Source organism: Sitophilus oryzae, unplaced genomic scaffold (assembly GCF_002938485.1).
Source record: "Sitophilus oryzae breed Bouriz unplaced genomic scaffold, Soryzae_2.0 scaffold_130_pilon_pilon, whole genome shotgun sequence".
NCBI lineage: Eukaryota > Metazoa > Arthropoda > Insecta > Coleoptera > Curculionidae > Sitophilus > Sitophilus oryzae.
In genome coordinates this window covers 275167-563524 of record NW_022145960.1, presented here as the reverse complement: position 1 = coordinate 563524, position 288358 = coordinate 275167, and the positions used below count along the sequence as shown (strand labels likewise).

The following is a 288358-nucleotide window of genomic DNA, read 5'->3' as shown; positions in this document are numbered from 1 at the left end:
TCGCGTTTAGTGCTGCATGACTATCGGATAGGATGGCAATTTCCTGTTTTCGATAGTTCCTGTCTAAGATAATTGTACACATCTTTCGATAGCGTAAATTTCTGCCTGAAGGATACTGGGGTAGGTGCCCATCGGTTCGGAGTATTTGGTTTTCGGCCCAAATACTCCTATCCCTGTCCCTGCTTTGGTTTTGGAAGCATCAGTATACCACGTTATGGTATGGTCTTTTATATGCTGAGTAAGCGTGTCTTCCTTCCAATCCTTTTTATTACTCAATACTACAGTGAGGTGTTTCTCAAAGTTGTAAATTCTTGGTATGTCATCCACTGGGAGTTGAAGAAGTGGAATTTTCTTGTTGAGGGTGTTCCAAGCCCCTGACCTAAAAATTCTCCCAGTACTGTTTCCGTCAATGACCATTCTAATCATTGTCGCATTGGCATAACTACCGACAACAATGTGCAGTGGTGTTAGGTCTAAAATGACCTCCATTGCTGTTGTTGGATATGTTCTCATGGCACCTGTGATACAGATACATGCCAGTCTCTGTACTTCGCATAGGTTTTGCCTTGCTGTACGTTGCTCTAGTTTTGTATACCAAGCAACTGCTTCATATGTAATCATGGGTCTTACTATCATGGTATACATCCAGCGCAAAAATTTAGGGGCGCAGCCCCACCTATTTCCCGCCAGTCTTCTGCATATCATGAGAGCCTTTGTGTCTTGCTTGTCCCAGAGAAGTTACCATCCAGGGTTATTCCTAGATATTTCACTTCCCATGATGGCAGTATTTCCTTTCCATCTAGATGGATTCTTTTCAAGTTTTTCAAACTTCGCTTTCTGGTGAATGGCACTACCGCGGTTTTATCTGAGTTAATACTCAGCCCGACAGTCCTGCACCATCTCTCAGTGATGCGGAGTCCTCTTTGGATAATATCACACAGGGTGCTTTCATGTTTCCCCTGTGCAATCATGACTAGATCATCTGCATACCCTATGCAGTGTATTCCCGCTAGAGTTAATTCTTCCAGTAGTTCATCCACTACCAAGCTCCACAGTAGGGGGAATGTCACTCCACCTTGTGGAGTTCCTTGCGTTGTTTTAACAGCTACAGTTTTGGTACCTATCTCAGCTTCTGCTGTTCGTGTTGAGAGCATTTCCCAAAACCAGCGAATTATCGTATTGTTCACCCCTCTTCTTTCAAGAGATCGCTTGACCACCTTGTAGGTATATTGTCAAACGCCCCTGCAATGTCCAAGAAGGCACAAAGTGCTGTTTCTTTGCTATCCAGGCTTGCCTGTATTAGCTCAGTTAACTGGTACAGAGCAGTTTCTGTGGATCTGTCCGCTCTATATGCATGCTGACTATCGTGCAGTGGTTTAACCTTTAGATGATTTACTCTAATATGGTTGTCCACTAAATGATTTGGGGATTTTTTAGCCCAGTCAGTTTTGCCTATTTTGGGTATGAAAATTACTTTCGCTCTTCTCCAGATGGTTGGTATATATCCCATTGCTAAGCTGCTTCTTGTAATGTTTAATAGATGGTGTGTAGCTAAATAGCTACACCTGAGCAGCACAACAAATAGCAGCACTACCTGACCCTTCTTTAGAAGGGCAGGAAAAATCCCATCTATTCCTGCTGTTATATCAGGCTGAAAGGTGTCAATAGCCCATTTCAGTTTTTCTTCTGTTATTACTAGCTTCGCCATCTCCCAGTCTTCCCTGTGAGGATTGTGGGGTTCGGTCGAAGCTGCTTGCGTATCAATAGATATGCTACCTGGAAAGTGTGTATGAAGTAGGAGGTTAGCTCTCTCTTCATCTCCTTCCGTGTAGCTTCCGTCAGGTTTCTTAAGTGCCATGTTGGGGATGGGCCCACTCTTAGTCATAGCTTTGTGTAGTCTAGCTGCATAAGTAGTTGAAGTGATGTTTTCGCAAAAGGATCTGAAGTCAGACCGTTTTGCCCTTCTAATCTCCTTATTATACTCAGTTAATTTCTCGGTGTAGAGCTGCCATTCGCCTCTGTGTTTGGCTCTGTTGAAGAGTCATCAACAGGAACAGTTTTATTAAAGACAGTAGATATGAAAAAATGAATAATATAATAAGGATCATGGAGAAATAATAAATGAAAATAAATCAAATATTCTCTTATAAGTGGAAGATGAAAAACAACTAGGTACCGGAATACTTGGAGAAATAGTCGAAAAACATATCACCACTGCTTGGCGAATTTTGCAGAAGCATCATTTTGTGCCACTTAGATATTCCGAACACCAAGAATTATTGGATGGGAGTGAAGAACGTAGGGCAAATTTTCTCCATATTATATTTAACAGCTACTTAATTTTGCGAAATATTTAGTGTTTAATTAATACTTTTCTTTTGAAGGAATGTGTTTTTATACGAAATATATTGAGATTTTTTAAAGAGTCTATTATGTTTGCAGGAAACTTTTCATAGAGGATATTATCTTAGGATATTTTAACAGATGGTGCCCGGTGGCGTAGACGTACAGGCTCTCGTCTACCAATCTCAAGGTTGTGGGTTCGAATCCTACACCCGGCCTCATCCACATCAGCCTACTATTTTTATTAAAATAAAAATAGTTTAGGTACCTAGGTCGACTCAGCCTTAAATGAGTACTTGGGATTCACAATGCTGAGGTAATAATAGGCGGTTGAAGCGTAGTGCTAGCCACATTACCTTCCTTGTATACCGAACGGCTCTAGTATGGCAAGCTGTACCTTGCTACTTTCAAGGCGTTGAACGATATATACGGGAGCTATTATTATTATATTTTAACAGATCTCTGTAGAAGAAAATCATTATAGATTTTATATACAAACTAAATAGATTTGTCATATTGTGACATAACTTTTGATTGTTAAGTTTCAAATAAATTTTTCTCTAAATTAAAATGGGAAAAAATTATTCGTCATTTTTAAAATTTATATGGGATTTCCCATATTCATGTCCACGATGCAACACACAGTATGATGAAGGACTTGATTGTTTAGCTGGTTTGTCGTAAGCTTCTGAAAGTCCTACACTTAGGTTTTTGTATATTTCTGCAGAAAGGCAACTTTATTTTTATACTACTTTTTCTGGGTAGTAGTATTTATATTTGTCTCGCAGAGTTTTTGTTGGCCTTTAACATTGCTTTATTCGTGTTTTTCCTTTTTTCCGTTGACCAACTAAAAACGAATAACGATGTTGCGGAGGAGAATGAAAAAAGTTATTAATGGAAAACGGAAGGACCTTTTCCAATTCGTTTTATTAGTCGATATATTGATTTTGAACATCTCGGGTCAGTTAGTATTTGTTTGTTATCTGCAGTAGTTGATATAGGACTTTTTTTCTCGTAGGTTTCTGATCATTCTTTAGTTCTATTTTTATGTCTCTTGTCTGATGAGTGACTTTTACCCTTCATTTTGGAAAAGAATAATTTATGTTATATAAGCCGTTTGTTTTTTCTTCAGTCATGCAGTATACAGGGTGGTCCGAACTGTATTCCGGAAACTTCAGCAGCATATTCTGCAGATAAAAATAAGTAAAAAAGTTCGTATAAATCAAACATAAAGCAATACAATTACCGGCATCAATTTGAACTTGCTTCGCCGAGTTCCCGGTGGCTTTTAACATTGCTTTATTTCTGCCTTTTCCCTTTTCTGTCGTTTAGCGAGAAACGAATAATGGTGTTGCGGATGAGGAGAAAAAAGTTATATGGAAAACGGAGAGGCCCTTTACAGTCCTTTAATTAATCGATATATTGATTTTGATAATGTCGGTCAGTTCCTATTATCTGAATGTTATCTGAGTTTCTAATATAGTCTGTGGCATCGCCGACCTGAACATAGGAAATCCCATATAAATTTTAAAAATGATCAATAATTTTTCCGTATTTTATTTTACAGGTAAATTCATTTGAAACTTTTTAAAGAGCTCCTTAAAATGAAGGAAAAATTGTTCATTTTCAATATGTTCTACGAATTCTTTTTGGAGTCATGAAAGATGACGAAATACTAAATTAACCGAAAAATAATCCGGCTCTGATTGGAATAACAAGCATGTCACCTTCAAATTCAATTTTTTTTAATTACGACGTTATTGTTACCAAAAATAAAAAAATGAGAGTAATTCGGAATACTGTTGGTAATTTGGAATACTCACTTATTGAAACTATGCATGCATAAACTATTAGTTCTTGTACTGTTGTACTTGTATTTAGTGGACAACAGAATTTGTAATTTTTTAAATTTATAGTACAGAGCTCAAATATGTGAACAAGTAATTGTGGCGTGACAAAAACTTTTTAGTGGAAATTAAATCGTCAATCATTGCCCTGATTTTTGATTTAAATTAACTTTGATTGGGTCTTCAGGTAAGTTAGGTTAGGTTAGGTTATTACTGATGCAAATTTGGAATGTAGAGAATGTAGAATGTTTAGGAGGGGAGTTAGTCACCGCGACCTTACAGATCTATCGTGTTTTCCCCTTTCTTGAGTTATAACGAGTTATAACGAGTTATAACTCATCATACAGTCTCAAGGCTTTAACAAAAGCCAGTATCCAAGCCAGGACGGCTCCACAGAGGCCAGCTCTCCATCCTTGACATCAGCCGTACCAAAGTTCATGGCACGAATGGTCGTCGTCTCGGCGCACTCAGTGATGAGGTGTTCTGGTGTTTCCCCAAATTCCCCACAGAATCTGCAATAAAATGAAACTTCTACACCCTGTATCTCTGAAACTAAGCATTTTAGGACGTACATTTTTTACTTATTTTTATCTGCAGAATATGCTGCCGAAGTTTCCGGAATACAGTTCGGACGACCCTGTATATGTATATCATAAAACCTTAGGAGAGCTTTCAGACCAAAACATGTTACGTACGACTTACAGACTGGAAGCTAAGAATAAGCCATGCGCAACTATCGCATTGTCGCTCCCAATTCTATATACTCACACTTTAAAGCTCTTTAAAATAAGTAGATCAGTCTCTGCTTTCAGACAGTATTACGTAGCATGCAACTTCAATATTTTAAAGTCAACCGTGATAAAAATCAATGCAGTTCACTATATCTTAAAATGACTTTAAGTTGTATAAAAAAGCTCCATTTCAGATTTTCCATTGGAAATGTTCACTCCAATTTTATTAACACACGAGTGATTCAAATATATTTTTACAATACTATACAGGGTGGCGCACCTCATTCGCCTCGGTTGATTATACGAAAACGGAAAGATGTAGAAACAAAATATTTTATGGGTATATGTGGGGAAGCAATGTGCACAATTTAAAATTATTTTGAAACATACAGGGTGTCTCAGAACTAAGATCCATACCAAAGTTATATTTTTTCTTATGGAACACCCGGTATTTTATTTCATTTTTGGATTTTTGGGCCCAAAAAAGGCATTTATTATAAGGGTTAAATATTTTTAAAAACTTTGGTTTTTGAGATATTTAAAGATATTTAAATATGCACTCTACAAAACAATTGATTATTAACACCCTGTACATTACTTTTCAGAATTCATTCTTGTACTGAGTTTAAAGTAGTAGTGGGAACTATCGAATGAATACTATCGAAACATTCGATAGTTGCAATTCATTCGAATAATTCGATAGTAAGAAAACATTCGTTGAAAACTATTCGAATAAAAATTATCGAATAGATCCGTCATCTGCCTTGAAATATTGTATTCTAGTAATTCGGCAGCAAAAACCATTCATTTATAAAATTAATTCATTTATGAAATTCATTTATTCGTCAGGATCGATTATAATAAAATATTAACTGAATTTTAGTTGTCGCCCGGCGACGTAGGTTTCTTTCCAAGAAACCCGACAGCGGTCGGTGGCAATGCTATGAAAGAAGCCGGCATCTTGATTTTTTGCGGAGTCAGATATAGATAAGGACACATTATTTTTTTTTATTGAGGTGCTAGTATTTACACAGAAAATACATTATGAAAGGCGCTGTTGCCATATTTTGGTATTAGTTGATATTAGGAAAGAATATTATTGTTTGGCTTTAGTTAGTTAGGGTTAGTATGTCTATATATTCTGCATTTTTTTTATTAATATTCTGTTGTTACACTGCAATAATACTTGTTATTTTGGATGTAGGAAAATGATTTTTAATGTTTTTTAAGCAAAGACTGGTTTAATAAATAATAATAACAGTAATAATTTGTTATACCTATTAACAACAAAATTTAAAATCATTTAATATAAATATTTTTTTTTAAGTAGTAGCAAAATATAAACAACAAATTAGATGTCAAAATTATTTATATTAGATCCTATTTAAAAATAATATAGTCTCTAAATTTTTTGTGTGGCAACGTTGGTTTATTAAATAATAATAATAACAGAACTAATTTGTTATATTAACAACAAATTTTAAAATCATGAAATATAAACATTTATTAATTTTCTAAGCATGCAGTGTAATGGAAGGAAAATATAAATAAAAAATTAGAAATCAAAGTTATTTATATTAGGTGCTTTATATTACTATTTAAAAATTATATTTACTTTTACTGGCATTTACTTTAAAAAATAAATGAAATATTTCTTCGCAAAAAACTACATGTAAGAGAATTAGCATAAACAAAATACAAACATCGTTAACTTTTTTTTTAAATTGGCACGTGTAAAACTTTCATTTTAATTTTCTCACCCCATAGTTTGAGTTCGATAACCCCATTTACTTAACCACATTACTTAAATATGATTATTAAGTTCAATCATAGATTTAGTAAGAATTCTTTATAATGTCTTTGAGTTCAACTAATTCATATTATTAAAACATCTAAAATACAAATATGTATTTTTAAAATTAATTGTAAGTTCATCTTATCTCTCTTAAAAATTGCTACTTCTCAAAATTTCCCATTAAAAATAGCCATATACCATATAAAATTAAATAATTGAAAGATCGGACTACGGAAAACCACACAAATTTTCGGAAAAATTTTGACCACCTGCACATGCACACAATCGTCAATAAATAAAATTAAAAAGTAACTACTATTTTAGTATTTTAACTATTTTAATAAACGCAAAAATAGCACAGTATTTATACGGCGAAGTTATAAAAATTTGGAAGAACTAATAATGCACTGACGCATACAAAAATCAAACGAATACTAAATTTCATTTTTCATTTATCAAAAGCATTCGATAGTCGTGGCCATAGACAAACTAACAAAAGCAAGACGCGTCAACGCTGTACTGCAAAACGGTAACAAGTTTGATAAGAGTTTATTACCGCGCTTGCGTCAACTGGCCTTTTAGACGAGGACGGTTTACTTATGGATTGTGTATTTTGTAGTAGCCTTTTAGACAAGGATGTTTAATTAAAAAGCGTTTATTAAATTCAAATAAATTTATTTCCATCGGTAAAATAAACAATAATTTCTGGACATAACAGATATAAAAACAAAAGTTAAATAAACGAAAACGTATTCCTGATGATGATAAAGATGATAAAAAAACAACAGTTATGGTAAACGAAATAAAAGCATTATTCTTCAAAAGGTACAAAAAAATAATTATGTATAATATAATATTAATAATAGGAACAACAAGAAACATCTTAAAAATATACAACTTTTTCAAATATAAAACAAAACATAAACTTCACATTTTCACAAAGAATTTTGCAAAAATATTAACATTTCGAGTCTATTATAAAATATAAAGCACGAAAATTCAAATCATAAAAAGATTAAAAAGATGAAGATTCTTATAACTTACAGTCAACTTGTAGGACCTTCGTTTTGTCTACGTTAGCGATGTAATCTAAATAATATGTATAATCACAGTAATTATTATGTTCTTCATAAATGTAAAATGTATTAAATTATTTGTTTTCGTTTTGTACGCTAATAAAATAATAGTAATAACCAAACAAAACACAAAATCAGGAATTCAACAGTTCGTTCAAGGATGGTTCAAGGCAAAAACGTTTTTCGTTTTATTTAGGTTAGGTTTGACGAGTGCGACTGCGCGATGATTTCTGACTCAACTGGCCAGCGCAAAAACAATAATTCGACTTCCTCAATCCTTTGAAAAGTCTTGCTTTTGTTAGTTTGTCTATGGTCGTGGCTCAACGATAACCATTTAGTCGCACGGCGAGGTTGTCACATATGCTTTAGTATACAAATGAATAAATGATTTTATTCGAATAAAACCATTCGATAGTTGAAATCATTCATTCATAACCATTCGATAGTCTAATTCATTCGATAGTTCCCATCGCTAGTTTAAAGGTAAAGAAATAAACTTCATCTAAAAATGTCATTCCTTCCTTAAATTTATACAGGGGTACCAAAAATTGGTGATCTATTTTAAGGATTTATTTTACATAAAAACTTTGTTATTTCAAATGCAACACCCTATATTTTTTTAAATAAATCGAAGCAGATTCAAATTCTCTTTCAAACTATATTAGAGTTTCCTATACCTATCTATCTCAGATTTTGAATAAAAAGCGATTTTTAAATCAAATGGCAATCAAGATGGCTGGTATCGCCATGGCAATTTTCTAGTGACAGTTAATAACTATCTTCAAAATCGACATTAATTTATAAACATTATTATTCTTTATTTTATGAAGAAAAATAAAGCCGTATCTGCTGGCGGAACGAATGGATGTTACTAGTGATTTTATTTTGTGAGGAAAATTATTTCTTAGCCTCAAGAGCTTATGCTCAAAGATATCCAAATAGAAATCTTCCTGATAAGTGTTCCTTTTTGAAAAACAACTTCTCCTATTTCCTATTTCACAGAGTTGGTAGTGTAGTTTATAAAATAAACCTATTAGGCAGAAACCTGTCGTTGGAAGTGAAGAAATTGAATTTGCCGTAATTGGCTCTTTTATAGAAAATCCATATATCTACAAGTTATCGTAAAATAAAACAAAGAACTACTTCTTCGTTTTTCTTGACAGAATAATAAATACATATTAATAAATATTATTTATTAAACTATTGTAGGTAAATTAAATAAAAGTAAACTGGTATAAATTTAAATAAAGTCCATAAACTAATTTTGATTTTAAAAATAGTTACTAACTGTCACTAGAAAATTGCCATGGCGATACCAGCCATCTTGATTGCCATTTTATTTAAAAATCGCTTTTTATTCAAAATCTGGGATAGATAGGTATAGGATACCCTAATATAGTTTGAAAGAGCATTTGAATCTGCTTCGATTTGTTTAAAAAAACGGGGTGTTGCATTTGAAATAACAAAGTTTTTATGTAAAATAAATCCTTAAAATAGATCACCAATTTTTGGTACCCCTGTATAAATTTAAGGAAGGAATGACATTTTTTAGAGACGTTTATTTCTTTACCTCTAAACTCAGCACAAGAATTAATTCTGAAAAGTAATGTACAGGGTGTTAATAATCAAATCTTTTGTAGCGTGCATATTTAAATGTCTTTAAATATCTCAAAAACCAAAGATTTTAAACATATTTAACCCTTATAACAAATGCCTTTTTTTGGGCCCAAGAATCCGAAAATAAAATAATATACCGGGTGTTCCATAAGAAAAATATAACTTTGGTATGGATCTTAGTTCTGAGACACCCTGTATGTTTCAAAATAATTTTAAATTGTGCACATTGCCTCCCCACATATACACATAAAATATTTTGTTTCTACATCTTTCCGTTTTCGTATAATCAACCGAGGCGAATGAGGTGCGCCACCCTGTATATACTGTATTATTTTACAAAATACACTTTCCATAAAATTATCATTCCAAAAATACCATAATATCATAATCTTTATCGAATCAGAAATTTTATTTCACTTTTTATTATTTTAAAAATACTCGGTATATACCATCGCATTATGATATTTTTAGAACGGAAATTTAAAGCATACTTTAGGGCAGTGATTCCCAAAGTGGTCCAGGTGGACCCCCAGGGGTCCACGGGAGACTTGCTGGGGGTCTACGTAGGCGTGAACAAAAAATGGGGGTCCATAAGATGTTAATGGGGGTCCACGAAAATTTATCTGCTTTTGATAGTAAAGAGCAAAAATGTAAGCATAGTTTTTATAAGGGCCTACTACATTGTTTTAAGTACCTATCTAAGCAGATAATATTTTAATAAGGCAAGCGACTGTTACTTGTCCAAACTTGCGTATTCGATATTACGTACAATTTCGTGTACAGACTTGCAAAGCGCTATCCGCCCGACAATGCTTAATGCTTGTTCAGACATGAACTTGATCACCACTATAAATACTTGATGCCAAAGGCAAACGCATTCATTTGTTTCGGAATTTCGAAAAAAAAGGCGGAATTTGGAAAAAAAGTTGTGAGAAAATTTATATCTGTGTTTGCTAGTGCCGGAGAAAAGTAAGTAACCTACCTTTTTTTTTGTTATTTATAGTACTTAAGTATTTTGTTTACGTGTACTAGTCGGTTGATCACAACGGCCTGTATAGATAGGTAACTTAGTAACTTACAGATATTTTAATTGTCTCTCTTTCGATTTGAAGACAAACACAGCACGTTTTATTCAATTGTTTTTTCACGAGAGAAACACTGCCTCTCTAAAAAGGCCGAATAAGCAATATTGCAGAGCAATTAATTTTGTAATTTTTCTTGCAAATAACTACTAATTTTATAAAACAGTAATTTCATAATCATTTTAAATTGGTTTTGAAGTAACTATTTTATCAAAACTATTCCTTTTCGGAAAGAGCGAGTGGTGCGCGGGCGACGGGAAAAAGGGCGGGGCTTGGACTTCGATGCCAGTTTGTCGTTTTAACAATGAAGCCGCAGACAAAAAAATACGCAAATACACGGGCGCGTGAACTCATTGATTTAATAAAATGTTAGTTATCGTTTTTATGGACAATTTTGGGATTTCGACTTTTATTTTTTCCTACACAAATATGATCAGTATTCGATACTGAGTACACCAATTTTATTTATACTATTAAAAATTAGTGGTAAATTATGTGCTTTAAAATTGATACCGTTTGTGAAAACGTCTGTATTTGTCTCAGCGGTTTATTAGTTGGTCCCTTTACAAGCCGTAATTCTATTTCCGCGTGCTGACAAAGGCTGCGGTGTGATACCTATATTCAGAAAAAAAACTTGGTTACTAAAACTTTTTTTTACAGGTAAGGTAACTGACACGAAACATGGCTACAGCAAAGAAAAAATGTCGACAATATAGTATCGATTATTTGAAATATGGTTTTGTTCCATCAGAGGCAGACAAACAATTGCCCATGTGCCTATTATGCAACAAAGTTTTGAGCAATGACTCTATGAAACCATCAAAGCTCGAAGATCATCTAAAAAGGTGTCATACTGATAAAATAGGTAAAGATTTAAAATATTTTCAAACATTGAAAGAAAAATATGGAAAGAGACCCACCATGCACAGTATGTTCGCTTCAACATCTCAAAGTAACGATGATGGCTTGCGGGCATCTTACAATATCTCATTACTTATAGCAAAATCTGGAAAACCGCACACTATCGGAGAACAATTAATTTTACCCGCTGTTGAAGAGGTTTTAAAAACTGTTTTGCACAAATCTCCATTTGACGTACTAAAAAGAATTCCATTAAGTAACAATACTGTACAAAGACGCATTGATGAAATGAGCTCTGATATCGAAAGCTTTTTGTGCAATCATCTGCAAAAAACTCATTTTTCTATACAACTGGACGAGTCAACGTTACCCAGTAATGAAGCATTACTATTGGCATATGTCCGATTTATTGTTGAGGAAGAAATTCACGAAGAATTGCTATTTGCCAGAACTTTGGAGACTGACACTAAAGGCGAATCAATATTTAATGTCCTGAGTAATTTTTTTACGGAAAAATCGATCCCATTTACAAACATTATTTCAGTGGCAACAGACGGAGCTCCTGCAATGGTCGGGCGATATCGTGGGTTTATAAGTCATCTCAAAAGAATTATACCAGGACTTACAGCTATTCATTGCGTAATCCACCGACAACATCTTGTGGCAAAACATTTAAGTGACAGGTTGAACCAATCTCTTCATTTTGTAATAAAAGCTGTCAACAAAATCAGAAGCAATGCATTGAATACGCGTTTATTTGCTCAATTGTGCGACGAAAATGATGAAGACTTCCAACGACTGCTCTTACATACTGAAGTACGCTGGTTGTCGAAAGGTGCATGCTTAACGAGATTTTACTCTGTTTTCGATTCCATATTAGAGTTCTTAGAAAGTAGAGATCCAGATTTAAAAGAAAACTTGATCAAATTCAAAGCAGACATTGCGTATTTGACAGATTTGTTTAAAAAATTTAATGATATTAACTTGCAGTTACAAGGGGACAGCCTGAATTTAATAAAAACAAAGGGGATAATTTCGGCTTTTCTTGGGAAATTGAAATTTATGAAGCAAAACATTAGTCGGCGCGAATTCTCTCAATTTCCAAACTTGTCGCAGGTAGAATGTATTGATGAGGATATCCATACCTACAGTCAACATTTAAGTGCTCTGCATGATGACTTCAAAACCAGGTTTGAAGATATACTGACGATGGATATACCACCATGGATCATAAATCCATTTGATGAAACGGAAGTGGCCAATGTTGTATTACAAGAGGAGCTGCTCGAGCTAAGCACTAATGAGGAGCTGAAGGTGAAATTTAGAAAAGGCTACCCAACATTTTGGCTGCAAGCAGAAATACCCGAAAAATATCCTGGACTGTGGGAAATCGCAAGGAAATTTTTAATAGCTTTTCCCTCGTCATACCTTGTCGAAAGGAGTTTTAGTGCCGTTACAAACCTCTTAACAAAAAAAAAGGAGCAAATTAAACATCACAGAGCAGGGGGATTTGCGGTTGTTGCTCACAAAAATAAAGCCAAACATTGATCGTTTGCTGACACTCCATCAGATACATCCTTCCCATTAATTAAAATTATGACCTGAACCTATATTACCTTAATATTTTTTCTTGTAATTCTATTCTTTTAATAAATAAAGTGATATAAAATGTACCATTTTTCGTTTTTATTTTACATATCGGAATATAGGGACAGAACTCAGAAGTGACACAATTTTTATTTTTTGGCGACTTTAAGAATGTGGTAGAAATGTAGCAGCAGGGGGTCCACCGAAACCAGTAAAATTTTGAAAGTGGTCCACGAGAAAAATAAGTTTGGGAACTACTGCTTTAGGGTAAAAATGTACTTCGTCCTATATAAATTTATCTCTGAATAATATTTTTAAAATGTGAACTATGAGGAATTGCCTGTGTATTTTTCAAAAAAGTGTAGCGAAAATCCCTCATACCTGATGTAGGACTTTTTCTCGACACTAGGTCACCCATAGGTCACCCTTTAAATATAACTACCTAAAAAGATTTCAAGAAAAATTGTGTTTACGAAAGACGGTAATATAGAAGGTTTCTGTTGTTAAAATGTATTTACTTTTTCGTATCTAAAAAGATGCTGTTTTGTTGGCAAAGAATCAAGAGTTTCAAGTAAAAATACAGACAGTGGAATTGTTTTTCTTTTGTAACGAGATACAATCGATATTTTAACGTCATGCCCAGTGCTTCACTGGTAGATATTTTTAATGTAAAAATTAGAAAAAGTATGAGCAAAAATGTGTTTTTAAAATGCTGTCATTATAATAATTGATTTTTATACTAAGGGCTGGCAAAGGTTAGTCTTGGGTCGAGATTTCCGTATGTTAGAAGAGTACAGGGTGGGTCAAATTCGACGCTTTTAAATGGAAACACCCTTTTCTATAGGAGATAGACAAAAACTAATATCGGTGTCTGGAGCTCAATTTTTGTAAAAAACATGATGGTGAAAACCGCATATCGATATCTGTTACCGTTTCGGAGTTACGGGGTGTTTTTCAAAAATATGCATTTTTATCAAATCTCGGAAAATTTTGTATTTTTATGAAAACATTTCCAAAGCACCTTTTTACGTAGAATTTAACGATTTAAGTATAATTTTTTTAAAATTAATAATTTAACAATTTTCAACAGAAAATTTGATTCTTTATATGAGACACCCTGTATATTTTTAATTTATTGGAAATAATTTAAAATTACCTTTCCAAAAATATAACACACTTGATATTTTGCTCGATTCCTCTTCGAGATATATAGAGTATATAAAAATTCGCCCGCTTTAAATAAGTAGGCTTTGAACGGCACCGGCTGTAATGCAAAAAAAATTCTAGCTGTGAGCATCAATTAAAACGAAAATAATATTTGCTATGAGAGATGCAGAATTTTATAACAATTTAAAATATATTTAACCAACATCAACACATTTAAACTATATCTAATAACAATAAAAATAAATAGCAAACTAAGACATGAGATTTTGCTACAAGTGTTCGACCTATCGACCGTCTTCTGTTATGGACAAACGGGGCAGTTTTTGAACATTTCTCGCGGAATTCATTAACTCAGAGGGGGTGAAAGATACCCTCTCATAACTGCTAAGTATTTCTAATCCTTGTCTAGATTATACGGAAGAATAAGGAACCTTTATTCTTCCGCAAATATATCCATAGGATTAGATCCATGGGCACTAAGTCAGGCGGCCTCGATGGCCAACGCCTGGGATCTTGATTAGCTATTCAATTATTCTTGAAATTGGCTGCAAAAATTTGCTGATAACTTCAGCGTTCAGAGGCGGTGCGTCGTCTTGCTGGAAAAATATGTTTTCGAGTTCCATTAAGGGAATATCATCAATAAGGGGTCCAAAGCCTACTAGTTAAAAAGTGGCGAACTTTTAAAAAATTCTGTATTTCGAAGGGATTATAACAAAATATGAAGTGTACTATATTTTTTGGAAAGGTAATTTTAAATTCTTTTCAGTTAATTAAAAATATAGAGGGTGTCCCAAATTAAAAATCAATTTTTCTGTTGATAACTCTTAAATTATTAATTTTAAAAATATTATACTTAAACCATTAAATTCTACGTAAAAAGGTGCTTTGGATGTTTTCATGGAAATACAAAATTTTCCATAGCAAAAAAGTTACAGCGATTTGTTAAAAATGCACATTTTTGAAAAACACCCCGAAACGGTAACAGATATTGATGTGCGGTTTTCACCATCATGTTTTTGATAAAAATTGAGCTCCAGACACCGATATTAGTTTTCGCCTATCTCCAATAGAAAATGGTGTTTCCATTTAAAAGCGTCGAATTTGACCCACCCTGTACAATGCGTTTTATAATGTACCGAACAGAGACAACTATAAGCACGTTGCCAAACGCATGATATAAACCGAGAAACTGCACATATTGCTAAGAGACGTGAAAGGGGATATAGCATTTGTTGCAGAGCGGTCGACCCAATCAGTACCTCTGTCAGTACTTAAAGTTCTAGGTAAAGGTGTACATCATGCGTTCAGCTTCACGAATTAATTACGCCTCGTGATACTTTATTTGTTTATTAACGAGTCGTTGTAATTTTCCCTATATCTTGAAAATTTTTAAGTGCGAGTTAGAAACACTTGCATTTTTGGTAATAATTAGTGGAATTGAGTTGGTGTTCGACAGTGGTTGCGTTATTAGAATTCTGAATTCAAAAATCGATATCTCAAAATCTATTAGAAATAAATTGATTGTAGTTTTTTCAAACACATTCTTAATATTTCTGCTATATTTTCTTCGCAGACAATATGTGAAAATCTTTATAAATAAAAAAGTTACACGATTGCTGAAAATTGCTATGCACTAAAAAAAATTACTAAAAAGAGTAAATGGATGGGTTGTTTAAAATTTTTGAATGGAAAAAACAACCTTATCAAATTTTTCTTATTTAAACATATTGTAAAAGATCCGATCTTCAAAATAAAACAAAAGTTTCAATATCTAAAGTGGTTCTTAAGTTATGGCGTGTTATGTGTTAAAAAGTTAAGTTTTTAAATTATCGCGATTACTGACGTTTTCTCGTTATAAAAAAATGGACACCCTAACGATATCCTTATAATTCGATTTCAGATGCTCAGAAACATATCTAATGATTTTATCTAGCTATCTTTTCGAAAAAAAGTTTAAAAATAAGCGGTGTGCGATCTTGATTTTACTTTACTTGATAGGGAAAGGCGTACCGGCAACGCCGCAACAGCACGCCGTCGCATTTCTCTCACTCCAACTTAATAAGATCCCTATGCGATTTACTTCCACACATGTAAATACCGACCCAAAAGCAAGAGTTGCCAGCACGGTACCGGCGGTCGTATTTGAAGCTATCTTTATTATTCTTTTATACCACTATCACATTCAACAATTTATACAGGATGTTTAAAAAAACATATGCCATCTCTAGTGATTCGAACGAAATGAAATTTTGAGGATTAAAGTTACTATAAGTGCTAAATGTTTTAATGCTAAGAAAGTAAAATAAAAACACTAAATCACCACAATACACCAAAACACTTTTACTTTTACAATGGACACGCGTTTCGCTAACCATGTTAGCATCATCAGCAGATGATTATAAACTAAAGTACAATCTACAAGTTGAGCGTTTATATACTCGCCCAGTGGGCACCGAGTAGGCGTGGCAAAATCTAACCAACCGAGTCAGAGCCCACTGAGCGTAACAGTTAGATTTCCGCCACTAGAGTAGTAGGAACAACGAACTTGAAGGAATTGGACCGTTGACTCTGTTCATACTATCTTTACATTTACTTTACAACTAAAAAAGTGTCAGGGCAACGGCCCAGCTACGTCGAAACGCCGATTCCCATTAGAACACCGAAGTTAAGCGACGTAAGGCGATACTAGTGGATGGACGGGTGACCGGTTCGAAACTCTGTATCGTGCTGTAGTCCAAAAAAAAGGCAAAAGTTTAAAATCTATTGACACACACTGCCCATTCGCGCCGCCGCCGCCGGTTCGAGGCCTGATGAAATCGGATATCTCGTGAGTAAGATTCGATTTAGACACTTGCCAAGTTGGTAGGCCATTGACCATGATATGGCCGAGGACCGCGGTTCGGATTCCGCGTAAACAAAGTAGGTCCCATCCAGATTACCCTTGGCAGCAAACAGGTGACGTTAACTGAAATCTTTACTTTACTTTTTAAAAAAGTGTCGATAAATTCATCAGGGACGTGCATATGGGTTATCACTGGAATATTTTTCAAAAAAAAACATATGCACCACTGACTTTTTTCTTTTGATGTCAAAATTGTGTAGGCCGTTTATTGTCAATAAAAGTTATCTCTTGATATTTTGTTAAATTCGGCCTCTTTGATGAGATAAACGCAATTTTATTAATCACAATTAATAAAATGAACATAAAAATAAAATTAATAAATGATATATTTTACCCAATTTATTATTAAATATTATTACTATTAGCTATTATTACTATTAGTCGAACCTACAACAATTTCAAATAAAAATTATGGTATTTAAGATAACGACAAAAAAACCTAATTTTAAAAATTTTCACATCCTGTAACTCTAAAACTATGCATTTCCATACCCATGTTTATAGGAACTTTTTTTCATATTTTTTGATGAGGAATCAATGAGCACTTATTTAAAACTTTCCCAAGTTAATGCTATTAAAATTTTTAATCTACGACAATGTCTCTCATTATGACACATTTAACATTGTCATTTGGATGTCATTATGGCTTTCATAATAACACTAGTACTATTATGAATCATAATAACACGCAAATTTTAAAATAAGAAACAAGCAAAAAAAGATACCCCCTAAATACGTTTATTTATTGATATCTGTATTTTTCTTCACTGATATAACTGAACGTAGCATGGAATAATATACCCAAAGTGATGAAGCCTTCCTATGTTTTGAAAGATGTTCAAAATATGCCAGGAGAACCTTTTCGTTACTACTATTCTTGATTCCTTTCCCTTTACACCAATCTGCAAGTTTTACATAGGCTTGCTCGTACGTTTGTCTTGATTTTTCGGGAAGTAGGGAATCGACAACGTTTTGCGCAATGCCTTCAATATCCGAAGGGACACTTTCAGAATCAGAATCACCCATATTAATATTATTTTTTGCTTTTTGCTAAAACTGAACGTTTAACACAAAATTGAACATCAATAATTGAGTTGTCAAAGTCAAAATGGAAACAATCAACAAGCACGGTTACCACGGCGTCGACTAATATGGGCACCTGATAATTTTGAATTTTAATTTTTATGAGGATATCTCTGATATTTTAAATTAAATCAAATCTCTTTGGATCGTCCTTCGTGTCGCGTCGTAGATTAAATTTTGAATGATACACGTTCGATACGAACTTTTTAATGAAACTTGTGTAATTAAGCAAAAGCTTAACGTTACACGCGTTTCATTATGATGTTCGTATCGAACTTGTATCATTAATAACTATTAAAGGTTGCTATTAGACTTGGATCAAGGCAAATTAAAAAAATTGCGTTTATCTCTTCAAGGAGGCTGAAATCCACAAAATATCTAATAAAAATAATTAAACTTTTAATCTGCCTTAAATTGCTTACACAATTTCGCTAACAAGATAAAAAAAAGTCAGTGGCGTACATGATTTTTTTTAAAAATATTCCAGTGATAACCCATATGCACATCCCTGGTGTATATGGAGCATAGACTTAAAATAAAATATAGACTACACTATTTACATCTCAACGCGGACAAACAATATTTTTTGTACACATGTTTACTTCTGGGTACAGTCGACCGAGCCTTCCTCATCCAGCCGATGTTGTCACGTCTTTAATATTATCAATATTTTTTTTCTTGTTATACACATATATTGAGATATTAATACTACAGTTTAATAAAGTAGGTTTTAATATTCCATAGATGTATTAAATAGTCCTTATACTACTAAATTATAAGTCGGATACTGTTTAAAAAGGATAAGTTCTTTACAATATGACAACACCGATTAGAGGCGAGGGAGCCTATTCATTCATTTATTACCTTGTAGTACGTGTCGCACGTGTGCGGTAAAGCTTTGTTGCCGCTATCTCCCCGGCTGTATTAACGCATTTTCTTAGCTTGTAGTGCTTAAGTGTTTATTTTATTGACTTTTTCTGTTCAAGAACTATAAAATATGGTTCGCCAGTGCCAAATTTGCAAGAAATTTGACTTAAATAATCCATTTAAGTCTTGAAACGACTTTTGACCGTAGGCAACTCTCAATTTACCCATTGGGAGTCAGTGGCGTTGTTGTAGAAAGGCGCTTATTTAGATAATATTTTAGTAAAATGTAAAATCTGAATTTTTTCTCTTATATTACATTATTTACTTACTTACATTGTAACAAAATCATAATTATAACCCTGTTAATAATTAATAATGTTTTTATTAAAAATATATTCCGGTTTATTCTAAAATTATCTTCAGAATCTAAAATAACATACAAGAATTTTAATATGATATTACATTATGAGACAATATTTTTTAATATACCGGGTCGTCTCAAAAGTGGTTCACCGCTATAACTTTTTTATTTTTTCAGATAAAAAAACAGATTTGTATGTTAGTAGGTATATGACATAAATTAGGATTTATTGACGTATTCAATTGTTTTTGGTCTCTTTCTGTTTCACCGAAATGATTACATCTTTTGATTTTTAAAGGCACCCTCGGTATATTTCTACTTTATTCGATAGAAAATGATAATAGAATTCTGAATAGAATGACATATCATATGTCAACTTTTGACATTGTCGCTTAAAAACAAATCGTATTATAAATTTCAATCCAGGGTGCCATGGTGTTGTTAAAAACACTAAGTTTTAATCAAGGAGCCTTGGAAAAATAGTTTTGATCGTCTAATGGGTTTCGTGTCTTGTCTAGGCCGATTAAAAGATGTACAAATCATATTTTTAATCTACATGTGTCAATTTTTTCAAATGGAACAAGGGTGACTCATTAGCATATTTGGAAAAAGCATTTTTTTATGAATATATTGATACCACACACTTGGTATTTCGAGTCAAATTGTCGTTATGAACCGCGTGTTACAATTACAATTAAACCATATGCAAAAATGTCAAAAGTTGACATATGATATATGTCATTCTATTCAGAGTGTCATTTTCCATCGAATAAAGTAGAAATATACCAAGGGTGCCCTTTAAAAATTAAAAGTTATAGTCATTTCCGGTGAAACAGGAAGTGACCAAAAACAATTGAATGCGTCAATCAATCCTAATTTATGTTATATACTAACATACTAAATCTTGTTTTTTTTATTTGAAAATATAAAAAAATTATGGGGATGAGCCACTTTTGGGACGCACCCGGTATAATGAAGACAGTACCGAGTTAAATAAATGTAGTTTTCATTTTATCCACTTTCTATCACCTTCCTTGCTTTAATGGAACAGGTTTATGTTTTCTCTAATTTACATAATAAGACATCACTTAACCAGAAATAAAATTACAACAATCATATTTTTTTTTTCTCCCTGTCGCCGATTCTATTATATCTGTGGAATAGATCCTGTTTTGATTAATATTAGGGGTTGTAAATGTTGGACTAAAATTAATAATTTATTATTAATTTCAAAAATTACGTAATTTCGATTAAAAAATTTCTTCTATAACGTTTACTAAGACATTTTTTCTAAACTTTTATTTAAAAAACCTTTCAAACCGTCTTAAATCTTAATAAAATATAAAAAAGTTTAAATACAATTTTAATTTAATTATTGCTTCATTAAAATAAAAAAATTACCCGGATATGATACGGAGGGTTCAGGTGTACTTGAGAAACGAAAGACAGTGTTGTGTTTCTCGGCAGAGTCGTCAGGGAACGACCGTTACGACAGAGACAACCTATCTATCGCTCGTGTCGCACTCGTTATAACCTAAAACAATAACAAGACATTGTCTGACCGCATGTTCCAGCTATTTATGAATGAGATGCTCAGTCTATATTTTATTTTAAGTCTATGATATGGCGACACTTTTTTAGCCGTAAAATATGTCGTATTTATAGTAACTTTTACCCACAAAATTCATTCAAAACGCAAAAAGTACTTGGAAGAAAATTATACTAAATCGAAAGATTATTAAGACTTTAACACCCTGTAACTACGAAACAAAGCTGAATCGGGCCTATGTTGATATAAAAAATAAATCTTATTTTTACGTAAAGAATCTCCCCACGAGAGATGGCACTGAAACGCCATGTATAAATTGCTATTATTTTTTTATGGTTTACCGACTTTTATAGACACGAACCGCCACTGACTGGAGATACTTTTTATGGAATTTTCCCGATACGTCAACAAGCATAAAGCGTCTGAAAAGAGGGCAATCCGTGTCTTTATATAAACCATTTGTTTCCATAGCGCCAGTTTATTTTTCACATCGGCACCTGTAGTGCAGAGTTCCAAAAATATCCCGTTTTAAATATCGGGCATATGTAAATATTTAATTACTCGGACTTTTTTGTTTACGTTACACATATTCCCGTTTGTATAGACGTATATTCCGTGTGTTGTATCGTCTACCTGAATATAGAAAACACCATAAAAATTTTAGAACAATAGTTATACAGGGTGAGTTTCCTACGATGTTCTTTATGGGTATCTCGGAAACTACTAGAGATAGAGAGTTGGTTAAATGGGGAAAGAATTGCAGTTTTGTGAGGTCATAAATATGCGCCTTTCAGATTTTTGAAAAAGTTCATGGATTACTAGATATTTGGAAAAAAAACAAATTTCGGCTATTTTAAAAATTGTCCCTAATTCCATTATAAGCTATTTTAGACAAAAAGTTTTCAGATAAAAGTTGTAGATAATCACATCCTTAATGAGACTGTGTCCTCCGTTTTCTTCTAAAGCCTGTCACTTTTGACATATGACCTCGCATATGACACAAACATATGTTTTTTTAAATGGAAACCATAGTTGGTCATGCCTTCATATAAAGCGCCATTTTTTAAGCTTTTCAGCGATATAAGCTATAATATGTTTTCCTCGAAAAATTACTGAGTTATAGCCAATTCTTATCATTTTTAAACAATTTCACTTAGTTAGCCATGGAAACAAGTTTAATCGCCTTTGCTCTCAGAAATGTGAAGCTGTCACATCCAAACTTTGTAAATTAAAATAAGCAAAAATTGTAAATATAAATTTTTCAAATGAAGAAAAGCGTGTAGGATTATTGGTTCAACTTTTTTTGACCATACATTTTCGAGGATACGTTGACCGGTGAATGTTACTTTTCTTAGAGAACGGTTTTAAAGACATTATCAAAAGTTAAATTTAGTTATTGCCAATTCTTATCTTTCTTGACTAATTTCAATTAAATTGCATGGTATTCTTATTCTGTTATGATTTATAACTTAAAAAAAGTCAGATTACTAAACGGTTCCTTACAATTTACACTACACAAACTAAAACTTAAAAAAATAATATCACTGCATACACTTTAAGTTAGTTTAGAAAGTGTTCAAAAAATCCGCATTGTTTTGAGTTGCATCTTTTTAAAACTGAATTACTACCTATTCTCACAGAAGGACCGGTCGACTTAATTAAACTTCTCTCGTACCGCCAATTCGAGTGCCTCTCTTAATTCATAAATTCTTTTGTAAACTTGATTGTTAACCATACCGCATAAAAAATTCTAAAATGGATAGGTCAGATGATCAAGGAGGCCCATGCAATTGGTCCACCTCTTCCTATCCCTAAGTTTGCATAATTATGATATAAATAATTTTTAACATTTCTTTCATTATGGGGGGAGTCATAATGAAAGTCATACAAGAACCACTCTATTGATGCACAAGTATCTACACGCTTTTCTTCATTTGAAAAATTCATATTTACAATTTTTGTTTATTTTAATTTACAAAGTTTGGATGTGACAGCTTCACATTTCTGAGAGCAACGGCGATTGAACTTGATTCCATAGTTAACTAAGTGAAATTATTTTAAAATAATAAGAATTGACTATAACTCAGTAATTTTTCGAAGAAAACATATTATACCTTATATCGCTGAAAAGCTTAAAAAATGGCGCTTTTTATGAAGTCATGGCCAACTATGGTTTCTATTTAAAAAAACCTATATTTGTGTCATATGTCAAAAATGACAGGCTTTAGAAGAAAACGGAGGACACAGTCTCATTAAGGATGTGATTATCGACAACTTTTATCTGAAAACTTTTTGTCTAAAATAGCTTATAATGGAATTAGGGGCAATTTTTAAAAGAGCCGAAATTTGTTTTTTTCGAAATATCTAGTAAGCCATGAACTTTTTCAAAAATCTGAAAGACGCATATTTATGACCCCATGAAACTGCAATTCTTTCCCCATTTAACCGACTCTCTATCTCTTGTAGTTTCCGAGATACCCATAGAGAACATCGTAGGAAACTCACCCTGTAGATAAAGTTGTTGGTTTCTATATTTTTGATTTTTATTTCAAGAAAGTTAATCACAATTTTACGTTTGGGAAAGAGAAAAACTTTTTTCTGCCGTTTCTAGATATTATAGCTAGTAGAAATAGTGGATCCATTAACACATCTATATCGTGGTATAGAAAACCGACACACAAAGAACAATACTTAAGTTTTCATCAAAACATTCTAAGACAACCAAAATAGGAATAGCAACGTTCTGCAAAAACCTATGCAGTGATCAACGTTCCCTTAATGATGAACTAAATAATATAAAAATAGATTTGCTTCAGAATGGTTATTCTGAGAAGCTCTTCGACAAAATTATATCAAATTGTGAGACAAACTCACTGGTTTGCCAACCTAAGAAAAATGTGTTCTCTCAAAACGTAAATTTAAAGTAACAGTTTTTAGCAAACAATCTATACTAATATATAAAATCCTTAAGTGACTGGCTCACTGATTAATCACGATCCTGCTCAAACCACTTAACGTAAGAAGCTCAATTTTGGTATACAGGTTGATTCTAGGGTGTAGAGGTTTGATAAGAAGGGATTTTTCGAAATTCCAGTTCCAAAGGGGTGAAACCACCCCTCAAATATTACAATATTTTTATTTAAAAAACGGTCAAGTTTCCGAAAAAACGCTTAAACACGTATATTTTATTTTGTTTTTTACATATTTTAAGATTTTTTAAAAATGTGTACAGGGTGTTTCGAAAAATCTGGTTATTGATTAATCACGATCCTGCTTAAAGCGCTCGACGTAAAAAGCTGATTTTTGGAAAACGGATTGACTTTAGGCTGTAGAGGTTCGATAAGAAGGGATTTTTCTCGAATTCTAAGAGGGTGAAACCACCCCTCAAATATTAGAATATTTTTTATTTTAAAACCGGTGAGTTTTTCGCAAGAACTCTTAAACACGTATATTTTATTTTGTTGTTTTACATATTTTAGGATTTTTTAAAAATTTATACAGGGGGTTTCATAAAATACGACCTATAAGTAATCACGATTCTGCTTAAACTGCTTGACGTTTAAAGCTGATTTTTGGCAAACTGATTGACTATGGGGTGTAGAGGTTCGATAAGGATCCATTGTTTTTTCTCATGCTGACATAAATATGAGAAAATTTTATCCAGTTTGTATATTAATGGAAATTCTTGTTTTGCTTTATCATCACCATTAGGTACAAATGATTAATTCGACGCGAAGGAAGTCGTTTGTACACGCTAGTAATAACATATTTAGCAATCCTAGTTCGGAAATCCCCACAATATGGTTAACTTATAAAACGCACCTAATGCGGACATTTTCAGTAAATAACCTCACTGTTGAGTGCACACAACTTTTTCCAGGGTGAATTGCCTTAGTTGGGTGAAAAGTCTTGCTCTAGTATACAGGGTAGTCCGAACTGTATTCCGAAAACTTCGGCAGGTACGGACGAAAAGTTATTACACTTCAACCAAGTTATGTAGGTGGCGCCCTCTACAAGTAGGAGTTATATTGACATCAAAATCAAATTTCCCATGTCAAAAAAGTCCGAGACACCAATTTTCATCCGAATATTGACATTACTTCAGAAATTATTTGGGAAAAATCGAAATAAAAATGAAACTTCTACACCCTGTATCTCGAAAACTAAGCATTTTAGGACATACATTTATACGAACTTTTTTACTTACTTTTATCTACAGAATATGCTGCCGAAGTTTCCGGAATACAGTTCGGACCACCCTGTATAGTCCTAGCCTTGCTCTAGTATATCTGTTAGGAACAAACACCGATTTCGGCCAATGGACGGAAAATATGGCCAAAACGCGTTCTGGCTGTTACCATTTTGCCAATGTCCGAATTATCGCTTTCCGGCTCTTTAATGAAGCCCAGAACGCGTTTTGGGCCACCTGCAATTGTCAGAACGCGTTCTGTTCTACTGCGATTACCAAACAGAAGAAGAGCTGCAAAAGTTGTGCGATCAAAAGAATTCAGACGAAACTGAAGATTAACATGATGAAGATCAACGAGAGAAAAAATATTGTACAATATGCGAAAAAGAAATTTCAGATATTTATCAATGCTCAGTTTGTTACCTACCTTTTCATATCATTTGCGGAAAAACTAACGAAACAAATGGAGAGGGTGAGCAGAAAATTACATGTGACCGATGTCTACGAACTGAAAAAATAACTATTGTACGGGACGAGGCTAAAGAAGGACTGGAGAAACAAGTCGAGAAAATGATTGCCCTTTCGAATTCAAAGTTACCACCTATAGATGTAGAGGTAGACTTGCCCCGAGATATGTGTTAGCTGTTATAACTCAGTATTAACGACTCTGGATTTTATCAGCTTGGTATGTAATAAATGTATGTGAGCTATTTAACATTATAACTTTTAATTCATTTTCAGGAACGAAAGATGAAACTTTGCAGTCGCTGTACTGTCGTCTGTCGTAATGAGTTTACTTTGGCCGACTCAAACTTTATCGACATTTCTTCAGTTCCGTCAACGTCTGTTTCTCTCCGTACAGCTTCTGGTTTAGCATCTGGATCAAAACAGGGCTTTGTACAATGTAATTTGCAAGCGCTATTGCGTCGACAAGAAGTGCGCGTGTAGGGCGAAGAAGGTAGGGCGAAGTATATGTATGTAGGGCGAAGTATGTATAACAGTAAATGTCACAACAAGAGTTCGTGTAAAAATAAGTAGATAGATAAGATGAAAATTGTTTTTTTTGTTGTGCGTTTTAATGTTTTACGTTTCTTTTAAAAATAATGTTAGTTTTAAGGTTTGTACGTCGTATTTACTTAAACAATAAAAATAGTCTTTCGCATTGACCATTGAATATTTGTATGATTGACTCGTCCTAGCAATGACGCATGCCAGAATGCTTCTGGGCTGATTTGGGAGAGTCAGAATGCGTGCTGGTAAATGCAAAAGGCCCCGAATACGTTCTGTTCTCCCTTAGACGACCGGAAAGCGATACTTCGAACATTGGCAAGTGGCTGGCGGCCAAAATGTGTTTGGGCCATATTTTCCGTCCATTGGCCGAAATCGGTGTATGCTCCTAACATATCTATCTTATAGGATTACATATATCTATAGTAATCCTATAAAGTTATAGGATTTTTAAATATCTATTAGCCTTGTATATGAATTTTTATATAATCAAGGCTATTAGCGAGTAATAAATTTAAGTATACAGGGTCGTTCATAAAGTCGTGGCACATAAGAGTTTCATTTTTTAAAACAGAACCCCCTGTATATTATTGCATATTTAAATTCTTCCTTCAATTCTAAGCAAAAATCGAAATACATTCAATGTACCTCAAACCAACCGTTTCCGAGTTATGTGTTTAAGTGATATTTTCAAAAGTCAATATCACTTAAACACACATCACAAGTTTCATTTTCATTAAAAAAACTCTTAAAAATATATCAATAACTAAAAATCGTTTTCCTATGAAGTTGCTGACTTTTACGATTAAAAATAGTAAATAGTATTTTTGACTCTAGAATGTTAAATAAAATATTATTGAACGAAAAACAATAAAAATGTCTCTTCAAATCCAATTAAACTCTAGGATAGAGTATCTCGTACTGGTCTTAAAATTGTGTGGTTTAAAAGCGCTTTTATATCCTGGAATTTATTGAGAAAATACTGCCATGCTTGTCTTATAAAACCTACATGATGTATCGGTGTACTATAAAGCTTCACTAACAGAATTTTAAAGAAAGTTCCGGACAAAATATACTTACTTGTTTTAGTTTTAAAAATAAATGTGGAGTCTACGTTTTTTTTCCTTCAATATAATGGATAAAAATAAGACAAGAAACATAACAAAAGGAATAAATTTCTTTAATAAAGTTCTAGAACTTTATTAAAGAAATTTAGAAGTTGTAGAAACTTCTTGAAGTAGTAAAAAAAAACTTCTAGAAGTAGTCAAATTTTATCATTAATTTTAAGTAGTTTTTTTTTATTCTCTTTTTTTTTGGTTTTCATTTTCATATTTATTTTTTGTTTCATGAAGCATGTATTTTCATCTATTATAAGACTTTGGCCACTATTATGTTGGAGCTATGGTAAACCATAAAAGCCAAAATCTAAAAAAATGAATGAAATAAAATGTATGTATTTGTATGCAGGTGTAAAAATACTCGTAAACATGGCTAGAAAGTGTTTGGTGTGTGGAAGTTCTAATAAGGTCCCCGAATTATCTTTTCATAAGCAAGAAAAGTATTCAGTTGTTCTTTTACTTATATTAAGCCACACATACACATACTTTCTAGGTAAGAAATTTAAATAAGAATATTGATATTCGGTCGAAGTAGCTAAATGTATTTTTTATATAATTTAACTTTTGTCACTGTAAACATTCAATTTATTGTTCAAATATCCTACATTTTACAAATTAAATTTTTAGCCGACCATACCAACAGATGGTAGGTTATTAAGATCGGCAAAAAAAAAGTTTTTTTTAATTTCACTCAAAATGAGTTATTTGAGTCATAAATGACCTAAATACAAAATATTTTCATGGTGTCTGTCTGTCTGTCTGTTTGTCTGTCTATCCCTCTGTCCGTCTGTAACACGATAACTCAAAAACCGCTAAACCGATTTTAACCGAATTTGGCACAAAAATACTGTGGCACCCCAGAATCTGGCTATTAGTTTTTGGTGTGGGTGGGTGGTTGGTAAGGGGGTATGGGAGAGGGGGGGGGCGGGTTAAAATTTTAAAAAATCGTAACTCCAAACTTACAGTAGCTACCGAAACGCGGTTTTCAATTTAAGATTAGGAATAATATTTGCAACAAAATTTGTAATAACATCAAAATCAGTCAAAGTCGCCGTTTTTGAGATAAAAAAAATGGAAAAATTCCTTTACTTTGAAACTAAAAGAACTGCCTACCAACTTTTTGTTAACATATTTTAGTATGGGCGGCTATACGTGCCTCCCGGCGCCAATTTTTAAAAGTAATATTCAAATTTGGTGCGTGGACGATAGGTCCTAGACAAGGATAGATTGAGTAGAAGCACCGCGTGTGCAACAAAGAAAGAAGATAACTGTAAGTCGTTGATATGTTTGCATCAGTTTCCACAGTGATTTACGTATCCACGTCAGTTATATATGATCTAGGGTAATTTTATAAATCTGAATTTATCAATAGAAAAAAAAATTATTCTATAATAATTTAAAAATGATTAACAAGTTGACGAAAAGTGATTACAACTTACTTAGAACTAAGTTTATTGATAAAAGTTATTTTTGTAATAAAATATCCTCAAAGAAACCAACAAATCTAAACATTATCATATAGATAACACTTTCTAGTTTTCTTTCAAAAATAAACCCGTACGTTTACATTAAATTAAGCGTGTATGTTTACGGTAGAATCCATTGTTCTTAAAATAGACTACGTACTATTGACCTATTCAGTTTAAATGAAGCAATAAATATCCCTTTCAAACAAACAGGATTAAATACATGAATTAGAAAAGCATCAAACTAAAATCTTGAACATAATATATGTTCAAGATTCTTCTTGGATCTGCTTTGATTTTGACTGTCAAATCAAACTGATGTGGTGAATATATTAAAACTCCGCTAAAAGTTTATTTCCTCCAAAAGAATTTACGTTGAAGCTGACCTGAGTCCTGGCCAGAGGGAAGACCTGCAGAGTGTGAAGGATGATCTGGAGCGTTGTCGATCCAATGGTGAAGCAAACCTAGTGATAAAGTTCGAACGTGGTAAACCTTTTATCGCCTCAAAAAACTAAAGGATGTCGCCTCAAGGCACCTATCCCTCTGCTATCAGAATGTAAGAGGTTTACGTACTAAAACTGATCGTTTTTTCACTTCTGTCAGTGTGTGCGACTTCGACATAATCACTATTACCGAAACGTGGCTCCAACCTGATATTAAATAAATAAATAAATAAATGCCTTTATTGTCAAAAAATTTTTCAATTTGTAGACAAAGGTAAACTAACAAACAAGGTAAAAAAACAAGGTACACAAACAAACAAACAAAAGATAATACAAAACATTATACAAATAATATTGTCAGTCTTATTGTTAAAATAAACATTTATAAATGTTTATAATGTTAAAGAACAAAAAATAAAAATAATATTCAAAAATATTTAGTTAGTTTATAGTAAAATATCAATGACCTCTAAATAAATTCATTTCCATGTCATTAGTAAATATAGCAATAGCAAACATTAGACCAGTGTTTACAAGATCAAACTTGATTTTCAAAATACAATTCATTTATGGCGTAGAAAGCCTTGTCTAGTAAATAAGAGCTCAATGCTTTGCGAAATGAAAAAAATGATGTTATGGATTTGATTTCAAATGGCAGGTGATTGTGCATTTTTTTCGAGTTGTATAATATTGAACTTTTAACTAACTCTGAGCGTGGGGTAGGTAGATAAAGATCTTGCTCCGCGTTCCTGAGTGGATAAGTGTGAGATGGCCTTTCTTGAGAAGCTGATACATGTTTACGTATTAGGCAAACGGATTCAAATATAAATAAGGAAGGAAGAGTCAATATTTTTAATTCTCTAAAAAAGCCCCGGCAATGAGTTCTGCTGTTTAGTCCCAGTGAATATCGAACAGCTCTCTTCTGGAGCTTGAAAATGCGGTCAAATTGAGCCGCACAACACGTACCCCAGAATGGAAGGGCATACCTGAGGTGCGACTCAAAAAGTGCATAATAAACAGTTCTAGCCACTGACAAGTTAAGCTCCTTAGAAACAGACCTTAATGCAAAACAGGCAGAGCTCAATTTTTTCGACAAAGCTTCGATATGTATGTCCCATTTCAGAGAATTGTCCACAACAAGCCCTAAGAATTTTACGGATTTTACGACGTCAATGGTGGTGTTGTCAAGTACAAAAGGCTGCAACGAGTTTTTATACGACAAAGCCTTAGTTTTAGAAATGTTGAGACTCAGGAGGTTCGAATCGCACCAAGATTTAATGGTGATTAACTCATTTGATATAATCCTATGAAGTGCCGTGATGTCCTTGTTGCTCCAAGTGAAGCTAGTGTCGTCCGCAAAAAGACATATTTTGCCACTGATGTTTATGTTAGCAATGTCGTTAATAAAAAGAAGAAACAAAATAGGGCCTAGTACTGAGCCTTGTGGTACTCCACATTCTATTGGCTTGCTAGAAGGCAAAGTGGTATCCACCCTCACTATTTTCCATGCCGAATTATTTCCTGAATAATTTATTGTGTTCAGATCTGACAGACAGCTGAATAGAGGTTCCAGATCCCGTGGTGGTGGAGTCCTGGTAGTAGTCCGCAGCAAGATGGAGCCGGAACGTATTAATCTAGTCGACATAACTGATACTATACGCCTGTGATTGACCTGGTAGGCTGTAAACTATTTTGTTTATTATTTAATTGTAATTTACGTCCGTCCTACCACCAGCGTTAATGACCTTGAAGCTGAATTGTCTCAATTAATTTATTTATGTCAGGCCGACTCGTCGTTGTTGGCGATTTCAATGTCCCGTCCTACCACTCTCAGGTGTCCAATAACAAGAGTAGAATTCTTACCACTTTCTGTGAAACATTAGGCCTCACTAAGCGCAACAATGTGACTAATCACAACGGTCGTCCTCTGGATTTGGTCTTCGCAAACTTCGATACTGATGTTGTTAGAAGCCATGTACCGCTTTTGCCTGAGGACCTGTATATTATCCCGCCCTCGATAAACCGATTCGTACCACTTTGCCTCACTCATCCAATTTGCCGGTTACCAGGAATGGTGTTCCCCACCTTAACTTTAGGAAAGCCAATTTTCCCCTGATGTATAATTCCTTGCTCGACGCTGACTTGTCTTCTGCTCTGCAGTGCGCGGATGTCAATGCTAGTTGCGAAATGCTAGGATTCTAAACACTATATTTTCTGAGCCAACTCCATTGAAGCGTCCCAGGCGCCGCAGATTTCCGGTATGGTGCTCTAAATTGTTAATTACCACCATTTTTAAGAAAGAACAGGCATACCGTGACTTTAAACTCTATCGTACTAATTATCATTTCCGCAAGTACAGCTCTCTCCGCCAATTAGTAAAATCTCAAGCTAGAGAAGCCTATAAAGCTTATGTGACCCGTACAGAGGCCAACATCGCCACTGATCCCTCATCCTTCTGGTCCTTTATTAAGGCTAAACGGGGTCAATCATTGCTCCCAGCCACTATGTACGACCCCCTTGGTGCTTCATTTCGGGGTCCAGAGGAAATTGTATCAGCGTTTGCAAACTTTTTCCAAAGTGCGTATAGAGATTCTGCTCAAGCAGACGATGTTTTTCCTTTGTTGTCCTCCTCTGATCTTGTTGATATCTCCCCAACAATAACCGCCGACGAAGTTATCACTGTAGTAGAGTAAGTCCCTTAAGAACAAAATGACTGCGGGCCCGGATGGCATTCCCAGCTTCATTGTAAAAGATTGCGCGTTTGTTCTATGCCTTCCACTGTGCCACATTTTTAATTTAATTCTGAAGAATGGCTGTTTTCCGGTTGCCTGAAAATCAGCTAAAGTTCTACCGGTTCATAAAAAGGACGACCTCCAGAGAGTTGACAATTATCGGCCTATTTCCATACTCTGTAATTTTTCGAAACTTTTTGGAAACGATACCATTCCGGGTGCCACTTTTGCGCTTCCTCGAGCCAGAACTAACGTTAGGTTTCAGGATCCGATTTTCACCATATGTAGCAACCTTAACTCTGTCTCCGTTGACTATGATGTGATTGACTGCTCTGTGGGTCGTTTGGTCTCACTGGTGTGTGGTTTGGTTTGGGGCATTAATGGTTAACTATGGTTTATAACAGTGGTTTATAATAATAATGTATAATTAATAATTTGTTATTATTGTTATTATCATAATTGATTGATTTAGGTTTAGTTTTCCCTTTTTTTGTAATTTTTTTTTCTTGGTTTTGGTTTTTGTAAATTTGATATTTAATGTTTAGTAACAACCTATTTTTAAGATTGTATTTCCTGTAAGTCGGCTCTAAATTGCTTGTTGGAAATAAGCGCTATTATTATAACAATATAGTTATTTACACAGGACAACATCTATCATATTAGGTAATATAAAATAAAATAACTACAACAAATAAACTGGAAACTTTACAAGCCGCATTGCATCCTTTTGCTTTTAACTTTGCCTATTTTTACTTTTTATTTAAAGCAATCTCGAATTTTGCAAAAAGATATGTATTTAATATTAAATTATACAAATATAATAAAACATAAGAAGAATCTAAAAAGAAAAAAAGGACACGTCTATTTTAAGAAACAAAACCTTATATTTGAATTTTTTTGAAGCAGAGAAAGTCACAAAAGTAAAATCATCTCTTTTTGATAAAAATTCTTAAAAAGGAGATTAATGAAATTTTTCCTGTAGGTTATAAGTTAAAAATAGATTTTTCTGTATTCGTGTATAGCACAGCACTTGAACGACGAACGTAATGAATACAATAAAATAAATTTTCAATTTTGTCTGTGATATTTGTTCAACAACATCTGACAGTATTGTTCACAGTAAATCAAATGTACGTTTAATACACCATATCTTTAGTTTAACTCTGAACAATATTCAAAGTTAAATTAAAGATACACTGTGAATAGTATTGCTGATTTTCTGGCACAAATAGCACAGAAATGATTTGACTTCATGTTAAGAGTGCGCATAATGGCATAACACTGTGCTGTAAACTTTATGTCCACAGTTAAAATAAAAGCACTGTATGTATATTTTATTTAATGCTGTTTAGTTAATGGTTTCATAATTCCTGTAATTTATTCTATTGGTCTGAAAGATGTTTATTTTATTTTAAAAATCGGCCAATATAACGTAGTCTAATTTCGGAACAAAGAACCGTTGACATAAACCCGTAATTTATTGTAAACATAAGAGTTTATTTTTCATAACTTGAAAGTGGTAATACATGGTTTAATACCTATAACGGTAACAGGCTGTTTTATAGACTATAATATTTTAAATAAAATTGTTAATTAAAAAACATTTTAAAAATAAATTTTTCTTCAATATACCTGTTGTACTAAATATAATTGAATAATTTTATGGAAGAGCAGAGCTGAATGCAAGTTGCAAGTTTATGATATTTTGTTAAAGCAGAAAATTCTATTATAGAAAAATCTATACTAATATACCGGGTGCGTCTGAAAAGTGGCTCACCCCTATAACTTTTTTATTTTTTCAGATAAAAAAAACGGGATTTCGTATGTTAGTATATGACATAAAGTGGGATTGATTGACGCATCCAATTGTTTTTGACCACTTCCTGTTTCACCGAAAATTACTACAACTTTTGATTTTTAAACTGCACCCCCGGTATATTTTTACTTTATTCGATAGAAAATGATATTCTGAATAGAATGACGTTTCATATGTCAACTTTTGACATTCCCGCTTAATAAAAAATTTTATTTTAAAATTCAATCTAGAGCGCCATGGCTATGTTAAAAACACTAATTCTTAATCAAGGAGCCTTGGAAAAATAGATTCGATAGTCTAATGTTTTTAGTGTCTTGTAATCATATCTCAATTTTTTCAAATGGAACGAGGGTGGCTCATTAGCATATTTGGAAAAAGCATTTTTTTACGAATAATTTAATACCACACATTTGGTATTTCGAGTCAAATTTTCGTTACGAACCGCATGTTATAATTTTAAATAAAACATATGCGAAAATGTCAAAAGTTGACATATGACATGTCATTTTATTCAGAGTGTTATTTTCTATCGAATAAAGTAATAAAATACTGAGGGTGTCATTTAAAAATCAAAAGTTGTAGTCATTTCCGGTGAAACAGGAAGTGACCGAAAACAATTGAATACGTCAATCAATCCTAATCAATCCACCAAATCTCGTTTTTTTAACTGAAAATAATAAAAAAGTTATACGGGTAAGCCACTTTTGAGACGCACCCGGTATAAAATCCTTAAGTGACTCACTGATTAATCACGATCCTGCTCAAACCACTCAACGTAAGAAGCTCAGTTTTGGCATACAGGTTGATTCTAAAGTGTAGAGGTTCGATAAGAAGGGATTTTTCGAAATTCCAGTTCCAAGGGGGTGAAACCACCTCTCAAATATTACATTATTTTTTATTTGAAAAACGGTCAAGTTTCCGAAAAAAACGCTTAAACACATATATTTTAGTTTTTTTTTTCTCAGGTGTTAATTTTTTAAAAATGTATACAGGGTGTTTCGAAAAATCTGGTCGTTGATTAATCACGATCCTGCTTAAAGCGCTTGATGTAAAAGCTGATTTTTGGAAAACTGATTGACTTTAGGGTGTAGAGGTTCGATAAGAAGGGATTTTTTGAAACTCGAATTCTAAGGGGGTAAAACCACCCCTCAAATATTAGAATATTTTTTATTTAAAAACCAGCGAGTTTTTCGGAAAAACTCTTAAACACGTATATTTTATTTTGTTGTTTTACATATTTTAGGATTTTTTAAAAATTTATACAGGGTGTTTAATAAAATATGACCATTGAGTTATCACGATTCTGCTTAAACTGCTTGACGTTTAAAGCTGATTTTTGGCAAACGAATTGACTGTGGGGTGTAGAGGTTTGATAAGAAGGGGTTTCTGGAATCTCAAATTCCAAGAGGGTGAAAACGCCTCAAATATTACAATATTTGTTATTTAAAAAACGGTTAGTCTTTCGGGAAAACGCTTGGACACGTATAATTTATTTTGTTTTTTTTACATATTTTGAAGTTTTTTAAAAAATCATACAGGGTGTTCCAAAAAGTGCTTTGCTTTATCATCACCACTACAAATGATTAATTCGACGCGAACGAAGTCGCGGGTACACGCTAGTATATCATAACAGCAAAGCGTAAATTTTAGATATTAGGGACAGAGTAATACACAAGAGATAAGGAGTCGTTATTAGAGCATTAGAACATTTTCTATCCAAAAAAGTCCTATGGGTATTTCGCCACTGGAAGAAAATCTGCAAAATAAAATAGTTATTTTTTATAAACACTGCTGCATTAATCCAACGGAGACTAATTGTCAGCAGTAGCTTAGGAATATACAAATTTGCCTAACAGACAAAAAAATGCTTTACGTTTCGGAAAGTATATTCCTTCCCGTCGTCAGAAGCAAAGAAATACGAAGAACAAAGAAAAAACTATTTAAAATATCTAAATGCAACTATTCGAAAACACTTTAGTTTTTTTTTTAACAGACACGTCTACAAAAACCGTTGACGTTGTGTTAAAATTAACATTTCCTATAACGATTTGTTTAATCTGTCAAATTCGTAGTTTTATTTGTATTGGATATAAGTTCGGAAGAAATACAACTAATATAATTTAACACAGTCTATGTTTACACAAAAGTTCTTAAGTGTAAGTATCAAAGAGCTTGAAACCGTAAAAGTTCTTATTTCCTAGATCGATTCTCTATTGGAATTTAATGGTCGCATAAAACAACTGGCAAACCATAAAAGGTAAATCTTGATTAGAAAAGCTGTTAGAGCTTATAAAAGCTACTGCTATCTTAAGCCGAGGGCACACCTGACGAATGTTAATGTTACCATTCATTCGCATTCGGGAGGAAATCGTTCTCAGGTGTAGACGTGCATTAGCAGTGAATGTACGTCACAGCGAATGGTTTCAGCGTGAACAAATACTTTCCAGCTTCTGGCGGTAAAAGTGCAAAAGTGAATAGATCAAAGAAAAATGCGAACCGCGAATGACTGGGAACGTTGTAGTGTGTAACGGTGGAAATGTTAGCAAAAGTAATGGATTCGTTCGTGTGTGACGCCAACCCATCCAGTGCAAACGGGTAGCAATGGTGCGAATTGTTGCACTGCGAACAAATACCAACGAATCGAGATTCGTCAAGTCTGTCCCCAGCTGCGTATTTACGAATCCCAACCACAACCTAAAGCTGGGCGCGCACTGCATCGGATCGGACCGACCAGCAAAAGCGACTGCGACCATCGTACATATAGACGGCGCCGGCGTCCACTAAAACATTTCGGCCTGTAGAGGTAGAGGCCAGATTCCTACCTCTACCTACCTACGGTAGTCGAGTCACGAAACGCGAAAAGTGGCAAAAAATAATTTCTCAACTTACTGCTACATTTTTTAAAATTATTTTTGTTAAATGTGGTTTTCTAAGTATACAAGTGATGTTTGGAATTCAGAAAATTGAATTATGTATACAGTGTGTACTTAAATTGGCTGTAAAAAATAAAAAATGGGGTGTAAAAAATCTAATTATATTATTTTGTCTTCAATAGCATATTAATTTAATGCCCTATTCTTTGTAAAGTTTAAAAAATCAAAAAGAGTTTGGGTAAACACATTAATAAATATACAGGGTTTTATTTTCAGCCCCTCACAATAGAATTAGCATTTCGTTTTTACTATAATTAATCCTTTTTTCAGAACTAGTTACCAATAAGTATTACTTAAATTCAAGATATTAACATTCATTTCCATGAGAAAAAAAAAGAAAGTAAATACATCTGTATATTTTATGTAGTTAGATATTAATGAAAGTAACACCCTTGATTAAGGGTAACACCAAAACATCTAAAAGACTGAGCGCTCTTTTCGCATTAGATGTAAGCAGTTGTTCACTTACAACCATTTAATTTTAGTTATATTTTTAAATGTTCTATAATTTAGAAATATCTGTAATTACCTGTGGTAAAAATATTATACTTAGATGATAATTAGAACTTAGTTACAAGAATTTAATACGCAAGAAAAAGAAACTAAAAATTATCCTAAAGCTTCTAGATAAGATGGATAATATATTTAAGATGGATTTAGCAAATGGATAAAAAATAGAATAATTTAATCTGTAATAAGTTTTGGAGCCTCAGGATGCTGTTCTATTTTACTAACAGGAGAAGTTGTGATCTCTTACTATATCCGAGAAAATTAGTATCTAGAAGGTGCATAACATTATTGATAAAAGTTGTTGAATGAATATTGACGCATGATAGACACATTGACACGTCTTTTTAGTTTATATTAACAATAATTATTCAAAATTAATGAGATTTCTAATAATATTAAATTTAATGTCATATAAGCACAAAAACTTAGGCTTCACAGGAAAAAGCTAGTTAAAATTACACATTAAAAAGTATTTTTAAATTTGAATACTTTGTATATCAAAAATTAAATTAAATAAGAGAAAATATATTACAGTTTCCTTTCTAAAACTAATTAAAAATAACCAACAACAATATTTTACAGCACCTAAAAAACACCCAGTAATATACTGTCATACGTAATTTATTTTGGGAAACTAAACCATGGTTTTCGGGAGAGTTAGGCAACCTAAAGGATATTTGTGGGCTAATGTTGGTCATGAAACTTCGAAGTTATGAAGAAAAAAGGCTAATAATTGTAACCTATATCATATTTTTTGGAGCAATTTGGAGCATTTTGTATTAGCTTACATAAAATGTGATTTTAGATTTAGCAGTTCTTAATTACATCAAGGTCTTTATTGATTTTTTTATGGTACCAGGGAAGTTAAAACTAGAATTACCATGAGGAAAAGCAGTTGAAAACATTGTACTTTCTCAGAGTACCATCAGTTTTTAACTAATTTATCACCAACGTTAAACGCACTAATTTTATTTAATCAAAATTTAATCAAAATATTTTAGCTTCAACTAATAATTTTATAAGCTCGAACATTTCTTATCAGGGATTAATAATGGGCCCGTTTTCATTCAAAAATCTTCACGATTCTGAAAATATGGTCTATTAGGAACTATACGGGTGATTTTATAATTAAAAAAAATACTTTTGATATTTTGATTTTCTGCCGCTTTTGGGAACTTCTGCATCACTGTGCGTCGCTCCACCGAATACAGCCGAACTTTTACATTTCCCAACTCGATTCAGCGTACGGTGCTGAACAAGGTGAGGATTTGAAATCTAAAATTTAGCTAGATCATAATGCTGCGCGTCCCCATCTCGCTTGTTTATTGTAAACTAAGATCAGCTGATGGTGGTGTGATTTGATTTTCATAGTGTGCATCAAGTCCTACGAGTTTATAGATCTAGAGTGGTATGATGTCGCAACTAAAGGAAATCTTTGGATTTGATAGTGCCAGTAGCATAGGAAGCCAGTAGTATAGGAATAGGAGAATTTCATAACAGTTGTACGAGCTAAGTTCGACACACGCAAGCAGCAATAATTTAACCAGTGACATTCATGAATGGATATCCAAATTCTCTGAGACCACGTGCACAAACTGGATCGTGTGGAAAACATTTCCACATCCCACACGATACGTATACAAAAAATTATACAAATGTCAACACAGTTGCTTAAATAAATAAAAAGAACTACTAGTGGGTAATAATTGCCGTCGTCGCAATTTGAACAGCAACGCGTCTATTAGTGTTCTAAAGATTACAAATAAGGACACGATAAAAAAGGATAAGTACCTTAAATAAAGATTAAATTCCGAAATAAATGTAAGGTTTGCCATTTCATCTAATAAAAAATAGCAAGTGCTTACACTTTTAGGTGAAGTAAACATAATCATTGCGTTCAAGTTGGTGAAGCATTTAGTTATTTGAGGGCTACTAAAACAAAATTTGTTGAATATTTTAACATGGGAATGAGTCCTGCAGCTGCCCATATGTTTCATGAATTGACCATTATTGGAAAACATGAAACTTGGACACAATTTTCTAATATTACTCTCTTAGCCAAATCTCAGATAAACCCTAGACTTCGACCAAGATATGCACTGTACGATGAATGGAGGTAAATGATAAATGTTATTGTTTTGAGTATTATTTTTATTATAAACTTACCATTTTAAGGAAAACAAACTAGGCCGACAGAGATCTTGGCAATACTGTGAGACTTTTAAAGCAAAAGGCACATCTTTATGAAGAAAAGTTTATTAAATTATTATGTGACGAGGATTTAAAAATTGTTGCCATTTTAACACCCACTATGAGGCGAGCACACAGTATGGATTTTTCACACTTGTTCACTGTTATTATTATTGTTTTTTTATATATTTAATTTTTTTAAATATATAAAAATAAAGTATTATGTCTATTTTTTTATTTCTATGTTCAGTTCATATCAGTTTAATAAACAACCTGTTGACTTATAAAATAACTTAATAGTGTTATTAGGATTATGGGACGAAATTATTCTGGCCATTTTGATAAGCATGAAAATATCTAAAAATTATTGGCTGCTTTGGAGTTTGTTTAAATACTAAATATAAATTCTGGATCTACGTTGTAGTTTAATACGACGCTATTAGCCCATTACCCGACCCCAACCTACTTCAGCACCGCGCTCTGAATTGGGTTGGGAAACGTAACATACCGAGCTCGGCTGTATTCGGCCGAGCGGCGTGCTGAATAAGGTTGGGATTCGTAAATACGCTCACCGGCTTTAGATAAATTAATATGGAATAGTAGTAGTCCTATAGTGCAGATAAAGAAATAAAATCTAATCATCTTCACAGAAAATTAAGAAGCTTTATAGGGACTTAATTGCATAGAGGACAATTCTGGACAAGTACCGTATGATCGAAAAAAAATGGCGTCCAGTTGGCTGGGAAATGAAGATCGCTGTCATTTTAAATGTAAATTTATATGGGAAATGCCATCGATCGTCATTTCCCAGCCAACTGGACGCCGTTTTTTCTCGATCATACGGTATTTATACTTTTCCAAATTTCCATAATATTTTAGAGAAAATTAGAAAAACACGAAAATATGGTTGAATATTTTCTAAAGCTTCATTTAGAATGTCGAAAAAAGTGGCTTCAATTAGGGTGGAAGTTTGTTCCTCTAATTTGAATATATCGTAAACTAAAAAGTATAAAGTGTAATTGAAACCACTAATTTATTCCAATAATTGCGAACCTAAAGCTTCATTCAGAACCTCGCAATTAGTTAATTAAATATTAATGATTAATTTAGAAAATTAGTGGTTTCATTCAACACTTGTACAACAATGTCTAAAAAACACAATTAAAATTAATAGAATATCCTAGAAATAGCTTGCGGTAATCAGTTGTATCCATAGAAAAAGCCTAATATTTAGCTTATAAAACAATAAACTTTTGATTTCTAACCACATTTTCTATTGACGGATGATAATCAATCGATATATTCGAGTACAATAATAATAATTTTTTTTTTTTTTATTTTTTTTTTTTTTAGCGTGGTTTTAGGTTTGGTTTGTGGTTTGGATTTAACTTGAATTTAACCACTGCGCATGTAGTTCTGCCCAGGGGGTGACAGTGAAATAGGAAAATTGGAAACAGTCATTAGTGTCATTCCTGTCATTCTCCTCACGACAAGTATGGCCGCCTAGACAAGGACAGCATTGTTTTTGTCTAACTATTGTCTAACTTCACAGTTTAGAATTGACAGATTTCAGTTTCAGAGACAACTTCAGATTTGTTCTAGAACAAATTAGAAAATATTCGACGCCATTTTAGTTCATTCCGTTTAGTTTCGTTTTGGTTAGGTTAATATTTCGGCTGAAATTTATAAATATAAAGGTAATAAAGTATATAAAATATATATTACATGAAGAATCCTAGAGAAAATGACGTTTCTGCAGTAGTAGGTATGTCCCATGTATATGAAAAATAGGTAGTGAATAAACACTGTTTTTACATTTTTTAGATGCAAGAAAATGGTGTTATAATCTCTTTGATCGGCCATTTTTTTGAAAATGGAAACAATTTACAGCAAGGTAAGATCATTTTTAACTATAGCCAACATAAGTTATCTCCAGTAAGTGCAATTTATTGTCAATAATGCAATAAATCGGACTGATAATCTGATTATGTTATCTGACTAAAAGTCTCTTTTTGCTTCTTTTTGATTTATAAGCCAGGTCTCTTTGGGAATAATGGACGCTTTTTTTTAAACAGTATATTTATATTTTATACCTATTGATATTTTTACATTGTTAATTTTAGTATAAAAAAATTTGTTTTTCTGTTTTCAGGTTTTTGTATAAGGCTCCCGTTTTCATGTTCCTGTGTCCGTTTTTGTCCTTGAAGTCTGCGAATACGTGTGTTTATTTACAAATTACTGTAAGTCATGCTTATACCTTAACTAATTTACGTTAAAAGTGCATATAATTAACTAATTGGTATTAAAACAATACAATCCTCTATATTTTTATATTTATTTAGTCACGTTGTTCCATATTTCAATTAAATATATATGAATAAATTATTTTTTGGTTTTATTTATGAAAAGAAAAAATACAAAATACATTTGAACTGAAAGAGGGCCCGCCATTGAATAACCGGAAACGGAAATGAAAATTTAGCCATCATGTCCTTATCATGTCAACCTGTCAATTGGAAAATTAGTTCTCCAGACGACAACGAAGGCTTTCGGTGGCATATCATGTTTCCACGATTTAACACAGAGTTGACACTTCTTTCTAGTTAATTATTTTATGGTTCTGCCTTCCCCTAGGAGATGCAAGACCTTGTCGTTGGTGGGAAAGCTCCTTGTCAAGTGCTGGAGGAATCTCCTCTAGCACTTTAGCTCGGTCTAAGAAGCATCTCATTGTCTTGTCCCTGGCTGTAGTGTCGTGACCAGGGAATTTCACCAAGACATATAACGATGCCGGACGGGGCTATCCCTGTCCGTCATACCAGGCACCCTCTACTGACTGTGGTCATGTCTCGCGGGTAGAGGGTGTGGGGGGGTCTTGGCTTAACCGCCTGGACCAAGAGGAGACAACCTCACCAAAAACTTAAATCCTGAATTTGACCGGGACCAGGTCAAAGGGATGCGTGGCTAGATAGAGGACTAGCCATTACTGGCCTCAACCTTGGGGCATCAGGGGGCACCCCATTGTATTTACCCCTTACTTCTGCATGCTCTGTAGAAGTGGACCGACGATCCCTAGCGACTCGTGGGAACACTATGAGATCTAGTATTAAAAACGCCACCGGTGAAGCTGTGGGGAAACCCCCTAGCGATACTGAACTCAAATCCAAGAAGGCAATAGAGAAAGAGGGACATATCCTCTATTATAGATACGGGACAACACCGGTATCAGATCTAAGGAGAGACCAAGTTAAAGAGGTGGAGAAAATGCAGACAGACCCTCCAGCCTCCACCTCACGGGTTCCTCAGCCGGAGGCAAGCTCCTCGACTGTGAAGAGCGGCACGGAGGGCCAAACTCCAACCGTGGAAGGGTGTGTACCATCGGAGAAAGAACTATTGTCAGAAGAGGATGGGAAATACCCTGTTCCCTCTACAACAGGAGTATGATGAGTTATAGATTGTGTGATGACTCAAGGAAGGGGGGCACAATAGATCTTTAAGGTCGCAGTGATTAACCCCCCCCCCTCTTACTCATTCTACATTCTACATTTAGTTCTGCGCATTCTCAGAACAATTCTAGGACAATTCTCAAAAATGAACCCGAATAAAGCTTTTGATAGATTGTTGATGCACAAAGTTTATTTAGTTCATTACTTCGGAAAGGGCGATAGTAGTTATCGTAAAAAATAATAGTTTATCAACAGCAAAAAATATGACGTTAATCAAACTTAATAACATAGATAAGGAAATAAATTTAGATTGGAATGCCCGTCAAAATTTTGGGTCGCGAAATTGTTTGGGTCGCGACCGTTGTACGCGATCTGGCGCTGCTAAAGCGGTAGCTGAGAACAACCGCAAAAAAAAACAGAAATAATTTTCTCTTGTCAAAGTCAGAATCCTCAAAAATTATAAAACCTTTCAAAATCTAAACCGCTATCATTGAAAAAATTCCGAAAAGTGTTTAAAGCGTCCATTTTCAAAGTAATTATTGCTATCTTGTGAGTTTAATTTAAGCTGTATTTACTCAAACCCGTGATAATTGTGAAAAAGTGGCATTAAAAACTTAAAAAGCTGTGCTGTGAACTATAAATTGCCAAAAACCATCGTGTATCGTGGCATAATAAATTTCGATAAATAATATTTGGCGATATAATTCCGCCATTATATTCCGATATTATAGGCCGAACCAGGCCGAACCGCTCCGAAATTTTCAAAAGCTTTGGATCGCGACCGTTGCAAAAATAGCGCCAAATAGTGTTTACAATGTCCTTATGGGCACTTACAATCTAAACTTGTTGCATTTATCTATGCCAAAGATCTATGCTTAATAATAGCCATCTATCAAAGAATGAAATAAATTATATTACTATAGAACCGCCCTATTATTTTTAGAACTTTGTTCTAACACATGTTATTAGGACTATTAGGACATGTTTTTTCTAATTTTCTCTAAAACGGTATGGAAATTTGGAAAAGTATAAAGGGAATTAATAATTTTAGAACAAGCAAACATTTTTATAAAAAATGCATTTTTCTCGCAATACCAATAATTAAAAAGTTTTTCATCTTGTAAAGACAATCCGGGGACATACTGTATAAGTAAATATTTCCGCCAATTTATATTTCAAAAGCAAATATTTCAAACTATTTGAACAATTCAGTGAAAAATGTGCTGAAAACTTCTTTTTAATTCAGTTTAACAGAAAATGTAATTCAATGCAACAATAAAAGCCAACTAGTCGCATTCTTAAATTAAATTGCCTTGAAAATTGCCTTACGAGAGCCTGAAAAGTTAGAATTAATTTTCTCGAATTGATGTGACATTTTTCCGACAGCCGCCTATTTAAATCGATCGTTATTATTAGGGTAAAATAAAGAAAATTCCAATGGAATTAAATGGAAATGGGCCAAAAGCATGAAATCAGGAAGAATAGAATAATGGAAAATCTTTTATTGGAGTTTGATTTAAATATCTAAAATAATACAGGGTGGCGCCTCTCATACGCCGCGGAAGCTCCAAGGAGAACGGTAGTTTACATCGAAATTAAATTTTGGCAGCATATGTAGGTTAACTGAATCCATTTTATAAAATTATATAGAATTATACAGGGTGTCCCCAAAAAAAGTTACACATCAAAGTTGTGTGTATTTTTCTAATGGAACACCCTATATATTAATTGATTATCGTATTCTAGGAAAAAAATAAAGGTGAGTTTTATTAAAGAAGCATATACCTAAAATCTAAGGATTTTGACATTTTGTGATAATGAAGAGTAAAGAGATTGTCTTTTCAAAAGGATCTTTTCATTTTAAAAGGTATATGTGGAGTTCAACCTCGAAAAGCAGCTATAATTTCTCTCATGTTGTCGACACTAGTTGGTCGAATTTTGTAAACACTTACTGTCTTTAACATATCCTCATAAAAAAACTAGACTAGATAAAATCAGGAGCATTTAAGTATTATATTAATTGGTGAATGCACACTACATTCACCAACTAATAGAATCATATCAATTCTCTCTGATGTAGGATAAATTTGCATTTTCGGCAAATTTCTGAGAAATTTTTTTGTTTTAACTGACACAAAATGATGACTAGTTGTTAAAGTTGGACTAATTAGACAACTATGTTGCTAGAAGTAACGTCAGACATATCACAGCCACCTAGATTTTATCAACCAATAAAGATCTACTCAGATCAAGTCATGTAAATGAAGATATCTAGGAAAATCTTTGTTTGAGGGGTAGGCATGTAGGCAACCTTAATAATAATTTGAAGGGGAATAATGAAACTCTAAATAATGATCAATTATAGCAGTTTTTTTCGCCATATTAAGCAATATTTTCAATCGTTTCTTCAACAGTTATAACGTATAAATATTTTGATAGTGCTTACTCTCAGTAGAGACGAGCAAAAATCTCTGCTCTCAGTTTAGCTAACAAATTTTAGGTTATCCAATTCATTTTAGATTTTACTCAAAACAGTAAACCTAAAAAAAAATAGGCAAATGTAAGGTAATTATGTAAAAATAATTTTATTATTTAAGAGAAACAACAATTATTTTGGTCTTTATTCACAAAAAAAGGGTGTGAGATGTGTCAAAAAATAATCCTAAATAATTCAGATGGCATGTGAATGTATTTTGTGCCAAATACACGTGGGTATTTTGTAGTGCTGTCAAGAATCGTGAAAAAAAGTGTTAGTGTTTTAGGTAAAGTGATAAAACGACGCTCAAACCTAATTACTTACATCGATCTGCTATCTATCGGAGTCCCGTTTTCTAATGTTAGGTAAGTTTTTACTTTTAATCTGAATTTTCCAAGTCGTTTTTAAATCTTTCTAGTCGATGTGTCAACATTGGGCGTCGAACAAGCCGAGATCCAGATAATTGTTTGTTATTTGCAGCTGATTATCGATTGCTGGCGGCGCGGCAGCTTTCAGAATGTTGCCATTATTTTTTTAAATTTTCTAAATTAAATAACTCGGTTAATATCAATTTATTTTAAAAATAAGAGAAAATATGTTTCTTTTAGCCCAGATCCACCACCCCTTAGCAAACCAAGCTTATTAGCCACCCCAACAAAAATTAGAGATTTTTTTTCTCTATTTTTTAAATCTTATAATTATTACTGTATAATTTAAGTCACTCTTGTGTGTCTAACTTATTTTTATCTCTTAATAAAATATCTAGATCCCCGTTCAAAAAATAAAAACTGACAATAACAAGAAATAATATTTTTTATTCAGTATATATTTTTCAAAATTCTTTGTTTTGACTTCTCCAGATTTTTCTAGACAATAAAAACAAATTTTCGGGTTTATAGCAAAAGGGTCCAGAAAAGATCTGCTTATACATTGAATAATAAATAAGAAAGACGGGTAAAGGAACGTTTGATGACGAGGCTTATGTCAGATTTCTATGGAATAAAACACAATACGCTTTATGACTTTTTCTAGTTGATATTATTTCCAGTCTTGGTATTTTAAAATAATAAATGCCTACATATATAGAAACGTAATTTTCTATACTTGATAAGCTCAACCAGAATATAAATTTCATTCTCATTTTATCCTAATCGCACTAATAAATAATTTACAACCTAAGAATAAATTACATTCAATCAAGTTAAAAACAACCAAAACAAAAATATTTCCGATATTCGACACAAGAAACTACAACACAGAAATTGTTTCAAGGGTCATTGAGAATAAGGGTAGCCTGAAGATATTGAGAGCAGAATCTATCATAAGGCTTAAACAAATATCAGCCCTGAAAGACAAATACGGTAAAATAACAATGAATAAAAGATGAAATTCTACACATAACAAAATATTTTATGAAGAATACAGAGAACAAAATAGAAACATTGAAGCAAAAATACCCAAGATTATAAACCAAGGCTCTAAAGATATTCCAGAAATAACAACATATGAAATAGAAAAAGCACTCTTGGAAATGAAAAATAACAAATCTGCTGGACAAGAGACTGTGAGAATGGAACGAATTGGGTGTAAATATAAATGGCGAAAACCACCTGTGATTTGCTGATGACATTGTCTTGATATCCGATTGCGTAAATAAAACCCAAGAAATGTTACAAAAATTGAACAAACAAATGGGACTAAAACAAACAACTGATGACAAACTTTGTAATTGGCGGTGAAATATATTTTAAACAATACCAATAATAGAAGAAACAACTGCTTACAAGTACTTGAGACACGAAGTGTGTGTAAGACGCGATAACCAAACTTGCAAGCTCAATAAACGAATAGGACTGACTTGGGCCGCCTATGAACAATTGAAATACATTTTCAAAGGAACACTTCCGATATATTTGAAGAAAAGGTGCGTACTACCTGTTCTAACGTATGGTGCGGAGACCCTAACATTTACCAAGAAAACAGTATCAAAATAACGCAAAGAGCAAATCAGAATAACGCAAAAAATCAGAATAACGCAAAGAGCAATGGAAAGATCAATATTGGGGCGATCTCTGAGACAGAACAAAAGTCGTGGATACCATTGCGAAAATAACTACTTTGAAATGGAACTGGGCAGGGCACATTGCAAGGCTAAACGATGACCGATGGACGAAGAATATAATAGAATGGAAACCAAGATATGATGCATTCAGGAGCAGTGTCCATCCTCCAACCAGATGATATGATGACTTAAGGCGTATCCACAGTAACCGGATGCAAATAGCTCAAGATAGGGAGTTATGGAAGCGAACGAGGGAGGCCTACGTCCAGCAGTGGACTTTAGTGTCTAGCTGACGATGCTGATGAATCAAGTTAAAAAAAATCAACAGAAATAATTTTTGAAAAAATCAAGTGACATTTTTGGCGTATTTCAATAACATTTTAAGTCACTTTATATAACTAATGTTCTACCCCTAATAAGAGCTTTGCGTCTCCCGTCAATGGATAAAAGTTTACTAAAACAAAGTCATTAATATTTTTAGTTCAAAATAATTTTAATTTAAATTCAGTCAAATTTTTTCGTTCTGGTTTGGTTTGGTTTGGTTGTAAATAATAAGAAAGACGGGTAAAAGAGCGTTTGATGTTGTCGACGCCCATATCATATTTCTAAGGAATAAAATAAGATACGCTTTATAGTTTCTCTAGTTTATATTATTTCCAGTCTCCGTATTTTAGAACAATAAATTCGTACATACATAGAAACTGATTTTTCTACAATTAATCTCAACCAGAAAATATTTTCAAAAATGTATAACTCAGTTTTTCGTAATCTCACTAATAAATAATTTACAACCTAACATTGAACTACATATAATTAGTGATGGGATAACTCGAGCGAAAATTCGCTCGAGTACTTGATTATTGAAATAACCGACATCGCTCGATTATGAACGAGCGATGCAAGTGACGAGTACCAAGCGACGAACGCAAGCTATCCTAGAATGAAATAAATTGAAATCCGATTTTAATGTTACCTACTCGATAAAAAGCCGAGCGAATTTTCTACATACATTGCAGGTAGCAAATTTATACGACGCCGTATATACCGGGTACGTCTCAAAAGTGGCTCACCCCTATTACTTTTTTATTTCTTTAGATAAAAAAAATGAGATTTGGTATGTTAGTATATGACATAAATTAGGATTGATTGACGTATTCAATTGTTTTTTGTCACTTCCTGTTTCACCGGAAATGACTACAATTTTTGGTTTTTAAATGGCACCCTCGATATTTTTTTTACTTTATTCGATAGAAAATGACATTTTAAATAGAATGACGTATCATGTGTCAACTTTTGACATATTCGGTTAAAAACAAATCAATCTAGAGTGCCATAGCTGTGTTAAAAACACTAATTTTTAATCAAGGAGCCTTGGAAAAATAGATTTGATCGTCTAATGTTTTAAGTGTCTTGCCCTGGCCGGTTAAAAGATTGGGCATCTTTTTCGTATCTAATCGTCTTTTTGATCATATCTCAATTTTTTTTCAAATGGAACGAGGGTGGATCATTAGCATATTTCAAAAAAGATTTTTTTACGAATAATTTGTAACCACACACTAGATACAGTACGTCTGTCCGTTCTGAGGCTGCGGGGTATCCGTGAGAGGGGAAACGATATTCTCTCGATGTTTTTCGTAAAAAAATAGACGACGCGTCCCATCAATAAAAATTTAACAAATTTGCAAGTAGCCAATAAAATGAGTGGGCGGAGCGATTTGCGGTGACGCACTCGTCAAATCGACGTATAAAATATATTGCTGTTTATTTAAATGTTTTTTGTCCGCATTCCTTTCATAGACACAGATCCAGCAGATGTACTGTACTTCGAGTCAAATTGTCGTTATGAACCGCATGTTACAATTTCAAATAAACCATATGCGAGAATGTCAAAAGTTGACATGTGATATGTCATTCTATTCAGAGTGTCAAATGAGTGCGATTTAAAAATCAAAAGTTGCAGTCATTTCCGGTGAAACCGGAAGTGGCCGAAAACAATTGAATATGTCAATCAATCCTAATTTATGTCATATACTAACATACCAAATCTCATTGTTTTATCTGAAAAAAAAAAGTTATAAGGGTGATCCACTTTTGAGACGCACCCGGTATATTTATCCGTTGCGTATCTGAGAGACAAAATTTTACGATCTACATCGACAATGCTTCGAAATAAACTAAATCAGGCGATCAAGCGAATCGCTCAATCGTTCGCCGCTTACTACTTGCCGTTCATTACCGAAAGAATATGTGCCCTGCGCACGCAGCTTACTGCTTGGCGTTAACGAGTACTTACAACATGCGACGGACAAAAAACCGTATTTTAAATACGAGCGATATTTCGCTCGAGTGATCACTCGGTTATTGCAATCGCTTGATACTCGAGTACTCGATTATTGAAATTAATCGGTTTTTCCCATCACTACAATATTATCCAAGTTAGAAATAATGCAATAGAAATAATTTATGGAAAAATCAAGTAACATTAGAGCATTCCAAATATTTCTTTGATGTATCTCAATAATAGTATAAGTCACTATAATATAACTAATTTTCCTCTTTTAATAAGAATTTTAGATCCCTGCTCAAATGATGAAGGTTGTAATTTTTGATAAAAGAGTTTACTAAAACCGTCGATTGAAAGAATTGGGAAGATACGCAACCTAATGGGCGAATTCGTGACAAAGTTGATTTGATTTCCCCTTACGTCTCAAGTGCTATACGGTGGAGACACCAATTCTTCTGCGGTCAACGCATAAAACACTTATTTGCTCTAATTCGGCCAGCGAAGACATATCGAAGACGGTGTGTAACTGAAAAAGACAGTGTTGCCATATTAAAATGTGTAATATCCGGTGGCGGATACAGAGGGGGGGGGCATGGCCCCCCCCCCTAAAATCTGTAAATTGTGTTAAATATTAGGCTTTTTGGTTCAAAATGACGCCCTAAGAAGCATATTCTACATTATTTTTTATTTTGGGGCCTCCCTAAAATAAATTCCTGTATCCGCCACTAGTAACACAGATTAGGTATCCTATAAGTATACAGATAAAAATCTTGTCCCTAATTCGTGGTACGAAAATTGTTTTTTATGACGATGTGTAAACGAGTCAAATTTCCTGTGCGCAAAAATAAACTCGCGTAAAATAACAATAAACAGCGTAATAGAGAGATATCGCTAAACCGAATAGCGTGCATGGACGTTAATAATGGTGTTATTTCTTTTACGTGAGGTGGTATTAACTCTCTTCATTTATAGTTATCGGATCGGAAAGAATTCTGATCGCGTCGCGTCCGCTATTTAAACTTAACCTAACTTTGAAATTGTTTTGATTACTAGGTATTTTAAAACTAAAGGGCTAAAGTGCTTATTTCCAGTGCTTTATTGTTCAACGTCTGCCAGTGGGTTTAGGGCAACAAGCAACAAATTCTCTTAGAAGGGCTAAGTCGTCATCTGCTGTAAACCTAAGACTCTTTATAGGTTCTTTAGTATTGGAAGAGGTGGAATCCATATTTTGGGCCATATTTATTTGATTAAAACTAATCCCAGCTACTTCAATATCAAATTACCTAATAAAACTAAAGCAATAATTCAAAACAATTCAAACATAACCTAAAATAAAAGATCTCGCCAGCCGGCTCCGGTTGTCAAATACCCGCACATGCCCATTTAAGCAATTTTTAAACGTTATCAGAGGTTATTTAGAAAGAGCGCTTGGTGTAATTGATCCGCAAATTACGTCAGGTGGTAACGTTATTAGCGGGTGTTGCGTTAAAAATTGACTCGCGCATATCGTAACCATGATAAGGTACGCGTAAATACTGGATGACGCTATTCGGTTTTCCGATATCTCTGATAACTGTGCCGGTCAGGCGCTGTGCACAATTTTAGAGGCCATAAGTGTAAAATTCAAAACAGCGTAGTTGGATTCTTTGGAATAGTGTTCAAGGTTTTCTCTGCCGTGCTCTTTTCCCTTATGAATTCCAGGTAGAGTACGCCCTGTTCATTTTCCTTTAAAAGGGGGCTATTTACAAATTTAGCGTTTTATTTACATAACCTATTCTCCTCAAATTTTCCTAATTTTGCTACTGTTGAGCGCATCCAAGGTAAGTCAGTTTAAAAATATTTGTTTTTTCAAACGTCACAAAAGTATTAATTTTTGCGACGTGATTGACAATATAAAATAGTCATTTTAATGCCTAGGCATAAAAGTAAAGCGCTTTTACGCCTAAGCACAAAAGTACGAAAATATACTATTAAACTGACATAAAGTGTCAAAATTCAACAAGCGGAGCGTAACCATACTTTCTCGATATATAATTACTTAGAAGGTATTACTTTTAAAACTATTTATATAATTTGGAACGTTCGAAATTGTTAAAAAATATATTATTTACTAGCGTGTACCCGCGACTTCGTTCGCGTCGAATTAATCATTTGTAATGGTGATGATAAAGCAAAGCAAGAATTTCCATTAACATACAAACTGGATAAAATTTTCTCACATTTATGTCAGCATGAGAAAAAACAATATGGCGATTTTATTATATAACTTCGTAATATTTGAGGGGTAGTATCATCTCGTTGGAATTTGACTTTCGAAAAATCCGTTTGCCAAAAATAAGCTTTTTTCGTCAAGCAGTTTAAGCAGAATCGTGGTTAATCAATTACCCAACTTTTTGTAACACCCTGTATGATTTTTAAAAAAATTCAAAATATGTAAAAAACAAAATAAATTATGCGTGTCCAAGCGTTTTCCAGAAAGACTAACCGTTTTTTAAATAACAAGTATTGTAATATTTGACGGGCGTTTTCACCCTCTTGGAATTTGAGAGTCGAGAAACTCCTCCTTATCGAACCTCTACACCCCACAGTCAATCCGTTTGCCAAAAATCAGCTTTAAACGTCAAGCAGTTTAAGCAGAATCGTGATTACTCAATGGTCATATTTTATGAAACACCCTGTATAAATTTTTAAAAAATCTTAAAATATGTAAAACAACAAAATAAAATATACGCGTTTAAGAGTTTTTCCGAAAAACTCACCGGTTTTTAAATAAAAAATATTCTAATATTTGAGGGGTGGTTTCACCCCCTTAGAATTCCAGTTTCGAAAAATCCCTTCTTATCGAACCTCTACACCCTAAAGTCAATCCGTTTTCCAAAAATCAGCTTTTTACGTCAAGCGCTTTAAGTAGGATCGTGATTAATCAATGACCAAATTTTTCATCATTGACCAGAAACAACCTGTATGCATTTTTAAAAAATCTTAAAATATGTAAAAAACCAAAATTAGATATACGTGTTTAAGCGTTTTTTCGGAAAATTGCAATATTTGAGGGGTAGTTTCACCCCCTTCGAAAAATATCTTCTTATCGAACCTCTACACCCTAGAATCAACCTGTATGCCAAAATTGAGCTTCTTACGTTGAGTGGTTTGAGCAGGATCGTGATTAATCAGTGAGTCAGTCACTTAAAGATGTTATATATTAATATAGATTATTCTATTTCAAACAAAATAAAATATACGTGTTTAAGTGTTTAATCGGAAACTTGACCGTTTTTTAAATACAAAATATTGCAATATATTGGAGGGGTGGTTTCACCCCCTTGCAACTGGAATTTCAAAAAATCTCTTCTTATCGAACCTCTACACCCTAGAATCAACCTGTATGCCAAAATTGAGCTTCTTACGTTGAGTGATTTGAGCAGGATCGTAATTAATCAGTGAGTCAATCACTTAAGGATTTTTTATATTAGTATAGATTATTCTATTTAAACTGTTGATTATACAATTGAAAAAAAATACCTCTTTAACTTTAATGACCGACCCTGGATATGTTATACTACAGTATTAAAGATGCTATTTTATTTTAAACTGAAATGCCATGGAGAATACCCATCGTGAAGCCCACTGTCAGTTATAATACAAAAATACAGTATTTTATACTGATGTATTTTTAAAAGAATATACATATAATACATATCCAGATATCTTGGCATGTTTCCCGACCTTTCTATAAAAGTATATTATAGTTATTGTTAAGACGTGACTAAATAAAATTCTATTTCCCTAAGATGGAATTTCCTCGCTACCAGCAGTAATACAACATAAAATTTTTCTTCGGGTTAGACGGTATTACGAGTAAGGATAAGTGGATTTTATGGTATATAAATTCTATGCGATTGGTAATAACACTTAATAAAAAATATGTTCATGCTATAAAAAAGTTTCATGCTATGCGTAGCCAAAATCACAACATAAATTTTAAAAAATGATTCAGAAATGGATAGTGGAACTTATTCATAATAAGTACTAATACGTCTATTAATACTACTATTAACACAGCCACATCCAAAATACCAAAAGTGTATGATAATACCGTTGATTGAATAAATAAGAAGATACGCAACCTTATGGGCCATTTCGTGGCACAAAACATGTCCGAGATGTAGCTGGCGTTACCGTCAGCCTGTCCGAGAGTTTCGAGATTTTGTTTAGCTCTGCGCCGCTGCGCGCTGATAGTCGTTTACAGCGCAGCGGATAAAGAATACTGTACCGTAGCAGACGTAAGTAGTTCTGCTTTCAGTCGACAGGGTGACTGGTTGCCAAAACTACTCATTACTCGGTAGATTTACGGATTTTCCATTATTCATCAATTTAATACAATATTATATGATTAAACAAAGAACGGCATCAGAGTTGGCTTGGAAATGAAGATCGCTGTTATTTCATATATGTAAAATATTATGGTAAATGTCAATGATTCGTCATTTCCAAGCCAACTCAATGACTTTTTTCAATCATACAACATATTCGGTACCTATAAAAGATTTTTTATTTTTGTTGTTTGTTCTATGTTTAACAAGAATAAATTTTCAGTACATAAACGCGGACCCAAAGATATTTTCGTCAAACTTATTACATATATTACACAGTTTAATATGGCAACACTATCGCTTTCAGATCCACACCGTCTTCTATATGCCTTCGATGGCCGAACTAGAGAAAATAACTGTTTTATGCGTTGACCGCAGAACGATTGGTGTCTACACCGTACAGCACTTGAGACGTAAGAGGAAATCAAATCAGCCTTGTCACGAATTCGCCCATTAGGTTGCGTAACTTCCCAATTTTTTCAATCAACAATAATACTATACAGCTGGGTACACTGAATTTACAACACAAAAAGTTAAACTCTACAGACAGAGCTGCCTGATAGAGGATATGTTTTATTTTATAATACAAAACAACACAAAATATAGTTGGTACAACAGAATCGATTCCGTATTATATTAGCACTATTAAATTTACTACACAAAACTCTGTATATTAGTACTCTCCAATATAGCTCCATTTATTTGCACAAGTCTCATTTCCTATAATAACAAAAATTATTTAATGTTAAAAAACTTTTATTTATAATTTAATATTAATAATTGGCCAATATTTATTTGTTATCTTAAAATGATAATAATAATATCAATATAATATAATAGAATAACATACCTTTATCAAAACTCATTAATGTTTAATATAGGTAAGTATATTTATCGTTATAATTAAAAACAAAAGAAAGAAACATATTTTTTCATGCGTTAATGAATTAATATAGTTGAATAATAAATCTAATTCGACTTCGCCAAGGTTATCCTTATCAATGGAAACTGCGATATTTAACAGATGAGTGATAATTTCACCTAGTATAGAGCGATAACAGATTATGTGTATAAACAACAAACGAAAACATATACATTGAAATCTTCATAAATACGTAGTAACTAAAACTAACAGGTAACATAGACAACCACTTTTTTAATACAAAAGCTAATAAAATTATTTATCCACGACTCTCTATAATTTGATTATTATACATGAGTTTATGAAATAATATTTATAATCATTATTCACTAGTGAATAATGGTTTCATTAAGTTCAAATCTAAAAAAAAATCAAACAATAGATATATGAAATAAAACAAAAATGTAATGAACTTAAGGAGAAAAAGGATTTGTCTGGTCAAGGAAACAACCCCAAAGGGAACTACAAGAGAGGTAGCTGGCAGTTGCTCGAGACCAGCCTCCACAAGTGGCACAAAAGCTACCACCTTCTCTAAAAAGCATCGGAAGCCTACCTCTAGAGCCAACTGGCTACACAAGCTACCGCTTCCTCTACCCGGTCTGGGTCAACCAGGCGGGCTAGACGACCCGCTTAGAGTAAATCTCAGCGGAGCAGAAGTAAGAAGATACCTCTGACTCTATCTCTGAAGGATTTGCTCCAGAGGAAGCAAAAGCAAAGATACTCCTCAAAAACGGGGAGAATAAAGGAACCAAGAAACAGCCTGGTGCTTTCCATCGAAAAGGAAGAAGGAGGTCGAGAACCTCTTACCTCTTCTCCGGCAGGGAGAGAAAAAATCCAGGATGGAAAGCCGTCCAACACCGGGAGGCAAGCAGGGACGTATCACCGGCTTTGTCAGAACTCCAATGTAATGACATCCAGTTGGGAAGTCATCAACAAGAGGGAGGAGGGCCATGGTCCTCACAATAGAAATTGACCTCAAATCCAAGGAGGTAATAGAGAAAGAGGGATATATTCTCTATTATACATTCGAGACAACACCGGTATAAGGTCTAAGAAGAGACCAAGTTAAAGAGGTGGTAAACATGGAGACAGATCCTCCAGCCTCCAACTTGCGAGTGCCTCAGCCGGAGACAAAATCCTCGTCTGAGAAGGGCACGGAGGGCCAGACCCCAACCATGGAAGGGTGTACACCCTCGTAGGAGGAGGTAGATGTCCACTCCCCGGAGGAAGATCATCTGTTAGAGAACGATTAGAACTACCCTACCCGTGCCCGGCTCGGGCACGGTCCGGTGTACTGTGAATCATCCTTAATAATATGCGACGGCGACGGATCGGCCAGCCCGATCGTAGCCCGATGCTAGGCAGGAGTGGGGAGTGCCAGCCGTATGTTATCGCATCCGGACCTAGAGGAACTAAATAACTAAATAAAAGACTAGTTAGTTTACGTACGGATCGGCCAGCGCGATCTTAGCCCGATACTAGGCGGGAGTGGAGAGTACCAGCCGTATGTTATCTGTCCCGGAACGAAAGGAACTAATTAAAAGACTAGTTCACGGGAATATATTCAGTCGGCAGATATTGTCGCAGCCGGCGTAATTACCACAGAAATTGTCGTGGATACTGTTTTTGATTAGTTTGTTCTTTGAATATTTTAGTGGAATGTTTTACTTTAGGTTCCTAAAATTAAGAAATATCTTATAAAAAGAAGTAGATATTCTGAATTTTTAGACAAAAACAAAAAGCTTGATGTGAGAAAAAATGCAATTTTCGTAAAATGTTCATACTAATTGCTCCAATTGATTTGTGATATAATTTTTTAAGCTCTGATTTGAGTTTCATTTTTAATTTTTGTTATCTGCAATAAAACTTATCTATATGGTTTTAACATACGCAATTATATACACGTTTCGTTATATTTCGTACCTTATAAAAATTATACTGATCATACCGTGAATAGTTCTGACTTATAACGAAACCCATGAGCAAGCAACGAGGATGTCAATGTTAGTCGGGAACTATTGTGAACTAAAGACCTAGTTCTAGGGACCTATTCCTCGGAAGGAACTAGAACTAAGGAAATAGTTCCATCCAAGGAATTAGAATTCCCACTTCTACTATATGCATGAAACATAGCTGAAGTACGACCAATGGAGAATAGAGTGTTACTGGTATAGAAAAATTGGCAACAGCCTATTAAAACATGCCAAATGCTATGTTTATAAAAAATGCTATATTGATCTAAACATAGATGAAGTACTAAGCATGGAGAATAGAGTGGCACTGGTATAGAAAAATGGGCAACAGCCTATTAAAAGATACGAAATGCTATATTTATAAAAAATGCTATATTGATCTAAACATAGATGAAGTACTAAGTATGGGGATAAGGGTGTCACTAGTATAGGAAAATTGGCATCAGCCTTTTAAAAGATGCAAAACATATTCTATAAGTTTTTAGACTGCTTGCTGTTATCTTTATTTTGATATTGAAATTAGACCGCTCTCGTACACAGATCTAAGCTAAACATATTTTGTTAATTATTAACAGCATTAATCTCACTTAATACACTGACATACGTTCACCTGTGAATTAATAACTATTATAATTATACAAAACTAGTTTATGCAGAAACATTAATAAGAAATTATGATTAAATTAATTCAATACAAAACTCCGTGCCCTTCCATTGATTTTTCTTTAATTTACCGTCCTACGCCGATACTTTGGAATGAGAAATTAAACTGCAATGCACCTGGAGTTTCATTAAGAGACGTTCGCTGAATATTAAACCTGGCTCTGAAATTGCGATTTGCCAACGTTTGATCTCTCATTTCCCATCGGTTGAATATTACGTTTTTGAGTAAAACTAATTCGTTTTATCAAAAGGCAATACAAATAAAAATCGAATGTATTACTTGGTATTCGACACTGATCGATTCGTATATTATTTCTTAACTTTTTTTTACTTTAACGTGCATTTTATTAGTCTATTTTATATTACGGTTGGAGGTTGGATCTAGCCATGTTCGGTGTTGAGATTTGAACACCGGTGTTGGTGTTGATGACCACCTGTGTTTATCTCAACTCGAGTGTTCATTTCAGCACCGGTGTTCATCTACAACACCGGTGTTTATCTTGACACCGGTGTTTATCTCGACACCGTCGGATCGTGTCGGTGTCGATGTCGATGGTGCCGTTTGATTGTTTTTTTAGTTTTTTTTTAATATAATATTTTTTAGTTTATTTTACATCTACGAATTTTTGTTTCATTATGTTTTGTTTTGTTTTCTGTTTGTTTTTGATTAAACAATTTTTTACTTTATAGTTGTTTATCTGATACTTCCACTTTATTTAATGAATTATTCTGGCAAAAAAATATATTTAAATTTGAACGCTTTAAGTTAAAGTCGGTGCGCTTTAACAAACGATAAAATAAGCACCGATACGACATTATTATTATCAGGTTTATTTTGAACTTATTAATAAACATTATTTCTTCTTTAACCCGTTTATTAAACACCGGTGTCGATATCAAAACCGGTGTCGTAGTCAAAACCGGTATCGAGATGAACACCGGTGTCCAGACCAACATCGGTGTCGAGATGAACACCGGTGTTGTAACCGAACACCGGTATTGTAAACGAACACGAAATGAACACCGGTGTCAGCGTCAACACCAGTATCGGTGTCAACACCGGTGTCCATAAATGGAACAATGGCCAAATATGGAACAGCGGGTATTCCATATTTGGCCACCGGTGTGAGACCAACACTTGTGTAAAAACGGTGTTTGGAACAGGCCTAGTTGGATCCTTCGGTGTTACAACAGCAAAATAAAACAGCACTAAAGTTGTAATCATCTGCTGATTATGCTAACACGGTTAGCGGTTTGTTTTACTCTCTATTTTATAGTTAAAATAAAAGCGCAGAAGGATATTTCTATAGTTACAAAACATTGAAAGTGAGCAGCATACTGACACAATACATCTGGTAGACACCACGCGACGGTTATATTAGATACGAATTGGTACCGTTTTTTTCGTACAAACTTAATTTTAGACTAATATTATTTTGAGCCTTGTCTCTTGTAAACGCAGTATCACAGCTAATATATGAAAAATTAACGGCTGTTAAGTATACAAAATTCTATATTAAACTATTTAGTATAAAGTACAAATTACATTTTGAATTTTTGGACTTAATCGAGTACCATTCAAATCAAATGATTTATCGACTCAAACACTTTTTCATATTCAATGTGGCATAGCAAAATAATTTATGCTCTTTTATAGTTTCCCATGTTCTTTCTTCTCAGAATTAGAAAACTACCCGCCAAACAACAAGTATTTATTAGAGGAATAGTTTCGAAAAACATGTTAAATCATTAGAGGTATTTCCAGTAAACAGAGTAACATCAAAATATATTTTTATATAATCCCATTCTATTGAGAAATAATAGAAAAAAAAGTATAATAATTATGTTGCAAATGACAATAGATCAGGATAATGCCGATCGAAAGAAATATTGTTGACATATAATCTAGGTCCAGTCAACAAATCTGTTATAATCAATGCTCAAGCGCATACTAATTGTTATTGTAGTATTGCAATACCATCTGTTCTTGCACTGTCAGTTTCTGACACCCGGACGAGTATTTATTTGCAATACATATGAAACGTTTCGGAGGAAAATAGTTGAAGGCCACGCAGCGTTTCTACAACTTGTCTCTAAGTGTGTGAACACAGTGCAAGCAGGTTTGCCGCTTTCTGGTAGCCAGCGCCAATCTGGGTACCTATTATTGACATCGTTCGCAACTTTGCGTATACGCATCACGTGTATTGTTATAAACAGGGTATCCCAGAAATAAGTGCAAGTATTTTAAAGGGTGGTAGATCTCGATAAAAGAAACATATTTTCTCTTTATCGTTTTTCAAATAAGTCCAAAATAACGGAGTTATTTTACTTTGAAAATTTCCAAAAAAAAAATGATTTTTTGCTAAAATTTTGAGAACCTTTTTCATGTGCCTTCTCCTCATCGGAGGTTGGCGACCATCAATTGGAATTCCACCCTGTCTTGAGCCAAACCAAAGAATATCTTAATACCCTAGAAGTCTCGTCTCGCATCAAAATCTGACCTGTCGATGGGGCCTCGCTTTGGCGAGCGAGGCCCCAACTTCGTGGTGCCTCGCTATTTTGCTCGGAATTGAACGAATAGACGCGCGGCGTTGCCTTGTTTTGTGTGTACTTTCTTGAATAGTTTTAAATTATAGTTTTAAATTTTATCTATTGCTATAATCTCAGTCTTTCCGTTCTCCGCACTCCGCAGTTTACATATAATATTATCTTATATAATTCCTGTGTTACAGTTTTGGTTACCTGTACTCCTCCGAAACGGCTTAACCGATTTTGATGAAATTTTTATATGTATATTAAGTAGGTCTGAGAATAGGTAGTTATATATTTTTTATACCCTTAAATGATAAGGGTAGTCCACCCCCATTTTATTATTTTGTGAAAAACAATATTTTTAATTTTTTTTTTTATTTGGCCTAAAAAATACAAACAACTCTAAGTTTTTCACCGTTCTACTTTCATCCCTATTTTTTAATAGGGGTTGTTTTTTAATTTTTGTTACCATCTCCGAAACGGCTTTTAACCGATTTTTGATAAAATTTTTATATGTATATTCAGTACGTCTAAGAATAAGTTGTTATCTATTTTTATACCCTTAACTGATAAGGGTAGCCGAGAGGGTAACCCACCCTCATTTTTTTTTAGTTTTTTGAAAAGAAAGAAATGTTTTTTATATTTTTTTATTTGGCATTAAGAAATACAAACAACCCTAAATTTTCACCGTTCTGCTATCATCCCCTATTTTTAATAGGGGTTTGTTTGTTTATTTTCTTTGTTGCCATCTCCGAAACGGCTTAGCCGATTTTGATGAAATTTTATAAGTATATTGAGTAGGTCTGAAAACAGGTTGTTATATATTTTTATACCCTTAAGTGATAAGGGTAGCCCACCCCCATTTTTTTTATTTAAAAAAAAAATATTTTTATATTTTTATTTGGCATTAAAAAAATACAAACAACCCTAAGTTTTCACAAGTTCTACCATCATCCCTATTTTTAATAGGGATGTTTTTTTTTAATTTTTTTGTTACCATCTCCCGAAACGGCTTGATCGGTTTTGATGAAATTTTATATGTATATTCAGTAGGTCTGAGAATACGTTGTTATCTGTTTTTATACCCTTAAGTGATAAAAGGGTAGCCCCACCCCATTTTTTTATTTTGAAAAAAAATATTTTAATTTTAATTTTTTTTGAAAAAAAATATTTTAATTTTTTTATTTGTCATTAAAAATACAAACAACCTAAATTTTTCACCGTTCTACCATCATCCCTATTTTTTAACAGGGGTTGTTTTTTAAGATTTTTGTTACCATCTCCGAAACGGCTTATCCGATTTTGATAAAATTTTATTTGTATATTCAGTACGTCTAAGAATAGGTTGTTATCTATTCTTATACCCCTAAGTGATTAGAGTAGCCGAGAGGGTAGCCCACCCCTCATTTTTATTTTGGAAAAAATAATTTTTTTTATTTGGCCTTAAAATACAAACAACTCTAAATTTTCACCGTTCTACCATCATCCCCTATTTTCTAATAGGGGTTGTTTTTTAATACCATCTCCGAAACGGCTTGGCCGATTTTATGACATTTTATTATGTATATTGAGTAGGTCTGAAAATAGTTTGTTGTCTATTTTTTATACCCTTAAGTGGTAAGGGTAGCCCACCCCTATTTTTTTATTTTTTGAAAAAAAATATTTTAATTTTTTTATTTGGCATTAAAAAATACAAACAACCCTAAATTTTCACCGTTCTACCATCATCCCCTATTTTTTAACAGGGGTTGTTTTTTAAGATTTTTTGTTACCATCTCCGAAACGGCTTAACCGATTTTGATAAAGTTTTATATGTATATTCAGTACGTCTAAGAATAGGTTGTTATCTATTCTTATACCCTTAAGTGATAAGGGTAGCCGAGAGGGTAGCCCACCCTCATTTTTTTATTTTTGGAAGAAAAAAATATTTTTTTTATTTGGTTGTAGCCCACCCTCATTTTTTTATTTTTGGAAGAAAAAAATATTTTTTTTATTTGGTCTTAAAAAATACAAACAACTCTAAATTTTCACCGTTCTACCATCATCCCCTATTTTCTAATAGGGGTTGTTTTTTTGATACCATCTCCGAAACGGCTTGGCCGATTTTTGGCCGGCTTGGCCGGTTTGGTTTGGTCACAACCTATTCCTAGGTTGTTATCTATTTTTTATACCCCTAAGTGATAAGAGTGGCCCACCCCAACTTTTTTTTATTTTTTAGACAAATTTTTTATTTTAATTGTTTTATAGGGAGTGCTTATTTTTTAGGGGGTGCATATCCAAAATTTTCTTCTGGGTACACACTTTCATCACTTAAGGGACCTCCGTACAAAATTGCATACTCCTAGTCCTAGAACGGATTTTACATAAAAAATTATACAAATTTTTACCCCTTGTTTTACCCCCTTAAGGAATGAATTCCAAAAATCACTCTAATTATTCAATTACGCTACATAAGGAACCTCTGTGCAAATTCTCATATTCCTTGAACAGAATTTATTGTTCCAGAACGTTCAACCCCTCATTTCACACCCTTAGAGGGTGAATTTCCAAAAATTGCTTCTTAGTGCTAAATTACGTTACATAAGGAACGTCTGCAAAATTCATACTTCTACAACCGATTTTAACTTTATAACGATTAATTTTTGTACAAATTTTCATCCCTTATTTTTCAGGGGATGCATGCCTAAAATTCGCTTCTAGGTACTCACTTTCATCATTTAAGGGACCTCTGAACAGAATTTCATACTCCTAGTCCTAGAACGGATTTTACATAAAAAATTATACAAATTTTCACCCCTTGTTTTACCCCCTTAAGGAATGAATTCCAAAAATCACTCTAATTATTCAATTACGCTACATAAGGAACCTCTGTGCAAATTCTCATATTCCTTGAACAGAATTTATTGTTCCAGAACGTTCAACCCCTCATTTCACACCCTTAGAGGGCGAATTTCCAAAATTGCTTCTTAATGCTAAATTACGTTACATAAGGAACGTCTGCAAATTCATACTTCTAAAACCGATTTTAACCTTTTTTGTACAAATTTTTCATCCCTTTATTTCTAAGGGATGAATGTCAAAATTACTTTCTAGGTACTCACTTTCGTCACTTAAGGAAACTCTGTACAAAATTTCATACTCCTAGAACTAACACTTTTTGTACAAAATTTCACCCCCCAGTTTCACTACCCTTAGGCTATACATTTCCAAAAATCGCTTATCAATGTTCAAATGCGCCACATCTGTGCAAAAGTTCATACTCCTAGTAGGTACAGATTTTTTATGTATAATTACGTCCCTTTATCTAATAACACCCCCTTATGGGTCGAATTTTAAAAAGTTACTTAGTAGTGCTCATCTTAGAGAACGAATTAATATTCTCCGTATTTACTCCAGTTTCCTAATACTAACACAGATAACACATAATCATACTAGTTAATTTTTTATTGGAATAGAAGTAATTTTTATTAGAAGGTACAAAAAAATTAAAAATCTAAAATTTTATTTTCATAGCTACGTTTTTTTTTCATAGCCTTAGGATGCCTCATGTACTATCGAATATACGAAATATATAATCAATACGTGTTGAACTTTCTTTAAATATCGAGAAATAAAATATGTTTGGCAACACCGTACGAAATATCGCCGCGCGTAGTCCTCAAAATTTAAAATATTAGCATTTTCAGGCTTCGATTATGTTCAAAAGCGCCACCGTATGACAAATCACTAAAGCTTCCACACGAGAGTTCTTAAAACTATAATATTCTTTGGCCAAACGGATAATTGCACTTGCCTCTCCTATATTAAACCACTGGCGCAAATTCCGCAAGCAGGAAAACTGTTTACGCCCGATGCCTCGTCGTCCTTCAATCTTTCCCTCAACGATCAGCTGTAGGAAACTATATTTGTTATTTCGAAAAATATGACCAAAATATGCTGCTTTCCGTCGTTTTATTGTAGTCAATAGTTCTTGGTCCTTACATATTCTTTCCAATACTTCGAGATTTGTTTGAGAACCACTGGATCTTTTCTGGATTTTCTTTCTTATAAATTTAATCTACTACCTATGTTGCCATATACAGGGTGTCCCAGAAATACGTGCAAGTATTTTAACTTAACTGGTAGTATAGTTCAACCCCAGAAACACGCCTATGAGGTTTTTTTCTAAATAAATTTTTTTTGAACATTCGGAATTTTTTGAAAATATTTTTGGAATTTTTTTGCAATTTTTTTTAGTTTTTATTTAAAAAAAAATAATTTCTTGATAATATGGCAACATAGGTAGTAGATTAAATTTACAAGAAAGAAAATCCAGAAAAGATCCAGTGGTTCTCAAACAAATCTCGAAGTATTGGAAAGAATGTGTGGACCAAGAACTATTGACTACAATAAAACGACGGAAAGCAGCATATTTTGGTCATATTTTTCGAAATAACAAATATAGTTTCCTACAGCTGATCGTTGAGGGAAAGATTGAAGGACGACGAGGCATCGGGTGTAAACGGTTTTCCTGGTTGCGGAATTTGCGCCAGTGGTTTAATATAGGAGAGGCCAATGCAATTATCCGTTTGGCTCAAGACAGGGAGAAATTCCAATTGATGGTCGCCAACCTCCGATGAGGAGAAGGCACATGAAGAAGAAGGTTCTCAAAATTTTAGCAAAAAATATTTTTTTTGGAAATTATCAAAGTAAAATAACTCCATTATTTTGGACTTAATTGAAAAACGATAGGGAAAATATGTTTCTTTTATCGAGATCTACCACCCTTTTTTACTTGCACTTATATCTGGGATACCCTGTTTACAACAATACACGTGATGCATATACGCAAAGTTGCGAACGATGTCAAGAATAGGTGCCCAGATTGGCGCTGACTACCAGTAAGCGGCAAACCTGCTTGCACTGTGTTCGCACACTAATGGTGCAACAGACAACATCGAGATGACTTACCTACGAGAGGCGCGTGCGAAATCATCCGAGGCCACTGTCTCTTACACCATACACCGGAGCGTACCGCTCAGTGTTGTTACAATAGGTACAATTTTATTGTACTATTTTGGGTACATTTGATAGTCAAGGAGTACATAGGTACAATTGCAAGAAAAAATGTACAGTTCTTACTTCTCAAACCCAAACTAACCCAAACTTAAACTCACGTACATATTTTTAGACGAACGGTGATCTGGGTGATACGCGATGCGTGGATTTGAAATGTAGGTTGCTAGGAGCAGAGGGTTTAATACAGATCATACTCCTAGCGGCCCCCATTTCAAATAATGCCAACGTGCCGGTTGACAACTGGACTTTGAATGACGTCAGGGGTGCCATCCACATTATCCTGAAAAAGCGGATCGGCGTATCGGCGTAACGACCTTGAAACTATTTCCAGTAATTCTATTGGCTGAAAAATTAATCTGTCAAAAATTTCAGCCAATAGAATGCACTGAAAAGTGTTTCAAGGTCGTTACGCCGATCCTCTTTCTCTAGGATAATGTGGATATGGATGCACCCCTCTGATGCACCCTCAAGGATACTATACATGACCCCACATTTTTCCACGAAAAATGTACAATCCCACTTAAGAAAGTACAATTTCGACACCATTTATAGTACAAAAATGTTTGCCCTTGTAACAATGCTGGTACCGCTGCGACACTCGGAAGCGCGTACTACGAATACTGTGCAGATGAGCAGCAGCAGCGGGATATAAAATATCACATGCAGTAAAAAATACGAGAAAAAGAATAGAACTTCCAGCAATTGTCTCTTGAAAAAATAGTATCTTTGATATGACAAAGTTTAAAACAAGTTAACAATCTTATCTGCATAATGATAATACTATACTATAATGTTAAATATTTAGCATAGTTACTGACTTATTGATATACCAATCGTATACAGAAGCTGAATCCGATATGCAACATGCAGTAAGATTTTATAAAATACTATAATATATCTACTAGTAAAACTTCTATCAATTGTCTCATAAAAACGCAATATTTTATCTAATATATCGATGAAAAATTAACAGCTGTTAAGTGTACAAAATTCTATATTAAACAGATTACATTTTAAATTTTTGGACTTGTAATCGAGTACCATTCAACAATCAAATGATTTATCGACTCAAACGCTTTTTGATATTGGCAAAGGAAAATAATTTATGCTTTTTTATAGTTTCCCACGTTCTTTCGTCTCAGAATTGGAAAACTACTCGCAAAACAACTAGTATTTATTAGAGGAATAGTTTCGAAAAGTATGTTAAATCATTACAGGTATTTCCATTAAACAGAGTACACACCAAAATATAAAATCCAATCTATTGACAAATAATAATGGATAAAAGAGTATAATAATTATGTTGTAAATGAGCAATATATCAGGATAATGCCGATCAAAAGAAGTATTGTTGACATATAATCTAGGTCCATTCAACAAATCTGTTATAATCAATGCTCAAGCGCATACTAATTGTTGCATATTGTAGTATTGCAATACCATCTGTTCTTGCACTGTCATTTTCTGACAACTGTACCAATATTTATTTGCAGTACTTATGAAATTTTTCGAAGAAAAATAGTTGGAGGCCACTCAGCGTTTTTACAACTTCTCTCTAGTAGTGGTGTGACAGACAACATCGAGATGACTTACCTACGAGAGGCGCGTGCGAAATCATCCGAGGCCACTGTCTCTTACACCATACACCGGAGCGTACCGCTGCGACACTCGGACGCGCGTACTACGGATACTGTGCAGATGGGCAGCAGCAGCGGGATGTGGTATGCCGCATGCAGTTCAACCGGGCGCCGACTGCTGCTGAGCGTCGAGCGCGGCACCACCACACGACCGGACGGCTCGATACGTCGCGCAGTAATGGCGGCCGCGGCGGCGGGTCGCGGATGCGCCGTCGCGTTCCCTGGCCGGACCGTGTGCGATTTATTGATCGTCGTCGCCGTCGCGGGAAAGCCAACGGCGGAATTTCCCTCCTCCTCGCAGGCGGCGGCTCGCGAGCGAGCGACGACCGACTCGGAGACGCACGGTCTCTCGCTTTGGACCACGGCGCGGAGGAGCCGAGAAAAAAGGTTTCGCTCAAGGTCGCCCTGGATACGTGTCATGCCTAGGTTACAGCTAACGAGTGTGAGCTCTCACTATTCATCTAGTAGTAGGTAAACTAATAGTGGATACTATTCAGTCCATGTCCGCCGGAGTATTTCCAGATGCATGGAAAAAATCTGTGAAAAGGCAAATATAGCCATTGCTTATTTACTGCCATTACTCGCTGACGAGTATTTGACACGCATCACAAGATGATTACGCAAGGCGTTTTCTTTCATGAGCTTTTCTGTGACTGAAAAGCCCGATGCGTGATGTTATCTCTCTTCCACACTCGGACATTCAAAAATCTCATTACTTTGTTGCCTCTTTACTTTTTGGTTGTCGTTGTTAACTGAGTTTACAATTCTCCTCCATTGCGTTCTATTGAGCGCTGCTTCCTTCCACTGATGCTACATACCTACTTATCCCTTTTAAGTTTTCATAAAAAACATCCTTGTATCTGTATCCTTGTAACAAGTTCAGTTTTTATACGACAAAGCTTTAGTTTTAGAAATGTTGAGACTCAGGAGGTTCGAATCGCACTAAGATTTAATGGTGATTATACATACATACATACAGCCATTACTCGCTGACGAGTATTCGACACACATAAAGAAGATGGTCACGCAAGACGTTTTCTTTCATGAGCTTTTCTGTGACTGAAAAGCCCGATACGTGATGTTATCTGCCTACCGCACTCCGGATATTCAAAAATCTCGTTGCTTTGTTGCCTCTTTACTTTTTCGTTGTCGCTGTCAACTGAGTTTACAACTCCTCTCCATTGAGTTCTATTGTGACCTGCTTTTTTCCACTCATTCTGCATGTTAATCCCCTTTAAGTTTTTGTGGAAAATGTCCTTGTACCTTTTCAGTTGTCCACCCGGCCTCCTCTTACCGTCTACAAGCTCACCGTAAAGCAGAGATTTTGGTATGCGGTTTTCTTGAATTCTGCATACGTGACCAGCCCACATTAAGCAGGATTTTGTAACCATGACTTCAATACTCTCGCAGTTAGCTTACCGATACGTTTGAGACATGATGGAACCACAGGATTCTTAAGAGTTGTCTAAGGTGTCTCTGTTGCAACTTGTTTAATGCGTTCATGTGTCGACAGTACGGCACCCAGGTTTCACTCCCATATAACATGGTGGGGATTATAATTGCTCGGTACACTGCAAGTTTGGTTTTTGTACTCAAGTCATGATAGTAGAAACCCCTGTCTTTTAATTTCCAGAATGCTCTTGAGGCGCTACTAATCCTGTGCTGAATTTCAGAGTCAATATTGGTCTTTTCCGAAATCAAACTGCCAAGGTAATTGAATTCCGCCACATATTCCAATAGTTTTTCTCCGATTTTTATAGCACTGTTGTGATCTTCCGGGGGAGTGCACATCCCAAGCAGCATTTGGACGTCGGGACAACGTTGTGTCACGCGACCAAACGTCGGGGCGCAACCTCGGCACAACCTCGTGCCAACCCTAGTCTGCACTAGTTTGGAGAATAATTTTTGGGTCGAAACGATGTTGGATACCGACGGCGACGTTGGCTAGAAGCCTAATTTATTACAAACTGCAACGTTGTTTAAAGTCCTAATTCACAGAAATACAAAACTAATATGGCGTCTAAGTCGCGTTTTATCCTAAATTGGGATAATTATAGTAAAAATATTATTTTTATGATTTAGTTAGAGACATATGTCAGATGGCAGTGAAGGAAAACAAAACAAAAGTATTTAAGTGTGGAGGATGTTTGAAGATCATAATTATTGAAACACTTTAACCAACTCTGTAACTCGTTACACAAGGCAAAAAAGTTAAACGCAAACAACTTTATTGATAAATGTATTGTTTCTACTTTGAAAAATACTAATGGGCCTTAAAATTAATTAAGTTTTAAAAATTTTCTTCAATTTTTTTTTAGTAAAATGAGAATAATTTATTCGCAGTTGAAAAAATTGTTTCCGCGTGTTTTTTAGGGTAAAATATTTCAAGTTAATGTATTCAAAAAGCAGGAATTGCTATTTTAGGAACGAAACATTTTCTTATTTAACAACATGGCGGCTTTCACTTTGTTGTTTTTGAGATTAAGATGGAGTAGTTCGAGTAGTCGCATACTGGACTAATAAAGTGGCAGTTAGGCCTTAACAGGTAGTATACTAGTCGCAAGATTGCCTAATTTAGTCATCCTAGAGTCTAGCTTGTGCCGCCCTCTATAATCTAAATAAACGAGGGAGTGGATAAACTATCAGTAATATATGTCGATGTATATTTAACTTTAGTTTTATTTGTACCTTTCGAGTCCCATTTTAATTAAGATTTTTTTATAAAAACAAAAACAGTACTGAACTGTCTGACTGAACAGAACAATGAAGTGAAAATTTAAGATTTAAGGTTATGGTTCAATACAGTTGCAAAAAGGTAGTGACTCGACGTCCTACCAACTATGGAGGGCTTTTAGACTCCATACTACCAACGTAAGAATAAGGAAATCTAAACAACGTTGGAATTTCAGAACAGACGACGTTTGCATAACGTTGGAATATGTCCTGAAACTGACGTCGGACAACTCTATATTGTCCAACATTGTAACTACGTTGTTCGAATCACCTAAAGATCACTTAAGCAAAAAAGGTTAGAAGACAACGTTTATTCGACGTCGCAGAAGCTTCTACTTTGCTATAGTACTAGTCCAACGTCGGCACAACGTTATAAACACGTTTAAATTTATTTTAATACCCAAGGTAGGGAGCTAACTATATTTTGTACCTAATCCAACGTCGTGTTTAGTAAACATGTGGTCGCAAGTCGTGAAAATGCTACATGGGATGATTTTAGTTTTGTCGATGTTTAGCTTAAGGCCCAAAGTCTCGTATGCCCAGATACATGTGTTCAGCATTTCCTGTAATTGCTGTAACGTATTTGTAACTAGAGCGCAGTCATCAGCGTATTGGAGTTCTGTGATGAATTTTATACGTATTTTTGCCCTGAGTCTTTTTAGGTTGAACACACCGCGCCGTCATACCTGTATCTAACACCCATTCCTCTTTCCTGCAGTTTGCTGTCCACTATAATAGAGAGCGCTGCCATGAATATGTTGAATAGGAGAGGAGCTAGGACACATCCCTGCCTAACTCCTGTATTTGTCAGGAAGGGATCGCTCAGTGATCCATGATGTGACACTCTTTACTTGTTGTTATGGAGGTTTTTACACACAGTAAGAAATTTGTTGGGTACACGAATCTTCTGCATAATTGCCCAAAGTGCATCTCTGTTTACAGAGTCGAAGCCACTTGTAGCCGTTAATAAGTTAAGTAGACTCCAAATATCGGAGGTCCAAGAGCAACAAAGCGAAGGATACAAACAACAGCTGTACTTTCTTTAATAATGTACGCGGCACCTTCTAAAAATGAGGCATCAGCTTGGACATCGGTCCTGAAGATTAAATCCTATCGGGATTTATTAGAACGACTCAAGCTTGATTTCCATGCATCCGTTATCCGTTGATACGATGGTCCGATGGAGCTCTGATTAGTCATAACGTTTTCGCACCACTTTCGAGAAAGATCGTACGATAACGGACGTTTTGACACTTTTTTAACAAATTTCTTAATAAAAATATAATAGAACAAGAGCTAGCAACGTCGGGAAAACGAGGATTTTAAGAAAGCTGGTTCTTTAATATTTCTTTTGCTATGCCTCCTGTGCTCTCCTGGCCAAAGTGCTGGCCATCCGGCTGCCGGTAGACTACTGCGGTTCACTACTACGCATCGCATCTGTACAGGGTATCCTATTTTCATGTGTTTTATGGAATTTCTCGTTTATGAGTAGAGATACAATGATACGATTTTCAAATTACATTGGTACTTTTTATTTTAATTTTATTTAATTACAAAAGTTATAGGATTTTTAAATATCTATTAGTGAGTAATAAATTTAAGTATACAGAGTCGTTCATAAAGTCGTGGCACATCAAAGTTTCATTTATTTAAATAGAACCCCTATATATTATTACATATTTCAATTCTTCCTTCATTTCTAAGCAAAAATCGAAATATACACAACGTACCTCAAATCAACCGTTTCCGAGTTATTGACTTTTAGAAATATCACTTAATTAAACAATTCGATTTAATTAATTTCGGTGTGTTTGGTTTGATTTAATGATGGCATTCTGCCGAAACTGTGATTCTGTTGTAATGGGTTTTTAAATTCCTATTACCTACTAGCTACTAGTAAATTTAAGTATACAGAGTCGGTCATAAAGTTGTGTCACATCAAACTTTTTTTTTAATGAAGCCCCCTGTATATTATTGCATATTTCAATTCTTCCTTCAATTTTAAGCAATAATCGTAATACACAATGTACAAATTGAAGAATTGAAATGTTAAACGAAAATTTTGTAATTTCCAGACTTGCTATACTCTCATTTGATACATATATAAATGCTAACTTGAGAACTAATGTCAAATATTATTAAGTATCACAGTTTCGGCAAAATGGCATCGTTAAATGAAACTGAAGATATTGAAATTAATTAAATCATTTTGTTTAAGTGATTTTTTCAAAAGTCAATAACTCGGAAACGGTTGGTATGAGGTACATTGTGTGTATTTCGAATTTTGCTTAGAATTGAAGGTAGAACCGAAATGTGCAATAATATACAGGGGGTTTCGTTTAAAAAAATGAAACTTTGATGTGCCACGACTTTATGACCGACCCTGTATACATACATTTATTACCCGCTAATAGATATTTATAAACCCGATAACTTTTATATTAAACTGTTTGCGGTACCTCCTATATTTTACCTAATAATCGACCGTTTCCATACATAAACGCGACCCTGTATTAAAGAATCAGCTTTCTTAAAATTCTCTCCCGTAAACGGTACTAGCTCTTATAGTCTAAGAGTTGGCTACATAAAAAACCTTATCATCGTTACATGGCTAATTTTTTGTGTAAAGTATCCTTTTGTGTAGCCATTATGAAATAGTCATGTCTGCCAGCGCGATCCCGGGGCTTAAAGCGGGGGCGGCCAATCGAAAGGGTGAAATTTTGACACTAAAAATATTTTAAGATACATGAGTTATAATTGCGAAAATATCTTTTATTTATTATTAAGAAACGTGGAAAATTGTTGGCAGACATTTTTCTAGTCGCTAAAATGACGACAGACAACGCGAAAGAGGCATGAAGTTTAAAAAATTATTAAAAAATTAAATTTCAAGAATGAAAAAAATTATGGCATATTTGCATGCCGATTGGTGAAATGGGTCATATTTGTTTATTATCATATTTTATATAAAAAAATTGGTCATATTTATTTATTTTAAAAGCCGTATGCAAAAGGGCAGACAAAAAGATCGTGTCTCAATCAGCTGCAGACAGTTATCAAAAGCGCGATATTACTTTAGCCCTTTATTCAGGGAACGCTGGTCGCCTCGTCCATTTAAGTATAGATAAATCATATAATATACGATTATATTATAAATATATTTTTTTATTATTTCAATAACGATTTTTTTATCTGCCCTTTTGCACATACGGCTTTTTAAATTAATTAACAATAAACATGACATTCCACCAACCGACATGCATGTATTCGATGATTTTCTTTTGTCAAAATTCTATGCCCCTTTCGCGTTGTCTACCGGCATTTCAGCCACGAGAAAAATGTCTGTCAACAATTTTACACGTTTCCTAATAATAAATAAAAGCTATTTGGCAATTATAACTCGTGTACCTTATAATATATTTAGTGTCAAAATTTCACCCTTTCGATTGGCCGCCCCCGCTTTAAGCCCCGGGATCGCGCTGGCAGACATTACTATTTCATAATGGCTACACAAAAGGATACTTCACACAAAAAATTAGCCATGTAACGATGACAAGGTTTTTTATATAGCCAGCTCTCGGTCTATTAGACTATAAGTAAAACAGCGAGATCACAAGCAGATCGTACATCCGTATATTTCTGTAAATAATTCGTGAAACATTTTGCAAAACATTTCTGAAAATAATCAATTTCAATTTCAGAAGTAATCTCAAATATATAAGCCCGTATTATAAAAATTAGTTCCCAAGTTGCCCAAAATAGAAGAAAACGAACCGAGATTAACAATAAAAAACAAACAACGAATCACAGCGCGTCTTGGTCTATTTCATGAATCCTGGGAGCTATAATTTTTATAATACAGACTTAAGCTACACGCACACTGGTGCGATCACGGCCGCGATCACGATCACGATCAGGGCAGCGATAACATGAGCGATCATTCTAGCACACACCAACGCGTTCACGTTCACCGCCGCCGCCGCGCCGTACCTAGATGTAGTGCGCCATCCTGTAGGTATACATAGGTACAAATTAAAAATGAGAATTATGTATACCGAAAAAAAAAACATTCTTAAATATTTACCTACAATATTTAAACTTAAACAATAAAAATGTATATGTACTATCCAATCCAATTGCAACTCCAATTTTGTCTCAAATTTTTATTTTTAATTCTATTATTTTTATAACTTGGATCGGATATGACGTAGTCAATCATCGACTTTTGATCCCTGGTGTTCCTAAATGTATATTTATGTTGCTCTTTGTGGGGGAAATACGTGTTGTTTATTCGTAGCTCGTTTCTTGCACAGAAGTCTATCAGGAGTTCTCCATTTTCGTTGGTTATCTCTTCATTGTATTTTTGTTTTATACCTGGTATCACTTCCCTGCCTATTCTGGCGTTCAAGTCCCCGAGTATAATAATTTTGTCCGTGTTGTTTAGTTTATCTATAGTATTTTGTAGGTCTTGGTAAAATGTTTCGCTCTCCTCTATGGGTTTGCTTATATCCGGTGCGTATGTGCTTATTAAGTGTGTTTGCCTGTGGTTGATTTTTAGAGATACTTTAATGATTCTGTCGTTAATGTAGTCTATGCTTTCTATACATTGTTCGTATTTCTCGTGGAGTAGAATTCCTACTCCCGATTGTGCTCGATCTTGTTTAGCTCTTCCGCTGTAGGCTAATATGTAGTTATCGTATCTTGATGTGCCCTGTCCTTTCCTCTTCGTTTCTGATAGAGCGCATATATCGATCTTGTGTTGTTTCATTTCGTTAACTATCTCCTGGTCTCTGCCATTCCACGATGTTATATTCCAGCAGGCAAGTCTTGTTATGGTGTGTTTACTTCTCCCTAGTCGTCTTTTCCTTTTCATAGCGTGTGTCGTCATCATATGGTTCCGATCGTTTTCCGAGGCTATCCCTTCAGTTCTGTGAGCAGTATGTTTCTTTTACCTCAGGCAGGGTGCTAACCTAGCCTGAGAACCCTCCTCCTTTATCCGGGCTTGGGACCGGCACTGGCTTTTACTGGGTTACTCAGTTCACCCAGTTTGTACCAGAGGCGGAGTTGGAAAAGAGAACCTGGAAGACCACCTAAGAGATGGAAGGACAGCTGGCAGTCCACCTCCCAAGAACTGTTACAGAGGACCCATCAAAATTAACAGATCGCGAGATCTTAGAAATGAATAAGAAGAAGAAGAAGAAGATTTTTATAACTTGGATCGGATAAATCATATAGAATTTTGTGTATTTTTACAGCCTTAATTAGCTGCCCTGTTAATTCCATTTCTAAATTGCAAGAAGAAAAAACACGCAAAATAACGGAAAATTCTTGTCAGTTGGGTCGCAACCATCGCGCCAATGTGAAACGGCTCATATGTATTCTTCAGCAACTTTTGGCCGCGGCCGCGTGGGGATCGTGATCGCGGCCGTGATCGCACCAGTGTGCGTACAGCTTTATATTTATCGTACTATTTCGTGAAATAGCATGAAGCAATCAAGGGTCATTGCGGTGGCTTCAGAAAAATAAATAAACATGGAGTATGAATAAATATAATTAATTTGTAATGGAGTGTAATGTAATACCACTATATTAAACTGATATGAAATATCAAAAACGGTGCATTTAGAAAATAGTTATTGATGGTAGATTAAATTGCCTATTCTTCTAAGGCTACACAAGAATATTTAGTTTTAGTCATTGTCTAACATTATCAATTACAATATAGTAAAAAAATATACATATATCCAAAACTTAAAATCAAAAAACTGCTTAGCAATATGCTTTTTATAGGTTACAATCCACGGTGTTAACTATATAAAAAATCCGCTAATTATTTCTTATTTTTGAATGGACAAAAATCAAACCATGTTATTATTGTACAGGGTGTTTCAAAAAACATGTGCCGTCTCTCGTGGGGAGATTCCTAAAAGACCATAAAGTCTAATATCTTTTCGATTTATTATAATTTTCTTCCAAGTACTTTTATTGTTTCGAATGAAATTTTGAACGTAAAAGTTGCTATAAATGCGACATATTGTTACGTTTTTCGTCGGTTCCGTGTGAATAGAAAGTCACAATTTATTTAACACTAATTAACAAAAACAATAACGATAAAAGACTTAAAGAACTATTTACAAACGATTTATAACTAAGAATTTATTTTTGAATTTTAGCGCGTCAACTGTACTAGTCTATTTATAACTGCCCTCTGTAGGCCACAGCCGCCGGCTTTTATACCGATAGCTAAAGATCTCTAGAATAGTCCATAGATCGTTAGGTGCATAGAGAAGGTTTCGATTGTTCTCGTATGTACTACTCCATTCTAGTGGAACTCGATTCTTCTCGAATCTTCGATGAATCATTACGGTGTCTATTCTTTAATGCGATGTTAAGGTCATCCGAGGGCGGGCCATATAGTTAGGTTAGGTCGAATCCACACCGGTCCGCAACAATATTTTAAAACTAAAAAAGTGTCGACATATTCACCAGGGACGTGCATATGGATTATCACTGAAGGTAAAAGTTAACTTAAAGTTAAACTTTTTCTCTCGTTGGTGAAATAATGTAATCATTAACTTGCGAAAGTTTTAAATAAGTACTCATTAATTCCTCGTCAAAAAAAATGAACAAAAGTTCCTATGAACATGGGTATGGAATATGGTATGGTATGCATAGTTTTAGCATAGTATAAGGAAACTAATAGTTTTACTCCTTGTCAAATCCTTTGTTCTTTTTCTGCCACTTTATATGACCTTGTTCTCGCCTCCCGTGACCACTGACGTAGCTGTATAGTCGTGGTCTATTAACTAGCCAAAGTATAGTCGTGGCACTCGCCATAGTTTCACAGATATGTATTTAGGAAAATATTTGCGAGAGTGCAACTACTCTTTTCCTTAAACTATGGTTTTAGCATAGTTTAAGGAAAAGAGTAGTTGCACTCTCGCAAATATTTTCTGCCAGTTTTTGCAAGCTGTCGAATATCGGCAGATTGCAAAGCGTTTCAGTTGAATTCCGTCCGTCGAGCTGCGAGGTTCGAGCGTTGAATCCCAGCACAGAGACGGATTGACAAAAATGAGTGCCTTACTGTGTGCTGCTATTATAATTGTAGTAATAATTCAAAAAATTGTTTTTTGAGTTTTTTTAGATTTCCATCGGATATAAATCGGCAAGCTGATAGTAATTATCAATTAAAATTTAATTAAATTAATTATATTTGTTTATTTTAGAAGCTGAGATATTATGTAATTATATATCTCAGCTTCTTCTAATTAATTAATTAAATGTTATTATTTTTTTAGCATGTGGGCAGATTTTAAAAATAGTTTTTTAGATATACAGGTTGTCTCAAATATGCGCATGAAAATATTTTTTGGTCAGGGGATCTGCCATAAAATTTTCATTCCAATAATAATTTACGAGATAATTTATATAGATTGGTTTTTGAAACAATTTTAGAGTAAATATTTTGTACATCGAAAGTCTCCGCAAATTATTCATATTTTTTAATTAAAAGAATTGTATACATAATCTCTTATAAATTTAGTGGACTGTATTTTTTATGTTTTTTTATTTATTTTTTATTATAAGTGGTCGTAATATAACAATATTCAAAATATTATAGACAAAATATTGAGTTTAGATTTGAGGGAAGAAAAGTGCCACACCTAGCTTTAAACAACCGTAAATATACAGGGTGGCCCATTAGTACAAAATTTAAGAACACTTTAAATACAAAAAATGTTTACCTTTTAATTTTACATCTGAAAGAAAAATAATATACAAGGTGTTGCATTTAAAAAAATGAGATATATAAATATTTTAAATATTACGATATTGGTGACGCCATAAAAAATATCCTGTATACGATAAAGTAAATTTTTCTACACGAATTTATTCTGGTGTTCTTGTCATGTTTAAGAAAACACAGCTAAGTATTAATAAAGTTATATTCACTCTAAAGTTATATTCACAAATAAAGAAATAGAATGACAACACCGCAGTGTTTTAAATAATGACGGTGTACTATATGCAGAATTTTATGCCGAATCCAGTTATCTACAGAAAATTAAACTTATTTTAAATAAAAAAAAGTGGTAGAAAATCTCTGAAATAGATAATAATATAAAAATATGTCATTATATATTTTTTCCGCGTTTCTTCCCATCAGAAGATTTTCAGATGCAGAAGAATTGTTACCTACAAAAAATGTGAAAATATTCTGTTTTCAAGCAAGTTTTTACTCGATGATCAATTTTATTTTATTTTATTTTATTGTGAACTCATATTTTCCTAAATACATATCTGTGAAACTCTGGCAAGTGCCACAATTATACTTTGCCTAGTTAATAGACCACGACTATACAGCTACGTCAGTGGTCACGGGAGGCGGGAGAACAAGGTCATATAAAGTGGCAGAAAAAGAACAAAGGATTTGACAAGGAGTAAAACTACTAGTTTCCTTATACTATGGTTTTAGAGTTGCAGGATGTTAAAACTTTTTAAAATTGGGTTTTATGTAATTATCTTAAATATCATTTTTTTTATTTGAAATTGCTGTATGTTGAACTAATGCTAATAATAACTAATGGTAATAATATTTAATAATAAATTAGGTAAAATTACAGATAACATTTTATGTTACCTGTGGTAAATTATATAATTTATTAATTTAATTTTATCAATTGTGATTAATAAAATTGCGTTTATCTCATCAAGGAGGCCAAATTCTACAAAATATCGAGAGCTAACTTTTAATTGGCATTAAACGGCCTACACAATTTTGGCATCAAAAAAAAAGTCAGTGGCGTATATGTTTTTTTTTCAAAAATATTCCAGAGATAACCCAACAAGCACGCCCCTCATGAATTTATCGACACTTTTTTAGCATTAAAATATGTAGCACTTATAGTAACTTTTACCTTCAAAATTTCGTTCAAATCACTAAAAGTACTTGGAAGAAAATTATAATAAATCGAAAAATGATTAAGACTTAACACCCTGTAGCTACAAAACAAAGCAGAAACGGACCTACGTTTGTTGATATGAAAAATAAATCTTATTTTTACGCGAGGAATCTCCCCACGAGACATGACACATGTTTTTTGAAACACCCTGTATATACAAGTACATTTTACAGTTTTCTCTTAAAACAATAAGAGAACATTGCTTTTTAAAAATGTCCGTGGACCATACTTTTATTGACATCGGGTCAATCAATAATTTTCCCAATCAGCTCGATATATTGATGATGTTGCCAGTATTACTCATCAAGCAATAATAATAATAGCTCCCGTATATAGCGTTTAATGCCTTGGAAGCAGCAAGGTACAGCGTACAGCTTGCCAAACTAGAGCCGTTCGGTATACAAGGAAGGTAATGAGACTAGCACTACGCTTCAACCGCCTATTATTACCTCAGGATTGTGAATCCCAAGTACTCATTTGAGGCTGAGTCGACCTAGGTACCGAAACTATTTTTATTTTAATAAAAATAGTCGGCTGATGCAATGCCGGGTGTGGGATTCGAACCCACTACCTTGAGATTGGTAGACGAAAGCCTGTACCTCTACGCCACCGGGCACCTTACTCATCAAGCAATACTACTGTTATATTAATCAATTAAGGCCGCGTAAACAAACATAACATAATATACAAGTTTATATATTTTTTTTAATTCATTATAATAAAATTAAATAATAAAATTATTGTAATTATATTCCTGCAGATTAAGTAAAGTTTTGTTCTTAAATATTATTATCATGTCATAATAATCAACATAAAACGAGATGTAATTGACGAAATATCATCGTAACAATAGATATTTTAGGGACGTCTAGGTTTACTTATTTCAGTGAGATTTATAAAAAAAAGTCCTTTGCCTCGGGTACATATACCGCCACGTTTTGGAAATAGCTCAAAACAAAACGAAATTGAACGAGGCAACAGAAAAAGCCAAAAAAATCCCTCCACGCCCTCCTCACTAGTAGTTTTCAGGCGCTTTTAAGAATAGAAAGTAGGTCGAGACAAATCGAAGTATCTAATCCCAAGTAGCATTTTCACGACTTGCGACTTGCGACCACATGTTTACTAAACACAACGGTGGATTAGTTACAAAAAATAGTTAGCTCCGTTCCTTGGGTATTAAAATAAATGTAAACGTTGTTGTAACGTTGTGCCGACGTTGAACTAGTACTACAACAAAGTAAAAGCTTCTGCGACGTCGAATAAACGTTGTCTTGTAACCTTTTTTACTTAAGTGATATTTAGGTGATTAGGACAACGTAGTTACAATGTTGGGCAATAAAGAGTTTTCCGACGTCACTTTCAGGACCTATTCCAACGTTATGCAAACGTCGTCTGTTTTACTAATTCCAACGTTGTGTTTAGATTTCCTTATTCTTACGTTGGTAGGACGTCGAGCCACTACCTTTTTGCAACTGTATTGAACCATAACCTTTAATTTTCACTTCATTGTTCTGTTCAGTCAGACAGTTCAGTGCTGTTTTTGTTTTTATAAAAAAACTTAATTAAAATGGGACATAATAAAGGTACATATGAAACTAAATTTAAATATATATCGACATATTACCGATACTTCATCCACTCCCTCGTTTATTTAGATTATAGAGGGCGGCACAAGCTAGACTCTAGGATGACTAAATTAGGCAATCTTGCGACTAGTATACTACCTGTTAGGGCTGAACTGCGACTTTATTAGTCCAGGTATGCGACTACTCGAACTACTCCATCTTAATCTCCAAAACAACAAAGTGAAGAAAATATTTCGTTCCTAAAATGGCAATTTCTGCTTTTTGAATACATTAACTTGAAATATTTGACCCTAAACAACACGCGGAAACAATTTTTTCGACTGCGAATAAATTATTCTCATTTTACTAAAAAAATTCAAGACATTTTTTAAAACTTCTTTAATTTTAAGGCCCATTAGTATTTTTCAAAGTAGAAACAATACATTTATCAATAAAGTTGTTTGCGTTTAACTTTTTTGCCTTGGGTAACGAGTTACAGAGTCGGTTAAAGTTTTCGATAATTATGATCTTCAAACATCCTCCACACTTAAATACTTTTGTTTTGTTTTCCTTTACTGCCATCTGGCATATGTCTCTAACGAAATCATAAAAATAATATTTTTACTATAATTATTCCAATTTAGGATAAAACGCTACAACAACAACAACAAACAACGCTTTATTGTGCAAAAAGCCAAAACAGCTTCATCGACAAAGCACTCACAAACAACAAAATCACAAAAAAATACAAACAACAAAAAATACACAATACAAATAATACAATTCAAAAAAATTTAAGTCTTTAAAATTACAAAAAGAATATACATGGACAATTTTAGAACAGTACGCAGTAAATAGATATAATTTTAAAGTTATAGAATATTAAATACTTGACCTTTGACCAGTGTGTGAGATGATCAAAATTTTAAAATTCAAAATTGTTCATAATCAAACATCAACAAAAAGTCGTTTACCGCGTATAGGGCTCTCTCCAGTAGGTATGATTTTAGAGCCTTGCGAAATGCGGGAAAGAATGAAAGCGATTTGATATGCAAAGGCAGATGATTGTACATTTTTTGGCATTGTACAGTATTGAACCCTTAACTAGTTCTGAGCTCGGGGTTGGCAGATAAAGATCGTGCTCTGCATTCCTAAGTGGATAGTTATGAGATGGCCTTTCGGGAATGGCAGATATGTGCTTGCGGATTAAGCAAACGGATTCAAAAATGAATAAAGAAGGAAGAGTCAGTATTTTCAAATTTTTAAAGAAATTCTGGCAGTGAGTTCTACTGTTCAGTCCCAATAAATATCGAACTGCTCTCTTTTGAAGTATGAAAACACGATCAAATTTTGTTGCGCAGCAAGTACCCCCCAGAATGGAAGGGCATAACGAAGATGTGACTCAAAAAGGGCATAATAGGCTATTCTAGAGGTTGAGAAGTTAAGTTCCTTAGAAACTGATCTTAGCGCAAAACAGGCAGCGCTTAGTTTCTTTGATAGAGCTTCAATGTGAGAGTCCCATTTTAACGAGTTGTCTACAAGAAGTCCTAAGAATTTCACAGAGTCCACGACGTCAATAGTAGTGTTATTAAGTACAAAAAGGTTGTATAGTACTTTTATATGACAAAACTTTAGTTTTTGATAGGTTGAGGCATAGGAGATTAGAATCGCACCAAGACTTAATGGTGCGTAAGTCATTGGATATAGTATCATATAGCGCCGCAACATCTGGGCCGCTCCAAGTGAAACTAGTATCGTCCGCAAAGAGGCAGATTTTACCGCTAATGTCCAGATTTGCAATGTCGTTGATAAACACCAGAAACAAAATAGGGCCAAGTACTGAACCCTGAGGGACACCACATTCTATAGGCTTACAAGAAGACATAGACGTATCAATCCTCACAAGCTGCCTTCTGTTGCCAAGATATGACTTAAGCCATTCGAGCGGCACTCCCCTGAAACCATAGTATTGCAATTTGTTAATTAAGATATTATGATTTACACAATCGAAAGCCTTAGAGAAATCACAGAAAATTGTTGCTGTAGAGTAATGGTTATTCAGGCTAGAGTATACATTATTAAAAAGGTCGAACATAGCATCATTTGTGCAACTGTTACTTAGAAATCCAAATTGATGGGTAGTAAGTATTTTATATTTAAGGAGAAAAGATAGAAACCTTTTTTTTAACCAATCTTTCAATGATCTTAGATAATGTGGGCAGGAGTGCAATTGGGCGATAATTCGAAGCTTCATCTTTATCACCTCCTTTATACAGAGGAATAATTATTGCTGTCTTAAGACAGTTTGGAAAAACTCCTTTTGGAATGACTCGTTAATTAAAGTAGTAAGATGGTTTAATGTGCATTCAGGAAGTTCAGAGAACATTTTGAGAGTAAGCCCATCAGTCCCAGATGAGGATTTGTTTTTAATACTATTAATTGTACTACGGAGCTCATCTAATACTACGGGCGTGAGGAAGAAACTGTGTAAATTCTCATTTGCTTTAGGGAGATATGAAAGTGAATCATGGGAAGGAGTTATGGTGTTCACTAAATTTTTAGCCACATTAACAAAGTAAGTGTTCAAATCTTCAGGTGAATTAAAGACTGTGCCAGACGAAGAAGTCTTATTCCTTAAGTCATTTACAATAGCCCAAGTCTCCTTAGCGACATTACCGGCTTTGGCTAGCCTCGCATTATAATAAATGTCCTTGGCAGCTTTCATAGTCTTACGATAAACCTTTCTATAAAGTTTCACGTAATTATGAAAGAAGACGCTGTCCGTGAATTTCTTAAGGTGAGATAATGAGCGCATGTTCTTTGCAGATATACGCAAGCCTGTAGTAGACCAGGGTATACCTTGTTTACTTTGATAGGCCTAAGAGGAAATGCCTTGTACGCCAGATTAGACAAGGTATCCATAAATCTAGAAAATTCGGAATCGACGTCAGCCGAGAGGACAACCCACTCTGTTGTTAGACATAGGTGGTGAAAATTTAGAAAATTTTCATCCGAAAAATACGTCCCAATTTGCGCGAGGTATTTTTGCATTTGGATTTCAGCAAAAACCTTGTCAATACTGCCTCATGATCAGAGAAACCCGAGTGAAGGACTCTACAGTCAACGAATTCCGGGGTCAAAAAGACGACACGACATAGTCTATAGTACTAGAGCCAGTTTTAGTTATTCTAGTTGGTGAGTCAACATGCATGAGTATACCAAAAGAATGAAAAATGGACTGGAGAGACTCCTTAGCTGCACACACACTGGAAAAGTCAATATTCAGATCGCCACACAAAATTAATTTACTTTTTATAGGTAGGCATTCAAGCAAGCTTAGCAATTTTTGACTGAAAATATGTACGTCAGCGTCAGGTGTTCTGTAAATACAAATAATAGAGGTCAAAAGCATTATGATAAACGACGGAAAATTCAAATTTTTTTTCGGATATCAGAGTGTCGAACTTAGTTACTGCCGAAAAGTCGTTGTTAGTAGACATTATCATAGTACCTCCATGAGATGAGTTACTTCTATTGAATCTAGTTAATGTAGTGTATTTTTTGACAAATACAGACAGGCTCATCCATATTTAACCAATGTTCAGTTATGGCAACAATTTCTGGAAAATTGAGCTCTTCTAATAAAAGATATAATTCATCCGTTTTATGTCTTAAGGACTGAATATTAATTAAAAAACACTAAGCTTGCTATCGTCTAGTTTTTCAGAGGGTGCTTGATCCTCTGTTCGCGTCATTTCACCTAAAAATTTGTAGTTTTACTTGGAGAGAATTACTTGGTATGACTTTCCCTAATTCTCTGAAGCTGCTGAAGTTTCTCCGTTGAAAAGAAGGACCTGAAGGCAGAAAGATCCGCATCCACTTCAGCTGAGTCAATACCATAACCGTTGTGGAAGCGATAATACAGCCTGCGCAGGGAATCCGCTACTTAGACGTCATATTATTATAGTTTTGTATTTCTGTGAATTAGGATTTTAAACAACGTTGCAGTTTGTACTAAATTAGGCTGCTAGCCAACGTCGGTATCCAACGTCGTTTCGACCCAAAAATTATTCTCCAAACTAGTGCAGACTAGGGCTGGCACGAGGTTGTCCCGACGTTGCGCCCCGACGTTTGGTCGCGTGACACAACGTTGTCCCCACGTCCAAATGCTGCTTGGGCTCAAGACAACTGGAAATGAACCAAAATGAGACAAAGTTGGGCGACGAAACGCAACCTTGGTCTGCTTCGAAGTGTTCTCCGCATACAGCATAGTGTAGATCATGTTTAAAATTTATGCAAAATTTCATAATTAAAGATAGTGCAGTACAAAAAATTTATTTATTTCATAATTTTAAATGTTAGTGCAAATATTAATATAGGATTAAACAAACTTCATTTTACAATTAAGTAATAGTGGTATTCTTCCGTATTTTTCGTGCACATAGAAATGCATGTAACATCGCTGCCAAGGCCAAGTTTAACATATTATATAAATGTTTTCTTGATTTTTATCAATGAAGCTATCAGAAGTTTTACATTCTTCTACCATAACGTTTATAAATTATTTTTTATATCTCATTCTTCTAAAACCAGCACAAATTAAAACAAATACGACAGTCATTTGCATAACTAAGAAGATACAAAATTTAAGAATTAATTATTAAAACTCCTATTTCTAATTTATCTCACGTGAAATTACATCGCTCGTGTTCATAGTTTACTGCTTTGGTAACTACACTGCAAATTTCGAAAAATAATCACAATGACAAAAAAAAATGACACTGACAGGTGTAGTTAATTGTTGACAGGCTAAATATGACATTAATGACATTGAATGTAAACCTGAAATAATAATACCCATAGACTGCCATAGATAAATGAAAGAAGTAAATTAAAAATTATTAAAATTTTTCAATCATTTTAAAAAAGGATGAAAAATATTTTTGTTTCTTTGTTAATATCTCTGAAACAAATTATCAAAACAAATTTAATAATATCGTAGGATAATGTAAAGTGATCAGAAAGGCAGCAAAAATTGCAGTAATATACGGAGTGTTTCATTTAAAATAAATCATACCGATCTCCACTTTTTTGAGCCACACTGTAGAAGTTAAAATATTTTGCTAAAATACATCCAAGTACATACTTCAGGTTTTCTCATAAACAAAATTTCGAAGTTTTCTGTTTCTTCATTTTTATCAAAGGAGCCATCAGCATCAGTTAATGGTGCCAGGGACGCCTACTGCGTGTGGGCTCGGGTGACCCAGCACCCATGAGAAGAAGACAGTGGGTGCAAATCAGAACTATATTAGGTATTTACTTTAGATGGTCTGCACTTACTTTGCTATAAACATGGTAATCGTAAATCATACAGGGTGTTCAAAATTCTACGCCAAACTTTCCAAAATATAAAATAATTTTTCTTTGTTTTTTGAAATGAAACACCCTGTATATTAGTTTTTCAATAGATGGAGAATTAAAAAATGAACATTTTTTGTACTTTGTACTAGGTGAACCTCTTTTTGCAACAGCTGTAGCATCTCCCCTCTCTTATTCCTCCGTAGTCGGAGTTGTATCATATTAAGGCGGGGCTTAGGCGAAATCTCCTGTCGCATTCGCATGAAGTCGTGGAGACCCGGTAGGCTTAGATGTTAAGGGGATATTCCGGATATTTCATAAGGAGATATATCACATTTCGTTAAGGGGATATTTCATATGATTCATTATACGTAGCATTTAAAACTTTTATATGAAAATTCAAAAAACGTTTAAAGCAAATTGGAAACATTTTTCGGGCTGGTCCGAGATTATTAAAAATGATATAACCGGTTGTATTTAGATTAGAACACGCCACAGAAATAAAAGAATCCGAAATAAGAAAGCGCGTTATTTTAATCGGTGCAAGACGATACAACAGATATTACAGAAAAGTCTCTGTGCTATTTAAATTCGATAGGTTAATAAAAGCGGCTAAGTCAAATATCTTTGCGAATTTTATTTTATGAAATATTTTTAAGACATTTTTCATGTTTGAAATGCATTAAAATTTATAGTAGAGATTCCATGAAAAATAAACGTTTATCGCCACTTGCCTTACTTTCAATCTAAAAAGATCTTTTCAAAGTTCTTCAACAATCTGATGATTTTACTGATATAAGAATAAATAACTTTTCTTTATTAAGAGACCGACTCGTCAATTTAATATATAAAACATAATTATTCTTTCTCTCAATACTACCAATTTTTAAGTTTGCGTAAATAAATAAAAATAATTATTATGTAAATTAGGGGGGGGGGGCAAATAGACGCAACTAAAATTTTGTCGCCTACCCAGTCACACGGGTCACGAGCCGCCACTGCCTTAATTTTGCTACTACCACCCAAAAATAGACTACTACCACCTTAATTTTGCTAGTACCACCCAAAAATAAACTACTACCACTTCAATTTTGCTACTACCACCCAAAAATAAACTACTACCACTTTAATTTTGCTACTACCACCGAACAATAAACTACAACTACCTTAATTTTGCTACTACCACCCAAAAATAAACTATTACCACCTTAATTACCATTACTGTAGGTATAGTGTTTGGACTCGCATCACCGCAGTAACAATACAGTGATGTATATGGTTTGGTTCTTCAGTGAAATCTTCTAAGGTAGACAGGATTTTGCAATTTTCTCTTCATTTCTTTGTGTACTATATTACGCAGCTTTGTCGGGTATAAGAGCATTTTCTGATTTTATTTAAAAAAAATGTCAATTATTGTTGTTTAACAGTGTACCTGAGATTTTCACCGCATTTCAACACTTGTTTCTCGCACTCCCTGTACATCGGCAGCTCAACACGAAAAACCACTTTCAAAACTGAACTTAATAAAAAGGTTTGCAAGTTGAACAATAAGTCAATGGGGTCTAAACTAGTAGAAGGTAGAGTTATAAAATAGTTAATAAATATTTTGCTTTTTGAAAAAACAATCTCTTCTAAGTACTTAAAACTTAATCCTAGATTTGCAATGCAAACCATAAAAGAATTTTTAGAATCGCAGTGTTTAATTTATTTAATTTTGTTTGTTTTCTTACTCCTGATATTTTTGTATTTTATTTTTATGTTGCTTATGGTAGTGGTAGTGGTAGTAGCAAAACTATAGTGGTAGTAGTTTATTTTTGGGTGGTAATAGCATATTTAAAGTGTTAGTAGTGTATTTTTGGGTAGTAGTAGCAAAGTTAAGGTGGTAGTAGTTTTATTTTTGGGTGATAGTAGCAAAATTAAAGTGGTAGTAGCCTATTTTTGAGTGGTAGTAGCAAAATTAAGGTGGTAGTAGTTTATTTTTGGGTGGTAGTAGCAAAATTAAGGTGGTGGTAGTAGCAAAATTAAGGTGGTGGTAGTTTATTTTTGGGTATTAATAGCAAAGTTAAGGTGGTAGTAGTCAATTTTTGGGTGGTAGTAGCAAAATTAAGGTGGTAGTAATTTATTTTTGGGTGGTAGTAGCAAAGTTAAGGTGGTAGTAGTTTATTTTTGTTTATATTTTAAAACTGATGTACAATCAACGTTACATCTTAAATTCTAATCTCAAAAAGAAATTTTAAATTTGGTCAGTGAAATAGGCACCCCCGCTACTGGTGGAAGACTCACCAGGCATAGGCACTAGGGTGGGACAAAAAAATTGACTATTTAAAAATTTTGAAATAGCCTGAGATTTCGCCTAAGCCCCGCCTTAATATGATACAACTCCGACCATGGAGGAATAAGAGAGGGGACATGCTACAGCTGTTGCAAAAAGAGGTTCACCTAGCCGCCCGCCATCTTAGATTGTGGTACTTTTTGTAATTTGTGCATTTTTCTCGAAATTTAATGTTTTTCATCGATAATTTGAGTGTTTTCTATTACAAAAACATTTAAAACCATGGTGTTGTGTGCTGTACGCAGTTGTAGGAGCAGGAAAGGTATCGACTCGAAGAAACTCACCCGCGTAATATTTCACAGGTTAGAAAAACAGTGTGCAGGTCCGTAATGACCGAATTAACGAAAGAACATTAATTAGTATTTTATGCCTATTTTAAGTTTGATGTAGTAATGCCAAGTAATTTGTTCATTGCGATACACACGATTAATATTACACAATGATTTTACAAGGCAAATTTTCATCATTGTTTGTTTTATTATTTGAGTTTATAATCAGAAATTTTTGTCAAAGGTACACACAGCCCCGCCAAACAACAGTGAGACTGTTTTATCTACAAATACGTGGCGGCCCTTGACTCCGCTTTCTTATTCCTCCGTGACTCCGACTTACGCGTCGCGTCACTACCGCACGATGAGTTAGACAGAGACAGAAGACTGCCGTACGTCGTGCATCGACTCTGATAGTAGGCGATGTAGAAATCGCCGAACAAAGGCACTACAAAATTATTTTGTTTACTAACGCAGCGGCACAGTCAGCGGTCAGCGTACGCCAGCGGTAGTGAATATGTTAATAGCGTTAATACACAAGACTACAAATATTAAAATAATATTGATTATTAAAACACACTTCCGTGTATTAACAGTATTTTTATGTATTGGCAACATTAATAGTAAATAATGTAATGTAATAAATCGCTTAAATTCTGCCAAAATCTTAGGGTAGGCGCCGCCTACCTTGCCTACCCTGACGAGCCGCCACTGAATTAAGGTTGTAGTTGTACGTATTTAGATAGTAGTAACGTATATAAGTCAGTAAAAGTAGGTATTAGGGCACTTTGGACAGACAGACCGTGACGTCATCATCCGTGACATCATCAATGACGTCATCGTTCGTGACGTCATCAGTGACGTATAATAATGACGTCATCATCTGTCAAACCTGTTATCTGTCAAATACGTCATCTGTCAAACCTGTCATTTGTCAAATACGTCATTTGTCAACTGTCATCTGTCAACTGTCATTTGTCAACTGTCATCTGTCAAATACGTCATTTGTCAATACTTTTTTGCCCCAGGGTATTTTTTTAGGGGGCCTGTGCCAAAAAAGCCTAAACAATGGGCCTGCGCAATGTTGGGGGGGGGCTTGTGCCAAAAAAAGCCTAAACAATGGGCCTGCACCGGCCTAACCAATTCTTTTAAATATTTTGTTTTTTTTTTTTTTTTTTTTATTTTTTTTTGGGGGTGGGGGGGCTTGTGCCAAAAAGCCTAAACAATGGGCCTGCACCGGCCTAACCAATTCTTTTTAAATATTTTTTCCTTTTTATTTTTTGGGGGCTTGTGCCAAAAAGCCTAAACAATGGGCCTGCGCAATGCGGCCTAATCAATTCACAAAAAATATACATAAATAATGAAGCCCCCCAAACATATTATTATTTGCTCACCCCGTATATGGAATACACTCTTACGTAAAGCGCTCGCCCAGCCTGATAATTAATTCTTTAGATTCCATATTTCAAAGTGCGTGAGAAACAACTTAATAACATAATTTTCTGTCCAGGTTATTCAAGATCATATATTATAAGTATTTTAAGAAAACAACAACATATTTTGTAATACGCATTTATTTAACATATGTTTTATAATTATTATTTTTATATTAAACTTTTTTTTTTTTGAAGAAAAAATATTGTTAGTTATTTTTTAAAATAATTATTTTTATATTTTTAGTAATACCTTAATTTCTTGTTTTATATTGACCAGCCAATTTTTCCTTTCATTTCTTGAAAGGAACGGCGGCGGTGGATCTTAATGGCTCTAATTGATTGGTTCTCAATGCCTCGTTGAAGTCGCTATTATAATTTTCTTCTCTCTTTTTGTACTTCAACATATGATTTAAAATGCGCGACCTGGTGGCTTTGGTTGTATGGACAAAGTGCATATTCCCCAAATATAATTGGTCACGGCATTGAGGAAGGAAGGATGAGGAAGGATGAGGAAGGACTATTATTGTCTTCATCTATCAAAAAATAAAAAAAAATAGTTAAAAAAAAAAAAAAAATGTTAAATAAAATTTAATAATGTATACTAACATTTATAGTATTAGTTAAATGAATCATAGTGGGGTTTAAAGTAATTAAAATTATTGAAGACATAATTATTATTAATTTAATATTTTAGTTTTATGATTCATTCCCATGCAAATGTGTCGGTATAAATATAATTAATTATTCTTTTATCGTCATAAGGACTCAAGACAATTTTTCTGTGTAACTTACTATAGACATGATGTTTCTCGGATTTTTATTAAATTTTGACTTGTTTTCAAAATAGTCTTATTAAATAAACATTGAAAATAATCATCAAAACCAAAAATAAAAAATATTTATTAAAAGCAAAAGTAAAAGAATATTTATTAAAGCAGACTATAGATATTGTTTAGGTAGAAAAGTAGTTTTTTAAGAAATAAAATATTAAATTGTTTTCAGTGAATGTTTGTTTATTTTTTTCATATAATTTGAAAATATTACCTACATTAAAATAATTTTTTTTATGAAGATCCAAAACCCTTTGTGCCTCGCACAGTTTCTATTGACATATCGGTACATTCAATCAGCGAGGGATACTCAATTTTATGGCAAATCATCTGTGCTATTCGGTCCCCACGCTTAATTTCAAACTTTTTATTACTAATATTAAATAACAAATTTAACCTTCGCCCCGATAGTCTTCATCAATAACACCAGCTGGAATAAAGAGAAAACAAAAAAAAAATAAATAATGAATATTTTATTAGTGGCAAATTTTACCAGTAGGTATTAGGGCACTTTGGACAGACAGACCGTGACGTCATCATCCGTGACATCATCAATGACGTCATCGTTCGTGACGTCATCAGTGACGTATAATAATGACGTCATCATCTGTCAAACCTGTCATCTGTCAAATACGTCATCTGTCAAACCTGTCATTTGTCAAATACGTCATTTGTCAACTGTCATCTGTCAACTGTCATTTGTCAACTGCCATCTGTCAAATACGTCATTTGTCAATACTTTTTTGCCCCAGGGTATTTTTTTAGGGGGCCTGTGCCAAAAAAAGCCTAAACAATGGGCCTGCGCAATGTTGGGGGGGGGCTGTGCCAAAAAAGTCTAAACAATGGGCCTGCACCGGCCTAACCAATTCTTTTAAATATTTTGTCCTTTTTGCCCCAGGGTATTTTTTTTTGGGGTGGGGGGCATTGTGCCAAAAAGCCTAAACAATGGGCCTGCACCGGCCTAACCAATTCTTTGCATATTTTGTCCTATTTTGCCCCAGAATTTTTGGGGGGGCTTGTGCCAAAAAAAGCCTAAACAATGGGCCTGCGCAATGCAGCCTAATCAATTCCACCAAAAAAATATACATAAATAATAAAAAGCCCCAAACATATTATTATTTGCTCACCCCGTATATGGAATACACTCTTACGTAAAGCGCTCGCCCAGCCTGATAATTAATTCTTTAGATTCTATATTTCAAGTGCGTGAGAAACAACTTAATAACATAATTTTCTGTCCAGGTTATTCAAGATCATATATTATAAGTATTTTTAAGAAAACAACAACATATTTTTGTAATACGCATTTATTTAACATATGTTTATAATTATTATTTTATATTAAACACCGATCTGAAAGAAAAAATATTGTTAGTTATTTTTAAAATAATTATTTTTATATTTTTAATAATACCTTAATTTCTTGTTTTATATTGACCAGCCAATTTTTCCTTTCATTTCTTAAAAGGAACGGCGGCGGTGGATCTTAATGGCTCTAATTGATTGGTCCTCAATGCCTCGTTGAAGTCGCTATTATAATTTTCTTCTCTCTTTTTGTACTTCAACATATGATTTAAAATGCGCGACCTGGTGGCTTTGGTTGTATGGACAAAGTGCATATTCCCCAAATATAATTGGTCACGGCATTGTGGAAGGAAGGATGAGGAAGGACTATTATTGTCTTCATCTATCAAAAAATAAAAAAAAATAGTTGCATTAGGAAAATGTTAAATAAAAATTTAATAATGTATACTAACATTTATAGTATTAGTTAAATGAATCATAGTGGGGTTTAAGGTAATTAGAATTATTGAAGATTATATAATTATTATTAATTTAATATTTCAGTTTTTATGATTCATGCAAATGTGTCAAATATAATATAATTAATTATTCTTTTATCGTCATAAGGACTCAAGACAATTTTTTCTGTGTAACACTATAGACATGATGTTTCTCGGATTTTATTAAATTTTGACTTGTTTTCAAAATAGTCTTATTAAATAAACATTGAAAATAATCATCAAAACAAAAATAAAAAATATTTATTAAAAAGCAAAAGTAAGAATATTTATTTAAAACAGACTATAGATATTGTTTAGGTAGAAAAGTAGTTTTTAAAAATAAAATATTAAATTGTTTCAAGTGAATGTTTGTTTATTTTTCATATGAGCAATATTACCTACATTAAAAACATTTTTTTTATGAAGATCCAAAACCCTTTGTGCCTCGAACAGTTTCTATTGACATATCGGTACATTCAATCAGCGAGGGATACTCAATTTTATGGCAAATCATCTGTGCTATTCGGTCCCCCCGTTTAATTTCAAACTTTTTATTACTAATATTAAATAACAAAATTTTAACTTCGCCCCGATAGTCTTCATCAATAACACCAGCTGGAATAAAGAGAAAACAAAAAAAAATAAATAATAGATATTTATTGGTGGCAAAATTTACCTCCACAAAAAATGGAATAGTTCAAAGCCAAACTTGACCGAGCTTCAATCTTCAAAAAAGATCCTCCAGGAATTTCCACTTGCAGTCCCGTATTTATTAATTATTTTGATTGTGGGTGGCGATTGTACAATCGACAGGACGGAACAAATCCAATCCTGCTGATAATGGGGTTGCTCTGACAGGAACGAACGCGTCCGATGACACCTTTTTAAACTTTAAAACAGACATCGCGTTAACTCTAACGACTACGACGACGACGACGACAACAACAACCTATTATCACGATTAATACAAGTAAGTGACTAGATCGTACCTACTACCAGTCGCTCGCTCGATTAGAGAGGCAAGTTGCATAAGATGTGCCCAGCCTAACAAAGCCAATTACTTATGCAAATAAACTTAACGGTAGCCCTTTCACTTTTTAATTATCATACGAGACGCAGAAATTAAATGAATGCTGGGCGGGCGCGTTGCGTTAAAGTCTTAAGTTTTTTATTGCGCTAAAGAAATTAATATACGGGGTGTTGCATTTAAAAATAGAGATAAAACACTACAAATATTTCGTTATTGGCGACGACATAAAAAATACCCTGTAGCATAGGATAATGTAAGAATTTTTCCTTCTTGGATTTATTCTGTTACCTTTAGTGCTAGGAAAATATGAAAAGTATTAATAAAGTTAAATATACAATCTAGTTTTTAACCACTTTTCAGATATCATGCTTTAAACAAAATTTTAGTAAATAAGAAATACAATGGCAACACCGCATAGTGCATCAAATAAAAAAATAGTGCTCTATATGCAGAATCCAATTATCTCACAAGAAAAATATAGAGATTGCAATTTAAAATAAAAAAAAAAAAAAAAAAAAAAAAAAAAAAAATCGATTAAAATACTATTAACAAAAGGTTTAATAATAATAACAATTACACTAGTTAAATTGTTCTATAAAATCTTTATTTGTTTTTTATCTAATTTGCAGACATTTAACATTTTTAAGGAATACTTTTATCATTTTCTAATAGTGCAGCGCATGCTCATAATATACTTCCTGTACAGTTGGGGAAACGCCCAAGGGGAAAGCCGAAAACTGCCTATGTGTTCATAAAAATGTCTAAGAAAATCTTGTCTAATGGGTAGGCAACCCTAATAATCGTATTTCGAAGAAATATGAATTCTCCATTGAATAACTGAATCAGTGCCTTCTATTAAAAGATCAGCCTACGGGCGAGATTTATGACGTCACGCTAGTTAGATATAACGGATTAATAAATATGTTGTAGAATACATGGAAAACATAATTATTCCTCAGATTTTTGGTTTGTATTTTAAAAATGATATATCTTAAATGAAATATACATAATATACAGTTAATAACTACAACATATATACCTATTTATAGTAATAAATACTTTTGGCAAATAAACTATGAACCATACAAATGCAGCTAAATTTTTTACAATGTACAAATAATGTATAGGTACATAAGATAATGGGTAAAATGTAAATATATTTTTAAATTTTGGGGTTTGAAAATCGATCTAATTTAACAAAAAACATTTAATATCTATAGTGATGTATTAGTATTTGCATTCACAAAATTATATGTATATTTTGCAAATATCAATGTTCGAAATTATATTTACAAATAATACAATATTATCTAAAAAAGGCGTCAGCGATGGTTATGAAATGAAGATCGCTGGCATTTTATATGTTAAATTATTCTAAAATTTTCGATTTTCTTGGGATTTTTTAGGTTCGGGAAAAACGCTGATTAAGTTTTCATTTTGGGTTTTCATTATTTTATTTGGTTTAAAAAAACGTTTCGGCTAACTATAGCCTTCACAGTGTTGTGTCATATGAGTAAAATAGTGTCGAATATATTCAAAAATTACATATACAATATAATTCACACCTCATAATGTTTACTGCAATTAATAAACTAATATAAACTTATCAAAAGATGACCACATATTTTTAAAATTATTATTCTTAACACTAGAACTATCTACATTGACTAGGGAGTACGCAGTAAACATTTTGTGCGTGGTGTGAATATTTTATATGCAATTTTTTGGGTTATATTCGACACTATTTTTTCATATGACACAACACTGATAGAGGCTATAATGTTAGCCAAAAAGTTTTTTTTAAATAAATAAGCAAATAAATAAAAAAAAAAAAAAAAAAAAGAAAATAAAAATTTAGAATATTTAGAATCAGGGTTCAAGAATATCAATTTTTCCAAGATTGTAAAATTCTAGTTAATTATTTTATGTGTACAGTTATTTAGGGAATGTCATCGATGTTCATTTCCAAGCCAACTAGACAACCGATTTTTTTCGATGATACGGTGTAATTCTTACGTAAAATGTAATAACATTAGACCAATTAAAACAAAAATATGAATTTCTTAGTATTTTAAGTAACACCTTTATTCTTAAAACTTAATTTTGTATTATGCAAATATACCAATTTATTGTTATTTTATTCATATTGTATTCAGCCATCACTTAAATATTTGATATTAATTTGGTATTATAAATAATCAATACTATTCATTAAAATTACGAACAATATATGTTATGCTTAACATACACTATATATTATCAAACAAAAAACTTAAATTTTTTTTTTTTTTTTTTTTTTTTTTTTTTTTCTTTTTTAAAAATTTGAACTCGAAATAATAATCTTTTTCATGATTTCTAATACACATATTCTTTATTTTTTTCCCTAGATCATAATACCTACTTACGTGTTTGAATCTATCGAAGCTGAACCAGCAACACTTGGAGTGGAGATTCCACAATATGAATAAAATAAACATAATTGTCCAGTTTTCATTAATACCATCATGGGAGAATATAATTTTAAAAATTTATTAAAGATATTTTCAATAAAATTCTCTTGATTTATAACTCATACCCACTTTTCTTGCTCTTTCGGACACTTTAGGCTGCTAAGTATAATAACTATCATAAAACTCATCGCTTTCCACCAGGAACACAAAAAAGATGAGGCATAGCACCAAAAACACACTCCACTTAAGCTTTATTGATGGATTGTTAGAGTCTTAAAACACACACAAAAATAACGATAAGTAAAAAATGTATGGGCACTTTTAGGTTAAATCACTTGCACAACGTGTAATTTTTAAAATTTCTATTTTTATGCGAAACCGAGAATGACCATATATCTGATAGTAGTTTATGTCACTTCAACACCAAAATAATTAGTTTTTGCACTACATTAATAAAATAATACCAAAAATCAAAGAGTTAAAACCAAAAATCAACTGACAAAATATGAAACGGAATCTAACCCAATATCTAAGTATGTACAGCTGATGAAGTAAACAAAAGTCCGCCCGTAGGCTGATCTTTTAATAGAAGGCACTGACTGAATAAAATGCTGGGTGTTCTATTTAAAATAAAAGAATAACTTACTATTAAAAGTGCATAATGTTCAATATTAATTTTGGATTTTTTTTTTTTTTTTTTTTTTTTTTTTTAATTTTTAATTTGTATTAACATAGAGAAAATGGATATTTTAACTAAATATGAGGCTATACAGGGTAAATTACCATTTAGGTGGTTTTAATTGAGTTTATTTACAGACAATGTTAAATATGAAGAAAATGGCACAATTTGTAGACCCTATTATTATTATTGAAGGGGAAGAGGGCAGCTACGAAGGCGGCGGCGGCAGCAACAGTCAAGAATCGCAAAGATTTTTTTAAAATAACTGTTTTCTCTCTCTCTCTCTCTTTTTGAAGGCAATGTATAATAAAACTGAATTAAATATACCGATTTAAAATTATAATTGCATTTTATTTAAATATGGGTAAGGGTGTGAGAAACTGGATATACCTATCGGAAAATATCCCTCTTAGACACAGAATAAAATTATTTTATATGAAAATCTAGGTAAGTGATGTTCAGTTTTAATCAACTTTATTAATTTAAAACGATTACAATCAAAAACAAAAAAATGTCTCAGGAAATAAATGTCAATAATTAAAAATATTTCTCTTGTAAACACAAAATCAGGGGCATACTGTATATAGTATATATTTTTTACCTGTCCTAAAACTGGTCCTTTCCAATTTGTAGTACTTTTCCAATGCTCACAAAAATAACTCACCTGTCACAATTAAAGAGAGATAGTACATGGAAGGTTGTTAAAGAGGTTGAACTTGGTACTGTCCACATGAAGGCTACAGTTACACAAAAATATGTATATTTTTTCAATATACTCCTAGTATATCAATCACTATTAATTATTATAATTATGTGAATATTCGATTTTGTTTACAGAATTTTTGGTGATATAAATATGTAAGAAATTATAATATAAAATTTTACTACAGATTTTACTACAAAAATATTATCAATATTATTAATTTAATGTGCGATATATTGATTGATTTTCGGATTCTGAAAAAAATAAAGGTGTGTTTCATTAAAGAAGCATATGTGACTAAAATATCAGGTTTTAAACATATTTAACATTGTCTGTAAATAAACCTCAATTAAAAATACCTAAATGGTAATTTACCCTGTATAGCCTCATATTTAGTTAAAATATCCATTTTCTCTATGTTAATACAAATTAAAATTTTACCCGGATTCTGCATATAGAGCACTATTTTTTATTTGATGCACTATGCGGTGTTGCCATTGTATTTCTTATTTACTAAAATTTTGTTTAAAAGCATGATATCTGAAAAGTGGTTAAAAACTAGATTGTATATTTAACTTTATTAATACTTTTCTATATTTTCCTAGCACTAAAGGTAACAGAATAAATCCAAGAAGGAAAATTTACATTATCCTATACAGGGTATTTTTTATGTCGTCGCCAATAACGAAATATTTGTAGTGTTTTATCTCTATTTTTTAAATGCAACACCCCGTATATTATTTTCTTTTAGCGCAATTAAAAAAACTTAAGACTTTAACGCAACGCGCCCGCCCAGCATTCATTTAATTTCTGCGTCTCGTATGATAATTAAAAAGTGAAAGGGCTACCGTTAAGTTTATTTGCATAAGTAATTGGCTTTGTTAGGCTGGGCACATCTTATGCAACTTGCCTCTCTAATCGAGCGAGCGACTGGTAGTAGGTACGATCTAGTCACTTACTTGTATTAATCGTGATAATAGGTTGTTGTTGTCGTCGTCGTCGTCGTAGTCGTTAGAGTTAACGCGATGTCTGTTTAAAAAGAAAGTTTAAAAAGGTGTCATCGGACGCGTTCGTTCCTGTCAGAGCAACCCCATTATCAGCAGGATTGGATTTGTTCAGTCCTGTCGATTGTACAATCGCCACCCACAATCAAAATTATTAATAAATACGGGACTGCAAGTGGAAATTCCTGGAGGATCTTTTTTGAAGATTGAAGCTCGGTCAAGTTTGGCTTTGAACTATTCCATTTTTTGTGGAGGTAAATTTTGCCACTAATAAAATATTCATTATTTATTTTTTTTTGTTTTCTCTTTATTCCAGCTGGTGTTATTGATGAAGACTATCGGGGCGAGATATAAATTTGCATTATTTAATATTAGTAATAAAAAGTTTGAAATTAAACGGGGGGACCGAATAGCACATATGATTTGCCATAAAATTGAGTATCCCTCGCTGATTGAATGTACCGATATGTCAATAGAAACTGTTCGAGGCACAAAGGGTTTTGGATCTTCATAAAAAAATGTTTTTAATGTAGGTAATATTTTCAAATTATATGAAAAAAATAAACAAACATTTTTTTTTTTTTTTTAATATTTTATTTCTTAAAAAACTACTTTTCTACCTAAACAATATCTATAGTCTGCTTTAATAAATATTCTTTACTTTTGCTTTTAATAAATATTTTTTTATTTTTGGTTTTGGTGAACATTTTCAATGTTTATTTAATAAGACTATTTAGCTCAAATTTAATAAAATCCGAGAAACATCATATCTATAGTGTTACACAGAAAAAAATTGTCTTGAGTCCTTATGACGATAAAAGAATAATTAATTATATTTATACCGACACATTTGCATGGAATAGATCAAAACTGAAATATTAAATTAATAATAATTTATATAATCTTCAATAATTTTAATTACCTTAAACCCCACTATGATTCATATAACTAATACTATAAATGTTAAATATACATTATTAAATTTTTTTATTTTAACTAAAAAAAAACTTTTTTTATTTTTTGATAGTAATAAATAATAGTCCTTCCTCATCCTTCCTCATCCTTCCTTCCTCAATGCCGTGACCAATTATATTTGGGGAATATGCACTTTGTCCATACAACCAAAGCCACCAGGTGTTGAAGTCGCGCATTTTAAATCATATGTTGAAGTACAAAAAGACAGAAGAAAATTATAATAGCGACTTCAACGAGGCGTTGAGGACCAATCAATTAGAGCCATTAAGATCCACCGCCGCCGTTCCTTTCAAGAAATGAAAGGAAAAATTGGCTGGTCAATATAAAACAAGAAATTAAGGTATTACTAAAAATATAAAAATAATTATTTTAAAAAATAACTAAAAATATTTTTTCTTTCAGATCGGTGTTTAATATAAAATAATAATTATAAAAACATATGTTAAATAAATGCGCATTACAAAAATATGTTGTTGTTTTCTTAAAAATACTTATAATATATGATCTTGAATAACCTGGACAGAAAATTATGTTATTAAGTTGTTTCTCACGCACTTGAAATATAGAATCTAAAGAATTAATTATCAGGCTGGGCGAGCGCTTTACGTAAGAGTGTATTCCATATACGGGGTGAGCAAATAATAATATGTTTGGGGGGCTTTTTTATTATTTATGTATATTTTTTTGGTGGAATTGATTAGGCCGCATTGCGCAGGCCCGTTGTTTAGGCTTTTTTTGGCACAAGCCCCCCCCCAAAAAAAATACCCTGGGGCAAAAAAGGACAAAAATATTTAAAAAAGAATTGGTTAGGCCGGTGCAGGCCCATTGTTTAGACTTTTTTGGCACAGCCCCCCCCCAACATTGCGCAGGCCCATTGTTTAGGCTTTTTTGGCACAGGCCCCCTAAAAAAAATACCCTGGGGCAAAAAAGTATTGACAAATGACGTATTTGACAGATGGCAGTTGACAAATGACAGTTGACAGATGACAGTTGACAAATGACGTATTTGACAAATGACAGGTTTGACAGATGACGTATTTGACAGATGACAGGTTTGACAGATGATGACGTCATTATTATACGTCACTGATGACGTCACGAACGATGACGTCATTGGTGATGTCACGGATGATGACGTCACGGTCTGTCTGTCCAAAGTGCCCTAATACCTACTAGTAAAATAGATTTTCTCACCAGTAGCTGTTTCAGTAATTTTTAGCCTCTTCCGCTTTGTATCTCTACAAAAGCAGTCGGCAATCGGAGGCCCGAGAGCGTGTTTCCATTTGTTATGGCCCGCAAAGTTTACCATTGAAACAAAGAAAAAGATCAAAATAGTAATAATGATACGATTTGCCGCGTGACTGTGGAAGTAGCTGGAATACATTGTGGATGGCAAAATATTGAAATTAAATGCACAACTGCAATCTATAATGGTACGTATACATTGGTGCGCTGCGCCGCGAACGAGCAGCGCGCGCCGAGCGTTGTCTGCGCGTTGTCCGCGCGTTACTTTTATTGTTTTAACGAACATCCCGCGATCCATAGAAATCCCGCGAACATTCATCTAGTCGTTAATCGTGTCTCTATCGTCCGAGAAGAACTACGCAATTTTAATCATGAGTAGTGCGACTCTTTAAACACTCCATTAATAAACAATATTCAAAGAAAAACACAAAAAAGGGAATTTATTCAGAGAAAATACACATAGTCACTGATAAATGCGCGCGGAATGCGCGCGGTGTCTTCACCGGCCGTCCCAATGGGCTCTTTCACAAAAAATAAAATACCCAATTCAAGGACAAAATCTGAAATAGAAGACTATTTTCAGTATATTTATCCAAAAAAAATAGTTCCATGACATGGAATAATTTTTTTATAGGCCCTCAAAATTGCTTTAATTTGAAATAATTTTAAAGCGCTAATTGATGACGTATGAAAAATATGCCCAATCATATTGCAGAACCGTGCTCGTGCACCAGCCAACAACTGCAACATTGCGATTTGATTTGACCAGCACCACCTCAACTCAAGGCCAATCAACATGATATGGACAAGGCTAATATGGCGGCGAAAGCAGCGCATTATTAAATTGTTTACAGTTCGTCTGCTGGATCTGTGTCTATGAAAGGAATGCGGGCAAAAATATTTAAATAAACAGCAATATATTTTATACGTCGACTTGACGAGTACATCACCGCAAATCGCTCCACCCACTCATTTTATTGGCTACTTGCAAATTTGTCGAATTTTTATTGATGGGACGCGTCGTCTAATTTTTTACGAAAAACATCGAGAGAATATCGTTTCCCCTCTCACGGATAACCCCGTAGCCATAGAACGGACAGACGTACTGTACCTTTAAACTGAAAAGCCGGTAGTGGTTTCTCGTTCCGATTGCATACCAGAAATAATTAATTATCTCTAGTTTGTTGTGCTTCTGCAACACGTTTGTTTAGTTCTTCTTAGTGTTCAGTGCATGGTGTGATCAGAAAATTGTGATAAAATAACAGTGTAATAAAAATCCAAACCAGACATTCCACATAGGGAACTTCAAACTTTTGTGCTTGTCGTACTCCTCTATTATTAATTATTTTAAGGTAAGAACTAGAAGTATTTATCAAGATATTACACCTAAATGAGTAAAAAGCCTTCACCGCCAGTCTGCATGGTACTTTATAATGGTTACTTACAATAATCAAAAGATAGGTATATATAATAAAGGGTAGGTATTAACATTTTATTGTTGCATACCTTTTATATGCTCTATTCCAAATTGTCACGAGAATTATAGAGGGGGTCCCAAGGTTTCTGCTTTTATATTCCCCAAAAATGACAAGCTTTGTAAAAAATGGTTGACAGCTATTAAAAGAGATAATTTCACTCCTACTAGTAGTTCTCGGGTAAGAAGTGCATTAAATATGCCTCAAAAAGGCAAAAGGCCAAAGCTTCTGTTACCCTAGTGAGGATTTAGTTATGGCTACTGCTTACACTTACCTCACAAGATATTGACAACATTCACATTTGAAAATATAAATGGCCTGGATGTAAGTCTTTTTTTAGGTCACAATTGCCCCTCACATACGTCAGAATTTATCATTAAATCCATCTTGTTCAGATTTTATTGAAGATATTTTAAGAACAATATTTTATTAAAGAACTATGCAAAAAAAAGGAATGACGTTATAAAAAGGTATTTATTTTTTTTTCTATAAAAAATCTAGTTTATTCTTTTTCGTTTATTTCTATTATTCCATATTGTTTGACCCAAGTCAGTGTAGTTTACACCAAGAGCATTTACCAAGGCTTTTACTAAGACAAGTAACTTCCTATACTGTCCATAATAGTATATATTTATCAAACGTGCAGTAAATTCTAAACTATGGTAGGTAAGTGTTTGCAATTGAATATTTAGTTTATATTGCTATTTTCTGTCATATATTTCTGGTTATTTCTTTTTCCGATGATTTTGAACACCCTATATATGCTACCTCAAGTTTGAATATTTACACTCTAGTACACTACCTACCTATTTTCTGAGAAAGCAGACCTTTTTATAAAAAGTAACTAACTGATGTTTTCATAAAAGTAATAATACAAAAAATGCCATACTTATGTTGAGAGCTTTATACTCCCTGTATATTAAAAAATTAATAAAATATTATGTAATTTAACCCGACATTTGTGTGAAAAATGTCTATTTGGAAATAAAACAGGTTTTAAAATACGCGCTAAATAAAGCACTTCTATCTCCGCCATATTGGAAAAGGTTGAATGGCCTTGTGTGGAGGTGGTGGTGGGTCAGCATGGTGGCCCGGCCGTGTTGCCGCTTTTCAACATGCCAGGTGTGACGTATTAAAAATAAAGTGGGGATTTTTATTCTGGGCTTTTTTATTTTTATTTATTTTCTTAAGAACGACTTTAAATTTTTCGAAAGTGAGATAGCAGAAAATTCTAAAATTAATTGCTTTATTCAATTATGCTAATTCCAAAATATAGTGAAAGAGCCCATTGAACAACGAACAAACAAAGCGGAGCGTCGAAAAACCGACTGGAGATGGTTCGCCGCTAGCTGTTTGCGCGCGGGGCGCGCGCAACTTGAAAACACGTACCGATAGAGGCGAATGGGTGCGCGCGTGCCGCGCGTTTGCGGCGCAGCGCGCCAATGTATACGTACCATCATCGTACCATAGACCTGGCTTTGTGTGGGACTCGGAATTGTTTCCTCGGGGCTACAGCTTCGCAGATCTTGAGGATGTTGCCGAGAAGAGCATAGCCGATGTCATCCATTTCCTCAATGTCAGCGAATGGTTATAAAGACTTAACAATGCAATTGAATTGAAAAATTGATTGGATTGTTAAGTCTTTATTTTGTTTTCGTCGATTAAAAGGCTGAAGGATTTTTATCTTTGACTATATATAACCCGGCTCTATACCCCTTATTGCATTTGATTTTCCGTTTTCAATGTTTTACCCAACGCCATTGTTAAGTTTGAAAGCTAATCAATTGTAATGATGAGTAGATTAAATATTGAAAAAAAGCAGAGACGGACTTAAAATTAGTTTAAATAAATTGTGTGCAAATGTCCGAAACAAAAAAAAGTATTAAGTGTGGCATATCATTGTACTCAGGACCATCTCAGGACACCGAGTTCTTTCAAAACTTGAAATAAAAAATGCAGGTCCGTATTTAAAAAAAATAAGTTGGCCTCTGTATCTCACAAATTATCAGCTAATTTCAAAATCTAAAAATACTATCAGATAGCCTTAATAAAGTGGCTATGAAAATGTGCAATTAGTTATTTTTTGATTTTCCAAAAATTAACGACAGGAAAAAATAAAATTTATTTTCAAAAAAAACCGTTTTTTCCATAAAACTCAGCAATCCTTGAAATATTTAAAACTTTTTTGATGGCATAAAGAATGGCATGCTCGTACCTCGAATTTGTAGCACCCTGTATATAAAAGTGCTTCGTTTATCCGCTAGAGGGCATCAAACTTTGAAAACATATATTTTTTCACATATTTTAAGAACCGTTAGTCCGATTTGAATGAGGTTTTGGATGTCTATGTCTATGTTTTGCTAATAACTGCTCTAACATTTGGATCTCACAAAATCAAAAGGGGCCATTTTACGAAAAGATAATCGGCCGTCTGTGGAGTTGGAAAATATTTATACTAAAATTTATGTAGGAGGAAGGGTGGTTTTCACCCTTCCCGAGCGGTGTAGCGGCGGCGGAACCAAATGACAGTAAGACGTAGCGGAATATTTTAATTCTCTTAGACGCGTGTAATGACGTCAACATTCTAAAACAGATTATTTATCATAAGTATTATGAGCAGTAAGAAGTTATGTGTTTTATTATATATTAATCTTATTTATTATTAACTAAAACTCAAATCAACAAGGCAGCGACATCTATCAATCAATCAATCAACCGGCACTGTGGCGTGCCAGGTAAAATGTGTTAGAGAGCGCCGGGAGCGGTAGAGGGCTCTAGGCTCTAGTGCGCTGATCGCTATTTACTAGTTCTCGGTGGTTCCCAAAATCTTTTAAAGTAAACAAAACAAAAGCAATGTAGGTTGTACGTGTATTTAGTATTATAAAAAGGTATGCTAATATGATTTATACATATATACATGCATTCAAGCAGAATACATATCTAAATATGCATAAATACCACAATAAAAAATTACATAATTTGCACTCATTTCAGGGGCGCAATATGTCTGAGTTATCTGATTCTGATATAGGAAAAAGCGGATCATCTACTCCGAAAAAGAAAAGGGCAATGAGGCACGAACTGGCCAGAGATGAAAAGAAAAGCCGAAAACAACTTTTTTCCAGAAAGTGGATGGAAGAAGATATTTTTAAGCGATGGCTACTACCAACTGAAGATCCAGCTAAAGCTAAGTGTAAAGTATGCCAGTTGAATTTAGGGACCAAAAGAAGTGATTTGTTAAGCCATGGGAAAAGTCAGAAACATTTAAAAAATATGAACTTAACGCAAATAACTAGACCAATTACTGAAATATTTCAGTCTTCTAAACAAGATAAAAATCTAATAATAGCAGATATCAGATTTACTTTGTTAGCTGCATCTCATAATTTTAGTTTTAGTTCTATTGACCATGTAACCGACACTTGTAAATTAAGTTTTAGTGATTCGAAAATCGCAAAAAATATGCAATTAAGGCGTACAAAATGCACAAGCATTTTAAAAAACGTACTTGCATCTACAATTAAAGAGGCATTGTGTGGTGAACTGAAGAATAACAGTTTTTCTATTCTTGTAGATGAAAGTACAGACATCAGCAATTATCGGTACCTGTGTATTTTAGTTAGATATATTTATGAAAACAAAATCAAAACCGAATTATTAGACTTAATTCCCATCAAGGCTGATGAGGGGTCAGCAAAAGGTCTCTATTCCCTGTTTAAAAAATGTCTGACTGATTTTAATTTAAGCGTGAATAATATTGTGGGTTATTGCTCTGATAACGCCAGTGTCATGATGGGGAACAAAGAATCATTTAAGACTTATCTCTTAAACGAAAATCACCATATTGTTGTAAATGGATGTGTGTGTCACTCGGCTCATTTAATTGCTGCTGCCGCTAGCCAAGAATTGCCAAGTAATATAGAAGCATTATTGCAAAATATCTCCAATTATTTTTCTAGAAGTCCAAAGAGACAGTCAGTTTTAGAAGAATTTCAACAATTTATGCGGGCAGCTCAACTTAAAATTATAAGCCCCAGCAAAACCAGATGGTTGGCACTATCAAATTGTGTTGAAAGGCTAATTGATCAGTGGGATGTTCTTTTAGAAGTCTTCCGAGTAGCTGCCTTTGAAGATAAAAATCAAGTAGGCAATATGATATTTAATGAAATGCAAAATCCCTATGTCAAAGCTTATCTTCTATTTTTAAAACACGTTCTTCCGATCTTTAATTCATTTAATGCTATGTTTCAGTCTTCCAAAGTCCTTGTAGATAAAATGTATGTAGAGAGTAGAAGATTTGTGAAGATACTATGTGTAAACTTTGTCAAACCCTCCTGTTATACGAGTGAGGTTGAACTTGATCTATTAAATGTATTTGATCCAAATGTGTTGCTTCCGGTGGAAGAAATTAATGTGGGTTTGAATACCATGAATTTACTCAAAGATTGTATCAAAGCTGATAACGAACAATTTAAACTTAAGTGTTTGAAATTTTATCAAGTAGCCGTTGCCCAAGCATTTAAAAGATTGCCTACTAAAGATAAATTTTATAAAAATATTACATTTGTACAACCGCAAAATGCTCTGAATGTAAATCTAAAACATGATATTGATGAAATTTGTAACACATTTAAAAATAAAATAGACCCCGTAAAAGCTATAACTGAATATAATAATATAAAAATATATTTTTCTGAAGAAGAAAAAGAAAGTCTAACATGCGATGATGTAATTACGTTCTGGACAACTTTGTTGGACATGAAAAATTTTAACGATGAGCATTTATTTAGAAATATCAGCATAGTTGCTCTGATCATCCTTACTTTAACTCACGGCAACGCGGACGTGGAAAGAGTGTTTTCAATAATGACTGATGTTAAGTCAAAAAAAAGAAATCGCCTTTCACCTGATACTCTGAGTGATATTCTCAGAGTAAAAATTGATTTAGCAACCAAAAATAAATGCTGCACGAGTTATGCAATTAGCGAAAGCCATTTTCAAAAATTTAATCAGTTCATGTACCAATTTAAAACCAAAAATGAGGCAACTAGGTCCACCGCCCCCAAAGAAAATGTTTGTGACACTGACACGTCTGATTCAGATTAGAGCACGATTAGAGTTAGTTAATTTAAGTGTATGTTTATCTTTTAAAGAGAAAATATATTTTTGATTTATTTTCCATTTTTCCAGATAAGGATTTATTTGTGATTTATTGTTTATATTTATATGTTTACAAAATAAAAGTGCTTATTTTGCTGTAATTTTTTTTTATATTGAAAAAAATCAATTGCCAAATGGTATCTATATAAATCATAATTCCAAAATAGACTAGATTTGTAGTGAAATTAGAAATGACACGACCGTAGCGGGGAGTAGCGGAATTTGTGTAGTGACGTAGCGATATTCGTAGTTTTCTGGTTGGCAACACTGATTTTAAGAACCATTAGTCCGATTTGAATGAGGTTATGTCTATGTTTTGCTAATAAGTGCTCTATCATTTGGATCTCACAAAATCAAAAGGGGCCATTTTACGAAAAGATAATCGGCCGTCTGTGGAGTTGGAAAATATTTATACTAAAATTTATGTAGGAGGGGGGGGGGTGGTTTTCACCCTTCCCGTACTTTTTCATGATCTTTGTGAAAGTCAAATGTTAGAGCACTTAGCAAAACATAGAAACCCAAAATCTCATTTAAAGCGGAATAAATGGTTCTTAAAATATCTGAAAATATTTGTTTATTTTTTTTAAAGTTTGATCCTCTAGCGGACAAATGAAGCACTTTTGTATAGAGGTAAATTAATAAATTAATAATTCTTATTTTTACATGATGAATATCTGCCCATGAGAGATGGAACAAGTTTTTTTAAACACTCTATGGAAAAGGAATCCATCATCCAAATCTCTTATGAATAAACAAATGAATAAACAACAAAACAAAAAATATAATACACAAAAAAATATATTTTAATAGATGAGCAAAATAAATTTAATAATTATTTTAATTTTTAAACTGTTTGTAATTATTTGCGGGGTTTGTATTTTTTTGTTCCTTTTTGTAAATCCCGGTGTTATAAAAATACTGTAAAATACCTTTAAAAAATCCCGTAAAAGTTTCCTGATATTTCTGTTTCTAATCTGTGGCACCAGTGGCAGTGGCATTTAACCTCAAAATTGTAACTGTCAGTTTCAATGGAAATTCAAATTTTCCTTTCCAAAACTTTCAACGTTTTTCTTCGATAGCGGCAATTTGACGGAAGTTATAATAATAATAAACAAAATTTTACGTCTAATCTGATAAAAAATGTAAACCACAAAACGTTTATACTTACGCTACAATTATCTTATTAGTGTTTATATATACATCTAGGAAATTTTGTCTCTATTTTTCTAATCAACACTGTAAACAATTGAATTTAAAAAAATGAACGTTGCAAGACTACTGGAAGAATACTTTTCCTTGGCGAATTCCAGTAAGGTAACAGAGAGAAAAAAGGGCTTCGAAAAGCTCAGGGATTTGCTCAGCAGTGACAACATTTTGGAAGATTTAAACTCTGCAAAACTCCATTCTTGGGAATACTTTCTAGATAATATACAAGTGTGTTTGAAAAGGGTAAGTTTATTTAATACTTGACATACACTAGTTATTATATGTATTTTGAACCAACGCAACGGTTCAAAAACTGTATAGGAAAGTATTTATACGAACTTTTTTATAGGAATGTGAAAAAAGGGCTACAAAAACTTCTACACAATATGATAAGAATTTTGAAAATGCTTCTGAAGTATTTAATTTGATTATAAAGTCAGCTCTTCATCAAGGTACCTACTAATTATTATAGTTATGAAGGAAATATAGAGAACAATACATATCGTTGATGAGTTTTTTTCTCAAATGTCCATTTGAAGTAAAATAATTTTATATGATACTGATATGGTACAATAACTGTTGCTCTCAGAATGTTATATAAACAAGTTTACAGTTCGGGGTTGGAACCTTTGGTGTTACAACAGCAAAATAAAACACTAATTCACCACAATATACCAAAACACTTTATAGAGATACCTGAACATGTTAGCATAATCTGCAGATGCGTTCAGTACTTCCATTTTGCACTGGAAGCACTGAACGCATCTGCAGATTATGCGAAGTAAAGTGTTTTGGTGTATTGTGGTGAATTAGTGTTTTATTTTTTTGATGATATCTTAGTGATACATTTTTGTTCAATTGTTTTTAGGTGCCAAATGTATTAATATTTCAAAGTTAATCAGATATATGGATGGTTGTTTGAAAGAGAAAAACATGAAAATGTGCAGAAATCTATTTTTGCTGGAATTAAAAAATAATATTCTACCTAACATTACCTGTTTAGGCCATCTGGATTCAGAGGATTTTGTATGTAAGTAGTCATTAATAATAAACAAATCTAGAGTGATCCTAAATTAATTTCACTTTTAGTAATATTTGAAATATTAAAATCAGAATTTACTGCTGTGGAATCTAGTGATGTTCTTATATGCAATTGCTTTGTGATGCTAATGAAACATTCACCTCTGTGTGGACTGCCACCCAGTTATCTTCGAGAACAGTTTACTTTTATGAGTAAATTTTGTCAGGATGCTAAACCAAATGATCCTAGATCTGTACATAACGATGTGATGGAGACTGTGTTATATTTCTGCAAACATGTAAGCTCTTAAAAGTTATATTAATTACTAGAAGCTTTATTTCTAGAAGGCCTAAATACCTACATAAATATGTGATTTGTGCATTATATTTGCAAAGACCTAATAACCAAGTCTAAATGTAATTTAATCAATACGTTTTGAAAAATGTTGTCCTTTTTTAAAAAATACCATATGATCGAAAAAAAACGGCGTCCAGTTGGCTGGGAAATGAACATCAATGACATTTCCCATATAAATTTACATATAAAATGACAGCGATCTTCATTCCATAGCCATCGCTGACGCCGTTTTTTCTCGATCATACGGTACTTCTCATGTGCAGAGATGGGTTAAATGGTTTTTGAAATATATTTAAAATGAAAATACAAAATAGATAATAGAAAAACAAACAAACAAATAGAAAAAACCAAAACTTACAAAATATAAAATGCTTTTTAAATTTCTATTTAATATACTGTTACGGATTCCGTGGGTCCACTATTTATACTCACGATAAAATACTTAACGAATTTATTTTCTCACTTTATACACAATTACTAACTTATAACACACAACAAACTAACTATTTATAAGATTCCTTCACCAAATTGTCCGATTTTCAATTTCCACGCGGTATATTCAAATTTCAAAAACTGTCTCAGTTGTCGATGGCTCCGGCTTATATACTCTATTGACTGCTTCTCAGAAATTTCCCCAATTCTCCGGAAAGCGTACTTCTTCATACCAGACAATTCTATTGTCTGATTCCCTACTTCTCGACTTGACTAAAAAGATGGCGCCTGAAAAGTCTTTTAATTTCTGGCGGATACGTTGCGGTTGTGCAGGCAACCAGTAATATTTTTAATTTCTGGCGGATGCGCCATTTTTCTTGACATTGCCCCCTTCTCAAATTTGATCGTCCCGATCAAGGTTTCCTATCTGGTATCTCTTCAATCGATCCAGATGAACTACTTTCATCTTACTTCTAGGGCTGCGTTGAATCCGGTACACAACATCATTTATCCTCTTGATGACTGTATAAAGGACCTTCCCATGCTGGAGTTAACTTTGGGGACCCTCCCTTTCTTGCGCTGTGGGTTATATAACCATACCATATCGTCCTGTTGAAATCCCGTAGAATTAGCTCTGAGGTCGTAACGAGCTTTCATCCGGTCACTGGCTAGCGTAATCTTACTTCTCACGGCCTTATGAATTCCCAATAACCTTTCCTTCAGTTCATCCGCGTAGTCCTCTACATTCGTGGTGCCGTCGTCTGGTGATCCGAACACCAAGTCACAAGGCAACCGTAATTCTCGACCAAATAAAATCTTCGATGGTGAAAGTCCGGTGGTGTTGTGAACTGCACTTCTATACGCCATTAGGAACAGCGGTATGTGTTGATCCCAATCTCTTTGATGTTCGGCCACCATTTTCGAGGTGTTCTTCAATGGTCTTATTGAATCTTTCGACCATCCCATCAGACTGCGGATGTAAAGCTGTTGTCTAGTCTTGTGTGAATACCAAAAGCAGATCACATCTTCTGGAACAGTCTTGACTCGAAGTTCCTTCCTTGGTCAGTGTGAAAGCTCTAAAGGGAATTCAAATCTACTGAAGACATTATTGACCAATACTTCAGCTACAGTCGATGCTTCTTGGTTTGGAATGGCAAAAAACTTCTGGCCATTTACTGAAATAATCCATCGCTACTAAAACGTACTTGTTGCCCTTATTGCGTTTCAGGGGAATGGGCCTGCAATGTCAACAGCGATTCTTTCGAATGGCAGTCCAACGTTATATTGTTTCATTTTTCCCCTAGAGCGAGTGCTTGGTCCTTGGCTGGCTGCACAAGTTTTTACATTGTCGACACCATTTCTTGACATCTTCGCAATAATCCACCCAGTAAAAACGATCTCTCAGCTTGCTCAAGGTCTTGTTTACTCCAAGATGGGCTCCAGTTTTACCACCGTGAATTTCTTCCAATACCTGGAGTAGCTTTCTTCCTTGGTACCAGTAACTGAGTTGTTACTGTCCTGCCATCCGCACTTTCCACGTGCGCTTTAACAATCCATTCTCAATAACCAGTGAATTCCACTGGCCCAGAGAGCTTTGAAAACGAGCCCTCTGTCCGCAATATCTTGCCACGGTGGTCTCTCGCCGTTACCTTCCTTGAGCCGTAGTATTGCTCCGATGTCTGGATCTTCCATTTGGTCTTTCCTCAATTGTGTCGTCGTCCACATTTCATCGGTTCCAAGCTTAAAACTCCTTATCATAACAGTGCCTTCACGTTGTTCCGTTTTACAGCAGTGCTCACAATCGGTTTGACAGGGTCTTCTGGATAAACCGTCTGCGTTACCATGCATCTTCCCAGCACGATGTTGGATGGTAAAGTGATACTGCTGGAGCTTCTCGAGCCATCGTGCTATCTGACCTTCAGGTTGTTTCATCTCCATAAGCCACTTGAGAGCCGCATGATCTGTCCTAATTAAAAATTCTTGGCCATACAGATATTTATGGAAATGATCAACTGCTTTTACAATTGCTAGCAGCTCCTTCCGGGTAACGCAGTAATTCCTTTCTGGTTTAGATAGAACTCGACTGTAATATTCTATCACTCGTTCTTCGCCATCTTGCACTTGTGATAGCACTGCACCTATGCCGATATTGCTGGCGTCGGTATCCAGGATATACCACCCTTGTTGTTGCGGGTAGGCTAGAATAGGACTTGAACATAAAGCCGCCTTAAGTCTTCCAAAGGCTACATCACAATCGGTGTTCCATTCGTAGCCGACTTCATCACCTGTAAGTCTATGTAAGGGGTGCAGCTATGTTGGCAAATCCTTGACAAATCTTCTGTAATAAGTGCATAAACCCAGGAAACTTCTAAGTTCATGTTTGTCGCGAGGTTTAGGCCAATCCTTGATCGCAGCGATTTTCTTCTGGTCGGTGTAAATTCCGTCTGCTGAGACTACATGGCCCAAAAATTCCACTTGTCGCTGGAATAAGCTACACTTCTTCGGGTTCAAGTACAGGAGAGCATTCCGTATGCGGCCGAAGACTTCTTCTAAATTTCGCAAATGCTCCTCAAAAGTTCTTCCCATAACCAATACATCGTCGAGGTAAACCAAACACGTTTTCCAAGTTAATCCTCTTAACACCACCTCCATGAGACGTTCGAAAGTGGCTGGAGCATTGCATAATCCAAACGGCATGACCTTGAATTGGTATAGTCCGTTTCCTGTAGAAAAAGCCGTCTTTTCTTTGTCTTCCTCGTCCAGACCAACTTGCCAGTATCCACTCTTTAAGTCGAGTGGAGAACCAGCACGAACCTGCCAGAGTGGTTAACGTGTCGTCTATACGTGGCGGTGGGTAGCTATCCTTCTTAGTGACGTCATTGAGCTTCCGATAGTCCACGCAGAATCGTGTACTACCATCTTTCTTCGTCACCAAAACAACAGGGAGATGACCATGGACTCGATGATTCTTCGATAACTCCCTCTTCTAGCATCTTATCTACCATTGTCTCCATTTCTTGTTGTTTGGAAAAGGGCACCCTTCTGAGGACGTTGTCGAATCGGCTGAGCATGACCAGTATTAATCCGGTGCTTCACAAAATCCGTTCTTCCACTGTTGTTCTTCTCAAAAATACTGCCATGCTTTAGCAGGAACTGCTTGGCCTTCTGTTTCTCCTCAGGTGTTAGGTGATCCCATGGCTGTTCTAGATGTTTTAGCGTTTCTTGGGATGCCTTTTGGTGTAACAACTGACGACACTTCATCACATCGGGTGACACTTCTTACAGGTTCGCAGATGGCTATCTTGTCACCTTTTTGGATCTTGACACAATTCGGGAAAACATTCGCAATTCTGATCGGTATATTCTTGTCAGTGTTCACCAACGACTTTCCTACTAAGTACCTATCTTGTTTGTTGTCGCTACTTTGTACCAGTCCAACACAGCACCCAGCGATTTTCTCCACTTTACCGAATACGATCTTCTCGGTATTACCAGGTATCACCACAGTTTCCGCTGATCTTACATCCATTCTGCCTGGTCCCTCGTCTGGAGATAACATGAACTCTTCATTTCCAATATTTAAGATATTTCTCTGGTGATCGAACGAAAATCCATGTTGACGAATCACATCCATGCCCAAGATGAAGTCATCTTCAATATCTGCCACTAAAACGCTATGCTGGAACTTCAAATTTCCTAACTTCAGTTCGACGATAGCCTCTCCCCGTACAACGGCCATTTCCCCCGTAACTGTACGTAAACATACTCTTCTTCTCAGAGGCATCAGGTTCAATCCTTGCACTGAGTTAGCCCGCACCAACGAAACCATAGCGCCAGTGTCCACTGTCATTCGGATTCCCTTTCCATTGACTTTCCCGTCGATCACCAAACTGTCAGCGGTTCTTCCCTAGACTTCTAATGGAAAAAATCCTGGGGGCTCTGTTCTCCCCAGTCAATACTCGCCCCTTAGTATTGACTGATTTTGGATTTTCCTGGTGCTTACGTTCTCTGGATGGTGAACGGGATCGCATTTGAACGCGGCAATCCGTTTGATGTGGCCATTCCTGCCACATCTAAAGCACCTATAAGGTCCTGGAATCTTCTCTGGTTCTCTGTCTGGGTGTTGTTGACTCCCTTGTTTATTAGTAGCTCACATAGTTTGTCGACTTTCTTACACATCTCCTCCAAACCTCTGTGTGAGGTGCTTTCCGGGCTTGTTCCTCGACCGTTACCGATCTTATCTTCGGTCTAGGGATGGCGCTAAAAGCAGCTTCGATTTCCAGCGCCCTGACCAGTGCTTCGCTGCTGGTGGAAAATCAGGATATTTGCAGCGCCCTCTGTAATTCGTTGTCCCTCAGTCCGCTGATAAAGCACTGAGCAGCGAGTTCCTCCCTAAATCCTTCCGGTGCTTCTGGATATGCCAGGTGTACCAGCCGACGTAAGTCTTAGCTTCAAATTCCTGCAGACTTTCTCCGGACCTCTGCAGGCGTGTCTTGATCTGGGCCTGGTAAAGTTGACGTCGATGTTGATCGCCATATCTTCTGTCCAATGCAGCAACCAAGGTTTCGTATTCCCTGCTGTTGGGCTGCAGGAATAGTTTGCAGCAGTTCAGGGCAGGGCCGCGCAGCGCGATGACAAGTGCCGCTGCTTTCTCCTGGTCAGTCCATCCGTTGGCAGCGGCGGCTGCCTCAAACTGACGGTGGTACATTGTCCATGTCGTTTGTCCATCGTAGGTCGGGGCCTTAAGGTTCGCTGTTCCTTGAACGCCAGGTGTCCTTACTTGTACCTTGGTCTTCTGTAGGTCCATCTCTAATTTTTCCATTTTCTGCTGAAGGCGCTCCTCCAGATCTTCTACGACTTCTTGGAAGTGGGTCTCTTGTCTTCGTTCCGAATTTTCGATACTCTGTTGAATACGGTCCTGCTCTTCTTGTTTGTCTTGTTCTCGCTGAATTTTTTAAATCTTCTAAAATTTTCTCAAGCCGGTCCTGTTCTTCTTGTTTGTCTTGTTGTCGTTGAATTTTTCCAATCTTCGAAAATTTTCTCAAGCCGGTCCTGTTCTTCTTGTTTTTCTACGATGTCGCTCCTCGAAACGAATTTCCAAATTACCCAACATTTTCTCAAGCCGGTCCTGTTCTTCTTGACGTCGTAATTTTTTTCCTCTTCCTTATCTTTACGTAGTCTTTCTTGTTCTTCAGCTTTCTCTCTTCTCATATTCTCCATAAAATCGCCCAATAGTTTGCTTACTTCCTCCATTTTTCCTCGCTTGCTGTCTCGTACCAACCATAAAAATTCCCAAATTCGGTGTAAAAATCGTCCAATCCACTTAATTTCTTCTTAAAATCCTCTTGAATCGCACTTCCGACACCAATTGTTACGGATTCCGTGGTCCACTATTTATACTCACGATAAAATACTTAACAATTTATTTTCTCACTTTATACACAATTACTAACTTATAACACACAACAAACTAACTATTTATAAGATTCCTTCACCAAATTGTCCGATTTTCAATTTCCACGCGGTATATTCAAATTTCAAAAAGAAAACTGTCTCAGTTGTCGATGGCTCCAGCTTATATACTCTATTGACTGCTTCTCGAAATTTCCCCAATTCTCGGAAAGCGTACTTCTTCATACCAGACAATTCTATTGTCTGATTCCCTTACTTCTCGACTTGACTAAAAGATGGCGCCTGAAAAAGTCTTTTAATTTCTGGCGGATACGTTGCGGTTGTGCAGGCAACCAGTAATACATTTTTAATTTCTGGCGGATGCGCCATTTTTCTTGACAATACAAAATAGAAAATAGGTATTTAAAATAAGTGATTTTTACAGGGTGGCGCCTCTCATACCAATGAGAACAGTAGTTTATATCAACATGAAATTTTGGCAGCATATGTAGGTTAACTAAAAGCATTTTATAAAAATATATAGAATTATACAGGGTATTCCCAAAAAAAGTCACACAACAAAGTTGTGTTTTTTCTAATGAAACACCCTATATATTAATTGATTTTCGGATTCTAGGAAAAAAATAAAGGTGAGTTTTATTAAAGAAGCATATACCTAAAATCTAACGATTTTGACATATTTCACATTTTGTGAAAATGAAGAGTAAATTTTAAATTTTGATAACAGCTACCTAAATTTTTGTTGACCTTGTATAGCCTGATAATTAATACAGTAAACATTGTATGTTAAACCAAATTGAAATTTGACCCAAAAAGTTATACAGGGTAAGACAAAATTAATATGGAAAATTAGTCACTTTTAAAAGTAAGTTACTCCTTTATTTTAAATGGAACACCCAGTATATTTTTCCGGTGTTAAATGGGGAATTTATATATCTCCAAATTATTATTAAGGTTGCCTACCCCTCAGACAAATATTTTCCGAGATATTTTAATTTTTATGATTTTGGGTCAGTAAATCTTTATTATTTGAAAAAATCTAGGTGGCTGTGTGATATACCTTTTGTTAATTTAACAAAAATTAAAGATTGTAGAGTAAAATATTCTAGGGTAATAAAAAGATACACGTTTAAAACATATTTTAATTATTACAGAATTAAAACTAGATATAAACCTATAATTATATGACAAAAATTAACTAGATGAAATCAAATGCTCAAAATGCGTCCTTTCCTGTTAACTGCATAAAATTATCTTTTCATTTCAAAAGGCATATGGGGAGTTCTACCTCGAAAAGCAGCTACAATAATTTCTCTCACGTTGTCGACACTAGATGGGAGGAGCATTTAAGTATTCTATTAATTGGTGAATGCACACTGCATTCACCAACTAATAGAATCATATCAATTCTCTCTGATGTAGGATAAGTTTGCATTTCGGCAAATTTCTGAGAATTTTTTTTGTTTTAACTGACAGAAAATGATAACTAGTTGTTAAAATTGGACTAATTAGACAACTATGTTAACGTCAGACATATCACAGCCACCTAGGTTTTATCAAATAATAAAGATCTACTCAGATCAAATCATGTAAATGAAAATATCTAGGAAAATCTTTGTTTGGGGGGTAGGCAACCTTAATAGTATTTTGAAGAGACATAAATTCTCCATTGAATATCGGAATAATATACTGGGTGTTCCATTTAAAATAAGAGAGTAACGTGCTTTTAAAGGTCACCAATGTTCAATATTAATTTTGTCTCACCCTGTATAACTTTTTGGATTAAGTTTTAATTTGATTTAAAATACAGTAGTTAATTTAACTACATATTAGGCTATACTGGGTAAATTTCAATTTAGGTAGCTTTTGTTGTAATTTAAAAATTGTTCTTTATTTCTAGAAAATGTGAAATATATCAAAAACCTTACGTTTTAGTCATATACTTTTCTTATAAAACTCACCTTTATTTTCCTCCAAAATCCGAAAATCAATTAATATATAGGGTGTTCCATTACAAAAAACGCAACTTTGATATGTAACTTTTTTGGGGCCACCCTGTAGAACTCTTTTTATTTTTAAAAAGTGCTCTGAATTAACCTACATATGCTCACAATATTTCATTACAATACAAACTGTCGTTCTCCTTGGAGCCTCAGCGGCGTATGAGAGGCGCCACCCTGTACAAGATGAAAATACTTTTTTTTTAATTGCATAAATAAGTATATTCCTTAAATAAAATAATGTTTATGAATAAAATACATATGAAGAGGGTATATTCTACCAATAGTCTACATAAAAAACTTTACCATCGTTACATGGCTAATTTTTTGTGTGAAGTATCCTTTTGTGTAGCCATTGTGAAATAGTCATGTCTGCCAGCGCGATCCCAGGGCTTAAAGCGGGGGCGGCCAATCGAAAAGGTGAAATTTTAACACTAAAGATGTTATAAGGTACACGAGTTATAATTGCGAAAATAGCTTTTATTTATTATTAAGAAACGTGGAAAATTGTTGGTAGACATTTTTCTAGTCGCTAAAATGCCAAACAAAGCGAAAGAGGCAAGAAATTTAAAAATTATTAAAAAATTTAAATTTGAAGAATGAAAAAAATTATGGCATACATGCATGCCGATTGGTAAATTGTCATATTTATTTATTGTAAAAGCCGTATGTGCAAAAGGGCAGACAAAAAGATCGTGGCTAAATCAGCTGCAGATAGTTATCAAAAGCGCGATATTACTCTAGCGTTTTCAGGGAACGCTCGCCGCCTCATCCATTTAGTATAGATAAATCATGTATACGATTATATTATAAATATATTTTTTTATTATTTCAATAACAGATATCATATATTTACTATTCTGTCTCACTATTTGTATCTGACTCATCGTACTGCAGATCCTCGCTCTCGCAAACGAGTCTTCCTCTAAGTCGATATCTACGCCATAAAATTTTTGTAGACTTACATGCATTATGTTTCAATTAATAACGCGGCGAGCGTTTCCTGAAAACGCTTTATACAGTGTGAGTCTTAAATAAGTGCAAATACTTTTAAGGGTGATATATTTCGACAACAGGATCTATGAGTTTTCTTCGCAAAAAAAGATGTAGAAAATCGTGCATTTTTTTTAAATTTTCCTGTATACTTTAGAAAATTTTTTAGAACTGCCTGTTTACCGCAAATTTACCCACGGTATAATTATTTCTTAACCTACCATGCTTACGGCTTTAGTCTATGGCTACACACTAAAAGCACAGAAGAAGAAATAATTAGTTATTTTTTCTTCTGTGCTAAAAGAATGGATGCAAGTACAGAATAAAAACAGGTGACTAAAAATAAATCAGTTTCTTTTTAAATTTTCAAATTTGAATAACTGGGTTATTTTGGACTTACTTGGAAAACGGTAAAAAGAAAATATATGTTTCTTTTATTGAGATCTACCAGCTCTGAAAATATTTGCTCTTATTCAAGATTCACCCTGTAGAGTAATATCGCGCTTTTGATAACTGTCTACCGCTGATTGAGCCACGATTTTTTTGCCTGCCCTTTTGCATACGGCTTACATAAATAAACAATAAACATGACATTCCACCAATCGACACGAATGTATGTGATGGTTTTTTTTTGTCAAAATTTCATGCCTCTTTCGCGTTGTCTGCCGGCATTTTAGCAATAAGAAAAATGTCTGTCAACAATTTTACACGTTTCTTAATAATAAATAAAAGCTATTCACCGGAATCGCGCTGGCAGACATGACTATTTCACAATGGCTACACAAAAGGATACTTCACAAGAAAAATTAGCCATGTAACGATGATAAGGTTTTTTATGTAGCCAACTCTCCTTCAATGGTGAACTAAGGAAGAAGAATTGGTGAAATATAAATGAACATTAATTTACGAAATTAGATACTGCTGGTTGTAAACACATAATTTGCTTTAATTATATACCAAATAGGTCTCAAAGGTCTCGTCTGTCATGGACCTGCTTCTTTTGGGTCTCATTATCATTCCTAAAACAATAAAGAAAAAAGCTACATATAAACTACCAAGAATTTTAAATGTTTTTATTTGATATAATATTTTTTTAGACTGTCGAAGATAACAGAATGTCTTGTATAAAATTTGGAGAAGACGTTTTCTATGCATTATTACAATTATATAATGCAAGTGGCCATGAATCTGCAGTGAAAGTAGGTTTATTCTGTCTGGATGAAATCAATTCTTTCACTAATATTTAAATTTTAAGGAACGGTTCTTGGACTTTTGTCTGTTACAAATGACCATTCGTAACCCTGATGGAGTAGTAGAAGGAGACTCGCAAGCTTTAGCCTCCAGTTGGGATCTCTGGAAAAGATGTATAAGAAGCATGTACTCTATCTTAAGTTCAGAAATCTCTAATTATTTACAGTGTACTATTAAAAATACGTTGATTTTCATACCTCATGGAAGAACTACTCTACTCTTACAAAGTTTTGTTTCTCTATTTGTTGAAGTTAGCAAACAGGTGGGCAATGTTTCCACAGGGTGTTTCAAAAAACGTGCCATCTCTCTCACGTAAAAAAGGATTTATTTTTTATGTCAACATAGCTCCAATTCTGCTTTGTTTCATACCCACAGGAGGCTAAAAACTTCAATTTTTTATAGTTTCTTTGATGGTCAAAGTTATTACTATTATTATTAAGGTCCGACCGAGATCTCTGTCTCGGTTTCAGTCATTCTCGACTGTGTCTAAATGAACCCGAGAATGAACCTGATGAGAATAAGCCAGAATCGAGGCCAGAATCAATGCCAGCAAACAATTTTTTAAACATGCTGCTTAAGAAAGACTTTGGTACTAATTTGGTATTTTTGGTTCTAATTTGGTTAGCTATTTTTTGGAAATAATTTGGTGTTTTTGGTTTTTTTTTCCCAAAATTGGTATTTATTGTACACCATATTTTTGGTATTTTTTTCCCAAAATTGGTATTTATTGTACACCATTTTTGGCAGCGGTTTGCCCCTCGAGAAAAATATTCCAGTGATAACCCATATGCATGTCCCTGGTATATGTAGACACTTTTTTTGCATTAAAATATGTATCACTTATAGTAATTTTTACCCTCAAAATTTCATTCGATCGCTAAAAGCACTTGGAAGAAAATTATAATAAATAAAAAAAATAAGACTTTAACCTCTTTTAGCTACGAAACAAAGCAGAATGGGAATGTTGATATAAAAATAAATCTTATTTTTACGTGAGGAATCTCCCCACAAGAGATGGCATACGTTTTGGCAAACATCCTGTATGTTTACAAAATAACTAACAACTACTTTATTTAAATAAATATTTTTAGTTGCTTAATTATAAGGAACATATACCTTCTTCTGATCCTTCAGAGCATCCCCAGAAGAGAATAAAACTTGAGATGACTTTTGAATTTTTTGTTCAAGAAATTCAAGCGACTAAAAGTTGGATCTGGTAATGGAAATTATTTATTTATTTTTTTTTTATATTTATAATACGTTTTCAGGATTAAACTTACTGGTGCTTTATTAGACAAATATCCCGAAGTGATCGATGAGAAGCTATTTCTACAGCTATTAAAACTACTTCATACTCTGCAGTGTGAAGAAAAAGATACTAACACTACCAATTACATATATGAATGTCAAGGAATACTGATAGATGTACAGAATCGGTTGAACTTTGATAGCAAAGATGAAATTGATAGTATCTGGAGGCTTATAGGGGAATCAACTTTGAGGTAAATTTTGTTCTACCGAATGTTCTACGTACTTATTTTATGTCTTTAATTATTTTTACTTTGAAGCTTGTTTTTTTTTAATTTTCTCTAAAACGGTAGGTAGCGAAATTTGGAAAAGTATAAACGGGATTAACCTTTTTAGAACAAGCAACATTTTTTATGAAGAATATTTTTCTCAAAATGTCAATAATAAAAAAGTTTTTTTTCTCTTGTAAAGACAATCCGGGGACATACTGTATAATAGATTTTTTTAAACTGCTATACTGAAAAAACTGACGGTTTTGGTTTAAGAGCATAACAATAAATAATGATATATTATATTGTTGAAAATCAATTTTATTAGCCTATTAATTTTTAAATAATAAAGGTAGGGTTATTTAAAATAACTAAGATTTGAACATTTTAGGAGAGGTCAAAATACCTAATCATATTATTTATATAGGGCATTTTTATGTGAGTGGACAAGTACCGTATGTTAAAAAAAAATGGCGTCAAAAACGGCTGAGGAATGACAATTGATAATATTGGCGAGGTAAATCTCTAGACTCTCATTTACTAAAAATTGGCAGAAAGCTTGTCAAAACTAACACTAATTATAGAAAGATTAAAAAAGGATAGAATGTTTCCAGAACACAAATCTATTTCCAAAAAAAATATTTTTTCTTTAAATTTAAACCATTTAAAACTCATTTTTACTCAATAAAAAAATAAATTACAACTTCCTTAAGGCCAACTGGCAGTAAGCGCCGTTAAAAATGAAGAAGAGTACCCTGCAAGTAATGACGTCTAGGGTTAGCCTCGCGAAGTATATCATAGATTGTCATTCGTCTTTGACGCCGTTTTTTTTTTTCGTTTGTATGGTATTACTGCAAAGTAGGTTCGATGATGTAAAGAATTTTTATTATAATTCACATTAGAATTTTTAATTTTTTTTTTGTCCAAATCAAAGCTACCATGATCATAAAACATTTTGAGCGTCAGAACTTATTAAAATATAGGTTTGTTCTTTATGGTAAAACATTCTGCACTAGTGAATACTTTGTGTACTCAAAACCCAAGTAGCATTTTAGGTAATGTTTCTAATAATCGTGTCTCTGTTTCTTGATACAAAATGGAAACGGTATGCCACAAATAAGAAACATTTTTGTAACCCATATATTTTATATGGCTTTATTACATGTGTTTCCAATGTGGTGGCACTAGCCTTTCCTGAAATTTTTGGATGCGGAATCAAAACTTTTAGAGGAAATGTTTTGAAACATTTTTTGCAATTTTAGTCCAAGATGTTTCCGTTTTCGACAGCCACTGTTTCTAAATGTGAAAAAAAACATAATACCAAACTAAAATAGTCTGTCTGTGTGTAGATTTCAAAATGAAAACAACCATCAACAATGTCGACCTCCGTCATAATTTTTTTTGTCTTAATATCTTTGTTTTTAGGTTTTCTCGCGCAAAAAATGTCTGACAAAAGTAAATTTATCGTTTAGTTTAATAATGTACTTTCACATTTTTAATGCCTCTTCTATATATCATTATTTGTTGCTACAAAATATTTTTTATTTGAAATATAGATTGTTATTTCTACTTCCATTTCATGGTTCTGAAAATAAAAATATATAAATTTATGTAAGTAGAACGCGTTATTATGAGTTTAAAAGTTCAACAACCGATAAAAACCATATTTTTAATTAAAAACGCTAGCGCTAGCCAACATGGCAGAATTTTAATTCATTATTTTATAAAATTGACATGGAGTCGGACACAAATAATCATATTTGTGTCTAAAAAGAGAGAAACTCGTGTTTCGAAAATGAATCGACAATAAATGGAAACCTATGTTTCCAAAATATTTCCAAATCTGTGTAGAAATGTTGGACTAGTCGCCTGTCAACAACGCCAATCAAAACTTCTGGTCAAAATAATTAAAACACTTTTATTTACTTATTATATAACAATTAAAACATAAAAACATGTAATACATTGTGGAAAAAAGAGAAAAAAAACTTTTGCTGGTAACATTTTTCTTCGGTCTCCTCTTGGATATGGGTAGTGGCTATTATTACATTTATTCATAAAACAAATCATCTCTGTAATGCGTATAATAAATAATTATAAAATTTTTAATTATAGTACTACAAAAACTTGAAGAATGGTTAAATTAAATGATTAAATACAAAAAGTGCAGAACAGAATCCAAACAATAAAGTAAGGTTATGTTCTCGTACTTGACAGAATATCAAATCAATTATGGAAAATTTTCAGGCATAAAACCGGTACCAAGCCTCTATAAATGTGAGCCACATCTGTTTCTTAAAAGTTTCGAAAAATGTGTGACACTGAGATCTTTATTGTTATAGCTTATATAGCGAAACCATATTTTGGTAAAACGTTTCAAAACAAAAAGCCAACTTATATTACGAAAATATGTATCAAAAATGTGTCGAATTAATTCCAGAACTTTTGTGTCTTGACACAAACACCTTCATTGTTTTGAAACTGTTTCGCAATGTTTCTCAGCAGAGATTTTATTTTGATTTTGTGTCTAAAAATGCTACTTGGAATGGTCTTTATTGCTATTTAACGTAGCTTAAACTCGTTCATTTCCGAGCAAAATTAAACTAGTAGAGTTGGTGCATAATATGTTTTACAATAAAGGACATACATTTTATTTTAGTACATTTTTTTATTGTATTTTAGCGCTGTTGGATTGAATCAGAGCATCGAAGAAACACAAATATTACTTCAAAAATTGATTAAGAATAATTATATTGACTTAGAATCGGCTGTTCAAATATACAAACCAGGTGTTCTCACTGTAACAAAATACCATTTAAGCACTACAGAAAGAATACTGGAACAAACCAATTTTGCCGAGTTAACCAAGGCTAAGAGAATTAATTTTCTTCATAGCTTGCTTAGCTTTGAAAATGTTAAGGATCCTAAATGTTTTCTAGAGCCTAATTTTGCTAAAATTTTGGTAGCATTAATCCTGAAACAGTATCCTGATGGTGACATAAATATTCCTAAAGAAAGATGTGATAAATTTCTAGAGTTAAAGACTCTATACGCTAAAAGTAGTTTTAGTTTAAATCATTTACTACTAGAAGAAAATAAAGATAAATCTAAAGATTCCACAAGAATATATAATACAGAAAATGAGATAATCGATTCTGTTTCTCACTACATTAAAACCTTGGTGCAGAATTCTAATTCGAAGAATACAGGATGTAGATTATGTATTTTTGGTCTTCTATATAATATTCTAAACAAATTGATAGAGTACAAAATAATCACAGAGGATACTATGGAAGAAAATGAAATATTTGTAATTTTAAAACGGATTATTAATAAAGATAACCTAATTGAAGAGATAATGAAGTATCAAAAACAGGATGTTAAATTGTTGCGGGAGGTACTTGAAGTGGCCTCAATACTTGATACTATTTGGTCCATAAGGAATCATATAACTGACTCTGTCAAAAATGTGTTTTCCTTGCCTTTTCTTCAGGCGCTTTTTGAAATTGTGAACTTCTTACAGAACGGTAAGTTACCTTATAAAATAATATCTTCGGAATAAATTTTATTTTATAATTTTATTAAGTTACTAATGGTTGCTTTATACTTCCGATCTTAACCCTAACAACTGTAACACTAGTCTTAATCTCAAGAATATGAATTAACTTAAAATAATGCTCGTGTTCATGCTTCAAATGCCGCGATTTTAATATTAGCCTTTGTCCTAACAGGGCCTAAGATATATAGGATAACTTATATTCTTAGGACTAGTTCTAATACCAAATTGATCTGCACACTTATAAAGACTTTATAAGACCTTATAAACTTATCTTAGACCTTATAAACTTTGTTTGCACATGCCCCCCATTAAGAGTTTTCTAAAGAGCATTTGACATGTTGAATTTGATGGCCTGTTATTGAGTAATTATCTTTTTTTAGTCTAGAAATGATTAATGTTTATTCACAAACAAGTGATTGTTCTCACGGAGAACATAAGTTTCTGTTGTTTTCCAAATTCTGAAAATATTTGTATAATTAGGTTAACTCAAAATATACAGGGTTGTTCACCACATACGACATGGAGTATTGTAGCTAAACAATTAGATTTTTATAAATTGTAAGTTTAGGGTTCGTTGAAGAACTATTAGAGCTACAATTTAAAAATATTTTTACAAGATACAGAGTGTCCCAAATAAGTCAAAAATATTATAGTCGCATTTTTTTAAATGGAACTCCCTGTATATTATTCTATTTTTAGATTCTACGATTAAAATAAAGGTAAATTTGATTAAGGTTTATCACATTTAAACCTTACCGTTTTTGAAATATTTTCGATTTTATGAAATTGCAGTAAAAATTTTAAGGCTCCATTTCTCCAAGGGTATCTTAGTTTTTAATACTAAATATTTACTGAAGATTATTTCTTGATCAGATATTGTGTTGCAATAATAAAAATTTTACTACCTTATACAGAGTGTCCAAAAAATTTATAGTAAATAATTACTAGCTATAAACGGCAATAACTTGTTTAATTTAAATAGAACACCCTATATATTTTACGTGAATCAGATGCACAATGTAATTGTCTATCAAATTGTATTATACCATTTTTTACCCATCTCTTCAAGTTTTCGTAGAAAATGCATTTTCTTATAATTTAGACCTCATTATCACTATACCCATGGAATATTGACATTTTAGATCATTTTTAAATATGTAACAAATTTTCACATAGTACAGATACTAATATTGTCGATATAGTTCGCTTATTTCATTAAAAATAAAAAAAATGTTTAAATATTTTTTTTTGTTAAAGAGGACTAATTAATATGATCCCAGTATTCAAACTACACTAATTGACTGTTTACGTTGATTAATAATAATTGCTCCAAATACTAAAAAACTGAATTTGTATTAGACAGTGTGGTAAAAAGTAACACCTTATAAATTTTATGTCATCTTTTGACGTATGCTTATTTATAAGAACAGAGACGTTGATTTTCATAACTTATTATTATATTGATTTCTGAGCCAAATCCACATTTATTTAGAATACTTTATTAATTAAAACAATTTAAAAGTATGTAATTACCTAATTTTTGGTCAGAAATAATGGTGGTATATTTAATTGGTATATTCTTTTACAAAAATTTAAATAGTTTTTTTATATACCAATGGGCTTGCAATATTTACCACCTGTACATTTTGTACATATATGTTGCTTTAAAAAAATCTGAAATGTCAATATTCCACGGGTATAGTGAGAGTCCATATAAATGAGGTCTAAATTATCAGAAAATGCATTTTCTAGGAAAATTTGAAGAGATAGGTAAAAAAGGGTATAATAAAATTTGATAGACAATTAAATTGTGCATATGATTCACGTAAAACATACAGGGTGTTCTATTTAAATTAAACAAGTTACTGCCGTTTAAAGCTAGTAATTATTTAATATATATTTTTGGACACCCTATATAAGGTAGTAAATTTTTTATTATTGTAATAAAATATCTGATCAATAAATAATCTTCAGTAAATATTTAGTATTAAAAACTTTGATACCCTTGTGGAAATGAAGCCTTAAAATTTTTACTGTATTCAATTTCAGAAAATTGAAAATATTTCAAAAACGGCAAGGTTTAAGTATGATAAACCTTAATCAAATTTACCTTTATTTTAATCGTAGAATCCAAAAATAGAATAATATACAGGGTGTTCTATTTAAAAAAATACAACTATAATATTTTTTACTTATTTAGGACACTCTGTATCTTGTGAAAATATTTTTAAATTGTAGCTCTAATAGTCCTTCAACGAATCCAAAACTTACAATTTGTAAAAATCTCATCGTTTAGCTACAATACTCCGTGTCGTATGTGGTGAACTATGGTGGTGAACAACCCTGTATATAGTTTCATTTGTGCGGATATAACATATTGTAATCCCAAAACATTTTCTGATGCAATCAATCATATCGACATTGACACTAAAGTCTATAAACCTGACTAAATGAAATTTAGACAAAAATGTTTAAATTTGTTGTATAATTTAAGATACCGAGCAGCTCTTCATTTTACTTTATAGAGCAAATGATTGTAACAGATATTTTATTTAGATTAAAGCTGCAGAAATTAGTTTAAACCTAATTTTATTATCGCTATGTTGGTCACATTGCGCCGCGATCAGCATTGTTGTTTTTTATTATTTGACAATTAATTATTATCCTAGTGTCAGTCATTATTTTGTATAATATCGTGTTGTTGTTGAATCTTTGTGGGTAATTCTGTTTTTTTTTTGCCTTAGTCTTTTTTTTTTAAGTTGCACTTTTAAACACAAACAGTTCTTTTAAGAACTAAATTTTCGAGTTTTTGTATTACATTTCTTGAAATTTGTGTGTTGAAAATATGCCGAAGCATTTAAATAGTCGAAGCAAAGAGCTTGTAGCTCCCTGTTTTTTTTAAAACTATTTTGAATGAGAATGTGACAATAAAGGTCCTTTATTACCCTTGACTGCAGTCAGAAAAGTAAGTTTGATTGATAAGCACATTATACCACTTTCAAAGCTAGTTTTTATTAAATTCTGTGATTATTAGTTTGTGCATTAATAGCACCCTCTTACTTGTTATAACCACTTATGGCGTTGTAAGATGTACATCAATAAAAAAAAATAGCCCATATAACGCTTATAATAATCTTCATAATGGACTTTGCCAATATGTAATAAGTAAAATGAGCTATAAAACAAAAAGATCAATTAATCACTAAAATATTATTTATTAAATTTAAAATAAAACGTAAAACTTTTTAAAAAATGATATAATAAATATGTTGTCTGTCAATTTTAAATTAAGATTCATCCCATAAATCCATCACAATCTGGCAGCACTGTCGCCATCGCTTGTCACTCAAAGTGGACCACGTGCATCGGAAATTGTTTTGCGATTACTATACTACAATATTTTTAAGACAAGTATTAGAAGTATGATTGGCATTTCCTTAAGGTCTTAAGAGATTAATTTCTTAAGTGAGATATTAGTAATTCAATAATTTTAATTTAACAACAAATTGTTTTTAAAAATTGTTAGAATACCTTAAATTAAAAACGCATTTTAAAAAATTAAAATTAAAGCTATTTACCCATATTCAATATACCATTTATTGACCCCTTGGGTATTTACCAGGTACAAAAACTTAAAGGCGGATTCTCACGACTGGCGTACTTGACAAATATTTGTTATTGGAATATACTTGCCATGTCGTGAGAACGGGTTCCTTGGTCACTTGTCGTGTCCCCACTCTCTGTCGGTAAATATAGCCCGAGTCAAACGATTAATCGTACACTTGCCAAGTATACTTGGCCAGCCTTGTTGACACTGGCCGAGGCGCAAAAAAACGACTGCGCAAATAATGTTACTGTTATAGCGTATGTCCGATTTATTTCCGGATCGTAGTGTTTTTCGAGTTAATTGCGGATAATTTAAAACATTAAAACAATAATAAATTATGTAATATCAAATTTACATTAATAACTTCAATATTGGCGACATACCTAAATCGTTTTCACAGCAATAAATGGAGTGAACAAATGAAGACTACACGGGAAAAACCAGATATGTCACATTTTCATAGAAATTAAGATAGCGATACAACTTTATAGATAAATATTAACGTCATTCGAAAAAGAAAACAATAATACGCTTAGTCCCAGAAATATTACAGCTTGGTTATTTTGCCGTACAAAGGAAAAACCAGAGTAGTCCACGCGTAAATGGCAAAAACCAGAGATGTACAGTTGTACAAATATAGGAAGAGACTTGGGGATAGCACCGGTCGCGTGTTATTTTATATTTCTTACGTCTCTAGCTATACTTGTTAAGTTGTACGGCTTGTACTTAAGCATGGGCGATAAGCATGCATCTTGCAATTAGTATATTATTAAAACAAGGGATATTACAGAAAATCGTCGAAAATCAAAAATACAAATAAATTTATTCCGCTCGAAACTTGCCGAAGCCACAATAAATAACAATAATCTCGACTGACCGAAAACATAGATGAATCAACAAATCTCTCAAAAACATCATCTGATGACACGATCGATAGAAAATATTATCCTTATGTAACAATCTTAAAGGTATACACATACGTAATTAATTTATGTACGTATATATGGAATATTTTTTTCGTTATCAATATGTTATAAATTTATGTATTGTAATAAAAACCTACTTAAATATTAATTTTCAACAAAAAAAATATGTAGTTTAGATTTAGGTTTTGTACAACCTTTAATGTTGTACGGTAAAACATCTCTGGTTTTCCCCTGTTTTGTTTTGCATTTTGACTATTTTTTTTTAGATTATCTATTTAGATTTTTATTTCAATATTTCAGAATATGGCCATAATTCGCAATATTAATAATTCAGAATTGGTAGTAATATAAATATTTTTCCAATTATTCAACCGAAAAAAACATATTTCTAAAAACACTAAATTGCATTTTTCTCGGTTCCAATTAAAATGGACAAAACTGGGTTTTCCCGTGTAGTATTCAAATGATGTTGTTTTGGAATTTAGGGATTTATACGAAAATGAGCCCTTCATATGGATGGCTAAACATAAAGAACATAGAAATCGTATTGCAGTGTACAGTAAAAGAACTTAAAAAGAAAAAAGAATCACTAGCAACGACAATTTCGGGACGACCAGTATCCATCGATGCGACTATACTGTTTACTTGAAAAGGATTGTAGGGGTACTTGGCAAATACGCAAATATTGGCGTACTTGCCAAGTACACTTGCCAATGTAATACAAAGTGGGGACTGGTGGGGATACTTGCCAAGTACGCAAATATTGGCGTACTTGTCAAGTACGCCAGTCGTGAGAATCCGCCTTAAGGCGCATTCTCACGACTGGTGTACTTGACAAACATTTGTTATTGGAATATACTTGCCATGTCGTGAGAACGGTTTCCTTGGTCACTCGTCGCGTCCCCACTCTCTATCGGTAAACATAGCCCGAGTCAAGGCGGATTCTACGGTTAAAACAATAATAGATTATGTAATATCAAATTTACATTAATAACTTCAATATTGGCGGCATTTAAATCGTTCCCACAGCAATAAATGGAGTGGACAAATGAAGACTACACGGGAATACCCAGATATGTCACATTTTCATAGAAATTAAGATAGCGACGTTTAGCGAAACAACTTTATGGACAAATGTTAACGTCATTCGAGAAAAAAAGAAAGCAATAATACACTTAGTCCCAGAGATATTACAGCTTAGGGGAATATACTTGCCATGTCGTGAGAACGGTTTCCTTGGTCACTCGTCGCGTCCCCACTCTCTATCGGTAAACATAGCCCGAGTCAAGGCGGATTCTCACGACTGGCGTACTTGACAAGTACGCCAATATTTGCGTACTTGGCAAGTATCCCCACCAGTCCCCACTTTGTACTACATTGGCAATTGTACTTGGCAAGTACGCCAATATTTGCGTATTTGCCAAGTACCCCTACAATCCTTGGCAAGTAAACAGTATAGTCGCATTGATGGATACTGGTCGTCCGGAAATTGTCGTTCCTAGTGATTCATTTTTCTTTTTAAGTTCTTTTACTGTACACTGCAATACGATTTCTATGTTCTTTATGTTTGGCCATCCATATAAAGGGCTCATTTTCGTATAAATCCCTAAATTCCAAAACAACATCATTTGAAGACTACACGGGAAACCCAGTTTTGTCCATTTTAATTGAGCCGGGGAAAATGCAAATTAGTGTTTTAAAGAAATATATTTTCTGTTGAATAATTAGAAAAATATTTATATTACTACCAATTCTGAATTATTAATATTGTGAATTATCGCCATATTCTGAAATATTGAAATAAAAATCTAAATAGATAATCTAAAAAAAATAGTCAAATAATGCAAAACAAACAGGAGAAAACTTGAGAGAGATGTTCAATGAATTAAAGGTTGTATAAAACCTAAATCTAAACTATTATTTTTTTTGTTGAAAATTTATATTTAATTGGGTTTTTATTACAATATATAAATTTATAACCATATTGATAACGAAAAAAATATTCTGTATATACGTACATAAATTAATTACTTGTGTGTATACCTTTAAGATTGTTACATAAGGATAATATTTTTCTATCGATCGTGTCAGATATGTTTTTGAGAGATTTGTTGATTCATCTATGTTTTTCGGTCAGTCGAGATTATTGTTGTTTATTGTAAGCTTCGGCAAGTTTCGAGCGGAATACATTTGTTTGTGTTTTTGATTTTCAACCTTTATTTTCTGTAATATCCCTTGTTTTAATAATATAATACTAATTGCAAAGATGCATGCTTGTCGCCCATGCGCAATAAAGTACATCTCTGGTTTTTGCCATTTACGCGTGGACTACTCTGGTTTTCTTTTGTACGGCAAAATAACCAAGTTGTATCTCTGGGACTAAGCGTATTGTTGCTTTCTTTTTTCGAATAACGTTAACATTTGTCTATAAAGTTGTATCTTAGGTCTATGAAAATGTGACATATCTGGTTTTCCGTGTAGTCTTCTATTTTCCCTCCATTTATTGCTGTGAAAACGATTTAGGTATGCCGCCAATATTGAAGCTATTAATGTAAATTTGATATTACATAATCTATTATTGTTTTAACGTTTAAATTATCCACAATTAACTCGAAAAACACTACGATCCGGAAATAAATCGGACATACGCTATAACAATAACATTATTTGCGCAGTCGTTTTTTGCGCCTCACGGCAAGTGTAAACAAAGCTGGCTCCAGGCTGGCCAAGTATACTTGGCAAGTGTACGATTAATCGTTTGACTCGGGCTATATTTACCTATAGAGAGTGGGGACGCGACAAGTGACCAAGGAACCCGTTCTCACGACATGGCAAGTATATTCCAATATCAAATGTTTGTCAAGTACGCCAGTCGTGAGAATCCGCCTTCAAACGATTAATCGTACACTTGCCAAGTGTACTGGGCCAGCTTTGTTTACACTTGTCGAGGCGCAAAAAAACGACTGCGCAAATAATTGTACTGTTATAGCGTATGTCCGATTTATATCGGGATCGTAGTGTTTTTCGAGTTAATTGCGGATAATTTAAAACGTTAAAACAATAATAGATTATGTAATATCAAATTTACATTAATAACTTCAATATTGGCGGCATTTAAATCGTTCCCACAGCAATAAATGGAGTGGACAAATGAAGACTACACGGGAATACCCAGATATGTCACATTTTCATAGAAATTAAGATAGCGACGTTTAGCGAAACAACTTTATGGACAAATGTTAACGTCATTCGAGAAAAAAAGAAAGCAATAATACACTTAGTCCCAGAGATATTACAGCTTTGTTATTTTGCCGTACAAAGGAAAAACCAAAGTAGTCCACGCGTAAATGGCAAAAACCAGAGATGTACTGACGCATGGGCGACAAGCACGCATCTTGCAATTAGTATTATATATGTTATAAATTTATGTATTGTAATAAAAACCTACTTAAATATTAATTTTCTCCCTACAACAAAAAAATAATATTTTAGATTTAGGTTTTATACAACCTTTAATTGGACATCCCTGGTTTTCTCCTGTTTTGTTTTGCATTTTGACATTTTTATTTCGGTATTTCAGAATATGGCGATAATTCACAATATTAATAATTCAGAATTGGTAGTAATATATATTTGTCTAATTATTCAACCAAAAGTAACATATTTCTTTAAAAACACTAAATTGCATTTTTCTCGGCTCCAATTAAAATGGACAAAACCGGGTTTTCCCGTGTAGTCTTCAAATGATGTTATGGAATTAATGGATTTATACGAAAATGAGCCCTTCATATGGATGGCCAAACATAAAGAATATAGAAATCGTATTGCAGTGTACAGTAAAAGAACTTAAAAAGAAAAAATAATCACTAGCAACGACAATTTCGGGACGACCGGTATCCATCGATGCGACTAAACTGTTTACTTGCCAAGGATTTAAACAATGTTTGTGCTGGTGTACTTGTTGAAATGGACATGTCATGTGAGCGCCACACTTGCCGATGTTGTTTACAAAGTGGGGACTGGTGGGGATACTTGCCAAGTATGCAAAAATTGGCGTACTTGCCAAGTAGACCAGTCGTGAGAGTGCGCCTTTAGGTATTTACCCAAATACCTGGTACTTGTACTTGCCCATCACTGAACTCAGCCACAGCCACGCGTGGCCGGGTCTTCTAGTAATAATATAATTAATTATTAATTACTATTAACTACTTATTATTGCGAGACGACACTAAAACTCACGAAAACCTCGGAAGCATTCGGATCCTACACGGAGAGTTCGGTTTTGTTCGGCGAGAAGCGCGTTGCGGGAATTTTGAACATTATGAATAATCGAGAATCGAACAATAATCACAGACAATAATTTTATTATGCGAAATTGATAACAGTAGTTGACTGTTTTGGTTGTTCATTTTGTTTTTTATAATATGGCTATATTTAAAAACTGATCTGCATTCATATATTTTTAAAACATACAAATACCATTAAAGTTACAAGATGTAATTTGTCATTATTTTGCTCATTTTAAAGAAGAAAGGTGGTTAATGTTTATGGCTGATATTTGGTAATATACCTATATTGCCTGCATCAAGTGATTTTAGTCAAAGTTGCATTGATTATTGGTGTAAATTAAAAATTGTTTCATTTGCAGATTGCATGATCACTATCTAATTTGATGCATAAGTGAGAACCATAGCTTTACATGGAGAGAGCTCATTATTCTCAAATTCTACTCTCAAATCTTTTATTAAAATATCAGTTCTTAAATTGAATAACATTTTCATGGGGAAATAAACGTTTTGGGAAAATTTGTTAGCTTAATTACTGTAACATATTAGAAATAAAAAAACAAATTTATAATAGTTCTAATTTTATTAGAATGTTGCAGTTTCGATTACGGCCTATAAGAAGAAACTGCAAGAAACTTATGGCTGTTCTATGTCAAGAAAATACAATAATTACAACAATACAATACAATAATTTTAACAATAAATAATACCACATTGTACAGGTTAGTAGTAAGTAGTACAAAATAAATATAAAACCCTTAACCAACAGTCAATACATATTTACTTAAGTAAAACCAAAAACAAAATAAATAAAGCCTTAAACCAATAATCTCTTTCACTTTGTTGGGAATAATTCTTGCTTATCCATTTTCCTTTTATGGCTCATTATATGGTCTTTTTATTGAACTACTGGCCTTCTCTGTTCATTTAGAACAATAATTGCTGATGTGTCCTAAAAATAAAAAGAGACTATTTGGCATAGTGTTTTTTTTTCATTTCTATGTTACCTACCTGGCTGATTTACTATGATTACGATAATAATTGTAAGTTTTTTTCCACATAGTCATTATATTTTCTTGGCTTGGCGAATGCATAATTTATCTTGATCTTCTGTTTTTCATACCACAGTTTATAACTTTCCTTTGTAGCAAAGTTATGTGTTTCCATTTCCAATTTTACTTCATGGTGTTTATCTTCAAATATTGTTGCAATATACTGCAACTTCCACAAACTATACAGACTACCATATTTAGAGTACACAGTGGGCAAATAATACGCTTCTTCTTATTATAGTGTTTTTCACAAAATTAAGTGAAACAACACAAATTAAAAATAATCCAGTCTGTAATATTAATTATCAAAGTTCGTATGAATCGCTGGATCCCCAAAACGCATTCACAAATTGTAAATCTTCTTTAAATGCTTTTAGTATTTTTTGTATTGTTTAAAAATACAGGAATGCTGTTGAGTTTTTAACTTTGTTTTTAAATAGGGCCATATTTACTATGATATTTATAAAAGTGCCGTTGTTTACAAAGTCCATTAGCGGCAAAGTTCAGCTGAGTTTGACGTAGACCGCGGTTGCGCGGTTCAGCTTCCGAGTATTTTGTCCTTAGAGAAGGAAAGAGAGACTCTCTTTCCTTGTCTAGGGTATCGTGAGTTTTAGTGTCGTCTATTATTGCGTGACCATCTTCTGATGTGTATCAAATACTCATCAGCGAGTAATGGCAGTAGTAGAGTAATTAATTATATATAATTTTACAGCACGTAAGCGTAAATACGACATAGAACAAGACGTAAAAATAGCCTTAACAAGAGCGTTGTCCAAGTATTGTATTATTACATCACATTATACTTTAAATGAGCATCAAGTAAATATTATGAGAATTTTGTCAAGCCCGGATTACGACTTCAAGACTGATATAGATTACAATTTAGTAAGTATTTTTAAATATTTATTATTTTATTACAAGTCATACAAAAATTAACCCATTACTTTATATTTGCAGAGTTTAAGTTTTTTGGAGAACGTCAAGTTTGCAAAGCCGGGTGTTCTACCTGATGAAATAATCGAAAATATTTTAAACTGCCTCCAGGAGATTTGCGCAATTCGTTATCGGAATTATGAAAATGCCCTGGAAATATTGAGCATACTAAAAGGTTCGTCATTTTTTCTGTTATTTTACTTAGTTTTAATTTGTATATTTACTAATAAGTATTTTACTAAGGCTCGGAGTTATAAACGTCCAAGATATGAATATATCTAAGCCCACGGCCACACAGAAAGCGTTTTTAGCGTTTTGTGTTTTTTGCGTCTCAAGCGCTTTTTGCGATTTTACCGTTTTAAGCGGTTTTTTCGATTTGTGTCCATTAAAAACACGCAAAAGACGCGGCAGGTCTGCAGTTTCTATCAAGATGTCAATTAGTAACGTCACAAGCTCGTGGATTCCCGGCCCGTCCAACAATCAATCCTGTGAGAAAGAGATAGGCGAGATCGGCGCCGTTAGCGTTGAAGAGACGAAGATAAAAGATGCTGGGATTGAATTGTGGACGGGCCGGGGCATATATTCGGAGACAAATACAATCTACTGCTAGTGCCAGTGGTGTGTGTAAACATAATAATTATTATTTGCCATTTATTTTACTAATTTTAGTTTATATGTGTATACTTTTTTTTATGTTGTAGTGTTGTGATTAGTACTTATTATAATTATAATATAATATAATAAGTAATTATAATTTTATAATTGAATAGTAAATATTTCTAGTTGCTAATGCAATTTTAGGACATGATTTAGAAACATTTTGGAGTGAAACTTCTTTACGCGCGCTGGGAGTAAAAATTGAAGGCCGTGACATACGACCTAGTGAGACGGCCCTAATACACGAGCTCGTTGTAACGAAACGTGTTAACGGCTTAGAAATACGCAGTGACGCGACGTGTGTATTTGTGAGCAGTCCACGTGTCTATCAAAAATATTGATATTTTAATACAAATTTTGTAAAAGTGAATCAAATTATTACGTGTAAAAAAAAATTTTGTTACACGTAAAAAACTATTTTTATTATTTTACGCGAATAAAACTGTTACACGTAAAAAACTATTTTTTACGCGTATAAAACTATTTGTTACTGGTAAAAAACTATTTTTTACGCGTATAAAACTATTTGTTACGTGTAAAAATCTATTTGTTACACTTAAAAATTATTTTTTTACGCGTCAAAAACTTATTGTTTCTAGTAAAAAACCTTTAACTATGCAAAAAAAATATTTTTTATGGGTAAAAAACTATTTGTTACACGTAAAATTTTTACGCGTCAAAAACTTATTGTTTCTGGTAGAAAACCTTTCTTACCCAAAAAAAAATATCTTTTACGTGTAAAAAAACTATTTATTACACGTAAAAAACTAATTTTTACGCGTCAAAAACTTATTGTTTCTGGTAAAAAACTTTTTTATCCAAAAAAATATTTTTTACGTGTAAAAAACTATTTGTTACACGTAAAAAACTATTTTTTACGCGTCAAAAACTATTTGTTTCTGTTAAAAAAAAACTTTTTTACGCAGAAAAAGACAGTTTTTACGCATAAAAAAACTATTTTTTACCCGTAAGAAATTATTCCTTTAATTTATTACTTTTTCAGCATTTCAAACTGCACTTTTTACATACTACACAAACATTTCCTTCAAATTTTTGAATTGAATAGAATCTACCTAAACAGTAGATGTTCTTTATAAAAATATTTTTAGATAATACCCTAAAATGAAAAAAAAATGCATACTATTTAATTTATTTTTATTGTATTATTAAATATAACGTCCGTCTATGACGGGGTCATAGAAAACGCTAAAGACACTACAGAAAACAAACTGATTTGTTTTCATTTGGGTTTTTTGCGAGACACGCCGAACGCTACACGCTTTTGGTGTGGCAACTCCTATATAATCCTGTTATTTTGTTTTAGTCGCTAAAGACGCTTCACGCAAAAAACGCTTTCTGTGTAGCCGTGGGCTAAGGTACGGTAAAGTGGTTTAAAAATAAGACGTATTTTATTAAAAAATTAAACAATCAAATAAAACTACTGAAAACTTATATTCAGTCAGTTTTCTTGTTAGGAATATTTAACAATAATTGTAATATATGTATATATATAAGAGCTTATACCCATAATTTGTTTAATCTTTGTGGTATGAATCATGGAAAAACTGAAATTACAAATCCATTGTCTCGTTTTAAGGTTTAAAACTTTTGAAACGGACTACCAAACTTTTCAGTAATTGTACTAAGTAATAAGCGTTTGACTCCTGTCGTCGCGTACGTAGATAGGTACATACATGGCCTAGAATGGCCATTTATTTTTAAATTAAGTTTTTTTGGTATGAGAAGCTAGTTTTTGGAGGTTTAAATTTGAGACACACACAGGAGTAATAATAAGACAAAGGTTGGAGTCAATATGAAATAACTTAATAGCATCTATATTTTTACATTTTTGTAACAAAAAAAAAACAAAAAATATGTAAAGAAACCAAATAGTCTAAAAGCTATACGACATATTTAGGGAACATATTTTAGGCAAGTTAGAATAAGAAAAATGTATAGTTTATTAACTGGTGAACCCAGAACCCTAAGTCTGGCAGGGGGGTTGCGGTTTTTCGCTACTGCATAACCCATGACATTTGCAAACAAATAAATCCCAAAAATATCCTTTAGTCAACTTGAAATTTATTTATTCTTAAATTTTAGCATCTATTTAACACAGAAATAAGTATGCCCGACTTTTTTTCGGTTTTAAAGTGTAACCAGACCATCCCAAACATCTTTAATAATTATACCTAGAAAGCATACTTTAAGCATTCTGAAATTGTTATTTTTTCTAATTTTATTATAGCGTTTTTATTAGATAATAAAAAATATATGTGTTCATCGCCAGACGAATTCAACGATTTTTAATAATTGCCAGATGCGAATAGTGCCACTGTTAATTTAAGTTCTGCCATAAGTTCCTTCTAGATTTCTTCTTACAGTGCCATACTCTATACAGAGCGTCGGCTACCTCTCACTTATATTTGTGATGTGTGTCATCAGTATTTCACAAGTACACGGGACCTACAGTTTATCACCAAATCCGAACGGCACTATTTGAGAGGCTGTACAAGGCAAATATACTCAAGGTGGTTTGCTATTGCCTTCCTTGAGGTGGCGGCTCGCTGGTCGCTCTATTTAGATAAATATATATTTTTATTTAAATAAATAAAGCGACCGTACCTGGCTGAGGATCGAACCCAGTACCATCCCATCTCTTGCACCGCAGATCGACACACTACTGCTTGCTCTACGGCCGGCCACAAGACCCAGACACTTCTATATTTACTACCTTTAAACAACTATCAGTAATAGAATAAGTAATAAATAACATAAAATAAGTTCAGTAAAGACTGACAAATCCTCAAAATTTCAAATCAAATTCAAATGTGTCAAATTAATCGTCAAACAGAACTATCAAGGGTCCCCACTCTAGGGCCCTCTCTCCGTCTATCATGCATGAATACATGTTAAGTATTATTATACTCCTTTAATCTTTTTATTCAAAGAATTTTTGTCCTAGTCGCATATTTACTCCAGCGTTTAATATAAACGATAGCAGGGCCTTTAAACGTGCATTTTATGAATGTCATGTATTAAACCCAGCATGTCTCATGTTTAGACTTTTTATGGGTTAAATATGAGGCACACTTTGCTGCGTGCTGGCTTTTTAGGGGTCATTTTGGAATAAAGTTACTATAGCAATAGTACCCTTATCACCAAATGTCTTTTATAGAATTGTGTTGTATTTTTTGAAACTATTTTTTTTTGTATTTCAATGATTGTAACTAACAAAAAAAACTAATCATTTTGAAAAATGTCTAATTTTTACACCACTTGACCTATAAGTTCCGTTCTCAGAACTATGTTCTGTCGCTGGCGACACCGTTTGACACTTCAAACAACCAATGAAAGCTAAGCTAAATTTAAAATTGACAGCTGTTTGAATTGTCTACTAATCTGGTTGGTTCTTTTGACTTGCCGCTTGCGACAATACGAAGTTCTGAGAACGGGGCTATAGTCTGTTCAATGAGAGAAGGTTTTCTATCAGTCTATTCATTACATAGTCAACTTACGATCATGTATATGGAACTCTGCGTACCTATAGTTCATAACCAAATTTCCAAACCAAACCAAACCTACAATTAATCTAATATGATAATAAATATTAAATAAACTTTTTGTCACGTAATTAAGCTTGACTGATACAGTGTTGCTCACTTTTATATATTTTCTTTTAATCAAAGTATTTCAGGAAACAAAAATAAATTAATTATAAATATATATATATATATAATGTCTAGATTCTAGATACAACATTAAATTTTATTTTACTAAATATTTAACATTAAATCTGACTAATATTAAAGTTTGTTAAGATTTTTAATTAGATCTTCCTATTTAGCTGAATGGCCTAATATGTATACTACTGTTTTTTTAACTAAAATATGTTAAAATAATTAATCACATATGTATATACATACCTAATCGGATCTCTAGGAAACAGAAAGAAACTTTTATTGCAGTTTAGTCCTCTACTCGGGCAGTTTTTGCTGCACAACTTCATAGACATTTTAAAAACACGTAAAATTAACGATTTAAAAATGTTCAGAAAAACAAAAATAAATTATATAACACAAGAAACGAAAATAAACTAGAAAAAACAAATATATAACACAATAAACAAAAAATAAAACAACAACTATAAAATATAACTCAAGAAATAAACAAAATAAATTAATCCGTACGCTACTGACTCGAATCAGCCGAAAGTGTGCGCAGTCGATGAAAGAAACTACGACACTGGTTACTTTCTGTTGATGGAAACCCTAATGGCGGCGTGCGCGACGGTATGCGCGTAGCGTTCCCGCCAAAGAGAGTTAGCCTGCCGTGTGATTTATATGCCGTGGTAAAGCCGTAAGCGTGATAGGTTAAGAAATAATTATTCCGTGGGTAAATTTGCGGTGAACAGGCAGTTCTAAAAAGTTTTCTAAAATATACAGGAAAATTTAAAAATAATGCACGATTTTCTATATCTTTTTTGCAAAAAAACTCATAGACGTGTTTCTGGGGTCGAAATATATCACCCTTAAAAGTATTTTCACTTTTTAAGACTCACCCTGTATAAGCGTTTTCAGGAAACGCTGGTCGCGTTATCAATTGAAACATAATAATTGTAAAGGCTGTAAGTCTACAAAAAATTTACGGTGCAGATATCGACTCAGAGGAAGACTTGTTTGCGAGGGCGGAGATCTGCAGTACGATGAGTCAATGATACAAATAGTGAGACAGAATAGTAAATGTATGATATCTGTTTTGAAATAATAAAAAAATATATTTATAATATAATGGTATACATGTCTATACTTAAATGGGTGAGGCGGCGAGCGTTCCCTGAAAGCGCTAGATTAATATTGCGCTTTCGATAACTTTCTGCAGCTGATTTAGCCACGATCTTTTTGTCTGCCCTTTTGCATACGGATTTTAAAATAAATAAATATGACATTCCACCAATCGGCATGCATGTATGCCATAATGTTTTTCATTCTTCAAATTTCATTTTTTAATAATTTTTAGAACTTCATGCCTCTTTCGCGTTGTCTGTCAGCATTTTAGCGACTAGAAAAATGTCTGCCAACAATTTTCCACGTTTCTTAAAAATAAATAAAAGCTATTTTCGCAATTATAACTCGTGTACCCTATAATATTTTCAGTATAAAAATTTCACCCTTTCGATTAGCCGCCCCCACTTTAAGCCCTGGGATTGCGCTGGCAGACATGACTATTTCATAATGGCTACATAAAAGGATACTTCACACAAAAAATTAGCCATGTAACGATGATAAGGTTTTTTATGTAGCCAGCTCTTAGACTATTAGGATGTCTACCTATTCAGTAAAAAATTGTGTAAAATGGTATATTTTTTATTCATAGGATTCTTCATTCATTTGGATAAAGTTACAAATTGGGAGTATAAATCTAAAGCAGTTAAGTTACTAAAGATTTTTTATGACCATCGCATACACTATGGTCCAAATGTTTCGGTGGCTATTCTTTGTTGCATCGAAGTACTGTGCAAGGTAATATATCTATTATTATTTCCATAAAACGCACTATTATATATTATTAATATTTCTATTACATTTGTAGATTGATCCAGATTTTCTTTATGCAAAATGGAATAATAAAGAAATTGTTAAGTTCATTCCAACATTTCTTTCAGATAATTATCAAAAAGTTCGATATAAGGCAATTGATATATTAGTAAATTTTATTAAAGAAACTTCAGGAACCATTAAATTGGAAACTTTTCATAAATTAGAAGAGTTATTTTGTGTTATCTATGAAAATGTAATAAGTTAACTTATTTTTATGCAAATTATACTACAACTTATTTTTTTTTTTTAGAATATTAAAGTTTTCGAAGTTGAAGGATTGTTAACTGACGAGAGAAAACGTGATGAATTACAATTTAGAACAGTTACTGCACTATATATTTTTGTATCTATTACAGTAAACTGTCCAGACTGGATAGAAGAATCATTGTTAGCGTTATTTAAACTGCAACGTGATAAAAATTTATTTGAAGCCGTAAATAAAGGTATATATTTTTATTGTTTTTCTATATTTTCTATATTTCCCATTTTTAGCCGACCATACCAACAAAAAAAACAGGCTATTAAGATCGAAAAAAAAAGTTTTTTTAATTTCACTCAAAATGAGTTATTTGGGACATAAATGACCTAAATACAAAATATTTTTATGGTGTCTGTCTGTCTGTCCGTCTGTCTGTAACACAATAACTCAAAAACCGCTAAACCGATTTATTTTTATTATATACGTTATTATAGGTTTTTATTATATACGTTATTATACACGAGCTAAGGAGAAAAAAACTGGTAAGTCAATGGAGAAGTTGAGATGGGTCTTTGGAGCGTCGCAACTCGGTTCCTATGTGAGCTAGGGGGTTGAAACGTAGAATTTAGATGGGGCTCTTCTTTGGTATATTGATAGATTGGACCAAGACCAACTTGACCGTGTAGGACATGTGTCAATGTGACAGTTAGTTTTGACGTAAGAAACGTCAAAAGTTGATGTCGTCCGATCGCAACCAAATTTGGTGGGTAAGCTATGTGAGCGACGCGACGGTGCACACGGTCCCACCCTGCAATATTGGATACGACGCCGACGTTTTGTTTACATCTACATCAGGGTGGGACTAAGGATTTGATACTGAAGAAAAATATGGGTTCATTTCGGCATAATTGGGGACGGGCTACAGGATCACGTCCTCGACGTTTCGAACCGATGCCTCAAAATGGACGAAATCATCAGGGTTTTTCTTAATTATGGATCGATTGGAATCAAACTCGGCTCGTGGATAGAGGTACTCGAATGGAGTCCTCAGACGGACAGACAAACCGACGGAAGTAAGAAGTTTCACTTCAAATATGCGCACATAGTGCACAGATAATTTTTTTTAAAACTAGCTATTTTAATGCATAACAGTGTATTTTGCTTGCCGTTCTAACCTAAATATTACTTTAATTTTGTTTTTCTTTTAGAATATTTAGAGAAGATTATTGCTGCTTTTGAGTTGCACTATAAGTTTGATAACTTTTTGGCCAACTATTTAGAAAACACATTAAGCAAATGGATTAACTTAGGATATGACATCAACCGTTTTCCGATAATTTTTTTTAACTGTACTGACAAATTGGAGTTTTATACAAAATATTTTAATATTTGTTTGCCGCTTTTGGTCATGAAAGATAGATCCGAATTGGTTAAGGCTGCTAATCAACTTCAAATAACTGAGAAGGAATTTTTAGAGGTAAATGGTTTGCACATTATAAATAAGAATTTGTTCGTTCTCTATCTCTAAAATTAATAAGGGACATTAACTACATACTAAACATTGCTTTTATACAGAGTGTCTCAGAAATAAGTGCAAGTATTTTAAGACGTGGTAGATCTGGCTAAAAGAAACATTTTCTCATTACCATTTTTAAAATAAATTGAAAATAGTCGAGATATTCAACTTTGAAATTAAAAAAATAATGCTAACATTTTGACAACCGCTGGCTACAATCGATTTTACCCAATTACCACAAAATATACAAATATACAATACAATCGATTTTACCCAAAACCGCAATTACTAGTGATGGGATAACTCGAGCGAATTTACTCGATTATTGAAATAACCGACATCGCTCGATTATGAACGAGCGATGCAAGTGACGAGTACCAAGCGACGAACGCAAGCGATCCTAGAATGAAATAAATTGAAATCCAATTTTAATGTGACCTACTCGATAAAAAGCCGAGCGAATTTTCTACATACATTGCAGGTAACAAATTTATACGACGCCGTATATACCGGGTGCATCTCAAAAGTGGCTCACACCTATTACTTTTTTATTTTTTTAGATAAAAAAATGAGATTTGGTATGTTAGTATAAGACATAAATTAGGATTGATTGACGTATTCAATTGTTTTCTCTCGCTTCCTGGTTCACCGGAAATGACTACAATTTTTGATTTCTAAATGGCACTATCGGTATTTTTTTTTTACTTTATTTGATAGAAAATGACATTCTAAATAGAATGACGTATCATATGTCAACTTTTGATATATTCGCTTAAAAACAAATTGTATTTTAAATTTCAATCTAGAGTGCCATGGCTGTGTTAAAAACACTAATTTTTAATCAAGGAGCCTTGGAAAAATAGATTTGATTGTCTAATGTTTTTAGTGTCTTGCCCTGGCCGGTTAAAAGATATGATACCCAAATCTATTTTTGATCATATCTCAATTTTTTTCAAATGGAACGAAGGTGGATCATTAGCATATTTCGAAAAAGATTTTTTTTATGAATAATTTGATACCACACACTTGGTATTTCAAGTCAAATTGTCGTTGAACCACATGTTACAATTTCAAATAAACCATATGCGAAAATGTCAAAAGTTGACATGTGATATGTCATTCTATTCAGAGTGTCATTTTCTACCGAATAAAGTAAAAAAATACCGAGGGTGTAATTTAAAAATCAAAAGTTGCAGTAATTTCCGGTGAAACCGGAAGTGATCGAACAATTGAATATGTCAATCAATCCTAATTTATGTCATATACTAACATACCAAATCTCGTTGTTTTAACTGAGAAAATAAAAAAAAGTTATAGGGGTGATCCACTTTTGAGACGCACCCGGTATATTTATCCGTTGCGTATCTGAGAGACAAAATTTTACGACCTACATCGACAATGCTTCGAAATAAATTAAATCAGGCGATCAAGCAAATCGCTCGCCGCTTACTACTTGCCGTTCATTACCGAAAGAATATGTGCCCTGCGCACGCAGCTTACTGCTTGGCGCTTGGCGTTAACAAGTACTTACAACATGCGACGGACAAAAAACCGTATTTTTAAATACAAGCGATATTTCGCTCGAGTGATCACTCGGTTATTGCAATCGCTTGATACTCAAGTACTCGATTATTGAAATTAATCGGTTTTTCCCATCACTAGCAATTACCCGGATCTCTACTTCTTCGGCGGCCTGTGTTGCCACATCGACAAGAAAGTAAGTAAATACTTGGCTTATTAGTATCATGGTAAAATTTTTAAAACACATTATTCATGCGTTTTCTGACTATTTAATGAACTATCAACTTATATTATTATCAAATATATCAAATCAATTATCAAGATTTGCTAGTAAAAAAATTTAAGCTTAAAATATCACAACACAATTCATTTAAACCAAAAACCCGTAATACCAATGACTAAAGAATATAAGGACATGTAACGCCCATATACGGGCTGCAGCAGAATTTGTGACCTTAGAGACCATTCTTTTGATGACAAACAATGAGTCATCATTTGGTCACCACGACAATTTTAGCAATTTTTAGTAGTTTGTGTGTAGTAAACTTTGTATAAACTTTATTACAATGGTGATTAGTTGTTCAGCTTTCAAGTGTAAAAGCATCAGCGATAAGAAAGAGCCAGGAGTTACGTTTCATAGGTAAATAAACAGTCCACTCCAACTTTTTTTTTGAATTCGATAATTATGCTTCAATTTCAGTTAACATCTATATGTACTTGATATGTGCTATACGTCGATACTAGTTTTGTACCTTATGTTAACATTTTAATACGTTTTTTTTTTCGTAATTAATTAGTATTATACACCATAGGCGTAGTCAAAACAATTATGAAAAAATATAAATATTGCTTCGAACAGCTAGGTTAAGAAAAATATGTGCCACGGCACTGTTTGGTAACATCGACACAATTTGCTCTCGGGTGTTATTTGTCCTTGGATTCTTTAGTCATTGCGTAATACAAAACTAAAGTGTCAAAACGAATGACAATGTCAGGAAATAAATAAATAAATGTGGCATATTGACATTTTTTACAGCAGAGCTACTACCTGAATCCCCAGCGTGAATTTTAAATTCCCGTTAGTGAGCCCGGCGCCGAATATGTCCATGGTTGGCAACAATGAATTTAAAAATCGCGTCCTCGGTTATGTAACTAAAAGGTTAATTGGTGTCGCTTGTATATGATAATATTTATTTTTCACCAAATTTATTGTTCACCAAAAACTAATTGACACTTTATAACACTGTATTATCCCTGAACAACATGGATTTATCCCTAATCGCTCAGTCGAGTCAAACTTGGTGTGTTATTCCGAATATATAATGTCTTCTTGGTTTGGTTTGGTTTTGATGTCAATATGACTCCCATTTTTAGGTGGCGCCACCTACATGTGTTTTAACTGTTTTGAAGAGTAATAACTTTTCGTTGGTACCTGTATAAAACTACTGAGTAAAAAAATATACATTTTCGACTTTTTTCACTTAAAAAAGGTCTCTTGGTAAAAATCGCTACGAGTAATGGTTCTCGAGATATTTGAAATCGAAATTAGCAATACCTGTCATCATTGACATAAATTAAACATGTTGACTAAATAGTTATTAGACTGAAATCATAAATTTGAAATCTTTTTGTGCCAAAAGTTCAAAAGAAACTGTTTAATTAAATTTAAAAAAATAAAAATTTATTATTTCAGTCAAATAACTATACTCAACGTGTGCTTATTTTTTGTCAATAATGGCATGTATTGACTATTTCCATTCTAAATATCTTGAGAACGGTTGCTCGTAGTGATTTTTACCAAGAGACATTTTTTACATAAAAAATTATGGAAATGTATATTTTTTTAGTCAGTGGTTTTATACAGGTACGGTCGAAAAGTTATTACTCTTCAAAACAGTAAAAACACATGTAGGTGGCGCCCCCTACAAATAGGAGTAATTTTGACATCAAAATCAAATTTCTCGTGTCACAAAACACCCAGAAATACCAATTTTCATCCAAATATTGACGTTACTTCAGAAATTATTTGGAAAAAATCAAAATAAAAATGAAACTTCTACACCCTGTATCTCCTAAACCAAGCATTTTAGGACATACATTTATACGAACTTTTTTAGTTATTTTGATCTGTAGAATATGCTGCCGAAGTTTCCGGAATACAGTTCGGACCACCCTGTATATATCATTTTCATGAAACAGGCATAATTTTTTGTATGATTATAACTTTAATAACAGTCTCCTGCAGCAAGTACGCAAAGTGAGGAATCTCGGCGTCATTTTCGATCAAAAACTTATTTTCAATGAACACATTGACTATGTTGCTAGTAAATGTAATCGCTTCTTGGGATTTGTTATAAGATCGTGCGAATTTATTTCATCCCTGCAATCTATAAAGTCTCTGTACGTTGCGTATATTTGTAGCAGTATGAATTTTGCTTCGGTGGTCTGGTCCCCGCAATACTTTGTATTTAAAACAAGATTAGAAATTATACAAAAAAATTTAGATTTTTAGATTTTAAGAAAAATAACATTTATAATTATTATGCGAACACAGATCTCTTACGTCAGGAATTTGGGTTAATTACACTTGAGCAGCGTCGCACTTGTGCTGACGTTTGCTTTTTACACAAATTAATCAACAGTAAATACGATGTTTCAATTTTGTTGGAAAAAGTTAATTTTAACGTTCCCCAGCGTAATTTTAGAGGAAATTATTTGTTTTCTAAGAACTTTTACTATACTAATTTAGGTAAGAATTCACCACTGAACCGAATGCAGACTGCGTATAACGAATTATTTCATAACATAGACATTTTTATTGTATCCTTTCCAGTATTTAAGAGTAGAGTCAAGAGAAACATTACTAATTTTTCTAATGATGCTTAAGTAATTGCAATATGGACATTAAGTTTTTTTTTCTTTTTTTAGAAGTTAAGGTTTAGTAATTAAGTATTAATAAAATTGTGTTGATTGGTATACTACACTATTGTAAACTGAGGTGCCATAATATTGGGTCTTGGACCTGTTTGGCATCCTTTAGTCTTAAATATTGTATATATTGATGAGAATAAAAACCACTTAAATTTATTAAAAAAGACTTAAAAAAGTATAAATACTCACAAATGCACCGGTTTTTTTTGTTTTGTTTGTTTAAAAATGTTTACTTTTCAGAATAATTGTACCAAAGTATTTGCAAATGCGCTAACTTGCAATGCTGCATACATTGGAGATCATTTTTTGAAAACTAACACAGAGATAAAATATCTAGTATCTGTGGTGGGTGACAAACTGAAAGAACTATGGTTGGAAAATGTAGAAGACGTTTTTCTTAACCTGTTGACTGGTATATCCGATAATAAGCTTTTTTATGAAACATTTGATGAAAAAGTCATTTTTATATACCATGGAATAACTTATGCCGAATTTCAAAAGTGTTTGAAATTTGTAGAGGTTATTATTTTATTAGCTAATATCTATTTATTGTAATTATAATATATTTTTATTTTAGGATCTTCTTTGTTCAGGAAGCAGCTTAATCCATCTATTTTGTAGCTCTAAAAGCTCCAAATTGCAGAAAATATTACTTCAGTTGCAAACAGAACCATACACTGCAATAGCTGAAAAGAAAAAGCTGAAATACTTTCATCAGTATTCAATATGCATTGATTTGTTAACTACAAATATTAAATCAAAAGATAAAATAATAACTTATTTTTTGCGGGACACAATTTACTACCTAATTAATTTAGCCAGGAGCAGTGTAGATAATTTAAAGTTGAGCAAAATAGTTATAAAATACTTGGATGTATTTTTGAAACGTGTAGTACCTGAAAGATTTATAGTTTTTGAAGAATTTTTCGTATTTACTGTAAATTCTGTAAAAAGTTTAGCTCTAATCAACCACCAAACTTCTCAGCTTTGTTTGAATATCCTGGAGTTTCTCATAGTGGATAATGCCTCGAAATTTACCGAAATGATAAAAGGATTAGACACATTTCCAGACAAGGCAGAATTTCAAAAAATAAATGAAATCCATCATAAAATCAAATACGCTTTTAAAACTGTTACATTAGAGGACGAGATAACGTCATTCTTGGATTTTTCCAATGACATAGCGTCTAGACAAGATAATCTAGTTCATTTAAAGAGGTTGTTAGCCACTGAAAAAGCACAACTGGGTAAGATGTACAGCAAGCTGACTGAATCTAGTTCAGAAGAATGTTACAAGAACAGTGTGCTGCATCGTTTGACGTGTGTTCTTGTTAAAATGAGCTGTTTTCCTAACAAGAACATTAGCATTGAAGCCATTAAATGTCTGGGTGAATTAGGCCCTGCTAATTTGGCCACATCTATACTTCAATCCAAGGATAAGGTTTTAGATATTAAAGCGAAACCTCTTAAACTACTAACCGGCCAGATATTATCACTTTTAATACAGTATATTGTCGATCCCGATATTAAAGTTGTCAAGAGAGCTACCGATGCTTTGTATGCAGTTTTGAAATATGAAGAAGCAAAGGGGATTGCAGGTAAGTTAATGAAATGTAAATAGATTATACTAAGGGCTGGCAAAGGTTAGTCTTGGGTCGAGATTTCCGTATGTAAGAATATGTAAGAGTACAATGCGTTTATAATGTACTGAACAAAGAGAGGACAGTAAACACGTTGCCAAACGTATGAAATAAACCGAGAAACTGTGCACATCGCTAAGAGACGTGGAAGGGGATATAGCAGATTTGTCGCAGCATTTGTCGACCCATTCAATACCTCTGTCAGTACTTAAAGTTCCAGGGAAAGGTGTACGTCATGCCTTCAACTTCACGATTAAATACGTCTCGTGATACTTGATTTGTTTATTTATTAACGAGTCGTTGTAATTTTCCCTATAGCTTGAATTTTTTTAAGTGCAAGCTAGAAACACTTGCATTTTTGGTAAAAATAAGTGGAATTGAGTGGGTGTTCGATAGTGGTCGCGCTATTAGAACTCTGAATTCAAAAATCGATATCTCGAAATCTATTAGAAATAATAGATTGTAGTTTTTCAAGAACTTTGTTAATATTTCTGCTGTATTTTCTTTGTAGACAGTATGTGAAAATCTTTATCAATAAAAAAATTACACGATTGCTGAAAATTGCTATGCTCTAAAAGTAAATGGATGGATTGTTTACAATTTTGGAATGGAAAAAACAACCTTATCGAATTTTTCTTATGTAAACATATTGTAAAATATCCGAAATTAAAAAAAAAGTTTCAATATCTAAAGTGGTTCTTAAGTTATGGCCTGTTATGTGTTAAAAAGTTGAGTTTTTAAATTATCGCGATTACTGACGTTTTCTCGTTATAAAAAAAATGACACCCTAACGATATCCTTATAATTCCATTTCAGATGCTCAGAAACATGTCTAATGATTTTATCTAGTTATCTCTTGAAAGAAAGTCTTTTAAAAATAAGCGATTTGCGATCGTGATTTTACTTTACTTGATAGGGAAAGGCGTATCGGCAACGACACAATAGAACACCGTCGCGCGTCGCGTCGGTCGATCGGTCGCATTTCTCTCACTCCGACTTAATAAGATCCCTATGCGATTTACTTCCACACATGTAAATGCCGACCCAAAAGTAACAGTTGCCAGCACGGTATAATACTTGTCGTGAACTGGTATGAAAAATTCTAAGTCCACGTTGTGTTTGTCATTTCGGGAAAATCAACCAATCTCTCACGACCGGTTTCTGGGCCTTTACCGTTCATCAGGTGATCTGGTGTCACAGGTGGTTATTGAAATGTTTATATTTAATAAAATATTAAATTGTTTCTGTTCACCCCTCTTGTTTCTAGAGATCGCTTGACCATCTTGTGAGATATATTGTCAAACGCCCCCGCATTGTCTAAGAAGGCACAAATTGCTGTTGCTTTGCTATCCAGGCTTGCCTGTATTAGCTCGGTTAATTGGTACAGAGCAGTTTCTGTGGATCTGCCCGCTCTATATCTTCTTCTTTCTCAGCTTGGGTTCATCCAGTGTTGGATATAGGCCTCTTCTAGGTTTTTCCACGCTTCGCGATCTCTAGCCAATCTTATCCATTGTCTTCCCGCCACTGCCCTGACGTCATCGACCCATCTGTTTTTTGGTCGGCCCACACTTCTTGTTGTGCCCCTAGGTCTCCACTGTCTTGCCACATGTCCTATCCATTGCCACTTTAGACTTGCCACTCTTTTAACAACATCTATTAATTTTACAGTTGGGGGTTGGAACCTTTGATGTTACACAGCAAAATAAAACACTAAATCACCACAATACACCAAAACACTTACTTTTACACTGGACGCGCGTTTCGCTAACCATGTTAGCATAATCAGATGATTATAAACTGAAATTTTATTACAGTTTATAATCATTATTACAGTTTTTACAATAAGTTTACAATAATCAGTATTACAATTTATAATCATCTGCTGATGATGCTAACATAGTTAGCGAAACGCTCGTCCAGTGTAAAAGTAAAAGTGTTTTGGTGTGTTGTGGTGATTTAGTGTTTTATTCTATTAATTTTGTTTTTTGACGTATGTGGGTGTTCCGTATTTTTTCCCTAATGGTGACACTCCCAACATGACTCTTTCCATGGCTCTTTGTGCTACTCGTAGTTGTTCTGCTGTTTTTCGGGTAATTGCCATAATCTCTAAGCCATACGTAAGCACAGGTAGAATGCAGCTGTCATAAGCCTTTTTCTTTAGGTTGATGGGCACCTTTTTATCCTGAAAATATGGCTCATATTTCCAAATGTATCCTGCGTTTGATCTCCGTATTTTGATTCTCCTTACCCAGCTTGATTTTATGACCTAAATATATACAATGGTCTACGTTTTCAATATATATCCGCTCTATATACAGGTTGTTAATTTGCTTATTACTCGCGGCAAGAGCTTTATGGTTGAAATATGGCAACCTCGGCCCGCTCTTCGGGAGACGACGCTACGGGACGAGTCGGCAGGTTAGTATTTGGAATTAGATGCAGTGTTGCCATTCTGTTCCCAATAAGTATCCATCAGTTAACAATCTGTATATGCTGACTTTCGTGCAGTGGTTTAACCTTTAGATGATTTTCTCAAATATGGTTGTCCACTATTTTCTCCATCATTTTTAGTATAAACGATGTGTAACTAATAGACCTAAACGATTTAGTGTTAGCCCAGTCAGTAATGCCTATTTTTGGTATGAAGATTACTTTCGCTCTTCTCCAGATGGTTGGTATCTAAGCTGCTTCTTGTAATGTTTAATAGATGGTGAGTAGCTATTTCCTGGCTCTTTTTTAGGCAGAAAAAATCCCATCTGGTCCTGCTGCTTAAAAGGCTGAAAGGTGTCAATAGCTCCATTTCAGATTTTGTTCTGTTATTACTAGCTTGGACATCTCCCACTCTTCCCTGCAAGGATTGTACGGTTCAGTCGGAGCTGGTTGTGTATCAATAGATTGCTACCTGGAAAGTGTGTATGAAGTAGAAGGTTAGCTCTCTCTTCATCTTTTTCCGTATAGCTTCCATCGGGTTTCTTAAGAGCCATATTATAGGGATGGGCCCACTCTTGGCCATAGCTGTGTGTAGTCTAGCTGCATAATTAGTAGAAGTGATGTTTTCGCAAAAAAGATCTGAAATCAGACCGTTTTGTCCTTCTAATCTTATTATACTCGGTTAATTTCTTGGTGTAGAGCTGCCATTCGCCGCTGTATTTCGCTCTGTTGAAGAGTCGTGGGACCTTCGATCTAATACTGGCCAGCTTCTTGTTCCACCAGGGCTTGTTACTTTTTTGAGTACCCTTACTTGTCGGGCAACTAGATTCATATGCATTCAAATTTTCCCAGTACTGCTTCGCTGGTATCTGCTTCCGAGATTGAAGTTACGGGTGGAATTAATTCTTTGATGGCTTCCCGGAGGTCGTCGGCGGTATCGTTGTTCCCTAAACTCCGCACGTTCAATCTGGTCATGTTGTTTTGCTTTTTACAGTGTGGATGTTTGGGTTTTAACTGGATTTTTACTTTTGAAATTAAAAGTCGGTGGTCAGCACCAATAAGCTTATATGCTATTAATGGAGAGGCAATACACTTAAATGTTTTTGCGTAGATAAATCAAATCATAAGATATAGTTTTAATAAATTATTCATGAATTTATCGTTTGTATTGTTTTTATAAGATATTAACTCGTAAAAAGTTTTAACATTAAGTTCACTGGTTTAAATGTTTCAGCATCAGGTGAAGATTATGGATACGGTCCAATTAATAGATCTTATATATTTCCTTTCACACTTAATACAAGTAAATCTTCAAGCGTTCGAATAAATTCAACGTTGCGTTGGCAAAACGACATTGAAATATGGTGTCCATCGGATAGCACTGACAGTAACGGTTGGATTACCACGCTAGTTGTGGAATTACTAAACACCTTTAGTAACGGAAGTTATTTTAATGATTTAATACCTTTATGTAAAGTTAAAGTAAGTATGGTTTAATATTATGTAGTAGAGGTGGGAATTCTAGTTTTTTTGGAGGATCTAGTTTCTTAGTTCTACTTCCTCCAGAGAAATAGTTCCTTACTTCTAGTTCCTCCGGAGAAATAAACTCCAATCAGGGTTTAAAAAACTATTATCACAAATCAATAGGAGCGAATTTCCTGTTTCCAACGACGATCACCTCGTATACGGGAGCTTATATTACTTATAGCATAGTTTAAGGAAAAGAGTAGTTGCACTCTCGCAAATATTTTCTACCAGTTTTTGCAATCTGTCGAATATCGGCAGATTGCAAAGCATTTCAGTTGAATTCCGTCCGTCGAGCTGCGAGGTTCGAGCGTTGCGTCCCAGCACAGAGACGGATTGACAAAAAATTAGTGCCTTACTGTGTGCTGCTATTAAATGTAGTAATAATTCAAAAAGTTGTTCTTTCAGTTTTTTTAGATTTCCATTGGATGAATTTTATAATAGCATAATCTCTTATAAATTTAGTGGACTGTATTTTGGCTTTATTATAGCCAGTGTTATTAAAGAAAATAGAAAATATAGCCAAGTGTTAGGCTATACTTTCCTAAACAGGGATAACAAATCCGCGTAGAAAAATTTACATTATTCTATATGTATAGGGTATTTTTTATGGCGTCACCAAAATCGGAATATTTAAAATGGTATATCTCAATTTTTTTAAATGCAACATTCTGTATATTATTTTTCTGTCAGATGCAGAATTTAAAAGTGAACATTTTTTATTTAAAGTGTTTCTAAATTTTTAACGGTTTTGCAGATATTCGCAGTATTATATTACATATGGCTCTTTCAACAGTAAATTTTTATCAAAACCACCCCCACCTAATATGATCTTTGTCTGATATTTTATGGTTGAAAATCCCATATGTAATGAAATACAGAAAATATTTGCAAAACGGCTAAAAATTTAAGAACACTTTAAATACAAAAAATGTTCACCTTTTAATTCTACATCTGAAAGAATAATAATATACAAGGTGTTGCATTTAAAAAAATGAGATACAACATTTTAAATATTACGATTTTGGTGACGCCATAAAAAATACCCTCTATACGATAAAGTAAATTTTTCTACACGAATTTATTCTGGTATCCTTCATGTTTAAGAAAACATAGTTAAGTATTAATAAAGTTATATTCACTCTAGTTTTTTACCACTTTTTGTATATAATGTACAAAATATCACAACCAAATAAGTTTTAGTAAATAAGAAATAGAATGGCAACACCGCAGTGTGCTTTAAATAAAAACAGTGTACTATATGCAGATTAAATAAAAACAGTGTACTATATGCAGAATTTTATGCCGAATCCAGTTATCTACAGAAAATTAAACTTGTTTTAAATCAGAAAAAAGTTGTAGAAAATCTATGAAATAGATTATAATAATATAAAAATATGGCATTATATATTTTTTCCGCATTTCTTCCCATCAGAAGATTTTCAGATACAGAAGAATTGTTACCTACACGAAATAAAATTCTGTTTTCAAGCAAGTTTTTAGTCGATGATCATTTTTTTTTATTTTATTTTATTGTGAACTCATATTTTCCTAAATACATATCTGTGAAACTATGGCGAGTGCCACGACTATACTTTGCCTAGTTAATAGAGAACAACGGCTTACGGTCGAGTCCGCCGCTGCTGGCACGTATACGTAGACGTAAAGAATCTTTTACGTGTATAAAAAAATAAAAAATATAAGAAATGCGCATGCGCACGTAAACGTTTACGTGATTGTAGTGTGTGCCGTTGTTCTCTAATAGCCCACGACTATACAGCTACGTCAGTGGTCACGAGAGGCGAGAACAAATTCATATAAAGTGACAGAAGATGAACAAAGGATTTGACAAGGAGTAAAACTACTAGTTTCCTTATACTATGCTTATAGTTCATTCAAAAAGTTACATGTTAACAGTTTTTCATTTTTAGGTCAAATTCTGTGAATCTATTTTACCATTATTAATATATCTACTATTGCATTTGAAAAATAAAACACTGACGGTGGCTATTTCGAAACAAATCAATAATTTTTTCACAAATCACTGGAGTGCGACGGTCACATGTACAACAGAGAAAACGAGCATAGCAGTGAGTAAGAAGGCAGTAAAATGTATGGTCGACGTTATTAACTTTATACGACAACAATCAAGCATTTTACAAGAGTAAGTCAATAAAATATACTTATATTCATTAATGTCAAAACTAGTAGTAAACCAGCGGATTTAGTCTGTGGATTTAGTCGACCGAGTTGACTCGTTATGTACCAAATTTCTCGTATTTTGAACGGCCCAATCTCGACTGCCGACTTAATCTGCCGATTAGATCTTTCGACGTTTTATAATAGCGTTACCAGTCCACGGACTTTATCATTCGATCATTTTTAGGGTTCCGTACCCAAAGGGTAAAAACGGGAACCCTATTACTAAGACTTCGCTGTCCGTCCGTCCGTCTGTCACAAAGGTCTATCTTATGAACCGTTATAACTAGACAGTTGAAATTTTCACAGATAATGTATCTATGTTGCCGCTATAAGAACAAATACTAAAAACAGAATTAAATAAATGTTTATAGATAAAAAAGTACTTTCACTAAACATTATCTTTTAAGTAAAAATTTTGCATAGAATCTTTCAAGTCCTCGGTGGCCGCGTGGTTAAAGCGTTAGGACTTTACGCTGCTATGACGTTGGAGCTGTAGTAAGGCAGGTTCGAATCCTAGTCAAGGCGACTTTTTTTAATAGTTTTTTTTTAATTTTTACATATTTTTACATATTTATTTTTACTTTTTACATATTTATTATTGATTAATACAATTTTTAGTAATGTATTTCTTCATTTTTTTTAAATTACTTATACGCGCATTCAAAATTTCAGCTAAATCGGAAAAAAGTTTATAATAATATAGTGTCTGATGTTATATGATAATGAATGGTACGGAACCCTTCGTGCGCGAGTCCGACTCGCACTTGACCAATTTTTTTTTAGACCAATGACCAATCTAATCTGACAGATCGAGCCTGCGGATTTGGGCTTTGACAGGCTTCGTCCGCCACAGGCTGATCTGCCACACAAAAACAAAGTTTTTATCCGCGGATGTGTCACGTGCCACATTAAACTAGTCAACTTATATGTTGGTGTATGGAGGCCATTAAAATATTAATGTACACATGTCCCTGGATTGTCTTTACAAGAGAAGACACTTTTTATATTAATATATTTTTAAGAATAAATCTTCTTACACAAAAGTTTTTCAATATTTTTTGAAAAACATGAACATAGTTGAATTTTTTCCCAAAAATCAAAATGCGCATCATGATAATACCATTTTTAAGTTTTCATTCCTTATTAAACGGTTGTTATTAATTTTGATTAACGTCGTATTTTCTGCTGTTTTAATATGTTAAAGAAGTACAAAATTTATTTGGTTCAATACTATGGAAAAGGTGATTTTATATTTTGTGCTTCTTTAACATTTTAAAATAGCAAAAAATATGACGTTAATGAAAATTAATAGCAACCATCATGCATAGCCATTGCCTGGAAACTTATATGGTGAAATTTTGATAAAATAATTTAGTACTCACTAAAAACCCGGTATGTCGCTAGTGGTAGGAAAAATAATTTTTAGAGGTTACTAGTTTATGTGGTTGCCTGTGATATGCATATACAGGGTGTTTCCTAATTAATCTAAAAAATAAAGAATCGTTAGAAAACGGCTTAAGGCGGGCTCTTAATAAGTATATTTTTTTTTTCTCGGCAACCGTTTGATGAACAAGAAAAACTCAAAAGATCAATTTTGTTGAAAAAGTATGGCCAGTCAAGAAAAAAATATATTTTCTTTAAAAAAGCAGTAGTGTACCATTTATGTTAAGCAAAATATTGATTTTTTTTTAATTTTTAACACCCTGTAGATCAGAAAAGAAGTACTTTAGACCCAATGTTTATATAAAAATTGTTTTAAGACCACATGAGGAATCACACCACAATTTTTTAGACTCATTAGAAAACGCCCGGTATATTGTCAACTTGACAATGATTGTTGATAAATCAAAAAATACCTTTTCTGTGAAAAAAAACGATTTTCGCAGGAAAAATTTTGGTTTTTATTGAATGTGGGCCTGCGTCTGCAAATACCGGTATGTTTTTTAATATTCTATCTATCTAAATTTTAAACATCATAGTCAGAAATAGTTTTATTATTTATTAACTGTAAAAATGGTATACTTTTAAGTTTTATCAAATATTGTGATTTACTTTCTACCTTGCAGTCAAAATTTATATTTAATAAACTGTAAAATATATATATATATTCTTATGTTTTATTAAAGTTACTCTGATATACTAATATATTAGTGTAACTTTAAAACTAAATCCTGTGAAATCAAATATAAACATAAAAAATATCTACAGCAGAAAAGGCGAAGGTGCTGGGTTAAACGTAGTCTCTACTACGAACACGGAGGGGCGCTTTGACCCAAAATTTTACTATTAAGTTTCATATCTATCTTAATAGAAGATTATTTTCTTTTATCTATTTGCATAGCCATCATGGAAACAAAATATTACCATAGAAACGCGTTTTGATTTTTGAATAAATTCAACAATAGCTTTGTTCGGGTTTTCGTTATTACCAATCCTGAAGCTTATTAGAATTCTACAGCGCATGCGCAGCTGAAAAATGTAGTCTGAAATTTTGAATTTTATAATAATAATAATAATAATAACTTTATTGCCCAACAGGTATTTACCCATACAAAAGACAATTTAGACATATTAATATGAAATACAGTAATAATTAATAAAATAATAACAAAAAAAAATACAGAAAAAGAAAGTGTATATATGTGAAACAAAAGATAGATGAAAAAATAGATAACAATTAACGTTTGAAGAAATGAGTGTCCAGATGCCCTTTAAAACTTTGGATGGAGTTGTGGAAGAGATCCAAATCTGTCTGTCTACTGATGTCGTTGAAACTGCAACAGGCACGATGTAGTGGAGCTCTGCTTGCAAGGACGGTACTTTTGTGTTTTTAGTATAAAACGTCGTTTTCATTCTTAGTATTTACGGACGGTACATGCCAGCAAAGTTCACCGAGAAGAGAAGGAGAATCCAATAGACAATTAGACAACTTATATAGGAATATGATAGACGAACGAAGTCTATTATCCTTTAACGAAAGGAAATTCCATCTCTTCAACAATCGGCCGTGATCATAACCTTTGAGGAGGATATATTCCATCCTCTTTAAAAACAATAATTTTAAAAACAACGTTGGACATTTTCCAGACGTTGCTCAAAAGGCTACTATAAAATGGAGACCACACCAATGCAGCATAATCCAGCCTTGACCTCACAAATGCGTTGTAGAGAGCAATAAGACACGGAATATTGTGGAAGTTCTTAGTTGTGCGTGATATAAAACCCAGTGCCTTCAGTGACGCTTTCTTCTTCTTTACAGATTTCCTCTACGTGATAGTTAAAACTGAGACGCTTGTCGATATAGACGCCAAGGTCTTTTACCATATCGCAATTTCCCATTGTAATGCTGTCTATTTTGTAGTCGTATATGATTTCTCCGTGCTTTAGTGTTATGGACATTTTCTTACATTTCTGTATATTGAGTGGTAGATGGTTGCGAACAGTCCAGGCAAAGATGGAGTTAATGAATTCTGAACTCGTATACAATCTTCTGAGTCGGTCACAACAGAGAACAATTTTAGATCGTCGGCGAATAATAAGGATGGACAGTCAATTACGTTGAATATATCATTGATGTAAATGGAGAATAATAGAGGTGCGAGGTTACTACCCTGAGGAGCGCCACTTGTTGGTGTAAATCTGAAAGAACGGTGGCCATTATATTCAACGTATTATGATCGGCAAGAAAGATATGACGAAAAGAATGCTACGAGTTCTTCTGTAAACCAAAATTTTCCAATTTATGAAGCAGTCATGAGTGACTCAACTTGTCGAATGCTTTCGAGAAGTCCATAAAATTGCATCTACCTGCTGGTGTTCTTCAATAGCTTTATAGGTATATTCCATAAATGTAGTAAGATTTGTTACAGTAGATCTTTTTGGGAAGAAACCATGCTGATTGGGGGAAAGTTCGTTTTGGATTTGTGGAAATAATTTCGTAAATATGCACATTTCAAAAGCCTTGGCAAAGTTTGATAAAATGGCAATCGGTCTGTAATTACCAATGACGTTGACATTACCGGACTTGAATACTGGACAAATCTTCACATTCTTCCACGCATCGGGGAAAGTATTAGTAATGTAGAGCCAAGTTAAAAATCTTAGTAAGCGGTTTAGAGAAGACCGCTGCACAGTCTCTCTAACAATGAAAGAGGGGAACACTATCGGTCCTGCAGTGACTTTAGCTTTCAGTTTTCGCAGCGCGTTGAGAACATCAGATTCATCAAGTCCAATCAGGGAAACACAATTTAGTGGTAGCTGTAACAGGACAGCCATCCCAATTGTCCTGCTTCTGTTCAGTATACACTTCGGAAAAATGATCCAAAAGCATCCAGTATTTGAGATGTGTCGAAAGCTGAGTGTTTTCATATTCCATAATGCCTGGTATGTGGAATGTTTGCGCTTCTGGTCTCTACAATCTCCAAATCTTTGAGGTTGGGTTTGCAGATTGTTTTGGATCGTCTGTTCATATGTTGAGTAGGCCTCTCTTTTGATTTGTCTCTAGTGAGTGCGCGAAGACGCTTGAAGGATTCTAATGCAATAACGGAGTTGGTGCACTTGTAAATTCTGAACTGTCTGTATTTTTCTTTTAAGTTGTTGATTATATCCCTTGTGAACCATGCTGGAAAAGTCCTGGAGGTGTTCTGTTTATCATAAAGTGGTATTACTGCATCCATGATAGTAGTAATGTATACATAATAATATGCGTATAATATACCGGGTGCGTCTCAGAAGTGGCTCACCCCTGTAACTTTTTATTTTTTCACCTAAAAAACAAGATTTGGTATGTTAGTATATGATATAAATTAGGATTGATTGACGTATTTAATTGTTTTCGATCACTTTATGGTTCACCGGAAATGACTACAACTTTTTATTTTTAAATTGCACTCTCGGTATTATTTTACTTTATTCGATAGAAAACGACACTCTTTGAATATAATGACATATAATATGTCGACTTTTGACATTTTCGCTTAAAAAATCGTATTTTAAATTTCAATATATTGTGCCATGGCTGTATTAAAAACACTAATTATTTGAGCCTCGGAAAAATAAATTGGAAAAGTTTATTTTTCCAGTCGTTATTTGATCGTTTTATTTTTCGTTGTTTATTTAATTTGATCGTTGTGTTTTTTTCGTGTCTTGTCCTGACCGGTTAAAAGATGTCCAAATCATATTTTTAATCATGTTTCAATTTTTTCAAATGGAACAAGGGTGGCACATTAGTATATTTGGAAAAAGCATTTTTTACCAATAATTTGGTACACTTGGTATTTCGAGTTAAATTATCGTTATGAACCGCATGTTACAATTTCAAATAAACAATATGCGGAAATGTCAGAAGTTGACATATGATATGTCATTCTTTTCGGCGAGTCTCATTTTCTATCAAATAAATTAAAAAAATGCCGAGGTTGTCATTTAAAAATCGAAAGTTGTATCACAGAATATCTAGCTACGCAACAGAAGCCTCGTTACATGTATAAAATCGTAGGTCTCAAAAGGAGACAGGCTTTTAAAGCCTGTCTTTAAATCAGATATTTTGATGTGGTAGTTTCGCTACTACATAATAGAGGTTATCGCCCTAATTTAAAAGAAAACAGTTTTCTTCAAACAAAATTTAAAAGAATTTTATGCAGTGTGCCATTGTGTAATTTATATTGTAAAACTTCCTGATAAAGCCTACCTTCAAATTTGCTACATCATTTAAACGTATTAAAATATATATAAGTATTTAACTTGCCATGTTAGTTGGAGTTAAATCTTACGAGCTGAATTAAAATCATTACCTGATGTTTGATTCTAACGGAATCCTGAATTTTGATTGTAATTCGACTATTATGACACCACTTCCTGACGTTCGATTGTGTTCATACCGTATGATCGGGAAAACACGGCCTTAGCGATGGCTATGAAATGAAAATCGCTGTCATTTTATGTGTAAATTTATATGGGAAATGTCATCGATCGTCTTTTCCCAGCCAACTGGACGCCGTTTTTTTCGGTATCAGACGGTATTTGATATATACTTGCGTATTTTTCATGACATTGCAATATTATGGTACCATGAAGCATATAAAGAGGTACCTTCTATAGTACCATATTATGATACCAATTCCTGACGTTCATGTGGGCTCATATTTGATATATATTTGCATATTTTTAATGACATTGCAATATTATGGTACCATGAAGCATATCAAGAGGTAGCATAATAGTACCATATACGATACCATTTCCTGGCGTGCGATTGGACTTATACTTGATATAGTAAGTATCTTCGGTGACATTGTAATATGATGGGACTATGGTGCATATAAAGTGGTACCTTAATATAGTACCATATTACGGTACCACTTCCTGACGTTCGATTGGGCTCATATTTGATTATACTTGCGTATTTTTGATGACATTGCAATATTATGGTACCATGAAGCATATCAAGGGTACCATAATGTAGTACCATATTACGATACCACTTCCTGACGTTCGATTGAGCTCATATTTGATTATACTTGCGTATTTTTGATGACATTGCAATATTACGCAATACCATGAAGCATATCAAGGGGTACCGTAATGTAGTACCATATTACGATACCAGTTCCTGGCGTTCGATTGGGCCCAAATTTGATATATAATTTATGTTTCTTTATATAAAGATTTGTTTAATTAATAATTTTAATTTATTTTACTTAATTTAATTTATTGTAACACGATGTCGTGACAGCAATTTTTATGCCAAACTAATATATTATTAATTGTACCTGTGTCACTTTTTAAAATCTACCTAGGTCTATATAAATAACGTGGCAAACAGAAAAAAATTGTTATTATAGTATTTTTTTAGGCAATTAACATTTTTTGTACTGCATTTTAATAAATCATTTCCATTATTATTAAACGTATATTTCATTACTAACGTTTCAGCAGTAATAAATATCACTATCAATCGCCCTGTATATTATTAATTTTAAAGGTAATTGAAGTTATTTTCTTAGTTAACATAATAAAGTAGTGTATATTAAAAATGTATTTTGAGAGCATATGTTATCCAATAATATACTTAAAATTAAAACTATTTTAAAAGCCCAACGAATAATTAATATATGTAAGTGTATCTGACAAGAAACGAAGAATAGAAAGAAATTATTATACACCAGAAAAAGAATGGGATACCAATTAAAGTCTTTTTGAATCTGGCAACTGTGCATATTTAACAGAGCTTCAAGGCCGTCGACGTGCCGTCGATCTACATCGATCTAAAACCGAAAATTTCCAATTATATTCTGATTATGATATTGTCGCGCCATCTAGTATTTTATTTGTGCAATTTTAGCTCTTTCATTTCGAGTATTTTTCTGTTGCGTAGCTAGATATTCTGTGGTTGTATTCATTTCCGGTGAAACAGGAAGTGACCAAAAACAATTGAATACGCCAATCATGTCATATACTAACATACCAAATCTTGTTTTTTTATCTGAAACAAATAAAAAGTTATAGGGGTGAGCCACTCTCGAGACGCACCCGATATATTCTTTCTATATTGCCCCCCCCCTTATTTTATATACAGAGTGGTCCGAACTGTATTCCGGAAACTTCGACAGCAAATTCTGCAGATAAAAATAAGTAACAATGTTCGTATAGACGTACATATGTCCATTTTTATTTCGATTTTTTCCAAACAAGTTCTGCAGTAACGTCAATATTTGGATTAAAATTGGTGTCTGGGAGTTTTTTGACATGAGAAATTTGATTTTGATGTCAATATGACTCCTACTAATAGAGGGCACCACCTACATATTTTTTAACTGGTTTGAAGAGTAAAAACTTTTCGTCCGTACCTATATAAAACAACTGAGTAAAAAAAATATACATTTACGACGCTTTTTACGTAAAAAAGGCTCTTTGTAAAAATCGCTACGAGTAATGGTTTTCGAGATATTTGGAATCGAAATTATCAATACCTGTCATCACTGACATAAATTAAATATGTTGACTAAATAGTTATTAGACAGAGATCATAAATTTGAAATGTTTTTGTACCAAAAGTTCAACGAAAAATGTTTTATCATCATTTTTTTGCAGAAAAAATATGATTAATTTAAAAAAATTAAAATTTCCCAAATTTATTATTTCAGTGAAATAACTATCTACTCAACGTGTTTATTTTTCGTCAATAAAGGCATGTATTGACTATTTCCATTCTAAATATCTTGAGAACGGAATTTCTCATGTCAAAAAACTTCCAGACACCAATTTTCATCTAAATATTGACGTTACTTCAGAAATTATTTTGAAAAAGTCGAAATAAAAATGAAATTTTAACACCCTGTATCTCCGAAACTAAGCATTTTAGGACATACTTTTATACGAACTTTTTTACCTATTTTTATCTGTAGAATATGCTGCTGAAGTTTCCGGAATACAATTCGGACCACCCTGTATATAAAAATATAAAAATATATGATTACTATTTAAAATTATATTTAAATTGAATTATTTAATTTTCAGCTTCAAATTCGAAGATTTGAAATTGAATTATTTAGCTATATCTAAAGCAGCTGCGTTTTGTTCCGCCCATTTCTCAGCTCTACTTTATGGCGAATTATGGTGTAGAAAACAAATATCGAATTACGAGCGAACGGCCTTAACGCAACTGAATTCTGTCAAAAGCGGAAACACCCTTTTGGACTACGTGTACGAAAATGAGTCTGAAACTGATGGAATTACCTTACAAGATATCCTACAAAATGTAATTTCTACTTAAGTCTTTTTTTTATAAAAATTTTATTTATGATTATTTTAGGCCTACAAATCGATAGGTGATTTGGACTCTCTCTCAGGTTGTGGATTTATGTTTTTACTTAATCCAGAATATAAAGTGGAATATTATAAAAAGCTAGATCAGTGGGATAAAGTTATGAACTATTATAGTTCCCAGTCTTCGAGGTACACAGGTTCCTCTTTAACAAATTTAATTGACAGCTTTAAAATGAACCAGTTTTACCAACTGCCAGTATTATATTCGGAATTATCATCGGAACCTCAGTATGAATGTTTGTGGAGATTGGGCCAGTGGACTACAAATGAGAAAAATGCATTTAAATGTGAAAAAGTAAGTAATACTAATATACAATAAATACTATATAGATACAATAAGTACAATAAAATAATTTATTTTAATCAAATAATGCAGTAGGAAAACAACAGTTAATGGAAATGAACTCTATACCAGAATTCAAGAAACTATCTAAAGTTGTTTCCGACACATTGCGAGAAATTCGATTTTTTTTTATTTTATTTTTCTTAAAAACATTATGAGGAACCACACCCTGAATATTTTTAGACTACTTTGGAAGCAGCCTGTACATGCCACTAAAAGTGGACAAAATTGTTATTTTGGGAGAACAGTAAAGCTTCATTCAGAAGCTCGCAATTAGTGGTTTCAATTAGCGTAGAAGTTTGTTCCTCTAATTTGAACGTAAGCATTCAGAACGTAAAAACATTATGAGGAATCACACCCTGAATATTTTTAGACTACTTTGGAAGCAGCCTGTACATGCCACTAAAAGTGGACAAAATTGTTATTTTGGGAGAACAGTAAAGCTTCATTCAGAAGCTCGCAATTAGTGGTTTCAATTAGCGTAGAAGTTTGTTCCTCTAATTTGAACGTAAGCATTCAGAACGTCAAAATTAGTTGGAGGAATTTTCAATTAGTGGAAAAACGTTAACAAACTTTCAACTTTTTCACTAATTATGCTTCAAAATTTGCGGGGAATGTCATTTTGGCCTTTGATTGGCATCTGGCAAGAGAAAAATGTGGTTAGAAATCAAAAGTTGATTGTTTTATAAGCTAAATAATAGGCACTTTACTTTTTTTTATACATTTTAGTTTACGATCATTCACAATGTCTAAAAACACAATTAAAATTAATAGGATATCCTAGCAACAGCTTGCGGTAAACAGTTGTATCCATAGCGAAAGCCGAATACTTAGCTTATAAAACAATAAACTTTTGATTTCTAACCACAATTTCTCTTGAGGGACGATAATCAAAGGCCAAAATGACATTCCTCGCAAATTTTGAAGTACAATTAGTGGAAAATTTAAATGTTTGTTACCTTTTTCTACTAATTGAAAATGACTACCACTAATTTTGGTGTTTTGAATGCTTACATTGAAATTAATGGAGCAAACTTCTACGCTAATTGAAACCACTAATTTATTCCACCTATTGCTAGGTTGAATGAGACTTTAGGATTATTACTATGGTCATATTCTGCGACTGTTGTTTTCCTATCTATTATTTTTTTGGAATAACTGTTGCGAGCTTCGTGACACAACGACCTCGATTTCACATCGCAAACCATCGATGTCAGCGTGTTATTATTTTTATATCTGATATTCGTCAGAACTGTTGTGAGCTTGTTAAAATTTTGTGACTAGGCGTTGCCAACATCATATCACGAGCCGTCGACTTCCAGTGCACTTCATTTTCATAACTGTTACTTTTTAGAATTAACAGCTGTTGTGAACTGATATTTATATCTTAAATTTCTGTAATAACATATCGTCAATACACACCCAGACTCTATACCACTGATTATGAAAAAGCTTGCGTCACTTAAATAATTTTTATAACATTTTGTTAATGAATAACTAAAATGTATAAAAAAATATAAACAATATTTATATTGTTTTATATTTTTTCTTACAGCATTATCTATAAAAAATTGTTAATAACTTCTCGACCAAAAAGTACAAATGAAGAAAATAAATCATAAAAAAATCCCAGTTATTACTAGTGATAGGAAAAATCGTATTATTTCAATAATCGCATTATCAGGTTATGAGTGATTTTAATAATCGGATTATAATTCGAATTATAAATCACTCATATTATAATCAATTCTCAAGAGTGCACTTGCAACGTCGCAAGGTCGTCACCTATAATTCATCACTCAATTCTCATTATTCGAAATTCGACTAGCTACTACGTCCCACTAGTCAACTCGCATACCCAACGCTTTGTTGTCCCTTAATTTCGCAGTTCTGCACGCGCATAAACGATAATCGGTCGGGTATTTCGCGTGCAATCTAAAAAAAAGCGACGGCCTTACCAATGGATCTACAGCTGCTCTTGCAAAATTGGCTGTAGCTAGGCGTTACTTTCCGTCGTTCTTAAAACCGTTCATAAAATTAGGGACAGCAAACGGCAACATTGTTGGGTATGCGAGTTGACTAGTGGGACGTAGAAGCTTCTGTCATCATAACCTCTGCAGTGAAATTGAATTAAAACAGGTTAAACAAACACTCAAATTATTAATAGCGAATTGGGTTGTTTCTCTCTCTCTCAGTCTCTATTAGTTTCTCGATAAGGATAAAGAAAGAGATTACCGATCAATCCCGCCGAAACATTGACTACTCGTATTGCTGAGTCATCGCAAACGATGCGATTTTTTTTATCATTCATTAAAAAAATTTGAATTATTTTTCGATAATCGGATGATGACGATTATTTTCATAATTGAATTAAGAATGATTTTTAATTTGAATTATCCCATCACTAGTGAAATCTAACCGGATAAAAGCAAACCTTATGATGAACCTGACAAATTTTTAGCCGACCATACCAACAGGTATGGTAGGCTATTAAGATCGGCAAAAAAAAGTTTTTTTTATTTCACTCAAAATGAGTTGTTTGGATCATAAATGACCTAAATACAAAATATTTTCATGGTGTCTGTCTGTGTGTCTGTCTGTCTGTAACGCGATAACTCAAAACCGCTAAACCGATTTTAATGAAATTTGGCACAAAATACTGTGGCACCGAGAATCTGGCCATTAGTTTTTGGTGGGGTAAGGGGTTTGTAAGGGGTGGGAGGGTCAAAATTTAAAAATCGTAATTCCAAAATTACAGTAGCTAGCGAAACCGCGGCTTTCAATTTAAAGATTAGGGAATAATATTTGCAACAAATTTAGCCGTACTTCAAGTCGTAAAATTCGTTTGAGATATTCCGTGTTGAGAATTCGGCGTCCATTAATGGAGAACTCCAAACTCCCATCGGATGCGACCCCAGGTGGCGTATAGGGGAAATAACCGCGTATCAAAATTGGAAAAATTTCTTTACTTTGAAACTAAAGAACTGCCTACCACCAAGCTTTTATTAACATATTTTAGTATGAATGACTGGCACGTGCACCTCCGACGTCATTTTGTTTGTTTTTATTTGAAGTTATGGCGGTAGGTTAACACCGGGTTTATTAAGGATGGGCTCCAGCGTGAATTAGAAATAGTTTATTTTTTTATTCTCATTTTATTTTATATTAAAATACTTTTTTTATTTCTTAGGACACCCCAAGGAATTATGAAAATTCAAATTTAATTCCTTAAAGGCCTTGTGCGATGGCGACAAATATACATTCTATAAATCAAAAGAAGAATTAGGATTGTGTGTAATAGAAAATTTAAAACACACAAGTTTAGAAAGCAGTAAGAACTTGTATCCGATATTAGCACAATTACAGTCCCTGGTAGAAATGGACGATTTCATGGAAGCCATTGAACGACAAGAATTCGATTCATTGTACGTAGATGGAACTAAAGATAATATTATAGGACATGAGTTTCCGGTTTGTGGAGACCTATAAGGACACTCAAAAGAATAACTCTTTTTGAAGTATTAAAATATCACAAGCGTCAAATATTTTGGTGGTGTTAATTTGCGGAGTAGGTTGAATTATTTATTCGCAATATTTACTTCTAATATTATACACTCACCAGCAAAAAACAAGGCCACTAAAAACTAGTCATAATTTCAAAGTTGGATTTCTCATGAACCACTCATTGATTTTTGATGATTTTTTGTCGACATCATAAGAGCTAGAATCCCAATTGGTTGTTTTACATAAGTGGCTGAACTTTTGAGCATTCTGTTCTGAAAAAATACGGCATAATTTACGAGGAGCATTTTTGGATTTTGGACTTTATCGAAAATTCATTTAAACTGCTTCATGATCAGAGAGACCCGAGCTAAAGACGTTGCAGGGGATGGAGTTAGGATCAAAATATGACACAACATAGTCTGTAGTACTAGAACTGGTATTTGATATTCTGGTAGGTGAGCATACATGCATGGCCATTCCAAACAGAATCAAAAATGGACTGAAGAAGCTCCTGAGCAGCACATACAAAGAGAAAGTCAATATTTAAGATCACACACAACCCCCTTAATTTGCTTTTTAAAGGCAGGGACTCAAGCAAGCTTAGTAGATTATGACAGAATAATGCACGTCAGAGATCAGGTGTTTCTATAAATACCAAATAATGTAAAGGTCATATGCATTATGGTGGACAATGTAAAATTCGAATACTTTTTCAGAACAAATCATTGTACCTAATTACCTCGGAAAAGTCGTTATTTAAAGACATTATCATAGTACCTCCATGAGAAAAATTTTTGTTCTATCAGAATCTGGCTTTACTGTGGTATATTTTTAACAAACACAGGCTCATCAAAATTTAACCAGTGTTCAGTTATGGCAATGATCTGGAAATTCTTCTAGTAAAAGATATAATTCATCTGTTTTATGTCTTAAGGGCTGAATATTAATAAGGAATAGACCAAGCTTGCTATCGCTTAATTTTTCAGAGGGTGCTTGATTCTCTGTTTTCGCGTCAAATTCAAACTAAAAATTTTTTACTCTTATTTGGGGAACCACTGGAATAATATTTGCCATGACTTTCCCTAATCTTTTGAAGTCGTAGAAAGCTCTCCGCAGAAAAGAATGACCTGAAAGTTGAAAGATCTGCATCAACTTCGGTTGAACCAATACCATAGGCATTGTGGAAGCGGTAGTACAACTTACGCAAGGGGTCCAGGTCACTAGGTAGCCCTTCTGATGCAAGCATCAAATTGATGCTGGTACTAGTGTGTCCTTCAAAACACACACTGGAGGGTTGGTCGTGAAGATAGGCAAGGAATAGCCTAAGAGATTTCAAAATGGAAGGGTCCCTCAACCTGGCCAACACGTAACGTCCATTTACCGCATCTGAGTCCTGAGACAGCCGTACTATAGGTGGGGTCATCGGGTCCATAACTACCAAACCATCTCTCTTCGCACTTCCCTGCACAATAATTTCTGGATTTTCCATCGCCAGGGACTTGCAAGCAGATATAGCTTCCCTGTCAGACCCAATCTTAATAGCTCTTACCTCCCTTGCCATAGTTCCATGGTGGTCAAGTAGGTACGGTAGTTGCGGTTCTCCAATGATGTTTTACTTTGAGTGTTGAGCAGTTTCACGAAGAAGTAAACGAAGCTTGGCTTAAGAATGTTGAGGTTGAATCTATTATGGTTCCCGGCGGCCACATATTTATGTCTTTAAGCTGCACTAAGTGACACCTCTTTTGCTCTCCAATTTTGAAATCGGAATGGGAACTGTCCTTATTTTTCAGCATTGTAAAGCATCTGATGAAGTCGGTGGTTCCTAGTTTTTCTTTAACATAGTGCGCAAGTTGAATCGCTGTGTAAGGAGGTGGAATTCTGGACACCACCACATAATTCCAGTCTTCTCTTATGGCGGCCTTGGGAGGTTGCGATGACACTATTTCGGGTGAAAACTTATTTTTTTTGGCGATCTATAAAAAGCTAACATTTAACTATCTTAAAGTACTATTTTGGTTGATCTATAGGGCCCGTCTGCGTTGAAATGGATTTTTTTCCGCTGCATATTATTATCTGTACAGGTCTTATCCCTTGTAACAAGCTTTTCCAATGTGAGCGACATTTTTTTAACGCTCTGCCTAAGGTCAGCCATTTCCTTCGCCATTTCTTCCTTAGATGGGTCATGAACTTTGACTTTAACAGACCCATCATGGTTGTCCATTAAAATTGATGATAAATTGAAGGTGTCTTGCTTTATCTCATTCATTTGACTTAAATAAGGATTATTGTGTGGTATCTGATATCCAGGATATGTCATCAATTTTCCTGAGTAAAATTTCCACTTGGAAATTCCGTTGGTCACGCAGCATGTCAACATTTCAGTTATACTGGAAAAATGTCAATATTTTTTAAACAGAATCCTAGTGCTTCCATGATTTCTGGTTGGACCTGGCATTCTTGAAGCTGTGTAATTCTATCATGAACATATTTTAATGTAGGAGAATCGCAGACAGTGCAGAAAAATCTAACGTTGTTGTACTTTTGTTGACATAGCACCATTGTTGTTGCCTTATCCAGTCATGTACAGGTCATACAAAAACTTCTACGACACTCTCCACTACAGCGAACCTATATAACTGCTCATTGGATTTTTTGACAAGAGTCGCACTTAAACTCAGCCATAATAATGTAAATATTAATTATATATAATAAAAGATCATGAGACAGCTGAATAAAATTCGGAAGTATAACAAGCTAAAACTCACGCACAGCGGAAACAAGTACGCCGAAAAATTATCTATTAATGTTGCAAAAAACTAACACAAATAAACAAAGTCAAGTTTAAACGAACAGTAAACTTTGAGATTGATTCTCGAGGGCAAGGAACAAAAACAAGCAAAGTCAAATCAAAACAAACGTTCAATAACTGGTAGACAAAACGCACGATCGTTAACACAACCTTCTCGTACGACTTCTAAACTGTTACTGAATAATGCGGGCCACCTATCAGATCTATTTAGTAACGCTAATAGCGTTACTAAATAGCGGACGCGAGCAGAATTCTTTCCGATCCAATAACTATAAATGAAGAGAGTTATACCACCTCACGTAAAAGAAATAACACCATTATCAACGTCCATGCACGCTATTCGGTTTAGAGATATCTCTCTATTACGCTGTTTATTGTTATTTTACGCGAGTTTATTTTTGCGCACAGGAAATTTGACTCGTTTGCACATCGTCATAAAAAACAATTTTCGTACCACGAATTAGGGATAAGATTTTTATCTGTATACATATATTATACCTAATCTGTGACATAACGTTGACTTCGGCCATCCTCAATTAAAGCCACAATACGAGCAACGTCCGTTACAGATAATGGCATTTTTTAATTTGACAACCATTGTTGTCAAATTGCAAATACTCATAAATCCGTTTTCGCCTATGTCTCCTTTTCGACTATTTACACATAAAATTTTCTGCCTGCGAAGCATTTTTCCGAGACGTTCGTTTTATAGCAGCGTGATTAAAAAACAAAATGCTCACAAAAGAAGAACCTACAATGTGATTTGATTTAGAGAGCTATTACAGCTGCTGCACCCTACAGGGTGTTACAAAGTTCGGGCAAAAAACTTCGTATTATTGTTGTGCCCCGTATATGCTCAAAATAAATTCGGAATAAAAATTTCTGACGTAGCATCCGTTAAGAAGGAATTAATTTATAATTTTAAAAAAAAATCATCAAAATCTAATGAGTGGTTCGCGAGAAGTCCAACTTTGAAATTGGGACTAGTTTTTAGTGGCCGGTTTTGTTGCCGGTGAGTTTATGATAAAAAGTAATTCTGTATAAGTCCACTGACTCTAAATATTCTATCTAGTCGTCCTGCGCCCAGAATTGAACATAGAACCCCATTCTCCCCTAGTCCTCTTCATTATGTTCTGTCTTGAGCAGATCTCGTCCATGCTAGTCCAGCTACCCTTTTGATGTCATCATACCAGCGTGCAACAAATCTTTGACTTATCCTGCATAGTCCCATTTCAGCTATGTTGCCCAATCTATTACATCTGTCACTTTAGTTTGGTCTCTGATGTATTCCTTTCGTTTTTCTTTGTCACGCAGTTTCAGTATCTTTCTTTCCATAGATCTCTGAGATACTCTTAGGGTGTATTCCGTTGCTTACCTTGGTTATGGTTTTATGTTCCGTTTCTATCGGTTTCCTGAAAGTTTTCTTATTACGGAACACGGTTCCTGAAAAATTCGGTTATAACTGTCACCAAACTAACCAGCGCGAGGCTGGTTTTGTTTGTCAATCAATGTCATTTATGTGACAGAAATCAAGCAAATATGGGAAGTTCGAATGAAATTCTCATTTTATTTCTAAAATTTGTAATAATATTTTGTATTTACATCTAAACTAAATAGAATTACTTTTTAGGACCATTTAAACTTATCATGCAGCCATTATTTCTTAAAGTTAGGAACATTTAAAGAAAACATGAAAAACAAGACAACAAGTAATCGTGAATGTTTTGTGAGCTATAAAAATATAAATATTGATTAGATTTGTTTATTTATTATTGATCTGTTTTAATATTGGACCTGCAAATCTTCACTTGAGCTGTCTAACGAGTTTAACAGTTTTTAATACAGTACTTTTCAATATTAAACTCCATTGAAAAGAAGAAGCAAACGTAAAAGCAGAGAATAGGTACATTAAAAATGCATAAAAGATAAATTTCATAATAGAGGTATTGAAATTTATAAAACGTCAACATTTGACGTTTCCAGTATTTTACCAAACTGTTCCGTATCAAACCGATGTTTTTCAGGAACCGCTCTTTACCGTAGTTTACCGGTCTGGTTCGCAACGGAATACAGCCTTAACTTGTTAACTATTTGCTAAGTGAAGGTCCATGTTTGTGGGCCATATGTACCGTATGATCGAATAAGAACGTCGTCCAGTTGGCTTGAAAATGAACATCGATGGTATTCCCCATATAATTTTACATATTAAATGACAGCGATCGTCATTTCGAAGCCATGACGCCGTTTTTTTTCGATCATGTATTTACTCGAAGCACGCACTGATTATATAGCCTTGATCTCGGATACAGTGGTATTTTTTTTGTTGGTATCTTTTTTAGTTTTTTAAATGCCGCCTATCCTAGCCAAATTCTTCTTTCGATTTCTGTGTCTTTATTTTCTTTGCCTATATATTTTCTTTGGCCGAAGTATATGTAGTATTTTACGTTTTCGATTTTCTTGTTGTTTATACACGACATTAGTTTTGCTTATATTCATTCTTAAGCCTATTGCGCTGTACCGTTCGTGTCGCTCTCAGGGGTCGAGGAAAGCGGATGTGTAGCAGAAGGAAAATATATACTATATTTAAGAAATCTGCCTAAGGCTTAGTCCGATCCTGTCGTTAAGCCACATCGAAAATTCCAAACACACGTGCTTTTATTAAAGCTTGATTGAAGGTTTGTAGAGCTTCAGCATTTGCCATAAAATAGCGAGAAATTTATTACGAAACCATATACATTATATATCACTGTAATCACAAAACTTCAATCTATTTCCGTATTGTAACGGAATCTTAATTATGTCTTTATTTTCGAGAAAATTTAGTCCAAACATAAGGAATATTTTCTTGACGTTTGACCATCAAAATCTTAAAAATAAAGAAGTTGTCTAAAAATGTGCTACAATACGGATATAGTATAATCCTTTATCTTTAATTTCCTTCTTCATTTGTGTAAAAATACCTAGCCAGTTTTACATAAAACGTTAAATGCCGAAAGTTTATTTTGCTACTTTTTCGGTCTAGTGGACTATATTGTATGGAATAGGACCATATTGTCTGCAAAAGTGCATGCCATTGTTCAGTTATCTAAGCATGAGTCTTCAGTTTCTAAGCATTTATTGAAAACTGTTTTTAATTGTAGAACTATTACTTCTTCAGATTCCTTGATCATCTTTATCACTATGCCCTATTTCCTGTCTAAATAAATTACTCAAAACAATTATCGCATATTTTCTAAAAAAAATAAATTAATTTGAAAAACAAGACACTTTGAATTTCCTGGCTTACGGTTATAAATAGTTTGGATACTGTGACTGAGTAATTTTTAGTCGGTCGACTATTTAGTTGCAAAAGTGAAAACAAAACATACGTATGGAGCCGATCGGCCGACTAGTTGATTGCATGTGAGCGCGACTCCATAAGGATATAATGGTTACAAATATGCAACTAAATAGTCGGCCGATTAAAAATTGCCTGCCAGCGCATAGCCTAAGGCTACGCAATGCAATCAAATATTGGACCGATCGTCTCCATAAAAATGTATTGTCTTCACTTTTGCAACTAAATAGTCGGCTGACTAAAAATTACATGTCGTACCCTAATTATTTTTAAAAAACTCACAAGAGAAAGGCAGAAAAATGTATGCTTCATTTAGAAATGTGTAATAATTACTTTTATTCTCCCCCCAAATATGCGATAATTGTTTTGAGTAGTGTATTACTTCCTGGACAATAATCATATAAAACTTTCTTAAAATAGAAACAAGAAATTGTAGGGAATTACAAATTTCGACAAAATTAGTACACAGAATTGTGACAAGCACAAACCGACTAAAACGATTGCCTGTTACTTTATTTAATCTTATCTTAAAATGCTAATATAAATGTATTTTCACTAATTTCTTATTGGAATTTTTAGATTATGCTAAGGATGAGCATCACCTAAGGGTAGCTGAAAATTCAATAATGCATATAAAATTGCAGCCACATTTAGATGATAATATTAAGAACGAACTTCAATTTAGAGAATCTCAATTTGCGTGGCTAACTAATGATAAGATGATTGCCCAACAGCTACTTAGAAAATTATCAAATAGCAATCTTAGACCAAGGTACGTTTTTCATAAATACTCTCTCGTGCAGCAGATAATATCTAATACAGGGTGTCCCAGGCTGAGCGTTCATTAGAAGTTTCTAGAGAACTACAATATTTAGATCGGAGATTTTTTGCACATCAGTGTTTCACAACGAGATCTATCGATTAAAATATTTTCAAAATGGCGGCACTTCCGGAAATACCGAAAGTTGACAGCAACTTTCTTATTTTAAATGGGTACCCCCATTTTTTATTACTTACTTTGATGTCAAACACTCTATACCTAACGTTAACCGTTTTTGAGAAAAAAATATTTAACGTTTTTGATGGAAAAACTGCATGTCAAAAGAATTTGTAAAGCTTTAACGTCAAATTTAGTGATTATCACAGTTACTGTGACATAAAAAGAAAACATGTGGCTATCTATTTCAAAAATTAAATTGTTCGAATTTCATATAATATTGGTCTTAGCTGTCATGGAATTGAGCGATTTTAAAATTATCATAAATCATTTTTTTTTCAAATTGACACAGCCACTTTTTTATTTCACTAGTGACTTCGTTACTTTTTGATTATACATGTTCCTATACCTAAAGTAAATCGTTTTTAAGTTATTTAAGATTTAGTTTTTTAAAGCCTATATTTTTTGATTTTATCTAGCTTCCTTTGACATTAAGTGACAAACAATCAGACAATTTATTTCCTTCTGTCTGAATACTAAGTATTTGATTATCGTATATTATAAATACTGCTGCTTAAAACTTCATAAAGTGTATTTATAATAAAATATTTCGAATTTTCGCTCTTTATATATAGTGATACCTAATAGTTGATATTAGTAATAATATACCGCATGACCGAAAAAAACGGCGCAACGTTTGCTTGGAAATGACGATCGATAACATACTGATATTTTAACAAAGTGTCACAATATGATATGGTCAGGTGTATTGTTTTACGTAGCTTGACGTTTAAAGTCAAAGGCTACTGGATAAAATAAGAAAATACACGCTTTAAAACTGAATCTTAATTAACTTAAAAACGTTTCATCGTAGTTTAAGGAAAAGAGTAGTTGCACTCTCGCAAATATTTTTTGCAAGCTGTCGAATATCGGCAGCTTGCAAAGCGTTTCAGTTGAATTCCGTCCATCGAGCTGCGAGGTTCGAGCTTTGCGTCCCAGCACAGAGACGGATTGACAAAAAATTAGTGCCTTACTGTGTGCTGCTATTAATTGTAGTAATAATTCAAAAAATTGTTTTTTGAGTTTTTTTAGATTTCCATCGGATGTAAATCGGCAAGCTGATAGTAATTAACAATAAACATTTAATTATATTTGTTTATTTTAGAAGCTGAGATACTATGTAATTAATTAAAAGTTATTATTTTTTTTAGCATGTGGGCAAATCTTAGAAATTGTTTTTTAGATATACAGGTTGTCTCAAATATGCGCATGAAAATATTCTTTGGTCAGGGGATTTGCCATAAACTTTTCATTCCAATAATAATTTACGAGATAATTTATATAGATTGGTTTTTGAAACAATTTCAGAGTAAATATTTTGTAGATCTAAAGTCTCCGCAAATTATTCATATTTTTTAAATGAAAGAATTTTATAATAGCATAATCTATTATAAATTTAGTGGACTGTATTTTTTATGTTTTTTTTATTTTATTTATTTTTTATTATAAGTGGTCGTAATATAACAATATTCAAAATATTATAGACAAAATATTGAGTTTATATGTGAGGGAAGAAAAGTGCCACACCTAGCTTTAAACCACCGTAAATATACAGGGTGGCCCATTATTGCGAGGAAGTCCAATATCGCCGTTCTTGTCGAATATGCGAAAAAGGTTTTATTCATATGTTTCAAGGTTTATATCCTAAAATATTTTGTTATATACAGGGTGTCACAAAAAAGTTATGGTAGAGTTAATTTTATTTTTTTTAATTATTTTACATCATTCTATATGCATTATTCTATATAGGGTATTTTTTATGGCGATGGCGTCACCAAAATCGGAATATTTTAAATGGTATATCTCAATTTTTTTAAATGCAACATTCTGTATATTATTTTTCGGTCAGATGCAGAATTAAAAAGTGAACATTTTTTTATTTAAAGTGTTTCTCTAAATTTTTACGGTTTTCGCAGATATTCTCAGTATTATATTACATATAGCTCTTTCAACAGTAAATTTTATCAAAGCCACCTAATATGATCTTTGTCTGATATTTTATCGTTGAAAATCCCATATGTAATGAAATACAGAAAATATTTGCAATACGCCTAAAATTTAAGAACACTTTAAATAAAAAAATGTTCACTTTTTATCTGAAAAAAAAAATAATATACTAGGTGTTGCATTTAAAAAATGAGATACAACATTTAAATATTACGATTTGGTGACGCCATAAAAAATATCCTGTATACGATAAAGTAAATTTTTCTACACGAATTTATTCTGGTGTTCTTGTCATGTTTAAGAAAACATAGCTAAGTATTAATAAAGTTATATTCACTCTAATTTTTGCCACTTTTCATATATAATGTTTTTAACCAAAGTTTTAGTAAATAAGAAATAGAATGGCAACACCGCAGTGTGCTTTAAATAGCATCCAGTATCTACAGAAAATTAAACTTGTTTTAAATAAAAAAAATTGTAGAAAATCTCTAAAATAGATAATAATATAAAAATATGTCATTATATATATTTTCCGCATTTCAATTGTTACCTACACGAAATGTGAAAACATTCTGTTTTCAAGCAAGTTTTTACTCGATGATCAATTTATTTTATTTTATTTTATTGGGAACTCATATTTTTCTAAATACATATCTGTGAAACTACGGCGAGTGCCACGACTATACTTTGCCTAGTTAATAGATCACAACTATACAGCTACGTCAGTGGTCACGGGAGGCGAGAACAAGGTCATATAAAGTGGCAGAAAAAGAACAAAGGATTTGACAAGGAGTAAATCTACTAGTTTCCTTATACTATGGTTTCATTTTAGGTATACGCACATGTATATTCAAAAAGTAACGAATTGGAAAACCTTTTCACTAGTGCTAGTGAAATTAAAAAAATCCAGGTTTCCATTGAAAAAAATTATTTATGATAATTTTATAATCGCTCAATTCCATGACAACTACGGTTAATATTATATGACATTCGAACAATTTAACCATAGAAATAGATATCCACATATCTTCTCTTTATGTCACAGTGTCAGCGGTAATCACTAAATTTGACGTTTAGGCTATACAATTTTTTTTGACAAGCAGTTTTTTACCTCCAAAAAAATTAGTTTTCCTCCAAAGTTTTTTTTTCAAAAGCGGTTACCTAATGTTAGATATAGAGTGTTGTGCATCAAAATTAATAAAATTTTACAGAGAATTTAAGTTTGTAATAAAAAATTGTGGTACCCATTTAAAAGAAAGTTGCTGTCAACTTTCGGTATCACCGGAAGTGCTGCTATATTGAAAATATTTTAAATCGATTGATCTCGTTGTGAAACTATGATGTGCAAAAAATCTCCGATCTAGATATTGTAGTTTTCTAGAAACTTCTAGTGCACGCTCGCCATGGGACACCCTGTATATCTCTAAAATTTACTATAATTTTCTTTTATAAATTTCAGACTGAAATCTAATGTTTTGAAGATGAGAGCACAATATATGGCTGAAATATACTCAGACAGAAATAATGTTTTAACTAGTTTTTCTGAATCTGTAAATTTATTAAATAGCCTAAAGGGAAGTGAAACTCCAAGTGACCTTAAAAATCTTGAAGACACTTTTGATAAAATTGCTACATTTGCTGACAAAGAATATCAGCAGGTGAGTTCTGGTTTTATTATTATTCTATTCTTTACGTTAAAAAATGTATTATTTTTAGATTGTAAATCATATGAAATCTGATCTATTTCAAAAGAAAGTGTCAAATTTAAAATTATGTAAAGAAAGGTCCGCGACAAGTCTTGACAACAAAAAAATGACTCTTGATGAGCAAAAAGCTGCGAGCTTTCAAAAAAGGCAAACCAAAATAGAAGAAAATGAAATAAATACTACAAAGGCCGAGAAAGATATTCTTTTACGTTTAGCTATAGAGTAAGTTTACAGTTGAGGGTTGGAACCTTTGGTGTTACACAGCAAAATAAAAACACTAAATCAAAAAAGTAAAAGTGTTTTGGTGTATTGTGGTGATTTAGTGTTTTTATTTTGCTATAGAGTAAGTACCAATTTTACATATTGTTTGTTCAAGGATCGTTCAACGTCACGTCATATATTGTCGAACTCTCTCTTTCACTTGACAAACAGATGAAACAGATTGGTGACGTCATTACGGTATTTCGTAAATTATTGCACATTGTTTTTAGTAATTGTCATTTGATTTGGGGTTATAATCTTATTGACGGATATGGATCAACGAGTCGCTCAATATCAAGTTGATTAGTATAGTTTGATTAGACTGCCAAACAGTTTTCAATTCTGACTTTATGATTTTTAATTAGAATTGTTTTATTACTAAAATGTGTTGCCGTTTTAGCGAGAATTGACAAGTTCTCATGGCAAATATATGTAATAATTACTTATTTCATTTACGCGAAAAAAGAGACACTAGTAAAACACTTTTGCCCATTGATGCCGTATATTAAGTAATTACAATACAAATGCGTGTATAGTCTGTCCAACGACAAAATTCTTGATAGTGATAGACGTGTCTGTCATTTTAATTTCGAAGTTGTTTATTTTATTCTACAAAGAAATAAGTTGGTACAATTGGAACGCGTAGCAGGAAATTAATATATTTAAAATTTGAGTAATTACTTCAAAATATTATAAAAAAAAGCTGTATAAAACTGAAAAAATCTAATGAGTTATTTTATTTAAAAAAAATAAGGTATGTGTTAATACAAAACAAACAAGGGTGTATATTAAACAAAACACCACATGCCAAAAAAAATATAAAAAAGAAATAATATTTCTTACTTTCAAGCTTAAAGAAAGTTCCTGCATTTATTATTATATTTATCAATATAATTGATGTACAAAATAAAATAATATAGCATAGGAATAAATAAAACAGAACATAAATAAAACAAAATATTTTATTAATTTATAATATTTTTGGTTTTATATTATATTTATAATATAAATGTTTTAAATGTAGAAAATCGGCTTTTTCGATCCCTTAGTGTTTAACTATATTAAATAAAACTCATTTGTTTTTAAACTCAATATTTCGATATAATTTATATCTTCATCAGGAGAATTCTACAACACATTTTTAAAATAGTACCAACAATATTATTTCTGTACTTACAAAACTAAAGTAATCCTATTATAAAATAACATTTAAATAAAAGATGACACATTACACTAACAACGTCAAATACAGTACTAAGAACAAACATGATAAAGGAATCCTCAAAAAAAAATCTTTTACAATCTTTATGCACTTGCAAAAAAAACCCGCAAATTAAACAAACAATTTTTTTTATTAACAATTCTTTTTCATCTTATAATTAAATTTATTTATCAGTATTAAGTCGTTAGTATAAATTATTTTTTTGTTAAAAATTTAATATGTTGCAATAAATATTACTCAAATTGTTTACATCAGACCTAAAGTTTATTGAATTTTTATGTCGTTTGATTTCCACCATCGCCCGAAAAAGCCTACTCCTATAATTTTGCTCACGAGCCACAATCCTACATTTGAATAGTTAAAAAAATGCCCAGTTTTTTGGCAACGGTCGACAATGGCACTCCGATTTTTGTTGAGTTTCATGTCACTCTTATGTAGCGCAACTCTCTGTTTCAGCCATTGTCCTGTCTTTATAATATAATATAATAAATATTTTTACGCGTTATTTTTAATTTAATAATTAATATTTAGTAATTAATTTATTTATTAACAGTAGTCACTATCTTAACTAAATTTAAGGCAGCAGCTACTCGCGAAATAAGTAGAAATAACTTTGAAAGTGGTATAATAATGTGCTTACCAATCAAACTTACTTCTCTGACTGCAGTCAAGGGTAATAAAGGGCCTTTAGAGCGCTTGCACACACACCGGCAAAATCGGTGCCGGAGTTGCACCTGTTCCGACAGTTGTATTTAATTCTATTGGATTTGCCGGTCCCCGACTATTTTGCTATTTTTTTTTTAAAAAGGAGTAAAAGTAACTTTAACATTCATAAAAATAGAAATATTTCCTGTTGTAGATTCTCAGTAACAATAAAAAAGAGTAATTTATATTGTAAACGTTGAAATAACTGGAAGCTAAACTTTCTACCTGCTTATATTTAGTTTTTTAGTGTCTGACAACTTTTTTTTCGATGGCCCTAATATGTTTACTTCTAAAGTCGATAAGAGCCATCAGTAGAAGTCCATATCAGTAGAAAAAGAAACAGAATATATCCCTTTTTGTCGGTCGCGCGTACACAATACTTTTTGTTCGGCCTATTTGTTCTGCTTGTTCGTACGCGCTCGGTTTGTTCGGGCTAAAATGCCAAAGTCTGGACGCACCTTTAGGAACAATACTGTTTTTGTTCTTTATTGATATAATGCTGAAAATCTCACGAGTTACATGTCTCACTCTACACATATTACTATGAGCTAATTTATTTATATTGCAATCGATTTCATGACCGACACTCTTATTGTCACGTTCTCGTTCAAAATAGTTTATTAGGAAGGCTACAAGCTCTTTGCTTCGACTCTAAATGATTCGGCATATTTTGAACACACAATTTCAAGAAATGCAATACAAAAACTCGAAGATTTAGTTCTTAAAAGAACTGTTTGTGCTTAAAAGTACAATTTAAAAAAAAGACTATGACTATGGGCAAAGAAAGAGGATTACTTCCAAAGATTCAACAACACGATATTATACAAAATAATGACTGACGTTATGCTAATTGTCAAATAATAAGCGACAACGTTGCTGATCACGGCGCAATGTGACCAACATGGCGATAATGAAAATTGCTTTAAACTAATTTTTTCAGCTTTAATCTAAATAAAATATCTGTTAAATCATTAGCTCTATAAAATAAAATGAGAAGCTGCTCGGTATCTTAAATTATACAACAAATTTAAACATTTTTGCCAAAATTTTATTTAATCAGGTTTATGGCTTTTGTGTCAATTTCGATATCATTGATGACGTACATCAGAAATTGTTTTGCGATTACCGTAGAATATTTTTTAAGTTTATTTTTAAAATAGGTAAGATTAACCTGGAAGAAACTGGTATATGCGCCTAAAATTATAAATTGAAAGACAGTCAAAATGAATAAAGGCCTAACATACCTACTTGAATTTAGTAATAACGGAACTCACCCGAACTCACCCAATAATTTCAGAACGTACTTAAAATTTTCTAACTAACAACTAATCTTTGACACACCATAAAAAACGCATATTTGACAATGATGACGTAACGTTGAACGGTGGCTGAACAGACAGTCTCATCTATTCAATAAATTACAACATAATCTAACTTTTTTAGAAACTATTTTAAGAATCTACAAAGATGTGACACAAACAACATAAAAATATTTAGAGTTATGTCTTTGCTATTGGATAACAGGGACAATGGCAAACTTAACTCGCACGTCACCCAGTATTTATCTTCATTGCCAACTTACAAATACGTAACGATGTTGCCACAGTTAATTCCGCATATTTCCAACGAGCCGGACTTTTTCAGCGATCAAATTAATAAAATAATAGAGAGATGCGCTATTGATCATCCCCACCATACTTTGCCGTTATTGATGGCGCTCGTTCACGCAAATAAGGATCAAGGAACCTCTCGTTCCAAATCCAAAACCTCTTCGAACGATAGAATATGCACTGCTAACTATATCGTTAATCGATTATCGAAAAATAAGAATATGGACGTTATAATCTCGAAAATGAAAAAATTATCAGAAGCTTTAATAGAATTGGCTTATTATTCTAACGATTCGCACGATGAACCGAACAAAGCATATACAATTCCAGCGACGTTAAAAATTCATAGAATAAAGAATTATGATGATATTTTAGTACCGACTTGCACATTGCCTGTCAGTAAAAACAACAAATATGACGATATTGAAGGTAAGTTTATATCTGCAATCCTACTTAAATTCATTTTACAAATAATATTTTGTTTACCTACTAACAAATGAGGGGTTGAGAATCAAAACTCGTCTTCTCTATTTTTGGTAATTTTGCTATGACAGGTTTTGCTACCAATATGCGCGTGGATAAGCTTAGTTTTGAACAAATGCACGACTTTGATATGTAGCATTTTTGGACACATTTTAGGTAATCTTTCTAATAATTGTGTCTGTTTCTTGACACAAAATAGAAACGGTATTTCACAAATAATAAATATTTTCGAACCCTCTCTATTTTATACTACGGTCGGCATTTTTGATCTTGGGTGCCGATTTGATCTTGTGTGTACGAAGAGTACGGTCAACACGCTTAGTAAAATAAGATGTACTAAATAAAGACAGAAGACAAGTATTTTCCCAAGCGCATGGAATCTAGCGCCAACCAGATTAAGGTATTATGTAATAAATACTTCGTATTTTTGCTCTCTCCGACTTAGTCATGGGTAACACCACAGATAACACATAATCCAGATGGCCATTGCTTACGGAACACCATGTTTTCGATGAGACAGTTCCCTATTAATGACACAGAGGGCGCCTATAGCCAAATCTAATAATATTTTTAAAACGAACGAATTCGAGCCACACCACGGCCACGCGATGTGAAGCGACGTAGCCGGTTGTTCATATTTATAAGCAAATTCCCGGTCAAACCCAGGGAAAATGTATATTCGGACTTTAATACTATACAATTGGATATGAAAATACTAGTCGCAGTGGATGTTTGAAAGTCAGAATTTCTAGATGAATATATATGCTATTTATAGCCATGAAATTTATAATTTAGATTTTATTTTTATTATTTGTCTCTTAATATTCATTAGCTGAAAATAAGGGTAAAGAGTTATCTATATAGTAATAAATAAAATTTGGCACATAGGTTCCTTAAGTGATGTAAATGAGCACTAAGAAGGGATTTTTGAAAATTCGACCACTAAAGGGGTGAAATTAGGGATGAAAAGCTGCATAAAAATTTGTTAAAATCTGGTTTAAGAGTATGAAATTTTTCACGAGTGCTCCTTGACTGACGTAATTGAACACTAAGGGGCAATTTTTGGAAATTCGCTCGTTAAGGGGGTGATATGGGGGGTACTTTTGTATACAAAAAAAGCATGTCCTAGGACTACGAAATTTTGCACAGAGGTGCCTTAAGTAGCGTAACTTAACAGGTCGATTATACAAAGCATTTTAGGAAATTCTTCTACTAAGGGGTGAAAATTAGTCCGAGGAGTTTGAAATTTGGAAATTGTTAATTAAGCGACGAAAGTGAGTACTCAGAAACGAATTTTGGACATTCATCCCCTAAGAAATAAGGGATGAAAATTGGTATAAAAATTTGTCAAAATCGGTTTTAGAAGTATGAAATTCTGCGTAGACGTTCCTTATGTAACTTAATTTAGCACTAAGAGGCAATTTTAGGAAATTTTCCCTCTAAGGGGGTGAAATGAAGGGTGAACGTTCTGAAAAAAAAATCTGTCCTAGAAGTATGAAAATTTGCACAGAGGTTCATCAAGTGATGAAAGTTATACTCAGAAGCGAATTTTGGGCATTCATCCCTTAAGAAATAAGGGATGAAAATATGTACAAAAATTTGTTAAAATCGGTTTTAGAAGTATAAAATTGTTCGCAGACGTTCCTTATATAAGGTAATTTAGCACTAAGAAGCAATTTTTCGAAATTTTCCCTCTAAGGGGGTGAAATGAGGGGTGAACTTTCTGAAAAAATCTGTCCTAGAAGTATGAAAATTTGCACAGAGGTTCCTCAAGTGATGAAAGTGAGTACTCAGAAGCGAATTTTAGGCATTCGCCCCATAAGAATTAAGGGATGAAAATTTGTACAAAAATTCATTAAAATCGGTTTTGGAAGTATGAAATTTTGCGCAGACGTTCCTTATGTAACGTAATTTAGCACTCAGGAACAATTTTTGGAAATTCGCCCTCTAACGGGGTGAAATGAGGTGTGGACGAAAAAAAAATTGCTTGTTATTGCTAAATTACGTTACATAAGGAACAAACAGAATTTCATACTTCTAAACCCGATTTTAACAAATGTTTGTACGAATTTTCATCCCTTATTTCACTCTCTTAGGAGATGAATGTCCAAAATCCACCTGTACAAAATTCCACACTCGTAGGACTGTTAGTTTTAACTAACAATTTATTAAAGTGCAACTATATAAAAATTATACAGGGTGGCGCCTCTCATACGACCTGGAGGCTCCAAGGAGAATGACCAGTTCGTATTGAAATGAAATTTTGTGAGCATATGTAAGTTAATTCTGCGCACGTTTTAAAAATATAGAGAGTTCTACAGGGTGTCCCCAAAAAAAGTTACACATCAAATTTGTGTTTTTTTTGTAACGGAATACTCCCCCTTTATTAACTAATTTTTAGATTCTAAGAGAAAAATAAAGGTGTGTTTTATTAGGGAAGTATATGACTGAAATGTAAGGTTTTAGACTTACTTAAGATTTTGAAGAACAATTTTTAAATTTCAAGAAAAACTACCTAAATTGAATTTACTCTATTGCACTTTAAATCAAATTAAAACCTGACCCATAAAGTTATACAGGGTGGGGCAAAATTAATGTTGAACATTGGTATAACCTGTATAACTCCTTTAATACTCCACCCTGTATAAATCCTTTAGTTTAATTGAATCACCCAGAATATTATTCCGATATTCAATGGGAAATTCATGTCACTTCCAAATACTATTAAGGTTGCCGGCCTACCCCTCAAACAAAGATTTTCCTAGATATTTTCATTTCTATGATTTAGTGTGAATAGATCTTTATTATTTGATAAAATCTAGGGTGGCTGTGATATGTCTGACGTTACTTCAACATAGCTGTCAAATTAGTTCAACTTTAGCAACTAGTTATTATTTTGTGTCAGTTCGTCAGTTGAAACAAAAAAATCTAAGAAATTTTCCGAAAATAGAAACTTATCCTACATCAGAAAGAATTGATATGATTCTACTTTTAGATTCAAATTTTTGTTATATAATTATACATTTATATCTAATTTTAATTCTGTGATAATTAATATATGTTTTAAACGTATGTTTTTATTACAGTATTTTATACTACATCCTTTAATTTTTGATAAATTAACACAGCCACCTAGATTTTTTCAAATAATAAAGATCTACTGACGCAAAATCATAAAAATGAAAGTATCTAGGAAAATCTTTGTTAGAGGGTAGGCAACCTTAATAATATTTTGAAGATATATGAATTCCCCATTGAACACGGAAATAATATACTGGGTGTTCCATTTAAAATAAAGGAGTAACTTGCTTTTCAAAGTGATAAATGTTCAATATAAGTTTTGTCCCACCCTGTATAACTTTTCCTGTCACATTTTAATTTGGTTTAACATATTATGGTTATTGTAACTAAATATCAGGCTATACAGGATAAATTACAATATAGATAGCTGTTATTGAAATTTAAATTTTATTCTTCATTTTCACAAAATGTGAAATATGTCAAAATCCTTACATTCTAGGCACATGCTTCTTTAATAAAACACACCTTTATTTTTTCCTGGAATCCAAAAATCAATTAATATATATAGGGTATTCCATTACAAAAAACAACTTTAATGTATAACTTTTTGGGGAACACCCTGTATAACTATATATTTTATAAAATGCTTTCAATTAATCTATATATGCTTCATTTCCAAGCCCACTCCCACGCCGTTTTTTTTTTCGATCGTATGGTATATTCAATAATTGCATTACTTATAATTTATAACAGTTTATGTTCACTGATTCATTTATAATTTATATCCACTTAATTACTTGATTTATCCATCATAAACTTTGCATAGATAAAGAAATAACGATGGACAATTCTTAATGTGTTAAATTATACCGTATGATCCAAAAAAAAAGGCGTCCGATTGGCTTGGAAATGATGGTCGATGACATTCCCCCATATAATTTTACATATCAAATGACAGCGATCTTCATTTCATAGCCATCGCTGACGCCGTTTTTTTTTCGATCATACGGTATATGGTAAAAGCCATCGATCACCATTTCTAAGGTAACTTAACGCCGTATTTTTACATACAAAATGTGCAAAAAAATTCTATATGAATGAACTCACCACAATTTTCTATCCACTTTGTACATAAATCTCTTGACGCAGGAAACTTAAACATATGTACACCTGATTTCCGAGAAATCCCACAATTATAAAATTGGCACTTATTACCAGACATTTTAATAATAATTTTATTATCACTAATCACACACAGTTATAATCAAAGACAATCAAAGGTAAATTACCCGCCTTTTAAAATATCCGTTAAAAAACAAAGACAGTAACGACATATCTAAATCTTCTATCTTTGTCGCATATGGTTCGTTCCTTTATTATTCCGTGATAAAGGAAGGAATAGAGATTTTCTATGATAAGTGGTAAAGCTAGGTTTTCATATGTACAAATTTGAAAAACTTTCCAGGAAATTCGGTCATATTATTTTCATTAATAAATTGTTTATCATAAATAAATTTATTAAAAAAATTTTTGAACGAATATTCAAATTCTAAACGTTTCAATTAACAAAAAAATTGGCCAAGTGCGAGTCGGACTCGCGCACGAAGGAGTTCATTATCATTGAATGTACCATTCACACATTATCTATACAACATCAGACATTATATTATTGTAAACTTTTTCCGATTTAGCTGAAATTTTGAATGCGCTTGTAAGTAATTTAAAAAAATGAAGAAATACATTGCTAAAAATTGTATTAATCAATAATAAATAAGTAAAAATATGTAAAAATAAAAAAAAGATTAAGAAAAGTCACCTTGCCTACGATTCGAACCTGCCTCACTATTGTCTCAACGCCTTCAAATCCTAACGCCTTTAACCACACGGCCACTCGAGGACTTGAATATTCTGTGTAAAATTCTTACTTAAACGATAATGTTTAGTGAAAGTACTTTTTATTTATAAACATTTATTTAATTCTGTTTTTAGTATTTGTTCTTATAGCGGCAACATAGATACATTATCTGTAAAATTTTCAACTGTCTAGCTATAAAGTTAGTTAATAAGAATTAATAGGTGTAGCATATTTCAACATTATTCACTGGTTTTAAAAAGATCAAAAATATGCATGTGTGTTTATAGTATAAATGAATTGCTCCTTACGTTAGTTCTTATTGATATAATAGCAAAAAGTATAAAGTATAAGCGCAATTTTATTAAAATATGTTATTCTAAGTTAGAATAACATAGAGTTAAAAAATATGTGTTACAATTTCTAACACATATATTTTTTTAACTCTAATGTTCTAAATTAATTGTTCAAAATATAATTGTTATTTTTTTCCTAGGAAAGATAAAACTTCATTAATTTTCATAAATAAATTTATTTCTATTAAATTTTATAGAGCAATATGTACTACAGTTTTATTTCACATTTTGTAATACTGCTTCAGTGCGGTGCCCCATTGCTATCTGTGAGTTCATTCAAATTATGAAAAATCACTACTGATCTAGAAGATAAATGTACCTAAGTACCATAATATTATAATCAAAAATGACTAATTTTGTAAATTATTACCTATAATGGTTAGATGAGATGCATGTAAACTTCTTTAGGCTGGTTTCTTAAAGTTAGGTGATTAATTATCTTCGCATCGTCATAGGCTCTAATCAATTGTAGATTATTCTTCAATCAACCTGAAATATGTAATATTATTTACTTTATATCTATGAAAAATTATCATTTTTCTTTTATGAAAATTTTGAGTTTAAATTTAAATGTGATTAGAATAAATATACGTCACTAATTAACATTTTATCACAGGTAATATTCTATATTACTTTATGTTTACTTTTGTGAAAATATTACTTACCTATAATATTTAAACGAGTTCCTGAATGTACAATTTTACTTGTTTATCGCGATGCCGAGTTCTGAATCTTGTATTGGTTGTCTAAAACTGTTTGATTTTGCTTTAGTTATATTGTATCCTATATTTTATTAAACAAACTCAAAATAATGTTTATAATTACCTTCATCAGCCTTTATACCATTAAAAGTCATTATTATCAGTTATTATTATGTAGTATGTAGTTATTTCTTTGAGTTATTTGTTGTTGTTTGTTTTCAAAGATCATTTTTGAGGTTAATATCATATGAAACTTTTCGTAATTAGGCAACTGGTAAATGACGTGTGACGATAAATTAATAAAATAATAATGTACGTATTAAGTTAAATATTTATATATTAATTTAACATCCGGTATTACCTAACATCCATATCTATTTCATGTTTATAAATTACATAATTTTTAATTTTATATATTCATAGTGAAATGAAATATATTTCGATATAACGTTTGGCAACCACGCAACTGAAGTGCAAGCGACATCTGTGCAAGAGAAGCAAAACCTCCCAAAAAAGTTAGAAAAGGAATCTAAAAATTTCAGATTATTCAAACGTCACTCCAATATTTTTCCAAATTGGAGTGAAATTGGGGTGACAATTTTTAACACGTAAGGAGCCATCTGGATTATGTGTTATCTGTGGTAACACTCTAATTTTTCGTGTGTTGATACAGTAACACTGACACCTTTTCCGGTATCAACACAGAGTATCAGCACGATTGTGTCATATGGCACAGTAGTGAATCAGCGTTATTTCAGTTAAACACACGTAAACAAGCGTTTCGTGTTTGCGGTTTCTCGCGCTCACTGACGAGAGGCCCGACGGCTGACGCGGTACTTCATGTTGTCAAATGATGAAAAATTGCGTACTTTGAAATACAAGAAAAAATAAACACACTTTTTTGATAATTTAAGGGTAGTTTTATATACAATGTTATCTACTGGTATACTCTTAAGCATCTTGAAGAGGTAAAGTGGTCTTTTAAATTAGAACACACATACTCATTAAAAGGATGATGGCAACATTGGTTTGCAAAGGTAGTTGTTACGCAAAATCGGAGATCGGTAATTCCCATAGCACTAAGCACACCAGGCGTTTTGTTTTAGTTTTGTTTAGTTTACAGTATTCGTATGCATAAACGATTAGTCTCTTGAATATTTTCCTATAATTATTCTCCCCCTACTAACATTAGCATTGGCAATAACGCGCCGTGACGATGTGTTGCCTAAACAAAACCGAAACTGAAAGGCATTAAATCGAATCCATATTGTAGGAAAACCACTTTTTTATCAACAAAATATATATTTTCTCCACGATAAGAGACAAAAAATTAATTATTATTTACTATCAATTTTTTATTACAATAACAATCGAGAAGACTACGCGAGTCTACGTCAGATTTAGCTCTCCATCCTCCCATGAACCAGGAACCATATATTTGAGACGTCGGTAATATTTATTTCATAAACAATAACAAATTTATCGTAGATTTCCACTAATATTGTGTCTGCAAAACTGCAAACAATTATCGATGCTCGTATGCATATAACAAGAAATCGAATCACATTGGCCTAGCATGACACAATAAAACTGTTTTATTGTATCATGTATCATGCTGGCATAGTCACCTAACAATGACACCGCGCCCGCCTCTCGATACTATACTCCGTGCGGAAAGCTTGCAGCGTTATATTAAAAGTGTCAGTGTCAAACAATTCATTGACGCTGTTTCAAGACCCATGACACACTGAAATGTATCAGCACAAAAGTGCCATACAACACAGTGTTACACATGGCTACTCCGACTTACTAGATTGCCATAGCGATTCACTCCTATACATGTAAACGCCGACCCAAGGTGTCGCTTGCCAGCAGGGTATGGTTTTATTACATTGTGTTGCCAATGTGGTGGCACTAGCCGTTTCCTGAAATGTTTGCGGATTCAAAACTTTTAGAGGAAATATTTCGTAACATTTTCTGCAATTTGTGTCCAAGATGTTTTCGTTTTCAACTGCTACTATTTCTAATTGTGAAGAAACAAAATACCAAACTAAAACAGTCTATGGCTGTGGGTCAATTTCAAAATGAAAACAACCACCAACAATGTCGACCACCACCATAATTTTTTTGTCTTAAAATGGGTTTTCTCGCACAAAAAATGTTTGGCAAAAGCAAATTCATCGTTTAATTTAATAATGTACTTTCTTATTTTTAATGCCCTTTCTATATATCATTATTTGTTGCCACAAAATATTTTTGTTTGAAATATAGATTTTTATTTTTATTTCTATATGATGGTTCTAAAAATAAAAAAAATATAAATCAATGTAAGTAGACCGCGTTCTTATGAGTTTAAAAGCTCAACAACTGATAGAAACATATATTTTTAGTTAAAAACGCTACAACTAGCCAACATGGTGGAATTTTAATTCACTGTTTTATAAGATTGACATCGAGTCGGACACAAATCATCTACATTATATCATATTTGTGTCTAAAAAGAGAGAAACTCGTATTTCTTCGACAATAAATAGAAACCTTGTTTCTAAAATGTTTCAATTTAGCGCTATCTGTGTAGAAATTTCGAACTAGTCACCTGTCAACAATGCTAATCAAAACTTCAAATCAAAAATCAAAATAATTAAAACATTTTTATTTATATGTTTGCAGAAGAGAAAAAAACGTTTACTAGTAACCTGTTTCTTCGGTTTCTTGTTGGGTATGGGTAGTGGCTTATTACATTTATTGCTAAAACAAAGCATATCTGTAATGCGTATAATAAATAATTATAAAATCGCATAAGAAAAATATCTGTATTTGTACTCACCATATGTTCTTCCTTCTGCTTTTTTTAATTATAGTAACCCAAAAACTTGAAGAATGCTTAAATGCAAAATAAATAAAAAACTATAAAGTAAGGTTATGTTCTCATATATGCCAGAACATCAAATAAATTATGTAAACTTTTCAGGTACAAAACGGATACGAAACCTGTAAATGTGGGCCACATCTGTTTCTTAAAAGTTTCGAAAAATTTGTGACTCTAAGATCTTTATTGCTTATGTAGCAAAACCATATTTTGGTAAAAACAAAAAGCGATTTATGTTACGAAACATATGTATCAAGAATGTGACGAAACTGTGTCGCAATGTTTCTCAGCCGAGATTTTGTTTCGATTTTGTGTCTAAAAATGCTTCTTGGGTAGATTACAGCATAGAATGAGCTACATAAATTATACTGAATATTAGGGTGAGGGTGATCGTTATATTTTTCCGACGCCCCAGTAAAAATCTTTCCTTTTTGTCGAAAAACTACGGGTAATTTTTTTTCTGGTTTCAAGCAAAAAAAATACGTGCCGACGGCCAATTGAAGTTTGCTATGAAGTGGCAATTTCAGTTGGCCGTCGGCGCGTGTTCTTTTTGTTTAAAACCAGAAAAAAACAATTTACCCGTAGTTTTTCGTCAAAAGGAAAGATTTTTACTGGGGCATCGGAAAAAATTTAATTTTTAACGGCAACCCCACTGAATATTGTGCAGGGCTACCAAAACCTTTAATAAATTATAAATATTTTTACTCAAGATTACCAAAAATTTTTGATCCTCAGCCCCTCAAATATACTATTAATAAATAAATTTTCTTAATTGTATGAAATATCTAAAAAATTAAAAGCTAATTTGTTCTTAATTTCTTACAAATTTCTAATTTGCAATTTTAATTTGGATATAGTAAAACTGAAGAGACGCACTCAATACTTTTTATTTGAAAATTCCAAATTAGTTTGTTACTAAACTATATTTGAAAAAGAAGACATCTTGAATTTTCTTGGGCATAACCTGCTGGATTCATCTTATAAACTTTATTCCCGAATAAAACATTACATAATAATATACAGGGTGGTCCGTACTGTATTCCGGAAACTTCGGCAGCATATTCTGCAGATAAAAATAAGTAAAAAAGTTCTCAGAGATACAGGGTGTAGAAGTTCATTTTTATTTCGATTTTTTCTAAATAATTTCTGAATCAATATTTGGATGAAAATTAGTGTCTGGGAGTTTTTTGACATGAGAAATTTGATTTTGATGTCAATATGACTCCTATTTGTAGATGGCGCCACCTACATATTTTCTTACTAATTTGAAGAGTAATAACTTTTTGTCCGTACCTGTCTAAAACTACTGAGTAAGGAAATCTACATTTACGACGTTTTTTATGTAAAAAAGATCTCTTTGTAAAAATCGCTAGGAGTAATGGTTCTCGAGATATTTGGAATCGAAATTATCAATACCTGTTGACTAAATAGTTATTAGTGAAATCATAAATTTAAAATGTTTTTGTGCCAAAGGTTCAGCGAAACTGTTTTATCGTCATTTTTTCGGAGAAAAATCTATGATTAATTTAAAAAATAACATTTTCACAAATTTATCATTTCAGTCAAAAAATAAGTATCTACACAATATGTTTATTTTTTGTCAATAATGACGGTTGTTCGTAGCAATTTTTACCAAGGGACATTTTTTCGTAAAAAATCACGGAAATTTATATTTTTTCACTCAGTAGTTTTATACAGGTACGGACGAAAAGCTCTTCAAAAAACTCCCAAACACCAATTTTCATCCAAATATTGACGTTATTTCAGAAATTATTTGGAAAAATTCGAAATAAAAATGAAACTTCTACATCCTGCATTTACGGGACGAAGCATTTTAGGACATAAATTTATACTAAGTTTTTTACTTATTTTTATCTTCAGAATATTCTGCCGAAGTTTCCGGAATACAATTCGGACCACCCTGTATTGCATGATTAATAAATCAATTTATAATGAAGCTTACCACAAATTGCCAATAATAGTTATTTACAGTACAAGTGTGTTTATGAACATGATTACAACAACGAGTGCAAACGATTAGAATGACAAGGTCGTACTTAGACCGAGTTGTTCTAATCACACGAATGTTGTAATCATGTTTAAACGCACGTGTCATGTAAAACGTTTTATCTACAACCGAAAAATAAGAAAATGCTGTTTTAATTTTCGTTTATTAGTCGCCCACCTTTAACACCTTTAACTATGACATTTGCCACATAGTTGTTTTTCATTATTATAAAAACTAGTTGTGTTATAGATTCATAACACAGTTGTGTTATATACTCATAACGTAACTAAAATCCTAAAAAAATAGTGATGTATAAACGTTATAACTAAACGGTTGTAGATAAATAAAATTATGCACTAGTAATAGGTAAAAGTAAACAACAGTAACAATTGTTTTCTATCGTTATACTTCCAAAGTAAATTGTTTTTATTTCATTTTGTAGGTATAGCGAAATTTAATAATAAATACAAGAACGTCGGCGGTATAAATTGTCCAAAAAGAATTGAATGCATTTCCACAACGGGTAAAACTAAGTTGCAACTAGTAAAAGGTCAAGATGATCTAAGACAGGATGCTGTGATGCAACAAGTATTTAATATAATGACAGATGTATTGGCAAGTAATAAACAGACCAAGAATATGCTCATAAGGACATATAAAGTGGTACCACTGTCAATGAGAAGCGGCGTTCTGGAATGGGTAGCTAACAGTATGCCAATTGGAAGCTATCTTGTAGGAAGCAAAGAGGAAAATTACGTTGGTGCTCATAGAGACTTTCGACCTGATAACTGGACCCCAGGTCAATGTAGAACTAAGTACAAGGTAAAATTATATTTACGATTATTTGAACAACTATAAATGATTTGTAATGAGAATTGCATGTTTAGGCTGCACTTTAAACTTAGTGTTGTTACCTTAGAGCAAAGTTGATACTTTTTTTATTTTCTTCCAAATTGCATTAACTAATACTTTTCAAATAATATTACAAACATTTTTCGTGTACTCGCTATTTAAGCTCGTGTATTTGGTTAACTCGGTTGTTTACAACAGCGTCTACGTCCCGCTAGTCTACTCAGGCATCCAACAATGTTGCCGTTTGTTGTCCCTTAATTTCATGATTTTCAATTGTTATCTAAACTAAAGACGTTTATTTTTACGGTTTATTTCAAAGTTGGATTGTTATTTGGTTTATTTTGTTAGCACGATTTGCGTCTAGCCGGACCGTGCAACTTTACATCCCGCAGTTCCACATGCGTATTTGTCTTCGGTGGAACGGCAGAACAAAGTAATGCTTAGCTATAGCCTGGTTACAAAAGCAGTCTGTGGCTCCATAGGTGAGGCGGCCGCTTCGGGATCGAGGGGTCCGAGGTTTAAATCCCACAAATATAGAATCTTTTTTATTTTTTTTTACAGCTGTTTTATTTTTTGCAGCTGTCGGTAATAGACTACGGCGTATTTTTATTGCGTTGGTTAGTCTCTGGGGTAAGTTTTTTTATTTAGATTGCACGCGAAATCTGGAAATACCCGACCGAGTATCGTTTCTGCGCATGCGGAACTGCGGGTTGCAAAGTTGCACGATCCGGTTAGACGCAAAACCTGCAATCTTCACTTTTTGGCAGAAGTGACCAAATCTCCAATCTTTAATTGTAATTACCTTAAAAATATCGAAAAGATTCTCTCTCTCTCTCTCATTTTTTTGAGCTTGACTAGTGTTGGTTGAAGAAATAAGATGCGCAACCTTATGAGCGATTTCGTGGCACAAACCTGTCCGAGATGTAGCTGGCGTTACCGTCAGCGTGTCCGAGAATTTCTACATTTAGCTTAGCGCCGCTGCGCGCTGATGTCATTTACAGCGTAGTGCGGATAAAGAATACTGTACCGTAGTTCTGCTTCAGTCGACAGAGTGAGTAGTTGCCGGAGACAGTGTCGTCAGAACTACTGATTAATCCGTAGATTTACGAATTTTGAAAATGATTAAACAAAGAACGGCATCAAAGTTGGCTTGGAAATGAAGATCGCTGTTATTTCATATATAAAATGTTATGGTGAATGTCAATAATCGTAATTTCCAAGCCAACTAAACGACTTATTTCGATCATACGACATATTCAGTACCTATAGAAGAATTTTTGTTATTTATTCTATGTACTAATAACAAGAAAGTAACATAAACGCGGATTTTTCATCCAAAGATATCATGTTCGTCAAACGTATTACAAGTATTACACATTTTAATATGGCAACACTGTCGCTTTCAGATCCACACCGTCTTCGATATGCCCTCGCTAGCCGAATTAGAAAAAATAAGTGTTTTATGCGTTTGACCAGCCACCGAACAGCACTTGAGACGTAAGGGGAAATGAAATCAGCCTTATCACGAATTCGCCCATTAGATTGCGTATCTTCCCAATTCTTTCAATCAACTATTACTAGTAATATAAATATCAGAATAAATTTTTATAAGAATCATCAAAAGTCGTCCGCCATAAGCGATTCATTATTACATTATTAGAAATTTGTCTCCCCTGAATAAATACGGTGAGTGGAGAAAGCCGGTTTTGCTCATTTGTGTTCAATGAAACTTGCTAAAGTGATATGTTGTAATATATTGTTTTTCTAATATAATAATCATCTTCGTTAGTTTAAACTGTAGCCTTAGCACTTTTAGAGCATGAAATATCATTGAGTAAAATGTTTTAGGCAGCTTCGAATTCTAGTAATGAGGAGAAGTTAAGAATTTTTAATGAAATATGCGAAAATTTCAAACCCGTTTTTCATAAATTCTTCGAGACTCATTTTCCGCAACCATCTGTATGGTATGAGAGAAGGAAGGCGTACATTCATAGCGTCGCTACTACCAGTATGTGTGGATATATTCTTGGTATAGGCGATAGACATGTTAGCAATATCCTTATAGATAAACAATCTGCAGAGTTAATTCACATTGATTTTGGTAAGCTAATAATAACTTTTAAATTAAATTTAGTCAAGTTGTACTCAAAAAAGACTTTTGGAAGTTTTTCTTGCTAGGAGAGATTTGAGGTAGTTCTAATTTCTTCTATTTTTTATGTTTTTTGGTGTGCTAAATTCGAATCTGAGGTTTGGTAACAAAATTTCGTGACGGAACATGAAGAAAAATGCAAAAAAGTGGAAACAAATTGATTTTTTTTTAAATATCAACTTTTCGTAAATACTCTTTCTAAGAGTAATACTCTAAACTAGTAAATAGTAATAACTCTAAAATAGGAGTTTTCTTTCAAGTGCAGGAGTGGTTCTCCAACCAAACCACATATGTATAATGAGCAAAAAAGAAATAGAAACGTTCCAGTGCTAATCACTTTAAACTCGAGACCGGGTTCGATACTGCGGTACATTTCTTGCAAATGCAAGAAAGGCTGTCAACACAATGGACCACGGAAGTGATGACGTCACGTCGGCCATGTTTATTTATTATCTGTCAATAATTAGTTTAAAAAAAATAGATTTGCATGTGTTTTGCAATAAGCTGATTTTAAACTACTAGTATATGTGTTTACTTCCTCTAGGAGATGCGAGACCTTGTCGTTAGTGGGAAAGCTCCTGATCAGGTGCTAAGGGGAATCCCCTCTGACACTTTAGCTCGGTCTAAGGAGCATCTCATTGTCTTGTTCCTAACTGTAGTGTCGTGGCCAGGGAATTGTACCAAGACGTATAACGATGCCGGATGAGACTACCCTGTCCGTCATCATGGAGCCTTGGAAAAATATATTTGATCGTGTAATGTTTTAGTGTCTTGTCCTGACCGGAAAAAAGATGCCCAAATCGTATTTTTGATCATATCTCATTTTTTTTCAAATGGATCGAGGGTGGCTCATTAGCATATTTCGAAAAGGATTATTTTTACGAATAATTTGATACCATACACTTGGTACTTCGAGTCAAATTGTCGTGATGAACCGCATGTTACAGTTTCAAATAAACCATATGCGAAAATGTCAAAAGTTGACATGTGATATGTCATTCTATTCAGAGTGTCATTTTCTACCGAACAAAGTAAAAAAATACTGAGGGTGCCGTTTAAAAATTAAAAGTTGTAGTCATTTCCGGTGAAACCGGAAGTGACCGAAAACAATTGAATATGTCAATCAATCCTAATTTATGTCATATACTAACATACCAAATCTCGTTGTTTTATCTGAAAAAATAAAAAAGTTACAGGGGTTACTTTTGAGACGCACCCGGTATATTTATCCGTTGCGTATCTGAGGTAGAGGTAGGAATTCTAGTTCCTTGGGAGGAACTAGTTCCTTAGTTCTAGTTCCTCCAGAGGAATAGTTCCTTGAACTAGGTTGTGTAACTTAGTTCACAATAGTTCCCGGCTAACATTGACATCCCCCTTGCTTTCTAATGCGTTTCGTTGTCAGTCAGAACTATTCACAGTATGACCTGTATAATTTTTATAATGTACGGAGATATATATGTACGAGACGTGTAATTGTGTATGTATTGTTAACTATTTATTATGTGTATATGTTAAAAACATATAGGTAAGTTTTATTGCAGATAAAAAAAATAAAAAAGAAACTCAAATCAGAGTTTAAAAAACTATATCCCAAATCAATTGGAGCAAATATTACAAAAATTTTACGAAAAATTGCATTTTTCCTCACTTCAATCTTTTTGTTTTTGTCTAAAAATTCAGAATATCTACTTCGTTTTATAAGATATTTCTTAATTTTAGGGACCTAAAGTAAAACATTCCCATAAAATATTTAAAAAACAAACTAAAAATCAAAAACAGTATCCACGACAATATTCTGGGGTAATTACGCCGGCCCGGCCGTGGGAACAGACAAGACCGAATCCATCGTCGCGCGTCGTCGCGTTGTATTATATCCCGGATCTGCCGACTGAATAGATTCCCGTGAACTTGTCTTTTAATTAGTTATAATTTTTACTTTTAATTAGTTCCTCTATGTCCGGATCCGATAACATACGGCTGGCACTCCCCACGCCTGCCTAGCATCAATCGCGCTGCCTGATCCACACGTAAACTAGTCTTTTATTTAGTTCCTCTAGGTCCGGATCCGATAACGTACGGCTGGCACTCCCCACTCCTGCCTACCATCGGGCTACGCGCGCTGGCCGATCCGTCGCCGTCGCATATTATATATCGGTCACAGTCTCGATCCCGGAATAGGTCCTGAGGAACTAGTTCTTTGAGAAACCAGGAACTAGTTCCTTTCATTCCGGGGTTGGAATAGTTCATTGGAACTAGTTCGTTCACGAACTACACACCTCTAATCTGAGGGACCAAAATTTACGACCTACATCGACAATGCTTCGAAATAAACTAAATCAAGTGAATCGCTCGCCGCTTACTACTTGCCGTTCATTACCGAAAGAATATGTGCCCTGCGCACGCAACTTACTGCTTGGCGCTTGGCGTTAACGAGTACTTACAACAAGCAACGGTGACGGGGGAAAATCGTATTTTTAAATACGAGTGATATTTCGCTCCAGTGCTCACTCGGTTATTGCAATCGCTTGATACTCAAATACTCGATTATTGAAATTAATTGGTTTTTCCCATCACTAGAAAAAAATATATTTTAGAGCGATAGCTCAAAATACGCTAATCTTGAACCAGCGTTAGAGCCTAATCGGATTCTCTGAGGAAAAGACATGAAGAACTGAATTTGTAAGAAATTTTGTCAACTTTTATTTAATATAGAGGGTTATTATTTCTGAAAAAAAATATATTTTTGGCGTTATAAGCGAAAAACCGCAAAAATTGAAATTTTTTACGTCTTCTGCATTTCTTTCAATGTTCCGTCACGAAATTTTGTTAGCAATCATCAGAAACATAAAGAGCAAAATAAATCAGAGTCTATCCCAAAACGTTCCCACCAAAAATACAATTTGACTAGGCTAATTAACCAATTCATTTTTTTGTGTGTTATTTGTTCTGTTTTTGTTAAAAAATTGATTTTAGGTATCGCGTTTGAGCAAGGGAAATGTCTACCGACTCCAGAAACTATTCCTTTCAGACTAACCAGAGACATAGTTGATGGAATGGGAGTGTCGGGTGTTGAGGGTCTGTTTAGAAAGTCGTGCGAAAAAACTATGGAAGTGCTTAGGACAAATTCGCAAACAATTTTAACAATTTTGGAGGTACTCTTATACGATCCCTTATATTTTTGGACTGTTACTCCTGCAGAAGCCCATAAAAGGCAAACTGAAGAGAATATGAACAAAACCAATTCTGATGATTCTGAGGATGGTATGTATTTATTTTTTACAATTTTGTAGAGGTACAGTTTAGATGTATCAATTTTGCAGATATATTTGTAATGATAAACACTTATTGAAATTATGCTTGTATAGTCCAGTAAATGAAGGTTAAAAACACGGCCTAATTCGTCGACCGGGACTTTTTAATTTCGGTACAGCTTTGGCCGAAAAAATGACCCCAAATAGCCCAAAAATCAGTTTTTCGCAAATATCTACCAAAATATACAATTTACAAACATTTTTTTGGAATAAAAAATGAAGCTTATGTAATTACCTACAAAAAAGGCCTTTAACATTTTGTACGCAGAATTAGTAGTTTTCTAGATATTCGGCATCGAAGGTTTTCTCTCCAAGCCTTAACGCTCCGAAGGTAGATTTCATCAGCGTATCATTGATTGATAGGTCAAATTGTTTAATAACTTGGCTAAAATTTAATATTTTTGATGATTGAAAATTCATTTAAAAAGTAGAATCAACAGCTATCACATTTTGGAACTTGTTTGAATTTTGTCATATTTTATGATAATAGAAAAGGCAAACTTTCCTTGACCCAAAAGTTTTCAAATTTTTACAAAGAAATTCATATTTTCACTAATAATAATTTATTTGTCAAGATTTTTTGAACAGGGTCTTTTCATCTTTAGTTCTTAGAGTATTTTTAAGCCACTCAGAAAGTTTGAAGTATTTGTTTAATTTCCGCTTTTTTTGGGGTTTCTGGAAAGTGTCGTAAAAAAAGAAAATTTCATAATAGTAATTACGAATAGGTCAGTCGCCAAGTATTAAAAAATAGCTTATGGCGGGAGCAAATCCGGACAAGCTAGAATAAATTTTATTTTGTTTAGTTTAGTGTAAGGAACCACGTGTTAAATTTGCACCACCCCCAAAGTCCGGATTTGGCCGCCATCTTGGAAAAAGTGGCTAAAATTCGGTTTAATTTTCATTATTTGCCAATAACTCGATTTCTATCAACTTTAGTGCAAAAAATGTACAGACCAAAATTAAAGAAGAGGAAAAACTCTATAGAAACGTTCTATGTACTTTTTCCGTGCGACGACCCATTTCCAAGTTATCTTGGTTTAAATATATTACAAGCAGTTATTATTTCCTCTATTATTAAAATTGCTTTATCACCGGAAATTTATTTTGATGAAAAAATGTCTCAAGAACAAATGTCGAATAATATCAATGATATGTAATCGTTTGACGAACGAGGGCTTCCGAGTCAAGCAGGCTGATGAAGATGCTGACACATTAATTGTCAACACTGTAATTGAAGAATCCAATCACAATGAAACGGTAATTATAGTCGGCGAAGACACCGATTTACTTGTCATTCTTACTGCCTTAAATGGGTCTGGGTCAAATATTTATTTTGCCAGGCAGGGGGAAGTCGCAAAGTAGAACGTGTGCACCCCATAATATGAATCTAGATGCTTCAGCTATGGACAACATTTCATTTCTCCACGCATTTAGTGGCTGCGACACCACATCCGCATTATACAGACAACGAAAAATGAAATTCATTAAAGTTTTACAGAAAGAGAAAGAATTATTACAGACATCTGCACAAACTTTCAAAGACCCAAACGCATCCCCAAAAAATATAGAAAAAGCTGGAGAACGGTTTCTTCTTCATCTATATGGATCCAAAAAATGCGACTCTTAGATAAGTACAGATACCAGTGTTTCGTAAAATCTATTACCAAAAGCTTACCAAACCTAGCATCATTACCACCGACCAAAGACGCAGCTCGCTTGCACTCCTTCCGTACGTACATTCAGGTACAGCTATGGTATGGGAATGAAAAATCACCTCTGGATTGGAGATGGAAAAATTCAAAGAATGGGTTGATGCCCATTGCTACTTCCCAAGATGCAGCTCCCCAAGCATTAATAAATCTGATTTCATGTAAATGTGCCAAAGGTTGTATTACATCTTGTAGTTGCCGCAAAGCAGGTTTGCGTTGCTCGGTAATGAGTGCACTTTGTCAGGGCAAATCATGTTCGAATAGTTTGGAAGTGGCAAAATTAGACGAAGATGAGTACGAGGACAATTTTCCTCTCGATAAAGATCAACGAAAAGAATATTCCGCACTTTATGAACCAGATCCAGAATATTATACAGATGTGGAAGACATTCAGGAAGATTATATTGAACAGCCAGTAACATCAAAAAACGAAGGAACTCTGATGAACCTTCCACCTCAAAAGAAATCTAAGTTGACGACATGTGGATTAGGCCTATTGGAAATGGGAAGACCACTCAAAAAAAAACGCGCCGGGTACTTTACCTCAAAGCAGCTCCCTGAGAGATAAGGCGGTTAAACTTGATTTTCTACCAGTCGCGCAACAATAAAAATTTAGTCCGTTATTGCGGTCATAATGCAAATTGCGTTCTTCCATTATGACCGCGACAGCAGGCTACTGCCAACCAGTAGCAAACAAGTTTTTAGGCTTTATGTCACGGGGGTGCCGCTCAAGGTGGTGTGGAAACAAGTACAGTTAACCCCGGATATATTGAACACGTACATTATATCAAACTTTAATTTTGTTTTCGTAAAATTCGATACTTTGGGTAGTCGCACGAAAAAAAACCATTTAACGTTTTTCATAGAGTTTTTCCTCTTCTTTAATTTTGGTCTCTACATATTTTGCACTAAAGTTGGTAGAAATCGAGTTATTGAAAAATAATGAAAAATAAACCGAATTTTAGCCTATTTTTCCAAGATGGTGGCCAAATCCGGGCTTTACGAGGAGTGCAAATTTAATACGTGCTTCTCGACACCAAAATAAACAAAATAAAACTTATTCCAGCTTGTCCGGATTTGCTCCTGCCATCGATGCACTTGCCGACTGGCCTAGAATAGTAGAATTGGTTTCTATTTTACATGAATGGAAAGCTTAAACGTTTGCCTTTCCAGTGGTATTTTTTCCATTTCTTTCATTTGGGGGTCATGAAAATCGTCTACATAAGTTGTACGATCAACGTAGTCGCGCGTTAGAGTTCTTCTGGAACTAGATTCTCTCCTTTATATCTAGGATCGATATCTAGTGTCGGTACAGACCATATCAATTATTCTTATTACTGATGCAGTTGTTATTTTTTTCGATATTTTTATTGAGATTCTCCGAATCGCTAAGTATCGTATTCCTTGAAGACGGTTATATGTCAATTGGACATCACAAACGCATAATAATTATAAAATACCATATTATTATTAAATAATGACAAAATAATAACATTCTACAATTGTAAGATGTTATTTAAGACATTTTGACCGAATTTGACTGGTCAAATAAGAAGTGGTCAATTGACAATCAATTGACCAGCCCCAACTTAGGTCAGGTCTTAGGTCACTATAAGATAATATTGATTTGAGGTTAAAACCAATTTTATACGACCCACACCTGTCTTCTGAAGGAGCTCAGCCTCCGTAGCCCCTCCCTAATTGCGCCACTGCCCATAGGACATTTTTGGAAAGATAAATCCGCCACAGAGGTATAAACATTTTTTATCTACGTTAGTCCAGAAATAATTGAGGCGTCAAGTTGCAAAACCCGCTTTATCCATTTAAAAAAATGGCCCAATGACATATTATATTAATAGTGGTCCCTGAAGAGGAGAAATACTTTTGATTAATATCGATTTAAATTATCAATTTTTTTCAGAAACCAAAAATATATCTGCAGAAACCGCCTTGCTACGTCTTAGGGGTAAATTACAGGGAACTGAAGAGGGTAGGCCTACCACCGTTGAACAACAAGTTGGTATGCTTATTCAACAAGCAATGGCTCCCGCTAATCTATCTAGACTATTTCACGGTTGGCAACCATACTTATAAGTTATTTAAATATATTTGTAATTCTCACTAGTTACCTGCAAATATTTTCTTACTCGTTCTCATAATTTAATCTCGTTCGTTATAAGCTTAGTTTTTCATGTATATTATATTCCTTTAGAAATAATATGATTAATATTTAGTGATATTTGACTTGTCATATCAAACCATCACACGTTAATAGTTACATGTTTATGTAACATTTTTGTTATTATGTAAGAATATAATGTATATATTTTTTATATATGTTCATTGTTTTTTCTACGTTGGTTTGTTCAAATTGTATTTTTTCCAGTCAGCTTAATGTTCAAATCTATTTTTTGTTCAAAAAGAGCTAAAAAGATATTAAAAGCCATATTAAAAAAACTTACATTATAGAGCGTTATGACAAATAGTGATGTTTTATATTATAAATAATAAAAAACGTATATTTTTTTTAAAAAATTGTTTTTTTAATCCAATGTTACATATTGAATATAAAACATGATAATTAAAAATAGTTTGTCCTTTACGTGTACCAAATATGTACCTAGGTAACGAATGCCAATGTTCATAATCCAAATATTTAATATTACGAAATATTTTATGTTTTTAAAACAGCCTCTACACTATCCCCGAAATGTTTTACGAAATATTTCGTGAAACATTTCTGGAAATACCTTTCAGAAATAAACTCAAATATAAGCCCGTGTTATAAAAATTAGTTCCCACGTTTCCTGAAATAGATCGAGACGCGCCGTGATTGGTTGTGGGTTTTTTATTGTTAACCCAGATTAACAATAAAAAACAAACAATCAATAATGGCGCGTCTCGATCTATTTCAGGAAACGTGGGATCTAATTTTTATAACACGGGCTTATATTTATCGTACTATTTTGTGAAATAGCACGAAGCAATCAAGGTCAAACGTTGTAGTGGCTTCAGAAACATAAGTAAACGCTAAAAAATGAAAGTGGAGTATGAATAAATATCATTAACTTGTAGTGGAGTGTAATGTAATATCACTATATTAAACTTATATGAAAAATCAAAAAAACATTTAAAAAACAGTTACCGATGGCCGATTAAATTGGCTGTTCTTCTAAGGTTACACAAGAATATTTAGTTTTGACACAAACTAACTTAAACAGATGCGACACCTTATGGGAAATTTTGTGTTCAAAAAGACCTATGTTCGGAAGTGCGACGACAGGGCGGCGATACCGTCGATGAAGGCAAAATATTCGGCCAAACAAACAGCCGTGGTGACTTCAAATCGTTCCCGCACTCCCCCCTTCACAAAGCTTCCATTTCTTTCGTTCTTTCTCGCCTTTAACCTTGCCTTTGATACACCGCGCCGTCTCGTCTGGCCGTCGCAGCCGCCGCACGATTATAAAGTCAAAGCGAGATTGCCAGCTTGAACTTTTTTTATGTGAGAATTAAATGTTATATGTACTTGTATTAGCGCTTTCTCCTGGATAATAATAAATAACTATAATTACATGATGTTAGGAAATATCAGCTAATATTTATTTGTAAAGTATGAGAAATTTACAAACTTTAACAATGGGTTAAGATCAATACATATGTATAAAGAAAATGACGACTTCTTTAAAATTAAAAATGATATAAAATATCAGAAATATAAAATTCTTAAAGAATAGGATCTTTGTTGTCAGCTTGCCGTTTGTATTTAGCTGTACTTCCAACTGTTAATTTCAAATATTAATCTAAAGTCTATCTACTATTAGCCAGCTTAAATTATCTTTAATTATTTTTATATCCTGCTTGTTAATAGTTTTATGCACTACTATCATTTTATTTGATATTTTAAATTGATTTAAAATTTTGCAGCTGATCTTTTATATAGCAAATAGGTACTTTTATGATACAGACACGGCATATTGTTTGCATGTGCGGTGATACCGATATAGTTTATACAAATTGCTAAGTAGAATTGGCAACATTGTCCTAGAAAAAGAATATGGGAATCTAAGATGGAAATATTGAAGGTTTTCAGAGGATTTTTAAGTCAGTTTCTTCAGTTGTTTCACATGGATATTACATACATCATTATTATTAGCTGTTTCCGATTTAAATTTTCTGTTGGGTTTTTTTGGTTTACATTTAGTTAGTTCACGGTGTTCTTAGTATTGTTTTAGTTAATTCAGTTTAAGTTTATTTTAAATATGCTTTAAAAAAATGCGCTTTCAATGGATGAGAAAACATTTTACTAAAAACTGAAGAAGATTTTTTTTAGATTTTCTAGGACTAAATTATATCAAAAACTGTGGGTGTTTTTTCCGAAAATACCTATATTTTCTAATACGAAAAAAGCGAATTTAAATAGACATACAGTTCGATCAAATAATCGACTTATTAACTACATAAACTTTGTAAAAATATTATACTTCTATGCCAGGTAGTAATAAATTTTCATGCCAACTTTCACCCCTATCATCCCGGGGATGAGGAATTTTCAAAAATCGTTTCTTCTACTTTATACTATTGCTTCCCAATTATACTTAAGCATATTTGGCCAAATTTTAATTCATATATATTATATACTTCTAAACCACATAGTAGTAACGAATTTTCATAAAATTTTGCCCTTAATTTTACCCCTTTAGGAAATGAGTTTCGAGAAAACGCTTCGTAAGTATGCCACACCGAAATATCATACTTCTATATCAAATATTAACGAATATTTGCAATCATTTTTTCCCTTATTTTAAGGGATGGATTTTTTTATTGAATCCCTAGAGAAACCTTTATTGTGTAATGTTTTGAATGAACAGGTTTTTATTTTATGTTTTGCTTTATAATTGTTCAGCCCTAATTTTACCCTCCTCGGGGATGAATTTTCATAGTCGCCTCTCATATAGTCATTGCGTTACTTAAGAAACCTTTTGAAATTATTAATAACAAAATTATTGTATATTCTTAGGACGAGATTTTTACAAATTTTTATATAAATTTCCACCACTAATTTCACCTCTTTAGGGGACGAATTTACCTTTGTGCAAAATATTAAACTCCCAGAACCAATTTTTACCGAATGTTTGTACCGACTTTCTCCCTTTTTGGGAGATGAAATTTAGGGATAATTATAATAATTATAATTCGTTCCAAAGATATTTAAACTCAACCATTAACATACAAACTGGATAAAATGTTCTCACATTTATGTCCTGAGCCTGAGAAAAAAACAATATGGCGATATTATTATATAACTTGGTAATATTTGACGGGTAGTTTCATCTCGTTGGAATTTGACTTTCGAAAAATCTGTTTGCCAAAAATATTTTTTTTACGTCAAGCAGTTTAAGCAGAATCGTAGTTAATCAATTACCCAACTTTTTGGAACACCCTGTATGATTTTTTAAAAGAAATCAAAATATGTAAAAAACAAAATAAATTATGCGTGTCCAAGCGTTTTCCCGAAAGACTAACCGTTTTTTAAATAACAAATGTTGTAATATTTGAGGGGCATTTTTACCCTCTTGGAATCGAGAAACCCCTCCTTATCGAATTTCTACACCCCACAGTCAATTTGCCAAAAATCAGCTTTAAACGTCAAGCAGTTTAAGAAGAATCGTGATTACTCAATGGTCATATTTTATGAAACGCCCTATATGTATAAATTTTTAAAAAATCTTAAAATATGTAAAACAAAATAAAATATACGTTTTGAAGAGTTTTTTCCGAAAAACTCAACGGTTTTTAAATAAAAAATATTCTAATATTTGAGGGGTGGTTTCACCCCCTTAGAATTCGAGTTTCGAAAAATCCCTTCTTATCGAACCTACACCCTAAAGTCAATCCGTTTTCCAAAAATCAGCTTTTTACGTCAAGCGCTTTAAGCAGGATCGTGATTAATCAATGACCAGATTTTTAGAAACACCCTGTATACATTTTTAAAAAATCTTAAATTATGTAAAAAAAAACAAAATAAAATATACGTGTAAGCGTTTTTTCGGAAACTTGACCGTTTTTTAAATAAAAAATATTGTAATATTTGAGGGATGGTTTCACCCCCTTGGAACTGGAATTTCGAAAAATCTCTTCTTATCGAACCTCTACGCCCTAGAATCAACCTGTACGCTAAAATTGAGCTTCTTACGTTGAGTGGTTTGAGCAGGATCGTGATTAATCAGTGAGTCAGTCACTTAAGAATTTTATATATTAGTAGGTATAGATTGTAATTGTATCAAAAATTGAAAAAAAAAACTAATGAAATTAAAATCATCTCTATTTGATTCCGAACTATAAAATTCCCTCTCTATTTTCTACACAAAGGAGGCGTGGCTTCTTAGTAAACGAATGGAGGTTACTTTGCTGGTCCGCTGTAAAATTCGCCTGTATGACAAATCTAACGTAAAAATTTGCCTGGCGCATTCGCCAAAATATAATTTTCACATTTGCATTGTTTGTCGCATCTGTTTAGGTTAGTCTGTGGTTTTGATCATTGTCTAACGTTATTAATTGCAATATAGTAAAATATATTTCCAAAACTTAAAATCGTAAAACTGCAGGGCAATACGCAGTGACTAACTGTTTTAACTGTTAATCCACGATGTTAAACTATTTAAAAATTCGTCTAATCGTTTCTTATTTTTGAATGGATTTATATGAAACCATGTTATTATTATAAATAAAAGTATATCTTTTATTGACATCAGGTCAATCAATAATTTTCCCAATCAGCTTGATATATTGATGATGTTGCCAGTATTACTCATCAAGCAATACTACTGCTATATTAATCAATTAAGGCCGCGTAAACAAACATAACATATACAATTTTATATACTAATTAATTATAATAAAATTAAATAATAAACATATTGTAATTATATTCCTGCAGATTTAGTGAAAAGTTTTGTTCTTAAATATCTAATCTTATTATAAACGTGTGTCCAAGTATTAATCTTGTGGAATATATATCAACATAAACAGTGGCGTATCCAGGATTCATGCCTGGGGGGGGTCAATAACTCAATATTATACCTAAATATATGTTTTGAAGTGAAATGAATAAAATTCTTAGAACTTTAATGTATATTAATAAATAATATTTTTTTGCCTTTAGCTGTGTATTTTTTCTAATTTCGAAAAATCGAAAGTAGAGAAAAAAAAAGTAAAAAGAAAATTGTTTTGCTTGTCGTAAAGGGTGGAGAGATTGGTTAAGCTAAAGAGCTTAAGAGCTTGGATAGCTGCACAGCCTGTTTCTGGGCCTCCCACAGCCGGTTTCTGGGCCTACCCTTCATCAGGTGGGCTGTCCAGTGGCTGGTTCTCACCGATACGGCAAGTAAAACTTTTTCAATATCAACAGACAATGTCGTAAAGAGTGGGTGAGATATTAGTGAATCTCCGTCATATTAATATATGTTTTTATATTAACAAGTAAGTACCTACCTAATTACAGCTAGGTACTATGGTAAATAATAGGTATAAATAAATAAAAATTATTTTTTTAGGAAAATGGTTTAATAAGTAACATTACATCACAAAAGAGCAAAAAATAATCTTTAACACAAAGAATTAACCAAAAATTAAAGAAACAAATAACAAAAAGAAGAAACAAACAAAACGCCAAGTGAATAAAGAAAAAACGCAGATACAAATAAAATTAAATAACAATATCCAGCTTTCTGGCTTTGGCCTGCATTTCATTAAGTACCTCTTCTGTAGGGAGAGTGGGGCAAGTGCGGCACCTTAACGTTCAATGATGTACTATTTTTTATTTTAAGAAATAGAGAGAGAAAAACGTTTATTACATAAATACTAACTTTAACTGTATAAGTAGTAATCTACCTTAAAAAAATAAACAAAAAATTAAATATTTGGTTAAATTTCAGATTTACAAAAAAAAATGTCAAATGACTCACTTGCCCCAAGGTATGGGGTAAGTGAGTCATCCACAGACTTAGCTAAGTTTTTGCACATGATTGACAAATTGACACTTTCCGGATTGGAGTTCTTTTGAAGAATGACCTTAACAGACGCTCTTTTTGAATTAATGGATTCTTCTTGAAGAATATTATCGGCCACGTCGCTTTCTTGATTGGATTTTATGGTCGCTCTATTCTATTTCCAGTATTCGCAATTTTATGTTCATTTGTGCAGTGAACACGGGTTTAAATCTGCCTAAGTTTCTAACTTTAATGAGCCCTTGACGAGTTAATCGTGAGTGTATGGTTGTTCTCGGAATATTGAAGACAACACTTGCTCTTTTTAATGACATTTCCTAATTATGAACAGCTTCTAAAGCACGGGGCAGAGCATCCTCTGAATATAACCCTCTTTGTGTCTTACGCACGTAGTTCCGAACCATCTTCAACCTGCGAAAAAGAACGAATTATTTATTTATAACTTAAACTATTGTGGGGCAAGTGAGTCATGAAAAAGACTCACTTGCCCCAAGGTGACATTAACAATTCGAATATTTCTTTAAAAAGAAACAGGTACATTTGGCAACGTTGTACATATCAGGCGTTATTACAGAGATAGTGGGTTATGTTATGAGCATAAAGAAATGTTTAAATATTGCCCTTAATTTATGAAAAAAATCTAGGTAATTCGCCTTAAATATTACATCACATGATGTGGAATACGAAAAATATTTATATTTACCTTAATTTTAGCAATCTTCAGCTAGATTTTCAATAACACTATGCACTTGTTGATAGATACGTAAACTTTACTGATTGTTATCGGCTATGATGCCAAATGTATGAATTATTTCGAAAGACGCACTTGCCCCCTGTGCCGGACTTGCCCCACTCTCTCCTACCACCAGATATTTCCGGATACATATACAAAAGGGACAAGCCATTTAGTCTGTCCTCACTTACGGTGTTACGTAGGTAGGACTTTAACAATTTTAGGGTTGAAAATTGGTAAAGTTAAAGTAAAGTAAAAAATCTTAGGTAGGTACAAAAAACGGTAAACACATTAAGAATAAGATGAATAGGGATATGTAAGAGTATTCCCTATTATAATTATACGCCTATACAACAATATAAAAAAATAAAAATAAAAATCTACCTATAATGGTAAATACATTATAGTTTTTGTGAATATGTAATGGCAAAATATAAATTGGACCGGCGCGCGTCGTGTCTGTAGGGGGCAATTGCCCCCTTTGCCCCCCCCCCCCCTGGATACGCCACTGAACATAAAACAATGTGTAATTACGAAATATCATCGTAACAACAGCTATTTTAGAAACGTCTAGGTTTACCTATTTCACTAATTTATGAAAAAAGTCCTTTACCTCGGGTACAGATATCGCCACATTTTGGAAATAGCTCAAAACAAAACAAAATTGAACGAGGCAACAGGAAGCGCCAAAAAAATCCCCCCACGCCCTCCTCACGAATAGTTTTCAGGCACTTTTAAGAATCAAAAGTAGGTCGAGGCAAACCGAAGTGGGTCAAGACAACTGGAAATAAATTGAAATGCGACAAAGTTGGGCGACGAACTTGACTTGCTTCGAAGAGTTCTCCGCATAGTGTAGAGGCTGTTTAAGACTAATGCCAATTAAGTATAATACTAAATTAATTTACGCTTGTGCAACTAATAACAATTCAGAGAAAAAATCTTTCAGTTGTTAGCTATTCGATAAGTTGAAGGATAACTGAGGTAAGAGAGGAATCACTAAAAGGCAATGAATTCAACTTCACCCTGTATCTTCAATAACAGATATATCCGGCAATGACAGCGAGAATTGGACATCCTGTATTATTCAAATATATAAATTAGGAACGGCACAGTGAGAACGATGAAAGAACGAGAAATATCTATATGTTGACGTCATAGTTGGAGTTGGTTTCATAGTTGTATACCGAATTGGAAAGTCTTGTTCTAGGGTGGGTATTTATGTGTGGAAGTGAATCGCTTGAAGATTAAAATTAAGTCAGAGAGAAAAAATGTGACGGTGTGCTGTTGCAGCGTTGTCGTATTTGTCGGAGATACAAGTGCGCCTTTCACTGTCTAGTGGAGTATACGGTAGAGAATCGCTTATTTCTATAAGTTTTTTTTCAAAAGTATAATTAGATAAAATCACTAGATGTTTCTGGGCATCTGAAATGGAGTAATAAGAATATCATTAGGGTGTCCATTTTTTATAATGAAAAACGCCAATTTTCTTTCTCAGCCTGGTTCCATCCAGTGTTGGATATAGGCCTCTTCTTTTCCATGCTTCGCGATCTCTAGCCAATCTTATCCATTGTCTTCCCGCCACTGTCCTGACGTCATCGACCCATCTCTTTTTTGGTCGGCCCACACTTCTTGTTGTTCCCCTAGGTCTCCATAGGATTACTTTTTGGGGCCATCGGTCTGGATCCTGTCTTGCCACATGTCCTATCCATTCCACTTCAGACTTGCCACTCTTTTAACGACATCTATTAATTTTGTTTTTTGACTATGTGGGTATTTCGTATTTTTTCCCTAATGGTAACTCCCAACATGATCCTTTCCATGGCTCTTTGTGCTACTCGTAGTTGTTCTGCTGTTTTTCGGGTAATTGCCATAGTCTCTAAGCCATACGTAAGCACAGGTAGAATGCAGCTGTCGTAAGCCTTTTTCTTTAGGTTCATGGGCACCTTTTTATCCTTGAAAATATTGCTCATATTTCCAAATGCTACCCATATTTCCAAATGCTACCCATTCTTAGAAAAACGCCAATAGTCGCGGTAATTTGACCTAACCTAATAACCTAACCTAACTCAACTTTTTAACGCCATAACTCACGATCCACTTTAGATATTGAAATTTTCTTTTTTATTATTTTGAAGTCTGGATCTTCGTCAAAATGTTTAAATGAGGAAAATTTGATTGGCTTTTTTTCCATTCAAAAAATTTAAAAAACGCGTCCTTCAACTGTTAGCATATCAATTTTCAGCAATCGTGTTTTTTGTTTGTAAAGATTTTCACATAAACTGTCTGGGCAGGAAATAAAGCAGATACATTAAGGAATTAAAAAAATATAATTTCTAATGGATTTCGAGATACCGTGAACTGGGGTGACTTTGCCTCTTGGGGTGACTTTGCCAAATTCCGTCCGAAAATATGTTAGACGTAGCCGTAGCCACTACTTGAAAAGAACGCGTTATGTGTTATTGGTAAATTATGGGTGGAGGGGCCCTACGTCTCGGAACGTCGCTAAACGCTTGCCGTCAGTTGCGATGTAGCATTTACAGTGCTGTGAAGCCAAATCTGTTTTTAAAGCCTATTTTGTGCGTTTCAAACTTCGACGTGGCTGCAATAGTTAACCACGCTATATTGAGGTAAGTATTATGCAGAAGTTCGTTATAATATTGAGGGTGATGAAGCATATTTTACGTAATTATGCTTTTAAATGGGGTGGCTTTGGTCTATCAATAAGAATAAGGAAGAGGGCAAAGACACCCCATATAAGCAACTAACTTTGCCCATCCAGTTTTTTACTTTTTTTATATATATATTTGTTTAATTAACAAAAAAGCGTATTATTGTTGTGTTGTCCTTATTACCACTTATAGCATAGACCATGCGCATTTGAGAAAATACAACAATTTTTGAAATAAACACGATTTAAAATTCAGAATTGGGCAAAGTCACCCCACTTCACGGTATCGATTTTTGAATTCAGAGTTAACAGCGCGACATCTATCGAGCACCAACTTAATTCCACTTATTTTACAAAAAGTTCTAATCATTTTAGAGTCGTTTAGTTTCTAACTTGCATTTAAAAATTTACAAGCTGCAAGATAACAACGATTATTTAATAAATAAACAAATAAAGTTTAATGGGACGTAATTAAATCGTGAGGCTGAACGCATGAAGTATACCCTTCCCTAGAATTATCAGTACTGGATTTCAATTTTATGATTGCTATGCGGGGCGATCATGTCGACCGCAACGAAGCTGCCATATCCGCTTCCACGTCTCTTAGCAATGTGCATAGTTTCTCGGTTTATTTGCAACGTTTTTACTCTTCTATCTTTATTCAGTACATTACAAATGTATTGTACTATTCTTACATATGGAAATCGGGACCCAAAGCTGAACGTTGCAAATATGGAATTTACATGGTATATTAACTTGGTATAAATTTTAATATGGATGATAATGATGAAGATTCCTAACGGCCAAATCAAGGATAAAAACTACTATTAACAAAAAGAAATATATTCAACAATAACATCACTTAGAAACGATATAATTTTTACCACTTAATATTTAAGGCATTTGGTGCCTTCTCAACTGCATGATACTGCGTGTGGAGAACTGTATTTGACTTATCACTATCTTGACCACCCAACCACTTTTCATATAAGTCTCTAACTGTTTTATTCTCTTTTGGCGTCATTACTGGTAAATCTAAGTACATTTTTTCCAATTCTTGAGTTATTTCCTTAGCTGTAATTCCCTCTTTTGGTCTCACTTGAGCTCCGCCATTTAAGCAGCCTTAGAATAAAATGAAAATTAGAAAAAAGGATAATAAGATAACATCAAGAAATATTGTTGTACATTATTATATACAGAAATTATATAATTAATGTATAAACTCTATTCAAAGGAACGATTTTAACAGACGTTTAACAGAATATATTATACAGGGTGTCACAATATTTCGTAGATATAGAACTCATACGTATTTTTGGCATCAAAATATGTTAATTGGATACAATTTACCTCTATATAAAAGTGCTTCGTCTGTCCGTTAGAGAGCATCAAATTTTAAAAAAATAAATATATTTTTTAAGATATTTTAAGAACCGATATTCCGATTGGAATGATGTTGGGTGCCTATATTTTACTAGACGCTTTAACAGAAAGGGTTGAAGAAGGACAAAAACTACCCTCAGTCTTAAATCAACTCTAATAGAAATGTTTTGCAACTTCAACAATGGCTGTTTTTTTTGTAAAAATGTCTTTCTGTTATTTATTACTTTCTTTGTCTATTGCAAAAAAGTGCACCCTCGCATAGTTTTTGAGAAAAAAAAAGACTTCATTTACTGTTTGCTAAAAATTGACATAACACTTCTCAAATATTAACAGTAATTATTAGAGATAGGAAAAACCGATTAATTTCAATAATCGAGTACTCGAGTACCAAGCAATTGCAATAACCGAGTGATCACTCGAGCGAAATATCGCTCGTATTTAAAAATACGGTTTTTTGTCCGTCGCATGTTGTAAGTACTCGAAGGCCAAGCGCCAAGCAGTAAGTTGCGTGCGCAGGGCACCTTTCGGTAATGAACGGCAAGTAGTAAGCGGCGAGCGATTCCTTTGATCGCCTGATTTAGTTTATTTCGAAGCATTGTCGATGTAGGTCGTAAAATTTTGTCCCTCAGATACGCAAAGGATAAATATACCGGGTGCGTCTCAAAAGTGGCTCACCCCCTATAACTTTTTTATTTTTTCAGATAAAACAACGCGATTTGGTAGGTTATAGTATATGACATAAATTAGGATTGATTGACATATTATTCAATTGTTTTTCAATTTCTGCAACTTTTGATTTTTAAATCGCATCCTCGGTATTTTTTTACTTTATTCGGTAGAAAATAACACTTTGAATAGAATGACATATCACATGTCAACTTTTGACATTTTCGCATATGGTTTATTTGAAATTGTAACATGCGGTTCATGACAATTTGACTCGAAGTACCAAGTGCGTGGTATCAAATTATTCGTAAAAAAAATCTTTTTCGGAATATGCTAATGAGCTACCCTCGTTCCGTTTGAAAAAAATTGAGATATGATCAAAAATACGATTTGGGCATCTTTTACCATACCACGGCATCTTTTAACCGGCCACGGCAAAACACTAAAAACATTAGACGATCAAATCTATTTTTCCAAGGCTCCTTGATTAAAAATTAGTGTTTTTAACACAGCCATGGCACTCTAGATTGAAATTTAAAATACAATTTGTTTTTAAGCGAATATGTCAAAAGTTGACATATGATACGTCATTCTATTTAGAATGTTATTTTCTATCGAATACAGTAAAAAAAATACCGAAGGTACCATTTAAAAATCAAAAATTGTAGTAATTTCCGGTGAAACAGGAAGTGACAGAAAACTATTGAATATGAATTTATGTCATATACTAACACACCAAATCTCATTTGTTTATCTAAAAAAATAAAAAAGTAATAGGGGTGAGCCACTTTTGAGACGCACCCGGTATATACGGCGTCGTATAAATTTGCTACCTGCAATGTATGTAGAAAATTCGCTCGGCTTTTTATCGATATGTCACATTAAAATCGGATTTCAATTTATTTCATTCTAGGATCGCTTGCGTTCGTCGCTTGCATCGCTCGTTCATAATCGAGCGATGTCGGTTATATCAATAATCGAGTACTCGAGCGAAAATTCGCTCGAGTACTCCCATCACTAGTAATTATAGTAAGATTAAAACGATAGAATGTTTCCAGACACACAAATCTATTTCCAAAAAAATATTTTTTCTCATCTTTTAAACTCCGCCATTTAAAAATCATTTTTACTCAATATAAAAATAAATTACAATCTTCTTAAGACCAACTGGCAGTAAGCACCATTAAAAAATAAAGAAGAGTGCGGGCTAAGTAAATGACGTCTAGCGCTTGATACCGTTTTTTTATCGTATGGTATTAGTTGATATAATCAAGTTTCTAAAGTCTTTCCAATGAGAGAATATCACAGTGACAGTTGTTTTCCGTAATTTTAAGTAAAACGTAGATTTTATTTTCTGTATTTTTTGGCGTTTGTCTGTTGGAATCGCCCCTTTTTGCATACTTTACTTCATTTCATAATTATGTAAAAGTATATATGACAGGAAAATATACTTAAATTTTAAATTAAAAATATTTCAAATCATATACATATAATTGAGTAAAATACACTTACCTGATGGACAGGCCATAACTTCAACATAATGGTATGGTGACTTTCCTCTTTTTAACTTTTGTACTAAATTTTGAATATTTCTAAATCCATTTGCAATGGCAAATCGAAGTAATACTTTTCCATCTTTTTCTAAAATAACTTCTTTAAAATCCGGATTTCTGAAATATCTTAAATATTAATATTTTACGTCACAACAATAATTTATGTTACCTTAAAGTTTTGTAGTCTAAATTATCACAGTCTAAATCAAATATCTCTTTAGCACTATTCCTAAATATGTAGTCGGCGTAACCTCCCGATCCGGATCCAATATTACGATGAGGAACTGGTATTATTTCGTTTTCTACGTTATCAATCCATGGTTGAGAGAACTTTGAATTTTCCAAACTTTCCAACGAAATTTCTGCTGACTGCAACATTTGTTCCAATTCAACTAAAAGAAAAATAGCATGTTAATATTAGGGCTTATCAAGTTTGAAGGCAGTGAGATGTAAGATGCATATTATTAATATAAAAAAGTATACTTTGTATGAAGTGCGAATATGTGATAAAATACAGAACACAGAAATATGTGAAAACCCTGTAATAACTAATAACAGTGGCGGTTCCTCAATAAGTGCACATGTGTACGTGAACCCCCAAAATTTAATGCTTCTTCAGAAAAAAAATTATCATTCTTTCATTAATTCTATTTACTGAAAAAATTATTCGTCAGACCTGAATGTATGCATAAAAACTTCGGTTCCTAGCGTTAATCTAGCGTTAAGGCCTTATTAGTTTCGAAACAACTCTAGAATTAAGATATTATTTATTATTTGTCCTTACACAGATGTAGGGACATTGGTTTTGTATTTGTTCACATACAACTCTGTACTTCCTCACGTATTGTCATCTTATCGTTTTTTAAATTCTTCCGCGTCTCCTGATCGCTTCGGCCACTGCTCATTCGATATTAAACTTGGTGTTTCTCAAAAGCGGCTCACCCCTATAACTTATTTTTTTTTCAGATAAAAAAAGAAATTCGCCACGCATATATAAAGGAAATAAATTTAGATTGGAAAGTCCATCAAAATATATATGTACGCGATCCGGCGCTGCTATAGCCGCTATATATGATAAGAACAACCATGGAACAACCGCCAAACAATAACAGAAATAATTTTCATAAATTTTCTCTTGTCAAAGTCAGAATCTTAAAAAAATATAAAATCTTTCAAAATTTAAACCGCCCTCATTGAAAAAATACCGAAAAGTGTTTAAAGCGTCCATTCTCAAGGTAATTATTGCTATCTTGTGAGTTTAATTTAAATTTTATTTACTCAAACCCGTGATAATTGTGAAAAAGTGGTATTGAAAACTTAAAAGCTGTGTTGTGAACTGCAAAAACCATCGTGGATCGTGGCATAACGTCGGTTTCCAATGTTTCACAGGTATTTCATACATGTCCTTATATAAAATAAAGTTTCTTGTATGCAACACACTGTATTTTATTTATAAAATTAAAAGAAAATAATAATAAATTTAAATAAATAATATTTGGCGATATAATTCCGGAAAAAGCCGAACCGATCCGAAATTATCAAAAGCTTTGAGTCACGACCGTTGCAAGAATAGCGCCAAATACTATTTAGATTTTCCTTATTGGGACTTTCCAATCTAAACTTGTTTCATTTATCTATGTCGGTACGTTAGTATATGACATAAATTAGGATTGATTGGCGTATTCAATTGTTTTTTGGTCATTTCCTGTTTCACCGGAAATCGTGACTACTTCTTTTGAGTTTTAAATTACACCCTCGGTATTTTTTTTTACTTTATTCGATAGAAAATGACACTCTGAATAGAATGATAAACAATATGTCAACTTTTGACATTTTCGCTTAAAACAAAATTGTATTTTAAATTTCAATCCAGGGTGCCATGGCTGTGTAAAAACTCTTATTTATAGTCAAGGAAGGAGATTTGGAAAAATAGATTTGATCGTTTAATGTTTTTAGTGTCTTATATTATTTTCGCATGGTTTATTTGAAACTGTAACATGCGATTCATAACGACAATTTGATTAAAACTGTCAAGTGTATGGTACCAAATTACACAGCCACACAAAAAAAGAAAAGTGGGGTATGCTTTTTACCAGACCATCATATCCTATAGTATTTTTCGACGCTGAGCACGAATCCCCTATCAGAATTACGCTATCACATCTCAGTTTTTTTCTAACCTCAAAAACTTGGTAAAAATCCGTAAAAAAGCAGGAAAATGTAGTAGGAAAAAACCAAAAAAAATTGTTTTCTTATGTATAACACTGTAACCTAATGTAAATGGGTCTGATAAACTCAAAACACCCACCAGAATTGAGCTAGCATGTTTCATATTTTTTCTAACCTTAAAAAACCTACAAGTTATGATTTTCGAGAATCGCACGGATCTTAACCAAAACCGGTATATGGCGGTTTTTTAGGTCGCTGATCATGAATCTGACGTCGGATTGGCAGATTTCAAAATGGCGGATCCAATATGGCAGATGAGAATTTCCAAATTCGTACGGATTTTAACCAAAACCAGCATAGTGGGGTTTTTGGGGTCGCTGATCATGAATCTGACGTCGGATTCGCAAAATTCAAAATGGCGGATCAAATATGGCCGACGCAAATTTCAAAAAATCACGAATCCGAACAAAATGAGTAGGTATATGGTAGTTTTTTGGGTCGCTGATTGCGAATCTGAAGTCAAATGGGTCATTTATTGCTAATCTGACGTCGGATTGGCGAATCCCATATGTCCGATCTCAAGAACAGCCTACCCTGTGGGCGCGGAACCGATTCAAATCGGACCCACACTGTTCTTCAGGTCGGCCATATGAGATCCGCCATCTTGAATTTTGCCAATCCGACGTCAGATTCGCAATCAATGGCCCATTTGAGTTCAGATTTGCGATCAGCGACCCAAAAAACTCCTATATACTGATTTTGTTTGGATCCCTGTTTTTTTTAAATTTGCGTCCGTCATATTTGATCCGCCATTTTGAATTTTGCGAATCCGACATCAAATTGTGTGGACAACGTTGTGTCACGCGACCAAACGTCGGGGCGCAACGTCGGCACAACCTCGTGCCAACTCTAGTCTGCACTAGTTTGGAGAATTTTTGGATCGAAACGACGTTGCATACCTATGTTGGCTAGCAGCCTAATTTAGTACAAACTGCAACGTTGTTTAAAATCCTAATTCACAGAAATACAAAACTATAATAATATGGCGTCTAAGTCGCGTTTTATCCTAAATTGGGATAATTATAGTAAAAATATTATTTTTATGATTTAGTTAGAGACGTATTATGCCAGATGACAGTAAAGGAAAACAAAACAAAAGTATTTAAGTGTGGAGGATGTTTGAAGATCATAATTATTGAAACACTTTAACCAACTCAGTAACTCGTTACACAAGGCAAAAAAGTTAAACGCAAACAACTTTATTGATAAATGTATTGTTTCTACTTTAAAAAATACTAATGGGCGTTAAAGTTAAAGAACTTTTAAAAAATTTCTTGAAATTTTTTTTTTAGTAAAATGAGAATAATTTATTCACAGTCGAAAAAAAATTGTTTCCGCGTGTTGTTTAGGGTCAAATATTTCAAGTTAATATATTCAAAAAGCAGGAATTGCTGTTTTAGGAACGAACATTTTCTTATTCAACAACATGGCGGAAAATTTAATTTTTTTTTTAATGTTTTTTTTCACTTTGTTGTTTTGGAGATTAAGATAGAGTAGTTCGAGAGTAGTCGCATACTGGACTAATAACGTTGGAATAGGTCCTGAAAGTGACGTCGGAAAACTCTTTATTGCCCAACATTGTAACTACGTTGTCCGAATCACTTAAGCAAAAAAGGTTACAAGACAACGTTTATTCGATGTCGCACAAGCTTTTACTTTGTTGTAGTACTAGTTCAATGTCGGCACAACGTTACAACAACGTTTACATTTATTTTAATACCCAAGGTACGGAGCTAACTATTTTTTGTAACTAATCCAACGTTGTGTTTAGTAAACATGTGGTCGCAAGTCGTGAAAATGCTACTTGGGCCCACTATGCCGGTTTTGGTTAAAATCCGTACGAACTTGGAAATTCGCATCTGCTATATTGGATCCGCCATTTTTAATTCTGCCAATCCGGTTTTGGTTAAGATCCGTGCGATTCTCGAAAATCATGACTTGTGGTAGGTTTTTTGAGGTTAGAAAAAATATGAGACATGCTAGCTCAATTCTGGTGGGTGAGTTTACAAGGCCCTTACTTACCTTAATAAATTTACATTAGGTTATATATATATACATGTGGGCATACCCCACTTTTCTTTTTTTATGTGTCTGTGTTATTCGTAAAAAATGCTTTTTCCAAATATGCTAATGAGCCACCGCCGTTCCGTTGAAAGAATTGAGATATGATTAAAAATACGATTTGGGCATCTTTTAACTGGGCAGGACAAGAAAACGTTAGGTTAGGTTAGGTTGTAATTAGTGTTTTTAACACAGCCATGACACACAAATTTAAAATACAATAATTTTTTTAAGCGAGAATGTCAAAAGTTGGCATATAATTATGTCATTCTGAATATATGTTATTCTATTCAGAGTTACATTTATTAATACATTTCATTTTAACAAATTTAAATTTCAAATTACATTTATATTTATGGCATATGTGAACTCTTATATGATAGCATTGATAAGGTAATAATGTATAAAGTATTGTTGTTAATTATTTTGTAGCAATGCTTTTTCGTTCTATTTTGTTTTAGTCTAAGTCAAGTCTTATTTTTAAAAAAAATTAAGTTAGTGTATGTTATTGTATTTATTACCACATATGTATTAGCGTATTTTAATTTTGTATATTTTATTTATGTTGACTTGTGTAAACAATTATGTATTGTATTGACATTAATAAAATTGATTGATCGATTTTCATTTTCTATTGAATAAAGTAAAAAATACCGAGGATGCCATTTAAAAATCAAAAGTTGTAGTAATTGCCGGTGAAACAGGAAGTAACTGAAACCAAACCAAACAATTAAATACGTCAATCAATCCTAATTTATTTCATATACTAACATACCAAATCTCTTTTTTATCTGAAAAAATAAAAAAGTTATATGGGTGAGCCACTTCGAGACGCAACCGGTATATGGTTTAATAAACAACTTATATTGTTTACTTATCTTGTTATGACCGAATTACTTAATTATGAAATGTCTTACTAGCTGTAATAACACAGTCAACATCTCTACTCTGAGTCTCTTGATTGAAGAAGTCCTCCCTTGCTGCTTCCAACTTCTTATCATAACATGGCATCACCGTGACATGGTAAACCCTCTTATTTTTCCCAACCCATTGCTTTATTATGGATCCCATAATTTGCTGTGGCGATTTTGTGGAGGAAATGTATGGTATAATGTAACTGCCATGTGTCTTTTCAGCATAACAAACCCAACCAGGACAACTAGATGCTAACATAGGAAGTTGATTTTTTACGCCATCACTCTCTGTTGCCCTATATCTTTTAATAAATTCTCTTTCAGCTTCAATTAAGGCAAAATCTTCAGCTATCTTCATATCTACAACCATATCTGCTCCCAACATTTTGAAATATGTGGCTAATTTGGCAGCACAGTCTTGAGGTGTCAAGTCATACTTGTATGCTAATGACAGTATGGGTTGTATAGAAACGGATACTATTATAACTTTAGCATCATCAATTTGACCCGCCTAAAATATACAAAATATGTCACTAGATTTTTTGTTAAAAAATCTTATTTTATGAAATTTGCATAATAATAATAAATACTTAATTTAAAGTAATAAATTCTAGAGGAATAGGATGTATTTCATGAAAATATTTTAACTTCTGCAGGGTGGCTCAAAAAAGTGTGAGTGGATCGGGTTGAATTTTTTTAACTGGAACACCCTGTATATTACTGCATTTTTGGCTTCCTTTCTGATCACTTTACATAATCCTAAAATATTATTAAATATGTTTTGACAGTTTCATATCTATTAATAAATAAATAAAAAATATTTTTCAGCTTTTTTTTAAAAAAATTAAAAATACAAGAAACGTCCTGAAATCAAAACTATACTACATATTTACTATAGTTAGTCTGTATTTACTTTGCTATAAATATCGTAACTTTAAACTATACAGGGTGTTCAAAATGGTACGCCAAACTATCTAAAATATAATATAATTTTTCTTCGTTTTGTTAAATGGAACATCCTGTATATTATTTTGTTGTTAGATGGAGAATTATTAAAAAATGAACATTTTTTGAATTTAAAATTTAAAGTACTTCGAAATTTTTAACAGTTTTGCGAATATTCGTGATATTATATTTCACATGGGTTTTTCAACAGTAATTTATTATCAAAGCCACCTAATGATTTTTGTCTGGTATTTTACCGTTGAGAGAGCCATATATAATAAAACTGCGAATACTTACAAAATCGCAAATATTTTTCAAGTACTCCATCTAACAAAGAAATAATATACAGGATGTTTGATTTAAAAATAAACAATGAAAAATTATTTTGTATTTCACAAAGTTTGGCATAGAATTTTGAAAACCCTGTGTAGTTTAGGATTACAATATTTATGGCAAAGTAAGTACAGACCAACTATAGTAAATACATGGTATAATTTTGATTTCAGGACATTTCTTGTATTTTAATATTTTTTTTAAGAAGTCTGTATTTAATTTGTCTGATTTTTTTTTATTAATATCTCTGAAACTGTCAAAACATATTTAATAATATCTTAGGATTATATAAAGTAATCAGAAAAAAAACTAAAAGTGCAATAATATACAGGGTGTTCCATTTAAAAAATCATCCCAATCCACTCACACTTTTTTGAACCACCCTGTAGAAGTTAAAACATTTTCCTGAAATACATCCTAATACATACTTTAGGTTTGCACTTAAACAAAATGCCTAAGTTTTTTTTATTATAAGAGCTACCAATGCCTAATGATTGCCAGATTCTGTAGAAATTTAATAATTTATTGGTGAGTGAAATATGTCTATTAATACCATACTATTGAAAAAAAAAGCGGCGTCAATGACGGCCGGGGAATGACAATAGACGATAATTTTGAAGAGGTCAAGCTCTAGACATCATTACTTGGCCCATTAGGATCTTTGTTTTTTAATGGCACTTACTGCCAGTTGGCTTAAAAAGGTTGTAGGTATACTGAGTAAAAATTACGAGAAAAATAATTTTTAAATGGTGTTTAAAATTAGACAAAAAATCATTTTTTGCAAATATATTTGTGTCTGGATATGTTCCATCATTTTTTAATCTTTCTATAATTAATGTTAATTTTTTACAAGTTTTATGTCAATTTTTAGTAAATGACGTCTAAAAATTGACTTCACAAAAATTATCATCGATTGTAGTTTGTAATCAGCCATCTTTGATCACCATTTTTGATCATACAGTATATTATGACATGTCCCATGTTTTAAGCTACACGCACACTGGTTCGATCACGTCCGCGATCACGATCACGATCAGGGCAGCGATAACATGAGCGATCATTCTAGCACACAACAACGCGTTCACGTTCACCGCTGTACCTATATTTAGTGAGCTATCCTGTAGGTATACATAGGTACAAATTAAAAATGTGAATTATGTATACCGAAAAAAAACATTCTTAAATATTTACCTACAATATTTAAACTTAAACAATAAAAATATATACATATGTACAGGGTGGGTCAAATTCGACGCTTTTAAATGGAAACACACTTTTCTATATGAGATAGACGAAAACTAATATCGGTGTCTGGAGCTCAATTTTCATCAAAAACATGATGGTGAAAACCGCACATCAATATCTGTTACCGTTTCGGAGTTACGGGGTCTTTTACAAAAATGTGCATTTTTAACAAATCGCTGTAACTTTTTTGCTATGGAAAATTTTGTATTTCTATGAAAACATTTCCAAAGCACCTTTTTACGTAGAATTTAATTGTTTTAGTATAATTTTTTAAAATTAATAATTTAAGAGTTATCAACAGAAAATTGATTTTTTTATATGGGACACCGTGTATATTTTTAATTTATTGAAAAGAATTTAAAATTACCTTTCCAAAAATATAACACACTTGATATTTTGCTCGATCCCTCTTCGAGATATAGAGTATATAAAAATTCGCCCGCTTTAAATAAGTAGGCTTTGAACGGCACCGGCTGTAATGTAAAAAAATTCTAGCTGTGAGCATCAATTAAAACGAAAATAATACTTGCTATGAGAGATGCAGAATTTTATAACAATTTAAAATATATTTAACCAACATCAACACATTTAAACTATATCTAATAACAATAAAAATAAATAGCAAACCAGGACATAAGATTTTGCTACAGGTGTTCGACATATCGACCGTCTCCTGTTATGGACAGACGGGGCAGTTTTTGAACATTTCTCGCGGAATTCATTAACTCAGTAGGGGTGAAAGATACCCTCTCATAACTGCTAAGTATTTCTAATTTTTGTCTAGATTATACTGAAGAATAAGGAACCTTTATTCTTCCGCAAATATATCCATAGGATTAGATCCATGGGCACTAAGTCAGGCGGCCTCGACGGCCAACGGCTGGAGTGCTTGGTCAGCTATTCAATTATTCTTGAAATTGGCTGCAGAAATTTGCCGATAACTTCAGCGTTCAGAAGCGGTGCGTCGTCTTGCTGGAAAAATATGTTTTCGAGTTCCATTAAGGGCATATCATCAATGAGGGGTCCAAAGCCTACTATTTAAAAGTGGCGAACTTTTAAAAATCCTGTATTTCGCAGGGGATTATAACAAAATATCAAGTGTGCTATATTTTTGGAAAGGTAATTTTAAATTTTAAAAAAAATCAAATTTTCTGTTGATAATTCTTAAATTATTAATTTTAAAAAAAATATACTTAAACCATTAAATTCTACGTAAAAAAGTGCTTTGGAAATGCTTTCATAAAAATACAAAATTTTCCATAGCAAAAAAGTTACAGCGATTTGTTAAAAATGAATATTTTTGAAAAACACCCCGTAACTCCAAAACGGTAACAGATATCGTTGTGCGGTTTTCACCATCATGTTTTTGACAAAAATTGAACTCCAGACACCGATATTAGTTTTTCTGTTGCAACTCCAATTTTGTCTCAAACTTTTTATTTTTAATTCTATTATTTTTGTATTTTGATCGGATAAATCATATAGAATTTTGTGTATTTTTACAGCCTTAATTAGCTGCTCTGTTCACTCCATTTCTAAATTGCAACAAGAAAAACACACAAAATTACGGAAAATTCCTATCAGTTGGGTCGCAATCACGCGATCAAACTCGAAAAGTTGAATCTGATCGCCACCGCAGAATAGAACGCCGCCAGGCCGCTTCGTCTCCAAAACTTGATCGCGCCAGTGCGAAACGGCTCATATGTATTCTTCAGCAACTTTTGGCCGCGGCCGCGTCGAGATCGTGATCGCGGCCGTGATCGCACCAGTGTGCGTACAGCTTTAAGACAAATTTGGAGTAATACGACGAATATACCACGAAGTAATACAGACAACATAGCGTTCGTCCAACGAGAGGATACATGACAGTGACAGTCATTTTGACAGATCTGTCGTTTTTAACATATAAATTGAATCCTCTGGTATTTTTTGGATGTTGCCTGTAAAGATCCATAGATAAATGCAACAAGTTTAGATTGGAAAGCCCGTAAAAATTTTAGGTCGCGAAATTATTTTGGGTCGCGACCGTTATATGCGATCTGGCGCTGCTATAGCAGTCGCTAAGAACAACGGCAAACAAAAACAGAAATAATTTTCCCTTGTCGTCAGAATCTTCAAAAATTATAAAATCTTTCAAAATCTAAACCGCTCTCATTAAAGAAATTCCGAAAAGTGTTTAAAGCGTCCATTTTCAAAGTAATAATTGCTATCTTGTGAGTTTAATTCAAGTTTTATTTACTCCAACCGGTGATAATTGTGAAAAAGTGGCATTAAAAACTTAAAAAGCTGTGCTGTGAACTGTGAACTGCAAAAACCATCGTGGATCGTGGCATAACGTCGATTTCCATGTTTCATAGGTATTTTATACATGTCTTTATGTAAAATAAAGTTTCTTGTATGCAACACACTGTATTTTATTTATAAAATTAAAAGAAAATAATAATAAATTTGAATAAACAATATTTGGCGATATAATTCCGGAAAAAGCCGAACATGAGCCGAACCGCTCCGAAATTTTCAAGTTTTGGGTCGCGGCCGTTGCAAGAATAGCGCCAAATAGTGTTTACATTGTCCTTATGGGCACTTTCCAATCTAAACTTGTTTCATTTATCTATGTAAAGATCTTTAACTTTTGACTTAAATGATTTTACCACTTTCAAATTTGTATTTTCTTCAAATACTCTCAATAGTTCTTCTTGGCTCTGCTGTGTTACTAATACACTTTCTGCAGAAGTTATACATCCTGAACAGGCAAGGCAATCAGCTAATGTAATTTCAACTTTCTGAAGCTTTTGAAAACTCCCATCCTTAAAAAAAAATATACACACTTAATTATACTACACAATATTATAGTTTTCATCAATATACTTCTTCAATTTGAAAATAAGAGCCATCTTCTTGAATTTTTATTTTAGATCCAGTTCCAGACGTTTTGACTTTTTGGATTTCTACAGGCTTAATGCACTCCTAGAATTGTAAAATAATAATAATATATGTCTTGATTAAAATATGATATAAGGTTGCAAAAGGGCAAAGTTTAGCTTATACTCTATCATTTATATCTGTCCAACAAAGGAAAAAGAATATATAACCAGAGATAAAGACTCTGCTAAGTTGAAAGTGATAGTCTTTTTACAAATCAATTTTTGGATATTGCTTGTTGAAATTATTGTCCGTTCTCTATTGAATAGATCGACTTACAATTTACAAAATAACATTTTACCTGAGAAGGTGTAATAAAATCATCTAGATCAGTTAATTGTAAAACCCCACTGAATCTGGACATTTTGACTAAATTTATTTATATAATTACGGTCTTTCTAGAGAAATCCAACAAATTTTTAACCAATATTTTGCAAAAATGTATTTATTTCTTGTTTAGGCACACTCTTGTTTTTTATTAAAAAAAACGAACTTTCTCTAATAAAACTGTGAATTAGTATTAACTTTTTAACATTGATTATTGCAAGAATATTACTCAGAAACGTATTATTCTGGTATTATTTTTGTTGTGATTAGAAATTTTTATAACCTCTAAAATAATTAAAAAATAAACATCCATCTTATGCAACCAAATATTCAGTCAGTCACATAATTGGGAAAAGAACATGCAACCAGACATACAACTAATATTCCCCATTTAAGATTTTCGCCCAGCTTTCAGCAGCAGACAAGGGCACGGACAAGGGCTTCCAGCTCTGCTTCCAGCTTCTGCTTAGGAAAACGTCTCATGCGGGCGACTTACATGTAAAAAAAAACATTTTCATTCAAAAAAACTGCATATTTTCAATATTTTTATAATAATATAAATTATATAATATAATAAAAATAATGATTTATTTTCCATTATAAAAATAATATTTGCATTTATTTAAGACTCACCCTGTATAATATAACTGCATATATTGTTTCCGATGGCGATTACATCGATATACAATATGATCGAAAAAAGAGGCGCCAGCGATGGTTATGACATGAAGATGGCTATCATTTTAATGATAAATTAATATGTAAAATTATATGGTGAATGCCATCGATCGTAATTTCCAAGCAAACTGGACCTGGTTTTTTTATCATACGGTATATGAAGCATAGAGTACGTAATTAAATAACTGATAGAAAGTTTAATAAGTATTCACTTTCAAGGAGTTTCAAGGAGTTCACCATGCAGAAACGAAAAATTTGAGCGCCAAAGCATGTGTCGGTTAAATAAGCATCGTAAAGACTAAAACCAGACTAAAACTGACTAAAATATTCAACTGAGAAACTGAAAAATGTTGTATTAAGCTAAATTGTTATTGCGGTCAGATTTTTAACTTAGCTGTCTCTTAGGTGTGTAAATTTGTTATACCTTAATCCTTAATATCTTTAATTCTAATTTAATGCAAACATATTCTTTATTCTTTATTTAATAAAGTTTATGTAAAGACGCGTGTTTAAAATCGCGGTTGTTATATCGAGATAACATTTTTGTAAACTATAAAAGATAATTTTGATATCTGTATGGGAGAAACTGTTATTCAAATAAATAAAAAGGTAGGTAACCACAAAGATTATTTCATAATGGAAAATAAATTCTTATCAAAATGATTTCAGTATTTACAATTTACAGGGCATTCAAAGTTTCTTAGAGTTTAATTGAATCAGAATAAAATCAACGGCAAGGCACATACAATTTATTGGCAGAACACAAATTTTTTGAGTTTTTCGAACAACAACATGAGTGATTACTCAAACGACCATCCGTTTAATTAGAAATTTGATGTAGGTATGTTACTTGTCTTATTAATTTTAATTTCTCAAATGATTTGACAGTAAATTTACGTATACCGGGTGCGTCTCAAAAGTGGCTCACCCCCTATAACTTTTTTATTTTTTCAGATAAAACAAACGAGATTTGGTATGTTAGAATATGACATAAATTGGGATTGATTGACATTTTCAATTGTTTTCTGTCACTTCCGGTTTCACCGGAAATAACTACAACTTTTGATTTTTAAATGGCACCCTCTGTATTTTTTTACTTTATTCGATAGAAAATGACACTCTGAATAGAATGACATATTATATGTCAACTTTTGACATTTTCGCATGTGGTTTATTTGAAATTGTAACATGCGGTTCATAACGACAATTTGACTCGAAATACCAAGTGTGCGGTATCAAATTATTCGTAAAAAAATGCTTTTTCAAAATATGCTAATGAGCCACCCTCGTTCCATTTGCAAAAATTGAGATATTATTAAAAATACGATTTGGGGATCTTTTAATAACCGGCGCACAGTGATGCAGAAGTTCCCAATAGCGGCAGAGAATCAAAATATCAGAAGTATTTTTTTTTAATTATAATTTCACTCGTATATTCCTGATAGTCCATATTTTCAGAATCGTGTGAAGATTTTTGAATAAAAACGGGCCCATTATGAATCCCTGATAAGAAATGTTCGAGCTTATAAGATTATTAGCTGAAGCTGAATTTAAATACCGTATGATCGAAAAAAAACGGCGTCCAGTTGGCTGGGAAATGAACATCGATGACATTTCTCATATAAATTTACATATAAAATGACAGCGATCTTCATTCCATAGCCATCGCTGACGCCGTTTTTTCTCGATCATACGGTATTTTGATTAAATAAAATTAGTGCGATTAACGTTGGTGATAAATTAGTTAAAAACTGATGGTACTCTGAGAAAGTACAATGTTTTCAACTGTTTTTCTCCATGGTAATTCTAGTTTTAACTTCTCTGGTACCATAAAAAAACCCAATAAAGACCTTGATGTAATTAAGAACTGCTTAATCTAAAATCACATTTCATGTAAGCTAATACAAAATGCTCCAAATTGCTCCAAAAAAATATGATATAGGTTACAATTATTAGCCTTTTTTCTTCATAACTACGAAGTTTCATGACCAACATTAACAAGACATTAACCCACAAATACCCTTTAGGTTGCCTAACTCTCCCGAAAACCACGATTTAGTTTCCCAAAATAAATTACGTATGACAGTATATTACTGGGTGTTTCTTAGGTGCTGTAAAATATTGTTGTTGGTTATTTTTAATTAGTTTTAAAAAGGAAACTGGTAATATATTTTCTCGTATTCAATTTAATTTTCGATATACAAAGTATCCAAATTTAAAAATAATTTTTAATATGTAATTTTAACTAGCTTTTCCCAGTTAAGCCTAAGTTTTTATTCGTTTTGTGCTTATATGACATTAAATTTAATATTATTAGAAATCTCATTCATTTTGAATAATTATTGTTAATATAAACTACAAAGACGTGTTAATGTGTTTATGATGCGTCAATATTCAGTCAGCTACTTTTATCAAGAATGTCATGCACCTTCTAGATACTAATTTTCTCGGATATAGTAAGAGATCACCAAGACTTATCCTGTCAAGTAAAATAGAACAGCATCCTGAGGCTCCAAAACTTATTATAGATTAAATTATTCAATTTTTTATCCATTTGCTAAATTCATATTAAATATATTATCCATCTTATCTAGAAGCTAGGGTAATTTTTAGTTTCTTTTTCTTGCGTATTAAATTCTCGTAACTAAGTTATAATCTAACTATAATATTTTTACCACAGGTAATTACAGATATTTCTAAATTATAGAACATTTAAAAATATAACTAAAATTAAATGGTTGTAAGTGAACAACTGGTTACATCTAATGCGAAAAGAGCGCTCAGTCTTTTAGATGTTTTGGTGTTACTCTATATATTAGTAGCTAACTAGATAAAATATACAGATGTATTTAGTGTCTTTTTTTCTCATGGAAATGAACGTAAATATCTTTTTTAAGTTGAATTTAACTAATAGTTATTGGTAACTAGTTCTAAAAAAAGGATTATATTAAAAACGAAATGCTAATTCTATTGTAAGGGGCTGAAAATAAAACCCTGTGTATTTACGTGTTTACACAAACTTTTTTTGAGTTTTTAAACTTTACAAAGAATAGAGTATTAAATTAATATGCTATTAAAGACAAAATAATATAATTAAATTTTTTACAACCCATTTTTTTATTTTTTACAGCCAATTTAAGTACACTCTGTATACATAATTTAATTTTCTGAATTCAAAACATCACTTATATATTTAGAAAACCACATTTAACAACATAATAATTTAAAAAAATGTAGTAGTAAGTTGAGAAATTATTTTTTGCCACTTTTCGCGTTTTCGGCATCACTGTGCGGCGGCCAGGACAAGATACTAAAAACATTAAACCGATCAAATCTATTTTTCCAAGGCTCCTTGATTAAAAATTAGTGTTTTAAACACAGTCATGGCACTCTAGATTGAAATTTAAAATACATTTTGTTTTTTAGCGAATATGTCAAAAGTTGACATATGATACGTCATTCGATTCAGAATGTCATTTTCAATCGAATAAAGTAAAAAAATGCCGATGGTGCCATTTATAAATCAAAAGTTGTAGTCGTTTCCGATCAAACAGGAAGTGACCGAAAACAATTGAATATGTCAATCAATCAAGTCAATTTCATATACTAATGTACCAAATCTCGTTTTTTATCTAAAAAAATAAAAAAGTTATAGGGGGGAGCCACTTTTGAGACGCACCCCGGTATACCTAATGATTGGTTGTCATATTCCAATTCACGAATATCAGTTGAGAGAGCAGATTATTAACTGAATAGAGAACGGTGTAATTATACAGAGTGAGTCTTAAATAAGTGCAAATATTTTCCGCGCTGGTAGATCTCGATAAAAGAAACATATCGTGGGCGTACGGCGAAAATCCACCAAGTCACATTTTTGGTTGAATTGGATTAAACACACCACTCCAATTCAACCAAAAATGTGACTTGGTGGATTTTCGCTGTACGCCCACGATATTTTCTCTTTAGCGTATTTCAAAAAAAGTCCAAAATAACCAAGTTATTTTACTTTGAAAATTGAAAAAAAATGATTTTTTGTTTAGATTTTTGAGAACCACTGGATATTTTTGGGTTTTCTTTTTTGTAAGTTTAATGAAGGGGTTAATCTAGATCTATATGTTATTATTATCAAGATATTATGCTTTTTAACTAAAAATTTAAAAAAAATCTAATTTTTTTTACACGAAAAAACCTCATAGATGTGTTTCTGGGGTCGAAATATACTACCTCTAAAAATATTTGCTCTTATTTAAGATTCACCCTGTATATTAATAAAAAAATTTAATGTCGTCATTCTTCGCATCTGGGGACTCGTGACCATCTACATCTTGAGATGAAGTACCAGGAGCAGGTATAAATTACTTATTCTTATAAAGCTGGGTTTTGGTAATTCTATTCACAAAAAAAATCGGGGAACTGCAGATTAACATCTCAGATAACATATATTATATGTTACCTGTGTTAACATGCATACACCACAGCTTACGAAATACAGTTCTCAGTTCCGTGTAGTACTGCTTCTCGTTCATAGATGGCTCTCGTAATGAAATTAATTACATTTGCTCTAATAATAAACTGTATTAAATAATAAGTACTGTTTGCTACAAAATAAAACAAAATCGTGGCTTTTTCTGTTCAAAATACCGTAAGTTTACCATACCAAACCGTAAATACCGTACTTTTACGCACGGTAATAAGTTTGGATCGTTATATCGTACCCATTAACGGATATATCATAAAATATATCCGTTATATCATAAAATATATCCGGTAATATCGTAAATTACCGTACGGTTGGCAACCTTGCATAAGGGCACCTATCTTTCTACAGCATTACAGTGTTGCCGCATCATTATTAGGATTTCCTATAAACCAAATCGTAGCATTCCATATGCCGAATATATGATTTAACCAATGTTTATTCAAGATCATGTTTTTGTCAATTTTACACATGTTTGGTTAGTATAATAGGAAAAGTTTATGATATGAAAGTACATAGTATCGAAAAATATAATAATATACCGGGTGTTCCATTTAAAATAACAAAGGTGCTACCACTTTCAGTATATATGTTGTATATGAAGCGGCAACACTATAATGCCTAAAATAATTTAAACAAGAAAGAAATAGTGAGGGAAATGTATAAAAAAGAAGAAAAATATTAAACGGCTCAGTCTTCAACAACTCGCAACCGTATACACCAGTGTACACCATTGCAGAAACGCACACTCACACACTCACACAACCACACACCTACACTAGTGTCTGCACTGGTGTACACTGGTGTATACGGTTGCGAGTTGTTGAGGGCTGAGCCGTTTAATCTTTTTCTTCTTTAAAATAATTTAGACAGATAGAGCAGGTGCCTTTATGCAAAAATACAAATTTAAAAAAAATCCTATCACCGGTTTCCCATAAAGTCTAACGTGCCATGGCCGTGAATCACCCTGTATATTTTGCTATTTTTGCAATAAATTTAACACCTTGCTATTTTTGTTAATACAAATAGGTCATAATAATAATAATAATATGAACGGAAGAAGAACTGTGGCCATTGTTTCAGCCTGTTAGGATTAGGATGATGTAACGTCGTATAAAAAATGCGAGTAGTAATTAAACATAATAATAACCGTCTTTATTGCAACAATTTCTTTAAATTATCACAAAAGGTGGAGTTGAAGTGTAACTTCCGATCTCTCAACCAAATACAGTACGTCTGCTCGATCGGTGTCTATGAAAGGAATGCGGACAAAAAACATTTAAATAAACAGCAATATATTTTATATGTCGACCGCAAAATCGCTCCGCCCACTCATTTTATTGGCTACTTGCAAATTTGTCGAATTTTTATTGGTGGGACGCGTCGTCTAATTTTTTACGAAAAACATCGGGAGAATATCGTTTCCCCTCTCACGGATACCCCGTAGCTACAGAACGGACAGACGTACTGTACATATATTTTATATTTTTTTAAAGTTAGTTATTTTAAACAGACATTACCTACATATAAATAAAAGAGGAATAATTCGCTAAAAAGAATAAATTAATTGCATTGTTATTTATACCTTTTAACACTCTGTAAAGTCTACGCTGATATGATGATAAAACTGTTTATAATAATAAAGTAGGCTTTAAAAGGAAAATCACTCTCATCCTTTTGTTTAGTCAGTCTGTTTATAGGTATCATATAGGAGTTAAGTAATGTAAGTAAAGTAACTATATGTATATATATATTTTGTTTTGTACTCGATAAGAAAACCAAGAATTCAAATTGTTGAAAACTTTTTTTTATTAATATCATGCATTCAGGGTTAAATGACGCTTAAATGTGTTTTTTTTAAGTGCGGAATTAATTCAGGTATCTAAAAAATAATATTTTTTTGGTGCACCTCATTCGCCTCGGTTGATTATACGAAAACGCAAAGATGTAGAAACAAAAATTTTTGTGGGTATACATGGGAAGGCAATGTGCATAATTTAAAATTATTTTGAAATTTACAGGGTGTGTCAGAACTAAGATCCATACCAAAGTTATGTTTTTTCTTATGGAATACCCGGTATTTTATTTAATTTTTAGATTTTTGGACATAAAATAAGGCATTTATTAAAAGCTTTGGTTTTTGAGATATTTAAAGATATTTATTTAAATATGCATGCTATAATAAAAAAGTTTGTCAACACCTCGTACAGTACTTTTCAAAATTAATTCTTGTGCTGACTTTCAAGCCAGAGAAATAAACTTCGAAACTTACTAATTATTACTAAGAAACTTCATTGCTTTCTTAAATTTATACAGGGGTATCAAAAATTGCTGGTCTATTTTAAATATTTATTTTACATAAAAACTTTGTTATTTCAAATACAACAACCTGTATATTTTTAAATAAGTCGAAGCAGATTTAAATGCTCTTTCAAACTATATTAGGGTTTCCTATACCTATTTGGCTCAGATTTTGAATAAAAAGCGATTTTTCAATAAAATTGTAATCAAGATGGCTGGAGTCGCCATGGCAATTTTCTAGTGACACTTAGTAGCTATTTTCAAAATCGATATTAGTTTCTGGACTTTATTTAAATTTATAACAGGTTATTTTTATTTATCTACAATAAGGTTAATAAGTAAGTATTTATTATTTTATCAAGAAAAATGAAGCAGTATTTGCTGGCCGAAGGAATATGGATATGTTACTAGTGATTTTATTTTGTGAGAACAATTGCTTGTTAGCCTGAATGGTTTATGCTCAAAGATATCCAAATAGGAATTTTCTTGACAAGCGTTCCTTTGAAAAACAACTTTCCCCATTTCGCAGAGCTGACAGTGTATTATATGAAAAACCTTAGGAAGAAACCTGTTGGAAGTGAAGAAAATGAATTTGCCTTAATTGGTTCTTTTATAGAATATCCAATATTTCTACAAGTGATCGTAATATAAATCAAAAATAACTAATTTCTTATTTTTCTTGATAAAATAATAAATACTTACTTATATTAAACTATTGTAGGTAAATTAAATAAAAATAAACTGTCATAAATTTAAATAAAGTCCATAAACTAATGTCGATTTTGAAAATAGCTACTAACTGTCACTAGCAAATTGCAATGGCGACACCAGCCATCTTGATTGCCATTTTATTGAAAAATCGTTTTTTATTCAAAATCTGAGGTAGATAGGTATAGGAAACCCTAATAAAGTTTGAAAGAGCATTTAAATCTGCTTCGATTTATTTAAAAAAATACAGGGCGTTGTATTTGAAATAACGAAGTTTTTATGTAAAATAAATATTTAAAATAGACCAGCAATTTTTGATACCCCTGTACACATTTAAGGAAGCAATAATTTTTTTTAGTAAAGTTCATTTCCCCGGCTTCAAAGTCAGCACTAGAATTAACTCTGAAAAATAATGTACAGGGTGTTGACAAACTTTTTTATCCAAAAAAAAATCCTTATGGGTTTTTCGCCACTGCACTGCAAGAAAAATCTACAAAATATAATAGTTATTTTTTGTAAACACTTCTGGCGTTAAACCTAAACGGACGCTGCTTGTCAGAAGTTGTGTTTACAGTAATAAAAATTTGCCTAACAAAGAAAAAAATGCTTAACGTTTCGGAAAGTTTTCTCTTTTCGTCGACGGAAAAAAAACTTTAAAACAAAAAAACTTTTTTATTATAGCATGCATATTTAAATATCTTTAAATATCTCAAAAACCAAAGCATTTAAACATATTAAACCCTTATAATAAATGCCTTATTATATACCGGGTGTTCTATAAGAAAAAATATAACTTTGGTATGAATCTTAGTTGTGACACACCCTGTACATTTGAAAATAATTTTAAATTATGCACATCGTCTCTCTACATATACCCATAAAAATTTTGTTTCTACATCTTTCCGTTTTCATATAATCAACCGAGGCGAATGTGGTGCGCCACCCTGTATAAATAACAAAATTTTATATTTACTTGTATTATTTTACAGTTTTTTTTTCTCTAGTTAATAATTCTGAATTGTAAAAAATGTAGATAAATAAAAATAAAAGGGAAACTTATTTGTAGCTACATTTTTTTCGACAGAAAAACAAGAAAAAAAAACAATTCTAATAATAATCTTACTGGTTTTGAAAAATGGTGTTATTTATTTAATTTTTGAGTTTAAATAATTGTAATTTTAGATCACCCCCAATATACAGGGAAAGTCTTAAATAAGTGCAAATATTTTTAAGGGTAGTATATTTCGACCCCAGAAACACGTCTATGAACTTCTTTTCATGAAAAAAATTATATTTTTTTTTAAATTTTTATTATTTTTTACTTAAAAATGATAATATCTTGATAATATGGCAACATAGGTTGTAGATTAAATTTACAAGAAAGAAATCTCAGAAAAGATCCAGTGAACGCGTAGTGTGAAAAGAACGCTATCGATTTGGTCTTAAGATCTGAACATCTGAACTGAGCGATTTGCCATGCAGATCATATCATTACCGTGTAGGGGCACCTCTAAGATAAACGTGGCAATGGACTGTGACAATGGTCAAAAGCAGAATAATAATTTTATGGCGTTTGGGTATATTTTTTTGTTCGGTTTGCTTCGCTTCTTCGTGGGAAATCTTTGTTATTTCCTGTCACATAACTCGATCAATCCATGTTTATACAGGGTGTCCCAGAAAAAAGTGCAAGTATTTTGACTGGTAGTATAGTTCAACCCCAGAAACACGCCTATGAGTTTTTTTTTTCGAGAAAATAATTTTGTGGAATTTTTTTTAGTTTTTAGTGGAAAAACATAATTTTTATAAGAAAGAGTATATGTCTGTCCCATCTCTGCCCAACGATGAGGATATATATGACAGTGACAATTACGTCTGTCATCTTACACAAAAAATGAAATTCAATCTCAAATCAAGAATAAGGTATTAAATTCGCAAAACGCAGAGTAAGTAGGTTTCTGTCAAGATTACATTGATTATCAACATTGATTTAATTAATACCGTCATCATTCGGCACATCAAATTTAAATTTTCTAGTTAAACCGGTTATAAAAAATGGCGATAATATTTGTGAATTAGGTCACCCTGTAATTAAATTTATAGGAAAACACTTGTTAATTTTTTAACTAGCGATCACATCTTATTTTTTTGTAAATTGTATTTCTCCTCATTCGCCTCGGTTGATTATACGAAAACGGAAAGATGTAGAAACAAAATATTTTATGGGTGTATGTGGGAACGCAAGGTGCACAATTTAAAATTATTTTGAAATGTACAGGGTGTGTCAGAACTAAGATCTATAACAAAGTTATATTTTTTCTTATGGAACACCCGGTATTTTATTTCATTTTTGGATTCTTGGACATAAAATAAGGCGTTTATTATAAGGGTTTAATATGTCAAAAAACTTTGGTTTTTGAGATATTTAAAGATATTTAAATATGCATGATATAATAAAAAAGTTTGTCAACTCCTTGTACATTACTTTTCAGAATTAATTCTTGTGCTGACTTTCATGCCAGAGAAATAAAGTTTACTAAAAAAATTTGATTGCTTTCTTAAATGTATACAGCGGTATCAAAAATTGCTGGTCTTTTTTAAATATTTATTTTACGTAGAAACTTTATTTCAAATGCAACACTATGTATTTTTTTAAACAAGTCGAAGCAGATTTAAATGCTCTTTCAAACTATATTAGGGTTTCCTACACCTATCTGGCTTTGAATAAAAATTGGTCAAGTGCGAGTCGGACTCGCGCACGAAGGGTTCCTTACCATTCATTATCTATACATCATTAGACACTATATTATTATAAAAATTTTTCCGATTTGAGCTGAAATTTTGAATTCGCGTATAAGTAATTTAAAAAAAATGAAGAAACACATTACTAAAAATTGTATTAATCAATAATAAATATGTAAAAAGTAAAAATAAATATGTAAAAATATGTAATCGTTCAGACAGACCGAAGCCGAAGATACTTTTCGCCACAAACGTAACGACATTCTAAAACGACTTGTAGTACGATTAGTTAAATATTTTAAATGAATTAGTTCAGCGACTCAGTGTATGTTTGACTATGCCACAAACCATGTCAAAAAAACCGTAGCTGCTTTAGTAGTCGCTTTTTTTCGGATGATGAATTGAAAGAAAGTCGCCCTTTATATGAAATGATGTCCCCAACAGCATATAGAACTCGAGGAACATATATGACGGTGAGTGTAGATATGGTTGAAAAGGCTTTAATTGCAATGAAAAACGGAAAGTCTAGTGGTCCTGAAGGAATACCAGCGGAACTTCTGAAATGCGGACCGAAAATTTTGAAAGAAATTCTCGCTTGTATTTTCGCTACATATATTAACGGGGAGCCCATACCTGATTCATGGAAAACGTCATGGATAACTCTGATCCACAAAAAAGGAAGGAAAGATATTTGCACTAACTACAGATGTATAGCTGTGTCTGACACTCTTAGCAGACTGTACGGAAAAATACTTAAAACCTTAATAGAAGATGAATTTAGCCCCCATGAGATTGAAGAACAAGCCGGGTTCAGAGCAGACCGCTCATGCATTGATAATACGAGGCATGTTTTTTAAGTAAGTACCGTTTTGCGATTCCGCCGCCGCAGCGCCACGGTCGGCCTTCCGCGCATGCGCGCTGGTTACCTACATCTCTTGTCCATGCACAGACGCCAGTACAGTCTGATTCTTCATTGTATACCACAAAACATCCCCCTTTAGAACTTTTTCTTTAATGGCCATAAGTGGGAGTAAAAGACCAACTGCCCGAACAAACATTAGAGGCGCCACCAGTTATCAAGTGGTGTAAAAATTGCGAAAATTTAATGATCTAATTTTGACACAAGGGGTCGCGTTTAACTTTTTTAATTTTATTTCAATCTCTGATTTCAATATTTATTGTTTTCAAACTATATTATTAGACTTTGTTGTATTTTGTGAGTGTATAAATGTTTTCTTAGTATAAACTTGCATTATATTACATACATATTTAAAATTCAAATATTATGACATATATGTCAGTTGCCGTCTAAACTGTCATCTTGATTACAAAAAGTTAGTTATTATCAGAATTAGTTAAAACCGTGTTAAAATATTAAAATTTACAAGTTATAATTAGATGTTTTCATAATGGTACAGCGTAATGTTGATATGCAGGTCCAAAACAAAAAGTGCCGTTATATTTTTCAGTTTTCGTTGTCAGCCGCGGAAGTTTCAGTGATTTTAGTGTTGTCGGATATTTTTATTTATGAAATAGAAATATTGCGTTTGGATTGCAAAACTAAAAGTGGAAGTTTTATTCAATGTAAGTAAGCGTTTGTTCATTTTATATATTACTTTTTTCATACCTACGACAAATATATATCTATACATATATTGAAATTTAACAATTCGTTTTATTTAAAAAATGTTAGAAAACAAGCCTGTAATCCTCTAAATGTAATGTATTACTTTACAATTAAAAAAAAAAATTTAAATATATTAAGAATATATACAGGCATTAATTGAAATTTTTAGAGTGCGAACAAACACGAGAGGCGCTTTATTATTTACTTTCATTTCTTAACATGACAGATGAAGTTCTAAAGGGGGATGTTTTGTGTTGTATACGTTGTTTATTGAGTGTTTAAAATGCCTCCGACAATCGTGAGCCCCGCCGATTGTGAAGTACGGGCTGTCATACGATTTCTTAGTGCTAAAGGCGTAAAACCGATTGATATTCATCGTGAGATCTGTGAAGTTTACGGACAAAACATTATGAGTGATGGAATGGTAAGGAAATGGGTGAGAGCATTTAAAGATGGCCGCACAAATGTCCATGATGAAGAACGGAGTGGGCGTCCTACGGTCGTTAATGAAGATTTGGTGCAGAAAGTGGACGAAAAGGTGAAAGAAAACAGACGCTCCTTTCCTCAATGTTCTCGTAGTGTTTTGTATCGCATTGTGACCGAGAACTTGAATTACCGGAAATTGTGTTCACGTTGGGTTCCGAAAATGTTGACGGATTTGCACAAAACCCAACGTTTAGGCAGTGCATTGACTTTCCTTGAGCAGTACCACAATGAAGGTGAAGATTTTTTAGACAAAATTGTTACTGGTGACGAAACATGAGTGGCCTACGTCACACCAGAATCGAAACATTAACAGTCCATGGAATGGCGACATTCATCATCACCCAAAACAGTGAAGTTTAAGCAAACAATTTCTGCCCGGAAAATCATGTGCACAGTTTTTTGGGACAGAAAAGGAGTATTGCTAGTGGAGTTTCTGCCTCGTAATGAGACAATCAATGCAGCATCTTATTTTGAGACATTGAACAATCTGCGCCGTGCAATCCAAAACAAAAGGACGTGGCAAGTTGAGTAAGGGTATTGTTTTGCTGCATGACAGTGCCCGTCCACATGTGGCTAATCGGACCAAAGATCTCATCAAATCTTTTAAATGGGAAACTCTAGATCCTCCATACAGCCCTGATCTGGCGCCCAGTGACTACCATTTATTCCTGCACTTGAAGAAACACCTGGGCGGTCAGCGTCTTCAAGACGATAACGAAGTCAAAACAGTTGTGATACAGTGGTTAACCAGTCAGGCGGCAGAATTTTATGAGGAGGGTATTGAAAAACTGGTGCCACGTTATGACAAGTGCCTCAATATTCACGGAAATTATGTAGAAAAGTAGATTAAGGTACAGGCTTTCATGTAAAAATAAAATTATTGCGATATCTTTGCACGTTTTTTTTTAATTCCAAAACAATACTTACTTAAAAAACATGCCTCGTATCTTTCCAATAACTCAGATCATTGAGAAAAAGACGGCAACGAATAACGACCCAATTCACAACCAATTAAAAAACTATGGAAAGTTCTCGAAAAAAGCCCAATAAATATAACACACAAAAGCGGTACAGCAACTTTACTGCAATTGTTCCGCAAGAAGTAAAATAGGCCCAACTCTATCTGAATTATTCCCAATACCTATCAAAAGGCCTAAAACAGGGTTGTTGTCTGTCCCCAACTTTATTTAAAATCTACCTATCAGAAGCTCGTAAGCACTGGCGCAAGAAGTGCTCTCAGATGGGAATACCTATTAATGACAACCTTTCTCTGTATACTCTGCATTTCGCCAAGGTCTTCTTTGTCTTGGGCCATTACTATCTAGTAATGGCCCAAGACAAAGAATACCTAGAATACATGACCAGAAAACTGATAGAGGAGTACGAGAAATGGGGACTGAAGCTAAACAAGAAGAAGACAAGATATATATGTGTTGGTAGCGAGTTGGAAGACCTAATATTAAATAACAATATAAAAATTGAAGCTTGCGAAGAATATATGTATTTAGGGGTAAAAATCGCAAGCAAAGGGAGATGCGAAAAGAAAATCGAAGAACGGATTGGTAAAGGCAGAAAGGTGATAGGAGCGCTGAACTCGGTGCTTTGGTCTAGGGATATCTCGGATCACAGAAAAAAACTTATAACGCGATTCTGAAAAGTAATGTTATATGGCTCTGAGATATGGCAGTTAAGCGAAAAACATAAAAAGAAGTTGTTGTCGACCGAAATGGAATTCTGGCGAAGATCAGCCCAAATCTCCCGTTTAGACAGAATTAGGAACGAGAGAATACGTGAAAAAATGAAGGTGGAGGGTAACATTGTACAAGATAAACAAGAAAAACAACTGCAGTGGTACGGCCATGTACAGGGTGGGTCAAATTCGACGCTTTTAAATGGAAACACCCTTTTCTATAGGAGATAGACGAAAACTAATATCGGTGTCTGGAGCTCAATTTTCATCAAAAACATGATGGTGAAAACTGCACATCAATATCTGTTACCGTTTCGGAATTACGGGGTGCTTTTCAAAAATGTGCATTTTTAACAAATCGCTGTAACTTTTTTGCTATGGAAAATTTTGTATTTCTATGAAATTCCAAAGCACCTTTTTACGTAGAATTTAATGGTATAAGTATAATTTTTTTTAAATTAATAATTTAAGAGTTATCAACAGAAAAAATGATTTTTTATTTGGGACACCCTCTATATTTTTAATTAACCGAAAGAATTTAAAATTACCTTTATAAAAATATAGCACACTTGATATTTTGTTATATTCCCCTTCGAAATACAGAATTTTTAAAAGTTCGCCACTTTTAACTAGTAGCTAGGCTTTGGACCCCTTATTGATGATGCCCTTAATGGAACTCGAAAACATATTTTTCCAGCAAGAAGAGGCACCGCCTCAGAATGCTGAAGTTATCAGCAAATTTTTGCAGCCAATTTCAAGAATAATTAAGCTAAGCTAACCAAGATCCCAGCCGTTGGCCGTCGAGGCCACCTGACTTAGTGCCCATGGATCTAATCCTATGGATATATTTGCGGAAGAATAAAGGTTCCTTATTCTTCCGTATAATCTAGACAAGAATTAGAAATACTTAGCAGTTATGAGAGGGTATCTTTCATCCCCACTGAGTTAATGAATTCCGCGAGAAATGTTCAGAAACGGCCCCGTCTGTCCATAACAGAAGATGGTCGATATAACAGAAGACGGTCCGAACAATCTGCAGCAAAACCTCATGTCTTGGTTTTTGCTATTTATTTTTATTGTTATCAGATATAGTTTAAATGTGTTGATGTTGGTTAAATATATTTTAAATTGTTATAAAATGCTGCATCTCTCTCATAGCAAATATTATTTTCGTTTTAATTGATGCTCACAGCTAGAATTTTTTGCATTACAGCCGGTGCCATTCAAAGCCTACTTATTTACAGCGGGCGAATTTTTGTATACTCTATATCTCGAAGAGGAATCGAGCAAAATATCAAGTGTGTTATATTTTTGGAAAGGTAATTTTAAATTCTTTTCAATAAATTAAAAATAAAAATATACAGGGTGTCTCATATAAAAAATCAAATTTTCTGTTCATAATTCTTAAATTATTAATTTTAAAAAAATTATACTTAAACCATCAAATTCTACGTAAAAAGGTGCTTTGGAAATGTTTTCATAAAAATACAAAATTTTCCATAGCAAAAAAATTCACAGATTTTGCAGCATGCGCAACCATCATAGGCGTATTGAAAATACCAGACACAAAAGTCGGCGATGGTCAGCAATCACCTGTTTTTTACATTTTATTGTTGTGACGTCATTTGGAAGAGCTCAATAGAAATATAAAAGAACTAGCTTGTTTGGAAAGCAATTTGACATTCGTGACGTCAGCACCGGCAGTCTAACGTATCGCTAATTGCCATTCGCAAATATATTCCAGATACGTATAGTGAACCAGTGAACAGTTCGCAACGTTAAATAATTTTGATATTTGATTTTTATCGTGATGGCTTTTATAAAAGTCAAGAATTTAGTAAGAAAAAATATTAATGATGGAGATGAACGTGTACGGATTCATGAATGGTCACGATCACGGTCACGACACTATAGAAATGTGAGGTATGTATGTATATATAATCGTATACATAGAATTAACGGCATTAATTTGGTAATAGCACCTTCAAACCCACAGTTTCATTATGGAGCCAGATTAAACCAATCAGAATGAGTATTATGTTACCGTAAAAGCCCGAATATTGGTTAAACGTAGGGTTACCCAATGTAGGAGCCCGAAATATGCAAAAAGGTCACTTTTAGGTTAAGTTTTAGGCCCATATTTTTATTAATGCAAACCAACTAAAACCTAATTCTAATCTAACCTAAACTCACTCTCTCTTTGCACATTTCGGGCTATTACCTGGATATTTCTAAGTTTAACCAATATTCAGACTTTACGGTGTAAATTTATGGACGGTCCATAAATTTAAATTCGCCGTACAAAAATAAGTAATAATTACTGTAGATAAAAAATAAATTAAAATATAGTTCCACGATAATTTAGTTTTGCAGCTTCTTTTCATCATACCTAGTAAAATTTCGTCACAACCGCTATTCATAGTATGTATACCTATGTATTTTTTAAACATCATTATGAGATTTAAGTCATAGGTGCCCATAATATGAGTAGCGGTATTGACGTTTTTTTGTTATGATGAAAATGTTGTAATGGTATGAAAAAAAAGCAACAAAATATATTATCGATTGCAGCAACTATACCTAGTTTACATTCAGTATGTCCAATTAATATAAGAACATTATAGCTATGCACGATTTAAAATTTGCTACCATTATATTTTGATAGTTGAGATTTTGAAATTATTTGTTAGCTTCTTAAACAAAACAGACCCATTTTTTTTTAGAATGAGTGGGAGGGGGTTAATCACTTCGACCTTACAGATCCATTGTGTCCTCTTTCTGAATCATAACTCATCATACAGTCCCAGGGCTTTGACAAAAGCCAGTATCTGGGACGGTTTTATAGAGGGTAGTTCTCCATCTCCAATATCAGTCGTACCAAAAATTCATGGCACGGAATGGTTGTCGTCTCGGCGCACTCAGTGATGAGGTGTACTGGTGTTTCACCATCTTCCCCACAGAATCTGCATTCGCCGTTTCTTCTTAGTTTCAATCTACTGAGGTGTTCATTGAGGAGACAGTGTCCCTGTTAAAAATCCGTGACAATCCGAAGATTGTTGCTTACTCAGACCCCGGAAGATCAGTGATTTTTCTTGATCATAAGCCCTCAGAAACTTCTTCGAGTGTGTCTAGACCATTGCAAGATTTCCATTCTAGGTTGCGGATTGGAATCTTCCAAGTTCTTGAGTTCCGCCTTTGAGTTGGTTACCACTTGGAAAGCAGAACGGTTCTGGTCCAGTGCAGTGGAGTGTTCGCTCCTTTCCTAGCTAGATTATTTGCTTTTCATTGCCTTCTATCCCTTGGTGAGCAGGCACCCAGTGTAGGAGGACTTTGTTTTTCTTTGCCTAATTTATTCAGCTTCTCTATGCATTCTTTGACCAATTTCGAATTGATTGATACTGAGTTGATCGCCTTTAATGCTGCTTGACTATCAGATAAGATGGCTATTTCTTGTTTCCGATAGTTCCTATCTAAGATAAGTTGTACGCATCTCTCGATAGCGTAGATTTCTGCCTGTAGGATACTAGGGTAAGTGCCCATTGGTTCGAGTAATTAGCTCGGCCCAAACACTCCGATCCCTGTTCCCATGTATTGGTTTTGGAAGCATCAGTATACAAGTTATGGTATGGTCTTTTAACTGCTGGGCAAGCGTTTCGCTCTTCCAATCCTTCTTATTGCTCAATACTACATTGACATGTTTGTCAAAGTTGTACGTTCTTGGTATATCGTCCACTGGGAGATGCAGAAGTGGTATTTCCTTTTGAGGGTGTTCCCAAGCCCCTGATCTGACAATTCTCCCAGTACTAATTCCGTTAGTGACCATTCTAATCATTGTCGCATTGGCATATCTACCAATGACAATGTGCAGTGGTGTTAGATCTAGAATGACCTCCATTGCTGCTGTTGGACAGGTTCTCATGGCTCTCCTGTGATGCAAACACATGCTAGTCTCTGGACTTTGCATAGGTTTAGCCTTGCCGTCCGTTGCTCTAGTTTTGTGTACCAGGCAACTGCTCCATAAGTAATCATGGGCCTTACTTATCATGGTATACATCCAGCGCAAAATGTTAGGGGGAGCAGCCCATCTATTTCCGGCCAGTCTTCTGCATATCATAAGAGCCTTTATGGCTTTGCTGGTAGTGTTCTTAATATGCCTGTTCCACAGGAGTTTACTGTCCAGGGTTATTCCCAGGTATTTAACTTCCTGGGTTGGCAGTATTTCCTTTCCATGTAGTTGGATTCTTTTCAAGTTTTTCAGACTTCGCCTTCTGGTGAATGCAAACAGACCCATAATAATTCAAATCTTTATCATCCAAGACTTCCAAGAATTATAAAGTAATCTCACGTCAAAATTTTTTAAAATTATTGCATGCCTTAAATGTTTGCAAAGTTAACAAAAATATGTCTTTTGATTACCTGCAATTAATATATTTGGTCCAATTTATCAGTTCTGCATCATATCCGAAATTCAGATTGTGTGTGACACAACGAAGAGTCAACGTGCAACGTGAACGACAAGAAAATGGCAAGTAAAAAAAATTGTAATGTCTTAATTACTAATTACACAGTCGTTCTCTTGAGTTCTCCTGCCTAAAATCTATATTGCCTTCCCTAAGATTTAAAATATAAATGATTGAAACTCATACAAGTTTACCACAATTTAAACTTAAGATAATTATTTAATTATTACGAAGTTACTAAATATTAATTATTTCTATTTAATCATTTAATAATTCTGATAAAAACACGCTTGATTATTTATTTTAGAAAGAATACGGGCTATAATCATTAATATGACTATATTAACAATACTTAAATCAAAATTTATTTGAAGGAATGCTACTGTATTACAATAATTGTAAAACAAGTATGTAATAATAACTCGGAATAATTACTTAAAACTACTCATCTTGTTATAGATGTCGGCGTCTGGTCTCTATTATTTTATTAGCCGTTTAGCTATAGTTTGATTTCAGATAATGCAGATTTTAATGTGACATTTGTGTTTTTTTATTGGAATTATTATTTTTAGCATATTTGGTATACTCTATGAAGTTATTTTTAAGTGCTTCTGTTCATTTTTCAATTATTAAAGTGCGTTTAGATACAATTAAAATTGATTAATTGGTGTATAGTATTTGTATTATGGGTTTGTTTATTTTTTATGAAATGATTTTTTTTCCTATTAAAATAAACATAGCTTACTAAATCACTAGCTAGCCATTTTTAAATACAGGATGTTAATTAAGTATCTGGCCAAACTTCAGGAGGTGATTATTTGAGTGTTTTTAAGGTAAAAAGTTCATATAAACATGTGTCCGGAAATGTATAATTTTAAAGATACAAGGGTGTCAAGGTGTTTTCTAAATAGACCTTTTTTTATTAATATCTCAAAGATCCGTTAGCCGATTTTGTTGAAATTTCGCCGTGTTGTGAAATTTAATAAGTTAGCACTAATTAAATGATAATTATTATTTACAACAATATTTAAACGATAAAAACTTATCCCAATAAATATTTAGCACCGCCTTGAATTAATTTGGTTTACGTTGGCGGTGGAAACCATGCAAGCTTTTCTTTGTCCTAAGTTGTTGATTAAAAAAATAATTATCATATAAAAAATTATAGGTCCTAATAGCCTAAATTTTATCGAAATATATCAGCAGATCCGATGAGAACCGAATTATTATATGTTTTGGAACTTAATGATTTAATTAATTATTCCCTTTAATGCATCGATTGTGCGCATTATCCCTACGCGCCAAGAAAAAAAATATTGCATTAGTGTAAATTTATTATTTATGTTATTCCGCTCTTTCACGTATAATTTGCCCCCTGCTTCTCATACGGAAAGACTTAGATTAAATGGCCCAACTGTACTTAACAACCCATGTCTTGACGCATATTCTTTTTATAATAATATCGGCTTTCCAGACTAAACATCCATATCCATAAAATAGTTGACCCACACTAATAAGACCTCATTTCGGCCCTCGGATGGCCTTGCTCTATTCAGCTATCGAGTTACGTGTTGACAAGTTGATTAGGCAGGTTATTGAACTCCATGTCGCCTCTAGCATGTCGTTTTTTCAAAGATGGGTCCCATATAAACGCGGCCAGAAGTATTTTCAATACTAAAAGTTACAGCGATTTGTTAAAAATGCATATTTTTTAAAAACACCCCGTAACTCCGAAACGGTAACAGATATCGATATGCGGTTTTCACCATCATGTTTTTGATAAAAATTGAGCTCCAGACACCGATATTAGTTTTTGTCTATCTCCTATAGAAAAGGGTGTTTCCATTTAGAAGCGTCGAATTTGACCCACCCTGTGCAACAAATGGCTGACGATAGAATACCAAAGCAAGTGTTGCAGTGGACCCCTACAGACAGACGTAAACGATGCCGACCTAAACTTTTCTGGAATCAAGGAATCGACAGAGCCATGTCGGAAAGGAACCTACTACCAGGAGATTGGGACAATAGACGGATGTGGCTCATGGAGACCGGAGGGCGACGAAGGACGCTGTAAAACTGGACATACATACATACAAAGAAACGAGGCAGACAAACTAAAAAAATATTTGAGTTAAATGATAGTTGGTAAATATTCCAACCATAATTTAACTCAAATATCAAAGAAATCATATTAATTCGCAAGTTAACTGTAATTTCTGTCATTATTTGGATATCTTGTCCTTGTCTGTCGAAATTTTGCCTGGTTTCTTAGACATATTTTATTTCAATATATCCTCGATCTTAATCGTTACCTAAATAAGCATTCTGTTTAAAAATTCGATTTTATTAGTGTCATATGGTGTCATCTCCACACCAAATTTCAATTTACTAATACGAGTCTTTTTTAAATATCTCGATAGTAAAATAATTATTATTGGGTTCTTCCTACTGTATTAGATATTAGATACATAATAAATCTTAAAGTCTAGGAAGCAGTGAAGATTTTCGGTATTTATTTTCCCAGTCAGCAAACACAGATAAAATCATTCGGTAGGATATTCCTTTTGTTATTCTGAACAAATTTCCCATACCTATACAGGATGGCGCACCTCTTTATCGCCTCAGTTGATTATATGAAAACGGAAAGATGTAAAATCAAAATGTTTTTTGGGTATATGTGGGGAGGCAATGTGGGCACAATTTAAAATTATTTTGAAATATACAGGGTGTTTCAGCACTAAGTTTCATACCAAAGTTATATTTTATCTTATGGAACACCCGGTATTTTATTTCGTTTTTAGATTCTTGGGCTCAAAAAAGGCATTTATTATAAGGGTTATATATGTTTAAAATGTTTGGTTTTTGAGACATTTAAAGATATTTAAATATGCATGCTACAATAGAGTAGATTATCAACACCCTGTACATTACTTTTCAGAATTAATTCTTGTCCTGAGTTTAAAGGTAAAGAAATAAACTTTACTAAAACATGTTATTGTTTCTTTTCTTTCAAACTATATTAGGGTTTCCTATACCTATCTATCGCAGATTTTGAATAAAAAGCAATTTTTCAATAAAATGGCTATCAAGATGGCTAGTATCGCCATGGCAATTTTCTAGTGACAGTTAGTAACTATTTTCAAATTCGACATTAGTTTATGGACAGAAAATGACACTCAGAAGAGACATATCACATGTCACCTTTTGACATTTTCGAATATGCATGGTTTGCGATTCATAACGGCAATTTGACTCGATATGTGTGGTACCAAATTATTTGTAAAAAAATGCTTTTTCCAAATATACTAATGATCCACCCTCGTTCCATTTGAAAAAAATGAGATATGATTAAAAATACGATTTGGGCACATTTTAACCGGCCAGGACAAGACACGAAAAACATTAGACGATCAAATCTATTTTTCCAAGGCCCCTTGATTAAAAATTAGTGTTTTTAACATGCCATATATATAGTACTCTAGATGAAATTTAAAATACGATTTTTTAAGCGGAAATGTCAAATTTTGTTATATGCAGGGGCGGATATAAAGGAATTTATTTTAGGGGAGGGGCGAAAAAAAGTAATGTAGAATATGCTTTTTTGGGGCGCAATTTTTAACCCAAAAGCCTAATTAAAAAATACTAAAAAGTACCAAATTATTTGTAAAAAAATTGTTTTACCAAATATGCTAATGAGCTACCCTTGTGTCATTTAAAAACTTGAGATATGATTATAAATACGATTTGGGCATCTTTTAAATGGCTAGGACAAGACACGAAAAACATTAGATGATCAAATCTATTTTTTCCTTGATAAAAATTAGCGTTTTAACACAGACTGACACGGCCATTCTAGACTGAAATTTAAAATACGATTTGTTTTTAAACGAAAATGTCATAAGTTGACATATATGTCATTTTATTTAGAGTGTCATTTTCTATCGAATAAAGTAAAAATATACGGAGGGTGCCATTTAAAAATCAAAAGTTGTAGTCGTTTCCGGTGAAACAGAGGGAGTGTCTAAATACAGTTGAATACGTCAAATCAATATACGTAATCAATCCTAATAATTTATGTCACATATGTTGAATGGCACAGTCAAACTCAGTGAATCGAAAGAAAACGTATTTATTTATAGCTTCTAATTGGTTTAACAATAAACAATAAGTTCTTCAGACTGTGTTCAGACTACGATGACTCGTCGCGTTCTTAATGTCTGTTTTACATCCACAGATTACTAACTACTAATCTGGTTATGCAACCAGTAATTTTTAGTATTGTCATCAACAACATACTATAGCATACCAAAATCTCGTTTCTTTTATCTGAAAAAAGAAAAAAGTTATAGGGGTGAGCCACTTTTAAGACGCACCCGGTATATTCACCCACTGCACTAAGAAAATAAATATAAAAAAATTCACTGCTCCCTGGACTATGGTAGGTAAATTTCATATCGAAAAATCTTATACAACAAAAAATAAGAAACAATCGCCTTTATTTATTTTCCTACACCCTGTATAATATTTGAAATAAGTATACCAAACACATAGAATCATGTATATAATAAAAAAATATTATTGGATTAATATTGCAGATCTAGAATTCGATAGATTTTATCGTTTTATTTGAATAAATCTTTTGTTCCAGTGTTTATAACTTTTAAAATTTCAAATCGAAAGCCGTTCCATTTCGTCACGACCAATTAGAGCGGAGAGAAGATTTTCGATTTCCCATAATTCCGCAACTCCCAGCCAATCGTCACTTGAGCAAACAACGCGACTCGCACGCTTTCAAAATGCCAATATCAGCTGATCAGAAGCAGGCGTTGGATTCACAGGCAGTGAACAATTTTCGAGAATATTTACAAATACCTAGTGTACAACCCAATATAAATTATGGTAAGGTGTTTTTTATATTTTATATTATATAACTAATGTTGAATTACTGCAATCCATGTGATAAAGTGTTTAAATTAGGTCAGATTAGATATATTTTTTGGTTCATAAAACTGCGCCTGTACTTTGAGATGTACCTACATTTCAGACATTTTTAATCTTTATTTTTCATTATTCTTTTGAATTTATACGGTAATTTTGTTAACTTGCTAAGATTTAGATTATTGCCTTTATTGATTTCTTAAAATTTAGGCAACCATAAGTTGAATAATCATTAAATTCTAATGTTATTCTTTGAAAAGCAGTATCTAAATTAGATATAAAAAATGACATTAGATTTGTTTATTTAAAATATGTAATTCTACACTCATAAATAACAAATTATGGTATATCCAAATTATATCTCTTTCATTGATATAAGGATGTACTTTTACAAATATACCACAATATATACACAATATTTTTTTATAATAAATGTAGATAAGTATGTACAGGGTGGAAATCAATACAAAACAAGTGATTGTTTTTCTAAAATTAAGGGCGTTTTTGATATAAAATTTGTCAATTTGGCGTTCCCCTACCAAGGTATTTTCATATATTATACAGTATATCTCCGGATTGTCTTTAACAAGAGGAAAAACTTTTTTACTATTGATATTTTGAGAAAAATGCATTCTTCACAAAAAATTTTACCTATTCTAAAGTAATAAATCCCGTTTATATTTTTCCAAATTTCCATGCCGTTTTAGAGCGAATTAAGAAAAAGGAAAATATGGTTGAATTTTTTTGAAGGTGAATGATAGTTATCTGAAAATATGATACTTTAACAACAAAGGACAACAGCAAAGATTATGACGTTAATCAAAATTAATAACAGTTAATAATAACTATTTATCAAAGAATGAAATCGAATTGATATTACCATAGAAACGCGTTTTGGTTTTATGTTGATTTTTAGGACATTATATTTTCCTGTTTTTTTTTAATTTTCTTTAAATTGGTATGGAAATTCGGAAAAGTATAAACAAGGTTGATAACAACAAAATAGTTAATCCAACTATTTTAGAAGAAGCAAAGATGTATATGAAGAATGCATTTTCCTCGAAATGCCAATAATACAAAAGTTTTTCTTCTTGTAAAGACAACCCGGGGTCATACACTGGGGTGAATTAAAATCACAATATGCATCTTTTTATATTTTTATTTTTCACAAGTATGTTCACTGGCCAAAGTGTCTCCAACGATTCAGGGAAGTCGCTGTCATGGACCTTCTATCCTCTTGTTGGACAAACTACATATATACTAGTTTAGGTCAATAGTCAATAATTATATATGAAAATATTGACAGCTCTTATTGTAGATACTTATTTTTCAATGTTTCTGTCAACTTCTTTTTTACATATTTAATGGTACAAGTTTAGGTAATAGTATATTTTTAATATTTATTAGCCGACCATACCAACAGGTCTGGTAGGCTATTAAGATCGGCAAAAAAAAGTTTTTTTTAATTTCACTCAAAATGAGTTATTTGGATCATAAATGACCTAAATACAAAACATTTTCATGGTGTCTGTCTGTCCGTCTGTAACACGATAACTCAAAAACCGCTAAACCGATTTTAACCAAATATGGCACAAAAATACTGTGGCACTCGAGAATCTGGCTATTATTTTTTAGTGGGGGTGGGGGGTTGGTAAGGGGGTATGGGAGGGGGTTAGAAATTTAAAAAAATAGTAACTCCAAAATTACAGTAGCTAGCGAAACGCGGTTTTCAATTTAAGATTAGGAATAATATTTGCAACAAAATTTGTAATAACATCAAAATCAAAGTCGCAGTTTTTGAGATATTTGATTGAGAAAAAAATTGGAAAAATTCCGTTACTTTGAAACTAAAAGAACTGCCTACCAACTTTTTATTAACATATTTTAGTATGGGTGGCTATTACGTGCCTCCCGGCGCCAATTTTTTTTTCTTGTTAATTATTCAATGTAGAATAAAAATGTTAAATTTACTTTTATGTACTAGAAATAATAATTTATTTAAAAACGTGACTTTATTGTAAATATGCTGTAATGTCCCTAATATTGTGTATTTAGTTTACCCTAAATTATAGCTAAATACCTAGTTATCTTTAAAAATACAATCAACTGAATTTTTTTACACTTATTCAGGTACACCCTGTATAGTTTTTGAATGTTAATTTCTAATATAACCCTATTTTATATACATATTTTAGATGATAGTTTTAAATTCTGATATTGGAGGGAAAAGTCGTAATAAAAAATATGTTTATAATCCATTAAACAATCCACCTTATTAGAAAAACAATTACTCTTTGAATTTTTCTGCACTTAGGTATTCATATACCGGGTGGTGCATCGTGGTTGGAAACAGGAAATCCCATGCAAAGTCGTAAATATTTTTTTTTAAACGCTGAATACCTATGACTGAATACACATGCCAACTTTGACTAATTTTGAACAAGTCCATTTTAAGAAAAACTGCATCTATTTTTAAATTAAAACTTAACAGGCAACAATGCAAAACCAGTCCAGAGCTGCAACAAGTCAGTTTTAAAAAGACTTACAGTACGTCTGTCCGTTCTGTGGCTACGGGATATCCGTGAGAGGGGAAACGATATTCTCTCGATGTTTTTCGTAAAAAATTAGACGACGCGTCCCATCAATAAAAATTCGACAAATTTGCAAGTAGCCAATAAAATGAGTGGGCGGAGCGATTTGCGGTGACGTACTCGACGTATAAAAATATATTGCTGTTTATTTAAATGTTTTTTGTCCTCATTCCTTTCATAGACACAGATCCAGACGAACTGTAAGTCTTAAGTCATTTCTAAAATCAAATGATTAAAGTCTTAAGTCAAATTCAACATAAAATTCAAATGATTTAAGTCTTAATTTTTCGATTTAAATCGTTTTATTCCAAGTCAAGTCGTTTGTAAAGATTTAAATCAAATAACGTTATTTAAGTCGTTTTATGACATAAGTCAATATTTTTTACTTAAATCATGAAGATCTGCAAGTAGAGGAATACCAATCCACAAAATGCGGATCCCTCTAAGATTCCGCGGGATCAAAGTTGCGGGATTTACCGTGCAGGATCCGCGGATCGACACATTACTACTGGGTAAAACCGAATCGATCGCGATCAAGGTCAAACCGCTGCGTTCCGGGCTGATGCGTCGGCGCTCGGAACCCGGGGGATTCCCCTTACAGCTTGGCCATTAAAAATAAGTGAAACAAACAGGTTAGTTGTTAGATTTCTTTCTGGCATATGTGTGTAAGTGAAGAAAAAGCGTTTAACTAGTACTTGTAGGACAATTTCGCCAAATAAACTGCCGTACATAATTATCGGGACAAAAAGCAAAATTTTAGGGTAAATTTAAAGTTGAATATCTCTTGAACTAAAAAAGATTTTTGGATGCGGTTTTGGACCAGGTATTGGGTGCATCTATTGTGATTAAGATGCTATGTGGTTTTCGAAAATATATTTAGCGACTTCTCGTATACAGAGTGTTTTATAAGAGTGTGAAAATTTGGTTAAGAATCTTTTTACCCGCAAATTTACAATTTTTAAAAATCGAAATTTTACCAAGTACGACTAATCTGTATTGAAATTAGAAAAAACAATTTGATCGGTTTTTTAATTTTATTTTGTTTTAAGGAAAAAACGACGTTTTTCGAAAAATATGCATTTTTAGTCATACGTATGGTCCTAATAATACATTCTGCATATGCCAAAAAATTATTGATATAGAGTGTATCTAAAAGCAGATAACTAACACAAGTTCAACAAAAATTCAACATCAGAATAATATTTTTATTTATAAAATAAATATATAAAATATTTATTTAATATTAAATATATTTTTGAACACCCTATATATACATAGGTCCAAATTTCTGTCTATATCAATATATTGTGGGCCTATGCAAAATGGACAATGCCTTTTGTACCATTTAGGACAAAATGTATGACTATTGTTTACAGTCCCGCAATTTTGCGGATCCGCGGGATTGATTGCTTTAATCCCGCGGGTTTGCGGGATTTATTTTTTAAAATACTTCCAAAATTCTTTATTTGAATTTTTTTGCTTGTTAAGAACTCGATTTTGAACGTTTTCATTTTGAACTGTTGTTCAGATCAGGTTTTAATACCGAAAATCTTGTTCTTAAATCGCGACCAAACATGAGCATTGCAGGAGAAACACCCATTGTAGAATGCGGAGCATTTCTAAAATCAAATAAAAATTCTGTAATGCTATATTTATGTCTAATTTTTAGATTTATTCAAAGAATTTTTTTTTAAACAATTTTTATAGTTTTTTGACTGCATTTTCCGCAGCTCCGTTAGACTGAGGAAAAAATGGTGCTATTGTAATATGTTTAATACTATATTTTCTAAAAATATTTTAAATTCAGAACTTGTAAAATTTCTGGCATTATCGGACACAATACACTTTGGTAACCCAAATCTTGCAAATGTACTATGTAATGCAAGGGTAATGCTGATATAGTGAAATGTGATATAGTGATGTGTGTATACAGGGTGAGTTTCCTACGATGTTCTCTATGGGTATCTCGGAAACTACTGGAGATAGAGACTCGGTTAAATGGGGAAAGAATTGCAGTTTTGTGGGGTCATAAATATGCGTCTTTCAGATTTTTGAAAAAAGTTCATGGCTTACTAGATATTTCGAAAAAACAAATTTTGGCTATTTTAAAATTGTCCGTAACTCCATTATAAGTTATTTTAGACAAAAAGTTTTCAGATAAAAGTTGTAGATAATCACAACCTTTATGAGACTGTGCCTCCGTTTTTCTTCTAAAGCCTATCATTTTTTGACATATCACACAACATATGTTTTTTTAAATGGAAACCATAGTTGGCCATGACTTCATAAAAAGCGCCATTTTTTAAGCTTTTCAGCGATATAAGCTATAATATGCTTTCTTCGAAAAATTACAGAGTTATAGCCAATTCTTATCATTTTTAAACAATTTCACTTAGCCATGGAAACAAGTTTAATCGTCTTTGCCCTCAGAAATGTGAAGCTGTCACATCTAAATTTTGTAAATTAAAATAAACAAAAAATATAAATATGAATTTTTCAAATGAAGAAAAGCGTTTAGATACTCCCGCATCAATAGAGGGTTCCAACAAGACTTTTATTACGACCCCCCCACCTCATAATGAAAGAAATGTCATAATGAAAATTATTTATATCATAATTATGCAAACTCAGGAATAGAGAGAGGTTGGCCAATTGCATGGGCCTCCTCGATTACCTGACCTATCCATTTTAGATTTTTTTTATGCGGTATGGTTAACAATAAGGTTTAGAAAAGAATTTGTGAATTAAGAGAGGCACTCGAAGTGGCGGTACGAGAGAAGTTTAATTAAGTCCACCGGTCCTTCTATGAGAATAGGTAGTAATTCAGTTTTAAAAAGATGCAACTCAAAACAATGGCGGATTTTCTAAAATAACTTAAAGTGTATGCAATGATATTATTTTTTAAGTTTTAGTTTATGCAATGTAAATTGTAAAGAACCGTTTAGTAATATATTCTAACCTCTTATAAGTTTTATAAATCATAATAGAACAAGAATACCATGCAATCCAATTGAAATTAATCAAGAAAGATCAGAATTGGCTATAACTAAATGTAACTTTTCTAACATGTCTTGAAACCCGTTCTCTAAAAAACGTAACATTCACCAGTTAACGTATCCTCGAAAATATATGGTCAAGAAAAGTTGAACCAATAATCCTACACGCTTTTCTGCATTTGAAAAATTAATTTTTACAATTTTTGCTTAATTTAATTTACCAAGTTTGGATGTGACAGCTTCACATTTCCGAGAGCAAAGACTCTTGTTGTGGAGAACTTGTTTCCATGGCGTACTCGACGTATAAAATATATTGCTGTTTATTTAAATGTTTTTTGTCCGCATTCCTTTCATAGACACAGATCCAGCAGACGAACTGTAAGCCTTAAGTAAAAGAAACAAACAGGTTAGTTGTTAGATTTCTTTCTGGCATATGTGTGTAAGTGAAGAAAAGCGTTTGTGTTTGTGTCATATGTCAAAAATGACAGGCTTTAGAAGAAAACGGAGGGCACAGTCTCATTAAGGATGTGATGATCTACAACTTTTATCTGAAAACTTTTTGTCTAAAACATCTTATAATGGAGTTAGGGACAATTTTTAAAATAGCCGAAATTTGTTTTTTTCGAAATATCTAGTAAGCCATGAACTTTTTCAAAAATCTGAAAGGCGCATATTTATGACCCCCCAAAACTGCAATTCTTTCCCCATTTAACCGACTCTCTATCTCCAGCAGTTTCCGAGATACCCATAGAGAACATCGTAGGAAACTCACCCTGTATATTACAGTAATTAGGAGTCAGATATTTTTCCCTATGTGGTGTGGTATTTGCTAATATTTTAATGTGGAAATGGATAGTACCGATTAATTATTGATCTGGTTATTCGTTACTATTTGTTTAGGTTACTGTTTTTAAATATTTTAGTTGTTGCCGTGGCGCCCCTCGCATCCGGCCGTTCCGCCGGCCCTGAGTATCATAATATTAATTTATAGTAGGTACAGAGAGACTAAAATCACATAAAATAAAAGGGTTAATTTTCAGACTAAATACAAACACAAAAATATGTATTTTTGGGGCTGGAAGATTTAAGGTACTCTTCAATATATTCGAGATAAATTTCTTTCGTTCATCTTTCGGGCTACATAACGGAGTCGCGGATTCACTTGATAGACAACAGACTCACTACGCACGCGTAATACGACAAATAATTAAAACCGGTTTCGAAAGATTAACGCGTTTATTTGCTAGTGGTATTGAGCATTGTTTTTTTGTATTCTGCTACTTGGCCGCCGGCCTAACAGTTTAAAAAGGAATGCTGCTGTTAAAAACGTATCATAAAAATATATAAAAATCTGACTTAAGCCTTTTATAAAAAGACTTAAATCTTTTTAATGACTTAGCTGTTTTCTAAAAAGACTTAAATCTTTTTCTATTTCGAAATAAAGATTTAAATCACAAATCATTTTGAAAAAGACTTAAATTTTAAGTCTTAAGTCAGTTTTCAAAAAATGACTTAAGACATTAAAATGATTTAAATAAAAAAAAAGACTCAAGTTTTCTGTGAGCTTGCAGATCTGAACCATTCAAATGTCAACATGCCTTAAGTTGTTAATATGTGATTTTATCATTGCCAAATATAATTAAATTTGTTGTGCTGTCTACACTACTACATTATACCGTATGATTGAAAAAAAAACGGCGTCAGCGATGGCTATGAAATAATGATCGCTGTCATTTTATATGTAATATGGGAAAGTCATCGATCGTCATTTCCCGGCCAACTGGACGCCGTTTTTTTTTTCGATCATACGGTAGTACCTATGCCACCTCTGCTTAGTGTCCCTGAAATGTATTAAATGTATTATTATAATTTAAAACTTGTTCGAATGAGGCAAAAGAGTAACGTTTAGAAAATACAATTTGAAATTGACAAAATTATATGATGACAACTTAAGGTACATTGACATTTTCCTGGTTTTGCATTGTTACCTCTTCAGTTTTAAAATAGATGAGACTTTTATTTAAATTACTTAAAATCGGCTTGTCCGACATTGTTCAAATGTCCCATGTGTATTGGACCATATGCAAATTAATGTCCATCTGCGATAAAGTAAAAGCCAAATACAAACAAACAAAATCTTCTGATCTATGGCATGAATATAAAACACTGAGAAATCGAGTTACCCTAATAATTAGAAGACATATTTTAATTTTTTGTCTTAGGGAAAAAAATCCAAAAAACTGTGGAAACAGTTAAAAAATATTAATATAGGAAAAACATCAGATACCATTACTGAAACTCCTAATAATCTAAATAACGCGGATCTTAATGAATATTTTGTTAAAAGCATTCCAATTATAGATCAGGATAACAAGGAATTGCTTGATTTTTTTGAGAATGGAGGTGTTCAGAATGTGTCTCTTAATGACCAATTTTGTTTCTCTACTATTGAAGAGGAAGATGTTTTAAACATACTAAAAAAAATTAGTACCTGTGCTGCAGGCCACCATGGCATAAATATTATAATGCTAAAACTTTGTTTCCCTATCTTAAAGAATCCACTGATAAATATTGTAAATAGCTGTTTAATCGCGAACTATTTTCCCAAATCTTGGAAAAGTGCAGTTGTTAAGCCTGTTCCAAAGACGTCAGAGGTTAAGGACTTCAAGGACCTGCGTCCAATTAGTATTCTGCCAATCATGTCCAAGAAATTAGAGCATGTTATGAACAGGCAAATGAAAGAATACGCAATGCGTGCGGAAATTCTGCCTGTTCATCAATCTGGATTTCGAGCCGGTCACCGTTGTACGACGGCACTCCTAAAGGTAACTGACGATTTACTCGGCGCATTGGATAGAGGCGATGTCTTGGTGTTATTAGACTACAGCAAAGCATTTGACTGCCTGAATCCAGAAATTCTGATATCAATGCTTCACTACTATGGGTTTTCTCAGGGTGCTTTGGCTCTTATAAAAAGTTATTTTACTGACAGACATTAAACAGTTAAGGTTAATCATCAAATCTCCAAATCCGTACAGTTAACACGAGGTGTACCACAGGATTCTATTGTGGGACCTTTGTTGTTCTGCCTTTATACATCGCGGTTATCGCATGTCATCAAACATTCCCAGATTCATACATATGCAGATGACACCCAAATTTACTATTCCTTTAGTAAAAATAATATTGAACGTTCTATTTATTCAATTAATACTGATCTCTAAAATTCATATGAGCAGTCTCATAAATATAACTTGATTCTCAATCCTCTGAAAGCAAAAGTTTTAGTTTTTTCAAGTAAAAATTGCTATAGCGAGATTTGCCAACTCGTTAAATTAAACATAAATGGTGTTGCCTTGGAAATTGTTGAGGAAGCGAGGAATCTGGGTTTGATTATTGATAGTAAATTTATCTACAATAAACATATATCAACGTGTATTCAAAAAGCTTATAGTGCTCTGAGACAACTCTATCCGCATAGAAGTTCTCTAACACCTAAAATTAAGGTTGACTTGTGCAATTCTTTGGTGTTGTCTCATTTCTCTCACTGTTCTCCAGTGTATAGCGAATCGTTGAGTGCCGCTGATTTATATAGAGTGCAGGAGGTTCAAAATTCATGCTTGAGATTTATTTTTGGCATTAAAAAGTATGATCACGTCACATTCACATTACAGCGTTTACAGTGGTTAAATATGAAAAACAGATTTATTTTTAACATGATAAATACTTTTTACAATATTATTACTAAAGAAATTCCTGTATACCTGTTCAATAAAATTCAGTTCCGAAGAGATGCCCATAATGTCAATATTCGTCACCTGAGCCACATTTCCATTCCTTACCACAGGTTGACTATATTTAAATCATCATTTAGCTACTGTGTTTCTAAATACTATCCGAAGCTGCCTTTTAGTTTAAGAGCCGCGAGGAATGTCCCTTTTAAGAGTCGTGTGCGCTTGTGGCTTTTTAAAAGACAAATTGTTTAATGTATTCAATGTAATTCAGTGAATTCATTTTTTTTTCTTTTGTATTTTTCTTGAATTATCATTTTATTTCGCGTAAGGAGGTAAATGGAAGAGCAGAATTGGGTTGTTCTCAATTCTGAATTTCGCTCCATTCCGGGTCTGTTATTTGTTGTTGTATAACCTATAAGTTTGATTATCTTTGGCTGTACATATAGGTTTTATTATTATTATTACTTATCCTCTGTCATTATACATAATTAAATTGTTCTATTTACTGACTTGGAAATAAAGACATTTTATTATTATGCAGACCTTTAAAAACCGAGTTAAACTTCTCTGTAAAATTAATAGGAGAGCCAATATCTGGACAGTTCAAAATTTGCATGCGATTTCCTATGTTTAGTATATAGTATAATACATACATTTTGAATAATCTTTAAATATATTAATTTTAAATATTTTAAAAATTGTTAGCATTACAGGGGTAAAAATCAAATTAAAAATCTTTAACAATCACCATATTAAAAAAACCTTTTGAATTTTTCTGTATTCACATACATTCTGTATAGTATTTAAATTTATAACTTTAGTTTAAATTTTTAAAGTTTTATATTTCAAATATTTTAGATGCTTGTGTTAAATTCTTACAATCCCAAGCAACAGGCCTGGGTTTACCAATTGAAGTTGTGTCAGTTGTTGAGGGTAAACCGATAGTCATAATCACTTGGACAGGAGCAAATCCTGCCCTGCCAAGCATTTTACTAAATAGTCACATGGACGTTGTACCTGTATTCGAGGTATTTGATTGTCTTCCTATTTTCTGCATATTTAAAAAATAAATAATGTATATCTTATATTCAAGGACAAATGGACGTACAAACCTTTTAGTGCCCATATTGATGAGAAAGGAAATATTTATGCAAGAGGTGCTCAAGATATGAAATGTGTAGGAATTCAATATTTAGAGGCAATCAGGAGATTGAAACAGAATGGTATCAAATTGAAAAGAACTTTGCATGTATCGTTTGTCCCAGGTATGGTTTTCTATGAGTCTTTCCTTGTAAATTATAGCAACAATATTTTTAGATGAAGAGATTGGAGGAGTAGATGGCATGAAAAAATTTGTCCATACTGAGGATTTTAAGAAATTGCGTGTAGGGTTTGCTCTTGATGAAGGTATGGCTAGTCCAACCAACATATTTCCTTTGTTTTATGCTGAACGAAACATTTGGCGTAAGTACACTACTTTTTTAATAAATATAGTTTATTTTGATCTTGAAATAGTTTGTCTAATGATGAGAGAACAAGTAAGTGATTTTCACAAGCAATATAAAAGTTACAAGTAAAAAACAATCTATTTTAAGTCTATTTAAATCAACAGACAACTGTTATATTTTCAACATTAATGTTATATTTTGTATATATGTACTTATAAGCTTACTTTGGGTTTTTGTTATTACCCATTCTGAATCGTCCTAGACCTATTATACGCATGCGCAGAAGTCCTCTAGGACGGCAGAGCGCAGAGTTCTAGGACGGTTCGGAATCGGTAATAACAAGAACCCGAACAGAGCTATTATCATAGACTAATGTCACGTATTAGAGATAGATTGGACACTGATATAAAACAAATAAGTCCATCATTTAGAGCCACGTGGAAGAAACTAATGGAGAGGTTTAGCATAACATAATTTTAGCGTTCCGTTATTTATAACTAAAACGGTAACGTTATTCAAGCGCAAAATTATTCCTTTTAAAATATAAAGTAATAAATATAGACTTGTTTACTATATTTTATGTTGTATTAGATCATTAGAAGTGCAACACATTCAAAACTAAAAATAAAATTATGAGAACATACATTTTAAACACCAACAATAGGGCACATACCGCCTATTTTTTTGACTTAACAATTAAATTTTAATATAGTATCTACTACTAATTAACTATTATCTGCTAAAAATACTATATTACCAACTACGAGCCCTATATAACAACTAAATATTTGGACAAACAAAAATTTATTAAAACCTTTATTTTCATTAACTGAATTATTTACATTTAAGAAATACATTAGTGAGTATTTAAATAGTTTAGTTTCTATAAACATTAAAATAAACTGTAGGCCAATAAATAAACAAAAATATTGCACAATATCGTGACAACTAAATGTTCGGACACTTTAAAAAATAACTGTTCTAATATGGCGTTACATTGGCACAAAGCATTGGCATGAACTTTTGCAACCACTGCATGTCTGTTTGTCATTGTTTTTATTAATTATTGACATACGCCAGAGTAAAAATTTTGCCATAATTCACAATATCATCGTCAAACGGTTTCTTGGGGATCGTGGTACAATTTTTGTTTTGTTTTATGCCACATGTCTCAATAACATTAAGGTCCGGACTGTGCGAAGGCCATGAGGGGACCTTGATGTTCATGTCACTAAACCATTTTTTAGTAGTTTTAGCCATATGGCATGCCCATTGGCGTAATTACAGGGGGGCCCGGGGGTGCCGGGCCCCCTCAGGTACTGCTGGGCACCCCAAAGAAAAATTCTGAATTATGAATCTTGGCTACGTATTAATTTTTATTTGCTTGTGATGCAGTAAAAATGACGTTTTCTAGTTTTGTTTAGTTAATATTATTTTGTTGTGTTCAAAAAATGAGTTAGTTTTTATTTTTTTAGTAAATTTGTAGGTATTTAAGTAATCTATGGGAACACGGTTTGATAACCAAGTCTATGAAATTTATTGATAGAGAAATTCATGTAAATATTTTATTCAAAAAATGTGTTTTTTAAATTTTACTATTTAAAAAAAACAAAAGCCCTAACCCCCCCTGGGCTCAACCCCAGGCCCCCCCTAGGCCCACCCCAGGATAAATTGCTAGTTACGCTAATGGGCATGCCCCGCCATCCTGTTGAAATATAAAATTCATATCCTGTTGTCCTGGTAAAGGTCTCTCACACTTGGCACAAAACTGTTTTTTAAAATTTCTTGATATTTTGACACATTAGTTGTGGCTTTCTACCACCTCATACCTTCCTGGACCCATTGCGGACATAAAGTCTGAAAGCATAATGTCTTTAGGAAATTCCACTGTCCATCTTTCATAAAGATCATGCATGCGTGCAGATATAATCCTTGAACTTGCAATTTGCGATTAGAATTATCAGCGTCGGATTGGAACTTCTGATGTCAAACTACAAAAATGACATTAAGGTAAAATATTTAATTATTTCCCAATCCGACGCTAATAATTCCAATCGCAAATGGCAAGTGCACGAATTACATGTGCACATGGGCCACCTTGATATCGATATAATTAACACCGCTAGAGTGTCTATTTGATAAAGATTGCCTCAAAAGAGGACAGTGAAATTTCCTAAAGGCATTATGATTTGAAGGGGTATGTCCAAAATAGGCCCAGAAAAGTATGAGGTGGTAGAAGGCATAATTGATGCGTCAAAAAATTTTGAAGAATATTCTTGTGTCAAGTGGGAAGGACAAAGGTCCTTGTAACCAATTGTTCTGGTAAAGACCAGGACAATAATTTTATATTTCAACAGGATGGCAGGGCATGCCATACAGCTGAAACTACTAAAAAATGGTTTAGGGACATGAACATCAAGGTCCCTTCATGGCCTTTGCACAGTCCGGACCTTAATGTTATCGAGACATGTGGCATAAAACAAAACAAAAATTGTGCCACGATCCCCAAGAAACCGTTGCCCATTTGACGATGATATTCAGTGAATTATGGCAAAATGGCGTATGTCAATCTTTAATAAAAACAATGCCACACAGGCTTGCAGTGGTTGCAAAAGTTCATGCCGATGTAACGCCAGATTAGAACAGTTATTTTTTAAAGTGTCCGCGAACATTTAGTTATCACGATATTGTGCAATCTTTTTGTTTATTTATTGGCCTACAGTTTATTTTAATGTTTATAGAAACTAAACTATTTAAATACTTATTAGAAATGTTAGATTTTAATATATTTTTAATGTATTTCTTAAATGTAAATAATTCATTTAATGAAAATAACATTTTTTAATAAATTTTTGTTTGTCCGAACATTTAGTTGTTTTACAATTTTCTTTTTAGTTTGTTCAAAAATGTATTATTTCTAAAATGTCTAAAACGTCTTTAATAAAAAAGTTTAGTATCTAACACAAAAATGATGATCGACTGTAAATATCAAAATGCACAAACTAATAAAAACACAAACTATAGACACAAATCACCGAACTTTTCGGCAACTCAGGAATATCTCAATTAATAATTATTTAAAAATTCTTTAAAAATAACTTGACGGAACACCAACATTTTGACAACTAGACCAAAACTAGACCATAGATGGTAGTAAATATGTAGTAAATATAGAGGCTGTCATGTTATCTTCATATATAAATTAGAAACCTGTACTTTAATGTCTTTTGCGCCGTCTGGCGATGCGGAAGAAACTAAATTTGTAGTTCCATAAAATTACTATTGAGTGTCTAGGTCTCTGGCTATTATTTAAGACTGTCCACCAAGAGGATACATGTTAGTGACAGTTGCGTCTGTCATTTTAATTCACAGGGAAATTGTAATTTCTGTCATTTTGTCATTTTGAAGGATTGAACAATAGAAAAATATATTGTATGATAAGCTCACATTCACTGATTTGCTAAGACTACGCCAGTAAAAGTTCAACAGCTATTTTTGAAACCAAATTTACTAGTGAATGCTAGCATTCCCTGGACGATAGCAGTGAGTTTGAAAGATTCAGTTAGCGGGGTTGGCACATGTTGTAAAATATAAGCATAAATAACGATAAGTTGAATAATGGGCAATATAAGGATAACATTGAATTGGGCTAAACGTTGGCAACGTTGACAGACATCTGGCGTAAATTTGCTTTGTTTTTTGTGGTTATGTATAATTGTTTTGTTATCGTTGTAAAAAGTGCTGTGCAGTATTTTCCCTATCGAAGAAATTTTCTGTGAAAAATTAACGTGAACTAGACTTACGCAAGAATGTAATAGTGCTTGTTTTTCATAGAGAGATCATTGGCTTTTTATAATAATAATAATAATAATAATAATAATAAATGGCTTTATTAAAGGAAAAGTAACAAAATACATACTCCTTCTTCAGGCAAAGTCTAGCCTATGGCTACTCTACTTAACCTGTTCAAAGAAAAAAAAAATAAATATACAATTACAGTTAGCACCACCTGCACTACAGCAATTAGTAAATCAGACAGAAAATAACCAGAAAAACAAAGAAATATTTATAAAAAATAAAATAATTTAACAAAAAAAAAATCATATATTATGACAATAAAAAAACAAAACTGATAAAAAAAAGTGATCTGGATTAGGGAGACGTCAAATCTGTTGGCTCATGTAAACCTCTTTAAGCTTTTTCCGAAAAGTGCTTAGAGACATTTTCTTAACATTATTTTCGATATTATTAAACAATAAAATTGCATTATATAGATAGGAGCGGCGAAAGATAGAGGAGCTGTAAACAGGAAACTCCAGTTTATTTGGATATCGCAAGGTTCTGTTTACATCACTGCGAAATATTTTTCATTGCCTTCTATCGCTTGGTGAGCGGGCACCCAAAGTAGGACTTTATTTTTTTGTTTAATAAGACAATTTATTAACTGACTGATTATTTTAAAATATACTACTATTTTTAATACATTTTTGCTATTATTCTGTGAGCAGCCCAACAGTAATTTTACTTTTATAAACCTTTATGATTTTAAAATTTATTCATCATTCAACTTTAATTTTCCCCAAAACAATTGCTCTAAGCGACTTACAAGAAGATGTTTGTTTTAGGAATAACAGTGCTTATAGTTTTTGAAAAATTATAATGCAAGTAAAAGCTAACCAAAAAAAAATATTCACAATTTACTATTCTCCTGCTCTTGCTAGCTACCTACTACCCTAAAAAATTGAGAGAATTAATTCGAACACATTATTTTTTTTATTTTTAGATTTAATAATACATTGTCCTGGCACACCTGGTCATGGATCGCTGTTGTTGCCAAACACGGCTGGCGAAAAAGTTAGTTATATTTTGAACAAATTCTTTGAATTTCGAAAGGAACAAGTTGATATTTTAAAAGGAAACTCTGAGTTAACCGTTGGAGATGTTACTACAGTGAATCTTACACAATTAGAGGTAATTAATATAAGCGCGAATAATTTTATCCCCATAAAATATATTATTACTAATATATTGTTATTATTTATTAACAATCATATTCTATACATTAACTTGTTTACAGATTACTTTGTCTGGTCCAATTTTTATATAATATTAACTAATACCATATGTCCTTCTCATGATCCACTTTCATATCTCTCTAATGATAATGTATACTTACACAGTTTCTTTTTTCGCCCGTAGTTTTAGAAGAGCTTCGCAGTACAATTAATACTATTAAAAATAAATCCTCATCTGGGACCGACGGGCTAACTTTAAAAATGTTTTCGAATCTGCCACTCTGAATCACCTAACAACTTTAATAAACATGTCGTTCCAAAATGGTATTTTTCCAAAATGTCTTAAGACGGCAATAATCATTCCTCTGCATAAAGGAGGAGACAAAGATGAAGCTTCTAACTATCGCCCAATTGCACTCCTTCCAACGCTATCTAAGATCATAGAAAGGTTGGTTAAAAGAAGGCTGGTATCTTTTCTGTTTAAGTACAAAATACTTACTGAATATCAATTTGGATTTCTAAGCAACAAGTCCACAAATGACGCTGTGTTTTTCCTCCTTAATAAAGTTTACTCCAGCCTAAATAATCATCATTCTACAGCAACAATTTTCTGTGATTTTTCTAAGGCGTTCGACTGTGTAAATCATAATATCCTAATTAATAACTGCAGCACTCCACACAGGGGAACATCTCTCGAATGGTTTAAGTCGTATCTGAGCAACAGAAGTCAACTTGTGAAGGTGGATACTACGTTGTCTTCTAGCAAGCCAATAGAATGTGGAGTACCACAAGGCTCAGTTCTAGGCCCTAATTTGTTTCTTCTTTTTATTAACGACATTGCTAATATAAACATCAGGGGTAAAATATGTCTTTTTGCGGACGACACTAGCTTCACTTGGAGCAACAAGGACGTCACGGCACTTCATAGGATTATATCAAATGACTTAATCACCATTAAGTCTTGGTGCGATTCAAACCTCCTGAGTCTCAACATTTCCAAAACTAAAGCTTTGTCGTATAAAAACTCGCTGCAGCCTTTTGTACTTAAAGCCGCGTCCAAGCTACTCGAACAAAATGTTCGCGAACGTATATAATTAAACAGATAATAAGTGAAAATTGTGCGATAGGTAGATTTATAAATAATAAAGCCAACAAGTACAGCTAGTCTAGGCCTATTAAGGAGCGCGGAGCGCCGAACGCCTAGCATGTATGCCAGAGCGTGCGTCTGCCTATGCTAGAGCGCGCGCGTTCTTTTTCCGACGGGTGTCGGTAAATGAAAAGGAGCGAACGGCGTGCATTTCGGCGGACATTGTACCGGACACTTGGAAGGGTCTCATTTAATTTCGGGCGTCCATCTGTGATTTTTATTTTTTACCGGGTATTCGACAATGGGAGACGCAGTTATTGACTGGGATCGTGAAAAACATTTACAACTAATTTGTTTACACAAAGAAAAGATTTTATAATTTTAACTAGCGTGTACCAGCGACTTCGTTCGCGTCGAATTAATCATTTGTAATGGTGATGATAAAGCAAAGCAAGCATTTCCATTAACATATAAACTGGATAAAATTTTCTCACATTTATGTCAGCGTGAGAAAAAACAATATGGCGATATTATTATATAACTTGGTAATATTTGTGGGGTAGTTTCATCTCGTTGGAATTTGACTTTCGAAAAATCCGTTTGCCAAGAATAAGCTTTTTACGTCAAGCAGTTTAAGCAGAATCGTGGTTAAGAAATTAAAAAAAAAACCTTTTGAAACACCCTGCGTAATTTTAAAAAAAAACAAAATATGTAAAAAAAACCAAATAAATTATGCTTGTCCAAGCGTTTTCCCGAAAGACTAACCGTTTTTTAAATAACAAATATTATAATATTTGAGGGGCGTTTTCGCCCTCTTGGAATTTGAGATTCGAGAAACCCCCCCTTATAGAACCTCTACACCCCACAGTCAATCCGTTTGCCAAAAATCAGCTTTAAACGTCAAGCAGTTTAAGCAGAATGGTGATTACTCAATGGTCATATTTTATGAAACACCCTGTATAAGGTTATAAAAATCTTAAAATATGTAAAACAACAAAATTAAATATACGTGTTTAAGAGTTTTTCCGAAAAACTCACCGGTTTTTAAATAAAAAATATTTTAATATTTGAGGGATAGTTTCACCCCCTTAGAATTCGAGTTTCGAAAAATCCCTTCTTATCGAACCTCTACACCCTAAAGTCAATCTGTTTTCCAAAAATCAGCTTTTTACGTCAAGCGCTGTAAGCAGGATCGTGATTGATCAATGACCAGATTTTTCGAAACACCCTGTATACATTTTTAAAAAATCTTAAAATATGTAAAAAACAAAATAAAATATACGTGTTTAAGCGTTTTTCGGAAACTTGACCGTTTTTTAAATAAAAAATATTGTAATATTTGAGGGGTGGTTTCACCCTCTTGGAACTGGAATTTCGAAAAATCCCTTCTTATCGAACCTCTACACCCTAGAATCAACCTGTATGCCAAAATTAAGCTTACGTTGAGTGGTTTGAGCAGGATCGTGATTAATCAGTATGTCAGTCACTTTAGGATTTTATATATTAGTACCTATAGATTTTATTGTGGGTTGAGTGTGAATAGCTATGTAGCTAGACTTCGTCCATATAATTTCATTTTTGTTAATAAAGACCTTTATGATTATTTTTATTAAAAACCGGAATTATTATGGGATTCTGAAATTAAAAATTACTACTTAATAGGAAGTTTGACACCGGAAATGAAATTTTACCATTACATTTTTAGAAATAAATATACCGGGTGTTTCTGAAAAGTCGTTCACTTCTATAACTTTTTTAATTTTTTAGATAAAAAACGACATTTGGTAACGAAGTAAAACGATATATTTAGTATAGGACATAAATCAGGATTGATCGACGTTTTCATTTATTTTCGATCACTACCTATTTCATCGGAAATGAAAACAACTTTTGATTTAAATGGTACCCTCGGTATTTTTTTACCGTATATGATAGAAAATGACATTCTAAATAGAATGATATATTATATGTCAACTTTTGACATTTTCAATTTAAAAATGGTCATAAATAAACGTAACGACAATTTTACTTCAAATACCAAGTATGTGGTACCAAATTATTCGTAAAAATGCTTTTTCCAAATATGCTGAGCCAGCCTCGTACCATTTGAAAAATTTGAGTTATCATTAAAAATACGATTTGAGCATCTTTTAAGCGGCCATGAAAGGATACGAAAAAAAATTACACGATCAAATATATGTTCCCAAAGTTCTTTGATTACAAATTAATATAAATAGTTTTAACTCAGTCTTGGCACTCTAGATTGAAATGCTATTTTTATTTAATTGGAATTGTCTAAAATTGAAGTATGGTATGTCATTCTATTCAGAATGTCATTTTCTATGAAATAAAGTAAAAAAGTACTTAGGATACAATCTAAAAATACAAAGTTGTAGTCATTTCCGGTGAAACGGGAAGCGACCGAAGGCAATTGAATACGCCAATCAATCCCGATTTATGTCATATACTAACAAACCAAATTTCGTTGTATTATCTGAAAAAATAAAAAAGTAAAAAAGTGAGCCCCTTTTGAGAAACACCTGGTAGAATCGGCTGAAAATGAACACAGGTCTAAAAATACACTATAACGAATAGTCTACCAAAAGACCCCTGTAACCTTCCGCCTGCTAAATGTTGATTCTTCAACTACAAAAGTTCTTAAACTGTTTACCGGTTAATTTATTTAATAAAATGCTTGCACTCGAAATCCGGGCACTCGAAAAAACAGCGGCTACCTAAACGCATCCTAGATCTATAGAGCAAACTGGTTGTCGCATTCTTCTCCGCACCTCAGTCCTCGGGACCGATGCGATGGGCTGTGCCGTCGTTTACGACCTACCTGCTGCTACGAGTATATAGTGTGAATTATATATGTTCGCGAACGTTTTGTTCGAGTAGCTTGGACGCGGCTTAACAACACCACCATTGACGTCGTAAAATCTATAAAATTCTTAGGGCTTGTTGTAGACAATTCTCTAAAATGGGACATGCATATCGACGCTTTGTCGAAAAAATTGAGCTCTGCCTGCAAACGATAAGAAAGTTATTTACAAGAAAAAAACTTATACTGTGCTTACTACGGGAGTTATATATATCACGTTAATATTTTTGTTAAAATAATATTACCGACTATAAACCATTAAATGTCGAACTAAAAGACGAAATCGTGTTTTTATGCAACTCCAAAGAAATATGGTTGGCCTCTGCTCAGTATGATAAAAAAACGGCGTCAGCGATGGTTATAAAATGAAGATCGCTGTCATTTTATATGTAAAATTATATGGGGAATGTCATCGATGTTCATTTTCAAGCCAACTGGACGCCATTTTTTTCGATCATGCGGTATCATATACTATTTAATGATTATTATATCGGAATTAAAATATGTCTCAAAAAATATTAAATTGGTATTAAGAAGTCTTTAATAAATGGTATATATGAATTGGATTGATAATTTAATATTAATGGTAAAATAATCAATCCAATTACGCCAGCGTCATAAAGTGTTGAGAAACAAATGAAAGAACTGTATATTTCTTTTTCTGGTCCCTTATGTAATTGTCCGACCAAATTATCGCCGCTAGTGCCAGTTACGATTCTTGTTTTTATGAAACGTAAATTGTGCATGTGGTTCGTTCAAATGAACGAATCGTAGGAGACGATTCAATATGAGAAATTGAATTGTGTGATTCGATCCACTAAAAAGAATCGTAATGCCCATCACTATCTGGGATGAAATAACTTTAGAAATCTATTTTTTGCTCATCCAATTACTATATCCACGCTCACTCCCATCGCTACTGGACCAACTGACTTGTAAACTGATTAATTTAGTAGAAAATAAAATAGAAAACAAATTTCTTGCAGTATAGGTATATAATAAAATTATATAAGAATTCTTGCCACTTAACTGCTGATATAGAAATTTAATTCTACTCTTCTTTTAATTATTAAGTCCCGAACGGGAAAATAGAATTTTTCCCGTTCGGGACTTAATATCTAACCGATACTTTCTGACAAGTCGGAATTAACTACTCTGCGCTGTGGTTGTCATTTTGTGGATCTGCCCAAGCTCACCTGATGATGGAGTAGGGCTCCGAAACCGGTAGTGAGAGCAGGTTGATCCACATTATGACAAACACAGCGTAGAATTAAATTTCTATATCAGCAGTTAAGTGGCAAGAATTGTTATATAATTTTATTGTAGAAAATAAATAAACCTAGACAGTTACTTTTTGAACAAATTGAATTAAATCATTTGAAAAAGTTTAAATTGATTAAATTGATTACCAAATAAAATTGAGTTGTAGGGAGGAGTACAGTCAAATGTGGTTCCACCAGAATTGATTATAACAATCGATTGTCGCATTGCTCCAACTGTGGACAATAAGAAATGGGAAGCACAAGTATATCAGTGGTGTAAAGAAGCCGGGAACGATGTGTGGATTGAATGGGAACAAAAGGAACCGCAAATTCCACCTACTAAATTAGATAATACCAATCCATTTTGGTTGGCTTTTAAGAAAAGCGCGGACGAACTGTAAGTTAATACTAATATAATATAGATAATTACGTCATATATCGTACTAATATCACAGATAACACATAATCCAGATGGCTATTGCTTACGGAACAGCATGTTTTCGATGAGACAGTTCCCTATTAATGACACAGAGGGCGCCTATAGCCAAATCTAATAATATTTTTAAAACGAACGAATTTGGAGTCACGCCACGGCCACGTGATGTGAAGCGACGTAGACGGTTGTTCACATTTATAAGCAAATTTCCGGTCAAACCCAGGGAAAATGTATATTCGGACTTTAATACTAGACAATTGGATATGAAAATACTAGTCGCAGTGGATGTTTGAAAGTCAGAATTTCTAGATGCATATGTATGCTATTTATAGCCATGAAATTTATAATTTAGATTTTATTTTTATTATTTGTCTCTTAATATTCGTTAGCTGAAAATAAGGGTAAAGGTTATCTATATAGTAATAAATAAAATTTGACACATAGGTTCCTTAAGTTATGTAAACGAGCACTAAGAAGGGATTTTTTGAAAATTCGACCGCAAAGGGGGTGAAATTAGGGATTAAAGGCTCCATAAAAATTTGTTAAAATCTGGTTTAAAGAGCATGAAATTTTTCACGATTTGTCGTAGAAGTATGAAAATTTGCACAGAGGTTCTTCAAGTGATGAAAGTGAGTACTCAGAAGCGAATTTTAGGCATTCGCCCCATAAGAATTAAGGGATGAAAATTTGTACAAAAATTCATTAAAATCGGTTTTGGAAGTATGAAATTTTGCGCAGACGTTCCTTATGTAACGTAATTTAGAACTAAGGAACAATTTTTGGAAATTCGCCCTCTAACGTGGTGAAATGAGGTGTGGACGTTCTGAAAAAAATTGCTTGTTATTGCTAAATTATGTTACATAAGGAACAAACAGAATTTTATACTTCTAAACCCGATTTTAACAAATGTTTGTAGAAATTTTCATCCCTTATTTCACTCTCTTAGGAGATGAATGTCCAAAATCCACCTGTACAAAATTCCACACTCGTAGGACTGTTAGTTTTAACTAACAATTTATTAAAGGGCAACTATATAAAAAATATAAAAATTATACAGGGTGGCGCCTCTCATACGATTCGGAGGCTCCAAGGAGAACGACGAGTTCGTATTGAAATGAAATTTTGTGAGCATAATATGTAAGTTAATTCTGAGCACGTTTTAAAAATATAGAGAGTTGTACAGGGTGTCCCCAAAAAAGTTACACATCAAATTTGTGTTTTTTTGTAATGGAATACCTCCTTTATTAATTAATTTTTAGATTCTAAGAGAAAAATAAAAATGAGTTTTATTAGGGAAGTATATGACTGAAATGTAAGGTTTTAGACTTTTTTGATTTTAAGATTTTCTAAAAATGAAGAACAATTTTTAAATTTCAAGAAAAACTACCTAAATTGGAATTTACCCTATTGCACTTTAAATCAAATTAAAACCTGACCCATAAAGTTATACAGGGTGAGGCAAAATTAATGCTGAACATTGGTATAACCTGTATAACTCCTTTAATACCCACCCTGTATAACTCCTTTAGTTTAATTGAATCACCCAGAATATTATTCCGATATTCAATGGGAAATTCATGTCACTTCAAAATACTATTAAGGTTGCCGGCCTACCCCTCAAACAAAGATTTTCCTAGATATTTTCATTTCTATGATTTAGTGTGAATAGATCTTTATTATTTGATCAAATCTAGGGTGGCTGTGATATGTCTGACTTTTCGTAATTAGGCAACTGGTAAATGACGTGTGACGATAAATTAATAAAATAATAATGAACGTATTAAGTTAAATATTTATATATTAACTTAACATATCTATTTCATGTTTATAAATTACATAATTTTTAATTTGGTATACCTTTAATTTTATATATTCATAATGAAATGAAATATATTTCGATATAACGTTTGGCAACCACGCAACTGAAGTGCAAGCGACATCTGTGCAAGAGAAGCAAAACCTCCCAAAAAAGTTAGAAAAGAAATCTAAAAATTTCAGATTATTCAAATGTCACTCCAATATTTTTCAAAATTGGAGGGAAATTAAGGTGACAATTTTTAACACGTAAGGAGCCATCTGGATTATGTGTTATCTGTGCTAATATCATTGTGAATATAGGTGCTTTTCTTTGTTTTCGCTCATTTTCGGAATTTACTTTAGGTGTCTTCGGATTAATGATTTTACAATAATTAATGTATTACTATTTAGCCTTTAGAATTAGGCCAGGAAAGGAACACCAAAAAATGCCGCAATTCGAAAAAAAATAGTGTCAAAGAAATTATTGTTTTAAGTGGTAGGGTTAACCTTTAGAAGTAACATACCAAAAGTCCCCAGCCATAGACCTTGTGCGTTAGTCGTGTGGTGAGGGGGAAGGGGTGAAAAGGGCCGGTTTATATATTTTTCGTTATTATCTCGAAAACTAAGGATCCTAGCGAAAAAAATGATCTATACAAAATGAAAGTAAATTCAATTGTTTACAAAAAAGGTCCTATTCATTTTTTCCCTAGGAGAAGTAGTGAAGAGGTTTATTAACTTTCTTGCAAAAAAAATTGAAGCTCAAAGACTAATAGCAGTAGTAGCCACAGGATACGCTGATACCAAAATCGTAAGCTGTGGTTTGCAGGCAGCTAACCAGCATCAAACTGTGACAGTCATAGGAGGATATAGACCTGTTGGTGTTGCTTATTGCATTAACCCCCCTGAGAAAGAGAAGCTTTCTTTTTTCTTCTATTTTTTAATTTCATTTTTGGATTCTTGGGCCCAAAAAAAGGCATTTATTATAAGGGTTAAATATGTTTAAAATCTGTGGTTTTTGAGATATTTAAAGATATTTATGCAAGCTGCAATAGAATAGATCATTACCCTGTACCACATTTCTTTTCAGAATTAATTATTGTGCTGAGTGTAAAGGTAAAGAAATAAACTTTACTGAAAAATGTTATTGCTTCCTAACCATTTTAAGGATTTATTTTACATAAACGCTTCGTTATTTCAAATGCAACACCCTGTATTTTTTTAAATAAATCGAAGCTCTTTCAAACTATATTAGGGTTTCCTATACCTATCTATCTCAGATTTTTAATAAAAAGTGATTTTTCAATAAAATGGCAATCAAGATGGCTGGTATCGCCATGGCAATTTTCTAGTGACAGTTAGTTACTATTTATTTAAACAGTTTACTTAAATTACAATATTATACCCACAATTTAATAAGTAAGTATTCTTTATTTTATCAAGAAAAATAAAGCCATATCTGCTGGCGGAACGAATGGATATGTTACTAGTGATTTTATTTTGTGAGGAAAATTGCTTCTTGGCCTCAAGAGCTTATGCTCAAAGATATCCAAATAGGAATCTTCCTGATAAGCGTTCGTAAATTACTTGTCCTATTTCGCAGAGTTGGTAGTGTAGTTTATAAAAACTTATTAGGCAGAAACCTGTCGTTGAAAGTGAAGAAAATGAATTTGCCGTAATTGGCTCTTTTATAGAAAATCCATATATCTACTGTGCAATAATTTTTTTGTGTAAGATTTCTTAAAATATAACTTTACAGTCAGAATCATGTCTCCTGAGCATTTTGGTTTTTGGATCATGTCAATACATACATGCCTTGGTTAATTTTTAAAAGCGAAATGAGCTTGCCACCAACAATTTCCAATTTTTTCAATTATCATTTCTTTTTCCATATGACGAGGTGGCTTTGGTGATTATTGTGAACCAGAGAATATACCTAGCTAGAAAAAGAATGGACTCTGCCATACTGAAAAATGGTCCTACAGAAGTCGCGCCATCTACTGAGTAGGGCTTGTTTTAAATGGACCGAAGCGCGGGCTTTCTAAATGAGCGTATTTATTGAATTTTACTCTAAAATATACATATAATTAAATTTGATTATTAAATCTTATTTTTTACACAAATTCAACAATACTAATAACAAGTATCGTTGTGATGTGTAAAAAATAAGATTTAACAGTATAATTTATACTATTATTAAATAAAATTAAAGCCAAACGTGTAAGTATTATTTATTATTTAAAGTTTTTATTTATAAATCAAATATTTAAACATCGCTTATTATACTAAAACAAGACCAACATAATACGCCCAAAGTTTTGTAAATGGAGTAAATATAAATAGGTACTTAAATGATGGCAAAAAAAGACTTACATTATATTTTTAGGGACACAAACAAAAGGAATTGTCTAATTAAAACACATTCCTATCCTATAACAAATTATAGTTTGAAAAACGTTTTGATAATAATTTGATAATATTATGATTGGCGCTATGACAACGACAATATTTTTTGAGAATTTGATAATAGTATGACAATGGCCGTTGGGAACTATGGAAACTACAAAAAAATTCTGATTTAACGCCATCTGGCAATAACTAGTAGCAACTTCTTAACCTAAAAATTAATTGCACTACCACCTAGCGCCTGAGGCTGGAACTATTTTATTTGAAATTTCCGTGGAAACGGTGGAACCGCTTTTGCTATTTCACTTTCTCGCCCCTGTTGTGAACTATATACTACTATGAACGCCCATCATGTTCGACGTTTGGCAAATTCCGGGCAGGAGGGTTAGAGGTCGCGAAGCAGTACCAGTTTCATTAAATGAACTTCGCTTGGTCCTTAAAGAAGAATGAGAAAACATAACGCAATATGATATATTATGCAGTCTCAATGACAGTATAAACGGACGTATACACGCAGTTATAGCAGCGCATGGGCGGCAATACAACGTATTAGGGTATTTTTGACATTTTTTTCTGTTAGTATACTTGAGTATTACAGATGTTTTCTTTAATATCCTTAGTTCTGTTATCGTCATTAATGTTTATTAAAACCCGGACTGTATCGTTAGTCTTTAACGTTTTTTTTTTAATTTAGTATAGAGTATCCAATGCAGTGTAATATGACGTTACGACAATAGTCACCAAAACCATCTCGTCATATTAAAAAATTACGTCAAAAAGTAATGATAATTAAAAAAGTTGCAAATTGAGCGTTATCAGTTCATTTCGCTCTTAAAAATTAACCAAAGCATGTATTGACATTAATCAAAAAAACAAAATGATTCTGACCGTAAAATTATATTTTAGGAAAATTTACAGGCAAAATTATTACACAGGGTGTTTCAAAGTAATGTATAATATGGCAAATACTAAAGTTTAGACAAAGCCGAGTTTACGAATTAAAGTTGATATAATTATATACAGCTTGCTAAAAAATTCATAAAAATAGGGCTAAAATAATAAAAATATAACACTTTAAATGTGACCAAAAATTTCTCCTTTGCATTTTTTGCATCTAAGTGTAGCCTTCTAATACCTTTTAGGAGAAAATCCTAAGCGTCTAATACCTTTTAGGAGAAAATTTAATTTAAATTTTGTACTTTATTTAATTATTGCCACCCCTCCCAGACTCAATCTCTAGATGCGCCACTGTATTTAGGAGACACTCTGTATAACGGTTTTTGTACTGAATTTCTAAAATGTAATCTTATTTCTAGCGATCTTAAATTGAAAGCTCAGATATTTCCTGGTGGGACGGATTGCCGATTTATTCGTGAAGTTGGAATACCGGCGATAGGATTTTCGCCTATGAACAATACACCTGTTTTGTTGCACGATCACGATGAATATCTGAACAAGGACGTGTTTTTACGTGGAATTGAAATTTACGAAGAAATCCTAAAAGCAGTCGCCAATGTTGATGACAGAACAGGGTAGTTGATGGTATTTTTATGGAATGTTGTGCCTTATATTGATAAAAGTTAATGTCTATACCAAACAATTAATTGAAGTGCAATAATAATATACATATCTACAAGTTTACCCTTTATTTTATATTTATGTTTACATCTGTTTCTTGTGAAATAAATATTATAATAATTGATTTGTGTCTATAATATTTATTATTATATTATACTATACGATCGAAAATAAAAAACGGCGTCAAGGACGGCTGGGGAATGACAGTCAATGATAATTTTGGCGAGATCAAGCGCTAGACGTCATTATTTGACCCGAACTTCTTCCCCGACGCTCAGCGGACGCCTGAACGGTCTAATTTAAGTTAAATGAATTGATTCCATTTCGACACGCGGACGCGACGCGACTCTCGACGCTCCCAGCCTGAATGCACCTTTAAGGATGTTGTAATTTATTCTTATATTGAGGAAAAAATTTTAAATGGTGTAGTTTAAAACTCGAGATTTTTTTTTTGGAAATAGATTTGTGTCTGGAAACGTTCTCTTCTTTTTAAATCTTTCTATAATTAGTGTTTTTGACAAGTTTTATTTCAATTTTTAGTAAACGACGTCTAGAGATTGACCTCGCCAAAATTATCGTCGATTGTCATTCCCCAGCCATCTTTGATGCCGTTTTTTTTTTCGATTATACGCTATCATTTTATTATGTTTTATTATATGTTTTATAGTATTTCTTAAAGATTAGTATTCAGAACATAAATCATTTCCAAGCAAGCTGGCATGTCTTCATCAAATGATTGTACTGAGATGAGTCAACTTTATAGAAAATTTCGTATTTTATAAGCTTTCATTCTTGAAATACGATTAAAAAGAAGTATAAAAAAGATTCAAAGTCTCGGTCTAAACCATAGACTTAAAATAAAATATAGACTGAGCATCTCATTCATAAATAGCTGGAACATGCGGTCAGACAATATCTTGTTATTGTTGTGTTATTGTTTTAGGTTATAACGAGTGCAACACGAGCGATAGATAGGTTGTCTCTGTCGTAACGGTCGTTCCCTGACGACTCTGCCGAGAAACACAACACTGTCTTTCGTTTCTCAAGTACACCTGAACTCTCCGTCTCATAGCCGGGTAATTTTTTTATTTTAATGAAGCTATAATTAAATTAAAAAATATATCGTATTTAAACTTTTTATATTTTATTAAGATTTAGGACAGGTTTTTTAAATAAAAGTTTAGAAAAACGTCTTAGAGTCCAAAAGGATAAAAATAATAAAATACACGTTATAGAAGAAATTTTATAATCGAAATTACGTAATTTTTGAAATTAATAATAAATTATTAATTTTAGTCAAACATTTACAACCCCTAATATTAATCAAAACAGGATATATTCCACAGATATAATAGAATCGGCGACAGGGAGAAAAAAATATGATTGTTGTAATTTTTTTCTGGTTAAGTGATGTCTTATGTAAATTAGAGAAAACATAAATCTGTTCCATTAAAGCAAGGAAGGTGATAGGAAGTGGATAAAATGAAAACTACATTTATTTAACTCGGTACTGTCTTTATTATACCGGGTGCGTCCCAAAAGTGGCTCATCCCCCATAATTTTTTTATATTTTCAAATAAAAAAACAAGATTTAGCATGTTAGTATATGACATAAATTAGGATTGATTGACGCATTCAATTGTTTTTGGTCACTTCTTGTTTCACCGGAAATGACTATAACTTTTAATTTTTAAACGGCACCCTCGGTATATTTCTACTTTATTCGATAGAAAATGACACTCTGAATAGAATGACATATAATATGTCAAATTTTGACATTTTCGCATATGGTTTAATTGTAATTGTAACACGCGGTTCATAACGACAATTTGACTCGAAATACCAAGTGTGTGGTATCAATATATTCATAAAATATATTCCAAATATGCTAATGAGTCACCCTTGTTCCATTTGAAAAAATTGACATATGTATGATTAAAAATACGATTTGTACATCTTTTAACCGGCCTAGACAAGACACGAAACCTATTAGACGATCAAAACTATTTTTCCAAGGCTCCTTGATTAAAACTTAGTGTTTTTAACAACACCATGGCACCCTGGATTGAAATTTAAAATTGAATATATTTTTAAGCGACAATGTCAGAAGTTGACATATGGTATGTCATTCTATTCAGAGTGTCATTTTTTATCGAATAAAGTAAAAAAGTAATAATATATAATAAAGTAAAATTTTTTATCGAAATAAGCAATATACCGAGGGTGCCTTTAAAAATCAAAAGATGTAATCATTTCGGTGAAACAGGAAGAGACCAAAAACAATTGAATACGTCAATAAATCCTAATTTATGTCATATACCTACTAACATACAAATCTGTTTTTTTTATCTGAAAAAATAAAAAAGTTATAGGGGTGAGCCACTTTTGAGACAACCCGGTATATTAAAAAATATTGTTTCATAATGTAATATCATTTTAAAATTCTTGTATGTTATTTTAGATTCTGAAGATAATTTTAGAATAAACTGGAATATATTTTTAATAAAAAACATTATTAATTATTAACAGGGTTATAATTATGATTTTGTTACAATGTAAGTAAGTAAATAATGTAATGTAAGAGAAAAAAATCAGATTTTACATTTTACTAAAATATTATCTAAATAAGCGCCTTTCTACAACAACGCCACTGACTCCCAATGGGTAAATTGAGAGTTGCCTACCGGTCAAAAGTCGTTTCAAGACTTAAATGGATTATTTAAGTCAAATTTCTTGCAAATTTGGCACTGGCGAACCATATTTTATAGTTTTTGAACAGAAAAAGTCAATAAAATAAATACTTAAGGACTACAAGCTCAGAAAATGCGTTAATACAGCCGGGGAGATAGCGGCAACAAAGCTTTACCGCACACGTGCGACACGTACTACAAGGTAATAAATGAATGAATAGGCTCCCTCGCCTCTAATCGGTGTTGTCCTATTGTAAAAAACTTATCCTTATTAAACAGTATCCGACTTTAAATTTAGTAGTATAAGGACTATTTAATACATCTATGGAATATTAAAACCTACTTTATTAAACTGTAGTATTAATATCTCAATAAATGTGTATAACAAGAAAAAAAATATTGATAATATTAAAGACGTGACAACATAGGCTGGATGAGGAAGGCTCGGTCGACTGTACCCAGAAGTAAACATGTGTACAAAAAAGGTTGTTTGTCCGCGTTGAGATGTAAATAGTGTAGTCTATATTTTATTTTTAAGTCTATGGTCTAAACGTTTATATTAAGTTAAACAGTGACACGTGTTTCGCTCATACGAGCATCATCAGACAAATACAATAAAAGTCAATCCACACACACGTTCATATTTTACATATTAAAACACCATGAAACATGTGAACGTGTGTAACATAGGCAGAACATGACAAAAATAATCTCCTCATCTCATCTGTGTTTTGCTTCTTGTCTAAAATCAAATCTGCTGATTTAATCCGTTTCATTTCAACAATTATTTAATTGTCTTGAAACCAAGGGAAATTAATACCCCACGTTGGGCACCAAATGTATAACCCACAAAATTAAGTTAATCAAATAATTGCTGGCATTTATATAGTCTATCCAACGGCTCAGGAAAGATTTCAGAAAGACAGAAAATACAATTTACCTGTGAATTAAGATGATAAACACAACTGTCACTGTCAGGGATCCCCTCCTCCATTGGACAAACTATATACTATAATAATCGTTATAGATAGTTGCTAATTAATGTATTTTATTTGTTGCTAATTATTGTATTTACTACCAACTTGTTTGTATTCACATTTTTTATTTAATTTATACCAGTTATAGGATTTTCTCCCATGAACAAAACTGAATCAGCTTTACACCGCCACAATGAATATTTACACAAAAATGTATTTCTCAACGGCATAGAAATATATTACAAACTTATTACAGATTTGTGCAACACTGTAATTTAAGAGTGTCACTGAAATGGTGTAAAAAAATCGGGGGGTGATAGTACTCCTAAAAATAGTAAAAAAAGTTCCTATAATAAGGGAGTTAGGGGCACTGAAAGGGTGAATTTAAAAAACGGTTATTTTAAAATTGTAGGCTTAAAGAACGAGATAAAATTTCGAAAAAAAATCCTCTGCCATAAATTTTGACCCTAAATCAAATGGTGATATTGAAAAATTATTTGGAAAAGCGGAAAGGGTAGGGGTTGTTTCGTGAATAACTTTTTTGAGGTTATTTTTTTTGCAACGTGGGTTCATTTTTTGAAAACTACATACTTTTTCCTACAAAAAAGGTACTCTTGTTGTACATCGCCCAGAGCGATGGTTTTCGAGAAAATTGAAGGCAAAAAGTTTGCTCTGATGGATTGCTAAATGGTTAATCAACATAAACTTATGAAAGTTATGGCGGTTCAAAAGTAACCAAGTAGTTATTAAGTAATTAATTGAAAAATCAAAATTTCATGATTTTTAAAACATCTTATTGCTTTAAAAAACGAAATAATCCAATTACCAAAATTCCTTATTAAAATAATGCATTCCCTAATTCATTCATAGTAAATGTTCAAAGTGACCACCATTCATTTCAATGTAGACATCTGATCTTCTTCTCCACGATCTGCGTACCCTGTGGAATATCCTTGTTGCTATCCGAATTTCATTGGAACAGTCAATAATGCGTTGCCGTAGTTGCTCCTCAGTATTAATCGGCACTGAGAAAACCAAAAAAGATTATTTCGTTTTTAAAGCAATAAGATGTTTTAAAAATCATGAAATTTTGATTTTCTAATTAATTATTTAATAAGTACTTGGTTACTTTTGAACCGCTATAACTTTCATAAGTTTATGTTGATTAACCAGTTAGCAACCCATCATAGCAAACCCTTTGCCTTTAATTTTCTCGAAAACCATCGCTCTGGGCGATGTGCAACAAGAGTCCCTTTTTTGTAAGAAAAAGTATGTAGTTTTCAAAAAATGAACCCACGTTGCAAAAAAAAATAACCTCAAAAAAGTTATTCACGAAACAACCCCCTACCCTTACAAAAACTACCCTTTCCGATTTTCCAAATAATTTTTCAGTATCACCATTTGATTTAGGGTCAAAATTTATGGCAGAGGAATTTTTTTTCGAAATTTTATCTCGTTCTTTAAGCCTACAATTTTAAAACAACCGTTTTTAAAATTCACCCTTTCAGTGCCCCTAACTCCCTTAATATGTGTTTTCTGCCCTATACTTATAGGAACTTTTTTTACTCTTTTTAGTACTATCACTCCCCGATTTTTTTTACACCATTTCAATGACACCCTGTATAGTTTTTTAGTAACTGTAAACATTTTACGAGAATTTGCAATGATAATTTGAACTGGATCTTGCTTTTACAAAACTATTATGTTGTTTTCCTTAGCTTTACTTGTAGTACTATAAGATGTAAAAAAATAATGGAGTTGGGGCTGCGAGCGGTTGGAGCTATCATTCTGATATTGATAAAATTTTGACAAGAATTTTTTTTAGCTGTCAATGTTGTTATTGTTTGAGAAAATAATTTAGATACAAATACTTCTTCATCAAATCTGTCTGGCGAATGATGTGATACGTCGAATCCACGCAGTATATGCATAAATAAATAAAGCAAGTTTCTTTTATCTATGAATATATGTTTTGTATGATCCAAAAAAGTGACATCAAGTTGGCTTGAAAATGACGATGAGATGATATTTTCCATATAATTTTACATATAGAATTGCACTAATCTTCAATTTCAAGCCAACTTGGACGCCGGTTTTTTTTTCTATATGTGTCATGCAGCCTTCAAGGTATAATCGGACTAAATCGGAGTACGTGTATGTACATGTATTATTTTTTAAAAAGCATTTTTTTTCAAATTTACTTTTCTACCCCAAATATTTCCAAAACATTATGGCAACCTTTAGATAGATTTAGATATAACATTTATAATGACAGTCAAATATGTTAGACCTTGTATATCATAGTACCTCGAAAAAATATAGTCTAAGAAAAAAAGAAGCTAGGAAATATTTCGACAAATTTCATAAGATTTTTTCAGATTTTTTTGTCAGAAACTCAATTATTAATCTGTGAATTTAAATGAGAAAGCATCTGGAATATCCTATTGAAGGGCTATTTGAAAATAAGAAAAATAAATATGGTGGTTTTAATATGAAATATTTTAAGGGATTGTTGACACAACAAGAGAAAGAGAACCACAAAGTGGATGATTACTTTTTAAATATAAAATTAGTATTTCATAGAACATATATTGCTTTATTAGGCTTTTTCCTACTTCCTAATAGTGCAATATCTTGTTATAGGAAATTATTAGATCATACAGTATTCCAACAGGGTGGTCCGAACTTTATTCCGGAAATTTCGACAGCATATAAAACGACATCACATAAAAATAAGTAAAAAAGTATAAATTTATGTTCTAAAATGCTTTCTTTCGGAGATAGGGTACAGAAATTTCATTTTTATTTCTATTTTTTTCTAATAATTTCTGAACTAAATTTGGTATTTGGATGAAAATTAGTATCTGAGGTTCTTTAACATGAAAAATTTGATTTCGATGTCATGGTCGCGTTCATCAGGACAAGTTGATCAGTGAGCGATGTACCATCGATTGGTTGTCCTGCTGAACGTGCTTTTTAGATCAAAATCATAAGTAATGCATATTAAATTGTTTTCACCCATTTTTGGCACAAATCGAGGGGATTAGTCAACCGAGAACAATAAACAAAATGGTTTGTTTCCGTTTTCCAAAAAAATTTTGTGACATTTGGCGTATGTGACGTTTAATCCATCATGCATCGGTAGCGTAGCGTATTTTAAATCTGATGGAAAAAATGGCGACTGATCCCAGAGCGCTCACAACTAATCGGCGCGTTCAGCAGAAAATTAGTGATCGCTGCGGTAGCGCTACGTCCTGATGAACGCGACCAATATGACTCCTACTTGTAGGGGCGCCACCTAAATTTTCCGTTCGTCCCTGTATTACACTACTGAGTGAAAAAATATACATTTGTGCCTTTTCTACGTAACTAATGTTTCTTGGTAAAAATCTCTGCGAGCAATTGTTAATTAAAATAATATTTGGATTCTTAAAACATGATTTCGGTAGAACCTTTAGCATCAACATCAACTCGTTTTAACGGAAATAGTATTTTTAAAAAATTACGAAATTTCAAGAAAATTGACAGTTAGGTTTTAAAACAGCTGGTATCAAATCGGCTGGTTCGAAAATCATTAATTTACTGAAATATCTATCTAGTGAATATGTTTAATTTTTGACATTGATGGCATGTATTGATAATTAAGAATCCATGCTAGCGATTCTGTAAACATATTTTCTGACTAGTGACTCATCAATCGTATACAAATAGCATAGGCTAGACAGGAAATTTCTTGCTACGGAGCTTACAGAATCCCACCGCATGTATCTTGAGAACGGTTGCTGGCAGCGATTTTTACCAAGAGACATTTTTTACGTAAAATAAGGCGTAAATGTATTTTTTTTTTCTCAGTGTAATACAGGGACGGACGAAAATGTATTACTCTTCAAAACAGTCAAAAACATGTCGGTGGCGCCCCCTCTACAACTAGGAGTCATATTGACATCGAAATAAAATTCCTCATGTTAAAAAACCTCCAGATACCAATGTTCGTCCGAATATCGACATTAGTTAAAAAAATATTTCGAAAAAATTGGCATTGGCAAAGTAACATCAATATTTGAATTGATGTTATGATTTGATTTCGATGTTAATATGACTCCTACTTGTAGAGGGCGCCACCTACATATTTTTTAACTGATTTGAAGAGTAATAACTTTTCGTCCGTATCTCTATAAAACTACCGAGTAAAAAATATACATTATCCGAGCTTTAGTTATTATATTAGACTAAAATACTACATTTTTAAATGTTTTTGTGCCAAAAGTTCAACAGAAATAAACTGTTTTATCATCATTTTTTATCAGAAAAATTTATGATTAATATAAAAAAATAAAAATTTACCAATATTTTATTATTTCAGTAAAAAAATATCTACTCAACGGGTTTATTTTTTGTCAATAATGACATGTATTTATTATTTCCGTTATAAATATTTTGAGAACGGTTGATCGTAGCGACACAGATTAGGTATCCTATAAATATACAGATAAAAATCTTGTCCCTAATTCGTGGTACGAAAATTGTTTTTTATGACGATGTGCAAACGAGTAAAATTTCCTGAAACAGCGTTAACAGCGTAATGGAGAGATATCGGTAAACCGAATAGCGTGCATGGACGTTAATAAGGCCAGGTGTTATTTCCTTTACGTGAGGTGGTATTAACTCTCTTCACTTATAGTTATCGGATCGGAAAGAATTCTGTTCGCGTCGCGTCCGCTATTTAAACTTAACCTAACTTTGAATTTAAAACTTTGAAATTGTTTTGTTTACTAGGTATTTTAAAACTAAAGGGCTAAAGTGCTCATTTCCAATGCTTTATTGTTCAACGTCTGCCAGTGGGTTTAGGGCAACAAGCAGCAAATTCTCTTAGAAGGGCTAAGTCGTCATCTGTTTTAAACCTAAGTCTATTTATAGGTTCTTCAATATTGGAAGAGGTGGAATCCATATTTTGGGCCATATTTATTTAATTAAAACTAATCCCAGCTACTTAAATATCAAATTACCTAATAAAATTAAAGTAATAATTCAAAACAATTCAAACATAACCTAAAATAAAAGATCTCGCCGGCCGGCCCCGGTTGTTAAATACCCGCACCTGCACGCACATGCCCATTTAAGCAATTTTTAAACGTTATTTAGAAATAGCGCTTGGTGTAATTGATCCGCAAATTACGTCAGACGGTAACGTTATTAGCGGGTGTTGCGTTAAAAATTGACTCGCGCATATCGTAATCATGATAAGGTACGCGTAAATACTGCATGACGCTATTCGGTTTTCTGATATCTCTCTAATAACTGTACCGGTCAGGCGCTGTGCACAATATTACAGGCCATAAG

At 33.0% G+C, this 288358-nt stretch overlaps 5 protein-coding genes and 3 long non-coding RNA genes across 8 annotated transcripts in view; 3 read left to right on the top strand and 5 right to left on the bottom strand.

Moving 5' to 3' along the window:
• LOC115874968 overlaps positions 1-66912 on the bottom strand; it is a gene marked incomplete in the record, with an annotated part of 636162 nt that extends 569250 nt beyond the window's left edge. Inside the window, 1 exon segment of the mRNA XM_030890274.1 lies at positions 66653-66912.
• Positions 66913-84281: 17369 nt separating this feature from the next.
• On the bottom strand, positions 84282-84750 carry LOC115874958. Its single transcript, XR_004048939.1, has 2 exons — positions 84647-84750; positions 84282-84586 (listed from the first exon to the last, which is right to left on the bottom strand). It is a non-coding gene; the product is annotated as an uncharacterized LOC115874958 (long non-coding RNA).
• Positions 84751-104044: 19294 nt separating this feature from the next.
• Positions 104045-106944, top strand: LOC115874967 (protein FAM200A-like). Its single transcript, XM_030890273.1, has 2 exons — positions 104045-104415; positions 104522-106944. The coding sequence occupies exon 2, from the start codon at positions 104531-104533 to the stop codon at positions 106631-106633; it is 2103 nt and encodes a 700-aa protein (XP_030746133.1). The 5' UTR covers positions 104045-104415; positions 104522-104530; the 3' UTR covers positions 106634-106944.
• A 742-nt stretch (positions 106945-107686) lies between these two features.
• LOC115874995 (serine-protein kinase ATM) lies at positions 107687-204482 on the top strand. Its single transcript, XM_030890307.1, has 30 exons — positions 107687-108136; positions 108243-108345; positions 108762-108923; positions 108983-109212; positions 119206-119307; positions 119364-119621; positions 120451-120575; positions 120628-120861; positions 123559-124403; positions 135019-135191; positions 135264-135414; positions 141273-141418; positions 141489-141689; positions 141747-141939; positions 142904-143172; positions 147904-148182; positions 148241-149261; positions 152968-153215; positions 155189-155421; positions 163977-164217; positions 164272-164580; positions 167845-168099; positions 174854-175050; positions 178682-178880; positions 178939-179150; positions 182560-183155; positions 194459-194838; positions 196717-196969; positions 199991-200278; positions 203959-204482. The coding sequence occupies exons 1-30, from the start codon at positions 107948-107950 to the stop codon at positions 204129-204131; spliced, it is 8265 nt and encodes a 2754-aa protein (XP_030746167.1). The 5' UTR covers positions 107687-107947; the 3' UTR covers positions 204132-204482.
• Positions 133189-134920, bottom strand: LOC115874966. The gene is made up of 2 exons (XR_004048945.1): positions 134266-134920; positions 133189-134206 (listed from the first exon to the last, which is right to left on the bottom strand). It is a non-coding gene; the product is annotated as an uncharacterized LOC115874966 (long non-coding RNA).
• Positions 188650-189555, bottom strand: LOC115874965. Its single transcript, XR_004048944.1, has 4 exons — positions 189264-189555; positions 189104-189190; positions 188809-188927; positions 188650-188740 (listed from the first exon to the last, which is right to left on the bottom strand). It is a non-coding gene; the product is annotated as an uncharacterized LOC115874965 (long non-coding RNA).
• Positions 204483-214268: 9786 nt separating the features above from the next.
• LOC115874964 (probable cytosolic Fe-S cluster assembly factor AGAP009023) lies at positions 214269-228303 on the bottom strand. The gene is made up of 7 exons (XM_030890272.1): positions 227994-228303; positions 227639-227737; positions 227422-227577; positions 222251-222758; positions 217213-217435; positions 217003-217160; positions 214269-214563 (listed from the first exon to the last, which is right to left on the bottom strand). The coding sequence occupies exons 1-7, from the start codon at positions 228054-228056 to the stop codon at positions 214322-214324; spliced, it is 1449 nt and encodes a 482-aa protein (XP_030746132.1). The 5' UTR covers positions 228057-228303; the 3' UTR covers positions 214269-214321.
• Positions 228304-234817: 6514 nt separating this feature from the next.
• LOC115874963 (aminoacylase-1) lies at positions 234818-279475 on the top strand. Its single transcript, XM_030890271.1, has 8 exons — positions 234818-234897; positions 251834-252084; positions 262303-262472; positions 262538-262709; positions 262762-262908; positions 267676-267863; positions 273305-273534; positions 279090-279475. Exons 2-8 carry the CDS (start codon positions 251982-251984, stop codon positions 279307-279309), a joined length of 1230 nt encoding a protein of 409 aa, XP_030746131.1. The 5' UTR covers positions 234818-234897; positions 251834-251981; the 3' UTR covers positions 279310-279475.
• The last annotated feature ends 8883 nt before the right edge of the window (positions 279476-288358 follow it).

Coding starts and splice junctions, on each gene's coding strand:
- LOC115874967 (XM_030890273.1), top strand. CDS start 104,531: ATGTCTGAGTTATCTGATTCTGATATAGGAAAAAGCGGATCATCTACT.
- LOC115874963 (XM_030890271.1), top strand. CDS start 251,982: ATGCCAATATCAGCTGATCAGAAGCAGGCGTTGGATTCACAGGCAGTG. Junction 262,473..262,537: donor ACGTTGTACCTGTATTCGAG/GTATTTGATTGT, acceptor CTTATATTCAAG/GACAAATGGACGTACAAACC. Junction 262,710..262,761: donor GCATGTATCGTTTGTCCCAG/GTATGGTTTTCT, acceptor CAATATTTTTAG/ATGAAGAGATTGGAGGAGTA.
- LOC115874964 (XM_030890272.1), bottom strand. CDS start 228,056: ATGTCCAGATTCAGTGGGGTTTTACAATTAACTGATCTAGATGATTTT. Junction 217,436..222,250: donor TGACTGTGTTATTACAGCTA/GTAAGACATTTC, acceptor TTTTTCTTTTAG/TTGAATTGGAACAAATGTTG. Junction 214,564..217,002: donor AGTTATGGCCTGTCCATCAG/GTAAGTGTATTT, acceptor TTTTATTCTAAG/GCTGCTTAAATGGCGGAGCT.
- LOC115874995 (XM_030890307.1), top strand. CDS start 107,948: ATGAACGTTGCAAGACTACTGGAAGAATACTTTTCCTTGGCGAATTCC. Junction 141,940..142,903: donor ATTTGAAGCCGTAAATAAAG/GTATATATTTTT, acceptor TTTTTCTTTTAG/AATATTTAGAGAAGATTATT. Junction 155,422..163,976: donor CAATCAAGCATTTTACAAGA/GTAAGTCAATAA, acceptor TTTAATTTTCAG/CTTCAAATTCGAAGATTTGA.